This window comes from Cetorhinus maximus, chromosome 5 (assembly GCF_964194155.1).
Source record: "Cetorhinus maximus chromosome 5, sCetMax3.hap1.1, whole genome shotgun sequence".
Lineage (NCBI taxonomy): Eukaryota > Metazoa > Chordata > Chondrichthyes > Lamniformes > Cetorhinidae > Cetorhinus > Cetorhinus maximus.
Genome location: NC_135883.1, coordinates 30,725,684 through 31,004,669, shown reverse-complemented (window position 1 = coordinate 31,004,669; position 278,986 = coordinate 30,725,684). Strand labels below are relative to the sequence as shown.

Genomic DNA, 278,986 nt, shown 5'->3' with positions numbered 1-278,986 from the left:
CCACAATTTCATTCACAACTTGATCATTTTTACCTGTACCTTCCCCCAGGTTAAATTTCATTCAAACCAGAAATGGCCAAAACAGAATGCAGGCTTCTGGCTTAAAGAAGCAAGCTGAGAGGTATGTCTGCCCGCAACCAGACTAAAATATCTGACCGTGCAAGTGACTCTCACTGGAACTGGGCTTTTACCATTGGAGGAACCTAATGAACCCTCCTCTTGAGCAGGATATTGGCACTGCTACAATGATGATGTTTCTATGACCATGTTGTCTCAGGTGATGCTCTTTCTGTTGGGGATGTACTCCAGCATAAGGAAAGCATCTGTGGCTTTGATTACTTGTTGGCTCCATATTTACTCTCGCTTTCTCTCATTTCCTCAATAGTTTAATCCGATGATTCTCAACCTGGATCTCTCCTGACCCTGTCTTTATAATTGCCTCTTGGCCTGTGGGCTTGAGAGGGGGAGTGACCAGTAATTAAAAACACAAACTAAAGGGAAGGGGAGTGAACAAGACAAGATGCCCAATGGTTCAGAGTTAGTTGTAGATGAACCAATCTTCTGATACAAAAGTACGGATAATGAGAAATGGAGAAAGCAGGGTCACAAAAAAAATCACATTGAAGAGCAAAATCAAGTCATGTCATTGAGCTTGGTGTTATTGTCAGTCTGGATGTTTTGCTATCAACTTCTCTCAGTATTTGCATCACATTTTAGCATCTATGTGTGCCCTATCTCTACCTTAATTACAATACATTTTATTCTAATGGCCCAAAGTAATTTATGTAGTGTTATCAGCCGCAGTAACCAATAAGAAAAAAGTTGAAGTCCTTTGTTTTTATTAAGTAAATGGCCAAAGTGCAATGGGCTCCTGGAACATGTCACTTCTGTGCCTTTTTCTCATTTAAGTTAGATGCGATGATTTTATCTGGTATATAGGAGGGTGGGAAGGTGAACACAGGCAGTTTGTTTCTGTGGAAATGCAAATTAAGCAGAGCGCACAAGCAGCACAAAGAATGAAGGAGGTGAGGCAGAGTAGCAAAGTAGAGTTGAAACGTGAAACAGAATAGATATTGGAAATTATTCAATTACCTCTGGTTTCGATGGATTATGGGAGGTGGATCTCTATAACTGTGTTGTCCTTGCACCTCCATTATTTTTAAAGCAGTCCAATATCATTAATGAGATGTTGCAGGCTTTTAAAAGCCTGTTTTCACCTCTTGTCAAAACAATAATTGTAGGTAAAAATGATTTCTTATTTAGTAATGCTCAATTAGTCAATGCTCAATTGACTCAATTAGCTGTTGACAATTTGCAGACAGCAGTAGCATTGTAAAAAACATCACTGTTAGATTTTTTTTACCCTCCTTACTCAATTTTTTTTGGTGGTGGGTGGGGGGGGGTGGTTCAAAGTCATTGATTTCCCCCACAAGTGAGTCTTTAATCTGTATGTCACAAAGATTGCCTTTACTTTCACAGTCAGATCAATTTATTGCATTATCAGGGATTGGATGGATTTTCACTTTGTTTCAGCTTACTGGTTCTATTCCATGGTGCAGTGATGCTACACTAGACCACAACTTAGCCTTTAGGTGCTAAATAGTAAAAGACCGTGAACAATTACAGTGACACAACATAGATTTGTCAGTGGTTATTAAACTTAATTGTCTTGCTGTCTAAGCAGAATATGGTCATCTCTGTTGTGCTAAATTATGTATTTTTGCGTGGCATTCATTTTCTGAATTCGCCATCCACAGAAACTACCTAATCTGACTGCTCTCTTAAAGGCTTTACACAAACTTCCTGACTTGAACCAGTCAAGCTAAGAAATACAGATTTAACTCAGTGTCTATTAAATCTGAATAGGAAGCTGCTAAATGATCATAATTCAAACCAATCCCACAAGATGTATTTAAATTGAGTGGCTTGATTCCCTTCCATGGATACCTTACTGCTATTGTAATAAAACTAAATCAAGACACGTGAATCGTGTTTTATCTCTCTCTCTCTCTACTAAGATAGAATCACAGAAATCAATATTATGCTAACTCTTAGACAAAGCACTTTACTTTTGCTATAGTTGCATTGGCCAGAAGGTACTTATGGTACTACCACCTCCATTGTTTTCAAGGAATAAATGATTCTTTATGCAGCGTCTTTATGCAAGAATCAAGGTTAACACTATACAATGTAATACAATATTGCTGCAAAATGATGCAGCACTTAATTGGAGAAGCCAAAAAGTAATTTATTCAAGGAGCAGATTATTATAGAGTTGAAGAATGCAAACTTTGGGGGAGAAATTCAACTTGTGCCAGTTTTCAATGTGAAATGGATGGCGAGCACATGCACGCGTTTTATAGAAACTGGAATGCTATGGAAATCAATTGGTCATCCCAGTGCAGTGACTGGTCAAGGCCTTGGGTATTTCAATCATTGCTGAGCCAGTTAGCTGGTAGGTACTGGGGAGATAGCATAGTGAAGATGGGTGGATTCCAGGCTGTCAGCAATCCTTGGTATTTTTGTGGAGTCGGGGTTGCACTGCAGCCTTTTAAGTGCGGCTAGTTAGTCCATTGAAGACCCGGACCAACTGGACAGACGACAAGCGGCATAAATCCCACGCATCTGATAACATTTGTGGCAGGGTCCTAACTCTGACGTTGGGAACCCATTTGCATATGAAAGGTAACTAGTGCCTGTTTCAGGTGATTGCCCTGCACAACTAGAAATTATTGATTTCCAATTTGGCAGCTGGCATGTTTCCAAGGAAGAGGATCGCACACACAAGATCATGACTCAAAATTCGTCCTTCCAACCTCGATTTTATGCCCAAAAAAAGCACAATGTTTGTTCAATTTCACCCTTTAACCACCACACCACCGCCTCTTCTTCTTCTCCCACCCACCCCCCAAACAACCTCCCAATCCCCATGGACTACATAGCTGTATGCCCTAGAGCTTTGGTGCCAAGTAAAATTTAAATTCACATTCCCATTAATTTTTATCTATCTCAAGTTGCTGATACTTAACAGATCTTAGTCAGCTTATTTGCCAGTCAGGGGGAAAAAAATGCTAAGAACAGCCTTTTCTAAACCTCAGGGTCATAAAATTCAGCAAAACAAACAGCTGAAAGGGAAAGGTAAGCACCAGTGGCCGTCTGGGTTTTGACAGCAGGATTGTTGGGATTTGTTTGTTTCTTTCAATTGGAAAAAAATACAGTTTTTCAAGAAAAAAAACAAAACGTAATCTGAAAGCCCAAATATACGGTGAAAGAAATGTCTTCAGAACGTTTGGTGCACCAGGGAATCACAGTGAAATGTTTAAATTACCGCAGGTGTCAAAATAATGTCAGTCTGAAAATCCAGCGCTGCAGGGGTGGACATGGAGGAAAGGGGATTTAAGACATGTTCCAGGCCCCGTCCTGTTATTCAGTCTTGGACATCAAAGTGTGATGGTTTTCATTCACCTCCATTCAGCATTACTGAAAACAACCCCTTTATCTGTTGCCTGAATGGAAGAAAATATTACTATAGAGATAATATTAAGTCACCACATATCAGGATAGATGGAGTGAATCATTTTGTATGTTTTCCTGATTTTATAATTATTAAAGCTTTGATAATTTGAGAAATATCTCACCCAAAGCGGGAACCTATAGATGATCTCAAAAACCTTTGTAGATTGACTCCTGGAAGGTCCTATTTTGAAAGAGACATGGTCTAGGAAATCACATGCCTCTTTTTGACTTTACCTAGAATTTGCACCCCAGAAGCAGGCCATTCAGCCCAACTGATCCACTTCATCTAACCCTATCAGCAACATCTCCTATTCCTTTCTTCCTCAAGCACTTATCCATGCTATTCATTCCAAAAATAAGTTCCTGGTATCAGTGGGGGTTTTTTTTGTCCTTATACATATGAAGCATATTTTCTGTACACGTATATTTAATAAACAATATTGATTTGGCATGGAAATATTTTTTGTTTACAATCTGATATAAATATTGTTTTAGTTAAATATCTCAAGAGTAACTACAAATGTTGTCTGTGACAAACCACATCATTTAGCCTGAATACTTTTTTTAAACATAATATCTTGCATTGTGTTGAGATGCCCATTGTCCATTTCCCTGTCTTTCAGTTCTTTATAATCATTAAAGCAGAATAGTAATGCTTGTCTTGAGAACGTTTAATGGTTTCTTTGTAGCCTGTGTTTTTATGCAGAAATGTTGCAAACAGTGTGTTTTTGTGTATGTCTTAATGTCTTTTTATATTAATTATAAGGAATATATAAATAATGTCAGCTTTATTTTTTCTCCTTTCTGAAATGTTGCCACATGACTTAAACCCAGTCTCTATTTCCGGTTTTGTAATCTATGTATGTAATCTAAAGGGGTCAGTTTTTAATGCCTTAAAATGCTTCTGTGAACCCAGTTAATGTTGAAAGAAGATAGCCTGTAGATAAATCCTAGAATGCTAATGCAGAATATTTGAATAATCTCATATGAATGTTTGAAGACCTTGTTATCTTCACTCTTGTGTATTGCTAAGTATCTTGTGTGTAAATAACTAAATGTACTCCTGCATTTAAAAGAATATATAAAATTGGTATCTCATTTTTTAAATAAAAGAATGCAAGTACCCATCATTCTTTTGTGCTGCCAAAATGGAATATCGTGATATACATTTAGTGCATTTTGAATTTGACCAGATTGTTCTAGAGAAGGTTCCACTATATAGAAACAGTGCCCCTGTCAGATCTAGAATGGGGTCTTGTTCATATTTGGCTCTTCTATTTAACTGTAGCTGAACAACAGTGGAATTCCATTTCAGTGAATCCCTAGACTTCCTGGTCATAAAGCTGCATACTTGGTTAAAAAAAAACAAAAGCAATAGAAGGTATCTGGTGTAGTCTCAATAATGTTGTTAAATGATCTTTTCGATTGTGTTTATAGAAACAAGTAATTTTTAAAGTCGGGACCTCTGGATGTTAGAGCCCTGAGAATTACTCAGAGTGAATAAGAACAAGAACCCAAAAACTGTGCAGAGCTGTAAAGTAATGGGATGTAGGGCCAATCACTGGGCTTCTGACCATTTTTAAGCAGATCAGAAATCTTGAACTTGGTAGCCCGATGCTCTTTCTGCCCACCCCAGTTACATCAATAGTTTGGATTTGGGGTGGGGGTGTTCCTGAATACCCTAGGAAATCAGTTAGTTATTTCTCTGACGGCCATGGGAATGCTGTCTATTAGGAACAAAGATAGGTCCCCATCTGGTCCAGTGAAGGCCCCAACACTGAAGAATCCAACATTAGTCAATCTGAGAAGTCAATTGCTATTACAGAGTGTGAACATTCTATAAGTATTAATCCAAAGTTTAAAAACGTCCTATTTTTCTCTTACAGCTTTCGGCTCTCCTTCTCAGAGGGGGAAAGTGTAGCTTCACTATTATAATGTTTCTGTGAAATGGGTGTCTGCTGCTTTGGTAAAATTACCTCATCTTCAGGATTGGCATGGGGTTGAAATAGGTGCAAGTTCTGTTCAGAATATTAATGTTCTTGACATTTCGTTTATAAGACTAAACTGTCCAGGTTTTATCCATGGTAGAGTTAGTCACAGAAGCAGCAGTACTAGTGCCAGCTTGGTTCAGTTGGTTGTACTCTTGTATCTGAGTCAAACATTTCAAGTCACTCCAGGACTTGGCTAGCACTACAGGATATTAATGATGAAAGGTCATCAACCCGAAATGTTAGCTCCGTTTCTCTCTCCACAGATGCTGCCAGATCTGCTGACTATTTCAAGCATTTTCTGATTTTTATTATCTGGTCAGTTATTTGCTAGTGCAATTTTGCTGTGTGCGAAGTGACATAGAAACATAGAAAATTGGAGCAGGAGTAGGCCATTAGGCCCTTCGAGCCTGCTCCGCCATTTATTATGATCATGGCTGATCATCCAACTCAATAGCCTGCTCCCACTTTCTCCCCATATTCTTTGATCCTTTCGCCCCAAGAGCTATATCTAACTCCTTCTTGAAAATATACAATGTTTTGGTCGCAACTACTTTCTGTGGTAACGAATTCCACAGGCTCACCACTCTCTGGGTGAAGAAATTTCTCCTCAGCTCAGTCCTAAATGGCCTACCCCATATCCTCAGACTGTGACCCCTGGTTCTGGACTCCCCCACCATCAGGAACATCCTTCCTGCATCTACCCTATCTAGTCCTGTTAGAATTTTATAGGTTTCCAAGAGATCCCCCGTCACTCTTCTGAACTCCAGCGAATATAATCCTAATCGACTCAATCTCTCCTCATATGTCAGTCCCGCCATCCCAGGAATCAGTCGGGTAAACCTTCGCTGCACTCCCTCTATAGCAAGAACATCCTTTCTCAGATAAGGAGACCAAAACTGCACACAATATTCCAGGTGTGGTCTCACCAAGGCCCTGTACAATTGCAGCAAGACATCCCTGCTCCTGTACTCGAATCCTCTGGCTATGAAGGCCAACATACCATTTTCCTTAAAAACAAAAAGCTAAAAGCTACTGCGGATGCTGGAAATCCAAAACAAAACAAAAACAGAATTACCTGGAAAAACTCAGCAAGTCTGGCAGCATCGGCGGAGAAGAAATCAGTCAACGTTTCGAGCCTTCATGGCCCTTCGGAAACGTTGACTGATTTCTTCTCCGCCGATGCTGCCAGACTTGCTGAGTTTTTCCAGGTAATTCTGTTTTTGTTCTGTTATACCATTTTCCTTCTTTGCCACCTGCTGCACCTGCATGCTTACCTTGAGCGACTGGTGTACAAGGACACCCAGCTCTCGTTGCACATTCCCTCTCTCAATTTATAGCCATTCAGATAATAATCTGCCTTCCTGTTTTTGCTACCAAAATGGATAACCTCACATTTATCCACATTATACTGCATCTGCCATGCATTTGACCACTCACTCAGCTTGTTCAAATCACACTGAAGCATCTCTGCATCCTCCTCATAGCTCACCCTCCCACCCAGCTTTGTGTCATCTGCAAATTTGGAGATATTACATTTAATTCCCTCATCTAAGTCATTAATATATATTGTGAATAACTGGGGTCCCAGCACCAATCCCTGCGGTACCCCACTAGTCACTGCCTGTCATTCGGAAAAAGACCCGTTTATTCCTACTCATTGTTTCCTGACTACCAACCAGTTTTCTATCCATCTCAATACACTACCCCCAATCCCATGCGCTTTAATTTTACACGCCATTCTCTTATATGGGACTTTGTCAAAAGTCTTCTGAAAGTCCAAATAAACCACATCCAATGGCTCCCCCTCATCAACTCTACTAGTTACATCCTCGAAAAATTCCAGTAGATTTGTCACGCATGATTTCCCTTTCATAAATCCATGCTGACTCTGTCCATTTCTGCCACTGTTTTCCAAGTGCTCAGCTATTAAATCTTTCATAATGGACTCTAGAATTTTCCCCACTACCGACATCAGGCTGACTGGTCTATAATTCCCTGTTTTCTCTCTGCCTCCCTTTTTAAATAGTGGGTTTATATTAGCTACCCTCCAATCTGTAGGAACCGTTCCAGAGTCTATAGAATCTCGGAAGATGACCAGCAGTGCATCCACTATTTCCTTAAGTGCTCTGGGATGTAGATTATGAGGCCTCTGGGATTTATCGTCCTTCAATCCCATCAATTTCCCCAACACCATTTCCTTACTAATACTGATTTCTTTCAGTTCCTCCCTCTCAATAAACCCTGTGTTCCCCAACATTTCTGGCATGTTATTAGTGTCCTCCTTTGTGAAGACAGAACCGAAGTATGTGTTTAGTTGGTCAGCCATTTCTTTGTTCCCCATTATAAATTCCCCTTTTTCTGACTGTAAGGGACCTACATTTGCCTTCACCAATCTTTTTCTCTTCACATACCTATAGAAACTTCTACAGTCAGTTTTTATGTTCCCCGCAAGCTTACTCTCGTACTCTATTTTCCCCTTCTTCATCAATCCCTTGGTCCTCCTTTGCTGAATTCTATACTGCTCCCAATCCTCAGGTCTGTTGTTTTTTCTGACCAATTTGTATGCCTTTTCCTTGCAACTAATACTATCTCTAATTTCCCTTGTAAGCCATGGTTTGGCCACCTGTCCTGACTGAACTGCAAAAGTAAATCCACTGCTGTAAAGTGCTTTGGAACATCCTGAAGCTGTGAGAAGCTTCTCCATTCCAAGTGAATCAGCTCAAACACAAAACTCTGGGGACAGTTCAGGGGTTAAAGAAACAAAGCAATGAAATTAAAACTTCCATACAGAACTTGGGATAAGAGGTGGCGAACAGTCGGAGTCTTTAATGAACCACAGTGATGGAAATAATACACTGAAACAATAACTACAATCTGTATGCAAACTATAATCACGGTGGAAATGCAATGCTGCGTTGTCTGTGTTTAGGCTGTTTTAGATCCTATCAGTATCAAAGCACCATCAGCACAATTGACAAAAAAATGCAGGAAAAAGAAGCAAAAATAGAAAAATGATGGAAAGATTCAGCAAGTCAGGAACAAGGAAAGAATTTAGAACTGCAGGTGGAACCCTTTGTCATACAGAGAGACCCTGCCTGACCCCTCACCTTTGCCTTGCAAAGTAAAAGAAAGTGTGGTGACTTCCTATTTGAGGACGAAGGCCCAGATTTTCACCACGACGGAGAGGCTCTCTGTTGCGAAAGTCTTGGAGTTAACCAAAATTTATAAGCCCTGCCCCTGAGCCTGGCGTTTCCCACCTTCACAGGCACAGGACCGGAGTCAAGCCAGGGTTCACACATGCACGATTCACCAAGGCAGCTGCCTCCACTAAAGTGGGATTTTGGGAGGCCAGGAGTGTGAAACCGAGGTGTGCAGATTAGACCAGGGTAGGAGGAGGTCTGAACTTGGATTCATTTGGATAGCCCTTCGAATAGGGTCTCGAGACACCTTTGGGAGAGGTAAGGCACCCTTGGCATTGTTAAATTTAAACATGATTATGCACTTTTTACGCAGGAACACATTGGAACTGCAAAGCTATCAAAGAACAGTCCAGCTGTCAAAGTTGTCAAGGAAGTGCCATGGATACTAGGTGAGTTGGCATAGAGGGGGTAAAGCTGGGTATCAGTGGCCATGGGGGTGGGTAGAGGGGCATGGGTTGGCATAGGGGGTATGAGGGGCCATAGGTTGGTATGGATGGGGTATGGGGAGTGTGTGGGGACAGGAGGGCTGCTTTTTGTTTAATCTTTTCCTTTATTTTAAACAGAGTGACAGTGCACAGGGGCAGGCCTTCTGCCCAGCATCTGGCAGCTTCCACACTCGTTCTGGGCTCCCCCGCCCCATCCCCTGTTTAAGCCCACCCCCCACACCAACTCCCAACTGAAAACCTGACATTGTTAAAGTTAAAGAAAAATGCTGTGGGTGCTGGCAACCTGAAATAAAAACAGAAACTGCTGGAAAAACTCAGCAGGGTCTTTAAAGGATGGGTTCACAGAGCTGGGAAATCTCCCCACTACGCACCGGATCCCAGGTTGAAAACCTGGGCTGAAGAAGGGGCTGAGATAAGTGCTCCCTCTAGTGTTTGTATGATTCCCAAATTATACAATGACAGGCAGGAAAAGACCTAGCTTGTCCATCAACCCTGCCTGCTATTTATGGTGGTAGGAGCACTATGGCTAGAATCTGCCTGACCTCCCCCCTCCAACCCACTCCAATGCCATGTAATCTCCTAGGATAGGGAAAAAAATCAGGACCAATTGGGGAAAATTCCTCTGACCTCCCGAGGAGATTGAAAACCATTGTACAGAGCTATTTATCCTCTAGATGATGCAATCACTGCCTCAGTCAAGAACTAGTCCCGCTCCCTCTTGAAAAGGTTAAGGATTGTGCTCCCGGGAATAGGGTTTTTACTCAAAATCTGTAAATCGTGGAGCACTAGTTAATTTTAAAATTAAAGTTGCCATTTTGATGTTCTCTCTGCAAGTTCTTTTTCGAAAAATATCTCAAGTAGAACCTAATAGTGTGTCTTAGGAGTGTTGAGGAGGGTAACCAACAACATACAGAGCTCATTTGTGCTCCAGAACTCTGAATTACAAAAGCAGCTCTGTACTTTACTGGTTGTGCCCTGCAATCGGTGAGGCTGCCCAACCCATGGAACAGAAAGGAGAATGTTTGCTGGCACCATTTGGTGCAAATAAAGAGAAAGCTTATTCTCACCACCAAGACAATCTGCACCCAACATTTTGCGTTGAATGTGTAAGTTGATGCAAACAGTTGATGCTAGTGAGTGGCAGTCCGTTCCCTATTCTTCCCCTCGCTCCTCTTTAGTCTTTCCAGCCTCCTCTCACTGATCCCACATTTACCCAGGGTTACGAGCTTCAACAACCCCTGTAAGATTTTGCCCACTCGGGTGATGCAAACCCGCAGCAGAATCGCCGTGTGTTTTTCTTTCCTGGGGATTTTCTAATTGAAGTGTTAGGTGCATATTGTTCCGATGAAAGGTTACTGACCTGAAACATTAGATTTTTGTTTCCATAGATGCTGTCTGACCAGCTGAGTGTTTCCAGTGTTTTATTATCTATCCAAGGCTGTTCTCACTGCCTGAACCTGAAGGTAGCCAAAGTTCCTACTAAATATCTCTTGATGCCATTTTCTTTCATTGTATATATAGTTCTTGCTGGAATTAACTCACCTCAGGGCCACAAAACACCCAAGTAAATTGAACACACTGCTGGAAATGGCGGTGGGGGGTTTTATATCCAGTTACATTTTACCATTGCTTCCTGTGTTTGCTCTTCCCAAGCTACAGTCTGTTGTGCAAGCCTTTGATTTCTTAGCCCTTGCAAGCTCTGTAGTATATTAGTTTTCAAACTGGGGTTCACAGACCCCTGGGGCTCCCCAGTCTGCCAAATAAGCACAGTCATTTGCATCATGCTAGCAAGCTTGTGAGTTAAACTGTTATTGCAGTTCTTACCCATCACTTCCATGAAAGTCTCTTCTGACAGACGTTATCACAGCCATGTGGAAATAATTCAAATGTGCATGAACGTGCAGCTAATGTCTAACATTTTCCTCATTCAATCACCACATGATTCATGCATGGTTCATCAATGAGCCAGTCAGAGAAGTACTTTCTGATCATGTGGGGCCAGTTCGAAAATGGCCTGATGCCCTTTCCTGTTGACACAAGTGGTAGCAAAAGAAATTACGAAAAGATATGGCTACAACAGCTGATAGGAGAAATACTGCTTCATTATAAAACAACGAAACTTTAGAGACTACTGTGAAGTAAAGTCTGCTGGCACTGGTCATCTGTAAAGGAAGGAATATTTGGTTTTCCGTTGGAGTCCCTTGGCGAGGGCTTTGCAGTACGCAGTAGCTTTGTAAGTTTTGAATCTGTGACAGTAAACTACTTTAAAATAGAAAGATATTTGAAATGACCTCAAATTGTCATTGTTAAGTACCTCAGCTGAAGCCATGGGCAGCATTGAGTCCAGTAACAAGGGACAAGCGAGAAAGGAAATACGAGGAGCATCATATAGAATTTGCATTTATGGAGCTCAGTGATAGATGACTGCAATTTGTCGTGTGCTTACAAATTTTACTCAAGGAAACAGTGAAACCTGCAAGATTAAAGCAACACCTCACTACAAGGCATCCGGAATGTATAGGTAAATCAGAAGACTTTTTTTGAATGAAAGAAAGAATAGAGTCATGTGAAAACTCAATGACAAATCTAACAACAATTCCAGAAAGGGCCCTGAAAGCCAACTCCTTATGAGCATTTTGGAATCCTAAAAGCGAGAACCCCATACAATGGGAGAGGAGCTGATTCTTGTAGCTGCTGTAGAAATGTGAAAATTGATGGTCACTGAAGTTGCAGCACAGAAGTTGAAGGTTGTACCACTTTCTAATGACACCACAGCCAAATTGAAGAACTTGCAAGAGATCTGAAATGCCAATCGGCAGAAAAGATTCACGAATGTGAGCAGCTCACAATTCAGCTCGATGAGACAACAGATATAATTGTGCTGTACCACCAACACTAATTTACCTTCGCTATGTTTGGCTGGGGTAAATTTTACAAGATTTTCTTTTTTGATGGGCATTACCAACATGAACAACAGGTGAGGTAATATTCAAATTGCTGGATAATTTCATGGAATCACAATCATTTAAGTGGGAGAACTAGGTTGCTGTTTACACAGATGCCGCTGTCACTATGACAGCCAGTTGGAGTGTTGCTGCAAGAAGAAGAGCTGTAAAACCACAGTCAATGTTGCATCAAGCTCTTGCTCCAAAAGGAATGTGATCTGAATTACATGCTATGTTAAATGTAGCTGTGATATGGCGATTTTTGTGAAGTCTAGACCTTTGAATTCATATCTATGTGCAAAGCTGCGTTCAAAAATCAGTGCAGAATATGAAAAACTATTGTTTCATACTGAAGTGTGTTGGCTATCTCATGGGAGAATCCTAGAAAAAATGTTTTGACCTTTGTCAAGAATTGCTGACTACTTTCTGTGCACAATCCTGCATTAGCTGAAAATGTTCAGCACCATTCATGACTCCTCAGATACTGAAACAATCCATGTCCAAATGCAGCAAGACCTGGACAATATCCAGGCTTGGGCTAACACGTGGCAAGTAACATTCGCGCCACACAAGTACCAGGCAATGACCATCTCCAACAAGAGAGAATCTAACCATCATCCCACGACATTCAATGGCATTACCATCACTGAACCACCCATTATCAGCATCCTGGGGGTTACCATTGATCAGAAACTGAACTGGACTAGCCAAATGAATACTGTGGCTACAAGAGCAGGTCAGAGGCTAGGAATCCTGCGACGAATAACTCACCTCCTGACTCCCCAAAGCCTCTCCACCATCTACAAGATACAAGTCAGGAGTGTGATGGAATACTCTCCACTTGCCTGTATAATTGCAGCCCCAACAACACTCAAGAAGCTTGACACTGTCCAGGACAAAGCAGCCCGCTTGGTTGGCACCCCTTCCATAAACATTCACTCGCTCCACCACTGATACAATGACAGCAATATGTACCATCTACAAGATGCATTGCAGAAACTCACCAAAGCTCCTTGGACAGCACCTTCCAAACCCATGACCACTACCATCTAGAAGGACATAGGCAGCAGATACATGGGAACGCCACCACAAGGAAGTCCCCCTCCAAGTCACTCACCATCCTGACTTGGAAATATATTGCCATTCCTTCACTGTTGCTGGGTCAAAATTCTGGAACTCCCTTCCTAACGGCACTGTGGGTATTCCTACACCACATGGACTGCAGTGGTTCAAGAAGGCAGCTCACCACCTGGCCTAGCCAGCAATGCCCACATCCCATAAAAAAAAAGAATTTAAAAAATGACCAATTATGGATAATAAAACTCGACAATTTAACCTGTTAAATATGCTGGATTTATCAATAAAAGGGAGGCAATACTATTATACTTGAAGTGATTGACAAGATTGCGACATTTAGGAAGTAAACTGAAATTTGGAAGCTTAGGCTAGCTGAACAACATAGTTTCAGAGATAAAAACAAAAAGCTAAAAGCTACTGCGGATGCTGGAAATCCAAAACAAAAACAGAATTACCTGGAAAAACTCAGCAGGTCTAGCAGCATCGGCGGAGAAGAAATCAGTTAACGTTTCGAGCCTTCATGGCCCTTCGGCAGAACTGAAGCATAGTTAGGAGAGGGGTGAAATATAAACTGGTTTAAGGTGGGGGGGGGGGGGGGGAGCTGGGGGGGAAGAGAGAAGTTGAGGGTGTGGTGATTGTGGAGATAAGCAAGCAGTGATAGGAACAGATAATCAAAAGATGTCACAGACAAAAGGATCAAAGAGGTGTTGAAGGTGGTGATATTTGTCTAAGAAAAGTGCTAATTAAGAATGGAAGACAGGATACTCAAAGTACAGCTGTAGTGGGGGTGGGGTGGACAGACTAACAAGGTTTTAGTTTTAGATTTAAAAATAATGGAAATAGGTGGGGAAAGAAGAATCTATATAAATTATTGAAAAAAAGGGGTGGGGGGGAGAAACGGATGGGGGGAGGGGGAGTTTAAGATCTAAAGTTGTTGAATTCAATATTCAGCCCGGAAGGCTGTAAAGTGCATAGTTTCAGATATGCTTCTGCTACTGACTTGGGTTTCTGGATGTAATTGCAATAGCAGTTGAACATAAACTAATATAAAATATATATATAAAATCTAAACACTGATGTGTGTTTGGGTACGGAATCCATTTTCAACATTTGCCTAGTGGAAAAACAGCAGAGGAGCTGGTGGAACAGCTCTGTAAGTGCTCACTGAGAATTATGTTTCAGGAACCTGTCTGATTTGCTACCTTTAGAAACATAGGAATAGGTCATTTAGCTCCTCCAGCTTGTCACATCTTTCCTTTCCCAACAATGCACAATTGTGCAACTTTATTTTCTGCTTAAGGCAGTGATGAAAATGAAGTCTGGATCTTGCTGGAAATGCAGAATGATTGCAAGTGTCATTGTCAAACATCACAACAAGGATAGACAAACTCTGCATTGAGAAGCAGGCACATCCATCTCCCTGATAACTGTGCACAAATACCTGTTTCCTCAAAAGCATTATTAAAGCACTCTTTTCAAGCAGCACTTGCATATCTTCCAGAATTGTAATTTAGGTGAGGGTCCATCATTACTAATCTATTTGAAAAAGGGTCCTTCAGCCAAAATAAATTTGAGGAATGCTGCTTTGTAAAAGGAACCTATTGTGTGTTTATACTGCAATAACTTTCTCCTTTTACGCTCTTCATGTTGCGATCAAAAGCCTGTTTTTAACCTTATTACACTTTCAACTCCATATTAATGCCAACCCATTCATCTATTTAATAATGTATAGATGCCGATCTTTAGTGTACAAGGAAGACCTTGGCCCTGAAATTCATCCTCTCCAATGTTATCAGTGCCATGTGTTCAAAAAACATAGAACTTGCAAGCACACAGTTCAAATCCATTTTGTCTCTTTTTGTTCTGTATTAGAATAATGTAAAAACATATCTATATTCTTACACAGCCCATAACAAAGGCAATGAAGTCTACTGATCCCTCTGTGCAGGCAAAGTTTCATTTCATGAGAACAAAAATCAAGGGGCAATTTCGCCCCTGGATTCTTAAGACAATAAAGAATCTTTGAGGTGGCTTCGATGAGTTCTGAAGCTGTAAATCTGGTTTAGCCTGTGTTTAGTAGAAGACACCATTTTGGTAAGGAAGTTGAAACCTGTGCTAGGAACGGCAGCCAAACTCACTAATGGCCCGATTAACACTTAAGTACCTGCTAGCTCTCATTAAACAGATTGCATGCTATTTTGGTGGCAAGCATTTCAACTAACACTGTCTCTTAGCACAACCAGCTGTTTCGGAGTAAAATCAGTATTAACATAGATTTAAAGCGCTACCTTAAGAGATATTCACCACTTCATGTTCACTTGTTGCTGGATATATGAAAAGGATTTCTGAAACACTTTGGGGGACTTTCAGGGGCAACTGTCAAAACTTTACCAACCCTTCCAGCATTTAGTCTGGAAATTCTCTGGGAACCTCACCTTAAAAGAGTAAGTGCTGTGCTACCCTACTGTTGTGACGCGGAAGATGATATGTGCCAGGCGGATCAAATCCACGAGGGAAACTTGATCACATCTTCACAACAGTTTTGCAATTAGTATTTTATTTCAAGATGTGTGCCCTGAATTCAGAAGTAACAAGTCCGCCAAGACTTAAGGGATTTTTTAGAAAGCTAAAACCTTTATTAACAAAAGAAAAAATTTCAAGCACGTACATAGGTCTACAAACTATTACTGTAATAACTCCTAAAAATCCCTAATTAATCTGGCTTCCAGTTACACCCCCATTAAAGCAACAGTTAAAAAAAAAATAGGTTTTAAACAGATCCAGGCAAGCCAATGCAATACCCTGGGCAATAAAATTCAAAGTGGCTTTTCCCAGCTTCAGTTTCTGTAGACAGCAGCTTAATGCACAAATACAGGAGGCTTCTGTTAGATCTTACAATGCCTTCCCTGACACGGAGCCTCATTCGCCTTTATACGTTTCTCTATTTTAATGTAAATTCCATTGTTCCCATATGTCTTTGAAACTTTACCTTTCTCTAATATAAGTCTTTTCATGGTGCTAATATTGTCAGCAACCTTTGGGAAAAATAAACACATTGCTTGGCCTAGCTTCCTGGCTAGGTGTAACATCCTACCATCTCTTTGAAATTCAAACTGCCCTGATTTATCTAAAAATGTAAATTTACCTCACCTCACATTCTAAGACTTCAGCCATGTTTACATATTTAGCATTTCAAACCTAGCTTCTTTTGATGAATCAAAGCCTCCAGGCCAGCTCTCTTCAATTCAATTAAATCCCACACACACACACAGAACCTATCCAAGCCCCACTATTAACCTACTTTTACAATAAATCACAATAATAATGAGAATTATTATACTTTCGTGACACTACCTTATTGGACACCAGAAGAAGGGGAGCGCTTGGTCATTGGCAGCTTGCTAGGGGTCCCCGTTGGGGTGGGCGAGGATCGGGAGGACAACATGAGGCCACATGTAGCAGGAGAGAAGGACAGAAGGGTCAGGTACAGGGCATCCCTCCTCCTCTGGACTTCCTCCACCAGGAGCCCCAATGTCACATCTGAGAACTTGTGCTCCTTCTCCCTCGGTCTCTGAGCCCACTTGCAAAATGCCACAGTGTGCCAACCAGAGAACATCACACCTTCAGTGGAAGTGAAAGTTTCCAATGATGGAGGTGTGTTATCCAGGCAGAGTCAAAGTAATGAATTGAAGGAGGGCCAATTTCAATGGGGTGACCTAGCCAGATAACTTGGAATCAAAGATTGACAGGCAAAATTGTAATGGAACAATGGACTTCCTTTAAGGAGAAGATGGTTAGGGCATATGGGTATCAGAGTATTTTCTGAATGATGAGATGTTAGGAACTGTAGAGGAGCAGAGGGACTTAGGGAACAAAGTACAAAAATCACTAAAAGATATTGGACAGCTATAAAACATTAAGAAGGCTAATGGAATGTTGGCTTTATCTTAAGAGGGTTGGGATACAAAAGGGTGAAAGTTATGTTATGATTGCACGGGGTCTCTTGAGAGCCCATTCAGCATACCATGTCCAGTTCTATCATTCCTTAGGAAGGATATATTGGCCTTGGAGAGGGTGCAGTTTAGTTTCACCAGAACGATACGAGGGCTAAATTATGAGAACTGAGCTTGCATTCCTTTATAGAATAAGGGGTGATCTAATTGAAATGTTATGATTAAAGGAGCTGATAGGGAAGATAGAGAGAAAGTTTTCCTCTGGTGGGGAGGTCTGGAACAAGAGGGCATAACTTAAAATTAGAGGTAGGCAGTTCATGGGTGTTTCCAGGGTGCACTTCTTCACACAGGGAGTAGTGGAAATCTGGAACAAAGATTGATAGATTTTTGTTAGGCAAGGGTATCTAGCGTTACAGACCAAGGCATGTAGATGGTGCTAAGATATAGATTAGCTATAATCTAATTGAATGGTAGAACTGGTTCAAGTGGCTGAATAGGCTCCAGTTCTTATGAGTTGCATAGAGGACAATTTGCTGTCAACTAACATATTGACTAACTTTCTTACTCTTTAGGCTAGATGATGCAAGTTCACACATTAATTAAATTGCTATTTGGCTGATGAACTCATTGTTTAAAACTAGCTATTAAAAATTCAATGAAATGTAATATACAAACTGTGATGTGAATTATTGGTTAGGTTTTCTGGTTTCTTATATTTAAAGAGGCCCTGATTGGTCTCCTGGAGGAGCCTTTCCACGAGAGTCACCAATCTCTCCATGGAGGAAGCATAGCACTCGGCCATGAGGCTCATTGAATCGTTGATACTCCGTGTGGACTCCTCCAGCACGGGCACCATGCCACGCATAGCCTCATGTATCTCTTCCAGATCCTCCCACACACCCTGCTGGACTTCCAGCACCTGCTGCCTCAGGGATGACTCCAGAGGCACATCATCAGACACCGACTGAGCATGTTCCTGGTCCTCAGCAGTCCTCCGACTGCCGGCGCCCTGGGCACTCTCTGTCTCTGCCCACACCTCCAGCAAGTGTGAAGTGCCCTCACCGCTGTGCCCTGGGACACTAGCCGAAGATCTAATTCCCACCGAGGTGCTAGTATCTGTGCTGGTGCCTGCCTGGCTGAGATGGCGTGATGGTGGTGAGTCGATATGTTCTGGGCCCTCAGGTGTGAGAGCTGGCCCCTCTGCCTCCTCCTCCCGGCCCTGCTCCGGTGATGCTGAAAAGAAGAACATGGACATTTGATTAGTTACAGTGTAGACAATGTCAATTTGCATGCCTGTCCCCCGGATCATTATGCGCTCATCCTCCCATAATCAATGGTCACCCCATGTTGTTAACTTCAATCACTGAGCATTTGGCAATGCCATGGCTGCTGGGACACACATGGTGACCTCAGTGCTTGGCAAACATACCTCCCCGTGGCACCCCAGCCTCAACCCCATCGCTGGACCTGGTGGCATGGCGCCTCTCCAGATCCATGTCCTGCTGCTCAAAAGGAGTTAAGTGTGCAGTCTTCTCCTGAAAAGGAGAGAAGATCATTGATTAGTCCAGCCTGTGCCTGGATTCCCATCACATCCCTGCCAACCCAGCCAGAGTGGGACATTGCAGGACTCCAGTTCTTCATCACCCCGCAGATGCTGCACACTCATGCAAACAAGCCAGGGCTGACCCCTCACCCCTTGTCTAAATGCTTCCTCCTTCACATTTTGCACCACAAGGTGTTACTTTGCTAAGCAAGGAGGCACAAGCACGTGGAACGCAAAGGCCAGCAGATGGATTGGTGCCTCACCAACTGGAAGCTCCCCTCCCAACATGTTAGCACCCTGACTTTGACACGTTTCCCAGTTCCAGTACTCTGCCTGGGTGCAGATCCTTGAGTTTCCCCCCGATTCTATAATCTGGTGTCAGTGTCACACATGCTGCGGGTGCAGAACCCATCTCAGCACTACCCTCTCAGGGTGAACTAGGCATAGGCAATATTTGCTGGCACACCCAGTGAGGGAAACATGCCATGAAGGATTCACTGCCGTTACTGCACTCAGAGCTGTTGGGGTTTGGCGGGGGTGCTTTGGAGGGAAAGGCACTATATGACCTCAGCCAACATGGTACTCACCCTTCCCAAGTGCAGGAGGTTGTTGAATCTTTTGCGACACTGGACCCATGTGCGTCGCACCACATCATGGGAGCTCACACTCTCAGTCACCTCCTCCCACGTACATTTGGTCAGGTGGCGAGGGCCTCCGCCTCACATCCCTCGGAATCAGGACCTCCCACCGCGCTGCCACCTCCTCCAGGAGGGCAGCTAGGTGCTCATCCGAAAACCGAGGGGCACACTGCCCCGCTGCCCTACCCTCCGGCCTGGCCTGCCCCGCTGCCCTACCCTCCGGCCTAGCCTGCACTGCTGGCCTACCCTCCGGACTCGCCTGCTTACCAGAAGGCTTCTGATGAGCCCTTCTACCAGCCATTGTGAGCAGCCTTGCAAAGGGACTTCATTTAAACAGGCCGCCGGGTCGCCATTGGACCCGGTGGTCAGTGCACTCCCGCCACCGCTCGTCCACTCCCACTATCCTTGGGAGTCGAGAAATACGCTGGGCGGGCCTTAATTGTCCCGCCCGCGTAAAATGGCGGTGCAGACCCCGATCGCGGGCGACAATTGGGTCTGCGCCCACCCGCGCCCACTCCCGCTCAGCCCGCCCGACATGGGGAAAATTCTCCCCCAAGTTTCTGAAAAATGTAAAAGGTGCTGCTGGTAATGTAGAGGAACAATAAAAAAACCTGGATGACTGGCGACAACTAGACTAAATGGACCTGATCGTAGGATAGAAAAACGCACTCTCTATTCCATATGAACATACAAATTACAAACAGGAGTAGGCCGCTCGGCCCTTCGAGCCTGCTCCACTATTCAATAAGATCATGGCTGATCTGAATGTAATCTCAACCCCACATTCCTGCCTACCCCGATAACCTTTCATCTCATTGTTAATCAAGAGTCTATCTAGCTCTGCCTTAAAAATATTCAAAGACTCTACTTCCACTGCTTTTTGAGGAAGAGAGTTCCAAAGACTCACAACCCCCTGAGAGAAAAAATTTCTCCTCTGTCTTAAATGAGCGACCCCTTACCCCTTATTTTTAAACAGTGACCCCCTAGTTCTCGATTCTCCCACAAGAGGAAACATCCTCTCCGCATCCACCCTGTCAAGACCCCTCAGGATCTTAAAGGTTTCAATCAAGTCGCCTCTTACTCTTCTAAACTCCAGTGGATACAAGCCTTTTCTCAAAAGACAACCCGCCCCATTCCAGGTATTGTTCTGATAAACCTTCTCTGAACTGCTTCTAACACATTTACATCTTTCTTTAAATAAGGAGACCAATATTTTGTACACAGTACTCCAGATGTGGTCTCACCAATGCCCTGTACAACTGAAGCATAACCTCTCTACTTTTGTAATCAATTCCCTTCACAATAAATGATTACATTCTATTAGCTTTCCTAATTACCTGCTGTAACTGCGCACCAACCTTCTGTGATTCATTGGTATTGCCTCCATTCATCAAAGAATCAAAAACCTGAATGAAATCACCATACACTTTCTCCATCCTCATGCAGCAGGCGTTCTACAGCCCATAGACCAGGATCTTATTCAATGCTTCAAATCCTGGTACAGAAAGTTCCTATGAGAGGGCTGATGGGGTGCACGGACAGCAGTAATCAAAATACAGGTTGACATTCTGTAAGCCATGCATTTCTCACGCAAAGCATGGGAGCGGGGGTCGGAACTAATGCGTTATCAACTTCATTCAACATGCTGGACGGTCGCAAAAAAATGATGACCAAAAGAAGTTTGATAGAAAAGAATGTGACAGGCTGAGAATTTTAGAAACAAAAGTGCAGGAAATAGAATTTGGTAAAAAAAAAAGCCCCAGCACAGGCCAGTATGAGCGATCAGGATGTTATTGAATCAGTGACAGTGAGTAGGGGAGTGGATGGGGAAATTTCTGGTGACCAGAACGTGAAACAAACAAAACCATTTATCCCTTCACTGGATCAATTCAGATGGCAATTGCAACTATGCAAAACTTAATAGTCATACCCTGAAAGAGAAGATCTTTTTTGAACTGGTTAACTGTGTGAATTGAGAAAAGCACGAATAATGTGAAGCACTAATTACTGTATAGCAAGGGCTGCCCTGCGGTTGAAGGTAGCGCACAAGCACGTGCGGGGTGGGGGAGGGGTTTGGCGAGGGAAGCGACTACGGATTAGGGACACCTTGCATAAAGTGACTATTCCTCTGCAGCTGACACAGTTCAGGCGCAGCCACATTGATATGATTGGAGTCAGGCCTCTAGCTTATCTGCCCACTCAAGCAACGCAGAGGCATCAAAGTGCCACCAAGTGCTCCAGAGTTTTTCACCCCTTGGGCACAGACTGCAAACTAATGAGCGTTTCAGTGGACTGCAGAACAATTGGACAACTGGGTACATTGTACAGTCTCCTTGCTAAAGCTGGCCATGGAGCAGTCACTGGTGGAGGTGCTCACAGCCCCTTTGCAATGTCATCATCCCAGTTTGGACCAGTCTCCCCCATGGTTCAAGCTAACAGTGCAGCCTTGCAATGTGGGTTAGGAGGAGGGAGGGAATGGCGTAGTGGTATTGTCGCTGGACAAGTAATCTGAGTGACACGAGCACTGCTCATCAGAACAAGGAGCCATAGGCAGGGAGACATTCTTGGGAGTTTATTGGCAATAGTGAACAGTATGTACAAGTGATTAACACCCATGCCCAGGCTGCGCAACTACATCTTCTTAACCTTTCTAACCCTGTCTTGGTGCTCCTTGGCCATCCACAGCAGAGGTGGAGGCAGCCTGCAGACTGAGACGCCCTGTCTGTGATGACCTTAGTGGGCATCCTCTGGGGGGCCGAGACCTAGAGGGCCCCGGCCTGCTTTTGGTGTTCTGCTGTGTGGCAATGGCACCCTCCTCGGCCTGTGGAGCTGGAGCTGCTGAGGTCACTGGAAGAGGGGATTTGGATGGGCCAGGCACTCCCACAGTCACCTGGATGGATGGCTGTGGGGGGTACGCCTGCTGATCCTCCTCCCTATGTGTTCCCAAGGGCCCCTGGCTGACTGCGTGAGTGGAAGGAGTAGCTGAAGTGAGATCGAGCTGCTCCGCACTCCTCTCGCGTACACACTGTTGGAGGTCAACTATGGCATCAGTAATGGAGTTGAGCCCACAAAGCAGTGCAGGAGCAAAGTCCTGAACCAAAGTCTCCATGGTGACCACCATCCTATCAGTGTTGACCTCGGTGCGTTGGCATGCTGGTGCTTTCACCTCAACCTGAAGGCAGATGGACTCCTCCATTGTGCCTTGCAATCTGAGGAGTACAGCAGACATCCCTTCTTGATGTTCCTGAGCTTGCCTTTGCAGCTCCAGCAACTGTGACATGACCGAGTCCAAAGGCTCGCCATCTGACTCGGACTCAGCAAATTTCTGTCCTCCGACTGCCGGACACCTGTGAAGTCCCTGCCACCGCCTGCTGTGGATCAGACAATGCGATGTGCTCACCAGATTGTGATCCCAAGGCTACCGTAAAGCTAGGTACCACCGAGGTGTGTGTCTCTGTGCTGGTGGAGGGTGTGGGTGAGCGCTGTGATGGGACTTCAGGGAGGGTGCCTCCAGATTTCTCTTCAGAGGTTTCATCGGGGCTTGATTGGAGGCCATTGGGTCATGGACTCCATTGGCTGTTTGGCAGATGTGCCTGTGAAAGCAAGGCGAGATAATTAGTGCATGGCAGGGGCCTGTGAAAAAGGACACCACTCACAGCATGGTTGTCTAATGGACGTTGCACTGTTGAATCCTCATTTGGTTGAGCAGTGCCGACCTCATCATCAGCACAGGAACAGTCCAGGTCCTCGACAACCGACTGGATGGCTCTGTTTTCAAAGTCCGTGAGAACCTTGATTTCAGGCATTCCTCCACCAGTCTGTGATCTCTCCCTCTTGTTGTGTGCCAGCTTGTTCTGCATGGATAGAAATGGAGAAAGTATAAACAGGGCACGTGCCAGGCCAGATGATAAGTATGCCTGGCATGTGTGGGTGCTGAGTGGTCCCTAGGATGGGATGAGGACAATGAAGGTGTGTGTGAGAGAGTGAATGGTGATGTCTCTTGAACCGGGAGTGAGTGAGCCCCTGTGGATGTGAGATGGGTTTGTGAGTGTGTGAGTTGAGAGTCATGAGAAGAGTGACTTACCCTGATGGAACATGGGATCATTCGTCCTTTTGCAGCACTGGGTGGCAGTACTCTTTTGAAGAGCATTGGTGCTGACCACTACTGCCATTGCCTCCCAAGCCAGATTAGTGAGGTTGCTCCCATCCTGCGGCCAGAGTGGGTGTAGAGGACTTCATGGCGGGCCTCCACTGCATCTAAAAGGCGCTCGAAGGACGGGTCATTGATCCTGGAGGCTGCAGTCTTTGTGCCTCTTGGGGCCATGTCTTCTTTGCAGCAGTTGTGGGCTGGAAGTACTGAGAGGTGTTCTCGCGGCTGGACTTTAAATATGGCACCCGGCGTGCTGAAGCGGCAAGGTGAAGGCGTGGTGGGCGAATGAGAGATTGCCCGCCTTGGAAACAGCATGTTTCCCAGGGATGCATAATTAATGCGGCGGGTTTGGGGCGATACAGCGTGAAAAGCCACCATTGCGGCCGTGCGCTTAGTGCAAATCTGGGACGATTCCACCCAAAGTTACATTCAATTCAATTTGTCCAATTTTTTTGGTGGTAGAAGTTGCCAATCCATACTGTAGCGGACACCCTGATTTAATTAGCTTTTCAGCCCCGGGCGGTTCTTCATACTGAATTTTGCCTGTATTAATTTGCTGAAACAATGTAATTATGAGACATATGGAAGGGCTTAATTATGCAGTAGTCCAACAGGATATCCACTATTCAGTGCATAGTCACACAGAGGATAACAAATAAATTAGAAAATTACATTTCAGAAATTGTGGGAGCAGGTAGAGTGGATTTAAGATTGTCAAACTACGGAAGTAAAACACCAGAGATTTAAATCCCAAATATCATATAAGCAAGTATATGTAGGTCAGGTGTAATCTCATGCAAATGCACTCCATCTGCTCTATCCCATTCACTCTGATCTCAGAAAAGCACTTGCTAATGCACCAGCATAAATCCTTGGCCTTTAACTGACATTGCCAATTCAACAGCAGTTTGGACCAAATTAAAGGATGTCCACCAACAACTGAGTTTCAACTAAGTTAATTCTACAGCGAGCTGAGATAGAAGACTTAGACATATAAAATCTAAAATGTTGACCATAATGATGTGCCAAATCACTTGACTATCATGCATGTCCTGTTCTTATCTAGGATTGTTCAACCATTTGAATTCACTTATTGGCCTGTAATATGAAAATATTCTAGTTCACATGTTTCCTTTCATTTTTTGATAATTATGTATTATTCTGAGAATTTTGTGGGTGAATCTAATTGTTAATCTATCAGAAAAGGGGGATCCAGATAGTCAAATCTACTTATTGTAAGCTCAGATCAAGATGATTAAATTTGGTTTCTTAGCAAGATCTCATCCTTAATAAGATTTGAGCTTCCCTAAAGACTTAGAAACTTACTCTAAAGACTAAAGCCTTTTGCAAAGGTGAGCATGACGTTTTTTATTATATAAAAAAAAGAAATGTTTCTAATACAGCTTAATGAAAGATCAATAATAGTACAGGTCAACAATGCCAGGGTGTGTGAAAAAGATGAATAAGGAAGCTGCAATAAAGTCTGTAATAACATAATTTGCAGTAAAAGATGTTGCAGTAACAAGATCTGTAATCGCTCAATGAAATAACAGGATCACAATGTTCCAGATTCGTCCCCCTCCAGGGCTTGAGCACAAAAATCAAGGCTGACATTCTGGTACAGTACTGAAAGAGCACTGCACTATTGGAGGTGCCATCTTTCAGACCAGTTCTGGTCGCCTAACTACAGGAAGGATATCAGTAAGATTGAGAGAGTGCAGAGAAGATTTACTAGGATGTCGCCGGGTCTTAAGGAGTTGAGTTACAGGGAAAGATTAAACAGGTTAGGACTTTATTCCTTGGAGCGTAGAAGAATGAGGGGAGATATGATAGAAGTTTACAAAATTATGAGGGGTATAGACAGAGTAAATGCGAGTAGGCTCTTTCCGCTTAGATTAGGAGAAATAAACACGAGAGGACATGGCTTTAGGGTGAAAGGGGAAAGGTTTAGGGGGAACATCAGGGGGAACTTCTTCACTCAGAGAGTGGTGAAAGTGTGGAACAAGCTACCATCTGACATGGTAAATGTGGGCTCACTCTTAAGTTTTAAGAATAAATTAGATAGATACATGGATGGCAGAGGTATGGAGGGTTATGGACTAGGTGCAGGTCAATGGGATTAGCGGAATAATATTTCGGCACAGTAGGGCCGAATGGCCTGTTTTCTGTGCTGTAGTGTTCTATGGTTCTGTGAGACATTAAACCGAGGCCTCATCTACCTGCTCAGATGAATGTAAAAGATCCCATGGCATTATTTTGGAGAACAGCAAGAGAGTTATTCCCAGTATACTAACCAATATTTATCCCTCAATCAATGCCACAAAACAGAATATCTGGTCTTTATCACATTGTTGTTTGTGGCTGTGTGCTGAGTGCAAATTGGCTGCCACATTTCCTACATTACAACAATCACTATGCTTCAAAAAGTACTTAATTGGCTGTCAAGTGCTTTGAAATGTCTGGTAGTCTTTCAGGATTTCACTGTATTATTTTAAAATATATCAGGTAGTGCGTTTAAATTTGATTATGATGGCAATAATTTCCTTATCTTCCAAGATTGAGCCACCAGAGTTACATCAGGAGATTGGGAGGTCCCTGCATAAATTCCACCTATCTAAAATAAATTCTGTGAGTTGTAGATAATCTTTGTGATGTGCCAGAAATGGCAAAAAAAATCTCTAGGACATCACTGATCAGACCTTCTCTTCTTTTGATGAAACCAATTAAACTAAATTAGGAAAAAGGATACTGATATAATGGTAACTCTTTTGTAATTGAAATATTATGGAGGGAACAATAACTATCCAAGAATGATTATACGGCAGTAATCATATTTATCAATTCAGCTAATCCAATCTGTTAGAACGAGATTATAGTTTGAATGGGTTTTATAATCTACTCTCTGATTTTATCAAAATTGGATTATTATTTTTAACCCCAAACTGGCTCGGTGTAAATGGTAGTGAAATACAACCTGTTCATTGATGTGTGATTGCATCCACACTGAATTAACAATTTTATTGTAACATATAATCCAACTGGTCAATCATCAACAGTTGATTAATGGGAAATAGTTCACTTGGCATATAAAACTTATGTAGAATCTGCATATTGCAACATTCAACCCAAAATCTTAGCATCTTCGTACCTGGTGGCTATTTAGCTGAACTACTTCATGCTGTTAACCCCAATGCAAAGCGATGATCAGTTTTAAACAGTTAGGCACTAAGTTTCAGTGGTAATGCATTAATTTTTGTCCATTGATGACATTGTATATCTATTTTACTGTCTGAAGAATGAGATGCACAGGAGATGGAATTTTAGTAAATGTATCTGCACTGAACATGACAAAATTATCAGAATGTTCTGTTACATTGAGAGCTTGAAGGTAGCTAGAAATGAATACGTAAAGCACTGACTGGTGGTTTAACTGTTTTAAGTTCTGTTCTAAAGTAGATATAAAAAGCCCATGTGCCACTCTTTAGAGCTGCTATTAGCTGGTTCTTCTCGAGTGTTCCTTAAGATTCTTCTTCGATCCTATTTGATCAAATTGCATACATAGTGTGATTGTCAGAGGTGCTATTAGAATCTAGCCCTCAATTACTTTCTCTGAAAGGTAACTGTTAAAATGTAGAAAGCATCTCAATGTAGAAATATATTATCTGTATAAATTTATGGTCATATCAGGAAATTTAGGAGTGCTGAAATGAATTGAACAGAAACAATATAAGCATAAGCATGTATGAACATTAAATGAAAATGAACTAGCAATAAACAATTTAATGCTTAAAGCAGTGATGCAAGGTGCTTAATTTGTACAAAGATATATTTTCCTATCATGAGCGTAGTTACACTGTAAATTGTAAATAACATCTCCCCAACCTAGAGTGGCAACAAAAATAATTTGCACTGATAAAAATATCCATATTTTGTATTAAATGTTATCTGTGTCTTATTTAGAAAGATACGCACAATTTGTAAATATTAGGCTGCAAACAGTAATAAAATTGAATCATTTTGGCCTTGCTATTACCGAGTTCAGTTACTCAATCAGCTCCCCTGTAATCTTCAACCACATGAAACATATCTAAACACCAGGAAGAAGCAAGAAAAATAGAGAGGGTGCCCATTTGTTTATATTGATGCAGCAACAAGTTAAATGTAAGGAAACAGTACAAGACAGTCTGTGCAATGCATGTAAAGATCAGACACTAGCTAGGCAAGTTGCACTGGTAGCTTCACTTTCGCCTGAATACCGCCGATTTTACTTTTCGGTGAGAGCAACCACTGGATTGAACTGTGTCCGGCTGTCCTGGTGCCCTGTTTCAGGAGGAAAAATAGAGAGCATCTATTTCAGCAAATTGGTTCTCAGTAATTTCCTTCAGGTTACACAGGGAAAGTTTAGTTGCTTGCTTCCAGATTTTGTTTTGTATAAAGATGATGGTTAGGTACTAAAGTCTCATCAGCTCCTGAAGTGGGCCAGGTTCTCTGCCTCAGTTTCCTTCCAATAGAGGTGATAAAGAAACTACTGAAATATTTAATTTGATTATTGCTGACACTCAGCAAATTAACATTTGAAAAATACATTCCACAAATGTAAAGTTAACGAAGGGATATCTGTTCCACCTGTAATTATTATTTAAAATAAGAATCTCTGATAATTAACAAGGGACATAGAAACCGGTATAGGCCATTGATCCCTTCGAGCCTACTCCGACATTCAATAAGATCATGACCAATCTGGTTGTGGTCTCAACTTCTCTTTCCAGTCTGCCCCCCCATAACTCTTGACTCCCTTGACTATCAAAAATATACCTAACTTAACCTTGAACAAATTCCATGACCCAGACTCCACTGCTTTCTGGGGAAGAAAATTCCACAGACCAAAAACCCTCTGAGAGAAAAAAATTCTTCTCATCTCTGTCCTTAAAGGGAGGCCTCTTATTCTTAAACCATGTCCCCGAGTTCTAATTTTCCTCCATAAGAGGAAACGTCCTCCCAGTATCCACCCTATCAAATCTCCTCAGGATCTTATGAGGAGGATTTTCCCCATGTCGGGCGGGCCGGTCGGGAGCGGGCGTGGGCGGGCACGGAGCCAATTGCCACCTGCCATTTTATGTGGGTGGGCCAAGTAAGGCACGACCCGTGCAGGTGGGGGAAAAAGGGACAGTCGGAGCCTGCGCTCTTTCACGCATGTGCGCGAAAGAGCTCAGAAATCTTCCTGAGGCACGGAGCTGCCTCAGGGAGGTTAAGTACATATTGAAATTTTTGAATAAAGAAACATAAAAATTATTTACACATATCCCCTCTTGTGACAGTGTCACATGAGCTGGGACATGTTTATGAATTGGGCAAAAATTATTTTTTTATTTAATAAAACCTTCAGGAAACCTCATCCCACCTGTGGGTGAGGTTTCCTGAAAAACGTGAAGGCCGCTTGGGCTCTTTGCCTGCCCGCCAACCTTAAGGCTGGATTATCTGAATTTTTTTTATTGTCCTTAACAGGCCTTTGACAGTTCGGCGGGCACGCTGCCGCCTCTAACATGCTCCCGCCGAACGAAAGATCTAAATGACGCGTGGTGACGTCAGGACGCACGCCCGATGTCACCACGCGTCCTTTTACCCGTCAGCGTGTCGGGCACACCCCCGCACGCCAATTTCAAAATTCTGGCCTATATGTTTCACTAAAATCACATCTCATTCTTCTAAACTCCAATGGAGATAGGGCCAGTCTATTCAGCCTTTCTTCGTAAAATAAGCCCTTCATCCAAGGAATAAGTCGAGTAAACCTTCTCTGAACTGCTTCTGAAGCAATAATATCATCTTTCAAATATGGAGACCAAAATTGTACACAGTACTCCAGATGGGGTGGTCTCACCAAGGCCATGTACAGCTATAGTAAAACTTCCCTACTTTTATATTCCATTCCCCTCACAATAAGCATCAATATTCCATTTGCCTTCCGAATCACTTATTGTACCTGCATACTAACTTTCCGATTCATGTATTAGGACATCCGCAGAGTTCTACAATCTCTCTTCATTTAAATATTTTTCTATTCGTCCTCACAAAGAGAACAAGTTCACATTTTCCTACATTATATTCCGTCAACCAAACTTTTGCCCACTCACTTATCTATATCTCTTTATAGACTCTTTTCCTCCTCTTGATAACTGTGAAGTTGGCAAATTTAGCTACCATATATGCGGTCCCTTCATCCAGGTCATTGATATTGAGTGTAAATAGTTGAGGCCCCAGCACTGATCCCTGTGGCACTCCGTCGATTACAGCTTGACAACCTGAAAATGACCCATTTTTCCCTACTCTCTGCCTGTTACCTAACCAATCCTATATCCATGCTAATATGCTACCCCCTACACCATGAGATTTTATTTTGTGTAATAACTTTTGACGTGGCACCTCATCAAATGTGTTTTGGAAAGCCAAGTACACCGTATCTACAGATTCCCCTTTATCCACCTTGTTTGTTACTAATAAATCAGGAGATAATGAGGGCATGTAAAAAAGGCAGTACATTAATCATGGGTGACTTTAATCTTCATGTAGATTGGGAAAATCAAATTGGCAGAGGTAGCCACGAGCAAGAATTCATAGAGTGTATTTGGGGCAGTTTCCTAGAACAATATGTTGTGGATCCAACCAGGGATCAGGCTAGTTTGGGTCTGGTAATTGTAATGAGGCAGGTTTAATAAATGATCTCAGAGTAAAAGGTAGCCTAGGAAACAGTGACCATAATATGGTAAAATTTAGCATTCATTTTGAGAGTGAGAAACTTGGGTCGGAACCAACTGTGCTAAACTTAAATAAGGGTAATTACAAAGGAATGAGGACAGAGTTGGCTGGAATGGACTGGGAAAGGAGTTTAGCAGAAAAGATGGTTGATGAACGATGGCAAACATTTAAGAAAATAGTTCATGACTCACAACAAAGATAAACCCCAGTGAGGAAGAGGATTCTAGGAAGGTGATTAAACCAACCATGGTTAACCAAGGAAGTTAAGGATTGTATCAAACTGAAAGAAAAAACATACAATGTGGTAAAGATCAGTGGTAAGCCAGAGGATTGGGAAAGTTTTAAAAACCAACAAAAGATGACCAAAAAAAAAAGAGGGAGAAAATAAACTTTGAAGGTAAACTAGCAAGTAATATAAAAACAGACAGTAAGAGCTTCTTTAAATATATAAAAAGGAAGAGAGGCCAAAGTGAACATAGGCCCCTTAGAGAACGAGGCTGGGGAAATAATAATGGGGAACCAGGAAATGGCAGAGGAGTTGAATAAATACTTTGCATCAATCTTCACGGTAGAACACACTAATAGCATTCCAAAAATACTAAATAATCAAGGGGGTAAAAGGGGGAAGGGAAATAAATACAATAACTATCACTAGAGGAAAAGTACTAGGGAAACTAATGGGGCTAAAGGCCGATAAGTCCCCTCCACCTGATGGGCTGCATCTTAGGATATTAAGGGAAGTAGCTACAGAGATAGTGGATGCACTGGCAGTAATCTTCCAAGAATCCTTAGTTTCTGGATAAGTCCCAGAAGATTGGAAAACTGCCAAAGTAACACCCTTATTCAAAAAGGGAGGGAGACAACAACAGGTAATATAGAACAGTTAGCTTAACATCTGTCAATGGGAAAATGTTACAGTCTATTACAAAGGATGTACTTTATTACAATCCTTTGAAGAGGTAACAAGCAGGATAGATAAAGGGGAACCAGTATATGTAATATATTTGGATTTCTAAAAGGCTTTTGATAAGGTTTAACACATGAGGCTACTTAGCTCATGGTGTTGGGGGTAGTATATTAGCATGGTTAGAGGATTGGCTAACTAATAGAAGACAGAGTTGGGATAAAGGGCATTTTCAGGATGGCAACCTGTAACTAGTGGAGTGCCACAGGGATCAGTGCAGGGGCCACAATTATTTACAATATATATTAATGACTTGGATGAGGTAAGTGAATGTATTATCGCCAAGTTTGCGGATGACACAAAAATAGGTGGGAAAGCAATTGGTGAGGATGACACAAACACTCTACAGAGGGATATAGACAGGTTAAGTGAGTGAGCAAAAACTTGGCAGATGGAATATAATGTGGGAAAATGTGAGGTTATGCACTTTGGCAGGAAGAATAGAGGAGCTGAATATTATTTAAATTGAGAAAGACTACAGAAAGTTGCAGCACGGGGATTTGGGGGTCCTCGTGCATGAATCACAAAAAGCTAGCATACAGCTTGTGCAGGTAATAGGGAAGGCAAATGGAATGTTTGCCTTTATTTCTAAGGGAATGGAGTATAAAAATAGGGAAGTCTTGCTAAAACTATACAAGGCACTAACTAGAATCCTGTGAACAGTTTTGGTCCCCTTATCTAAAGAAAGATATACTGGCATTGGAGGCAGCTCAGAGAAGGTTCACGAGGTTGATCCCAGGTAAGGAGGGATTTTCTTATGAGGAGAGGTTGAGTAGGTTGGGTCTGTACTCGTAGGAATTTAGAAGAATGAGAGGTGACCTTATTGAAACATAAGATTCTTAGAGGGCTTGACAGGGTAGATGCTGAGAGGTTGTTTCCCATTGTGGGAGAGTCTAGGACCAGAGGGCATTATCTCAGAGTAAGGGGTCGCACATTTAAGACAGAGATGAGGGGGATTTCTTCTTTCAGGGGGTAGTGAATCTGTGGAATTCTTTACCGCTGAGGGCTGTAGAGGCTGGGTCGTTAAGTATATTCAAGGCTGAGATAGACAGATTTTTAATCAGTAAGGGAGTCAAGAGTTATGGAGAAAAGGCAGGAAAGTGGAATTGAGGATTATCAGATCAGCCATGATCTCATTAAATGGTGGAGCAGACTCATTGGGCCGAATGGCCTATTTCTGCTCTTACGCTTTATGGTCTTACCACTAATCTTTACAGATTTGTACAGTGTTTCTTTCAATTTGTTACTATCCTTCATTTCCTTCTTCAGCCACAGATGATGCATTCTTCTTAAAGAGTCTTTCTTTCTCACTGGGATAAATCTTTTCTGAGAGTTCTTAAATGTCTCTTTAAAAGTCTACCACTGCATCTCTACTGTCTTCCCTTTTAACCTAATTTCCCAGCTCACTTTAGCCAACTCTGCCCTCATACCCATATAATTACCTTTATTTAGGTTTAAAACACTAGTCTTGGACCCACACTTCTCACCTTCAAACTGACCATAAAATTCTACCATGCTATGATCACCGTTGGCTAGAGGCTCCTCCCCTATGAGGTATTGATTAATCCTGTCTCATTGCACATTAGCAAGTCTAGAATAGCCTGCTCCCTGGTTCGTGCTAGAAAATACTGCTCTAAGAAATTGTCCCAAATACACAGGACAGCATTAGTACTGTAGTGAGAGATGACCTTAGCTTGAAAGAGCAAGATCAAGAGTCAGTTTGAGTAGAAAGAAGAAATAGGAAAGGCAAGAGGTCACTTGTGGGAGTAGTTTATAGCCCCCTTATACTGTAGGACAGAGTATACAGGAAGAAATAAATGGTATGTGTAAGAAAGGTACTGCAATAATCACGGGTGACTTTAATCTACATGTAGATTGGATTAATCAGATTGGCAAAGGGAGATTGGGAAATGAATTCATAATGAATGTCCTTGATTGCCATTATTTGAGATTGTTTGGAGACCAGTACAGGGTATTGCTTGGGGTTTGTATTAACAACACTCATCATTTCAGGTCAGATAAAGGGATGAGTTGTGATTGTCACTGTTTCAGTCCCAATTTATATAGAAATCACTGGCTACAGGCAATGTGGTAATCTGCAAAGCTTCTGCCACATGCTAATTGCTGGCATTGTTAAATCCCAGGATTCTGAAACTAGTTTGTTTACATCTGTTCTTTAAGTTCACAAATATCCATATTAATCAAAGTGGGGAACAATTCTTGCAGCAATGGTTTAGCTGCCGATGTGTTGCATACTTTGCAAGTATTATTCAGTATTCACTGAATGAATGTCTAAATTAGGTCTGGATGCAGGTGTGTAAATGCACAAATATGGTTATTAAGGTTGGTGATCTGCAGGCATACATATCCACAACGGAATATGATGTAATGACAATAACGGAGTGCTGGCTCACAAAAGTGGAGGATTTGATGCTTGCTATTTCTGCCTACAAGGTATTCAGGAAAGGTTATAGAAGGGAAAAAGAAGTTCGCAGTTTTAATTAAGGAAAATATTCCAGCACCAGGCACAATGTTCTTGAGGGATCAAAGACAGAATCTATTTAATTGGAATTAAGAAACAATAGAGCTATTAGGCTACTTGGTGGATACTTTCAGCCATCAAGCAGTGGAAAGGAGATGGAGGATCAGATTTGCAAGGAAATTATTAAGGTTCAAGAGCTATTGAGTGGGGATATTGGGAGACTTTAACTACTCCAACATTGAATGAGACATTGATTGTGTTAAGGGCAGGGAGGGGGAAGAATTTCTGAAGTGTGTTCAGGAGAATTTTCTTCATCAGTATGTTTACAGTCAATGGGGAAGGAGGCAGTGCTGGATCTAGTCCTAGGAAATGAAGTGGATTGAGTGGAGAATGCCACAATGGGGAACACCTGAAGGATATAGTGTTCACAGTAACCTAAGGTTTAGATTGGCTATGGAGAAGAGCAATGAGCAATCTCAAATACAAATACTTAACTGGAGGAGGGCTAACCTCGAGGAATTGAGGAGGGACTTGGCTTTGGTAACTTGTAGTCAAAGACTGGCGGGCAGAAATACAATGGAGCAATGGATGATCTTTAAAGATGATATAGTTTGGATAGAGTCTAGGTACATTCCCACAAGGGGAAGTGATGAAAGCCAGAACTCTCCAGACTGCAGAAGAGTTAGAAAGTAGGGAGCAGCAGAAGAAAAAAAAGAGGTAGATGACAGGTGTCATGCAAGGGAGAATGAGGTTTATATAAAAAGTACAGAGGAGAAGTTAATAAGAAAATAATAGGGTAAGGAGTACAACAATAGATTGGCTAACATTAAAGGGAATCAAAAGGTTTTCTGTAGGAATTCAAACAGGAAAAGGGTTGTCAGGAAAGCAGTAAGGCCAATTAGTGACCAGAATGACAATCTATCAGTTGAGGCAAAAGGTATGGCTGAAGCACTGAATGACTGTTTACTAAGTAAGAGGAATTTCCTAAAGTTATGGGAAATGAAGAACTTGTCTGGATGAGATAAAAGTAAACAGGAGGAACTAGAAAAGCCAGTAGTGCTCAAAGTGGATAAGCCAGCAGCTCAGGATAGGATGCATCCTAGGTTGCTGAAGGGTAAGGGTAGAAACTGTAGAGGTGCTTGTCCCAATCTTCCAATCTCCTTGGATACAGGGGTGGAGACAGGACTAGGAAGACTGTAAATGTTACGCCTTTGATCAAAAAAAGGAATTAGGATAAGCTTGGAAATTACAGGTCAGCCAGTTTAATGTTGGCATTAGGGAAGTTTTTAAAAATTATAATCTGGGAGACGGTTCACATCCACTTTGACAAGCTTGGACAAATAGAGAGGCAGCATGGATTTTTTTTCAGGGCAAATCATGTTTGACTATCATCGTCACGTTATAACAAACATGAGTATTTTGATGAGGTAACAGAGAGGGTAGATGAGGGAAGTGCAGTTGACATTGTCAAATGCCTTTGAAAATCCATGTCCAAAGTACTACATATTTGTTTGTTAGCAACATTGGCTAAGAGGTAGAAAAGAGATTTGTGGTGAATGCAGGTATACAGATGTTCAGTTCCTAGTGTTGTATGGTTGTTTGGTGTCTCAGAAAGAGGTCTGGAGGCTTATGTAGTTGAACATGAACTGTTTGTTAACACAACTATATACATATTTCCAAGGTATAGCACCATCATTTGGAGGAGTGGTGGGCTCAGTTGCTTTGGGCAGACCTTGTTGATTCAGGGTTGAACTTATAGCATTCTGCGTTTCTGGCACTTGGCTGTGTCCATTTGATTCACTTAAATGTACAGTAGGAGGATCGTCTCGAGGGATGAGGAGGAGACTCCTCCTGTTCCACCTGATCATGCTTTCTGGGGTATGTATCAAGCATATAGTCTCTCAAGACAATGACATCTCCTCTTTCAAGGTCCTGGATCCAAACCTTGTCATCTTTGTGTTACTGGGGCAGGTTTCTAGTACGGTACCTCCTATTGTAGGCGAAAACCTGTCTCTGTCTGTAAGGCTGTTCTTGGTCCCGAACCTTCCAGTAATCCTTGACTGCCAACCCAGGGATTAAATTTCTTTGACAGCATTAGGAGTTGAGTGCAAAGTTTTCTGCCATTCAGGAGCTCTGATGGGGCCAATCCACATTGCAACAGGGTGGATCTATATGCTAAAAGCGCTGTAGGCAAGTCTTAGGACGGAATCATCCCATAATTGCACTAAGTGGACATTTTACCCGCCTCCCGCAATGGCGGGTTTTCGCTCCATATCATTCCCTTCCCAACTCATAAATCGTGTAGTCATGGGAAACACACCGTCTTGCTGGTGGGTGGCCTCCGATTTGCCTGTTATGCTGTTACCTCGTCGCTTCCTTACTCTGGGTGCCATATTTATACTACAGTTGCACATACAGTTCTCAATACTTGCAGCCCAGGACTGCTCCAGTGAAGACATGGCCTCAAAAGCCACAACGAGTGCAACCCCCTCCCCACCGATTCAGTGACGCATCGCTGGAACATCTTTTGGATGCCATGGAGACCTGCAGCAATGTCCTCCACCCCAGCTCTAGCCACAGAAGGCTCATCAGTCTCACCACCCCGGCTTGGGAGGCAGTGGCAGAGGTGGCCAGTGTCAATGCTGCACACAAGAGGTCGGCCATCCAGTACAGAAAACGGATGAATGATCTCATCTGTGCCGCCAGGGTAAGTCAACCATCACATCAATCTCAACTCACACACTCACAAGCCCAAAACACATTCACTGACATCTCACTCACTGCCAGCTCAAGGGACATCACCACTCACTCTCTCAAACACACCCTCACATCTCCATCTGGCCTCATCTCCTCTGGGAGATGCCTCCTCATTCTGCCCATGGCTCTACTCAGTGCACACACACGCAAGCCTGGCATCCTTCTCATTTGGCCTGGCATGAACCTTGTTCACGCTCTCTCCATCTGTCTTTATCCAGGACAAGATAACGCACATTAAAAGGGAGAGGTCCCAGACTGGGGGTGGAGTTCCAGACATCAAGGTCCTCACTCAGTCCAAGAATCATGCTTTGGATCTGGCCGGAGAGGACGTGGACCATTTCTGCAGCGATGGTGACAGTGACAACCATCCACGTGAGAATCCTACACAACATCATCCCTCTGTCAACGCTACTGTTGTGTGTGTAACGCAGCTAATAATCTCTAATAATCTGGAAAAGTATTGATTGTGGAGTACAATAATGTCTCCCATATTCATTTGTTTTTGTATTGGAGTTTGGCTTGCAATCTACCTTTAACTGAGTGCGTAATGCTGCCTGCTCTATACAGCTGTGTTGTGGGTGGCATCAGGCGTTGCTTCAGCAGCCATGGTTGCTTGTCTGAGAGGACCATTACACTGGCTGCTGTGCCTAATTTGAAGTTGGTGAGGTGACCGTTTACCGATATGTCAGCAACAGTAGAATCCAGGATACTTGATCTCACCCAAGAAACACAGTTGGGTTTCTTCTTGGTGTGGTACCTCAATCTTGTGAACTGTTTTGGGCTCCTCCGCACGTCTTGAGGTCCTAGACTTACACAGCTTTCCAAAGTGTCCCAGACAGTTGCAGTTGAAGCACTGCGCAGCAATTGCTGGACATTGTTCTGGCCTGTGAGGTCTTTTGACTCCACAATGCTGACATGGTCTCCTGCCATCTTGTGGTCTGTTTGGGTATTGCTTTCCTTGGCCTGGAGTCTCCCTGCCCTTTTGCTGTTCTATGAGCAAGATACTTGGGGTTGCTCTACACCATGATTTAACCTTGCCATGTAAAATGGACTGGTGTTGTTGGCGAATTTCAGACTGCCTGACTAACTTGGATAGCTTTTTCAAGGGTCAGATCTTCTTTTGCCTGTAGTACATCCGAAAGGGCATCATCAGCCACTCCGACTACTTTTCGGTCTCATATGAGCTCTGACTTATGGTCACCGTAGTCACAGCTCTCACCCAATCTGTATAACTCATTTATGAAAGACTCAGTGGGTTCTCCAGGCTGCTGGACTTGCTTGTTGAATTTTGCTCATTCTAAAATGTTATTACTTCTTAAATTAAAATAGGTAATGAAGGACTTCAGAACATCTTGAAACTCATCTGAAGATTCATTTATTCCTTGATTTGCAATAATGTCATCGGCTATTGAACCTAATGAGTACAAGTAGTTTGGTCTCTGTCTTCTTATCTATTCCAGAAGCTATCATATATCCTAAAAAAAAACTTTTTCACCAAAGCCCCTAATTCTGCCTCTGGTCTGGCCATTGTATCAGCCCAAATTGACCTGGTAGAGTTGATTTATTATCCATGACTGTTTTTCAGCACAGTGGAGTACAGCTTTTAATGGTGTGTCCATTTTTCTAATCTCTTCTTCCCAAGCTTGTCAGGTTTTGACGAGCTACCACTGTGATCGCGGGCCAGATTTCAAAGGGATCGATTTTTTGCAGCAAATCTTTAAATTGAAGTCAGGAGCCCTGTAGAACATTTTTCGGGTATTTTAGACATAGAGTTGTACAGCACAGAAACAGGCCCTTCAGCCCATCGTGTCTATGCCAGCCATCAAGCACCTATCTATCCTAATCCCATTTTCCAGCACTAGGCACGTAGCCCTGTATGCTACGGTGTTTCAAGTGTTCATCCAAATACTTCTTAAATGTTGTGAGGGTTCCTGCCTCTACACCCCCTCAGGCAGTGTATTCCAACCACCCTCTGGGTGAAAAAGGTTTTCCTAAAATCCCCTCTAAACCTCCAGCCTTACCTTAAATCTATGCTCCCTGGTTATTGACACCTCCGCTAAGGGGAAAAGTTTCTTCCTATCTACGCCTCTCATAATTTTGTAAAACCTCTATCAGGTCCCCCCTCAGCCTTCTCTGCCCTAAGGAAAACAACCTTAGCCTATCCAGTCTCTCTTCATAGCTGAAACACTCCAGCCCAGGCTACATCCTGGTGAATCACCCCTACACCCTCTCCAGTGCAATCACATCCTTCCTATAATGTGGCGACCAGAACTGCACACACTACTCCAGCTGTGGCCGAACTAGCATTTCATACAGCTCCAGCATAACCTCCCTGCTGTTATATTCTCTGCCTTGGCTAATAAAGGTGTGATGGACTGGAGTCCAGCCCTGGGTGTACCCCATCTAGTGCCCATTGGCTGTCGGGAGTCGGGATAGGCTCCGACTCGACGCGACCCTGAATTGGATGAAGCGGTTCTGGAAAAGTAAAGTGAAAGATTTCCTACACGGCAACAGTGACTCTGCTTCAAAAGTACTTCATTGGCTGTAAACTGCTTAGGGACGTCCGGTCCCTAAATACAAATCTTTCAGTTTTTACCTTGAAGGTTTCCTTTATCAAGATGGCGACCGCCTTCATCGAATTCCAGTCCGCCCCGACTGAGGAAAAGGTGATTCCCCGCTCTGGATGAGGTCCTAAAACTTTTTATATTTTTTTTCGATGGAGCCCGGCCACCACGCGGTATGACGGTAACCCTGGACCCGGGCTGGCTGTGGTGATTAAAGAAATGGATTGTTCCGCCCGATCACTACCCTGAATACTGTTAAAGGCTAGTTCAGCCGCTGTACTGAAGTTCGCTTTTTTATTGCTCACCCTTTGAATCTGCCTAGTTCCTTTGGCTCTGCAGTCAATGGGGACTCACAATCGACCTCCATGTGTTCGACTGGAGATCTTTAGCTGCACAGTGGATTTTTCTTCCGACCTTCCAGCCTCGAAGTCTGCAGCGGAGCTTCTTTTAAGGTGATCTCCAGCTGTGTCTTCGGTCCAGGCACACTTCAGTCAGGTCAGGATGCTGTTCCTTTCGGTTTTCAGTCTCCTGGGTCCTTCACCAGCTTCTCTGGGGTTCTGGGTTCACTCATTAACGTTGTTTGGTCTCTGACTAAGAGGTCTGGAGGCTTGTGTGGTTGAACATAAACTGTTGAACACAACTATATACATATCTCCAAGGTATAGCCCTATCTAGGTGCCATCTTCACACCGAGTTCTTTCAGACTCTCTTTCATGTAACTGTCTACATCACAATGTGATTTGGCACTGTTCTCCAGTCGCACATTAACCCTTGCTATGCAGAACACCCTTATACTACACCTAGGATCACTACTGTTTTTGATATACATTAATGACTTGAACAGGCACAGTTTTGAAATGTGCAGATGACACAAACCTTGGAAGCGCAGTAAAGATCAAGAAGGAACAGGCAGGTTGCATGGCAAATGAAATTCAATGCAGTAAGATATAAGGTAATACATTTGGGTGGGATGAATGAGCACAGACAAAACTACAACAGCTTGCATTTATATCATGTTTAACAGAGACCTGATGGTGTTTGCACACAAACCCTTGAAGGTGGGAGGACAGGTTAACTGGGCAATTACTCAAGCATATGAGAGCCTGGACTTTATAAGTAGAAACATCGAGCACAAAAGTCAGGAAGTTAGGATGAACCTATATGAAAGTAGTTCAGCCCCAGCTGGAGTATTGTGGCCAATTATGAGCATCACACTTTAGAAAAGACATGAAGACTTCAGTGAAAATACAGAAGAGATTTATTAGAATGGTCTAAGGGATGAGGGATTGCAATTACATGGATAGACTGGAGGAGCTGGGGTTGTTCTCCTTAGAGCAAAGAAGGCCAAGGGGAAATTTGATAGAGGTGTTTAGAATCATGAAGAGTTTAAGTAGAGTCAATAAAAAGAATTGTTTCCAATGGCTGAAAGGTCATTAACCGAAGATCACAGATTTAAGGTGACTGGCAAAAGAACTGGAACATGAGGAAAAACATTTTACATGAATGACTAGGATTTGGAATTCACTGCCTGATAGGGTGATGGATACAGAGTTATCAGTAGCTTTCTAAAGAGAATTGGATAAGTACAAAGAGAAAAAATTGTAGGGCTATGGGAAAAGAGCACCAAGTGGGACTAATAGGTGTGCTCTTTAAAAGGGCCAGATAGACTCCTTCTGTGCTGTACTATTATATGATACATTAGTAAAAACTATTAAGAACATGACAACTACTTAAACTTTACCAAATTTGGGGACTTCTGATTCTGTGTCCAATGTAAGCTGGACAATTGAACATTTGCAGCATGGCTACACAAAACATTTCAGAAATGTCAATATAGCATAAGTGTGTAGTGTTGAGAATGCGCAAATAGTAAAGTGAAGTGCTGACTCACTGAACTTACCGAGAGGTATTGATAGGTGTGGAATGGAGTGATCCCTGGGAAGTTGACGGGTCTGGGTCATTTGCTCCAAATTGAAAGACTGTATTGTTGGTCGGACAACCAAAATTACAATTTGGAACCAAGTTACCAGAAAAACGGAAACCAGCTTCTGCAAAGAGATTAAGAACAAATATTGCCATTTTTCAAGCTATATTCAATAAAATGCTATTATACAAAACATTCCTATTAGTCTATTTATAGAGTCAATTCATATTATTCAACACATTATTCATATATGTATATCATATGTATATATGAATATTGTAAACTGATTCAACAATGCATTTGAACATTTAACGAACAGAAAAGTTATATGTGTCTACAGTTAATGATGCTGTCATGATGAAAATAAGAACTTGTGCCTTTCACAATTCCAGGATGTACTTTACAGCCAATCAAGTACTTTTGAAGTCACTGTTATAATATAGAATACGTAGCAGACAATTTGTATACAGCAAGCTCCCACAACCCCAATAATGTGATAATGACCAGATAATCTGTTTTAGGTGTTGTTAATCATCTGTAATCCTACTGTGGTTAAGGAATTACATTTTGTTAAATTTAAGTCTCTAACCTTGAATATTCTTTCAAGTGTTCTGTTTTCTTTTAATTTTATGCCAAAATTGAGAAAGCAGATTTAAAGAAGCCCCCAGAAAATATTTACACAAAAGTCTTTAGAAAAGCTAATTGACACAAAAACTTCCAAACCTGCTCAGCGCAGTGCATACCAGTAGATTGAAATGATGAAGGATTGCTGGTGATGCCAGCGTTAGCCACTCCAGTGTTAAAAGGGGTACTCATCAAAGTTGAGCCTGTCTGTCCAAAGGCAGAACAGAAGGCAACAGAGGAACCAAACATTCCAGCACTAACATGGTTGTTGCCTGTTTCATTAGAGCATCCAAAGAGGAAAGGTGGGACCTGAAATGATGTGCTGGCAACTGCTGATGCAGGGATACTAATCATGGATAATACTGTAGAGCTGTTTGTCCTGCAGATGGGAGGCGGGCCAAAAACACGCGGGAAAGATATGGAGATCGATGAATCTTGGATGCTGCAGGGCCTTCTTGCTACAGGTTTATCTGCACATAAATAGGAAAGTTCATATTTATTTCAATAAACTGATAAATTACTCATGGACAGAAAATACCTATTTTCAGAGTCTAGATTCAGCTTATCAAGAATTACAAAATAAGGGAGGGTGATGACGTGGTAAATTTAGATTCTAATTGCTTCACAACGTTGCCTCAGTTCCAATCTGATCAGTCAATTATCACGCTACTTATTTTCTCATTTAGTAGCTTGTGCCCAAAAATTATCATTTTTATTTTAGTCAGAGATATTGATTTGATTCTCATCTGCTCCACATCTTTCTTTAAAAAGGTGTCTAATTCTTTTTTGATCTGCTTAACCAATGCAAAGGTAGATGCACAACAGGTTAACAGGTTTGTTCTTTAGAAAGGCCCAGATTTTGGCTCCCGGGTCACGTGCGCAGAGACGGGAGGATTCCCGGCTCCGCAAACCCAACCTTTAAAAAATGGTCGCCGGCCTGTCAGGCTGGGCAGAAGGCCTGCCCTGTACTCCAGCACTGTGTTGAGTTCAAAAAATAATCATTTTAATAAAGAAAGAATTTAAAAAAACAGCCCTCCAGCCCTCACTCCCCCCACACCCCTTGCCCTCCCCCCCCCCCACCCCACTCCACACATTCCCCACTTAGGTCACCTCATGCCCTCCACCCACCCTACATGGCCCTCATACCCCCTATGCCAACCCTGTGCTCCTCTACCAAGTTCAGACCTCCTCTTACCTGGTCTGATCGGTACGCTCTGGGTTTCACACTTCCCGGCCTATCAAAATACCAATTCAGTGGAGGCAGCTGGTGATTTAAATGGACAGCTTGCCTCTGTAAACTGCATATGCGCCAACCCTGGCCCAATGTCACTCGCGCACCCACAAAATGGAACATGCCTTGTTTGGGGCAGGACTTAGAATTTCTGGCTATTTCTGGAAATTTTGCCATGACAGCTGCTCTCCGTCGTCACAAAAATCTGAGCCAAAGAGCCTCAGCGACTTGAACACTTAAATTAATGGGTGGAAATCATTGACAAGCACTCTCATTGCATAAAGCTGCACCGGAGCTTGAACAGTAAAATTCTACCTTTATTTTAATCTGCAATATGTAACACACACTTCCAATCTGTCTTAATTCAATGTGTAGCATGTAGAAATTTTTAGGGGAGAATTTCCTCCCTGTTGGGGTGGGGCTGAGCGGGAGTGAGGGCGGGCGGGAACGCAGCCGACCGTCACCCACAATCGGCTGCGCACCACCATTTTACGTGGACCCGCCCAGTGTGACACGCACCGGGAAGTGCCGAGTGCTCCCTGTGCGGGCGGGGTGGGGAAGAGGCTGAGTCGGGACCTGCGCTCTTCCGCGCAAGCGGCAAAAGAGCGCAGGAATCTCCCTGAGACACGGAGCTGCCTCAGGTAGTTTAATTTCATCATGAAAAATTTAAATAAAGAGAAAAAAAAATTTTCAGACATGTTCCCTCATGTGACGGTGTCACATGAGCTGGGACATGTCAATGAATTTTAATTTAAAAGTTTATTTGATTTATAAATCCTTCATGAAACCTCACCCGCCCGTGGATGAGGTTTCATGATGAATGCGAAGGCCGCCTGGGCTCTTTGCCTGCCCGCCAGCCTTAAGGTTGGACGGGCAGCTCTGTTAATCCTTTTAATTAGTTTTTAAACAGCCTTAATAAGCCTTTGACAGTTCGGCGGGTGTGCAGCCGACTCCTGCGCCTGCTGAACTGAAGATGGGAGTGACACATGGTGACGTCAGGACGCATGTCCAACGTCACCGCGCATCATTTTACACGTCGGTGAGCAGGACCCCCCCCCCCCCCCCCCCCCCCAACACGCCGACCAGAAGATTCAGGCCTTAGTTTATTTTTCAAATCTTATTCCCGCCAATTATCTTCTGCTAGCATTGACTCCTGGTTACGTTATAGTCCTACTAATGCCAACACTTCACTCAATCAGCTGCTCATTTGAGAGACAAGGCAGTGAGTGCCAGCAGGGTATTTTTGACTTGGGAGGACGTTGTAGTCTGTGGGTGTGGGTCAGCCTAAGGCAGGGGAGGCCCAAGGCTTCCCTGCAGATTTTGAATTATTGGGCCATAACTTCCTCGGAGTGGCAATCATTGTCGGATTGCCACTCCGTGCCCAATTACTTACATGAATTTTCTACCAAGTCTGTCTCGCCTGACCTTCCAGCTCAGGCTGGGTGAGATTCAAGCAGCGCAGCTTGTCACCGAGGCCCAGCGTCGACATCCAGCTCTGACAAAGTGAAGGAGGACTTGCCCCCTTTTCTTATAGCACTGGCTGCCGTAAACCAGGTAAGTTAAAGGTCCCATTGAAATTTAAAGGTCCTTGACAGGCCAGGGAGAAGGTAAGTGTGTACAGTAAGTGGATAGGATTTGGAAGGCGGGGACGAATCCCCGGTCGAGGGTGAATCAGAGATCAGGTGGGGGCTGAGCTTCGAGGGGTTGGGATTGGGCCCTCTGGGGAGGGAGGGGGCAGTCAGGCTTCGGCGGGGGGGTGGGTTGGAACTGGGGTGGGTGAAGAAGGTCAGAAGTCAAGGGTGATGGGGCCTCGGCAAAGTTGGGGGGGTGAGGGGTCAGAAATTGGGGGGGGTGATGGTTGGACCTCGGAGAGGTGGAGGCGTGGGACAGACCTCGGGATGGGGGATTGGGAGACAAAGCTCGGGGTGAGTGGGGTTGGGTCAAGTCATGGGGTGTTCTGGTCAGTTCAGGGGAGTTGGGGAACGGGACAGGTCTGGTTGGGGGCTGGGGTTGGGTCTGGTGATGGGGAGCCGGGCCTGCGGTGGGGGAGTTCGGGTTGGGGGTGTCAGGACAGGTATGGCTGGGGTGGGGGGGTTCGGGCCTGCAAAGGTGGGGGGGTCATGTTGGGTGGTTTGGGACGGGTCAGGCCTGCGGGGGAGTGGGGGTGTGGGGTCGGGTCAGGCCAGGCCTGTGGGAGGTGGCAGGAGGTCAGGTTGGCTGGGGGTGTCGGGCATGGGAGGGAGGGATCAGGACAGGTCTGATATTGGAGCGGGGGGTCGGGTTGGTTTGGGGGGTTAGAGAATACCATGACGGAGTCTTTAGTCGGGATTGGGGAGAGTCCCATGAGGGGGTTCCTCAGGTAGTGGGGGTAGTCCCCTTGGGGGTCGTGGGTGTTGGGGGAGCCCTGTTGGGAGCTGGGGCAGTCTGGGTTTTTCAATAGTTACCTAGAAGCTAGAAGAGGTTTTAAATCTTCTAACTTTCTCTGAGTAACTATTAATGTAACACAATCAAAACCATCCGAAGTTTATGATTTAAATCACATTTTCAGGTGGTTCCCAGTGCAGGGCAATTGCCCAGAGGAAGTTTGCGCTTCTGGGCAATTGCTATGCAAACCCTTACCAGGGAACTTCCAAAGGGCATTCCCCAACGCTCCTTTGGGCTACACCCCAAACCCAGCATGGGGAGCTCGGAGGTTACCGGCCCATTATATTGCAAAATGAGTGATAAAAATTCCATGGAATTACTCGGAAGGTGATGCATCAGCACAGTGGTAAAATCTGTATCGAGGAGCTCTCCTGCTCTACAAGGAAACCATTATTGAATATAACAAAAGGAAAATTAATTCCTGGACTTCTTTTCACCCCAAACCCTCTTTGCTGCCAGGTTTAATTGCAGGTTTTGGCAATAGTATCAGTGTCCTATTTACTTCATAGGATCCCACCTTTTGCAATTTTATGAAATCTATAGCTGGCTGTAGCGAGCACCTACATCATCTCCCAAAACTCAGGAGATAACCTGTGGTAATGGTGGGGGTTGGGCGAATGCAGCATAAGCAGGAGGAACAAATAGTCTTCCCCCTTTTAAACTCCCCACATGCCCCAATTTTGCTGTGCATGAGGTGGTGTTAAAATTGGGAGTACAGATTGCAAATGTTGAGAGGATTCATAACTTGTAATCCAAAACAGAACTGCAATATTTAGACAAATTGTTCATCGCTAAAATGGCAGCTGGTAGAAGTCACTGAGACCAGTCAACAAAGATGTTTTGATGGTTTAGACAACGAACAGGCAAGTTTCAAGTGAATACAGTAAAATTTCAATTATGAAATGAAATGAATGTTAATGAAATGTCCCAATGGACATGCAGTTAGTTATATCTTGGAAAGATTGATGCAAGTCACCTCTAACTCTTACCCTTCTGCACTTTCACTTTATCCAGTAGGCCAACAATAATGCTTTAAGGGGAACTGCCGGGTTATTGTTTAATGGAAAACTCTTACAAAAATGAACAAATTAATTATACTCTTAATCACCAATTGGGAAATGGTGGCATAGTGGTGATGTGACTGGACTAGTAATCCAGAGGTCCCAGGCAAATGCTCAGGGGAACGAGTTCAAATCCCACCATGGCAACTGGTGGAATTTAAATTCAATTAATTTTTTAAAAATGTAGAATTGAAAGCTAGCCTCAGTAATGGCGACCATGAAACTATCAAAAAATAAACTATCTGTTTCACTAATCTCCTTTAAAGCATGAAATCTGCCATCTTTACCTGGTCTGGCCTACATGTAACTCCAGATCTCCAGTAATGTGGTCAACTCTGAAATGGCCTAGCAAGCTGCTCAGTTCAAGGGCAATTCAGGATGAGCAACAAATGCTGGTCTTGTCAGCGATGCCCACGTCCCATCAAAGAATAAAAAAAATTGAAATCAAACTGAGCCATGAAATAGAAGATCACAGACCTGGAATATCCTCGTTCACACTTTTCCATTGTTTCCACTCTCCTGGAGGGACATTTTCATCATGTCCAGTTCCAAAAGACACAGAGAGCGAGCAAGCAGTAGGGTTTATTTCAGTGGGTAGGAGAGCGTTTGAACATTCTGCGCCAGCTGGAATATCAATTATACTGGTGCTTGAAGTGCTAGCCGAAGAGTCCGTTTGTGGGACAGAACAAACTACATCAGTCATGTGAAAAGAGGAGGAGGTTGCCAAGGACGGAGGCATCTCTGTTACGCCGGGAGCCTGAGGGGTTGTTACTGTAGCAATTTCCGTGCATGTGTTGGTACTTTGTGTCCGGGTGCTCATTTCTGTAAATAAGAAGCCAGGGATTCAATGGGTTTTCTTAGAAAGGTGACCATGATTTGCACCATCTACAAGGCACAAGTCAGGAGTGTGATGGAATACTCCCCACTTGCCTGGATGAGTGCAGCTCCCACAACACTCAAGAAGCTTGACATAGTCCAGGACAAAGCATCCCGCTTGATTGGCACCACAAATATTCATTCCCTCCACCACCGACACACAGTAGCAGCAGTGTGTACCGTCTAGAAGATGTACTGCGGGAATTCACCAAGGCTCCTTTGACAGTACCTTCCAAACCCATGACTACTACCATTTAGAAGGACAAAGGTAGCAGATAGATGGGAACACCACCACCTGGAAGTTCCCCTCCAAGTCACTCACCATCCTGACTTGGAAATATATCGCCGTTCCTTCACTGTCGCAGGGTCAAAATTCTGGAACTCCCTTCCTAACAGCACTGTGGGTGTACCTACACCACATGGACTGCAGCAGTTCAAGAAGGCAGCTCACCACCACCTTCTCAAAGGCAACTAGGGATGGGCAATAAATGCTGGCCCAGCCAGTGAAGCCCACATCCTGTGAATGAATAAAAAAAATTTGTCCTGATTTAAGGACTGGATCCTATTATTCTTCATCATTCACTCCTTGGTCAAACACTGTATACGTAGAATTTACAAACACTCCGTCTTTCAAAGCATACCTTTAACTACACTTGAATGTAGCTGTGAGGATCCATCTCGCCAAGTTACACCGTGGAAGAATTGTATATTAAAAGTGTGGATGCACAGATGTTGTGTAAAATTACATTGCAAGGTGTGACAAAGGTGCACCTGTATGGCTCTAAGTGATGTTTGAAGCAATAATGTAAAATTAATTACTGATTTTAGATGAAGTGCATGAGCTTTGCCACTTGTATACGCAATAGATGACACATGTGTAACTTAGATATTTACTTGGTGTATCCTTAAAATAAATTGTCAATTTCAGTTAAGTAGACAATTCCAATATGTCAAGCCATTTCCCACTTATTCCTAGAGTTTAGTGTTTCTCAGGGAAGATGCAAGAACACTGATTTAACCACAGCACTTAGATACTAAATATTGATCCAGACATAAAAATTACCATCTATTTTATTGATGAGCACAATAAACACAATCAAATCACTCTTAAGCTTCAATTTGCCCTTTACATGAAGTAGTTAAATCTAAAATATTCATGCACCTTCCCTCTTCTAGGTTTGAGCCCATGTTCACAGTTCCAGGAGTTGCAGAAACCACAGTCCTCTTGCTGGAGTTCAATTTATCCATGTCCTTAAGGATGGGGCTTCTTTCCTCTAAACAATCACAGACTCTTCAAATGCTTCTCACGTCTCATATCTTTAACCAGGCATCATTTGATTGCCCTTTTCTGTGTTGCCTTGCTGTAGTACAGTGAGCAGAATTGTGCACAATACTCCAGCTATAGCCATATGAAATGTTAAATTGGATAACCTCAGAATGGGTAAAGGGATTGCAGTATGCAATTACCCTGCACCCATTGATGACTGCTGCTTTGATAACAGGCAGTCACCCTTATGATGTGCTCCCTGTGGTCACACACCAATTGCACTTTAAGGGAACAGAATCCCTCTCGCTACATGAAAATGGCCAAGTTAGCATGACATGCAAGGAAATGTGTGTGCAGTCAATAGCACCATGCACCAGGGGAAGCCAGTAATCCAAGCAAATCCTTGTGCTCGCTCCCCAGCAAGAGGGAATGAGATTAAACTGTTTCTCTGTGTATAAAGAGCCTTTATGACCTACAGCAGTGCTCTGCAAACTGGCATCTACTTGACAGAATGGAAAATTGCCCAGGTATGTCCTGCACACAAAAAGTGGGATGAATCCAATCATCACCCCATCCAGTCTACTCTCAACCATCGGCAAAGTAATGGGAGGCGTTATCAACAGCCCTATTAAGCCAGGCATACTCAGCAATTATGGTTCTTCAGGGCCACCAGCTCCAGACCTCATTACAGCGTTGGTTTTTCCCACACCACCTCCACCCCCCACTCCCCACAAACCCCCTGCTGCATGTGTTTCCAGCAGAGATGGAGGAAGGGGGTGGGGGGGGTGGTAAAATAGGTCAGTTCCTAGCCACCACATTCCAACCTAGCCCCAGCCCGGTTCCCATAATCCAGCAGTGGGGGGGGAGGGTGGCGGGGTAGAATAGGGTGCCTAGTAGCCCGCCATCCTTATGCCTATTGAGGCCCTTAAGTGGCCTTATGGACATCATTTCACCTCCACTGCCATAATACGCTAGTCAGTGACAAGTGGTCAAGAGTAGGGAGACCATTTTTCACCAAGATGGGCCGGAGGGAAGGAGAGAGGTACATCCCTTGTGGGGTGCCCCTCTAAGATCATACCCCCCTACCGCTTTGTGCCTCCCCAGCTGGCCTCCAAAACACGACCCCACCCCCACCCCATTACCTCCCCTCCCTTGAGTGCCCAATCCCTCCCCGCCCAAAAGACCTGAGACTTACCTGGGTCTTGTTGCTATTGATCTTCTTCATGGACCTGCTTGCAATCCCAACAGCACCCACTATCTCTTCTGGTGCTGCTGGGAGTGCAAGAGCTGCTGGCCAACTTGATTGAGGATGTAAAAACAAATAACTACTGCGGATGCTGGAAATCCAAAACAAAAACAGAATAACCTGGAAAAACTCAGCAGGTCTCCTAACTATACTCAGTTCTGTTGAAGGGTCATGTGGACTCGAAACGTCGACTCTTTTCTTCTCCACCGATGCTGCCAGACCTGCTGAGTTTTTCCAGGTAATTCTGTTTTTGTTTTTGATTGAGGACATGGCTTCCTTCCACTGAGGGGCAGAAATCCCACTCCCTGCTTCTTAAGGCTCAAGGCTACTCACAATGTAATATCACTGCGGGGCAGCCTTTTTTAAAGTTGGTTGGTTTGCGAGCAATACGCAACCCCCCAGCCCCACCACCCCCTGTAAAATTCAGCCCCAAGGTTGCATTTGACCGAGTAGGAAAACCTCCAAAAATGCATGCAATTGCACCAGCAACCAGAAGACATAATCCAACAATAACCTGAAAGTACCTCATAGTACCTTTAAGTAGCACTGCTGGTGTGATGATCGCATATTTTGAAACTGTGTTCATCTGTACAAGGTCAATATAGGTTGTAGTCTGAATTTCGAAAATGGAAGTGGTGATTTCAAGTTTCATGTCATCACCTCAACACTCCATGTTATTAATGGTCATTAGGCACAACATGCAAACCCCTTCACCAAGGTGGTGTCCTGCGCATACCCGTCAGAAGTGTGCGCATGCACCTTGAACCCCATTTGTGAGTCTTATTGAGCTGCATAATTCATAAAAATGTGCACAACATGGCCCAACTTAGACACTAAAATTTACAAGGTTGACTACTTAGCAACATTAAAGTGGGGCATCGCTATAAACTCCACCATATTGAGAAACCATATTTGTACCTATAGAACAACAAATATTTTGTATTTACCATTTGTCTGGATCCCTTTACAATTTGTAGTTCTGCTCACATAAGCTGCTGGAATCCACTGTCTTTGCAGTGCTACTCCATATTTCAGTACCTCACAGCCCCTACATCTCACTGCTGGAGCGTTATTTAATATTGAACAAGTGTCACAAGTCCATTTCTCTAACAAATTGGGAGAGATTTTCTCAACACAGTTATTGGATGCCTTAGGCAAGCTGGTCACTGGCTTGTTGACTGAGCCTTTACTGAAGTGAGAATAAAACAAAGTCCTTGGGTTTGTTTTTGAGTCAGAAATCATCCAAGTCGCAAAGTGCCTATGCTTTCTGCTGGTTTGAATCGGTCTAAATGGGGAGATGGTATATCTGTCCTCTCGGTTCGCAAAGTCGTTGTTGTAATTCTGGAATCTTCGTGAGGACTTGGGTGCTAAAAAATGAACAGGAAATGATGGGTGTCAAAACATCATCTATTCATAACAAGTTGCAGTGGTCAATCACATATGTTAGTTTTACCGTTTTAATATGGTCATTATTTTTATTGCACCTTCCACAACCTCAGGACGTCCCAAAGTGCTTTACAGCAGATTCAAGTGCCACAGTGCGAACACAAAACTTTTAAAAGCTGTTAGAAAAGTAAAGCAAAATGGGGACTCCCAAAACACCTCATTAGGCTGAGTACAAATCAAAAAACTCATCAAGATTGTTCTCAACTCTAAATGAGCTCAAGGACATGGAGACAAAAACACAAATAATTTTAAATCATAACAATGGTTCTGACATTTATGGGCAGGCAGGGCTGGGCATTTGGAGGTCTTGCCAAACTTATAAAATCATAAAATGGTCCATCATGGATGGAAGCCGCTTGCCCCATCATGCCTGTGCCAACTCTTCGGTAGATCCCACACTCCTGCTCTTTCCCCATCTTCCTGTAATTTTTCTCCCTTTAAATTGTTATCCAATTCTCTTCTGAAAGTTGCAACTGAATCTGCTCCACCACCCTTTCATGCAGCGTATGGTTTGTTTACCATACAATTATCTTAAATCTGAGTACTCAAGTTACTGATACATCTGCCATTGGAAACAGTTCCTCCTTATTTACCCTATCAAAACCATTCATGATTCTGAACATCTCTGTTAAATTTCCCCTCAACCTTCTCTGCTCTAAGGACAACAGCCCCAACTTCTCCACTCACTCCACATAATGAAAGTCCCTCATCGCTGGTACCATTCCAGTAAATCTCTTCTCCAAGGCCTGGCATCCTTGCTAAAGTGTGGTGCCTTGAGCTGAATACAACACCCCAGCTGAGGCCTAACTTGGGTTTCAGAAATGTTTAGCATAGCTTCCCTGCTTTTGTACTCTATTCCTGTATTAGTAAAGCCAGGGATCCCATGTGCTTTTCTAACAGCCATCTCAACCTGTCCTGACACCTTCAAAGATTTTTGTCACAAGGGCACAGTCTCAGGATTAAGGTTCGATCATTTAGGACTGAGATGAGGAGAAATTTCTTCCCTCAAAGAGCTGTGAATCTCCAGAATGCTCTACCCTAGAGGGTTGTAGGTGCTTCATCATTGATTATATTTAAGGCTGGGATAGACAAGTTTTTGGTCTCTCAGGGAATTAAGGGATTTTGGAAGTGGGCAGGAAAGTAGAGTTGAAATCCAAGATCAGCCACAATTGTATTGAATGGCGGAGCAGACTCAACAAGTTGAATGATCTACTCCTGCTCCTATCTCTTGTGTTCTTGTAGGTTCATAAACCCCAAGGTGCCTCTGTTCTTGCACCTGCTTGAACATTGTACCAGTTAGTTCATATTGCCTCTCCTCTTTCTTCCTACTAGAATGTATCACTTCACACCTCTTGGCATTAAATTTCATCTGCAATATGTCTATAAATTTCCAAAAGTGCTAGAAAAACTCAGCAGGTCTAACAGCATCTGTGGAGAGGAAAAAACAGTTAACGTTTTGAGTCCATGTGACTCTTCTTCAGAGCTAAAGAGAAGTAAAGATGTGATGAAATTTATACTGTTTAAGGGGGGTGGAGCAAGTGAAGCTGGATAGAAGGCCAGTGATAGGTGGAGGCAAAGGAGAGATTGCCAGAGATGTCATGGACAAAAGGACAAAGAGGTGTTAATGATAGTGGTACTGGCTAGAGGAGGTGGGAAACCTCAGTCAAGGAAGAAGGAAGACATGTCAGAAGCACCGTTTTGGAAAGTGGCATCATCAGAACAGATGTGATGGAGGCGAAGGAACTGAGAGAATGGGATGGAGATGATGCCATTTTCCAAAACAGTGCTTCTGACATGTCTTCCTTCTTCCTCAACCGAGGTTTCCCACCCATGGTGGTTGACAGGGCCCTCAACTGTATCCGACCCATCTCCCGCGCCTCTGCCCTCACGCCTTCCTCTCCCTCCTAGACCCATGATAGGGTCCCCCTTGTCCTCACTTTTCACTGCACCAGCCTCCACATTCAAAGGATCATCCTCCGCCTTTTACGCCATCTACAGCATGATGCCACCACCAAACACATCTTCCCTTCACCACCCCTGTCCGCATTTCATAGGGATCGTTCCCTCTGGGACACCCTGGTCTACCCCGCCATCACCCCAACACCTCATCCCCCTCCCACAGCACCTTCCCATGCAATCGCAGAAGGTGCAACACTTGCCCCTTTACCTCCTCCCTCCTTGCCATCCAAGGGCCCACACACGACTTTCAGGTAAAGCAGCGCTTCACTTGCACCTCCTTCAATTTGGTCCACTGCATTCACTGCTCCCAATGTGGTCTCCTCTACATTGGAGAGACCAAACATAGACTGGCTGACCACTTTGCGAAGCACCTTCTGTCTGTCCGCAAGCATGACCCAGACCTCCCTTTCGCTTGCCATTTCAATAACCCACCCTGCTCTCATGCCCACATGTCCATCCTTGGCCTGCTGCAATGTTGCAGTGAAGCCCAACGCAAACTGGAGGAACAGCACCTCATCTTCCGATTAGGCACTTAACAGCCTTCCGGACTTAACATTGAGTTCAACAACTTCAGACCATGAACTCTCTCCTCCATCCTCACCCCCTTTTTTATCCCCTTTTTTACAATATTAATTTTCATTTTGATTTTTTTATCCACTTATTTTTATTTATTTTCATTTTCATTCATTGTTTTATCCCCACCTTGTATCCAATTTTCAATCTTTCTTCCCACCACTGTCCCCTCCCCCCATCCAACTCCCACAAGGGCCATCTGTCACTTGTTCATGTTGTTCTTTCCAGAGTTCTTACCCTTGTCCTGCTTTTATCACATTCTGCTTTCTGACCTTAATGCCACCATCAGCACCTCCTCTTGCCACTACCACTATCATTAACACCCCGTTGTCCTTTTGTCCATGACATCCCTAGCAATCTCTCCTTTGCCTCCACCTATCACTGGCCTTCTATCCAGCTTCACCTGCTCCACCTCCCCCCTCCCCCCAACCTAAACAGTTTAAATTTCATCACATCTTTACTTCTTTTTAGCTTTGGAGAAGAATCATACGGACTCAAAAAGTTAACTGTTTTTTTTCTCTCCACTAATGCTGTTAGACCTGTTGAGTTTTTCCCTGTTTTTGTTTCAGATTTCCAGCATCCTCAGTATTTTGCTTTTGTCTATAAATTTCACCAGGCTGTCTATACCTCTTGAAGCCTGTTACTACTCTCTTCATTGTTTACTATATTTCTGAATACTCAGAAATTTACAAACTTTGAAATTAGACCCTATATATATCCCAGGTCATTAATATATCAAAAATAGCAGTGGTCCAAATACAGAGCCTCGGGGAACACCACTGTATACTTCCTGAGCAACCAACATTTACCACTAGTTTCTGCTTTCTGTCCCTTCGCCAATGTTATATCCATTTTGTCACTGCTCCTTTAATCCCATGGGCTGTAATTTTGCAAACAAGGTGCAGTATTTTGCCAAAGGGTTTTTGAATGTCCATAGACACAAAAATAACTATAATACTCTCATTAACTCTCTCCATTACTTGATCATAGAACTCGATAAAGTTAGTCAAACACAATTTGTCTTTTACAATTCCGTGCTGACTTTCATTTATTAGCATTCTTCTCCTAATGCCAAGGAATTTTGTCTTGGATTATTGTCTCTAAAAATTGTCCCACCATCAACATTAGATTAACTACCTGTAGTTGTTGAGTTTATCCCGCTTCCATTTTTAAGGGGTGGAACATTTGCAATCTTCCAGTCTGCTGGCATTGTGCCCGTATTAAAGATATTGGAAGATTGTGGCCACAAATTTCCATCCTTCCTTCCCTCAGCGAAATAGGATTCATCCCAACCAGACTGGGTGACTTTTCTACTTTGCGAACCATCAAACTTCCAAATACATCCTCTTTGTCCTATTCAATATCACTACTGCCTCCTCCTTAATTCTATATTGACAGCATCCTCTTCTCTAGTTAAGGCAGATGCAAAGTATTCATTTATTACTTCAGCCATGCCCTCATCCTCCACAAGGTCTCCTTTATGTCCCTAATTGGACCACCCTTCCTTTGATTACCCTTAAACTATGTGTACATAAAAGATTTTGGGTTGTTTTCTAATGTCAGTCTCTAATATATTCTTATACTCTCTCTTTGCCCCTCTTATTCCATTTTTTTGGAACTCATGTTCTAATGTTCCTCGGTATATTCTATATTCAGCGCAATTTAACAGAAGGACCTTGTTATTATATTTTTGTTCCGTTTTGCATTGAGAGCGAGAGAATACCATCCGGAAGGGAACACCAGCAGCATGAGGCTACAGCTTAGAGCACTTAGGGATGGTCCCTAGCAGTTGGCACAGAGGGAGTTTCGGTGATTTGGGGTCGGGAGTGTGGGAGCAGTTGGCGATCAGGATCGGAGAAAGAGGCTGTGATCAACAATCAAAAGACCAAAGGCTTCTTTGAAGGGCCAGTGGTAGCACTACTGTTCCTCATGGCCCACAAGAAGTGCTGAAAAAGACACTTAAGCGGAGTCAGCAGCACCTCCTTCCCCTTTACCACCAAGTTTCCCAAACTCTGGGAAATTAGTTATAAATTTTAACTTGGTTTCCCACTTGAACCATGGAAGCCAGATTTAAGTATGTTAGTTAAGCATCCCACATTTCCATGGTATGGTACTCCAACATCCAACGCCATAAATAAGGATGCGCGAAGGGTTGGAAACGTATTCCCCATATTTAAGCCTTTAACCTGCCCCGTCCTTCTTGGGGGAGGGGGGTTGGGTAAGGGTTTACAAAATTGAATCCAATATTAATATCAATCTAGCGCCTAGTCCCATAAAGATTTTGATCCTTTTCTGCAGTTGTTAAACATTTGCAAGTGGCTCTAACTGCCATTAGCTGATTCCTACCTGCCTCACCTCATCAGGATCGGAATCAGATCAAAAACCTCACAAAATAACCAGAATGAAGCAATAGGATGCCTACAGTTTTGAAGTACGAAGTATTACTCATTATTAGTAGTGAAAGAATGGTTTCAGCCAAACAATTCAGTCTTCAATGGTAACTACAAAAAGATAAATCACTGGATGCCAGAAAACACACATAAAAGTACAATTACTTAATGATATGGATATATTAGTGAGGTCTTGTGGTGCAGTGGGTAGCATCCTGCCTCTGAGCTAGAAGTTCCAAGTTCAAGTCCAGGGTACATCTTACATGTAAAAGTGTATTCCAGCATTTCAGATCCCTTAGGGGGCTGGTTGACTCAGTTGGCTGGACAGCCAGTATAGACCAGGTTGGTATCACCAGCATGAAGTTCAATCCCTCTTCAGGCTGGAATGGATTTGGGATCTGCCTCCTTGTCTAGCTGTGGTGGAGGTCATGGTCCTGTGGGTCAGACCTCCCTTCAGGCAGGCAACTGAAGAGGATGGATGGATTAATAAATTCCTTGGAAAAGAATAAAACTGAAAGGAATGGTGTGATGAAAGCTATACAATCTGCCTAGCTTGGTGCAATGAGGTCCATATACTGAACCCAGCCAGAGCATTTTCGTCTGTCCCTTAACACTAGCAACAATTACCAAGATGTTACATTTTAAAAGGCAACAATGGAGTTGCAGACAAATTGATAAAGCTACACCATCTCTGACCCTGCTGGCCAGCCCACACCGCAAGACACTTTACAAAGCAATTAACCTTGTAATAAATTTACAATGATGCAGACAACTACTCAAAGCAGTTCATCTGTGGTCCAGGATAAGCATATGCAAATCAATTCCATACCCTTATCTCCATTAAGTTTAAGGAATAATATGCAGCTCATAAATACTCTTACTTTTCACAAGGTCATTTAGTAAACTTTACCTGCTTGGTTAGATGTTGGAATAAATACAGTACCCACAGATTGGCCATCTTTCTGTTAAAGAAGAAGAGACAGAATGAAATGATTGGCCTTTGGTCAGATCCAGGCTACCTCAGCTGTCAAGAGTCAGCCTCAGCACATCATTGTGAAAGATCCCGTTGTATTCTTCACAGGGGAGATCAGTTAGCTCAGTTGACTAGATGGGCAACATGTGGTTCAGAACAACATCAGCAGCCTAGGTTCAATTCCTGTTCCAGCTGAGGTAGACTTGGGACCTGCCTCCTCAGCCTGCCCATGAGAGTGGAAGACACTGGCAAACCTGACATAAAGCTGCCCAGAAAACAGCTCAGAATGAAGTATCAGCAGACAACAATCTGTCTTCAGGCAGAGGATACATGAATGAATGAATGAATACTCTTCACATCTGACCAATATTTCATGACATCAAACATTTAGTCCAATACCAACTGGATTCCTGCTCACTTCACCAAGTATATCTCTAGAATAGGATCTCATTTTAACATTTACCTCAATATGTGAATGACTAAATTAAAGTTTATGCCAGAAGAAATATTTAAGTGAAAGCTGCTATTGCTTAAAAATACCGTTGATAAAAACATATTAGTTTTTGTTATGGAGTATTACGACACAGAAGATGGCCACTCAGCCCATCAAATCCATGCTGGTTCTCTATAGAGATATCCAGTGAAGAATTTTATGACCCCTGCGCTGGGCATGTTTTCAGCGAGGGGCCTGTAAATTATGACAGGGGTGGCCCGCCACCTTTCCACCCAACCCTGACCTGTTCCCCATAATAAGGTGGTGGGTAAGACACCCACTCGGCCACCTGCTCTTATGCCCATTGAGGCCTGTAACTGTCCAATTAAGTGGCAATTAAGGGTCTCATTCACCTTTATTGCCATAATACGCTGGGCAGTGGAGGGAAGACGAGAGGTGAAAAAGCAGGAAGGAAGAGGGTATCTCCTTTCTGGGGTGGCGGGGGGGAAGGGCAGGGAGTGCCCTGTGCATAGTGGGAGAATCATCCACCTCCTTTAGATGGTAGCCCCCTTTTTGCCTTCCTCCCAGCCTCCAAAACCTAACCCCCACCCCCATCCTACCTCTCCCTAGAGTGCTCAATCCTTCTCCACCCAAAGAGCCCAGGCTCACCTCACCCTGGCATTCAAACCATTTTCCACATGGAACCGCTTGCAGTCCCAGTAGTGCCCACTACTGAGCTCTGACGCTGCTGGGTTTACAAGGGTTGACAGCCAATCAATGGTGGAGGGACTGGACTGTTCATCTGATGGATGGGATACCTATCAAGTGTAGTACTTAGTATTGGATGGTGTTGAGCTTAAGTGCTTTTCCACTTGCAACCATCCAGTAAAATAAAGAATATTCCATCACGCTCCTGAATTATATGTAGGAAGTGGTTTTGAGGAGACAGGAGGTGAGACACTTGTTACAAAATAGACAGTCTCTGACTAGCTTTAATAGCCACAGCATTTACATAGCTAGTCCAGTGAAATTGTTCAGTTTACTGTCAATTACAACAGAACTGAAAGAAGTTTTGTGTTTTCGATCTTCAGTCCATTAGGGTACACTGTAACTTTTATGAATGTGTTATATAAAATCCTCATAAGTAAGATGGTATGCAGCTGTACTATTGGAAATATAGCAGCTTCATGTCTTGGTCTTCCTTTTCTATCCATGTCTGTTGCTCTCTAGCACTCTTTCTCACTTTTTCTCTCTTATTTTCCCATGGCAACATTTCTTATGGAACATGTTCATTCTTTTTCTTGGGAGTGATGTTCTTTGTGAATTCTGGTAAGGGGAATGGGGTAGACGGTGTAATGATTTATGGAAAGGGGGCTTTAATTCTAGGGATCTTTGAAAATTTTAAGGAACATTGGTTCGATTTATGTGATTTTTATGGCTTTATTGCCTCATTGGTTATTGTAAATACTCTGAAATAGTTTTTAACATAGATTGAATCAGAGGCAGATTTTTGTGATGATGTTATTTTTCTTTTTCGTTGTTAATTATTCACTTATATGTGATTTTTAACGAACAAGTAATGTGTTTGCAATGAATTTCTGAATGGACAACAAGAATTTGAATGAATGAATATTTAAACAGTATGGAATTTGAAACATCTGTACTCAAACTAGAATTTGAAAGTTAAGAAACAAAGCTTTATGTAAATTGAAAGAATGTTTGCAACTTTTAACAAAAATATATATAAATATTCCTAAACCCTCCATGGTGTACGTTTCATAGATAATGGTGACTCTCCAATACTTTGCTCAACTACACATTATTCCTGCACAACACCAAGCTCAACATCAAACAGCAGCTAGCTATGGAATTGTAGAGGTCAGCTTAGTCCTGCCTGATCCAATACTCACTTGACATTCCTCAGCATCCACATTCCTTCGTGTTTTTTGTCCCATGATTAGAAGTGGGGATGCTGACTTGCTTTCTTGTTGTGGACAATTGTGGTTGCATTATCGCTGGACTTGTTCAGATTAGTTAACTCAGCGCAGACATTGACTTAATCTGAGACCTCTCCAGTCCTTCTTTCTCAGAAACAGAATGCTTGTTTTGAATCATTAAGCCAGCAGGATAACAATTAATATACTCTTCAATACGAACATTCATACAAACAAATGAATTAGGAGCAGGAGTAGGCCATTTGGCCCCTTGAGCCTGCTCTGCCATTCAATAAGATCAAGGTTAATCTGATTGTGGCCTCAACTCCACATTCCCACCTACCCCCAATAATCTTCGATTCCCTTGTTAGTCAAGAATCTATCTACCCCTGCCTTAAAAATATTGAATGACCCTACCTCTACCATTGTCTGGGGAAGAGAGTTCCACACACTCATGACCCACCAAGAGAAAAAAGTTCTCCTCATCTCCATCTTAAATGGGAGGCACGTAATTTTTAAACTGAGTCCCTTAATTCTGGTCTCTCCCACAAGAGGACACACCCTGTCAGTATCCACTCTGTCAAGACCCCTCTGGATGTTAAAGATTTCAATAAGATCACCTCTCATGCTTTCAAACTCCAGTGGATATAGGCCCAATCTTTCCTCATAAGACAATCACCTCATCCCAACATTCAATCAAGTGAACCTTCTCTGAACTTGTTCTAATGCAATTATGTCATTTCTTAAATAAGGAAACTAAAACTGTACACAGTACACCAGGTATGGTCTCACCAAGGCCCCATACAACTGTAGCAAAACATCCCTACTTCTATATTCATTCCCCTTGCAATAAATGACAACATTTCATGTGTCCTCCTAATCAGTTGCTGTACCTGCATACTAACTTTCTGTGATTCATTTGGCAGGACACCAAAGATCCCTCCGTACTATCAACATCCTGGGGGTTACCATTTACCAGAACTGAACTGGACTGGCCATATAAATACTGTAGCTACAAGAGGCTAGGAATCCTGCAGCGAGTAACTCACCTCCTGACTCCCCAAAGCCTGTCCACCATCTACAAGGCACAGGTCAGGAGTGTGATGGAACGCTCTCCACTTGCCTGGATGAGTGCAACTCCAACAACACTCAAGAAGCTTGACACCATCCAGGATAATGCAGCCTGCTTGATTGGCACCATCTACAATTCACTGCAGGAATTCACCAAGGCTCCTTTGACAGCACCTTCCAAACCCACGACCACTACCATCTACAAGGACAATAGCAGCAGATAGATGGGAACACCACCACCTGGAAGTTCCCTTCCAAGTGACTCACCACCTTAACTTGGAAATATATCACCGTTCCTTCACTGTCGCAGGGTCAAAATCCTGGAACTCCCTCCCTAACAGCCTTGTGGGTGTACCTACAGCACATGGACTGCAGCGGTTCAAGAAGGCAGCTCACCACCACCTTCTCAAGGGCAATTAGGGATGGGCAATAAATGCTCACCTATACAGCCAGCAACCCCCACATCGCTGTATGAATTTTTAAAAACTTAAAGTTCTGCAATCTCTCTCCATTTAAATAATATGCTGCTTTTCTATTCTTCCCGCCAAAGTGGACAAATTCATGTTTTCCTACATTATACTCCATCTGCCAAAATTCTGCCCACTCACTTAACCTCCTGATATCCCTTTGCAGGCTCCTTATGCCCTCTTCACAACTTATTTCCTACCTATCTTTGTATCATCAGCAATACGTGGTAAGGAACTAGTTTTTCTAATCGAAATGCATGTTTTGCAAAAATCAATTATCAGCTTGTGGTTTGGAGCACAGGCGCATAGAAAATAAAAACTTCTATTAAATTAAGGCGTTTAACCCATGAGATGTGTCACGGTCAATTGCTAATTCAATTGCCAACATCTAGTATACCTGCATGTTGTATAGGACTTCATCATCTTCAACACCCCATGCTGAGAAGTGCCCAGCACTTATCCGATTTGGTACAGAGCTCCTTCTTATCTTGTCTGTACAGCCTGTACTGGGAGTGTGTACTGATGGTACTTTGGAACAAGAGGTTGAACAATTTAGTCCCCTGAAAAATAGTGACAGCCAAAATTAGTATAATTATCGCAGTTTATCAGAAAGCTTTTGAAACTTTTAGAGCACATTCATTTACACAAGTCTGCAATCTGTATACATTTATAATTTGGCAATAGTAAATGACGAGAAATGTTAATAGTTAACACTTAATCTCATAAAATGAGCTGCAAAAAAACTTTTCTGCAGTAATAAAATTCAATATTATTACCATTAGATTTAGGACATTAATATACTTTACAATAACTATGAATTTAAAGGTGGAGTAGGTGACGTTAAATTGAATTAAACAATGACAGCTTCATCAGTAGTTGACATACCATGCATGTACAAAGTTGCGCAGTGAATGCAGTGAAAACCAGGACACAGAGAGGGGGGCAAGTGTCATTTTCCAATTCTGTTACAATGCTGATATTAATTCCAGGGTGACCTACCATCAGGTAGAGTATAAAGTTGACTTACACTCATGTACACAGCATCCTTATTATTCAGCAGTTCACCACATTCTGATGAAATAAATAGATTTATGGGCAAAATTGTTCCAGATTTTCACTAAGTGCAGTAGCAGTCATGAAAAATGACATTTTACCCAGCAGGCTCGATGGCAGATTTTCACGCCATATCGTCCCCTTCCCAGCACATCCCGCCTCATTAGGAATGCATTCATAGGAAGCATGCAGAATCGCTGGTGGGTGGGCTCGGATTTGCCAGCCATACATGACCTCAGTACTTCCTCACTCCAGACGCCACACTTTTAAAGCACACCAAAACACAGCCTACTTCATGTCTACAGACTAGGATTGCTCCAGATGACAGATGGACCCAAATTCAAAGGTGAGGGCAGCCCCCAAATTTAGTGACGCCTCTCTGGGGCACTTGCTGGACACAGTGGAAGGCCGCCGGAAACTCCACTACCCCTGCTCTGGCCACAGGAGGTCCACCAAGTGACCGACACCCTCAGCCAGCCAGTTATTCAGCTCCATCCAGGTCCTCACCGCCAGCAATTGAACAGCTGGAAATAAGCAGCCTGGAAGACCTGTCAATGCGCTTACCCACACCCCCCACCAGCGCAGAGACACACACCTTGGTGGGACCTAGACCTAGAGCAGGCTAGGGTTCACAATCTGGTGGTCACTGCACGGACACATGTCTGCAGCATGAGAAGGCGGGTTCAGCTGAGTTCCCCGGCACTCAGAGGACAGCTGGAAAAGAGGCATCTGTGAGGTCCAAGTCAGATAACAAGCCTCTGGATTCGGCTTTCCAACTCATCATGGAGAGTCAGCAGAAGGCAGGGGAACGTTACACAGAGCTGTTGGAAACCCCCAACAGAGTGGCACATGAGTCAAAGGATTGCATCCACCTGCTCTCTGATGAAGTGGTGCCCACATGTGCGCGCATGGAGGTCTCCATGGGAAGGATGGCGGATGCTATGGAGACCCTGGTCCAACAGAACAACAAGATGCGCGCAGACCTGCACTCCATCGCGGTAGCCATGGGTGAGTTCCAGCAATGGCAATGCGAGAGGAAAACGGGGCACCTCGATGTCCTTCCAGATGCTCCTTCCCCTCAAGGAGTCTGGCTGGGGGCCTCAGGTGCCCAAAGAGAGGAGGTGCGGCAGCTGGACACTCCTGGTCATCCACTCAGGAATCTTAGAAGTTGTCCATTCCCTTCGAGAACCATTTGCCTATGAATCCTTCAACCTCATCCTCTGTCCCCACAGAGGGAGCAGTTGGCCCACAGGTGGAGCCAAAGCAAACTGGGGTCTCAAGGTCTCGGCTGTCCAGGGGATGCACGTCAAAGTTATCAGAGGCAACAGGGTCAACCATTGCATAGGCTGTCTTCACCCCTGCTGTGGATGTCAGGGCAGCACCTAGAAGAAGTGATAGGCCTAGAAAAGTTAAGAATTTCTGATCACAAGTGGTTGCACAGGTGAACACATTTTGTCATTTTATGATCTGAAAATATATTCACTTTCACTGAATAATGTGTAATGTAGGCTTTCAACTTCATTTACAGGCTTTGCGAGTCCTCCCACTGAATCCCACTCCCCCACAAGCAGTTCAGCTGCATGTAGCCAGACCATGAGTGGTTTTAGAGGGAGAAGTGTGTGTGTGGCAGGGCCTTTCAGAGCTTTGTGCAAACACTCTCCCACGCACACGGAGCACTCATCCATCATACTCAACTCACTGTCCTGAGCATTTTCAATGCTGCCTGCTGGGGTTCTCCTTCAGTTGTCCATCTGAGCTGACCTGCACCTCCCCCCACCCACTGACCGCACTCCCATGCAGCACCTGATCCCGCCCAACATGAGGCTCCGCCCACTTTCAATTTGCACGGAATGGTATTTGTTAAGTTTTTGATCAGCGCCCCTATTCGTTCCCCTCCCCCAGTCATCCATGTCCTTTCGCCCATCACTGTTGACCCCATGGCATCACCTTCCACCTCCCCACCGATACCCTACAGCCCGAACCTTTGTCATTCCAGGATGTCCAGGTGAAAGTGCACGTTCCCTACCTTCCTGAAAATCCCACCCCCATCCACATTGACCTCCCCAACTGCCTTCTTACCACCCCCAAATTCCATGTTTGCCTCCATGTTCCTACCAACCACCTTCGCCGCCCCTTCTACTGGTACCAACACACCCTCACCCTCCACCTCAATTAGCTCCCTCTGCCCCCTCTCACATTCACCATCCCCCGTCCTGCCAAGCCCACCCTCAGTTCACTCCCCAGGAAGCAGTCATTGACTCCACAGAGCCCTCCCTTGCACATTCACCTAGACATTCCAGCCCCCCTCTTAATCCATCTTCCACCCTTACTCCTTCCTCCACTCTTACCCCCTCCTCCCCCCATATGCCCTATCCCTTTGAACTCCCTCCTCCCCCGAACAACTTGCCCCATCTGAACTTCCTCCTCCCCCTAGACACCCTCCCCTCTCTGAACTCACCCCTCTCCCCGGACACTTTACCCCCTCTGAACTCCCTCCCTTACACCTTGCTCCCCGCTTACACCTATCTCCCCACTTGCACCATTCTCCCATTACACCTTCCGCGCCCCCCTGTACTCCATCCTCCGCCAAGACACCCTCCTTCCCCCTCCCAACCTCACCCCCACTGACACCTTTGCCCCCCAACCCCCAACCTCACCCCCTAATATCTTTGCACCCCCCAACCTCACACCCCATACACCTTCCAACCTCATCCCCAGCCCCGGTACACTTTCCTCTCTCACTCACGCATAAACCTTCCCCTCCCCCACTCCGCTTCGCCAAACATCCGTACCAGCCTATGGGGATGTCCATGAAGTTCGGAAGCAGGTCCGAAGCATGAATGGAGACCATGGGCAGAATTTTACGACACCGGGATTTTACGTTCCCACTGTCGCCAATGGGGTGTAGAAGGTCTCGCCGCATTTTACGTCCCCGTCCCCACCAAAACAGGGCCATAAAATTCTGCCCCATGGGAGATGGTGCGAGCCCATGGTGAAACCCATGAAGCTCCAAAGCCTCAGGGGAGTCGAAGCTGCTGCATGGAGACTTCCCACCTTCGGAGAGCTGCTTTGCGGCGGAGCCGTGTGCATGAAGATCCGCCCACCATGCGATGCACCTGTTCCTCCAGGGTCTGGTAACCGTAGGGCTCCAGCATCTTCTTCTCCTCGGACGGCTGCGATCTGAGTAGGGCCTTCACGGTAACTCCGGTTTCTGCACATAACGCTTGTCCAGACATGTTCTGGGCCGGTGTGTTTTCCCCCTGGTGTAACCGTAAATCAGGTGTAGGGAGACGATTCTGGTCGGGCCTTACTTTGCATCCCATTAGCAGTGTGCAAATCCTGTTCACGCTGGCCTCCAGCAGGATTCGCGACACCATCAGATGACCCCGCTGTGATTTCACGCCAGTGTGAAACCAATTTCTGCCCTGCCCACCAAATTCCACCCCCCACCCGCCATGACCCCTGCCACTAACAGGAGCAGAAAATTCCAGCCATAGTAATATAAAAGTAAAACAATGTCATTGGACATAATTAAAATAAATACTCTTAACAAGCTACTAATGCAATGGCTCCAATTCTTGTTGGCAAATGAACATACCCTTTATTAGCTTTATCTTTAGAGGTTATCAATAATTAATTTTATTCAAAATGAGAATTGAAAGGTAGTACCAAACCTTTTAGGCGTGATTTCATTGATTGGTGTTTCAGCCAAACGCTTGCGCTGCACTTGGTTAGTTAAAACACAAGTGGTGGGCGTTGGATCCTGCAAAAAAATAGATGTAGAGTTAATTTGAACCTCTCCGTACTGCTATGGGATTTCTAGTCCAACAAAACATAACTGGCAAATGAAAGTAAGGGAAACCCAAAGAGCAAGAGGATAACATAGAGTACAACCAATTAGAGACTAAAAAGGTAACTAATTTGTGGGGACCGAAGATGTGAGCATGGCCCTTAAGGAATATTTTGTGGCTATTTTCACAAAGTGGGGAATGAAACAAACATTGTAGTTAAGGAGGAGGAGTGTGAAACATTGGATGTGATAAACAGAGTGAGGGAGGAAAGGTTAAGGTGTTTAGCATCGTTGAAAGCAGATAGGTTACCAAGTCTGGATGAAAAGTATTCCAGGCTGCAAGGGAAGAAAAAGCAAAAGCTCTGATCATCCCGGGCAGGATTTTTCGCTGAACGGGCAGTCACGTGCCCGACCCGCTCGAGCGTAAAATGACACACGATGACATCGGGCGAGCACCCCGACGTCATCGCGCACTCACGCGATATTTCAGTCAGCGGGCACAGGCAGGAGTCGGCAGTGCGCCCGCCGGACAATTAAAAGGCCTACTAAGGCCATAGACAAAGTAATTAAATGAAAATTTTCACTGCCCGTCTAACCTTACGGTTGGCAGGCAGACGGAAAGGCCAAGTGGACTTTGCGCTTTTTAAGGAAACCTCATCCATGGGCTGGATGAGGTTTCCAACAGCAATTAAAAATAAAACATAAATTTTAACATTTCATTAAGAACACGTCCCTGCTCATGTGAAGAGTCACATGAGGGGACATGTTTTTTTAACAATTTAAAATTATTTATTTTTCATTCTTAAACTCTTCACCTCCCTGAGGCAGCTTCTGTGCTTCAGGGAGCTTTTCCAGTGCGCACCCGCACACATGTGTGAACTTGCGCTTGCCCTCCTCCCCCCCCCCCCCCCCCCGCCCAACCCCTTAATGGGCCTACCAGCATGAAATTGCGATCTGGCTCCGATCGCGGGCAGTGGTCGGCTTCCCGACTGCTCCCGCCGAGCCTGCCCGACGAGGGAAAAATCCTGGCCCATGTTCCAATCCTCTATGACTACAGCCATGGTGCCAGAGTACAGGAGGACTGCTAATGTTGTACTGTTGATTAAAAAGGGAGGAAGGGATAGCCCAAGTAATTATAGCCCAGTCAGCTTAATCTCAGTGGCAGACAAATTATTGGAAAAATTTCTGAGAGATATTATAAATCATTTTATAGAAAGGCACAGGTTAATCAAGGAAAGTCAGCACCGACTTGTTACGGAAAGGTCACGTCTAACAAACTTGGTTGAACGTTTTGACAAGATAACAACGAGGGTAGCCCGATTGATATTGTCTATATAGTTTTTAGTGAGGCTTTTAACAAGCTCTCACGTGGCAGAGTGTTTATGTTTCTTGCATGACTATGTTAGGGTTTCAGAATGTATTTGAGAGGAATATCCCTATACAGTGCCACAGGAAGACTGAGGTTATTGCCTTCCTAAGGCAAAATAAGTTGGAAGGAAGATCCCTCTATTGGTGGGAGATGGAATAGGTTATCACTGAACCAGTCTCCACATGAAACGCTTACAGACCCGATACAAAAAAGCTGAGGGAACAATGGTTCCCCGGCTCTTCCCTGACAATTTTAACCCTGAACTTGAGAACAGTATCCCAGTTTGTGCAAGTGCAGCATTTTTATCTCATTCTATGGACTAGCTTTTCAAATAACGATGGGGTTGGGGCCCAGTGCAGGAGGGACTTAAAAATTGCAACCCCAGAGGTCATAAGAACATACATAAGGACATAAGAAATAGGAGCAGGAGTAAGCCATTTGGCCCGTCGAGCCTGCTCTGCCATTCAATAAGATCGGCCAATCATCTTGTGTTTCAATTTCCACATTGCAATCTAACCCCAATAACCTTTGATTCCCTTGCCTAACAAGAATCTACCTCTGCCTTCAAAATATTCAATGACCCTGTCTCCACCACCTCCTGAGGCAGAGAATTCCAAAGTCGCACAATCCTCTAAGAGAAAAAATTTCTCCTCATCTCTGTCCTAAAAGGGCGACCCCTAATTTTAAAACAGTGCCCCCTAGTTCTGGACTCACCCACAAGAGGAAACATCCTTTCGACGTCCACCTTGTCAAGGCCATTCAGGACCTTATATACTTCAATCAAATCACCCCTCACTCTTCTAAACTCCAGTGGAAACAAGCCCAGTCTGTCCAACCTTTCCTCATAAGACAACCCACTCATTCCAGGTATCAATCTAGTAAACCTGCTCTGAACCGCCTTCAACACATTTACATCCTCCCTTAAATAAGGAGACCAAAACTGCACACAGTATTTGAGGTGCGGTCTCACCAATGCCCTGTAAAACTGAAGCATAAAATCCTTACTTTTATGTTCAATCCCTCTCGTAATAAAGGATAGCATTCCATTAGCCTTCCTAATTACTTGCTGTACCTGCATGCTAATTTTTTGTGACTCATGTACTAGAACACCTAGATCCCTCTGCACCTCAGAATTATGCAGCGGTTCTCCATTTAATTAATATTCTGCTTTTTTCTTCTTCCTGCCAAAGTGAACAACTTCACATTTTCCCACATTAAACTCCGTTTGCCAGATCCTTGCCCACTCACTCAACCTATGGGCATAATTATCCCCCCCGTTGGGGGGGGAAGTTTAAGAGTGGGCACATGGAGGCGCGCCTCTGATTGATGTCCCCGACCGGGGGCGGCCGCCATTTTACGTGGGTGGGCCAATTAAGGCCCGCCCAGCGTGACGTCCGCACGGAAGCGCTATGCACTCCCTGTGCGGGCGGGGGGGGAGGCGGATTCCTTGAGCCAAGAGTGCGCTCTTCTGCGCATGCGCACGAAAGAACACACTCATCTCCCTGCAGCTAAGTGCTGCCTCAGGGAGATCGTCTCTACAATAAAAAATCTGAAAAATAGAGAAAAAGAAATTCCCTGACATGTCCCTTCATGTGACACTGTTCATGGATGAGGTTTCATCCTTTTTCTGAAGCCTGCCAGGGCTCCTGGCCTGCCCGCCAACCTTAAGGTTGGACGGGCAGGTCCATTAATTAGTTTAATAACTCTGTCAATGGCCTCAATTTACGCAGCAGTGAGTGGGCCTCGCCCCCTGCTTGCCGACCGGGAAATCCTGGCCTATCTATATCCATCTGCAACCTCCTCATGCCCTCTTCACAACATCCTATATTACCTATCTTTGTGTCATCTGCAAATTTAGCTACCATATCTTCACTCCCTTAACCAAGTCATTGATGTAAATCATAAAATGTTGAGGCCCCAGTACAGACCCCTGTGGGGCGCTACTCGTCACATCCTGCCAATCAGAAAAAGACCCATTTATGCATACTCCCTGCTTTCTGCAAGCCAGACAATCTTCTATCCAGGCTAACATGTTACCCCCGGAACCATGTGTTTTTATTTTCCGTAATAATCTTTGATGTGGCACCTTATCAAATGCCTCTGGAAATCCAAGTACAGTACGTCTACAGGCTCCCCGTTATCCATTGCGCATGTTACTCCTTCAAAAAACTCCAATAAATTGGTTAAACATGATTTTCCTTTCACAAAACCATGCTGATCCTTCCTGATTGCCTTGAGCTCTTCTAAGTGCCCAGTTATAACCTCTTTAATGATCGATTCGAATAACTTCCCCATGACAGATGTCAAGCTAACTGGCCTGTAGCTTCCTGTTTTCTACCTCCCTCCCTTCTTGAATTTAGGGGTTATACTTGCTACTTTCCAATCTGATAGAACCTTTCCAGAATCTAGCAAATTTTGGAAAATTAACAACATCACATCTCTACCTTATTAACCACCTCTTTTAAGACCCTAGGATGTAATCTATCGGGACCTGGAGACTTGCCAGCCCGCAGCTCCATCAATTTGCTCAGTACCATTTCCCTAGTGATTTCAATTTCACCAAGTTCCTTTCTCCTGTTCACCTCCTGATTTGCAGCTATTACTGGAATATTTTTTGTATCCTCTCTAGTGAACACAGAAGCAAAATATTTGTTTGTTTCTTCCGCCATTTCCTTGTTATTTACTATTAACTCGCCACTGTTGCTCTTTAGAGGACCAACATTCACTTTACTTACTCTTTTCCTTTTTAAATACCTGTAGAAACTCTTGCTATCTGTTTTTACATTTCTAGTTAGCTTCCTCTCATACTCTAATTTCTTTCTCCTGATTAACCTTTTAGTCATTCTCTGCCGTTCTTTATATTCTGTCCAATCATCTGTCCTGCTACTCATCTTTGTGGAGTTGTATGCTTTTTCCTTAAGTTTGATGCTTTCCTTAACTTCTTTAGTTAACCACGGACAGTGGGTCGTCCCCTTTGAATTTTTCTTTATAGTAGGAATGGTTCTGAATACTCTGAAATATCCCCTTAAATGTCTGCCACTGCTTCTCTATTGATCTATTCTGTAGCCTAGTTTCCCAATTCACTTCAGCTAGCTCAGCTTTTATCCCCACATAGTTGCCCTTATTTAAGTTTAAGATACAATCTTAGACCCACTCTTCTCCCCTTCAAACTGGGTGTAAAATTCAATCATATTGTGGTTGCTGCTACCTAGCAGTGCCTTTACTCTGAGGTCATTAATTAATCCTGCCATGTTATGCAATACCAAGTCTAATATAACCTGCTCTCTGGTTGGTTCCAGAACATGCTGCTGTAAGAAACTATCTCAAAAGCATTCTAAGAACTCTTTATCCAGGCTACTACTGCCAATCTGATTTTTCCAGTTTATGTGTAGATTAAAATCACCCATGATTATTGCTATCCCTTTATCGCAAGCACACAATACTTTCTCTTAAATACTTTGTCCTACACTGTGGCTACTTAAGGGGGCCTGTAAACCACTCCCACTAATGACTTTTGTCCCCTAGTATTCCTTACCTCCACCCAAACCTATTCTACATCCTGATCTCCTGAATCAAGGTCATCTTTAACTAATGTACCAATGCCCTCTTTGATTAACAGTGCTACCCCTCCACCTTTATCTAGCTTCCTATTCTTCTTGAATGTCATGTACCCTTCAATATTAAGGACCCTATCTTTGTCGTCCTGCAGCCACATCTCCGTAATTGCTATCAGATCATATTTATTTACTTCAATGTGGGTCATCAATTCATTTACTTTGTTATGAATGTTACATACATTCAGATAGAGAGCCTTCAGTTTTGTCTTTTTGTTACCTTTGTAACATCTGGTCTTGACTGTTGATGTATTCTTAAGTTTTTTCTCTCAGTCCCTTCTTGCCATTCTCTAACCCTCATTTCTCATATTACTATTTTACTCTCCTGTCTTGAATTTACACCTTGAATTGCTACCTCTACCCAAACTTGATCCTTCACTCCTCTTGTTTAGTTTAAAGCGCTCTCTACTTCCCTAGTTATGCGATTTGTGAGGACACACATCCCAGCATGCTTCAGGTGTAAACCATCCCAACAGTACAGATCCCACTTTCCCCAGTGCTGATGCCAGTGCCCCACAAACCAGAACCCACTTCTCCCACACCAGTCTTTAAGCCACACATACGTCTCTCTAATCTTATTTGCCCTATGCCAATTTGCACGTGGCTCAGGTAATAATCCAGAGATTATTATCTTTGAGTTTCTGCTTCTTAATTTGGTACCTAGCTCCTCATACTGACTTTGCAGAACCTCTTTCCCAGTTCTACCTATGTCATTGGTACCTACATGGATCACGACAACTGGATCCTTCCCCCTCCCACTGCAAGTTCCTCTCCAGCCCTGAGCAGATGTCCCAAACCCTGGCACAGGGCAGGGAACATAGCCGTCTGGACTCTCGCTCTTTGCTGCAGAGAACAGCGTCAATCCCCCTCACTATACTATCCCCTACTACCACTACATTCCTTCTTGATCCCCCCGTTTAACAGCTTCCTGTACCACAGTGCCATGGCCAGCCTGCTCATCCACCTTGCAGATCTCGCTTTCATCCACATAGGTTGTGAGCACCTCAAACCTGTTTGACATTTGCAAAGTCTGAGGCTCCTCCACTACTGTCTGCTGGGTCCCATTACCTGCCTCACTCACAGTCACATCCTCCTGTCCCTCACTGCTGATCAAAACAGATGACCCTTTTATAAGAGGTGTGACCGTCTTCTGGAACAAAGTATCCAGGTATTTCTCCCCCTCCCTTATGTTGCGCAGTGTCTGCATTTTGACTTCCAGATCAATAATCAATGATCTGGAATTCCTCAAGCTGCTTACACTTCCTGCAGACATGTTTTTCATGGATTGCCTTGGCGTCCAAAAGCTCTCACATCCCACAGCTGCAACATAGCACATGTCCTGCCATTCTAACTTTTGTTATTTAATTTACTCTAACTACTTTCTTCCTATCTTCTTTTCTTCCTAGGTCGTCTCTGGATCCAAATGCCTCTGAGCCAATCCACAATTTTCAAAGTGCTGCAGGGGGGAGGGAACAGGGAACCTCTTCACCTCCAATCAGCTGCCCATTAATCTCCTCTAGGTGCTTGTAAAAGGGGCCATGATGGGCAATTTTCAAAAGGGATTCCAGGAACCTGACAGTCTGGTGCACATTAGTGCTCAGCTGTCAGATTCAAAGTGTGGAGATCTGAAAGCTTTTTTTTAATGGATAAAAAGTGCCTGTTGATGGCGGTCTTGAGCTGGCACGTGTGCACTACCTTCATTTCGACCTTGTGGCCACTTTTTTTCCAGTTAACACTGCTGGCCCTCTAAGGAGCTGCCTGCTCTTGGTGGCAAGGCAGCCGCCAGCCACATTATGGTCGCTGCCTGCCTTTGCGGCTGGTGCCACGCTGGGAGCTTTCGTCTGCTGGAGAGGTTTGGCACCACTAATTGGGTGCTGAGCTCACCTCCTGTCCAATTAGAGTATTTGCATTTCAAAATAGGGTCACGTTAGCGACGCAGCTGAGGTGCGGGGTCAGAACCTGGAAGTTATCCAGACGTCGGGTTCCCAGCCCCACTTTGAAAATCTGGCCCGATATCCCTGAGGTTTCCAAGATGGCCAACTTGATGCTCTGGGCTTTCATTCCCCAGGAATCGTGTTGAGACTGCGTAAATGATTTGCGCAGATAGGAGGCAGCATAAGAAGCTTCCCATCCCATCAGTCTAAACTGGGTTAAAACACAGAGCTCAGAGGTAAAGTGATAATGGGGACCATTTCAAAAATGAGTGTACATTGGGTGGGCTGTGGGCAGGTCCATCTTCTCCACCCAATCAATTTTTGTGATCGGGCTCCATTTATTTACATTGAATAGGTGAGCTGCCAGCACGAATCACAGTGTTTATCAGCAGCTCGATGATTGGGAGGGTGGGAAATCGGAATGGGGCAGCTGATCATAAATCAGCCTAGTGCAGCACTTCAAAGGGGACAGGTGGAAGTGCAGGGAAGTGAAATGAAGCAGCAGTTTACAGCAGCTGGAAAATGTTTCCAATACTGTCAACAGCAAGGAGGTGACATACTGGAAACTGTTAAGATTCAGACCATGTAAGTGACCACAGTAAAAATAAATAGCATAAAAGCAAAAAACTGCGGATGCTGGAAATCCAAAACAAGAACAAAAATACCTGGAAAAACTCAGCAGGTCTGGCAGCATCTGCGGAGAGGAACACAGTTAACGTTTCGAGTCCGAATGACCCTTCAACAGAACTAAGTAAAAATAGAAGAGAGGTGAAATATAAGCTAGTTTAAGGGGGGGTGGGACAAATAGAGCTGGATAGAGGGCCAGTGATAGGTGGAGATAACCAAAAGATGTCACAGACAAAAGGACAAAGAGGTGTTGAAGGTGGTGATATTATCTGAAGAATGTGCTAATTAAGGGTGGAAAGCAGGACAAGCAAGGTACAGATAGCCATAGTGGGGGTGATAAATAGCGGACTGACTTCCAGCTTTCCCTAACTGAAGCTGAGGTTTATTCTCTAGACTTGTGGCATCCAGAGTTTGTGGGTGGGTTGAGGAATCAGTGGTAGCGATGCAGGCAAGGATGAAAATGACACTGAGGTCCTGACAACGTCCTTGGACCCCAATTTGCATATATAAATGAGACGTCCACCCATTCCTGCTTAAATTGAGGTCCTGAGAAAATTTGGAATGGACGGAATTTGAACGACAAGCTGGCTTGGTTTGTTATGCTATTTTGGCTCTGCTCCAGCTTGTTTTTCCCTGAAGTATGGTCAGTAGAGAGATAAGAATCAGACCCAATATTTTTACACAAGCCCTGTCACCCAGTGCCTTAAGGAGCATTTCTGAGGTATGGGAATGAGGTATGGAGGAATCCCCAGAAAATGCAAGTTGTCTCGACATTGAAATCTTTCAAACAACCAAGATGCTTCATCCTGTCGTGTATCATGTCATGCCATCATTCCCATACTTCAAATTCCTTGTACCAGAACCTGACTCTAACATTGGCTTTCAAAGAGCCTACTCCAGCTTACCTGCACAGGCATTTCCTTTGTCAGGACCTCTTTCTGTGGTTCGCATTCTTTAACTTCCACCATCTGCTGAGCTGCATGGGTCACTGGGATTGACAGGTCTTGAAATTGAGCACCTAAGTGAAAGCAATGGCTGGGAGTGTAAACTCGGTCAGCTTTGAATTTTTCTTGACAGAAATAAAGACGACAAATAGAGAGACCTGTACAAACAGATACCTGCACGGAAGTTTATTGACTGTTTATTGACGCTCAAATTACAAACCATGGACACCCTTAAATGCACCAAATCTCTTTACCCCTTAAAACCTAAGCACAGGGGTTAGCGTGAGGCGGCAGCAGATGAAAGAAATGGCAAACTCTTTTCCCAGCATCCTTAGTGACAGAGATACCGCTCTATCTCTGGAATAAAGCGGTTTCCCTGCCACCATGGATGTTGGGTAAAGAATTCCCTATTAGACAAGAGCTGAGAACTGCACCAACTAACAGCACATCTCACTCACTAATATGTTAGGTATTGAGGGGCTGTTAATAAGCCCCTGCGACACATGGTGGGGTGTTCGTGGACAGGGATCTGCAGGACACTAATCCCTCCAATTGGGTTAGGCTTTCCCAGGCACTATGATTCAACAGCAGCCACCTCACCCACTGCAAGCTGCCCGTGCAGCAGATCCGAGGATCAGGAAATCCCTCTCTCAATGGAAAAGAATCCAGGGATGGCAACAGACCAGAAAATTCAACAAACAAAAAGCGAAGTGAAGCCATATCTCACTGTCAGGCTCCCGGTGAGGGGTGAAAAAAACAAAATGCTGAAGAAACAGCACGATATTCGAATCATCTGTTTTTTTTTAAGTCATTCATTCACGGGATGTGGGCATCGCCACATGACATGGATGTGAATTTTGCTCTTGGCGGGCACATGCGATTGGCGGGCCCAGGAGCGGTTAGGAAACAGGCCCCTGACCGCAATCGGCCCACAACCGCGATTTCACGCTGGCTGGTCAATTAAGTCCCGCCCAGCGTGAAACACGTCCTCCCAATGGTCGGGAAGGGCCGGGCGGGGGCAGGGGCCTGTCAGGCTTCGGGTCCAATGGCAACTCGGCAGGTGGTTTAAAAACAGCAGAGGCAGCTCCTTGAAGGCTGACAGGGAAGAATCATCGGTCTGGCGACTGAAGCTATGGCCTCAACAGTGGCTGGAGACGCCAGGCGGGAGGGCAGGTTGGATGGGCACTCGGCATCCCCGCCCCCCCCCACCGTTTTTCGGATGAATGCCTCGCGTTGCCCTTGGAGGAGGTGGTTGCCAGGAAGGACACCCTCGTTCCCAGAGATGGCAGGAGGAGGCCACCGCACCAGACTAAAAAAAGCCTGGGAGGAGGTGGCAGCTGAGGTCAGCAGCCACGGCATTGTGCAGCGCACATGGATGCAGTGCTGCAAAAGGTTTTTTTTTAATTCATTCATGGGATATGGGTTTCGCTGGCTGGGCCAGCATTTATTGCCCATCCCTAGTTGCTCTTGAGAAGGTGGTGGTGAGCTGCCTTCTTGAACCACTGCAGTCCATGTGGTGTAGGTACACCCACAGTGCTGTTAGGAAGAGGGTTCCAGGATTTTGACCCAGCGACAGTGAAGGAATGGCGATATATTTCAAAGTCAGGATGGTGAGTGACTTGGAGGGGAACTTTCAAGTGGCAGTTTTCCCATCTATCTGCTGCCCTTGCCCTTTTGGATGGTAGTGGTCATGGGATGCAGCATTCAGCAAGGGTGAGGACTGTGTTGTCATGGATCAGTGCGGAGAAGTGTTAAGGGCTAGCCATCCCCTGAGGAGCTGAGGGGTGCTAGAGTCTCAGTGCCAATTGTCAATGATGCCGGAGCTGGCCAAGGGGGTGAGCCCTGGCTGCTTGCCCTGAGTGCCTTGCGGCTTGAGGGCCATGACTTAGATGTGCCATGTAAGGTGTTCCTCAGGTAGGGTTGGCCAGGCTACAATGGCGCTGCAGATACAGAGTGGACTAATCAATGCTCCTCTGTCCTTTCAGAAGACAAGCCATAACATTGACTGGTCAAGGACAGGCGGAGGCCCCCCAAACCTCCTGATATTGATGAGATTTGAGCAGGATGCTTTGGAGCTGGAGAGGCACCAAGCTCCTCGTTCAAGTGGTCCTGGGGAAGATGAAGGTAAGAGTGCAGTGCACAGAAGTGAGAGTTTCGGATTGTGCAAATATTCTTGTGTAGTCTCTTAATTGATGGGAGCCTCAAAACTGGGTTCCCCATGGATTATTGAAAGACGATGGCACCATGATACAAATCTCCATTGTCTCACCAGGGTGCCTGGCATGCACAGTGACAGTGTGATGACTTAAACTAATGACATGTCATCGTTCTCCCTTAGGCTCGCCAGTAGGCACTGGTTCACAGGACCCCGAAGAGCCACCCCTGACACCAGAGGACCACCGGGCTTCAGCTGCACCTGCATCACACCCGCTCTCTGAACCAGGCACCAGTGCAGATACCAGCATCTCGGTGGGCATTAGATCTTCAGCTACAATGTCGGTGCGCAGCGGTGAGGGCATTTCGCACTTGCTTGAGATGCAGGAGGAAGCAGAGATTGCCCAGGGTGCCGGCAGTCAGAGGACTGCTGGCGACTAGGAAGATGCTGAGTTGAAGGCAGATGATCAGCCTCTGGAGTCGTCCATTAGGTGGCAGATGCGGGATGTCCAGCGGGATCTTGTGGAGATCCATGAGTGTACATGCACCATGGTCTCTGTTGTGGAGGAATCCATGCGGAGCATGAGCACTGCGCTGACCCTCGTGGCCGAGCGCACCATGAGTGGTGACTCTCATGGAGAGGCAGCTCCAGGGACAGAATCAGGGGTTCCTGGGGTTGCGCTCAGGCCTGCAAGCCCTCACACAAGCACTGACCTCAGGTGGTTAGTGTCCACGTGGGAGATGGATGAGGCACCCAGTATCCCAGCTAGGTGCCCCTCTATCAATGGTGAGCAGGGAGGTCCAGAGCAACCTCACGTTGACGCACAAGCTGCTTGTCGTCTCTGTGGGCTCCTCTCAGGGCACTCTGGATGACGACAGCAGCTCCTCTGTCCCTCTTCCAGTGACTGTGGCATCTGATGAGGCTGCGATAACTGGGGAGATGCCAGCCATGGCACTGGCCACTCCCTCCCAGGCGGGGCCAGCACAGGCTCCACTGGCCAGAGGATGATTTCCAAGGTCATCAAGGCCAACAAGACAGCAGAGTCAGCAGGCTGGCTCCAATGCCGCTGCCAGCGAGGGGGCACCAAGAAGTAGCATCATAAATGTACGTTTAAGGCACCATGAGCACAAGACGGACCGTTCATGCATGATCTTCTGTTCTGTAATAATTTGTTTAAAAGTTTACTGGTATGGACATGAACATTAAAAATGGTAGTGTTAATTTGTTTTGAGTGTGAAAATTATATAAATTTTGTTTTTGTCGTAATGGCCTGAGTATGCTTTACCTTTTTTTTTGGTGCAGGGTACGCCAGTATCTAATGCTGGATGTGAGTGGCTCTAAACTTTATTGCACAGGCACTGAGTGGACTTTAGGTTCAAAGTAAAGGGTCATCTCAGACATCCGGGATGGAGGCAGCAGCCCTGGCATGAGGTGGAAGCAGATCTTTGGCAGCCTAGCTGAAGGAGCTTTGGATCAAGGCATCCCTGGTGTCCCTGCCTCCCTGAAGGATACAGAGCTCTGCCTCAATGCCCTTAGCGTTCTCCTCACTGTGCTCCTCTCCTGCAGCATGCAACCACTATCAGTGACACTCGCTATGGAGGGTATTGTAGTGCTCCCTCTGAACGTTCCAGGCAGTGGAAGTGCATCTTCAGAATACCTATGGTCCTCTCTATCGCCGCCCTTGTGAGACATGACTCCTATTATAACACTGCTCTGCCTTTGTTCTTGGGTGGCGGTGAGGCATCTTTTCAACGGATAGCCCTTGTCACCCAGCAGCCATCCGTCCAGTTGGGCTGGAGCACTGAAGAGCCTCGGCACATGGGAGTATCTCAGGATATAAGCATCATGGGAGTTGCCAGGGTACCTTGCACAGACTTGCAGAATCTGTATCCTATGGTCACACACTATCTGCATGTTCATGGAGTGGAATCCTGTCCTGTTGATGAAGGCACCCGTCTGACCAGCTGGCGCTTTGATGGCCACGTGTTTGCAGTCGATTGCACCCTGGATACAGGGGAATGCAACAATCACTGCAACCCAATGGCTCATTCAACCTGGCTGGCCTCGTCCATATGGAAATGAATGAAAGTCAATACCCACCTGAACAGAGCTTCTGTCACCAGCTTGACCAAACTGTGGACAACTGATTGGGAAACTCCACAAAGATCCCCGACTGACCCCTGGAAAGAGCCGGAGGCATAGAAGTTGAGAGTCTCTGTGACCTTCAGAGCCACTGGCATGGGGTGTGCACCCACATAGTTGGAGGTGATCTCAGGCCCAATCATCTGACAAATGGATGTCAATGTCTCCCTGGAGAGGTGGACCGTCCTTTGGCATTGCACCTTGGACATAATGAGGTAGCTTCTTCACTGCCTGTAAACCCTGGTAGCAGGATAGTGGCGTATTCTGTGGCCCATTCTGCCTTGGACTCTCTGCTGGCCCTGGGCCCCTTGTGCCTGGACCTCCCCTCTCACAGGTTGCTCCCTGGAAGCTGCATTGGGACATCTGGCCTCTTCTCCATTCTGCCCCTCTCTTCCTCTACAGAGGAGGTGCCTCCAGCGGAGACCACGATTCCCATTACCAGGGTCACAGAAGGTTGTCTGATACCTGGAAGGGTCCACATGGTCAAAATCCTCCGCGGGCCTTGGAGACACCAATGAGTCCTGAAATGAAGCCTGGAAGGGCTAAGATTGAAGCTCAGAACAGAGATGAAGCTGTCAAGTTCAAATAAGCAACCAGCAGCAAACTATCTCCTAAACTCCTCACTACTCACAATGGCAATGCTACTGACGCTTTTTATCCTGCCCTTGGATGAGGTGTTGCAAAAAGTAGGCTACCCGCCTGCCTGTTTTACCCATGCGATGAGCATGAAATCGCATGGGCAACATAAAATCTGGATCAGTTGAGTTTTTAATGGCCTTAAGTGGCCTTTTAATTGATGGCGGGCGGGCACGGCTCTGACACCCGTGCGCATCTGCCAACCTGAAGATTGCGTGTCTGCAGGATGATGTCAGGAGACTCTCCAGATGTCATCTCGTGCGATTTTATGCCCGATTGGGTCGGGCGCGTGCCCGCCCGCGAGCTGTATAAATTCTGCCCATGTAATCTATTTTCCATCCCTAATTTTCCTTGAGATGGCGGTTATGAGCTGCCTTCTTGAACCACTGCAGTCGTGTAGTGTAGGTATGCCCATAGTACTGTTAAACGAAGAGTTCCAGGATTTTGACTCACTGATAAGAACGGCGATAAATTTCCAAGTCAGGGTTGAGTGTAACTTGGAGGTGTTGGTGTTCTCTTGTCAAAACCCCATCGTCAACATCCTGGGACTTACCATTGACCAGAAACTTAACTGAACCCGACACATAAATACCGTGGTTATGAGAGCATTTACTGTACATGGAATAGCCATTATGGAAAGAAGGACACCTGGGGGAAAAAATACACCTGTTGCAAGTCCTATTGAACACCCTATTACAGTTCCTCTCATTTACAGGTTTAACGCAGGTTTAGCACTGGGCCCTAATGACTCTTTCCGAGGTATGGGAACATATTGGAAGAATCCACAGAAAGTGCAGGTAGCTTCAATGTTGAAGTCTTTGAAACAACCAGGATGCTTTATTCTGTCCTTCCCCATTCTGCAGTCACACCCTCAGTTCAAAACCCATGTACCAGAATCTGATCCTAATCCTAACACTGGCTGCACACACACAATGCACTCCAGCTTACCTGCACAGGCATTTCTTCTGTCAGCATCTCTTCCTCTGGTTCACATTCTTTACCTTCCACCTTCTGAACTGCACTGGAGTGGAGAGATCTTCAAAATTAGCCCCAAGTGAAAGCAATGGCTGAGAGTGTAAACTGGGCAGGAGGCTTAGGTCAGCTTTAAAGTTTTCCTAAAAGAAAAAAAAAAGACAGCAAATCATAGTCACTTTGATATTCAGTGATATGGGAAGAAACATTGGAAATATTTCAGCTACACAGCAATGCCTGCAAACAGAATAAAACCAACTTTCAAATAAACCAATTCAAGAAGAGTTTTATGCTGATAAATCTGCACTGATTCCTCAATGTGTCTTCTTTTACTCTCTGAAAATTCATTGCTATGAGATTCTACATTGGCCCGACATTTTCTGAAACAACTTAATTGGTGAGTTACACCAAAATTTCTCGAGAATCTCATTAGAATATGCCAGAGTGGAAAAACAGATGGAAATCAACGTAAACAATCGGGGCTGAGGAAAACCATATTCGTTCTTTAAATACCTCTTTGTGCACAAAAATTATTTCGAAATCATAATTCCTACATATTAGGTACACTGGGGTGGTGGGGTTGGGGGCTGCTAAATTAGGCCATTATTAGGCGCCAAGCAAGGGTTGAAATTGGGATCCAAGATGGTTCCGACAGGAAGTGTACAGGACCTCATTATGGTAAAGGCATTTATGGGCCCACACCTAATGCCTGCTGGAAACTTGTAGAATAGCAAGATGATACCCAAATCAGTGTACATCGCTCATTTGATGTCAGTGCTTCCATTTTTAATGCCACCCTTGAGCCTATGTCACCTTCACTTTGCACAGCTGAACACAATGTTAAGCAGAATGAAGAGCTCCTGCCCACACTACATAGAGGGATGATGAAGTACTTTCAGATTAGTTGCTGGATTTTGTTTTTTCTGGCTGCTGATGCTGGAGCTTTTCTGTGTTAAAGTAGCTTTATCGTTGTTTAAAATCTTCGGAAACAAATCGCTTCCAGACATGAGTGGCCCAGTGGCAGTCTCCTCTAGAAATTCAGCATGACTGGGAAAAAGAAGGGAGTCTACATGTGCAGGACAAGCTGCTGGGTAGGTTGGGGATGGGGGAGAGTGCGATTGCTGAGGGGTGTGGATTGGAGGAGAATGGTTCTCAACAGGAGGCCATATCCACTAGGGTCTTTAAGGAGCAATTCACTTACCTCTACTTCAGAAAGGAACAAAGTGTGAGAAATCTCCCCTTCACAAAAAAAGCCCTGACTGAAATTTTTAACAGCTGCAGCCTCAAAACAGGAAAGGACAGCATTGCCTGTGGTTGTCAAGGTGGCAATGACAGGTTTAGCTTTCGACTGCCATATCTGGCTGGACCATCTAAAATGCTATCGGGTCTTGCTCTCATCTGCTAAAACAGATCATTATTCAGGGTCATCCTGGAATACAAAGATAACCCTGGCTTCTTTTCTCTACTGCAAACTGTCTTCTTAAACTCCTCGCCACTGTCTTCTCTACCCTCACCTCCAATAATAAGTGTGAAGAGCTCATGGGCATCTTTATCACTAAGATTTAGGCCATCCAATCAGCTGCCTCTGCCATGTCTCCATTCCACTCACCCACTGGGAAAAACTCTTCTAAATCTCCTCCCTGCTCCAGCACTGAACTCGCATCTCTCTCTAGTTTCTCTCCTCTCCCCCCTCATGCCCTCTCTGAACTCATCTGGTATATGATCTCCACCTCCTGCTCTCATGACCCTATTCGCACTAAATTGTATCGTAAACAGTTCTCTCTCTTCAGGTGTTGTCCCTCATTCCTTTAAATCTGCCAACATTGCGCTCCTTCCACAAAAATAAAACTCTAGACTCCACTGTTCTTGCAGACTGCCGCCCCATCGCCAATCTCCCTTTCCTCTCCAAAGACTTTGAAGGCGTTGTCACCTCCCAAATCCATGCTCATCTTTCCCGGAACTCCATGTTTGAACCCCTACCACAGTACTAAAATGGCTCTTATCAAAGTCACAAATGTAAGCTTTCCCTCTTCATCTTTCTTGACTTGTCTGCAGCCTTTGACATGGTTGACCACACCGTCCTTCTCCATCGCCTCTCCGCTGTCATCCAACTGAGTGGGAATGCTGGTCTTCTGGTCCCTTTCTTATCTATCTAATCACATCCAGAGTATCACTTGCAATGACCTCTCTTCCTGCTCCTACACCATTACATCTGGTTTGCCAAGGATCTATCCTTGTCCTCTTCCTATTTCTCATCCACATGCTGCCCCTCAGCGACATCATCCAAAAACGCAGTGTTAGTTTTCGTACACTGATGACGCCCAGCTCTACCTCACCACCACCTCTCCCAACTCTTCCACTGTTGTTAAATTATCAGACTGCTTATCCGACATCTAGTACTGGATGAGCAGAAATTTCCTCCAATTAAATATTGGGAAGATTGAAGCCATTGTTTTTGGTCCCTGCTCAAAACTCCATCCCTTAGCTACTGGCTCGATCCTACTCCCTGGCATCAGTCTGAGATTAAGCCAGTCTGTTCATAACCTTGGTGTCACATTTGATCCCAAGATGAGCTTCCGACCTCATATTTGTGCCATCACTAAGACCTCCTATTTCCAGCTGCATAACATTGCCTGACTTTGTCCCTATCTCAGCTCATTTGCTGCTGAAATCCACATTCTGCCTTTGTTACTTCCAAACTTGATTATTGCAATGCAACAAAAATAGCAAATGTTGGAAAAACTCAGCAGGTCTAACAGCATCTGTGGAGAGAAAAAAAACAGAGTTAATGTTTTGAGTCCGAATGACTCTTCTTAGCTCTGACTTAGCTGTGAAGAAGAGTCATACAGATGTTGTTAGACCTGCTGAGTTTTTCCAGCATTTTCTGTTTTTGTTTCAGATTTCCAGCATCCACAGTATTTTGCTTTTATCTTATTCCAATGCAATCCTGGCTGGCTTCCGGCATTCTACTCTTCATAAACTTGAAGTCATCCAAAATGCTGTTTCCCATGTCTTAATTCACACCAAGTCCCATTTATCTACTACCTTTGTGTTCACTGACCAACACTGGCTCCCCATCAAGCGAGACCTTGATGTTAAAATTTGCGTCCTTGTTTTCAAAACAGTCCATGGCTTCGTCCCTTCCTGTCTCTGTAATCACCTTCAGCCCACAACCCTCCAAGATATCTGTACTCAACTGGCCTCTTGAGCATCCCCAATTTTAATTGCTCCACTACTGTTGGCTGCACCTTCAGTTGCCTAGGTCCTAAGCTGTGGAATTCCCTCTCTCCACCACTCTTCCCTACTTTTCTCCTTCAAAAGAATCATGTGGCTGTCACTGAAAGACAACTAATAGAATGAACATAAACAAAATTGTTGTCAAGTATTTTATCAATGTAAATCTTTCTCTGTTTGTATATATATTCCTGAATTTAATCTTATTCTTAATTTATAATTCACAAGTTCAACAATATCAGAGTTTAAGGATTGAAAGACTTTGACCCCCATTGCTCTCCTTTAATAGAGCAGTGTTGTCCAGATGTTAACCACAAAGAACTATTGATCACTTCTGCTATTGAGTCTTCAATGCACTACAAGCATCCCAGATTATAGTGGGACAGCTGACGTTAAATTGGAGGAAGAAGACATAACTTCAATCATTCCTGTCCCCGTAATGGCTGCTCAGATCAGTGACCCATCCCATCAACCTCAGATTTCGATTTACTGAAGAAGGATGAGGTACCAAAAGTGTTGAAGCCGTTTAAAACAGTGCAGTTGTGGCACAGAATCAGTCCTACACCACCCCCTAGCTGACATTGTTTAAGTTACTGCATAAAATTATTTACAAAATAAAAAAATAATAAAAAGGCTGTAATTTTCATGATACAATATTTGAGATTCGTGATGCACAAATATGGCTTATTTTCGTTAATCTTGAAATCAGTGCATATTCATTTGGTTCAGTTTTAACCTTTTCTAAGGTACAACATTAGCCTTTAATTGTTACAACTAAATCTATTTCATTATAACTCATAATTTCTGGCATCGAACATTTCAGCAGGTCGTGTAGGTGTTATACTACAATGTTCTAGCAGCCAAGCTTTGCAGTTTAACCCTTCAGACTGTAATCTACAAAATAGCAACAAGTGAATGCATTTGTTCATATGCATTTTCACTGCTATCAGCAGGAACAAAAATATTTAGAGCTTTTATAATTACTAAAATTAAATATCACAAGTATGGGGTGATATCCATTTCAACTCATTCTGTGCCAAAGATTTTCTGAGGTTAATGGGAATCAGTCACTCTTGTAAGAGGTCTGGGATAGCTTATAATGGGGAGACGAAGGCTGGTGATCAAAGGAAATCATTCTGCTACTTAGACTATTTATTCACAGACAAAGGATTTGATTTTGCCAAATATTTCATTTTGCAGCATGCTAGGGAAACTTAAACTTCATATGAATGACACTAATTTTTTTTTTTCAAAGCTAGACAGCCTCTCCTGCTGTTGCACACAGAGGAGCAAGAATAAATGTTGTTGGCAAGCTAGACAGAGCAAGAAAGTGGGAAATAATTGGACCAGGGCTGAGATGAGATTGTGCAAATAGAAAGTTAGAATAGGAAAGGTGCACCAGGGTCAGGAAGGTAGAGTGAGGTGGAGCAAGGTAGATGCTGACATGGTGAGAATGAAAGGAGGAGCAGATCTAACGGATAGAATATGTCGAGAGGCCAGAGGGTTAGAATTAGATGTTTTATAGAGTGGAAGGAAAGAGACCATTTAAGCCTCATCATAGGATGGATTTTAAAGCTGGTTTGGAGATAAGAAGCTGCTTCTCTGATGGAACCAGTGACACAAAAGGGGAGGAAGAGAAGAGAGAGGGATGGATAGAGTAGTCAAAAATAGAAAAGGGATCTAAGAAAATTGAATTGAATTAAGAGAAATATTCATGAATTTAAAGCAGCCTGATACATAACTTGGAAAAATGCACCAAAAAAGAAAAGTGAGCATAATAATAAACTCAGAAAATTTGACAAGAAATTAGCTAAAAAAAAATGTGCACTTAATAAATTGAAAGAGTTCTTCCACTTCAGCATCATTAATTAAGATTTGAAGCTTCACTAGGAAAAAATAAATATTAGCCCATCAAGAGGTCAATTATTGAGAAGGAGAGAAGAGGAACTAACAATTGGCTTTTGCCTCTTGCTATTTTAGGCCTATTGCAGACAGCGGCTGGGCTGTCAAGTAAGCAGACCAGCCAACCAGCAAGCGCTGCTAAACAGTGGTACACAGAATGGTCCAATGGCTGAAGAAGCTATTTAACAATTGCTGGTAGAAAGAGATGCACAGAACTGCTGTTAAACAAAAAGGATCAGAAAAATGTTCTGTTTTCATTTAAAGCAAAAAACAAAAGTTGGGGAGGAGGAATAGCATTTCTGTGCACTTCCAAGTCCTTGTACAACAGACCTGCCTTGACCATGACTGTTGTTTTGTGGGAAATATATTGGGCAGAATTTTGCCCTTGGAAGGGTGCTCGGAGAGGGCGGTCGGGAAGCCAATCGCCACCCACAATCGGCACTGGACTGTGACTTCACACTGGCGGGCCAATTAAGGCCTGCCCAGCGTGAAACGCAAGTGGCAGCGCTCAGCACTGCCTGTGAAGGGAGGAAGGAGGGCGAACGGGCCAAAAGCGAGCTTCACATATGTGCGCAAGTGAGCGCTTCATAATCTCCCTGAGGCACAGAGCTGCCTCAGGAGATGGAGAGATATGAAAAAAAAATAAAGAAAATAAAAACGTAATGAAACGTGACCCCTCATGTGACTCTGTCACATGAGCAAGGACATGTTATTAATGAAAAATTCAAGTTTTTATTTTTTTTTTGTTTGCTTTTGGAAACCTCATCCCGCCCGTGGACGAGGTTTCCAAAAAAATGCAAAGGCCGCTTGGCCTTTTCACCTGCCCACCAACTGTTAGGTTGGACAGGCAGCGAAAAAATTAATTTAATTGATTAATTAATGACCTTAGCGGGCCTTTTAATTGTCAGCGGGCTCGCTGCCGGCTCTGGCATGCACCCGCCGACCAGATTATCGCGCGACTACGGGTTGACGTCGGCACGCTCGGCAGACATCAATTCGCGTTATTTCACAATTGAGCAGGTCAGGCAAGTGCCCACCCACCGAGCGAAAATTTCTGCCCACTGTTACAAGATCACCCTGTGCCAAATGTTAAGCTACTGATGTTAGAATTGACATGAAGGGCTTAAATTCAATTGATTGAATTACACAAGGTTAGCTGACATACACAAGGTTCACAGTACCACCGACTGACACATTATTAGATCATTAGAATGCTACAACAATTCACCAGTTTTGATATATAGGGCAGGATCCTTAGGTCAGTGAGCAGGGGGCGGGGCCCGCTCACCGACGTGTAAAATGACGCGGGATGATGTCAGGTGGAATTCCTGATGTTACCCCACGTCATCTCCATTTTCAGGTCGGCGGGGGTGCAGCCGAATCAGCTGTGCGCCCACCGACCTGTCAACGGCCAATTGAGACCATTTAAAAAGTCATTAACCTAATTAATGGACCTGCCCGTCCAACCTTAGGGTTGGCGGGCAGGCCAGGAGCCCTGGCGGGCTTCAAAAAAAGCATGAAACCTCATCCACGGGCGGGATGAGGTTTCATGAGGGTCTTTAAATTTTTTATAAAGATTTGAGTTTAAGTGGTGGACATGTCCCAACTCATGTGACAGTGTCACATGAGGGGGCATGTCAGGGAAATTTTTTAAACATTTATGTTAAAAGTTTTAATTGTGAACCGTTCTCCCTGAGGCAGCACTTAGCCTCAGGGAGATCAGTGCGTTCTTTCGCGTGCATGCGCAAAAGAGTGCACTGCCGGCTGAGGGAATCCCCTCCCCGCCTGCACAGGGAGCACATAGTGTTCCCTGGCGGACGTCACGCTGGGCGGGCCTTAATTGGCCTGCCCACGTAAAATGGCGGCGCGCCCCCAATCGGGGGTGCTGGTCAGAGGCACGCCCGCCCGCACCCATTCCTGCACATCCCCCCCCCCCGCAACAAGAGGAAAATTCTTCCCATAGTAGATAATATTTGTCCTCATATTAGTAAGTTTTAACTGAATTCAAAGCAACACAATATCTTGATCATTTTCATCAAGTTTTAAAATTAGAGGTTGGAGAAATAGCAGGAAACACAGATCCAGGGTATTCTGTGAAAAAGTCATAAACGTTTGCTTTTTACTGAAATTTATCCAATATCAAAAATGAACGTGGTCATGAGTGTGCCAGAAATGAAGGTGAGAATAATATATTTAATTCAATTTTGTTTGAGCTTCAGGATTGTGCTCAGAAAAACTAGGTGTAAAGGATCCCCACTGTAAAAAAAGTCACTTCACAAACACAAACTGAATTAATTGTGGTTAAGTAACTGGATCAGATAACAGGGCACTAGTCATTTATCAGCAAAATCACCATTACCAGCTGCATTATATCCAGGACAGCAGTTATGCATCTACGATGGTAATAGGTTCCTTACAGGTTGAGTACTGTGAGAAACAGGCAGCCCCATTTCATTTACTTCTTGGCTGGTCTTTTGGATTGGATCTATTATGAAAATTTTAAAGAATTATAAGATGACATTCTTCACACTATATATTTAGTAGTTTAAGCATTAGCGTTACTCACAATTAATTTTGTATAGAAAGTTAATTATCTATAAACATTTGCTGTGCAGTGCTTGAGTTCAACATAATAGTAGAGTAGCCTATGGACTAAACCATCCATTTTCTGTTGTATTAATAGCACAAAAAAAGTTAAAGTATATCTTATCAAAAAAGAACTAGTACAACTGCAAAAAGAATTAAAGGGACAGTTAGTCTATTGTACCAAAAAGTTTGAAATGTAAATTCTCTACCAAAAACCATTGCCAAAGCAGAGCCCATAAATTCTCCTAAAAAATAATTCGACAGCAACTTGACAAAAATATTAAACAGCATGGGAAACAGACAGAAGTGTGGGTTTAGGTTAAGGAGTTGGCTTATGGAGAAGATCATCAGCACACACTTAATGGGCTGAACAGCGCGTTTCTGGGTTATAACCATCATATGTTTTTTTTTCTGATGCCATAAAGGAAAAATACAGTATATGTGTATAAATGTATACACGCACAAATCATGCCATGTTCCATGTCCAAGATAATTATCAAAAAATGAATACAGTAAGCTTTTTTTAAAAAAATCTTACTTTGGCATGCACAATTAAATCAAATAGGAGATTTGAATTTAACTTCTAATTTTGTTTTAGATGAAAATTCGTTCTTTCTTGAGAAGTATATGACTTAAATTGGAACACTTGGCTTGAAGCTGGCTCAGACAATAGGATAAAGGTCTTCACTCTGCTAATTGTCGGTGTTATCCATAATGCAAATCTGAACCATCTTAACATAACTCTTGGTTAATAAACTGGCCATCTATCTCAGTGAAACCAAAATGATGTCAGAAATGGAAAGATCATTTAAGTAGCGCTCTCCCGCAGCAATATTTCTGGGTTAAAGTTATAGTATACCTGACCTGGGGCTGCTTGATGGCGACACCGCGAGTGAAATGGGAAGGTGTTTGATTCAACAGAAATACCATTTTATACCTCAACTACATTTACTCTAATATATGTATATTGAAAAAAAAGTCTTCTCATTTGATAAACTGTCTTGCCAAACAATCTATTTGTTAAGTAAGCAGAGGTAAATATGATGACACAACTGACAATGGGATGACATAATCTTGATGAAAAGTGCATCACTGTACCTCACTCATGGCATTTTCTTTTACGCAAACAAATTTGTATAAAAAGAGGTTCAGTATATTAACAAAAGCATTTTTACAGCCAAATTCTGTTAATTCACATTACCTCAGTATTTCAGTTAAGTGGCCGTTCACTATTATGCTGGGTGAACATTGTCTGTGTTTTTCACTAAGCCGGTGAAGATAAAATAGCCTAAACACAGCTTGATTACATTGCGTTGTCTGTAGCTTTAATGTATTGTGAGAGCAATTCAAATTCACATTAAGCAGAAGCTCATTACTGTAATCATTAGTCATCCTTATAGATTGATTGTGTCTCATATTTCAAAGCTGTCTCCATATTTGTAACCGTTATGATTTATTTTAAGCATAAGTAAGACCAAAGGCACTCAGTGAAAACAGAATTCTGATGAAAAATCATCAACCTAAAATGTTTACTATTTTTCTTTCTCCACAGAAACAGAGTATTTCCAACATTTCCTGTTTTTATTTCAAATCTCCCACAATATGTTGCTTTTGTATGATTAAACCCAGTGGGCAGGATTTTACATGTCAACGAGCAGGGGCTGGGCCCGCTCGCTGACGCGTAAAATGACGCACGGTGACCTCGGGGGGAACTCCCGACCTCATCCCGCCCCATTTAAATTTTCAGGAAGACGGGGGCACAGCAAAATCAGCTGTGCACCCGCCGACCTGTCAATGGCCAATTGAGGCCATTGACAGAGGCTATTAAGTAATTAAAGGACCTGCCCGTCCAACTTTAAGGTTGGCGGGCAGGCCAGGAGCCCTGGAGCGAATTAGAAAAAGCATGAAACCCCATCCACGGGCTTTTAAAAAATTTTAATAAACTTTTTGTGAAAATTATGGACATGTCCCAACTCATGTGACATGAGGGGACATGTTAGGGAAATTTTATTTTTCTATTTTTATCTTTTTGACATTTACAGCCGATCTCCCTGAGGCAGCACTTAGCCTCAGGGAGATGAGTGCGCTCTTTCGTGCGCATGCGCGATAGAGCGCACTCTCAATTTTGGGACTCTCCCCCCCCCCCCACCCACACAGGGAGCGCGTAGCGCTTTTGTGCGGACGTCATGCTGGGCGGGCCTTAATTGGTCCGCCAATGTAAACTGGCACCACGCTCCAGATCGGGGGTGCCAATCGGAAGCGCGCGCCCGCCATTCAACTTCGCTTTGACAGGGGGGAAATTCAGCCCAATATTTGAGCAGCACTTTACAAGGAACAATTAGCCCATTGTTTCTTTGCTAGGGCTGTGACTTGGTTCCCTTCCACACCCTGTCAACACACCGTCAGCTGGGAGTGGCCCAAGGCCCGACAGTTACAACTCAAAATGAAATGGCGCCAAAATTCATCCAATCATGTGTCTTCTACATGTCTTCTTCTACCGAATCATAGGCCCAGTACATGCATGTCCAGACTCAGACAATGGCTCCGAGCCCCCTATCTTTGTTGTTAGACTTTCTACAAGCTTCCCTTGGTGCTGCATTTTAAAATTACTATTTAAGACTTTTCGGATGTTATAGGAGATTACAGCAACAGTTAGTATTAAAGCTAGCTGGTCAGTGGGTTTTCATTTATAACCCTTTTTTTACCCTTTCCCACCATTAGCAGCTAGTTTTTCTCCCACCTCCAGCTGCACTTTCCTTCCCCCCACTTAATTGTCGAAGTACCTTTGTCCGCCATTGTTCATCAAAGGCCTACAACAAATAAAACCACTATTTACCTCTGTCTCTACACCAACCCCTGATTCACTGTCAAATGTAGCCCTTCCAATTTTATTCCTCCTTCTTCCTCCTTCATTTTTGACTGTCAGTGTTTCCAAAGATTAAGCCAACCACTCGAAAAAGTCTTTGTAATGGTTTAACATTTAAAATGATCATTTCCCAACCACTACCAGTTCTCTATAGACTGTATAGCTGGAGTAATTGGGCCAAAACAAGCGTGCCAGCATCCTTTGACCAATATCAAAAAATATTAGCTATTCCTATGGAAGAATTTTTCACATACACACAGAAAAGTTGATTTTATGCACCTTGTTCCATACCAACAGAATGGATGCAACTTTAGTGTTAAATGTCAATAATATCAAGTCATGATCTTGATGCACTAGAGCACAATTCACATTCTGGGTTACTTTTACTCTTCTCTCAGAGGTGGAGTCAAAAGCTGGTGGTGGAGTCAGAAGCAGTTGTGTAGTTGGTACACTGGTCACGAAAATCAACAGAAGGAGAAAATAACAAGTAATGCAGCAAAATGCACGTAGCTTCCCCTAATAACTAAATGATGCAACACTATATTAGAATAATGATGGGCTATTTTGATACTTCCCACTGACAATTCTCTGGCTCACATGCTCTGTATAATTCACAATATCTATTTCTTCCTCAGTTTTTCATTTTATTTATATCCACGTAAAATGAGCAATAAGAGCAATAATTCATTACAATTTATTGCCCCAAAGCATTGTTGGGTTGATCGTGAATCCAGAGGGACATTGGGCGGAATTTAACTGAATCACCAGAGTGAACATGATGGCGGAGGGGGGGGCAGGAAATTTGAGTGGGACTACCCGCATTGGATTCCCAGCGTTGGGAAAACTGTCCCCAATTAAGTTGAGGTTGGGAATCCTGCCCAACTGTGGCAGAATGTTAATTAAGCTCATTAATGAGCCACTTGACACCAATTATCCCTGAGCGCACCACAAATTAGTGGTGGCTCAGGGATTAAATGGGAGCCACACAGCTCTCCTGTGCCCCCCTGTTGGGCCCTCCCTGGGGAGGGTCCCTCAAGTCAGGCGCTCAGTGCATGATTGAGGGATCCAGCATCAGGTGGTGTGTGTGCTGAAAGCTAACCCCTTGCCCTTGCCTCTGGACCCCAGGCCCCTCTACTGCAATCCCCGCCCTAAGGCCCCATCCCACCCTTGCTCACCTTTGGCCTTCGATCCCTTGTTGATCCTAGACCTCTGCTGGGTGCATTGATGGCAGCTTCCACTGGTCCTGGTGGCGCTGATGGCAATGAAGAGTTGCCAGCCTCTGATTAGCCAGCAACTCTCAGGGGATGGGGTTTCTGCCCCGAGGGTCCTCAAGCCCGAGGAAGGCCCAATGGCCAAACCTATTGTGCTTCCCTCACTGGGCAGAGCTTAATTTAACCCGGTGCAGCAGGAAGCATGGCCCACTTAATCATGGAAGAGGCCCGGCATCAGTTTCCGAGTGGTTGAGAAACTTCCCCTGATAAGTTGGACAGCAGAAGGATCTGACACGGGATTCCCAGCTCCTTTTGACAACAGCTGTGAAACTGCTAGCACAGATTTTTTTCAACTCACAGACACAGGCAGGCAGTTTTTTTTTAAAGGGTAGGCTATTTAAATAACTTGATAGCTTGACAGTTCTGCAGACCTTATCCACCCTTCATAAGCATTTACGTCTACTCTAAAAACTCGTAACTCCCATGCTGTGGGATAAGGCTCATGCACCAGCAAAAATGGGTCCATTTGAACTCAGTGATGATTTCAAGTGGCCTTTATGAGTTCTGGTCTCCTTCATGTGTGATTCACATTCATGTGTGTCCCCATTACCCCACCCAGCAAAAATAGGATCTGTCAGAAAGGGGGCAAGATTTCTAGGTCCGGATCCCACCAGCCATTTTTAACGATTACCAGAGTCCCTATGCCTCTGCAAAATTACAAAACCATTATTAATTATTATCAACTCAAATCTGCTGAATTATAGTTGTTAGATTAATACTTGTAGAATGCAAAGTGGGGCTACCATATCAAAATTCGGCCATATTGTGTTCTGCAGATGGATGGGGAGGATTTTCACGAAGGCAGCACTCAACCTAATTTGACCTTGCCATGATCAGTGGACCTGTATTGGATTGGTGACGGAATGATTCAGGTGAGTGAAATGTCCTACTTATATCTGGTTTGCTAGCTTTATTAAAAGCCCTGTGCAGACATACACAAAACGTAAGTGCAAGTGAAGTGCAACTGCAGATTTCAGAAGAAACCAGAGCACTGCAGATTGGGATAGACTTCAACTGAACGAAGTGAGTGAGGCAGTGGTGTTCTTTTCTTTCAGGCAGTCCCTCGGGATCGAGGATGACTTGCTTTCACTCCGGTTCAATGAGTTCTGAAATGGCTGATAAGTCCAATGTGTGACCTATGGACGCTGCCACATGCAGGTCAGGTGGTGCTTGAAGGGTTGAGTTGTTTGGAGGTTTGTGCACTCCCCCAACGCCTCAATTTTGCCTCTGCATGTTCCCGACAAAGTCTTTCAATGTGCTTGGTGCCTTCCCAAATGAGCCTTCTCCATTTTGTTCGGTCACAAGCTGGGAACAAGTACAACAGGGGTAAGGCAGTGTAGAAAATTTATTCACAGAATTTCTATAAATATTTGACTTGTTATTAAATGCTGAGTTATTTTTCAGATAGACTTTCCTGCCTGTTTAAAAGCAGGATGAAATCAGATCATTACAAAATCATGATTAATTGTTAACCAAATCAACTCTACTCAATTAAATTTTAACAATTATAATTGTGGGAAGAATTTTGCGGTCAGCGAGCGGGGGCAGGGGCGGGGCTTGCTCGCTGACGCGTAAAATGACGCGCGGTGACATCGGGCAGGCGTCCCGACGTCACCACGCGTCATTTAGATTTTCGGTTCAGCGGGCGCGCAGCCAACTCGGCTGTACACCCACTGAGCTGTCAAAGGCCTATTAACGCCTGTTAAAAACTAATTAAAAGAGTTAAATGAGCGGGTTATTCAACCTTAAGGTTGGCGGGCAGGTGAATAGGCCAGGCGGACTTCACATTTTTCATTAAATCTCATCCACGGTCGGGATGAGGTTTCATGAAGTGTTTTAAAATTCAACAAAAATTATTTTTAAAATTCATTGACACTGTCACATGAGGGGACATGTTTTAAAAGTATTTTTTTTCCATTATTTAAATTTTAAAACCTTAAACTGATCTCCATGAGGCACCTCCATGCCTCAGGGAGATTTCTGCACTCTTTCGAGCGCATGCACAAAAGAGCGCAGGCCTCGACTCAGGGAATCCCGCCCCCATCCCCCCACCCGCACAGGGAGCGCTCAGCGCTTCCAGGTGCGCACCACATAAAATGGCGGCGTGGACCCGATCAGGGGCATAAATTGGCTACTGTAATTTCCCTCATTATAACAGTACCACATTTCAAAAGGAGTCTTATTTACACAAGACATCCCAAAGTGCCTGTGAAGCCCTGAAGTTGAAGCTAAATGAACAGAAGTTCTTTCTGCTGCCTCTGCATGTCACCATCCTAAGACATGGGGCAGAATTTTATGCCTCGTGGGCGGGCGGGCGTGCGCCCGACCTGATCGGGCGTGAAATAGCACGAGAAGACATCGGGCGAGCGTCCCGACATCATCCCACATGCGCGCAATCTCCAAGTCGAAAGACACCTTAGTAGTATTCAAACAAGAGCAAGGCATTGGTCCCAGTGCCCCGAACAGCATTTATCCCACAACCACCATCACTAAACAGATTACCTTTTCATTTATCTCACTGTTATTGGCGAGGCCTCGGTGGGCACGAGGTGTTGGAGCCGTGCCCACCATCAATCAAGAGGCCACTTAAGGCCATTAAAAACCTGATTGAACCCGATTTTACATTGCCCATGCGATTTTGCACTCGTCGCACAGGCAAAACGGGCAAGCGGGCAGCCCACATTTTGCAAAACTTCATCCAAAGGCAGGATAAAAAGAGTCAGCAGCATTGACAGTGTGAGTAGTGAAGAGTTTAGGAGATAGATTGCTGCTGGTTGCATATTTGAACTTGACAGCTTCATCTCAGTTCTGAGCTTCGTTCTTAGCATTTCTAAGCTTCATTCCAGGACTCATTGGTGTCTCCAAGGCCCCTGGAGAATTTTAACAATGCCGACCCTTCCAGGTATCAGATAGCCTTCTGTAACCCTGGTTATAGGGATTGTGGTCTCCGCTGGTGGCACCTCCCATGAGCAGGAAGAAAGGGGCAGAAGGGAGAGGAGGCCAGGTGTCCCAGTGCAGCTTCCAGCAGAGCAACATGTGGGAGGAGAGGCACAAGGAAAGGCACAAGGGACCCAGGGCACAGGGTCAGCCGGTTGTCCAGGGCGAAAGGGGCCACAGAAGACACCACTATCCTGCTGCCAGGGTTTACAGGCAGCGATGCAGCTACCTCAACATGTCCAAGTTGCAATGCCCAAGGAGGCTCCGCCTCTCCAGGGAGACTGTGACCCCCCATCTGTCAGATGATTGGGCCTGAGATCACCACCAGCTGTATGGGTGGAAACCCCATGCCAGTGGCTCTGAAGGTCACAATGGCCCTCAACTTCTATGCCTCCAGCTCTTTCCAGGGGTCAGTCAGGGATCTGTGTGGAGTGTCTCAATCAACTGTCCACAGTTGCGTCAAGCTGGTGACAGAAGCTCTGTTCAGGTGGGTAATGACATTTATTCATTTCCGTACAGGCGAGGCCAGCCAGGCTTTGCAGAGATTGCTGGGTTCCCTCGCATCCAGGGTGCAATTGACTGCACACATGTGGTCATCAAGGTGCCAGCGGGTCAGCCGGGTGCCTTCATCAACAGGAAGGGCTTCCACTTGATGAATATCCAGATAGTGTGTGACCACAGGATGCAGATTCTGCAAGTCTGTGCAAGGTACCCTGGCTGGATGGATGGCTGCTGGTTGACAAGGGTTATCCGTTGATTAGGTGGCTTATGACGCCTCTCCACCACCCAAGAACAGAGGCAGATCAGCATTGTTATTGAAGACATGCCTCCACAAGGGCAGTGATAGAGAGGACCATTGGTCTTCTGGAGATGCGCTTCTGATGCCTGGACTGTTCAGGGGGAGCACTATAATACACCCCAGGGCGGGTGTCACTGATAGTGGTTGCATGCTGCGCTCTCCACAATCTGGCACTGGCAAGAGGGGTACCCACTGGAGGAAAAGGATCTTGACGCAGCTCCACAGGCCACAGAGGATGAATCCAGTGGTAAGTCAGAAGAGGAGCACAGTGAGGAGAATGTTGAGGGCGTGGAGGCAGACCCCCACCTTCAGGGAGGCAGGGACACCAGGGATGTCTTGATCCAAAGCTCCTTCAGCGAGGCTGCCAAAAATCTGCTTCCATCTCATGCCAGGGCTGCCGCATCCATCCCAAATGTCTGAAATGACCCTTTCATTTGAACCCAAAGTCCACTCAGTGCCTGTGCAATAAAAGTTAGAGCCACTCATGTACAGTATTACATACTGGCGTACCCTGCACAACAAAAATACAAAGGTGAAACATTTCAGGCCATTACAACAAAAACAACATTTATCTCATTTTGACAATCCAAAAAAATTAACATAAACTTCTCTGGACTTCATTCCCAGACCAGCAAACATAAACAAAACATTACACAACAGAAGATCACCCATGATCAGTCCCTTTTGTGTTCATGGTGCCTAGTTGCGAGTGCTACGTCTTGGTGCCATCCCTCGTTGTCACTGGCATTGGAGACAGCCTGCTGACTCTGGTGTCTTGTTGGCCTTGATGACCTTGGCGGTCATTCTCTAGCCAGTGAAGCCTGTGCTGGACCCGCCTGGGAGGGAGCGTCCAGTGCCACAGCTGGCATCTCCCCAGTCATTTCAGATTCATCAGATGTCACAGTCTCTGGCAGAGGGGTGGAGGAGCTGCTGCCGTCATCCAAAGTGCCCTGAGAGGAGCCCACAGAGACGACAAGCAGCTTGAGCGCCAAAGCGAGGTCGCTCTGGGCCTCCCTGCTCACCATTAGTGGACGGACACCTAGCTGAGATACTGGGTGCCTCATCCACCTCCCACACTGGCACTGACCACCTGAGGTCATTGCCTGTGTGAGGGCTTGCAGGTCCAAGTGCAACCCCAGGAACCACTGATTCTGTTCATGGAGCTGCCTCTCCATGGAAGTCGCCACTCTCTCAATGGAGGAGGCAGTGGGCTTGGCCATGAGGGTCAACGCAGTGCTCATGCTCCACGTGGTCTCCTCCACAACAGAGGCCATGGCACGCAGACCCTCATGGATTTCCGCAAAATGCTCCCACACATCCTGCTGGACGTCCAGCATCTGCCGCCTAATGGACGATTCCTGAGGCTCATCATCTGCCTTCAACTTAGCATCGTCCTGGTCTCCAGCAGTCCTCCGACTGCCAGCACCCTAGGCACTCTCTGCCCCCACCTGCTCCTCAAGCCAGTGTAAAGTGCCCTCACTGCTGTGCTCTGACACTCTAGCCGGCGATCTAATGCCCATTGAAGTGCTGGTATCTGCACTGATGCCTGGTTGAGAGAGTGGGTGGGGTGCAGGTGCATGTGAAGCCTGGCAGTCCTCTGGCGTCAGGGGTGGCTCTTCGGGGTCTTGTGATTGAGTGCGTGCTGGCGAATCTAAGGGAGAACAACAAAATTTCATTAGCTTAAGTCATCACACTGTCACTGTGCATGCCGGCCACCCTGATGAGATAATGGAGATCTGCATCATGGCGCCATCATCTTTCAATGATCAATGGGGAATCCAAATTTGAGGCTCCCATCAATGAAGAGACTACACAAGAATGTTTGCACCATCCAAAACTCTCACCTCAGTGCACTGCACTCTTACCTTCATCTGACACCCCAGCCTTTCCATGGCCAGTTGACCAAGGTGCATGCCGGCTCTCCATCTCCAAGAATTCCTCCTCGAATCTGGATACAATTAGGAGGTTTAGGGGGCTTCTGCCTGTCCTCGACCTTTCAATGTTGTTATGGGTTGTCTTCTCCCGAAAGGATAGAGGAGCATAAATTAGTCCACTCTCTACCTGCAGCGCCATTGCAGCCTGGCCAACCCCACCTGAGGAGCACCTTGCAGGACACATCCGAGTTGTGGCCCTCGAGCCGCAAGGCACTCAGTACAGGCAGCCAGGGTTCACCGTCTAGTCCAGCTCCGGCATCATTGCCAGTTGGCACTCAGACTCTAACATCCCTGAGTGCCACGGCGAGGATGGCCAGACCTTAATACTTCAACACACTGATCCATGCCAACACGGTACTCACCCTTCCTGAGCACAGCAGGTCGTTAAACCTTTTGCAGCACTGCACCCATGTGTGCCGCACAACATCATGGCTGCTGACCTGTGCAGCCACCTCCTCCCGAGCTCTTTTTGTTAGATGCGGTGACTTCCTCCTTCCATTTCTGGGGACAAGTGTTTACCTTCTGGCAACCACATCCTCCAGGAGGACTGCGAAGCACTCATCCAAAAACTGGGGGGCTGAGTGCCCACCCAACCTGCCCTCCCGCTTCGCATCTGCAGCCATACTTTTGGCCACAATTTCGGTCTTCACGACACTGCAAATATGTTCTTCCCTGGCAGCCTTCAAGAATCTGCCAGTGGCGTTTTTAAACCATTGGACCTGGCAGCCGACAGGCCCCTGCCCGCCCCTTCCTGACCATTAGCAAGATGAGTTTTACGCTGGACAGGCCTTAATTGACCAGCCAGTGTGAAATCGCAGGCAGGGGGCGATTGCGGGCGGGCAGTGGCCCGTTTTCCAGCCAGTCACGGGCCCGCTGATCGCACCTGCCCATCAAGGGTAAAATTCAGGCCAAGAAGTCAGGTTCAACTTGGACACTAACAACACTCGGCACTATCTCACTACCACCCCTCTACTGCTCCATGCTGGCAGGGTGTTGGTTGATCAGTTATTCCAGGATGTGCATCAATTTCATCCTGTCAAACACTGAGGAGATAGAAGCTACTGTCTTCAGCCTCAGTCACAAAGTCAGTATCCTTGCCACTGGCTCCAACTCCCTCCAAGCTGCTGTCTCATTTTGAACCAGATTTCGACAATCTCGCCATCCCACTTGATGCCGAGCTGTGCTTACAATCCCATATCCCGTTCATCACAAAGACTGGTTCTTTCCACCTCCATAAGTGTGCCTGCTGCTGTGTCTATCTGAACCCATCTGCAAAACCTTCAATCATGTCTTCAACACCTCCAGACTCAATTATTCCAATGCTCTTTCATTTGTCTCCCACACTTCACCCTTTGTGAACAGCAGCTCACTCAAAACTTTAAAATTCTCATCCACATGTTTAAATCTCTTCATGGCTTCATCCCGTTCTATCTCTGTAACCTCCTCCAGTCCTACAACCCTCCAAGAATTCTGCATTCCTCTTCTCTCTGGCCTCCTGCTTTGCCCCAACATTGACAGTTGTGCATTCATTTCAGGCCCTCTGGAATTCCCTATCTAAATCACTCTACGTCTCCACTGCCCTTTCTTCTGTGGGAACGAGAGTGAACACTAATTGAATACCTCAATGTTCTATAGAACCAGCACACATTATTTATGACCCTAAGGGGATGAATTAAAATTTTCTGCTTTACAATTAAAAGCTTTCTGCTGAATATGGGACGGTAAATTATGTACTGCGTAAGGGGATGCAAGACACAAGCATCTCCACAGAAAGAGGATATTGCAAAGCCTAAAGTAACCACTAAGCAATGCCTATAACTATCTGAAATGTGTTTCACTATTCGTGCTTATGGGGAATTGTATTGAGCTAATTAAGGCAACAAACCGTGGTAATGGGATAACTGAGGAATTAAGAAGGACAAACATATTTTATCTAAGTGTATGCATATTTGATTAACTACAATTAATGGCACCTTCATTTTTCTTTGCTATGATTTATTGTTAAGTGTAATGGTCAAAGTATGAGCAAGGTACTATATAGCAACACGCATACAGGAGTTGTGAATATAATGTTTCATTAAAACCCTGATCCTGCATCGTTACAACTGTATGTGTATGTGTGTACTTCTCCTTTCATTCTTAACCAATAAATTGTTTTTCATGTACTCTCTGTTTTGTAGGAAAACACAGAAGCTATATGGGTAAAGCAAGGTCATATGATGAGATTTCAGAGGTGTCAATTTTAATTTAGATGATGGGATAAGTGACTCTTTTCTCCTGCTAGAAAGGCTGAAAAACTCATTGTGGGAAATTCCCACCTCATGCCTGAATGCAACCTTTAATTATGCTACTAACTGTCTGCAAGCTACATCTCTAGATGCTCATTGACACAGATCTAAAAGGACATCTACCCTTCTAGCTACCCCTTCAGTATATTGTTGGGACAAACTGTAACAAATTCCCTTTATAGTACTGTTTGGCTCCTGGATGCAATGTACTGTTATATAGACCCTGTTAATATCAGAGTTATAACAAAGTAAGGTATATTAACAGTAATTCAAAAGGTTCCCTTCTGTACTGTTGAAAACATATTAGATCAGTCAGCAGTCAGGACTATATCGTAAGATGGAATACTCATCATTTCAGTGATGAATGACTTTTAATTGGATTCTATGAAGTACAAAAAATTTAAGAAGCTGTTTTTATATTGGGTCATTGGCTGTGATAGCAGCGTCAGCTCCTGACATGCATATCTTGTGCAGCCAGTGACAACACTGAAGCAAACCTGCCAGATTTACTAAGACCTTCTTACCCAGAGCAAAGTATGAGAAGTTAAAAGAAGTGACAGGATAAAAGAAGTCCACATAAATAGAATGCTTCAGGGAACTTTGCTCTGAACAATGTCTCATTATTTTTCACACCTCTCATTCAGACAAAACAAAATCAAATAAATATTTTGATAGGACAAAATTTAATGAGTTTGAGTCTGGAGCGTAATTTAATTTGTGTTTCTCGCACTTCTTCGTCAGAAAAATTGGCCCAGTCTAAATTTGAAACAAATGCATATGCATGTTAACCAGCTTTGCTGTAAAAAGGAGCATACTTTATTGAATATGAAATCCTACAATAAATGATGAGTAATATAATGGCCTGAATTTTTCAGATGGCAGAGCCTCCCTTCCCACCATCTGAACAGACTCCGAGTGCATCACAGCCACTTCACACTCGAATGAGCGTCAAGTGGCTGCAGGTGGGACTTCCGCCCCTCACTCATGAGGAAATCCCGCTCTCCAGCCCAGCGACAAAAGCTGCAGTGGACTGAAGAGGAAGTGCACCAAAATGCCCGAACCCAAGAGTGGGATTTCCCCTGAATTGCACTAAGTGCAGCAGTGGGCATAAAAACCGGTGTTTATCCTGCTGGCCGGAATGGCGGGTTTTCACACCGTATTGTCCGCTTCCCGCCTCATTAATTATGCAGGAACGGGAACACCCCATATTGCTGGCAGGTGGCCTCTGATTCGCTCGCCAGGCCGTGACCTCACCTCTTCCTCACTCTGGGCGCCATATTTAAACTGCAGCCACATGCATAGTGCCCAATGTCTGCAGCCCAAGACTGCTTCACTCAAGAGGTTTACAGCACCAAATTCAGTGACGCTTCACTGGAACTCTTTTGGACGCCTTGGAGGCCCACCGCAATGTCGTCAACCCCTGATCTGGCTGCAGTAGGACCACCAACCTCACCACAAAGGCTTGGGAGGCAGTGGCAGTGGTGGTCAGTGCTGACGCTGCACAGAAGAGGTCAGCCACCAGTGTAGAGAGAGAATGAGTGATCTCATCTGTGCCACCAGGGTAACTCAACCATCTCATCACTCTCAACTCACACACCCACAAGCCCATCACACATCCACAGGGATCTCACTCACTGCCAGCTCAATGGACATCACCACTCACTCTCACACACACACTTTCATCTCCTTTACAGATCGTGTCCTCATCCCGTCCATGGCACCACTCACCGCCCATACATGCCAAACATCCTTCTCATCTGCGAAGCATATGTCTTGCTCACACTCTCTACATCTGCCTTTATCCAGGAGAAGATCATGCACAATCGCAGGGAGTGGTCCAAGACCGGAGGCGGAGTGCCAGAACTCAGGGTCCTGGAGTTTGAGAACAGAGCCATCGGGCTGGCCAGAGAGGACATGGACCATGCCAGCTGAGACAGTGAGTTCAGCAGGAAACACCCACTTGAGGATCCTGCCCCAGGTCATCCATCAATCCACGCTACTGTGAGTGCAATCTCCTGTTTTTTACTTGGTTGCCAAGCATTAATTATCTCTATTTTATTTCATAGGCACCTCTGCCAAGTGCCCTCAGCCAGCCAGACCCTCAATTTCAGCCCCGAGGTACACCTCGGATGAGGAACCAGAGCACAGCAGCCTTGAAGACTTGTCACAGTGCTCACCCACACCCTCCACCAATGCAGAGACTCACACCTCGGTGGGACCTAGATCTGGAGCAGGCTCGGGATCATGATCAGATTTCTTCCTAAGACTAATGAACACATTGTTTTTATGGCGACACTGAGATCCAGTAAGTGATATCATTACACAACATGGTGTCATCACATGTACACAGACATAATGATATCATGATGCCACCTTTTCCTGATGTCATGACATTGCCCAAACCATCAGAGCCAAACAGCACATGAGCGATCTACCAGGGCTCACTTTGCAGCTAGACTTAAATATGAGAAGGGAGGAACACTTAGACTGCCCTCCTGAAACTAGAACTGCAATATGAAGGAGAAAGTGAGAGGGGGTATCTTTTCTATTTCTGTATCACCAAGTACTTGCAATAATGTGGTAAATACTCTGCACTCAACTGCCTCGCAAATGGAAAGATGCAGTGATAAAAACAAAAAACTGCGGATGCTGGAAATCCAAAACAAAAACAGAAACAGAAATACCTGGAAAAACTCAGCAAGTCTGGCTGCATCGGCGGAGAAGAGTACAGTTGACGTTTCAAGTCCTCATGACCCTTCAACAGAACTAAGTAAAAATAGGAGAGGGGTGAGATATAAGCTGGTTTAAGGTGGGGGGGGGTGGGGGGGGGGTGGAGAAAGGGGGGGTGGTTGTTGGGACAAGCAAGCAGTGATAGGAGGAGATAACCAAAAGATGTCACAGACAAAAGAACAAAGAGGTGTTGAAGGTGGTGATATTATCTAAAAGAATGTGCTAATTAAGAGTGGATAGCAGGACAAGCAAGGTACAGATAGCTCTAGTGGGGGTGGGGTGAAATAAGACTAAAAGGGCATAAAAGGTATAGATAAATGATGGGTGGAATACATTTGTTGGGTAATATTGCTAAACTTCAAACTTAATTAGTTAATTAAACCAAATAGAGATGGCAGAGCAGGTGAAGAGTTGCAGCTGTGGCAGTGGGAGGTGGTGGACACCTGTGTAATCCATGGCTACCACATCTAAAATAGGTGTCTGCAGCTGGAGGAACTTTGCCTCAGAGTTGATGAGCTGGAGTCCGAGCTCCAGCCACTGCAATGCATCAGGGAGAGAGAAAGCTACCTGAACACTTTGTTCCAGGAGGCAGTCACATTCCTTAGGCTAGGTACTACAGATTTGATCTATAGTCAGGGACAGGAGGGTGTGACTGCAAGTGAGACAGGTATGGGGGATCTAGAAGGTAGCAATAGAGGTGCCTCATCCTTTGCAATTGACCAACAGATTCAATGTTCTTGCAGCTTGTGTGGACATGAACAGGAACCACTGGATGGATGAGCAAACTGACCTCGGCACTGTAGTGCAGGGAGACATTCAAGTAGGGGAAGTAAAAGGGAAAGTAGTTCTAGTACCTTAGCTCTAATGTAACTTCAGTGTTTGTCATCAAGAACAAAGTCCAGATTAGATTAGATTAGCAAGGGGCATGACCGGTAACTTAAGTAACATCTGGATGTCCAAAAGCTTCAGCATGAACTAAAAAAAGTCTAGTACAGTCATACCTGAGATATCAAACAGTAATGGAAACTTTCAATATAATCCTGCCAAACTTTGTCTCACAGTGTAGTTAGAGAAAGGGAACCCTGGCACCAGATCACTAATAAATTAATGAAGTACATGGGTACAAAACCTATTTTCTTGAGAGCAAACCTAAACCTCATAAACGAATGGAACCGACGAGGACCATGGTGGAATTCTGGTCATTTGTTTTCTCAAGTGTAAATTTAAAAACAAACCTCATTAACCTTATAAAGGCACTTTCTTTTATGAAGTATCAAAATAAGTTAATAAAAATGGTTCTCGATTTCAAAATCTGGTGGAGTCCAGAGAAATAGAGCATGTAGAGAAAGTACCATCAATTCAACATTTGAGCTTTATTACCTCTCAAAATCATGAGAAGAGAAAGAGTTAAACTTTCAGGTTTGATGAGCTTTCAGGGGTCCTGATGAGAGGTCACCGACCTGAAACTTTAACTCTGTTTCTCTCCACAGATGCTGCCTGGGCTGCTGAGTTTTTCCAGAATTTTTAAAATTACCTTTTATCAGAACTTGAAACACATCTGAAACTCTGGTTTTCTCTCCACAGGTGCTGCCTGACCTACTGAGTATTTAAGCATGTTTTGTCTTTATGTCAGATTTTCTACAGCCTTTGAATCCACCTTAATTCTGGGTATAGGTGAGTTGGCTGGTTTCTTGGATCTGCCACATTGGCAGCAACATGAACTTTCAAGTGCTGCATGGATGACATCTGAAATCATCCCAAAAGCTGATGCACATTAGTGATAACTGCCTATTTTGAGCTACCAACGTGAATCTACCAACAAAGCTCCCCCTTTGTTCCACAGGGAAAGGCAGTAACAGGACAAGTTAGTTTCGCAATTTGGAATAATTGCATCATTCTTTCAATATACGACATTCATTTTACTACAGTGAATATTTTAAATCTGTAAAGAAATGTTGGCGATAAATTAAAACATTCGCTCCTCCTCCCATCTCACGAGAGCTGAGGGGGAGAAGTTTGGAGGTTTGAGAAACTTGTCTTTCCCGCCCCGCCCCTCTACATTAATATTGATGAGTCGAACGCGGCGGAGCCCCGCCCCCTACAGTGACACTCAAACAGACGTATTTACATCATACGCACCACCCCTGTGACGTTAGGTTGAAGTATCCTTTTAGCGATGGGAACTCTTGCCGGGCGCGGTGGCGCGCGCCTGTTATCCGGCGACTCGGAGGCTGAGGCTATCGGATTGCTTGAGGCCAGGAGTTCTGGGCTGCTGCGGACTATGCCGATCAGGTGTCCTCACTAAGCTGGGCATCGATATGGTGTCCCCGGAGGAATCCGGGATCACCAGGTCGAGTAAAGAGGGGTGAACCGGCCCAGGTCGGAAACGGAGCAGGTCAAAGCCCCCGTGCCTATCAGTAGTCGGATCGCGCCTGTGAATAGACGTTGCAGTGCAGCCTGGTTGACACAGTGAAACATAGTCTTTTCTTAAAAAATAGACTTTTAAAAAATTTCCTGCTTTATTCTTGCACAATTACCATCACTTCAACATGAGCAACCAGTTTACAACTACACAATTTGCAGATTTACAGAACTTGCATCCTCTATAAATACAAAAAGACCCTTACAAAAATATATTATATGTAGAATTAAAGCCTTCTTTCGCTTCTCGATGTACTTCCATGACTACATTGCTTGCAATGTTGGATTTTCTTGTATATGTCAAAAATTGCTGAGATGTGTTGGAAGAATTGACATACTAGACTTTCAAACATATTGGTGTTACTGCTCTCTGCTGCTCAGTCGTTTTATTGTACTGGAAAAACTAAGTACTGCAGGTGTTTTATTGGTAATGAACGCAGGGAGTGCTATTTTCAAATAGATATGCAGAAATTTGTGCTCCATTACGTTTATCATCGATGAAACAGGATCAATAACTTCAGCAGAATCGTGTGAATTTAGCACTGGGGCAGGCTTTCATTTGGTTATTGAAAGGGACTCATGTTATTCAGGAACCACATAGCTTTGACTTCCAGAGTGGTGTCCGTTTCCTGCAGGAAGCACACCACTAACTTCCCCTCCTTAAGAAGTGAGAAGTTGAGGAATCTCTGCTCTCTGCTGCCATTGATTTTGAGGCTGGCTATGGTTGTCTTCATGGCAAGAACATAGTTCTACCATCACCGACACTTTACAGTGAGAAGGACATGGAGGAAAGGGATCCTCTACACCCTCAGCAGCCCAGTGAGGAATGTTTTGAGCCGTCGCCGCTCATTTCAGTTCATGTCCTTACTCATGCCCCTGGCCTTTAGGGCAGAGTGGGTGAAACTGATGAGCGGCATCAGCTCCAACCAAGGATCGAAGGCCAGCTGAACTTTATGAGCCAGTAATTCCCAGAGTTTCCTGAGGGGGTTGGGGGAGATTTGGTAGGGGGCACAAGGGTATCCACTGCCTCGCTGGCAAAGAACTCCAAATCGTCCCCAGTGCCCTCCACCACACCACCATCCTGCTCCATGCCTTCGCCGTCTGAGTCCAAAACACACAGCACACCGAGTGCAGCGGGCTGCCAGAGCACCACAGCAGTTTGAAGCCTCCCTCTGCCTCAAGCATTGGGTCACAAGATGTCTGGGGGAAGAGTATCATCCCCAATACCAATGCAGCACTACCAAAGTCAGAGACAGAGAGAGGGGGCTCTCCCCTCCCCAACCACCGCTCAGTGACCCAGCATGTAGAGGCAGTGTCACTATGGTCTTCAGTCAGGCCGAGTAGATCCTTGAGGCTGGACAGGCTCAGCCTCAAGGACCTCACCGCATCAGCATCCCGGACACATGATCTGGTTATAATGACAGCATCAATCTGGGTGGAGCCTCCACCCCAACATCGAGCAGGCAACCCTGGAAGTTACAAGTTAGACGGATAGATCAGTCTTATGCTCCTGAGATGTACAACCCCCAACTACAGCTCACATGGGCTCATTCGTGGCCCAGCTCATACTTTCTGAGGGGCTCGCCTCAATGTTTTTGGATTTTCACCATGTCTTCCTTCTGCATGGACGTTCCCCTCTCCCCATTGGCAGCTGTGGTAACGTTGGCTGCTGTCACTGACTTCACACCCAAGGGTTGACATGGGGGGAGTGTGACGGTGCCAGTCTCAGCCACCTGGATAGTTTTGGCAACCTGGAAGGCAGGGAATATTTTTCAAAAAGTGGCACCACACACTCTGAAGAGGCAGTCAGTGAGCTCCTGGTGCTCATTGAAGACCCCCCCCACCTTTCCGATGAAAACCTGGCACCGGAAGGAGAACTCATGCCAGATGCTTGCCTCCCTCCCCGAAGCCACCCAGGATTGGCACTACCCCAGTTAACAAAGGAGGAGCTCACCAAGGACAAATGGCAGGGCATTGGAAATGATGACCCAGAGCGCGGTGGCCTGTAAAGCATCCACCAACAGGAATGTCCAGCTCACAGTGAGCTCCCTCTTGAGGGCCAGGTGTACCAACCTCTTGGTCTTCAAAAAGAACACTGCATTCTCAACATGTTTGAAACAGCAATGATGGCTTAGGGGATGACAACCTCAGCCATGGCTTTCACACATGCCTTAATTGTCATGTTGGAGTGGGTGTAGCTCTTCATCCCATGCCTTTTGGTTTTCAGATTAAATGGTGACAGGGCTGTAGGAGCAGTGTGAGTAGCAGAGGCAGCCAGTTTTTGCAGATCTTGCCACTGGTGAAGGTGAAGCCACACCGATCCCTAGGCCCCAGTTCAATGACAGCCTCTGGCTGCACAGAAAGGCAGTGAGGTGAAAGGAATGACTACCATTCCCTTAGAATGGGAATGAGCATGGTCTGCTCCCTTCCATGCAATCCTAGGATTACAATAGCAATAAGCAGGAAGACCAAATAACAAGAAAGAGAGAACAAGAGAAAAAAAGGAGGGAAGGAGGAAGGTTATAGGGTGGAAGAATCCCTTACATAGGTCCAGCTGTCCTGGGCTCAGCAATGAGGGAGAGTTGTGTTTCTTAATAAGCCCAACAAATTATGCAAAATAGGTCATTAAAGTTACCAATTTTCCCATATATTGCATGCAGTAGGTGTGCTTCAATATTTCATAACATGACAAAGATCCTGAAGCTGGAATGCCAATATTATCTTTTAGTGTTGGTAGCTCAAGCACTAAGGCTTTAGTGTGCGGCCAATCAAATTTTCTCATTGATTGATAACCTTAAAGTTTCACAAACTTTTACATATAAGAAGGTCTTCAATCAACTTCCATTCCTGGAAGCTTCTGTACAATCTGGGAGGCATTGCAACCCTAGTCATCTCTCCAAGTAGCGCCTTCTTTCGCTTAACATCGATTTTTTTGTGAAGCATTTTGGGACATTTGCTATGTCAAATATATTATTTAAGTGCAAATGACTTTTGCTTCTTCAACTTATGCTCGTCAAATTGGTTGATGAGTCTTTTTAATTAAACACTGCCCATTTCTCTTTCAAAAGCACAATCATCATAACCTCATAAAGTCTACTCTCTCTAGCTACTGCACCATCCTTGAGCTCCCTTTCTTCTCTAAAGTCCTTGACCTGTCATCATCTCTTAGATTTGTGCCTAGCTTCCCTCACAAATCCCCTCAGTCCAGTTTCTACACTCTTCATATCACCAAGAATGATTATATAGCAAGAGAAATAATTAGCCATTTGTTGTGCTAAATGGGAATGCCCCTTAGAAGAGTTCTAGGAAGATAAGTTCACAGGAGTGGAGCCATCATATGTTATGGCTTCTTACTAAATCCTGCCTCAGCTCACCCACTTCTGAAACCTTCATCATGTCTTTGCCACTTCTAGATTTGGCTGTTATAATGCATTCCTGGCTGGTCTATCACATTCTACTCTATGTAAACTTGATGTCATCCAAACCTCTGCTGCCTATGTCCTAACTCACATCAAGTCCTGTTCACCTTTTACCATGGACACATTAATCTACATTGGCTTCTGGTTAAGCTGTGCCTCGATTTTAAAATTCTCCATCTTGTTTTCAAATCCCTCCATGCTCTTGTTCCATCCTATCTTTGTAATGTTCTCCAACCTCACAGATTGGAGAAGCTAGGGTGAAGATGAGATTTGATAGAGGTGTTTAAAATCATGAAGGTCTAGACAGAGTAAATAAAGAAAAACTTTTCCCATTGGTAAAAGGTTGAGAACCAAAGAACACAGGCATAAAGTGAATAGCAAAAGAATCACCAGCAACATGAGGAAAACCTTTTCTCTACAGAGCCAATGGTTAGGATCTGAAATGCATTGCCTCAGAGAGTGGTGGGGAAGATTTAATCATGGCTTTCAAAAGGAGCTGAAGAGAAAAAAATCGTAGCGCTACCAGGGGAAGGGCAGGAATGGGACGAGCAGAGCTGTTCTTGCAGAGAGCCAGCATGGGCATGGACTCAACTGGTTGATTGGCCTTCTTCTGTACTGCAACCATTCTCTGATTCTATGATTCCAACTGCACTCCATTAATTCTGGTCCTTGACTTTCTCAATGTTAATTATTTCACCATTGGCCACCATGTTGTCAGCTGCGTAGGCCCTAAGCCAAAGACTTCCTTCCCTAAATCCCTTTGCTCCTACTGCTTTTTCCTGCTTTAAAACACTCCTTAAAATCTACCTCTTTGAACAAGCTTTTAGTTATTTGTCCTAATACCTGCTTATGTTACTCGGCATTGTGTTTGTTTACAATGCCCACGTGAAGTGCTTTGAGATGTGTTATTATGTTAGAGACATTCCACACATACAAGTTGTTGCTGCAAAGATTACCTGAATCCTCTTTCCCCTTTTTCTCCATCCTAATGGTTTATCTGCTAGTTCCCCTAAAATGAAAGCTGACTTTTTGGCTCGCTTTTTAAAAATTATAACGTTGATTTTTGTGAAAAAAAACCCCTCCCTTTATTACTTCAATGTTCAATCTCTGAGATCCCAATGCTTTCAAATGTAAAATTATATACTGAAGGTTCTGTTATTCATTTTGGAAGTGGACCATATCATACAAACTACCTCTGATTGGCTGAAAATGAGTTCCAAAAGCCAATTTCAGTAATTTAAATTGTAGAGTTTAGGGATTGATATAATTCTGTTTATGATGTGTACAGCTCAACTTCTGCTCCAACCTTTCAGTATAAAATGTTGGAACACTGTCACTGTGTTATTCGTCCTTTTCCCAGGGATTAAAATTCTGTGGCACTGTATTAAATGTCAGTTACTCTTTGGACTACTGAGTAATTCTAAAAAAAGACAGACTAAGGTTCATTAAATCTCTAGTGTTTAAAGGATAGCCCTTAAACAAACAACTATGTGTCATATTTCTTAGCAACTGTTGATTAACAATAAAATGCTTCCCTTCCTCCATCATGACACATTGGGCGGGGGAGGAGTAAAGTTTGGTGTTTGACCATTTTAATGAGAAAGTAGGTTAATCATGTATCTTTTCGTGCTAATTTTAGCAAAGATTTGAAAAATCGATTCTTCAAATTATTTCAATAACTATATCTCTTGATGAACAAATAATTTCTTACTATTGGATTGCTTTTTGACCTAGTTGTGGAGCCATGTTTAATTCCCATCTAGGCCTATTTTATGAGTGATTACATTCATAATCTACAAGTAGTAGAGCCTTTGGGGATTAGTGACCACAATATGATTAAATTTAAGATTAACTGACAATATGCATCAATAATGGCCAGGTCAAAGACACGTGACTTCAATAGAGGCATAGTTCAAAAAATTGAGGAATGGATTAAAATAAATTAGCGGGAAAGTATTAATGAAAATAGCTCATAACAGATATTTCAGTTATGGAAAATCATTTTTTCATTACGTTTTATGTGCTTCCTAAATTCCTACAGCATATTTTGTGCTTCAATCACTTATGAAAAGAATATTTTACTGAGAAATGTCTCATCAAGAAATCGTCAGCAGTTCTTCTATGACATGGTTCACTGTTAATCAAAGACTATACTGCTGCAAAGCTGTAAGGGCGGGTGTAGGGGATGGCAGGGGCAGGTAATTCCAGTCTAATGCTTCTCATGTAAGCACAAGCCTCCAATGGAAAATATTGTTGCAGTCATGTAAATAATTCGATTAGTGATAACTAAACTAAACTAAACTAAACTTCTTCTTGAAAATGTTGTAATTGTTCTGCCTTTATTATGGTACAAGCCTAATTTCTAGCAGTAATTCCTCAATTTAACCCAGAACCCAATAAACTGGCCATATCCTTGTGTAAATGTGTACTCCAAAAATGCTTCAAAATGCATCAAGTACTGTAAAATGTTCATTGTTCCCTTTCTGTCACTGACAACCACTCACATACACCAATCCATGCTGGCACAGCACTCACCTTTCCCAGGAACTCCTTGCTACTCTCTCTCCCCAACCCAATTGTTGTCTCCTACGAAATTTCACTTGTTGCTACTATAAAAGTTGGTTTTGAATGAGCTGCACCTCATTTATGGGAATTCCTGATCACCTGTGAATCACCATCCACAGCATACAGATGCACTCAAACGGTTCATAAGAGTAGCAACAAGGCTTACATATGAGTCAGGGTGGGCAAAGGCCTACATGGGTTTGATAAGCTGTTTAGCTCAAAGAAATGAGCATGTTTTTGTCAGTATAACCAAAAGTGGGCAACTGACAGATGCCCATTTATACCCTCCACCACACGCTGTGCATAAGACATCTAGTCTAATAAATAAGGAAACATTTATGAATTAACAATCAGGAATTTATGAAGGGGGTGTCTGTAACCTGACCATTGAATAATAGTACCTACATATTTATAGCTTAATATTTGCTTGCATCCTTTGGGTAGGAAAAGTAGAAGACTTGTCAAATGACAATGAAAACTTCAAATGAAGAAAGACAAATGGACGTCTGACCACCTTGTCACACCTTGTACTAGCGACAATAATAAAGGCAAAGTAGCAAATAAGTGAGATGGCATGATAATGCTAAAACATACTTAAAACTCAGGTCTGCCAACAGTGGAAGCAAAATTGACTTGATGCCAAACATCTCACATACCGTTGGCTGAATTTTCAGCTCGGCCTGCAAGGCGCGCGCCCGACGTGCACGAGTGTGAAATAGCGTGCGATGATGTCGGGCAAGCATCTCGACATCACCGCGCACTCGCACAATATTTTGGTCGGCGTGTGCACACAGGAGTCAGCAGTGTGCCCGCTGACAATTAAGAGGGCTGTTAAGCCCATGAATTGATCAATTAAATAGAATTTTTCCCTGCCTGTTCAACCTTATGGTTGGCAGGCGCGTGAATAGGCCAAGCGGCCTTTTCGTTTTTGAGGAAACCTCATCCACGGGTGGGACGAGGTTGCCAATGTTAATTAAAAATAACATCAAAGTTTTCAGGGGCAACATCTTCCCCCCATCGGGGAAGATGTGCGGGTGCGGGAGTGGGCGCGGGCACGGGCGCAGGCGCGGGCAGGCGGGTTCCCGATCGGCATCTCCATTTGGGGACACGCCGCCATTTTACGTGGGCAGGCCAATTAGCAAGTTGCATGAGTTTCAAGAAATGACTGGATTTGTGCTGTTAACACAAATAAGCGTCTTGCAGTAAGGGCAATTATGTAACTAACTAAGGACTCCTTTAATAATGAGATTTATGGAAGAAGGGAAAACCTGCATTTATATAGCACCTTTCATGACATCACATTGTCCCAAACCACTTTACAGTCAATAAAGTCCTTTTTTGAAATGCAGCCACTGTTGTAATGTTGGAAACATGGCAGTTGATTTCCACATGGTAAGCTGCACCAACAGCATTGTGATAATGGCTATATTATCCTGTTTTTTTAAGTTGGTTAAGGGATAAACGTTTGCCAGGACACCGGGGATAACTGCCATGCTCTTCTTCAAAGTAGCTCCATGGAATATTTTACATCAACCTGAAAGGGGAAGTGAAGCCTTGATGTAACATCTCATCTAAAAGACCACACCTCTGACAGTGCAGCACTCTCTCTGTAATACACTGGAGTAAGTTCCTGAAATGCCACTCACCCTCTCTAGCCCAGAAAGGGAGTAATTGAAACTGCATGGAGACTCATTCCTGCTCGTTCCTAGAAGTTTAAAAAAAATAATATTTAACATTTTAAAATGGTTTTCTTACCTTTTCTTCCTGTCTCTGTGCTCGCTTGTTCTTAATCTAACCTTTCTTTCCCTCTGTTTCTCTCTCTGTATCCAACCTGTCTCTAATTTACCTAACTTCCTTCTGTCATTTTCCATTTAATTCTCCATCCTTAAGGAGATAGGAGAAAAGTCATTCACCAAGGTACCAGATGCTCTGTTGTCTCGCACTTTTAGCAATTTGCAGAGCAAAATATTTTTCACCTGAAGCGTGAGGGAAGAAAAACTAACAAATAGGGCACACCACAAGATGCCACAGTCGAGCAAATTCTTGGCCAATAGTCTGATTAAAAAATGCAGCTTAACAGGTGAAAATTCTTCTATGGAACAGATGTGATGTGAACAGCCATAAAAACCCAAACTCATCAGCATGGAGTGAAACTTTTAAATTAAATAGCCATTGCTTTTGCTTCTTGTAACTTCCACCCCAATCTCAGTTGAAAAGTTCAGCACAATACGAATATTTAAAAGGAAGAACAGTAAAAGTCTAATGAAAAGAAGTGAGGGTTGAAATTAGTTTGATTAGAGCATGGCTGCAGCTTATCCAACGACCCATTAAGGTGCACCAGCCCTCCAATGCCACACAATGCCCACCCTATTTTCATTCATTCAATCCTGATGCCCATAAATAGCCCACTGGTTTAAAATATCCACAACAAAAGTTGCGTGACGTATATGACTGACAGCGCGATTTGCCAATAGTGAAGCGAGATTCTCCTGTGGGCCGCGCCCCTCACACGCGGCGCGGACCAATGGGGGCTGCGGCCGGGGCGCGGGGGGTGGTGGTGGGGGAGGCTGCAGCGGGAGACAGGCGTTGTGATTGGCCGCCGGTGTGAGCCGGGGCGGGGCCCGGGGGCGGGGATTGCTCCCTGTTGTTATGGCTGTGAGAAGGCAGCGTCTCCCTGTTCAACATGGCTTCGAGTGGCAGCAACAGTGGCACCACCGGCTCCACTCTCCTGCTGCCCCTCAGCGAGGCGATAAATCTTTCCATCGATCAGGTATGTGGCTCGTTTCGCGGCCGCCCTTTCTCCCCCGCCGCCATGTTAAAGTTGGAATTGTGGCCGAAGTCTTCCCCCTCACGCCCCCCACCACCCCTTGTCCCCCTCGGCCCCGGGGATGATGGTGGGTGGGGGGTTGTGGAAAGCAGCAGTTGCCGGCTCCTGGAATATTTTCACAGCAACAGCTCCCCTGGCCGGGCTGTTAAACCCCGAGTCTCAAATACCTCACTGCATTGATGTCTCTCTTCCATGGCCCAATTGCCCCAAATAAATGCCAGACGATGTCTTAGACAGCCCCCTCCCTGTGAGGGTGGGAGATTTGTTTTTAAATTTTATTGACGAGCTCAGGGCCGCCGCCGCCTCTGCCCCTGCCCCTGCCCCGGCTTTCCTCATAAGACTTATTGACCAATTTTCGTTTGGTTTTTTAAAAAAATTTAATTAAAAAAAAAAAAATCCCCGTTTCATAGACAGATTTGTCAAACTCTTTTTTTGTGTTTTTTTTTTCTTCTTCTCCTCTTCTCCCTGGACCTTTTTGAGCGTCAGTGATTCCCAGTCAGTTTTTAAATCCGAGTAGTTCCGTCTGCCCGTAATGGAAATCACCTCGCAAGTTGTTCTATAGCAGTCCCACAGGCAGGTTTGTATTTATTTATTTATTTTTTGTTTTTGTTGTTGCTTTGTGTAATGTTCTGTTTTCCTTGCAATGAGAATTCTCTCTCTTCCCCACCCACCCCCACCCCCTGCCCTCGGAAAATCTGATCAATGGTTGATGTAAAATAGTTCACAGGATATCTTTAACACCTAGCTGCTAAACTTGCTGGTAAAGAAGCTTCAAGGAGGACGACGTGTTTAGAAATATGTACAATGTTCGGGTTTATCCACCAGCCTATTGAATTGGGTTGGACGAGTATTATTATCTCAGTGTTCCTGAGAATATAAGAATGATGGTGTATTTTGAACTAAACGACATACTGTTTGCTAGCCCATTTCAAAATACGAGACATTTCTCTCCCCCCCCCCAAGTTGTATTAATTTATTGTGTGTGTGTGAGAGAGAGCGATCTTATACGCCAACATACATATTAACATTAGGTCAACAAAAGATAATGTACTTTATTTGCGCATGTCCAAGGCAACTTGGACATTTGATTTCAAGCTGCTGGAAGGTTCAGAGTGAGTAACTTTTTAATCCCTCCACCCTCCACCCAGAATTGCTATTAAGCATTCCAAGGGCAGGTGTGGCTTAGTTTTCTCCACTACTCAGTTGGCCTTATGCCTAAAGAGTCAGTAGTGTTTTGTAATATTTACTGTTGTACCGTTTTAAAAATAATCTGTCTCATATCAGGTGTTAATGTATTTCACAAAGTGACAAACTGTGTTTTAGATGAGAAACAATGACTTTAACAAGTTTGCCAACTGTATTCTTTCCTCCTTTGTCACTGACCCCTGCCCCCACTCCACAGTGTTTTAACATAGCTATTTTTGGGGGGGTGGTAAGGCTCAATAATAGAAGCAAGTTGATCACACCTGTACCTACATGATATACTGATTGAGATGAAATGGCAGTCATTGTAACCTAAGTAACACAAGTACAACTCTGCCTTTTTTTAAAACTAGATGGAGCTTTATTTTAAAATTAGCTTTTATATTGGCAGTAATAAGTTTTTTGATTAAATGGTCATCTGATATTGCAGTTTTTTGTTGGGAGTGGGATAGGTAAACTTGTGCTCATTAAGAGCACCTTGTAATGAAGGTTTTCTTTCATTCGTGGGATGTGGGCATTGCTTGCAAGGTCAGAATTTGTTGCCTGTCCTTTTATTGCCTTTGAGAAGGTGGTGGTGATCGACCTTCTGGAATTGCTGCAGTCCATGTAGTGAAGGTTCACCCATAGTAGTGTTAGACAGGGAGTTCCAGGTTTATGAACCAGTGACAACAAAGGAAAGGTGAAGTATTTCCAGATCAGGTTGGTGTGTGACTTGGAGGGGAACTTAGAGGTGATGGTGTTCCCTTGGGGAGTTACTGTAGTACAACTTGTCGATGGTGCACACAGCTGTCATGATGTGCTGATGGGGGAGGGAGTGAATGTTTAGCAACAACAGCTTGTATTTATATAGTGCCTTTAACATAAGGCACTCACAGGAGCATTATAAAGCAAAATTGGTCACATAAGCTGATAGGATAGATGGCCAAAAGCTTGGTCAAAGATGTAGCTTTTAAATGGCATCTTAAGGAAGGAAAGGAAGATAAAGGGAAGAGATTTATGGAGGAATTCCAGAGTTTAGCGCCTAGGTAGCTGAAGATATGGCCGCCAGAGGAAGAGTGAAAACTGGGGATACCCAAAGCCAGAATTAGATGAGTTCTATGCCGGAGGGCTGTTGAGTTGGAGGAGATTGCAGAGATAGGGAGATGGAAATACATGGTATTAGTGATGGTGGATACGTGGTTGGAAGTTCCTCGGGGTCAAATACGACACCAAGGTTGTGAACATTCTGGTTCAGCCACAGACTATTACCGGGTATAGGGTTGGAGACAGTCACTAGGGAACAGAGTTTGTAGCAGGGACCAAATACAGTGACTTTGGTTTTCCCAATGTTTGGTTGGAGGAAATATCTACTCATCCAGCACTTGATGTCGGACAAGCAGTGTGATAGTTTAAATGTGGTGAGCCAGGTTCCTAATCCAAGCAGGATGTTGTGTTTCTTGAGTGTTTTTGGACCTGTACTTGTCTAGGCACCGTCGCACTCCTGGCTTGTGCCAAATAGACGATGGAAAGGCTTCAGGGGGTCTGGAGGTGAATCACTTGTTGCTGAATATCCAGCCTCTGACCAGCTCTTGTAACCACAGTATTTGGTGCTGGTCCAATTAAGGTTCTGGCCATTGGGATCAGCAGGGCTCTGATGGTGGGGATTTGACAATGGTCATGTCATTGAATATCATGGGGAGGTTGTTAAACTCTCCTATTGGAGATGGTCTTGTCTGGCACTAGTTAATTGTTGCTTAGCAGCCCAAACCCCAAACCTGGATATTGTTTAAGTTTTGCTGTATGCAGGCACAGTCTGCTTCATTATTTGAAGAATTGTGAATGGAATTGAGCACTGCAGTCATCAGCAAACATCCCCATTTCTTACCACATGAGGGAGGGAAGGTCTTTGAAGTTGGATCAAAGACACTACTCTGAGGAACTTGTGCAGTGAGGTCTAGGAGCTGAGAGAAACACAATAACTAAGTAGCCCAGGAAATTACAATAAATACCAAATGACCAGTTACTTTGTGTTGGAGATGTTAGTTGAATGATAACCACTGGCCAGAATACACAGGCCTCTGCTTTTCGAATATTACTGTGTATGTTTATATGTCCACCTGAACAGGCAGACAGTGCTTGCGTTCAACACAACAGCTGATAAGACAAAATACGCAATGAAAGCTTAAAAAGCATAAGGAATAGAAGCAGAAGGGAAGGGGATTGCTATTATTTGCAATCTGGAGTGGGGAAGTTAGCTTAATAGTTTGATTTTTCCTCAGTTAGATAAAGTTATGTGGTATCTTCAGAAATTGAGCTGGAAGGAGAAAGGAAAAATAGCACCTGGTGGTTGTCTGTGGCAGATGACCTAACTCAAATGACTTGGATTACACTCTGAAGAATTAAATACTGGTTTACTGTATTTGATTCTACCTACATTGTTCTTCCTAAATTAGTTTATAATTAATTTTTGGAGGTAATAAATAAAGAGAAGTAATTTTTACCCTCAAAGTGTAAATAGGCTATATGGATATTGCATGATGTTTGTTGATACATGACTGAATAATTTATGTTCATTTTTGGTTCAATTTTTAATATGTTCAGCTTGAGCAACTCTGTCCCTGTATGCATGTATTAGATTTAAAAAAAATTATAGTCAGTTTTAGTAGAAGGTAGCTTATCTTGTTAAACCATTTTGGCTATCTATTGACCCATTTGCATGTAGTGCATGTGACTATCAAGGTATTCTAGCTGAATGCAAAAACCAAAATACTGTGAATGCTGGAAATCTGAAATAAAAACAGAAACACTCAGGTCAGGCAGCATTTGTGGAGAGTGAAACATTTCAGGTTAATGGCCTATCATTAGAATGGGAGGAAGTTGGAGATGTAACTGGTTTGAAATAAATACGGAAGTAAGGAAAGGGTTCAGTGGGGGTGGGAACAAAAGATGAGGTCTTTGATCAGGTGGAAGGCAGAGAGATTAAATGACAAGATTTGTGCAAGGCAAAAGGCGATGGTAACGAGCCAAGTAAAGAAACAAAAGAGGGGTCAACAGGAGGTTTAAATGGGAATACAGTAACCTCTGATTTTGGTTTGAGCTTTCGAATCACGCTGCAGAGAAGTAAAATTTTATTCAAGGTTGTATGATTGCATTTTCCACTTTGTCGGCCACTGGAATTGCCTTCAGAAAATCCTCTGGTGTTTTTCCTTTCCTTATAGGATGACACTGGCTTGTGATAGGGTATGGCTTTATGGATGGCAGAAGCCTTTAGTTTTCAAAAGGACATAAGAAAAAGGAGCAGGAGCAGACATTGTGCCATTTGAGTCTGCTTCATCATTCAGTACAATCATGGTTGATCATCTGCCTCAACCTCTGCTCCCCATATCCCTTGATTCCTGAGAGATCAAAAATCTGCCCATCTCAACCTCGAATATGCTCTGAGCATCTGCAACCCTCCAGGGTAGAGAATTCCAAACCTCAGTGAAAAAAACTCCTAATCACAGTTATAAATGATTAACCTCTTATCCTAATACTGTTTTATAGATGCTCCAGTTAGGGGAAACAACCTCACCTCACCGTCCAAGGGCCCAAACACTCCTTTCAAGTGAAGCAGCATTTCACTTGCATTTCCCCCAACTTAGTTTACTGCATTCGTTGCTCCCAATGCGGTTTCCTCTACATTGGAGAGACCAAACACAGACTGGGTGACCGCTTTGCAGAACACCTTCGGTCTGTCCGCAAGCATTACCCAGACCTCCCTGTCGCTTGCCATTTTAACACTCAACCCTGCTCTCTTGCCCACATGTCTGTCCTTGGCTTGCTGCATTGTTCCAGTGAAGCTCAACGCAAACTGAAGGAACAGCACCTCATCTTCCGACTAGGCACTTTACAGCCTTCCGGACTGAATATTGAGTTCAACAACTTTAGATCTTGAACTCCCTCCTCCATCCCCACCCCCTTTCTGTTTCTTCCCCCTCCCTTTTGTTTTTTCCAATAATTTATATAGATTTTTCTTTTCCCACCTATTTCCATTATTTTTAAATGTATTCCACTCATCGTTTATTTCACCCCACCCCCACTAGTGCTATCTTGCTTGTCCTGCTCTCCACTCTTAATTAGCACATTCTTTTAGATAATATCACTGCCTTCAACACCTCTTTGTTCCTCTGTCTGTGACATCTTTTGGTTATCTCCTCCTATCACTGCTTGCTTGTCCCAACAACGCCCCCCCCCTGCCCTTTAAACCAGCTTATATTTCACCCCTTTCCTATTTCTACTTAATTCTGTTGAAGGGTCATGAGGACTCGAAACATCAACTTTGCTCTTCTCCGCCGATGCTGCCAGACCTGCTGAGTTTTTCCAGGTATTTCTGTTTTTGTTTTGGATTACCAGCATCTGCAGTTTTTTGTTTTTATTTCTGTGCCTACTCTGTCAAACCTCTTCAGCTATATTTCAATGTGATCACTTCTCATTCTAAACTCCAGAGTAGAGGCCTAATTTACTCGGCCTCTCATCCTAGGAACCAAATTTGTGAACCTTTGCTGTACCACCCCCACGGAAAGTATATCCTTCCTTAAATATAGAGATCAGAACTACACACAGTGCTCCAAGTGTGGTCTCACCAAAGCCCTGTACGATTGTAGAAAGGCTTCCTTATCCTTGTACTCCAACCATTTGTAATTAAGGCCAAATTACCATAAGGTGTAAGAGCAGAAGTAGACCATTCGGCCCATTGAGTCTGCTCCGCCATTCAATGAGATCATGGCTGATCTGATAATCCTCAACTCCACTTTCCTGCCTTCCCCATAACCCTTGATTCCTTTACTGATTAAAAATCTGTCTTTCTCCGCCTTGAATATACTTAACGACTCAGCTTCTACAGCCCTCTGCGGTAAAGAATTCCACAGATTAACTACCCTCTGAGAGGAGAAATTCCTCCTCATCTGTTTTAAATGGGTGACCCCTTACTCTGAGATTATGCCTTCTGGTCCTAGAGCCCCCCACAAGGGGAAACAACCTCTCAGCATCTACCCTGTCAAGCCCCATTTGTCTTCCTATTTGCTTGCTGTACCTTTTTGCTAACTTTCTGCATTCCTTTTATGTGTACACTCAAGCCTACCTGAGCATTTATGTTTTAAAGTTTCACATCTTTCTTGGAAAAAAAGCTTTTCTGTTCTTGCTACCAAAACGAATAACTCACACCTCCCCATATCATACTCCACTTGCCACCTTGTTACCCTTTACTTAACCTGTCTATATCTCTATGCAGCTTCTTTGCACCCTCTTCATAGTTTACATTTCCACCTAACTTTGTATCACTGGCAAACTTAGAGGCTGATGGTAATGTACCTAAGCCATTTATACAGATTGAGAGTAGCTAAGGCCCCATCGTTGTAACAAGTGGAGTACCACAAAGGATCAGTCTGTCAACTTTTTCTTGTCTCTTTTATCCCTACTCTCTGCTTCCTGTCAGTTAACCAGTTCTTTTTCCATGCTAGCCTATTACCCCCAACTCAGTGAGCCCTTATCTTGCATATTAACCTGTTTGTGTAGCGCCTTATTGAATGCTTTTTGGAAACCCAGGTATACTACATCTATTGGCTCCCCTTTATTTACCTTACCAGGTACATCCTCAAAAAAACTCAAATTTGCCAAGCATGTTTTTCCTTTTCAGGGTGGGCGGGGAGGTGGTGGGGTAAACATGTTGACTTTGTCTGATCATATCATGATTGATAAGTGCATTGTTAAGACTTCCTAATAGATCCCAGCATTTTCCTGATGACTGATGTCAGACTAACTACCCTGTAGTTCCCTGTTTTCTTTCTCCCTCGTTTCTTGGATAGTGGTGTTACATTTCCTTCCAGTCGCTGGGGCCGTTTTAGAATCTAGGAAATTTTGGAAAATCAAAACTACATCCACTATCTCTGCATCTACCTCTTTTAGAATCCTAGGATGTAGGTCTTTAGATCCTGGGGATTTGTTGGCTTTTAGTCCCATAAGTTTCTCTATTTCTTTGCTGATATTAAGTACATTTTAAGTTCCTCAATCTTACTTGCACCTTGGTTGCCCTCTTTCTGGTATGGAATTTTTATCGTCTTCTGTGAAGACAGACAAGAAATATTTGTTCAAAATCTCTGTTATTTACTCATACCTCATGCCATGGGCCAGCCCCTAAGGGATCAATGCTTACTTTGGCTACTTGGTTTTTTATATACTTGTGAAAGCCTTTGCAATCTGTTTTTACATTCCAGGTTACTTTGCTTTTATTTTTTTCCCCCTTTTTTAATAAACTTTTTGCCCTTTGGTTTCTTACATAATATTAACTGTCCATAGGACATGTTGCCAGAATACCTGATGAGCGCTTGCAAAAAAAAAAGCTTTTTGATGGCGAGTTAATTGAAAGGCAACTCTCACTTGGAGGCCAGGAAAGTTCTTCAAGGACACCCTGAAGGTCTCACTGAAGGGTTTCAACATCACCCTGAGACATAGGAGAACCTTGTACAGGATTGCTCTGCATGACGCAGTCTCATCAGCAATAGCTCCACTTGCTATGAACAGCACGAACCAACTGGAAACGTGAGCTTTGCAAGTCCAGAGCTGCAAGCGCCTCTTCTGTAACAACAATGCATGTGTGTGTGACATACAATAGATCTTTTTGTGCTCAAATTGGACTGATGAGTCATCTTTGAACACCTTGCATCTGAAACTTTATGAATTCTAATTTGTCATGGTCGTCTTTGACTATGAAGGATGAACACACACAAAATTGACTGTACTTCTAAAGTAATTCATTGGTATGAAGCATATTGGATTTTCCTGCTAAAGAAGTGAACAGGAAAAGGAAATGCTTTGTTTGGAAAACCTGAATGAATGCAGGAGGAAAATCTTAATTTCTGTGTTTCACTGTTTTGTGCTTCAGAACAGCGGCAGTCAATTCACTTGAGTCACGAAGTAGGTTCTTGTGGTTGATGTATTCTTTTTGGTGAATGTAACATTTTCATCTGGGAATCTCTTCAAGCTCTCACATCAAATTGTCAAGAGCCCAATACTTGATAATATAATTCAACGTGTAGTCATGTTTTACTCTCTTTCCATCATGCCAATCATGTTGGTGGCACAGCATCAACACTCTTTAATTCTCAGCTTGAACAGCTTGATCTTTCAGGTATACATCTAGTAAGCCAGTTGCATTTTGTGTAGGTGGCATCTGTTGGATGATATGTTTTGCACAATATCTAGTTAAGCTCTGTTTAAAACACCATTGTCAAGTGCATGCTAGATATACTATACTGTAGTTGAAAAATAAAATTTAATTGGCTTAATTTGTCTCTGAACATGTGTATGGCCTTCACTTTCATCCACTCATGTTGATCCAAATATGTAAAGGACAGAAAAGAAAGAGTAAATCTTAGATGTCTACATCCTTTGTTTTGTGGTTTTCACAGGGAGATCCCTATCCCAGGGTTGTTGCAATGCATTGTCTGCAGCAAATGATTTTGTTTATGAATTCCTTATTCCTTTTTAATCCCTTACTTCCACCGCACTCTTAATTTTCCTCAAACCTTTCTAGTTTCCTAAATGTAGCCACGCATACTGGGGTACTTTGGGTTTTAGTTACTATTTATTCCCTCAAGGAATAACCATTTTTGTAGTCATGGTTGCACAGTAAATCTCAATTAGTTATTCACCAGCGGTGGGTATAATTAATGAGATTGAATGCCAAATAAGGACAGGTGCACTTCACTGAATCTCAGTGCAGAAGAGGCCCTCTGGCCCATCGAGCCTGCACTGACACATGAGAAACACCTGACTGACCTACCTACCTACCTAATCCCATTTACCAGCACTTGGCCCATACCCTTGAATGTTATGACATGCCAAGTGCTCATCCAGGTACTTTTTAAAGGATGTGAGGCAACCCGCCTCCACCACCCTCCCAGGCAGCGCATTCCAGACCGTCACCACCCTCTGGGTAAAAAAGTTTTTTCTCACATCCCCCCTAAACCTTCTGCCCCTCACCTTGAACTTATGTCTCCACATGACTGACCCTTCAACTAAGGGGAACAGCTGCCCCCTATCCACCCTGTCCATGCCCCTCATAATCTTGTACACCTCGATCAGGTCGCCCCTCAGTCTTCTCTGCTCCAACGAAAACAACCCAAGTCTATCCAACCTCTCTTCATAACTTAAATGTTTCATCCCAGGCAACATCCTGGTGAATCTCCTCTGCACCCCCTCCAGTGCAATCACATCCTCCCTATAATGTGGCGACCAGAACTGCACACAGTACTCCAGCTGTAGCCTCACCAAGGTTCTATACAACTCCAACATGACCTCCCTACTTTTGTAATCTATGCCTCGATTGATAAAGGCAAGTGTCCCAAATGCCTTTTTCACCACCCCATTAACATGCACCTCCACCTTCAGAGATCTATGGACACACACGCCAATGTCCCTTTATTCCTCAGAGCTTCCTAGTGTCATGCAGTTCATTGAATATTTCCTTGTCAAATTACTCCTTCCAAAGTGTATCACCTCACACTTTTCAGGGTTAAATTCCATCTGCCACTTATCTGCCCTTTTGACCATCCCATCTATATCTTCCTGTAGCCCAAGACACTCAATCTCACTGTTAACCACCCGGCCAATCTTTGTGTCGTCCACAAACTTACTAATCCTACCCCCCACATAGTCATCTATGTTGTTTATATAAATGACGAACAATAGAGGACCCAGCACAGATCCCTGTTGTACGCCACTGGACCCAGGCTTCCAGTCACTAAAGCATCCTTCTGTCATCACCCTCTGTCTCCTACAGCTAAGCCAATTTTGAATCCACCTTATCAAATTACACTGTATCCCATGTGCATTTGCCTTCTTTATAATTCTCCCATGTGGGACCTTGTCAAAGGCTTTGCTGAAATCCATATAAACTACATCAACTGCACCACCCTCATCTGCACACCTGGTCACCTCAAAAAATTTAGTCAAATTTGTTCGGCATGACCTTCCTCTGACAAAGCCATGCTGACTATTTCTGATCAAACCTTGCCTCTCCAAGTGGAGATAGATTCTCTCCTTCAGAATTTTCTTCAATAGTTTCCCTACCATAGACGTGAGACTCACTGGTCTGTGGTTCCCTGGCTTATCTCTACAACCCTCCTTAAATAGCGGAGCCACATTAGCTGTTCTCCAGTCCTCTGGCACCACCTCCGTGGCTAGAGAGGAATTAAAACTTGGGTCAGAGTCCTTGTGATCTCCTCCCTTGCCTCCCTCAGCAGCCTGGGACACAAATTATCCGGACCTGGAGATTTGTCCACTTTTAAGCCTGCCAACACCTCCAATACCTTGTCACTCCCTATATCAATTTGCTCAAGAACCTTGCATTCCCTCTTCCCGAGTTCCATATCTTCATCCTCATTCTCTTGGGTAAAGATGGATGTGAAGTATTTGTTCAACACTCTACCGATGTCTGCCTGGCCTTTCGTCAGAAACTGGAAATTTGGCCAATTTAGCTTTTGCCTGATAAAGCAAAGATTTTTCTTGCGCTAGAAAAAATAGAATTATCCTGAATTTTGAATTAAATACCTGTTGAAGTGTCGTTTACCCAGCCCCATACTTTGTCACATACACAAACACACATGCACTCTTCCCGCATCTGTTCCCCTCTCCTTAAACTACTTTTTCCTACCTTTTCTGTGGATTTAAAAGCAATTGTAGCACTCCCATTGGTGCTACACTTGAAACTCCCCAGCTCATTACAATCCAGAAAACAACTAGGCACTCCTGCATCGTTGTCTCTGAAGTCCCCCAAGGATCTATCCTTGGCCCTCTTCAATTTCTCATCTACATTCTGCTCCTGGGACCATTGTCCAAAAGCATGACAGTAGATTCCATACAAATACTGAAACATTGCAGTCAGTGGGAAATGGGGAGGATTGGGAGGTGGGGGGTGGTCAATCATCTCAGTTCCAGGACATTGCTGCATGAGTTCCTCAGGGCGGTGTCCTTGGCCCAACTAACTTCAGCTGCTTCAACAATGACCTTCTCTACATCATAAGGTCAGAAGCAGAAATGTTGACTGATGATTACAATGTTCAGTCCCACTTGTGACTTCTCAGATACTGAAACAGTCTGTGTCCACTTGACATTCAGTGATATTACCATCACAGAATTCACCCACCAACCACAACATTATTCAAGGATGGCTACCATTGACCAGAAACTGAACTGGACCAGCCATGTAAATACTGTGGTTACAAGAGTGGGTCAGAGGCTGGGAATTCTGTAGTGAGGAACTCACCTCCTGACTCTCCAAAGCATGACCACTGCCTAGAGGAGTATGATGGAGTACTCTCCATTTACCTCAATGAATGCAGCTCCAACAACATTCAAGAAGCTTGATAGCATCCAAGACAGCAGCCCTGCATGATCAGCATCCCAACCCACCTCCTTAAGTATTTACTCCCTCTTAGTGTTGCACAGTGACAGCAGTGTGTAGCACCTGCAAGATGCACTGCAGCAATTCGCCAAACCTCCTTCGATAGCACCTTCCAAAACCGAGACCTCTGCCAGCTTGAAGGACAAGGGCAGCAGACACATTGGAATGCCACTGCCCCCCTTCAACTTCCCCTCCACTCCTCTCACCATCCTGATTTGGAACTAATATTTCCAATTCTTTACTTGGTCTAAAACTGGAAACTCCCATCCTAAAATACCACTGTGGGTGTGCCTGCAGCAGATGGACTGCTGTGTTTAACCACCAACACCTCCAGGGCAATTAGGATGGGCAATAAATGCTGGCCTTCCCAGCAATGCTCATATCTTCTGAAAGAATTTAAAAAAAATGTTGACTGCATTCAATTCTACCTCTTCATTACCTCTCTTGACCCCCTCCACTACCACGTGTTATCAGTCTGCTTATCCATCATGCAGCATTGGATGAGCAGAAATTTCCTCCACTTAAGTACTGGGAAGACTGACGACATTGTCTTTAGCCTCAACATCAACTCTGTTTTTCTGACTACCGGTTCTATCCTCCACCCTGGCAACTGTCTAAGGTTGAACCAGCCTTTGCATTCTAGTTGACAATGACCTGAGCTTTCAACTCCATATTCTCTCCATTACAAAAACAGTCTACTTCCATCTCTATAGAATCCCTCATTTACTGCTGAAACTGTTTATTTACTGCTTGTTTACTTTAACCCCTTGTCCACCAGTGCCTTGATTTTAGAAATTTTAACGCTAGGATGAAAATTTTCTGGAGCTCTATTTTGAGTTTTCCCTAAATGCCACCCAAGCAAACACCATATCTGTATAACCTCTTCCAGTCCTACAACCCTTAGTTCTGGCCTCTTGTCCATCCCTAACTTTCTTCGCTTCATCATTGGTTGCTGCTCTTTCAGTCGCTAGGCCCTTAGCTCTGAAATTCCCTTCATAAACCTCTTTGCCTCCCTCTAAGACACTTCTTAACTGACCTTTCTCTCCTTTTCAAATATCTCCTTTGACTCAAGTACATTATTCAAGTCAAGCAGTGTTAGGAGAGATCCAGGATGTGGGTGAGGGAATAAGTTTCTTTGCAGGTTGTGGAGTGAGCTATGTCTCCTTGGTGATGATGGGGTTAAGGTGCCGGGGGACTGTGGATAATAAAAAGATTCTGCTTGATTTTCTCCAGTTAGATGCTTTCTTTACTTAAATTCTCTGACAGGAACAGAAGAATTAAATGCCCATATATACATGACCCCTTTCCAAGTTCATTTTCTGTCTCCCAGTGAGCAGCAACTCAAATTTTCTAGATCCATCCCTCTTTTATTTAAAAAAAATGGCCTCTTTATGTGCTTTAACTTTTCCTTGCAGTACAAGTGTGGGATGTGTTATGTACATCTGCATCTTAAATTAGAAATTCAGCTTGTGGGATGGTGCATGAACATACAAGCTAATTTTAGGAGGGACAATTTTGTAGGTTGGCTCATGGGGAGGGGGGAGAAATGAAGGGCATTTAAAAATTGATCCACTGCTGCTGGCTCTTTGGATTGCAGTTCACAGCTTTAGCTAAATAGTTACCTTTGAACGTACCTGCATTTTTAGTTTCTTTTTTTCTGGTTTGACATTGTTTGTGTTGATTGAGTTTCAGAAGTAATTTGGGGAAGGGTTTGCAGAAATAAGGGTATATTGAATTTAGAAAATAAATGAATTGACACACAATAAATGTGACAGGGCAGGTGATGTGCTGCGACTGCAAAATATGGGAGCCCCTGGATTCCAGTGTGATACAGGGCAAACATAGGTGCAGCAAGTGTCTGTGGCTTGAGGAGCTTTGGCTTGGAGTCATTGAGCTGGAGGCTGAGCTGCAGACACTGGTGAGTCAGGGAGGGGGAAAGTTACCTGGACACTTTGTTCCAGGAGGCAATCACATCCCTGAGGATAGGGCCTTCTGATTTGGTCAGGTACAAGAAGGTATGCCTGCGAGTGAGGTAGGTATGGGGACCCAGAAGGTAAAAGTGGACGAGCCTCGGGTTTGAGGTTCTTGAAGTCTGTATGGATTAAAGCAAGAGCTGCATGGTTGATGAGCAAACTGACCATGGCACCGTGGTACAGGAAGCCATTCAAGCAGAGCGGTGAGTTAATAGGAATGTAGTGGTAGTCGGGACAGTATCGTCAGAGGAATAGACACAGTTCTCTGCAGCCAAGGACAGTGTCCTGACGGCTGTGTTGCCTGCCCAGTGCCAAGGTTCGAGATATCTGCTCGGGGTTGGAGAGGAACTTGCAGTGGGAAAGGGAGGACCCAGTTGTCATGGCCCTTGTTGATACCAATTGCTTAGATAGGACTAGGAATGAGATTCTGCTTGGGGATTGATTACCTAGGGGCTAAATTAAAAAGCAGAACCTCAAAGGTAATAATCTCTGGCTCAGGTAATAATCCATAGTGGGAGCTGTACGGTTGGGACAGTTTTCACCTGAACCGTGCTGAACTGATGTTCTGGTGAGTTGCGTAACTAGGATGGTAGAGAAGGCTTTAAAGCAAAAAGTTGGGGGAAGAGATCATGCGAGAGGAGATGATGTAAATCAAAGGGATTCAACGAGGTAATATGGCAGGGTAATGATTTGGATAATGAAACCAGGGTGTGGCAGGAAGGGTCAGACAGTACAAACTTAATGTGCCAGCAGATCAGGCTGGAGAGTGCAAAAATGGTAAAAAGACAGAGTTTTATAGGCTCTGTATCTGAATGCATGCAAAATGAATGAATGAATTGTTAGCACGATAGAAATAAATATGTATGACCTGATAGCCATTAGAGAGACATGATTGCAGGGTGACCAAAGCTGAGATTAAATATTGAAGGCTATTTGACATTTCAGAAGGGTAGGAAGCTAGGAAAAGGTGGAGCAGCTCCATTAATTAAGAGTGCCATTGGACAGTGGCTTGTGTCGACCTTGATTCGAGAGAGCAAGAGGTAGAATCAGTTTGCATAGAGAAATAATAAAGCTAAGAGGTAACTTGTGGGGTGTAGTTTATAGGCCCCCAAACAGTAGTTGCATGGTAGGACTGGGCGTACAGGAAGAAATAAATTGGGCATGTAAGAAAGGTACAGCTATAATCATGGATGACTTCAATCTACATGTAGATTGGTCAAATCAGATTGGCAAAGGTAGCCTGGAACATGAGCTCAAAGAAATTGTCCTGAATACACTCTTGGAGCAGCACACCCTAGAGCCAACCTGGGAGCAGGCTATTCTGGACCTGGTGATGAGAGAGGATTAATCAATAATCTCATTGTAAAGGAGCCTCTAGGTGACAGCGATCATGGAAACTCGAAACAGGAGTAGGCCATTCGGCCCTTCGAGCCTGCTCTGCCATTCAATATGATCATGGCTAATCCTCTATCTCAACGCCATATTCCCACTTTCTCTCCGTATCCCTTGATGCCCCTAATATCCAAAAATTTATCAATTTATATTTCTTGAATATACCCAGTGACCCAATCTCCACAGCCTCTGTGGCAGAGAATTCCACAAGTTGACCACCCTCTGAGTGAAGATATTTTTCCTCAGCTCAGTCCTAAATGGTCTGCTCCGTATCCTGAGATTGTGGCCCCTGGTTCTAGATTCCCCAACCAGGGGAAACATCCTCCCTGCATCCAATCTGTCTAGCCCTGTTAGAATTTTATACGTTTCAATCAGATCCCCTCTCCTCTAAACTCTAGTGAATACAGGCCCAGTTGAACCAGTTTCTCCTCATATGACAGTCCTGCCATCCCTGGTATCAGCCTAGTGAACCTTCGCTGCACTCCCTCTATGGCAAGTATACTCTTTCTTAAGTAAGGCGACCAAAACTGAATGCAATACTCCAGGTGTGGTCTCACCAAGGCCCTGCATAACTGCAGTAAGACATCCCTACTTTACACCACTAGCCACTGCCTGCCACCAGGAAAAAGACCCATTCATTCCCACTCTCTTTCCGGCCTGTCAACTAACTCTCAATCCGTGCCGGTATATTACTCCTGATCCCATGTGTTTTAATTTTGCCCACTAGCCTCTTATGTGGGACCTTATCAAAAGCCTTCTTGAAATCCAAATACGCCACATCCACTGGTTCTCCCTTATCTATTCTACTAGTTATATCCTCAAAAAAACTCCAGTAGATTAGTTAAGCATGATTTCCCTTTCATAAACTCATGCTGACTGCCTAATCCCGCTTTCCAAGTGTTGTGTTACCAGGTCTTTTATATTTGACTCTAGCATTTTCCCCACTACTGATGTTAGGCTAACTGGTCTGTAATTCTGTTTATTCTCTTAATTAGTGGGGTTACATTTGCCACCCTCCAATCTGTAGGAACTGCTCCAGAGTCTATAGAATTTTGGAAGATGACCACCAATGTTTCCAGGGCCACTTCCTTTAGTACTCTGGGATGTAGATTATCAGGCCCTGGGGATTTTTCAGCCTTTAACCGCATTAATTTCTCTAGCATTTTTTTTTACTAATACTGATGTTCTTCAATTCCTCCCTCTCACTTGACCCTTGGTTCCCTAACATTTCTGGCAAATTATTTGTCCCCTTTTGTGAAGAGAGAAACAAAATGTGTTTAATTCTTCTGCCATTCCTTTGTTCCACTTTATAATTTCCCCCCCATTTCTGACCGTAAAGGACCTACATTTGTCTTCGCTAATCTTTTTCTCTTCACATATATTTATAGAAGCTTTTACAGTCAGTTTTTATGTTCCTAGCAAGTTTACTCTCTCTCCATTTTCCCCATCTTGATCAATCCTTTTGTCCACTTCTGCTGAATTCTAAACTACTCCCAATCCTCAGGCTTGTTGCTTTTTTTCTGGCAATTTTATGTGTCGTCTCTAATCTAATACTATCCCCAATTTATTTTGTAAGCCATGGTTGAGTCACCTTTCCTGTTTTATTTTTGCACCAGACAGGAATGAATAATTGTTATAATTCATGCATACGTTCCTTAAATATGAGTCATTGCCTATCCACTGTCAACCCTTTTAGAAAGGTTCCCCAATCCACCATTGCCAACTTGTGCCTCAAATCCTCGTAGTTCCCTTTTTAGATTCAGGACCCTAGTTTCGGATTCAACTCTTTCACACTCCATCCTAATGAACAATTTTGTCATTTTATGGTGTCTCTTCCCGAAGGGATTGCGCACAACAAGATCTTTAATTAATCCTTTCTCATTGCACAATACCCAGTCTAGGATAGCCTGCTCTCTATTTGGTTCCTTAATGTATTGGTCTAAAAAACCATCACGTACACACTCCAGGACATCTTCCTTCACAGTATTATTGCTAGTTTGGTTTGTTCAATCAAATGTAGATTAAAGTCACCCATGATTACAGTTGTATCCTTATTGCACGCGGCTCTAATTTCCTGCTTAATCCCTTCCCTTACATCTCTGTTACTGTTTGGGGGCCTATAGACAACTCCCACCAATGTTTTCTGCCCCTATCTCCACCTAAACAAATTCCACATCACATTTTTCTGAGCCAATATCCTTCCTTACTATTGCATTGATTTCCTCCTTTACTAACAATGCTATCCCACCTCCTTTCCCTACTTGTCTGTCGTCCTTAATTATTCAATACCCCTGGATGTTCAGTTCCAGCCTTGGTCACCTTGCACCCATGCCTCCATAATTGCAACTATATCATAACTGTTCACCTATTTGTTCTGATTATTCATCTACCTTATTGCGAATGCTCCGCACATTAAGATTTAGACTTTAGACTTGGCTTTATTTTGCGCTAGCAAGGTTAGAAAGACAAGATGACTATGACCCCATTTGTTTTTCGCTCTTGTTTTCTCTGCCTTCCATTTTTGCTGCTTACTTTTGTCTTTTGTTTCAATTGTTGTTTCCCCCTCCTCTGTCTCCCTGCTGAGGTTCTGCCATTCTAGTTTAAACCCTCCCCGACCGCACTAGCAACACCCCCACCCCCGTCAACCGAGGACATTGGTCCCGGTTCTGCCCAGATGCAACCCATCCTGTTTGTACTGGTCCCAATGTCCCAGGAATCTGAATCCCTCCCCCCTACACCATTTGTACAGCCACGTGTTCATCTGATATATCCTGTTATTTCTACTCTCGCTAGCACGTGGCACTGGTAGTAATCCTGAGATTACTACCATTTGAGGTCATGTATTTTAATTTATGTCCTAACTCCCTATATTTAGCTTGTAGGACCTCATCCCTATTTTTACCTATGTTGTTGGTACCAATGTGTACCACGACCACTTCACCCTTCCCCTTCAGAATGCCCTGCAGCCTCTGAGACACCCTTGACCCTGGCACCAGGGTAGAATAATAGAATTTCATGCTCAGTTTGAAGGGGAGGTTTGAGTCTTTTAAACCTGAATAAAGGTAATTATAAGGATATGAAAACAGATCTTGCCGAAGTGAATTGGGAAACTAGGTTAAAAGGTAGGACAGTAGAGATTAGTGGCAGACTTGTAAGGAAATATTTAATAACTCTCAGCAAAGATTTATCCCAGTGAGAAAAGACTCTTTGAGAAAGATCATCCATGGCTGAATGAGAAAGTTGAGGATAGCATCAAATTGAAAGAAACACACAAATCTGCAGAGATTAGTGATAGGTCAGAAGATTGGTCAAATTTTAAGAACCAGCAATGAATAACTTCAATAAATGAGGGAGAAAGAGTCTGAGAGAAAGCTAACTAGTAATATAAAAGCAGATAGTAAGAGTTTCTGCAATATATAAAAAAGGAAAGAGTAACTAAACCTTGTGTTGGTCCTCTAAATAGTGAGCCTGGAGAATTGATAATGGAAAACAAGGAAATGGCAGAGGTATTTTGTGTCTGTCTTCACTGTGGAAGACTTTGAAAACTTCCCAACCATACTTGAAAATCAAGGAATGAACAGGAGGCAGCAACTTAAAACGATCACCATCACTAGGGAAAACGTGCTGGGAAAACTATTAGACCTAAAGACTGACAAGTCCCCAGGACCAGGTGGCCTGCATTCTCAGGTCTCAAAAGAAGTGGCTGCAGAGATAGTAGATGCAGTGGTTATAATCTTCCAAAATTCCTTGGGCTCTGGAAGGGTCCCAGTGGATTGGAAAATAGCTAATGTAACATCTTTATTCAAAAAAAGGAAGGAGACAGAAAGCTGGAATCTACAGGCCAGCTAGCCTAACATCTGTCATGGGGAAATCCATTTTCAATTAGGTGATTGCAAGATACTTAGAAAATCATAATTTGATCAGGCAGAGTCAACATGGCTTTGAGAAAGGGAGAAGTAATAAGCAAGGTGGATAAAGGGGAACCTGTAGATGTGGTGTTCTTGAATTTCCAGAAGGCATTTGATAAGGTGCCACATCAAAGATTCTGACACAAGATAAGATTACATGGTGTAGAGGGTAACAAATTAGCATGGATAAAGGATTGGTTAGCTAACAGCTGGCAGAGAGTAGGGATAAATGGGTGGTCTACAGGTTTGCTGGCTGTAACAAGTGGATCAGTACTGGGGCCTCAACTATTTACAATTGGCATCAATGATTTGGATGAAGGGACTGGATGTATGGTAGCTAAATTTGCTGATGACTCCAAGATAGGTTGGAAAGTAAGCTGTCAGGAGGTAGCGAGCCTGCAAAGAGATATTGACAAGTTAAATGAGTGGGCAAAATGTGGGAGATTGAGTATAATGTGGGAAAATGTGAACTTATCCACTTTGGCAGGAAGAATAGAAAAGCATTATACTATTTAAATGGAGAGAGATTACGGAACTCGGTGGCACTGAGGGATCTGGGTGTCCTGGTACATGAATCACATAAAGTTAGTATGCAAGGGCATACAGCAAGTGATTAGGAAGGCAAATGGAATGTTGGGATTTATTGCAAGGAGAATGGAATATAAAAGTAGCAAAGTTTTACAGCAGGCTGTATAGGGCCTTGGCGAGACCACATCTGGAGTACTGTGTTCAGTTTTGGTCTCCTTTTTTGAAAAAAGATACAATTGCATTAGAAGCAGTTCAGAGAAAGTTCCCTGGACTCATTCCTGGGATGAGAGTCTGATGAAGAAAGGCCAAGTAGGCTAGGTCTGACCCATTGGAGTTTTCAAAAAAATGAGGTGATCTTATTGAAACATAAGATTCTGAAGGGATTTGATAGGGTGGATACTGGGAGGATGTTTCCACTTGTGGGAGAGACTAGAACTGGGGACACTTTAAGAATAAGATTTCTAAAGTTTAAGACCGAGATAAGGAGACCTTTTTTCTTCTCAAAAGGTCATTTAGTATGATGAATTCCCTTCCCCAGAAAGTAGTGGAGTTTGGGTCATTGAATTTATTCAGGGCAGAATTAGCCAGAATTTTGATAGACAAGGGAGTCAAGGGTTATGGGGGTCAGATGGCAAAGTGGAGTTGAGGGCATAACCAGATTAGCCATGATCTTGTTGAATGGTGGGGTAGGCTTGAAGGACTGATTGGCCTAGTTCTGCTCCTTTGTTCTTAAATGACACTTTCATATACCTGGAGGGGAGAGGTTAAGTTGAGCAGCCTTTGTATATGCCCTGCTATTCTCAATGGCTCAATGCTAAATACACCTAAGCCAAATTTATTGTGAACGAGCTTTTGTTTGGATGATTCCCTTGCATTTAGCCTCCGAAATATTCTTTGCCTATTGTTAAAACAACCGTATAGTGCTCTTCTAAACTTGGCTGCATTTTCCCCCTAAATTCTCAATATATGTCCTTACTTCATGTGCTGTCAGTGTTGAAATTGAGAATATTCACCCAGTCTTTTGCTTTAACTCATTCTTTCCTTGAAAGTCAAATCTGCAAATTTATTACAAAATAAAAACAGAATTACGTGGAAAAACTCAGCAAGTCTGGCAGCATCGGCGGAGAAGAAATCAGTCAACGTTTCGAGCCCTCATGGCCCTTCGGCAGAACTGAAGCATAGTTTCAACAAGGGAGAAATATAAATTGGTTTAAGGTGGGTGGGGGGGAAGAGACACATTGAGGCTGTGGTGTGAGCAGATAATCAAAAGATGTCAGAGACAAAAGGGTCAAAGAGGTGTTGAAGGTGGTGGTCTTTGTCTGAGAAAAGTGCTAATTAAGAATGGAAGACAGGATATTCAAAGTACAGCTCTAGTGGGGGTGGGGTGGAAAGACTAAAGGTTTTAGTTTTAGATTTAAAAATAATGGAAATAGGTGGGGAAAGAAGAATCTATATAAATTATTGGAAAAAAAAGGCGGGTGGGGGGGGAAAAGAAACGGGGTGGGGATGGGGGGAGGGGGAGTTTAAGATCTAAAGTTGTTGAATTCAATATTCAGCCCAGAAGGCTGTAAAGTGCCTAGTCGGAAGATGAGGTGCTGTTCCTCCAGTTTGCGTTGGGCTTCACTGGAACAATGCAGCAAGCCAAGGACAGACATGTGGGCAAGAGAACAGGGTGGAGTGTTAAAATGGCAAGCGACAGGGAGGTTTGGGTCTTTCTTGCGGACAGACCGCAGGTGTTCCGCAAAACGGTCGCCCAGTTTGCGTTTGGTCTCTCCAATGTAGAGGAGACCGCATTGGGAGCAACGAATGCAGTAGACTAAGTTAGGGGAAATGCAAGTGAAATGCTGCTTCACTTGAAAGGAGTGTTTGGGCCCTTGGACGGTGAGGAGAGAGGAAGTGAAGGGGCAGGTGTTGCATCTTCTGCGTGGGCATGGGGAGGTGCCATAAGTGGGGGTTGAGGAGTAGGGGGTGATGGAGGAGTGGACCAGGGTGTCCCGGAGGGAACGATCCCTACGGAATGCCATCAAGGGGGGTGAAGGGAAGATGTGTTTGGTGGTGGCATCATGCTGGAGTTGGCGGAAATGGCGGAGGATGATCCTTTGAATGCGGAGGCTGGTGGGGTGATAAGTGAGGACAAGGGGGACCCTATCATGTTTCTGGGAAGGAGGAGAAGGCGTGAGGGAGGATGCGCGGGATATGGGCCGGACACGGTTGAGGGCCCTGTCAACGGCCGTGGATGGAAAACCTCGGTTAAGGAAGAAGGACGTCATGTCAGAGGAGCTGTTTTTGAAGGTAGCGTCATCAGAACAGATGCGACGGAGGCGAAGGAACTGAGAGAATGGGATGGAGTCTTTACAGGAAGCGGGGTGTGAGGAGCTGTAGTCGAGGTAGCTGTGGGAGTCGGTAGGCTTGTAATGGATATTGGTGGACAGTCTATCATCAGAAATTGAGACAGAGAGGTCAAGGAAGGGAAGAGAAGTGTCAGAGATGGACCATGTGAAGATGATGGAGGGGTGGAGATTGGAAGCAAAATTAATAAATTTTTCCAGGTCCCGACGAGAGCATGAAGCAGCACCGAAGTAATCATCGATGTACCGGAGAAAGAGTTGTGGGAGGGGGCCGGAGTAGGACTGGAACAAGGAATGTTCCACATACCCCATAAAGAGACAGGCATAGCTGGGGCCCATGCGGGTACCCATAGCCACACCTTTTATTTGGAGGAAGTGAGAGGAGTTAAAGGAGAAATTGTTCAGTGTGAGAACAAGTTCAGCCAGACGGAGGAGAGTAGTGGTGGATGGGGATTGTTGGGGCCTCTGTTCAAGGAAGAAGCTAAGGGCCCTCAGACCATCCTGGTGGGGGATGGAGGTGTAGAGGGATTGGACATCCATGGTGAAGAGGAAGCGGTTGGGGCCAGGGAACTGGAAATTGTTGATGTGACGTAAGGTGTCAGAGGAATCACGGATGTAGGTGGGAAGGGACTGGACAAGGGGAGAGAGAAGGGAGTCAAGATAACGAGAAATGAGTTCCGTGGGGCAGGAACAGGCTGACACGATCGGTCTGCCAGGACAGTTCTGCTTGTGGATTTTGGGTAGGAGGTAGAAGCGGGCCGTCCGAGGTTGGGTGACTATCAAGTTGGAAGCTGTGGGAGGAAGATCTCCAGAGGAGATGAGGTCAGTAACAGTCCTGGAAACAATGGCTTGATGTTCTGTGGTGGGGTCATGGTCCAGGGAGAGGTAGGAGGAAACGTCTGCGAGTTGACGCTCAGCCTCCGCGAGGTAGAGGTCAATGCGCCAGACAACAACAGTACCACCCTTGTCAGCGGGTTTGATGACAATGTTGGGGTTGGACCTGAGAGAACGGAGTGCAGTGAGTTCAGAGAGAGACAGATTAGAATGGGTGAGAGGAGCAGAGAAATTGAGACGGCTAATGTCACGCCGACAGTTCTCAATGAAAAGATCAAGAGAAGGTAAGAATCCAGAGGGAGGGGTCCAAGTGGAGGGAGAATATTGGAGGTGGGTAAAAGGATCCGTTGAACGGGGAGAGGACTCCTGCCCAAAGAAGTGAGCACGGAGACGAAGACGGCGGAAGAAGAGTTCAGCATCATGCCGAGCCCGAAATTCATTGAGATGAGGGCGTAAGGGTATGAAACTAAGTCCTTTGCTGAGCACTGAACGTTCAGCATCGGAGAGGGGAAGGTCAGGGGGTATAGTGAATACGCGGCTGGGGCTGGGATTGGAAGATGGGGTGAGGACGGAGGGACAAGCAGGGGTGGAGGGTCCCCGATGGGTGTTGGAGTTGATGAGTTGTTGGAGCTTGCGTTCCTTAGCACTTGAGAGAAAGAGAAAAAGTTTCTTGTTGAGGCGACGGATGAGGCGAAGAATAAAATGAAACTGGGGGCACGCGCAGCTTTGAAAAAGGGTGCGGCGGTGCTGCTGGAGGGAGAGGTCGAGTGTGTTCATATGGCGGCGCATGGCACTGAGTGTGGATCTCAGAATGCGACGGGAACAGCAGTCCGAGAAACGTTTTATGTCCCGGAGATACCTGTAATCCTGGGTGGGTTCGAAACAAGAGGGATGGAATTTCAGTTGAAATCCACGTGGGGTGAGTCGGAGACGGAGACAGTCACTGAGAAAGGAGAAAGGACAGTCACTGAGAAAGGGGACCCTCCACCCCTGCTTGTCCCTCCGTCCTCACCCCATCTTCCAATCCCAGCCCCAGCCGCGTATTCACTATACCCCCTGACCTTCCCCTCTCCGATGCTGAACGTTCAGTGCTCAGCAAAGGACTTAGTTTCATACCCTTACGCCCTCATCTCAATGAATTTCGGGCTCGGCATGATGCTGAACTCTTCTTCCGCCGTCTTCGTCTCCGTGCTCACTTCTTTGGGCAGGAGTCCTCTCCCCGTTCAACGGATCCTTTTACCCACCTCCAATATTCTCCCTCCACTTGGACCCCTCCCTCTGGATTCTTACCTTCTCTTGATCTTTTCATTGAGAACTGTCGGCGTGACATTAGCCGTCTCAATTTCTCTGCTCCTCTCACCCATTCTAATCTGTCTCTCTCTGAACTCACTGCACTCCGTTCTCTCAGGTCCAACCCCAACATTGTCATCAAACCCGCTGACAAGGGTGGTACTGTTGTTGTCTGGCGCATTGACCTCTACCTCGCGGAGGCTGAGCGTCAACTCGCAGACGTTTCTTCCTACCTCTCCCTGGACCATGACCCCACCACAGAACATCAAGCCATTGTTTCCAGGACTGTTACTGACCTCATCTCCTCTGGAGATCTTCCTCCCACAGCTTCCAACTTGATAGTCACCCAACCTCGGACGGCCCGCTTCTACCTCCTACCCAAAATCCACAAGCAGAACTGTCCTGGCAGACCGATCGTGTCAGCCTGTTCCTGCCCCACGGAACTCATTTCTCGTTATCTTGACTCCCTTCTCTCTCCCCTTGTCCAGTCCCTTCCCACCTACATCCGTGATTCCTCTGACACCTTACGTCACATCAACAATTTCCAGTTCCCTGGCCCCAACCGCTTCCTCTTCACCATGGATGTCCAATCCCTCTACACCTCCATCCCCCACCAGGATGGTCTGAGGGCCCTTAGCTTCTTCCTTGAACAGAGGCCCCAACAATCCCCATCCACCACTACTCTCCTCCGTCTGGCTGAACTTGTTCTCACACTGAACAATTTCTCCTTTAACTCCTCTCACTTCCTCCAAATAAAAAGTGTGGCTATGGGTACCCGCATGGGCCCCAGCTATGCCTGTCTCTTTATGGGGTATGTGGAACATTCCTTGTTCCAGTCCTACTCCGGCCCCCTCCCACAACTCTTTCTCCGGTACATCGATGATTACTTCGGTGCTGCTTCATGCTCTCGTCGGGACCTGGAAAAATTTATTAATTTTGCTTCCAATCTCCACCCCTCCATCATCTTCACATGGTCCATCTCTGACACTTCTCTTCCCTTCCTTGACCTCTCTGTCTCAATTTCTGATGATAGACTGTCCACCAATATCCATTACAAGCCTACCGACTCCCACAGCTACCTCGACTACAGCTCCTCACACCCCGCTTCCTGTAAAGACTCCATCCCATTCTCTCAGTTCCTTCGCCTCCGTCGCATCTGTTCTGATGACGCTACCTTCAAAAACAGCTCCTCTGACATGACGTCCTTCTTCCTTAACCGAGGTTTTCCATCCACGGCCGTTGACAGGGCCCTCAACCGTGTCCGGCCCATATCCCGCGCATCCTCCCTCACGCCTTCTCCTCCTTCCCAGAAACATGATAGGGTCCCCCTTGTCCTCACTTATCACCCCACCAGCCTCCGCATTCAAAGGATCATCCTCCGCCATTTCCGCCAACTCCAGCATGATGCCACCACCAAACACATCTTCCCTTCACCCCCCTTGACGGCATTCCGTAGGGATCGTTCCCTCCGGGACACCCTGGTCCACTCCTCCATCACCCCCTACTCCTCAACCCCCACTTATGGCACCTCCCCATGCCCACGCAGAAGATGCAACACCTGCCCCTTCACTTCCTCTCTCCTCACCGTCCAAGGGCCCAAACACTCCTTTCAAGTGAAGCAGCATTTCACTTGCATTTCCCCTAACTTAGTCTACTGCATTCGTTGCTCCCAATGCGGTCTCCTCTACATTGGAGAGACCAAACGCAAACTGGGCGACCGTTTTGCGGAACACCTGCGGTCTGTCCGCAAGAAAGACCCAAACCTCCCTGTCGCTTGCCATTTTAACACTCCACCCTGTTCTCTTGCCCACATGTCTGTCCTTGGCTTGCTGCATTGTTCCAGTGAAGCCCAACGCAAACTGGAGGAACAGCACCTCATCTTCCGACTAGGCACTTTACAGCCTTCTGGGCTGAATATTGAATTCAACAACTTTAGATCTTGAACTCCCCCTCCCCCCATCCCCACCCCGTTTCTTTTCCCCCCCCCACCCGCCTTTTTTTTCCAATAATTTATATAGATTCTTCTTTCCCCACCTATTTCCATTATTTTTAAATCTAAAACTAAAACCTTTAGTCTTTCCACCCCACCCCCACTAGAGCTGTACTTTGAATATCCTGTCTTCCATTCTTAATTAGCACTTTTCTCAGACAAAGACCACCACCTTCAACACCTCTTTGACCCTTTTGTCTCTGACATCTTTTGATTATCTGCTCACACCACAGCCTCAATGTGTCTCTTCCCCCTCACCCACCTTAAACCAATTTATATTTCTCCCTTGTTGAAACCATGCTTCAGTTCTGCCGAAGGGCCATGAGGGCTCGAAACGTTGACTGATTTCTTCTCCGCCGATGCTGCCAGACTTGCTGAGTTTTTCCACGTAATTCTGTTTTTATTTTGTTTTGGATTTCCAGCATCCGCAGTAGCTTTTAGCTTTTTGTTTTTATCTTTGTGCAAATTTATTAGCTCTTCAGCATTTCCCTCCTATTTCAATCTTAAGAATTGAAAAATCAGTTTGGTATCACTCAATTATTACTTTCTGATTTGTGTTGCCTTCTATATAACCATATGCACCAAATGTTTTTATACCAAACTAGGAATCTCTCAAAAATTTAAACAAATTCAACATAGGCCTCAATGCATACCTATGGTTAGCGTCACTGCTTTAGCAACTGATTAAATTCTATCCTACTGCTGTGGAATTCCAGGAATTTCAGCAGTAACTTGGGGGTTACATTACAGAAGTTGGACTGTTTTATTTCGTCTCCGAAAATCAAACTTTTAAAAGTTCCTTCACAATGTTAAAACAAGTGGTGATGCTGGGAGTACAGCAGGGGATCAACTTAAGCTGTGTAACACATCAAATATCCAATAGTTGTATTGCAAGTACTTAAAGGTGCATTTTCACAGGGGTGGATCTAGCGTGAACTTGTGAAAGGGATATGATCATTAAAGATGCAAAATATTTTTTTCCTTGGGAGATGATCTGCAGGCATGATTCCACCTTCAGAAGCATTGCTTTTTTTTTAAACTAGGTGCATTTTCCATCATTTTTAGAGTGCAATGCAATTCAGCCTTTGAAACTAAAAGCAATTTTTTTAGAATGGTTAAATATTTTCAATATTAAAATTATACAATTTTTACAAGTTATAACTGATATTTATGTGAACCTGTTTCCTACTTAAGATTGCATGACTCCACCTGCGCCTCAGTGCTAGACATTTTGACAGTTTTATGATCTTGTAAAAGGAGAAGCTTCTTCCAAGGGAGTTTTGAATGCATGTTAGCTTATTTTGATAGTTTCATGAGCATTCCAAAGACTTACCAGTGTTATTATGTAGCCCATTGGTTCTGTACCTAGTGGATACTGGAAGAGAGGCATTGGGGGTGAAGGTTATGAGGATGTGCAGGGGACTTGGGAGTACAAAGGGGAGGGGAAGGCTGGATGGGGTATGGGTGTTGAGAGTAAGGGGACCTAACAACCATCAATAGAACTGGGCTGATATCTCAGACTGGAGGCAGGCCTTCTAGCTTGCGCAACTCCAGCCCACCCACCTCCTTGGTGTGAAAATTCCTTGTGAATGGGCTGACTTCCTGAAATCGGGGACGCACCGTCAAGAAATGGCTCGAATGGAGGTTCCTGTCTTTGAGGAGAACATTTGGCCCTACAACTCCCATGCTGTCTTACACTCAGCCTTTTGAACAGCCAAAAGAAACATCATTTAACTGATCACTTTTAAAAGATTAGAACAGAATGTACACATTATGCTTTCTTTGAAATAGAAGATGTAACGCACAGAGTTCTTAACTTCCCATATGCTGGCTAGGTAAAGGCAGTGCCTCATTTGCACAACATTCACAGTTGTGCAGCTTACAATAGAATTGATTGAACTTCATGTGCACAAGAGCTTGATCTCTTTGCACAAACTGGTTTTGTGGCTGTCTGGAATAACTTGACAGAACTGCCAGAAGTAGAAACAGTAAACCTTTCATTTCTACCCCCCCATCCCCAATTATTTGTAGTATCTTGCAGTATGGGCATAAGTCCTTCATAACAGCCAAGTATTTATTGGTGGTTAATGTTGTATAAAGTTCATTGCTGTCCTATAGACAATCAGCAAAACAATAACCTGAAATATTTTTAAGGTTTTTAGTTTAGTTTTTCTTTCTGAATAAATCTGTGAGGAAAGTGAACACTTTATTGAGAGGTTTTACTGTATTTAACACTTCTTATTTCATAAGCACATGTTTGAACTCTACCTCTCTTGTGTATTATGAATTATTGTTAAACTTCACCAACAGAATAAATGCAATTAAATTAATAGGTGAGCTATAGTTTGTGTTTGAGTACCTGCGTTCCAAGTTACAATTTAACTGAAGATTGTTTTGTGAGATCTATCCTTAAGGTGTTTAATGGGGAATAACACTTAACATGTAAAGCAGTTGAACCTTATACTGCAAAAAGTAGTCTTTCCTCTCCCTTTTGAAAAAGTAGTTGACCTCTACATGACTGAGAAGTCACAATGTACTGCTACTTAACAGATTTAAAACACCAGCGCCCACTGCATCGAATTTACAACCTTCGTGAACGAGAAAACGTTCCTTTAAAAATAATTCACTTTTTTTGTGCTAAAATTGCAGCGTTACATGATAGAAATTGAAAAGTAACCTGGGTTCTTTTTAGGTCCATAATTGCCCAACAGCAAGGTTCTTGGGCCAATTAGATGTTAATTATTGTTGAGGGAAGTTTATAGATTGGTACATACTTATTTCTTAGTTTCAGGTCAAAAGAAACTAGTGTGAAATGGTCACCTTTATTGCTCTTTCTCATATGGTATTTTTAATTATATTTTTAACAATTAAAGCATGAGTGATTCAAAACTATACTGTGCATTGGTTGAGAAGGAATTTTTCCCAATTAAATATTTGGGAAGACTGAAGCCATTGTTTTTGGTTCCTATTCTAAATTCCGTTCCCTAGCTGCCGAAACCATTCCTCTTCCTGGCAACAGTCTGAGGTTAAGCCAGTCTGTTCACAACTTTGGTATCATGTTTGATCCTGTGATGAGCTTTTACCTTATCTTCGTGCCATCGCTAAGACTCCCTGTTTCCACCTCCACGACTTTGCCACTGTCTCAGCTCATCTGCTGCTGAAACGTTCATCCATGCCGCCTTCACCTCTAGACTCGACTATTCCAATTGCATTCTGGGCTGGTCTCGCACACTTACTCTTGTAAACTTGAGGGCATCTAAAACTCTGCGACCTATGTTTTAACTCAAAGTCCCGTTCCCCTATTTCCCCTCTGCTTGCTGACCTACATTGGCTCCCAGTCAAGCAACATTTCGACTTTAAAATTCTCATCCTTGTTTTCAAATCTTTCCGTGACCTTGCCCCTCTTTATCTCTGTAATCTCCTCCAGCCCCATAAACCTCCAAGAAATCTGCCCTGTTTAATTCTGGCCTCTTGTGCATTCCAAATTACAATTGCTGCATCATTGTTGGCCATGCCTTCAGTTGTCTAGCCCAAGCTCTGGAATTCCCCCTCAGCCTCTCTACCTCGCTTTCCTCCTTTAAGACACTCCTTAAAACCTGCCTCTTTGACCAAGCTTTTTTGGTTATGAGCTAATATCTCCTTTTCTGACTCTGTGTCATACTTTGTTTTATAATGCTCCTGTGAAGTGCCTTAGGATATTTCATTATGTTAAAGGCACTTTATAAAGTTGTCTATTATATGCTTTTTATAAGTCTCCTTATTTACTTCCCTCAATACTTTACATTGTGTTATTTCTGGCTCTGCTGACTATTGTACTTAAAACTTGTCTATATTTATATTTGCACCCAATGAACTATTCCAACTTATGAATGCATGAGTAAAATGAAGCTATGCAACAGATGGGGAGGGCACTCTGCCAGTTCTTGTGGAGGGTGTAATGAGTTGGTCATGGATGTGGTTATAGGAGTGTGTAGAAACAATAATCAGGGTACTTGGGACAGCAGTTGGGCAGGATGGGGAAGGGGCCCAAAGTGAATGCAACGGGGATTGGTAGGGTACAAAATGAAGATGGGGTGAAGATGTCTGTCTGTTCACCCTTGAGTTTTTTTTTTATTCATTCAGGGAATGTAGGTGTTGCTGGCTAAGCCAGCATTTATTGCTCATCTCTAATTCCCCTTGAGAAAGTGTAGCGGGGGAATGAAGGGAGAGTGGGTGGAGGGCAAGTAGAGATGATGGAGAGGAGGGGTAGGGGCAATGGGAGTGTGATTGTGGTAGAAAGTGGAGAGGGGTACTAAATGCAATGGGTATAGGTAGTTATATTATCAAGCACGGAGGCCATTTTTCTTTCCACTTACCACTTTAAAAAAAAGTCTACATTGATCAACAGCACTTTCTAAGCCACATCGTGCAGTACCACCCAGGAGCTCTACCATAAAAGACTTGGGTAGGTAGAGCAAATCTGGCCCATATCCTCTCTGCCACCCAAGACTGCTTATTTCCAACTCTGATTTTGCCTGTCCCCACTCCTGCCTTGCCCTCTCTGCTGTTTAAAATCCTCATCCTTCCTTTCTTAACTCCAGACTTGGCTTATTCCAATGCTCTGGCTGGCTTCCCATCTTCTACCTTTGCTGTGTCCTGACTTGTACCAAATCCCGCTCACCTATCGCCCCAGTGCTTGCTGACCAAATTGATTCCTGATCCAGCAATACCTCAAGTTGAAAATTTGCATCTTCCATGGTCTTCTCTCTCCCTGCCTCTTGTCTCTCCAGCTTAGCAAACCTGTGAGATCTCTTAAATCCTCAAATTCTGGCTTCTTGTGCACCCTGGTTTCCTTTGATTAACATTAATTTCCTTTAATTTCCATTGACCACTGTACTTTCATCTGTCTAGACCTTAACCTCTAGAATTTCTTGTCTAAACTTCTCTGCCTATATCTTTCCCTTTTCCCTCTACCTTCATTTTAAGATGCTCCTTTAAAACCTACTTCTTTGAACAAGCATTTCGTAACCTGACCTAATACTGCTTTGTGGTTTGATGCCATATTTTGTTTGATATTGCTCCAGTGAAGTATTTTGAGGCATTTATTAAGTCCAAAAGCCCTGTCTAGTTGAAAGTTTCTTTGTGAAACAGAAGGGATGAATGGTTGAGAGCAGCATCAACATGAAGATAACTGGTAAGGGTGAGCCTATATCCTCTGAATAAACATATGCAAAACCATGGCAGGGGGAAGCCACTTGTAAATAAAAAGATTGCAAATGTTATGGTCTCAGATCTGACTTTAGTTTGTATTAACCACTATCATTGCTTCAGGCTGCTGGAGCCTCTTTCTCTGGACCACCACCAGCCCCCCCTGGCCCCCCACGTCACCCCTCCTGTATTTCTATTTGTCAGCTCGTGGCTGCCTAGCAGTTCACTATCTCTCTCTAATAGTACTGCTTCTGCATCAGTAAAATAGTTTGGGATCCACCCTGGCACTATGCACCTTATGGAGTCTTGCAGAGTGAAGGAGAATTAAAAAGAATGGAAAACGTATAGAGGTGTGTACAGAAGGGGGAAGAAAGTTGGGGAAAGACATGTTAAATAGAAGAGGTGGCGAAATGCAGAGAATGTCATAAAATAATGAGGGCTATATGGGTAGAACAGAGTGTGGAAAGCCAACAACAATTGAGATCAGCAGAGACAGATATAGGAAGAAAGGCACACAATTTATTTTGCTTTGTCTGAGCAATGCCACAAGCGATGTAAAAACATTTTTTAGTGACTATAGCCATTTTGTAAAGGGGAAGTGAAAGACGCAAGGTTTGTGCATTCTTGTCTAACAATTACAGCTGCCAATATGTTCCAATTGGACATATAATTTTTGTCTAAAACTTCAACATTGCACTGTCTTCTGCACAATAGCATTACTTCTGTTATACTAATGAGTGCTCTTCTAAATCATTACCAATGCGTATTTGCATAGGATAACTTGAGTTCTTTTGTTTAAAAGGAAGTCTGTTTCCTTGGTTAAAACAATGCAGTATTTATGGGGACGATTTTCCCCACTACCCCATTTATCTGTGAAAATGGGTTAGTTGGGGAAGGTTTGTGAAGATCCAATATGCTGTCATGCTGAAGTAGCTAATGTCCTAGTCCCATTTCCATTTCATGAAGCAACTCCGCACTAAAATTGATCTGTGGAGAGCTGACTTTAGGACATCATTGATCTGGCTGAGACACCCTATCCCTTAAATCTCCCAGTTTGCCCAAAGAGTAGAATATGGTTGAAGTCAGAGGCTGCATGGCCCCGGTGTGATCATTCTGAGAAATGCTATTATTGATGTTCAGGATTCCTACATGAATAGCCCAGCATGCAGCATCCATTGAAATGACCACCAGCTCTGGGGTTAATGGCAAAGTGTCAATCCCATGTGCCAAAACCCCAAACAAATTGATAGTGAATTTCTCCACACTCTAACATGCTACAGAAGCGCTCTGACCAAAAGTTCAGTGCATTGACCAGTTGCTGATGTGCAGAAAGCATCCTTCTATCAAAGTCTAGGCCCCTAAATTCTGCACCTTAGTTCTATTTAGCAGGGCTAGGATGAAGGCTGGCCTTCTAGTGTGCTTTTTCCAGGCTGTCCCTTCAGTTTGTACCTACTCCAACTCACTTGTGCTCAGTAAACCACCCAGTGCAGACCTCTAACACCACCTATATAATGCAAAGTTCTGCTTTTTGTGCTAGTGATTTTTCAAAAGCTTGTGAGTGAGAATGTACCTTCTGAAGATTCCCTGTCTCAGTCCATCTGATTGCAAGTCATCCAAATCTAGGAAAAAAGGAGAAAGAACAGGGCTAGCAAAGATGCATAGTAGCTGATGAGTGTTAGTGCAGTGCACCATTTGGTTGCGATACTTGGTGTGCATGTGTGTGTTATTTCCAAAGAGGAAATGTTGGATTTCCTGCTCTCCTAATCAACAGGTTATCTATAGGATGTACGTTTTTGTGCTGATTAATTTGGACACAGTGCAGTTCCCATCCACCATTTCTCTAATATCCTATTCTTAAGTAAATTGCCCCCATTCTCCATGTTGAGACAAATTGGACTGCTAACACAGAAATAATAAGGATATTTTTAAAAAGCATGCTTTTTGAAGAGGGTGCTGAGAGGACTGTAAATATACATTTTATTTGAGAAATTTGATACCATTTCAGTCTACAATAGACAGGCATTTTTCTATTTGTGGCTGGGTTCAAAGCACCTTTTAACTTGATGGATTTTTCTGATCAAAATCCAGCATATGCCTTCCTGCAGCCTGCCCAAATGAGATTACTCAAGGTGTTCTTGTCAGAGTTGTCAAAATATGTTGTACCACAGTAAACCAGGTATAACATCCGAATAAACTTGTTGACACAAAATACTGTCACTGCTATGTCGTGTGATATTCAAAACTGTAATTTAAAACTGAACTAGAGTAAGTGGAACCACAGACAGAAATTCAGTTTTTGTCGCGTTACATTTATCCAAATATTTTCCATTTCAAGAATTAATGTAAGCACTCACTTAATAATGGTGCTTCAGTATGGCAAAAGTATTTATGGTGGGTTATTTGCTTATTGTAAAATTTAACTTTTGCTTCACTGACTAGTTTGTATTTTGAGTTACTTCACTACATGAATTCCTTGTGTTTAGCTTCATAAAATGTTGCAGATGTACAAATCCAGACTCTTGCTCGTGTTTTTGTGTTCATTTCAAAAATGCAAAACTGCAGATACAAGGACATTGCTTGTAAAAGCTGTGTGCAAGAGGGTGTGCGAATGGTCATTCCCTAGAATGATGCTTGCTGGTTGATGAAACATTGTCGAGCATTGGAATACTGCATTTCAGATAATGGTAGCCCTATCTTTTAAAACATGGAGTGCCAAACCAGGCATTTTTTTAATGTATGCCTCTTGTCCAAAATGATGTGATTTTCACTTTACCTATGTTTATAAGAAAGTTATTAGAGGTGGACATGCTCTGCTGTCATCTCAAATGTTGTCCTATGCTCTATTAAAAAATACTTCAGATTTAAAAGTGGGGCATTGAAACATGCTGAAATATAGGTAACATCTCTCACCACCACCAGTTGGAACTTGAATTGACTAGAATGTTTACCTCCTAAGTATCTTTTTTTTCAATATTTTGTTTTGGAATTGTGCAGTGGATATCAGTGTGTATATATTTGTAATTTAAGTGCTCTTGTGAAATGCAAGATATCATTTGGAAAATCCAGTTAGAGGTTTTAAGTTTAACTACTGCCATCGATATATAAAAGCAAAATACTGCGGATGCTGGAAATCTGAAACAAAAACAAAAATCGCTGGAAAAACTCAGCAGGTCTGACAGCATCAGCGGAGAGGAATACCGTTAACGTTTCGAGTCCGTATGACTCTTCATCAGAACTAAAGAAAAATAGAAATGAGGTGAAATATAAGCTGTTTGAGGGGGGTAGGACAGGTAGAGCTGGATAAAGGGCCAGTGATAGGTGGAGGCAAAGAAGAGATTGCCAAAGGTGTCATAGACAAAAGGACAAAGGGGTGTTGACGGTGGTGATATTAGCTAAGGAATGTGCTAATAGGTGACATTAAGGGTAGAAAGTTCAGATCATGAACTCTCTCCTCCATCCCCACCCCCTTTCCGATCCCCCTTTTTTCTAATAATTTAAAAAAAAATTTTAAATATATTTTTCTTTTCCCACCTATTTCTATTATTTATAAATTTATTTCCATCCGTTGTTTTTATTTCCACGTTTTAGCCTATTTCGATCCCTTTCCCCTACCCCACCCCCACTAGGGCCATCTGTCACTTGCTCGCCCTGCTTTCTACCCTTAATGTTACCATTAGCACATTCCTTAGCTAATATCACCACTGTCAACACCCCTTTGTCCTTTTGTCTATGGCATCTTTGGCAATCTCTTCTTTGCCTCCACCTATCACTGGCCCTCTATCCAGCTCTACCTGTCCCACCCCCCTCAAACAGCTTATATTTCACCTCATTTCTATTTTTCTTTAGTTCTGATGAAGAGTCATATGGACTCGAAACGTTAACGGTATTCCTCTCCGCAGATGCTGTCAGACTTGCTGAATTTTTCCAGCTATTTTTGTTTTTGTTGCCATCAATATATAGTCTGGGAAGGGAAGGAGAAGATAAAATGAGGCAAAGCATTTGGGTTAACAACTTGTATAGTGACTTCAATGTAGTAAAGCGTCCCCAGGTGCTTCACAGGATTGTTGTGAAACAAAATTTGACACAGATCCACATAAGGAGATATTGGCAGATGACCAAAAACTGGGTCAAATGTGTAGGTTTTAAGGAGTGTCTTAAAGGAGGGGAGAGACAGAGGTTTAGGGAGGGCTTGGCAGCTAATGGCGCAATTCAAATGAGAGATATTTTAAAAATTGTCACCAGTTATTCAGTCAGAGTAATTGAGTAGGCCAGCATTTATTGCCCACCCGGAATTTCCTTAGCGAAGGTGGTGGTGAGTCAACCACATTGCTGTAGATCTGGAGTCCCATAGACCAGGCCAGATAAGACAGCAGGTTTTCTTCCCAGAATGAGATTAGTGTACCAAATGTTTTTACGACAGTCCAGTGGTTTCAAGACAACTAGCTATTAATTCAGATTTTTACCTAATTAATTGAATTTAAATTTGCCAGCTGCCATGGTTAGTTTTCCATTTATGTCCCTGGATCATTAGACCTCTGGATTGCCAGGCCTATAACATAACCACTGTGCTACTATACCCCACGAGGCAAGAATTGGAGGACCATACGTCTATCAAAAGATTGTAGGGCTAAAGGAGGTTAGATTTGGGAGTGGTGATATCATGCAAGGATTTTAAAACGGAGGGAATTTTAAAATTGGGTATTGCTTAACTGTGAGCCAATGTAGGTCAACAAATACGGCGGGGGGGGTTGGTGAATGGGACTTTATGCAGGTTAGAACATGGGCAGATGAGTTTTGGATGGCCTCACATTTACGAAGGGTGGAAAATGTGAGACTGACCATGAGCACGTTGGAATTGTCGAGTCTAGAAATAACTAAGGTATGAATAAGGGTTACAGCAGAAAATGAGCTGAAGTGGGGCAGAGTTGGATGATACGGAAGTAGAAATAGGCGGTTTTAGTGATGTCGTGGACATGTGATTGGAACTCATCTCGAGGTCAAAGTTGACACCAAGACAGTGAACAGTCTTATTTAGTCTCAGACACTTGCCAGGCAGAAGGTTGGAGTAGGTGGCTCAGGAATGGAGTTTATGGCGGTGATCAAAGACAATAGCTTCAATCTTCCCAATTTATTTAATTGGAAAAAAATTCCACTCTCCCGTTGCTGGATGTTGGATAAGTACTCTGATTTTTGAGACAGCGGATGAATCAAGATAGGTGGTAGTGGTGTGGAAACTGTCACTGTGCTTTCGGATGATGTTGCCAAGAGTAGCATGTACATGGTAAATAAGAGGGGACCGAAGAGAAATCCTTGAGGAACACCATAGATAACCGCACAGAAGCGAGAAGAAAGGCATTGCAGGTGATTCTCTGGCTATGACTGGATAGATAAGAATGGAACCATTGCCATCCTGCTGGCAGAGTGCCATTGGAGCAGGTTGACCTGGTGAAACTGTTAAAGGCTGCAGACCAGATCTCAAAGGATGTGAATGTATAGTTTACCATTATCGCAGTTACATGGGATGTCATTTGTGATTTTCATAAGATCGGTTTTAGTACTGTGTACAGGGATTGAAACCTGATGGGAGGAATTCAAATATTGGACTTGGGTGGGGGGAAGATGGGCACTGATTTGAGAGTAATGCTCCCTCTAATTTCTGTGTGATCCTGTTTATTACAATGCATGTAACTATCTTAAAGGGACGATTGCTTGTCCTCTGCATGGCACCATTTCCAACTTCTGCATACCTGTGTAGCTTAGGGGGATTATTGTTTTGAGAGGTGACAGCACGCTTGAGGACTTTGTAGAGGAAATGGAGGTTAAAGAAAGGACAGTAGTTGCAAGGTTAGAGAGGTGAAAGGGTTTTTTTAGCGTGATGATGGCAGATTTGAAGAGAAACACCCTTAAAATATCAGCTAACGTGGTCAAGGAAGGGAAGTTGGATGGTAAGCAGTTTAGTAGGAAAGGATTGAGGGAACAGGAGATGAATTTTGGGGCCAGGATGAGCTTGGAGATGGGTGTGAAGTTAAAATATGTGCGTTCAAGGTTATGGAAGGGGAGGAACCTTTGGAGGGGGTTTGGCCTGGTGGGCTAGGTGAAGGGAGGGAAGCAGCAGGGACAGCTGAATGAATGACCTCAATCTTAGTGACAAAAAAAATCCATGATCTTCAGATTTGCATAACAAACTCTATTTATTCAACGGAAACTATGATCTCATAACTGAGGCTGAATGGAGGCTGTTGTAAGTTTCCTTTTATTCTCTGTTGACTGTTGAAAATATCAATGAAAGTCTGTTCTCAACTATAATACTTTATTAATAGATGAGAAAACCTAGTTCTTTCTCAGCAAAATGAGTGCAGTCAGTGTTATTATCTATCCTAAATTCAACCATCAGTACACTGTGACCTCTCCAGTCTGAAATCCAGAAACACCTGTTGTCTCGAATTTTTTTGAGCAGGCGCATGCAACTGTCTGACTCGTCATTTGTGACACAGCAACAAATGGCAAAGTAGTGAATGTGATAGCCTTTATGTTATTCTAATGGTCCTTCTACTAAAGATAATAGTAACAGCTCTTGGGTGTTTCACTGGGAAGACTGTGGGGAGGGAGAGAGAGTGTCAAGGTGAATGACAAAGAAAGAAAAGTCAGCTAATTGGGTAGAAATTAAAAATCAAAGCCTTTCACACTTGTAGGAAAATAAATTCAGGTTTTTTTTATATAGTAGTAAACAATCAGGTACCCTAGTTTCCCCAGACAGGGCCTATTGGTAATGCTAATTCTGGGTCACCTGGAATCCACCTATTCCCTCAACGTCATCGTTCTAGTACAGGACAATACTTTGGAAATGTGGAAGGTACAGTATTTGGATAAATAAAAGTTAATTAATACTTTATAATGTTTTGTCACTGTTTTATGTCTCAGGTATATATTTATATCTGGCTCACACACTTGTGGTTAGGCATTCTATTGCTTATTCTATAATCCAGAAAATTCCAAAATCCAGAAATGCCTTGGCCCCCAGCATTCTGGACTGGAGAGGTTACAATGTGTTAACAATGTACATTGCTATGTGCATGTGTATAGTTGGGGCCATGGAGAAGTCTCACTGAATTTTTATAATCTTTGACAAATGCCAAGGACATGGGGTGTTACTAAAATTTTCTAGTTAAAGCCTTCGTTTGTCTACCAATTCCTTTTTTGTAAGGCTGCGCACCTGTACACACCTCATCCAAGAAAGGAAAGAAAGAGAGAGTGGTAACTTGCACTATTAGAATTGTATCTTGGTTGGGTGGACATATCGGCCTACAGTTTCACTTCCTGTGATGGCATGGTCCTCCTTGGTTGTTTGTGTCTTGGCTTAGATAAGAACAAATGATGCTCATCGAGTAACCGAGTAAAAATTTAAATATCAATTTAAGACTGCAAATCACACTCTAGACTGCACTAAGTGGAATCAACTGATTGGGTTGTTCAATTTTGTAAAATGGCATAATGTTTTACTGAAGGTGGCAGTTGATGCTGGGAAACAGTTCTGTTTCAGCACCCTGTGTTACATTGTCCAAGGTGTATCTTAATGGAAACAGTGCTGTTTTCAGTACTTGCGTGAACCTTGACTATGGTGATTTAAGCTTTATGGGTACAGCTCGTTATTTCTGTTTGGTGCATTTTCAAATAAGATACCATTTCTTTGATAATTACAGTTGTGATATCTGAATTGAGGGAGTTAAATTTCCATTGCTACCAATTCCTATCTTTCTGTTTTGGTACTTAATAATTTACTGAAACACTGAAGTGGTTTAAAATGTATACTCAGTCTCTAGTGGTGTTGCATGCAGGATGTTTAGACTAGGGCAGCTGAATAACTGTTTGGAGGGGGTAGAGAGAGGTATGGGGTAAAGGGAACATGGTGGTTGCGACAGGGAACAAAGGCTGAAACACAGCCTCCATGGTGATAATATTATAGAATATCATCTTGTCTATCATTTCCAGGATGTGGAAGTTTTATTTCATTGGGCAAGGCATGTTTACTACACTTTGCTTCAGTCTCTGATCTTGCTATGGGGTTTGGGTGGTGGGAAAGGAGGTGAGTGGCCTAACTATTAAAAAACGAACTAGGGTTGTGTTCCCTGGAATTTTGAAGATTAAGGGGTGATTAATCCATGTTTTCAAGATATTAAGAGGAACAGATAAGGTAGTTAGAGAAACTATTTCTACTGGTTGGCTGGCCTAAGACAAGGGAACATGGCTTACTAAACGAACTAGCCGTACCTTTTGGATTGAAGTTAGGAAACATTTCTACATGCAAAAGGTGGTAAAAGTTTGGAACACTCTTGACAAATGGTAATTGAGGCTCTGCTAATTGTTAATTTTAAATCTGAGACTGGTAGATTTTTGTTAACCAAAGGTATTGAGGGATATGAGGTTCGGACAAAGATCAGTCATGAATGGTGGAACAGACTGAAGGAGCTAAATGCTCTTCTAAATCCATCTATTCGTAGGTTCCAAACCAGTTTACGAAAAATGAGGGCAAATCCACAAGGTGGGCAGGGTGTGTCAATGGATGGTGACTTAACCAGTATAGTGTACTGTTTCAGGTACTTTCAATATTTTTTTGCACAGCTTCACCAGCCTGTATATAACCCCCTGCAACACACTTTCCCACCCCCTTGCCAACCCCCTTGTATCCACTCTCTTCTCCACATCTGCTGACAGCTGGCTGATACTTTTGGTCACTGGCACCCCTCACAGTAAGAGTATTGCCCAAGTAGAGTTGAATCTCAATCTTCCTGCACCCTTCAGCACCTTTCATCTTCCTGCAGCCCCTTTCCTCCCCCCATCATCCTCTAATGCCTCTTTTCTCTCTTGCCCAAATTGGTAAGACTGTCTTGCTCGGTTCCACTCTCTTGCTGATTAAATTATTGGTAGAGATCTCTATTAGTGGCTTCTCTTTCCACCCCTGCACCTAGGCTTGATGGTACCCAAAGAACTGCCCTTGGTCCCCTTCTACTTTTTATCTATGTGCTGCCTCTTGGCAATGTTATGTGAAATTCCAGGGTTTGCTTCTACATGTATAATGATGATGCTGAGCTCTAACTTTTGACCACTTATTTCAACCCCCTACATTGTCATAATCTGCTTGTCTGACATCCAGTCTTGCTTGAGTTGCCATTTCCTCCAGCTAAACAGAATATGGCAGCTGTAAACATTGGCGCTTGTCACAAATCCCATATGCTTACCACCAATTCACTTCCCTCTCCTTGGCTGCACTCTCTCTATATGGAATAGACTGTTTGCAACCTTGATCTCATATTTGAATTTGAAATAAGCTTCTGATGCAATGCACTGTCCATTGCAAAAACATAGTTTTGGGTCAAATAGGGTGTCAAGGTTGACTATCTGGTTTGGACTGAGACAACAGATGAGGAAGGGACTGGAATTATGCAAGGTTGCAGAGTTTGTGGAGGAGGCCAGAATGATGGCTTCTGTTTTTCCAATGTTTAATTGGAGAAAATTGAGGCTGCTCCAAGACTAGATGTCAGACGAGCAGTCTGCTAATGCTGCCAGTGGCATGAGGCACCAAAGTTGAGAGAGCTGAGGGAGAGGTAGAACAGGTCAGCTGTGTACATGTGGAAGCTGACCTTTTGTCTTTAGATGATGCCTTCAAGGAAAAATGTGTAGATTAATTAAAGGGAGCCATGGATGGATCCTTTGGAGACTGATGGGAATGATCTGGGAAGAGTAGCTTTTGTCTACAATTGGACATGCAGAAATTAAACCAAATAAGAGCAGTACCACTGAGCTGGACTCTTGAGAGGAGTGGTGTGGTTGACCATTTCCTAAGACTGACAGGAGATTGAGGATGGATAAGGCACTGTAGTTACAGCAAATATTATTTGTGATTTTGGTCAAGGCTAGTTGGTGCTGATTAGAAAAAAATAAACAGGCATTTGCTCTGTAACTTTGCGAGGATTTCATATAGGAAAGAGGTTGGCAATAACATTGTTTCTTTACCGAGGTGAGGGTTCTGAAGGTGAGATGGGCAGGACCTGAGTGGAGGGAATCATTTGCAATGTTAACTGTCATTGTGGCTAGGAAGTGACATGGGTGGCCAGTGATTTATTGTAAACGGTGAATAAGAGGTCTGTCTTGAACATTTAATAAGCTTGAAGAGAAATGAGAGAGACATTATTTAGGACAAGGGCAGGAGATTTGGCTTTGGTTAGAAAGAACTTGCAACTGTCAAGCCTTTCACATCCTTCAGAGGTTCCAAAATGCTTCACAGTCAATCAGTATAATCACTGTTGTAATGTAATGAATTGTAGCAGCCAGTTTGTGCAAGCAAAGGTTTAGAAATAGCATAGGGGTAAGTTTACAATATAATGTTTGAGGGATAAATGTTAGCCAGGACATTGGAATAGATGTCTTCTCTTAATAGTTCCATAGTACGTTTTGTATCCACCTGAGCTGCACCCAAGTGTCAGCCTAGCTTGCGTTGAAGTATCCAGAATTGTGTTTGAACCCATGATTTGTGACTCTAAGCTGGAATGTCACACCACTAAGTCAGGCTGGCCATGCAAAGTGATGGGGTGGGAAAATCAGAGGTTAAAGCCAGAGAAATCCAAGACTTTACACATGTAGGAGGTTTTAAGCTGATAAGAGCAGAGACACCATGAGTATCTTGCTCTCTATGCTGATCCTGGAGTGATTGTTTTGGCAAAGGTGAGTAAGGCTCGATGGATCCACAAGACCTGGTAAATGGCTAGCTAACAAATTGAGCCAAATAGACTTAAGTTTCCACCCCTTGGTCTTGCTGGAGCATAAATGGGGACCAGACTGCGAAAGTAAAGGGTTTTTCTGCAGACATGTGAATGAAGTGGAGGTAAAGGAGTGGTTGAATAAATTGAATGTTAGTGTTGTGTTTAATGAAGCCCCAAAGGCTTGGCATTTGGGAATTGTAAGTGACTTTAAGGAAATATTTTGCACAGAGGGAATTCATGTTCTGCAGTGTTGGCAGAAATTAGGGACATGCCTTGGTTATAAAGAGAATAGGGAGTAGATGGTTTGAAATAATTCAAAGTTAATATTTAAGGCTTTGTGGTGGATGAAGTCAACTTGCAGATAGCTTGGAGTGTCAAGGTTTAGAGAGTGTTGTAGAAAGGAAGTGAATCCAGGAGACAGTTAAGCAGTGAAGTTTCAACAGGGGATTAGTGTAGTCAGATCTTTTTTGACTGGCGCAGACACGATGGGCCAAATGGCCGCCTTCTGTGCTGTAGACATCGGAGTCTGAGCTATGTCCACGCTTGGAGACAGGTGTGCAGGACATGAGAGTCCAGAATCTATTTGAAGAGTAGAGTGAAGTGTACTGCCGGAGGTATTGCTGTGGAAATAAAGACCTGGGAGGTGTACAGAAAAATGGCAGCCAAGCTGAAGGTCACCAAGATCTAGAATTGACAAGATATGAACTTCAGAGTTAACTTTTGATCAGGATCCACAGTTGCAAAATAAAACTGAAAAGCCAGTAGGACAACTAAAAAGTCAGAAGGGAACAAATGTTGGGGTATGTGCTTTTAAGCTAGACAAAGTTACCATAAAACTTGATGGCTAAAAGGGGAATGGAATTAATGACAAGAGTAGGAAATTAGTGAGATTTGAAGGCAATGGATTTGGTCTTACTAATGTTTAGTTGGCAGGTGATTGGGACACATCCAAGACAGCTGAATAAGCAGTCCGACAACACAGGCAGTGGAACCATCGAATGAGGTGGTGGGGAGCTTCTTGAGTGTTGTCCGGGTATATGTAGAGACTGGCCCTGTACTTTGTGGGTGATATCATCAAAGGGCAGCATATAGATGAGAAAATAGAAGAAGCCAAAGATGTACCCTTGTGGGTGGGGTGCCAGATCTCCAGTTTTAATGGGTGTGGGGGAAGTGCAAGAGAAGCAATTGCTGCAGATTATTGGACTATGGATAGGCTACAGTGGAATCCAGTAAGGATAATTCAACCAAGTTGCATAATGGAAGATGAATGTTAATAGCGAACACTGGTTGACCTAGTGATGCTGAGTGGTCACTGTGAATGTTGTTTGTGACTTTGGTTCAGCCTCTTGTGGTGCTGAGAGAGATGGCAGGGATTTGAGGGCAACAATAGGTTGAAAATATCCTTTTGTTTTTCCTAAGATCTTTTTTTCCCTGGAGTTATCGATTCTTCATGGGGTGTGTGTAGTTTTCTAGAACCTAATCCAAGCTGCCGTTCTTGGGAGTCTAGAGCAATAAATATTGACAGGCTAGTTGTCTGCTGCATTAGAGCAGCACCTGATCCTGTTTTGAATTTGGCACTTGCACTCTTAAGCAGGAGCCAAAAAATTGCATCTTCATGGAGCTGCTCTTGTTTTTATAAACTTGCAATCATCTGCCCCAGACTTATTTTCCAGTCTATGATACAGAGGCGAATTCTAGCAAAACTACTGTTGCCAGGGTTGGTAGCAATTTGGCCAGCATTGAGTAGGCATCAAACCTTAAATCTTTAGTCATTAGAATTTAGTACCACACCCTTGTCTGCTTTTTATCCACAAGGCCTTCAGGGAACTGGGCAAAATGTTTTAATTTGAGCAAGGCATCTTTAGATAATTTATATTAAATGGAATACTATGTATTTTCATTTTTGCTTCTGTATTTGTTTTGTATTGCATAGTTAAGATAAACATTGAAGTGTAAGAAAAGAACTCTTATTTTGAATCTGTTTCCAAGATGAAGCTGTCAGAGCTGAGCATTGAGGCCTATTCCCTTCCTCAAAAAATAAACTGGCAGGAGGCATTCATTCAGGTGGAGGACGACCTAGATTAGAAATGGGAGTATGGTTTCTATCTCAGCAGTATAGGTTTCAACGGCATGAATTCTGTTTTTCCACCCCACCGCCACCCCCCCACCCAATAATATCTAGTGCTGACTGAGTGAGATTGTTCCTCCTGTGCCAAATTATGGATCTTGTACAGCAGGCTTCCAGGCCCTACTGCACGATGGATGTTATTAATTCCAATAAATTAATCAGAATCAGCCAATTTAAGTGCAAGTAGAAATATGGACCTAAATAGTTATCACACATGACTTGATGCAGAAAGAAATCTATGCATGGAACTTGACTGTTGTTTGGTAATGACATCAAATTTCCTGCAGTGCAGATGTTTCTGCTGTGATTCAACCAGGCAACCTTGAACTACTGCACTGTGAAACTTCCTATATTGCTGCTAATGAGCAAGCAAAAACAATGGTTTTCCAACTTCTCTGCATGGGGACCCCTTTCACCTCCAGGATCCTCCATGTTGGAAAGACTATATCGAAGCAAGATGACTATTATTGCAGAGAATATTTTTCATTACTACATAGAAATAGTAAGCCAACAAATATTGGAAATATCCATAAATATGAACATTGACTTACAAACTAGCCACAGATGCAGGCAACCCAGTATGCCAGCCCCCAGCCCAGATAAATGGGGAGGGTTAGCTGCAGGAAGGGCATCCAGCTGTAAAACCACTGCCCAAATCCAAAAAATGATGGCTGTTATGAAGGGTGATCGACCAGAATTGTGTTGACCCCATGGAAAAGCTGCAAGAGAGGAGGGGCATGATCATTGACTATAACCTGAGGTTTGCCCAGGTTTGACAATATGTGGTTAAATTGGCTAATAACCAGATTTTTATTAATGTATTTTAAAATTATTAAATTTGTTCTAATATTTTAATGTAATTTCTGATTCTAATGTTTGGCACTAAAACAGCTCCATTTTCTCTTTCCAGGTGAATTTTGTAGTGTGCCAGTTGTTTGCTTTGCTAGCAAGTGTATGGTTTCGACTTTATCTTCACCCAAGTAAAACTAGCAGCTATGTCAGGCATGCTGTTGCCACGCTTCTGGGGCTTTACCTTGCATTGTTCTGCTTTGGGTGGTAAGTATTGCTTTTAAATTTAGAGGTTTTAATAAAACTCCACCTAAATGCCAGGTGTTTGTGGGGTACTCTTTTGCCATATTGACCTCTTAAGCTGGGTATAATTCCATGGTTATCCAAAGGACAGTTGTTTGTATTAAACTGGACAGAATTTGATGTGTTTCAGACTTAGATGGTCATTACAGCTCAGCCTGATCCTGTTTTTATTCAACACCCCCGCATGTGTATTTTGAGCAGGGGTAAGAGTTTTGTTTTTTCCTTTATTGGATGCCGAGACCTAATGTAGTGCATTACTGCTTTGAGATTGGCCAATTTACTGCAGGTTAATCATTAAACTTGGGATTTCACTGATCTATATGATAAAGTGCCACCTCATGCGATCTTGATGTGCAGCAAGCTTGGTGGCACCTATTTATGGCAAGGTGCAAAATTCTTCGCCCTTGATTCTCCAGTCTTAGTACTCTAGACAACTGAGTCCCAGAACTTATTTCTTCCACGCCAAGTTTGTGTCTTTGGTTCTCGCTGCAAACACCATTCCCTAGTCGGCAACCATCTGAAGCTAAACTAGACCATTCATAGAAACGTCAGAAAAATTTATGGCAACAAAGGAGGCCGGTTTGACCCATCTGTCTGCACCAGCTGAAAGAGTTATCCAGCTTGACCTTGCCTTCCAGTTCTTGGTGTGTAGCCCTTGGCTTGTGGCATCTAAGTGCATATCCAGTGTATTTTTAAATACGATGAGAGTTTTTGCCTTTACCATCCTTTCAGTTAGTGAGTTCCAGACTTGCATCACTCTCCCAGGTGTAGAAAAATATTCAGCTCCCCTCCAATCCTTCTACCAGTTACTTTAAATCTATACTCCCAGTTATTGACTTCTCTGCGAACAGAAATTGCTCCTTCCTAGGGCCCTGATATTTTTATACACTTTAATTAAATCTCCTCTCGGCCTCCTGTTTCAAAGAACAAAACCCCAGTCTATCCAATCTTTCCTCATAGATAAAATTAACCATACCTGGCAACATCATTGTAAAACACAAGACTGGCGAAACTGTCTAATCACTGACTCGGTGAAGAACACCATGGGAGATCTGTGAAATTATCTATTTATTTAAAACTGCTCATGATTCCAAATGTATTGTGCATATGAGTGGCATTGTAAATATATTAATTGACTAAGTGATTACAGTGAGACAATGCTTTGTGACAGATCCAAGCAACAACCATAATCATTTGCAAGAATTCATTTCAACATAAATTTTCTGCTTTATGCTGGCTGAGAAACACCCAAAGACACCTGAATCTGAGCAATCGCAATTTACATTAATTATCTTACTTTTACTGAGCCACTAAAGAATATTTTGGACCTCAGTTTTAAAAGTGTGCTGCGTGTGAGCTTTGAAGCAGGAGGAGTAATAGGTGGCCCAAGGACTCCTCTGTTTGGCCTGCAAGGACACCTTTTTATATGAAAACTATTGAAAGGCAACCCCCCACCCCTGACAGAAAAGCTGTCACTGATCCCTAGGTAAAATTGCAGATCAAAACCTGGCGGCACCACAGGATTTCAACTTTTTGTATTTGTGTAAGCATCTTTTTTTACCTTGATACTGTATGCTGCTTCATTTGTTGCTCTCAGTTGCCTTACACAACTAGAGCTTTTGCTTCTTTTAAAAAAGAGGGATGCACTGGTCATGTATTGTGCCAACTACTTTCAATACCTACCACTGTTTGTAGGTCCATCAAGTATCTATATAGCCTAGTTTACTGTGGTCAGCTTTTGTCTCATCCCTCTTAAGTCAGCCTCACTTGAATTTAAAACCATAGTTTGTGACTCGCACTTCTCCATCACAATGTAAGATATTGGGGCAGGAATAGACCATACGCCCTGTTGAGCCTGCTTTGCTATTCTGTGCAATAACTGATCTTGTGCCTCAACTCCAGCTTCCCACCCACTTCCTGTATCCCTTGATTTCCTGAGACCAAAAATCTGTCTATCTCACTCTTCAATATATTTAACAATGGAAGATCTACAACCACCTTGAAGTAGTAAATTCCAAAGATTCACAACCTTTTCAGTAAAGAAATTCCTCCTCATCTCAGTCCTAAATGATTAACCCCTTATCCTGAGAAAGGATCACTGTATCACCATGTTCTAGATTTCCTAGCCAGGGGAAGCAGCCTCTCAGTGTCTACTCTACCAAACCCCTTCAGGATTTTGTATGTTTCAATGAGATCACCTCTCATTCTATTAAACTTCAGATATTTAGACCCACTTCGCTCCATCTCATCATTGGACAACCCCTCTAATCCCTGGAACCAATCTAGTGAATCTTCACTGTACCATCTCCCATGCAATACTGTCTCCTTTTTTTAAGAATGGGCACTGTTATAATCATCTAGTTCATGATCCATATTAATATTTTAGAGGTGATGTTTAGTTTTGGGAAGATTAATTTTTTTTAGGGTAAGTTAATTAAAATGCTAACACCTCAAATAATGGCAGCTCAAAGGTTTCCATGTGTACTTATGAGGTCAGAGTTAGGAGGGTGAAAGCTATAAAAATAACAGATGGTCTTCATTTAGCTGGGGAACTGCAGACAGTGAGAGGAAAATTACCCTGACTTTACTAGAAATTTAAATTATTCAGGTGGGTCCCAGAGCCAAAAAAATTACTTTGAAGCTAAAAGTTAATTAATCTAAAAATTTATTGGACATCTCAACTAACCACTGTTACCATAGAGATGAGTAAATCAGGGTGGAGCCTTGGTTGGAATTCTGGAGTTCTGTGGGATTTTTCCAGAAGGTCTTTGGGGTTAAAGCTGAAAGCACCCAAGCTGGTGGATGTGAGCCCTGAGTTTAGCAGACAGAGAAAGAAAAAGTCTGCTAAGAGAAGAAAAGCAGCATAGACCAAAAGCAAAAGGTCTATTAGAAATCTGGTATTTCTGAGGTGGAGGCACTAAGCAAGAGTGCATTGAAGTCTACACTTGTGTCCACAAATGTGAGGTGCTTAAGGAGTGCTGAAGTGTCATTTAGCTGGAAGCTAGTGGAAGGACCCCAAGAATGCTCATACCTCAGAGGATAGCAGGAACACTGAGGTGAATTGCAGTGAATTCCTGAGAGCTGTGGCACTTCGGCTTGGTCCCAGGAAGTTAGGATCCTTCAAGAAAAGCAGTTGGACTTCCAGGGTGTAGTCAAGGTAAAAAGGTGAGGCTCAGTTGAGAATTTAAGTCTAAAGTATATGTCATTATGTTTTATGTTTTTAAATGTAAAGTATAAGTATTCAACCAAGTGCTTAGTTGGTAGTGCAATAAAAACAGAAAATGCTGGGAAAGCTCAGCAAGTCTGGCACCACCTGTGGAATGAGAAAGAGTTAATGTTTTGAGTCCGTATGACTCCTCTTCAGAGTACCTGTTTTTATTTCAGATTTCCAGCATCCGCGTATTTTGCTTTTATCTTATTTGGTAGTGTTTGCTTTGCTTATTTCTTGAATGGTAAAATTCATTGTCTTAAACCATGGAATCTTATGGTGTAATTTATTTCAGTTAATCACTGGGTGTTTGAATTTCTCTTTAATTTCTCATTACAATCCTACCTGGATCGTTACAAGATCAAAACTGTACACAGTACAGTCTCACTAAAGCCCTATACAATTGTAGAAACATTTCCTTATTCTTCTACCCTAATCCCCTTGCAGTAAAGACTAACACGTCAATTGCTTTCCTAATTGCTGCTGTACCTAAATACTAACTTTGTTCCTTACATTCGAATACCCAAGTCTCCCTGAACATCACAAGCTTCATGCCTTTAAAAGTATTCTGCTTTTCTTACTCCCAAGGTAAATACCTCACACTTTGCTGCATTATTCAATCTGCCACCTTGTTTCCCATCCACTTAACCTGTCTACATCTGTCTACATCTCTTTGCATCCTCAAAGGTTACATTCCCACCTGGCTTTGTATCATCAGCAAACTTTTATGGACTATCTTTGTCTAAGTCATTAATATAGATTGAACGTAGCTGAAACACTCGAGTAGTTACAGCCTGCCAACTTCACAATGTCCCATTTATCCCTACTCTTTGCTTCTTGTTAGCCAGTCTTCTATCTATGCTAACATATTACCCCCAACTGCATGAGCCCTTATCTTGCATATTAAGCCTTTGTGTGGCACCTTATCAAATGCCCTTTGGAAACCCAAGCCTGCTACATTTGCTGTGCCCCTTTGATCTGCTCTGCTAGTCACACCTCAAAAAAAACTAACAAATTTGTCAAACACCATTTTCCTTTCTCAAAACCATGTTGACTCTGTCTGATTATTCTATGATTTTCTTAGTGCATTGTTGAGCCTTCTTTAATAGAATCCAGCATTTTCCTGACGACTGTCAGGCTAACTAGCCTGTAGTTCCGTTTTCTCTCTAATTATTTTCTTAATAGTGGTGTTACATTTGTTAATTTCCAATCTGCTGGGATTATTCTAGAATTGAGGGAACTTTGGAAAACCATAACCAGCTCACCCTCTATCTCTGTAGGTACCTCTTTTGGAAGCATAAGATGTAGGCCATCAAGTCCTGAGGATTTGTTGGCTTAGTCCCATAAGTTTCTCTGATAGTTTTTCTCTGCTGATGATAATTACCTTAAGTCCCTCATATATTATATTTATATATAAATAATATAATTATATATAAAAAATATAATATTTATATAAATATAATTTGTCTTCTACTGTGAAGACAGGAACAAAATATTTGTTCAACATCTTTCCTTATTCTCCGTGATAATTTCTCCTGTTGTTGCTTCATAAGGGACCAACATTTGCTTTAGCTACACTCCTTTTCATATATTTGTAAAAGCTCTTACAATCTGTTTTTATGGGCTGGATTTTCATCTTTGAGGCAGGTTGTGGGAGTCGGAAAATTTCCTTACTTGGCATGCCTGCCATAGGAGAGAGTGCCTGTAAAGACAGGACTTTCATTGTGTTGGGGGCGGATGTGGGCTACAGTCAAGCTAACTGACCCTGGAAAGAGTTAGGAGGCTACGATGAGGGCTGCTTGGTGTTGAGGCGGGTTTTGAGAAAGGCCTGTTTCAGTGGTACTTCATCCCAGTTATAATAAAAACAGTAAGGCCCACTAGCCCTCACCACACTCACCCACTCACTCCCCATGCCCCATCCATGTCAATCTAAGCCCCCCCACCCACACCCCTCCCATAGCTTGGTATGGGGTATGGTTCCCCATACCCCATGCCAAGCTATGGCACTTCAATGCCTATTCATCCACTCTATAGAATTAATGAACCTTATAGTGACAATAGCATGTGTTGTTTTTTAAAAAAAAAATCATTATTCATAACTTTCCACTTTCTTAAAAAAATCTTTCACTACAGGCCAATAAAAGTGTAAATCATCCAGACCCTTTAAAATATCAATAGTGGAAATTGTAAGCACCTGAAATCTCTTTATCCTGTGTAATTAAACATTGTGAAATTGATAAAAGAGATCCGAAGCCAGAGCTGTCAATGAAGAAATGTTTTCCTGGGAGCTCAGCTGTTTCAGCAGCCTAATGGATGTCTAGGCTCTGCACCAAACCTCATTATGTATTCTTGGCTGAGAGCCCAGCCATTCACTGGACTGTTCAAATAACTGAGCCATAGGGAAACTGCTTGATTGACAGCTCTGGCACTCTGATCTCCTCTGTCAAATGCAGAGTGTTTATCTACACAAGTTTCAAGTGCTTGCAGATACTTTAAAGGGTCTGGGTGATTGATACTACTATTGGTCTATAGTGAAAGGAGTTTTTAAAGTTGAAAGCTATGAATGAATGACTTTTTTTTTTGGCATGTTGTTGTCACTGTAGGGTTCATTGGTTCTATCCAATGTGTAAACAGGCATTGAAGTGCCATAGCGTTGCATGGGGGACATAACTTGGTATGAAGGGTCATGGGGGCTGGGTGGAGGAACATGAGGTGGCATGGGTAAGAGTTTTTGAACTTGCCTTTTAAAAGGTTCTTTCATCCAGACTATGGTTTATGATACCTCTGAGGTGCTACACTGCAGCAGCTGGCCCCAACTGCATGAGAGCTAGGATGTGCTTATCCCCATAATGGAGCCAGCTAGGCAGAGGGTGCAGGGTGCAGGCTTGCTTTCTGAACCAGCCCGTATTCTTAAACAGCACTATTAAAAATCAGAAATCGACACTTAAATATCAGAAACCCTGGGAATGGGGTTGGGAATCCGGAATTGGGTCCCAGCCGCCATTTCCACTCCTTCAGAGTCTCCCCAGCTCCATATGACAATCCAGCCCTTGATTCCTGTTTGGTTTATTCTATGGTATTTTGTTCCCTTTTTAATCAATGTTTTGGTTGCCCTTTACTGGTTTCTGAAACACTTCCAACCCTCAGGCTTGCTACTATTCTTTGCAACTTTATAAGCCTCTTCTTTTAATCTAATACTATCCTGAACCTCCCTAGTAAGCTAAGGATGGACCTTTCTTGCTAAGATTTTTTTAATGGAATTTAATTTTATTGAAGGAGGCCTTGTGGTGCAGTGGTGGCGCCCCAACCTTTGGGCCAGAAGCTCCAGATTCAAGTCCCACTCCAGGACTTGATGGCCATGGAAGGTGTGTTCATAATGTGGCCAAACAGATTGATTATCAGCCTGTGAATCCTTCCAATATGCCTGATAGGCAGTAAGAGCGTGTGAGTTTCCTGGTCATCCATACTACAGAAGGCAATGACAAGCCACTGCAGTACTTTGCCAAACATAATCATGGACCAATCCAATGGAAGTCCATGGTCCCCAACACCCTCTTAGGGCATGGTACCTGAAGGAGGAGGAATTTTATTGAACATTTTGAATTGTTTCTTAAATGTTTCCCAGTATTTATTTAATGCCATACCTTTGAACCTATTTACGCAATCAACCTTAGCCAGCTCTCTGCTCTTACATATGTAACTGTTGTTTAAGTTTAAGATTCCTGTTTGGTACTGCAGTATATCACTTTTCAACTTAACATGGAACTCAACTGTACTAGGATCATTTTTTTTCCTCGGATCTTTTACTATGACTACTAATAAAACCTGCCTCATTGCGCAACACAAGATATAAAATAGCTTTATCCCTATTTAGTTCCACAACATATTGTTCCAGGAAACTGTTGTAAAGCTCATCTTCCAAGCTACCTTTGCCAATTTGATTGGTCCAGTCCATATGAAGATTAAAGTTCCTCCCCCCCCCCCCCCACCCCCACCCTGCCCAACCCCCCAACTTACGTTATCTTTGTTACAAACTCCAGTTATTTCTTGATTAATGCACTGTCCAATGGTATAACTACCATTAGGGGGCCTATTATTATTCCTACCAGTGTTTTCTGATCCTTGTTATTCCTAATCTCCACCCATACTGATTATATTTCTTGATCATCTGAGCTATGTTCCTTTCTCACCACTGTCCTTTGGTCATCTTCTTTCAGGGTTACTCCTCCTTTTCCATTGTGCCTGTCTTTACGCAATGTGTAAGCTGAAATATTTATTTCCCAACCTTGATCAGCTTGTAACCGTGGTGATTACAGCTAAACCATTTATCCTTTTCTTGTTGCTTTGTTAACTAACTCTGGGGTATTACTCCATACTAAATCTAGTATGGTCTGTTTACTTGTGTTTTTTTTAAAATTTGTTCTTGGGATGTGATCATTGTTACCAAGGCCAGCATTCATTCCCATCCCTAATTGTCCTTGAGAAGGTGATGGTGAGTTGCTGCCTTGAACTGCTACAGTCCTTGTTTCCATGCATCTGCTGCCCTTGTCCTTCTAGTAGGTAGAGGTCAGGGGTTTGCAAGGTACTGTTGAAGGATCCTTGGTGAGTTGCTGCTGTGCATCTTGTAGATGGTGTACACTGCTGCCACTGTGCACTGGTGGTGAAGGGAGTGAATGTTTAAGGTGGTGGATGTGGTGTCAGTCAGGCAAGCTGCTTCATCTTGGATGGTGTCGAGCTTCTTAAGGGTTATAGGAGCTGCACTATTCCAGTTAAGTGGTGAGTATTTCATCACACTCCTGATGTGTGATCTGTAGACTTTGGGGAGTCTGGAAGTGAGTAACTTACTGCTGAATTCCCATTCTTTCATCTGCTATTATAGATCCAATGTTTATATGACTGGTCCATTTAAGTTTTTGGTCAATGGTAACCCCCAGGAAGTTGCAATACTAGTGTCATTGAACATCAAGTGGAGATGGTTAGATTCTCTCTTGTTGGCTAATTCCATTGCCTGGCACTTTTGTGGTGCAAATGTTACTTATCAGTCTAAGCTTGAATATTGTCCTGGTCTTGCTGCATGTGTACATGGAGTGCTTCAGTATCTGAGGAGTTGCAAATGGCACTGCACAGTGTGCAGTCATCAGAAAACATCTCCACTTTTGACCTTGTACTTGTTGGAGGCCAATCATCTCAACCATTTTCCTTTTGTGTTAGGCATGACTCCAACCCATGAAGAGTTTTCCCCTGATTCCCATTGACTTCAATTTTGCAAGGGCTCCTTGATGCCACACTTGGTCAAATGCTGCCTTGATGTCAAGGGCAGTCACTGTGCCCTCACCTCTGGAATTCGGCTCTTTTATCCATGTTTGGACCAAGGCTGTTGTGAAGTCTGTTGTTTGTTCTAAAATGTACTGTTCCAGAAAACTGATAAATTGCAGCCTAGGTGTTTACTGCCTTTATGGAATGCTATTGTGCTTCTCCCAGCCTGTAGAAATTAAAATCCCCCATTATAACCACTTCCCTTATGTTACATGCTTCTCTGATCTCTGCATCATGCATCCAGCTACTATGTCACTACTGTTTAGAGGTATGTTGCCAACTCTTCCCAGAGTCTTGTATCCTTTGCTCTTTCTTAATTCTACTCAAAGTATTCCTGCTGTCTCCTCATTCATAAGGACATGGAGTAGGCTATATGGTCCCTCAATCCTGCTCTGCTTATCACTAAGATCAAGGCTGATCTTTGATCTCAACTCCACTTTACCACCTGATCCCATATATCTTGATTCCACTAGAGTCCAAAAATTTGTATCTTGGCCTGACCATCCACCACCCTCTGTTATAAAGAATTCCAAAGGTTCTCAACTCTGAGTGGAAAACAATTTTTTTCCATCTCGGCCTCAAATGATTAACCCTTTAACCAAGAGACTATGCACCCCTCATTCCAGCCAGGGGAAACAGCCTCCCATCATCTATCCTGTGAAGTTCCCTCAGAATCTTGTAAGCTTGAATGAGACCACCTCTCGTTCTTCTAAACTGCAGTGAGTATAGGCCCATTCTACTCAACATCATAGGACTATCCTTTTATCTAAGGAATCAATCTTTGAATCTTAGCTACACTGCCTTCAAGGCAAGTATATCCTTCCTTTTTGATGAGATGACCAAAACTCTGCATGGTATTCTGTGTGGCCTCACCAAAGCCTTGTACGTTGTAGCAAGCCCTCTTGTTCCTGTACTTCAGCCCCCTCATAATTAAGGCCAACATGCCATTTGCCTTCTGAATTATTTGCTGTACCTGCCTGCTAATTTTATGTTTCTTGTAGAAGGATACACCAATCCATCTCAGCATCTTGCCATTTTAAAAAAGAAGTACTTTTCTTCCTGTCAAAGTAAAACACCTTTTGAGGACCCTTTTGATGGCTATGCTGGGTGACAGTAAGCTGCTCAGGACTTGCAGTCTGGCCCAGCTGGCAGTGTGGCATTGACAGAGGAGAAGGTATCTTGTCCATCTTGAGAGACTACTGGTGCCTCTTCTGTGGAGTCAAGACCACTCTCCATGGATTGCACCTCAAGATTCCTATGGCTCTGCATGAAAACAGAGCACAGGAGTGATGCAGTGCTCTGGAAGCTGCAGTCAATGCTGGCCCCCAGAGCTAAGTTGACAGCTGTCTGAGCTTCACGTACAGCTTATTTGACTATTGGTGAGCAATGGAGGTTTTATAATGGCAGTGCCACTGCGTCCACAAAGCTGACTGCTTGCTCCATTTTGGATTGAATACATACCTACATGCTCTGGCTCTGTGCAAAGCCCTCAAAAGTTGGTAGAATAGCTTGATGACTAATATCAACATTCACTTGAAGAAAGGCTACTTGATTTTCAATCATGTAGTGAATAGTTGACCTGTGTGGACAAGAGTTCGAGTTCAAGTTCAATCTTTGGTTTGCTGATTTCAGATAGGTTGGTGATGGACAAAAGTACAAAAAAAGTTGAAGAAAATATTGGTCACCCTGAAGCTTCCGATCACTCATCTGGTGTCCCTTCTGGGCAGGCTTGGCTTTGATACCCTTGTAGTTAAATGATCTTCTAAATCTCTTATATGGGAGTTCTCCAGCTACGAGTTGCTGACTGGAGTGCTGGAGAGTTTATAGAAACGTATTCCAGTAAGCAGTCATTTGGTTTTGGGTGGGAGATGCAGGCCTGGTGAAAAAGAGCAAAGGACTACTAGAAACTGCACTCTGTGCAGAAGGAGTATCTTCAGGAAAGAAATTTGGAGAAGAGAATTGATTTTTCTTTTAAACACTTCAGTTGTAGTTGCAATGTAAGTTTTAACTGGATTCTAAAGGTTTGTATCTTATTAAAAAGGTGTGTTGTAGTTAAATATATTTACATATTAAATAAATACATTTTATTGTTGAACACTTGCTTGGAAAAAGAGTCCTGCATTTTTGCAATGCTGTTGTTGAAATGAATTTAATGTTAACAAAGTGAAATATTGTGCTTTTTCCACAATCAATCTAATGAGCAAAGACAAAACTAAATAGAGTATATAGAACAACTTTCAGTACTTGAATATTCCCTGCCCCCCACCCTGCCTAAAGGATAACACACTCATATGACCTTTGAGTGCTGTCAACTAATTGAATAGTGTAACTGGAAGAGATTGCTAAAGCCTATGATGTGTTTTGAAAGTTATGAGTGAGCTAAAGGCAATGCCAGGATTAGTAAGTGACTTAAATAGTGTAAGCATTTGACAGTCTTCTCGCAGCATTATATATTGGAAAGGGGCACTAAAATTCATGTACATGTTGCCTGTGAAAGCTGTTTAATAGAACCTTGAAGTGATTCTCATAAAAATTGCTCCCAAAGCCAGGTGCATTATCTTCTGGTGGGGGAGGACAAAATTATCTGCCACTTAGCTAGAATGGTTTCAAAAATGCATTATTCAACTGTTGATTTGAAATAGCATATAAACCATGACCTCTTGTATCTGAAATATTATGGGCCGCTTTCAATGCCAGCTGTATAAAACAGTCTAGGTAGGTGTGAACTTGTCTGCCAACAAGACCAGAAGGAGGTGGAAGAATTAATAATAATGGTTCTATAGAGAAACAAAGGTTCCCGTATATAACAAAATCGTGGCTGCCATCTTGTGGTTATTTGAGCAGTTTTTCTAACAAAGTGATTTTTTAAAAATTGTTTTTTAAAGCAAGTGTTCAGAGATTGAGTAAGCTTCAAGTCATACTCGGTATGTTTCTGAGAGGAAGAGGTTGTTAGTCTGTCAGGAAAACACTGGACCTAAAGCAACCTCTTATTCCCTGCCCGTCATTCCAACCCTCGTCCTCCCCCAACACTTCATTGAATTCTATTTTACTATTAAAATGCCATGTTTTTAGGATGCGTATAAAAGAAACTCATGTATCTGGCTGTCATTTATAATTATACCAGCAGCTTGTAGTTTAGTGCTGATTGACTGCATTTCAACTAGAATTTCATTAACTGTAATGTTGAATTATTTTTCTTTCAGGTATACCCTGCATTTTGTTGTGCAGAGTGGAATTTCTTACTACATCATGATCGTTGTTGGGGCGGGGCACATGCACAAGTGAGTATTTTCAGCGAATACCATCTTTTTTGCATTTTAATTTAACTGTATCCAAAGTTTCTTGTATGTTCCACAAGGAGAGCTGAAAATTTTTCTTTTCAAAGAGTCATCCCTTGATGTGAATAATTGCAATCAATATTACAACTGATTTTCCAAAGGCGTATGACAGTGTTGACCTTTATGGTTCTGGTTAAGAAGTTGTTAAAGTTAAGTGTACACGAGATTCTTGTCCAGTGGATTGCTAACTGACCACACTTTGTTGGATACTATGGCTGCCTATCTTAAAATGTTCAGTTAACAGCAGCTATGCCTTAGGGCATTAAGCTAGGGCTGATTCTTTTCCTAACCCACATTAATGCTGCTCTCTTCTTCTGGCCTTGAATACTGGAAATATGTGGACAATATGATGACTGCCTTGTGCTATCAGCGAGGTTCAGGAAACACTCAGTGCTGTCAGTGAAAGGTGTGCAGCTACAACACTGGCTTTTACACAACATTGTGGAAAATTGCCCAGGTATGTCCCGTCCACAAAAAGCAGGACAAATCCAACTCAGCCAATTGCTGCCCAATCAGTCTACTCTCAATCATCAGCAAAGTGATGGCAAGGGTCGTTCACCGTGCTATCAAGCAATACTTGGACAGCAATAATCTGCTCATTGATGCTCAGTTTGGGTTCCACCAGGGCCATTCAGTTCCTGACTTCATTACAGCCTTGGTCCAAACATGGACAAAAGAACTGAACTCCAGAGGTGAGATGAGAGTGATTGCTCTTAACATCAAGGAGCCCAAGCAAAACTGAAGTAAATGGTAATCTGGGGTGGGTGGTGGACCTCTACTCTGGTTATAGTCTCACTTGCACAAAGGAAGATGGTTGTGATTTTGGAGGTCAATCATCTTAGCCCCAGAACATCACTGCAGGAGTTCCGCAGGGTAGTGTCCTTGGCTCGGCCATCTTCAGCTGCTACATCAATGACCTTCCCTCCATTGTAAAGTCAGAAGTGGGGACGTTTTTGCACATGTTCAGCACCATTCACAACGACCCAGATAATGAAGCAGTCTGTGCCCATGTACAGCAAGACCTGGACAACATTCAGGCTTGGGCTGACAAGTGGCAAATAATGGTGCCACACAAGTGCCAGGCAATGACCATCTCCAACAAGAGAGAGGTCCAACCATTGCCCCTGGATGTTCAATTCCATTACCATCACTGAATCCCCCACTATGAACATCCTGGGGATTACCATTGACCAGAAACTGAACTGGACTAACCGTATAAATACAGTGGCTACAAGAGCAGCCAGAGGCTAGGAATCATGCGACAAGTAACTCGCCTCCTGACACCCCAAAGCCTATCCACCATCTACCAGGCACAGGTCGGGAGTGTGATGGAATACTCCCCACTTGCTTGGATGAATGCAGCTGCCACAACATTCAAGAAGCTTGACACCATCCAGGACAAAACAACCTGCTTTTCACCCCATCCACCACCTTAAACATTTCACATACTCCACCACCGACACAGTGGTTGCAGTGTGTACCATCTACAAGGTGCACTATAGCAACTCACCAAAGCTCCTTTGACAGCACCTTCCAAACTCGCAACCTCTACCACAAAGAACGTCCAGGGCAGGAGATGCATTGGAGCACCATGGGAGCAGGTGGGCTCACTTAACTAAAGAGCTGGAGATCTGATGTCTACCATGCTTGCAAGAGCAAAGGCAGTGCAGAGAGATGTTTTTGTTTTGGGAGGTAGAGCTAACTTAGTTTAAAAGCATTCAGTAAACCCTGAAAGGCTATAAAACCCGTTTGCTTCATCAGATTGAAAAAGTAATTAACTGAAAGGTCGGTTTGAGGACAGCCCAAGGCAGGCTGCATCTCATAGTGATGGGTAGAGCTTAGGAAGGTTCTCTGATTGCAATTTATCTGGTTGCTGAGTGAGTTGCAATTTGGACCTCGTGTGGCTTGCAGCTCACTGAGAGAAGATAGCCAAAGGAAATGACAGTTAGATAGACCTGCACTGTAATCAGAGTAAAACACTAGCTTTACTAGCCATGTGGAATGTGGGTGAGGCCTAATCTCAGTTTGACTCTTAAGGAAACAGAAGCTCGAAGATTGCCTTGTTTGAAGTTAGTGGGAGAATTTACAGTGGGCCTCAGTGCCTAATTGCAAGAGAAAATAATCAGCTAAATTAGCCTGGAAGTATTGAAAAGTAACCGGAACAAGGGCCTGGAGCAACCACGGTCAAGAGATAAAGTTTAGCCTCTGAGAATAGCTAGAGATGAGGAAAATTCTCCAGAGGACAGTGGCACTCTTACAGGTGGTCCCTACAGAATTAAATAACTTTTAAGATTGATGTGTCTGAAAGAGAATTCTTGGGGAAGTAAACATAATAAAAGAAATAAGAACAGGAGTAGACCATTCGACCCCTCGAACCTGCTCCGCCATTCAATAAGACCATGGCTGATTGTTTCAATTTTCACATTCCCATCTAACCTCTAACTTTTGATTCCCTTGTCTAACAAGAACTATCTACCTCTGCCTTAAAAATATTCAATGACCTCCACCTCCTGCCTTCTGAGGCAGAGTGTTCCAAAGTCGCACCACTTCAAGAGAAAAAAATTCTTCTGTCCTAACAGGGTGACCCCTAACTTTAAACTGTGCCCCCTAGTCTGGACTCTCCCACAAGAGGGAACATCCTTTTGACGTCCACCTTGTCAAGGCCATTCAGGATCTTGTATGCTTCAATCAAATCACCCCTCACTCTTCTGAATTCCAGTGGAAACAAGCCCAGTCTACCCAACCTTTCCTCATAAGACAGTGCACTCATTCCAGGTATCAATCTAGTGAACCTCCTTTGGAACCACCTCCAATGCATTTACGTCCATCCTTAAATAAGGAGGCCAAAACTGCACACAGCAGTCGAGGTGCGGTCTCACCAATGCCCTCTATAACTGAAGTACAACATCCTTATTCTTATCAAAAACAGAATTACCTGGAAAAACTCAGCAGGTCTGGCAGCATCGGCGGAGAAGAAAAAAGTTGATGTTTCGAGTCCTCGTGACCCTTCAACAGAACAGAACTCTGTTCTGTTGAAGGGTCATGAGGACTCGAAACGTCAACTCTTTTCTTCTCCGCCGATGCTGCTAGACCTGCTGAGTTTTTCCAGGTAATTCTGTTTTTGTTTTGGATTTCCAGCATCTGCAGTTTTTTGTTTTTATTTTTGTTTTTATCCTTATTCTTATGTTCAATTCCTCTTGTAATAAAGGATAACATTCCATTAGTCGCCTTAATTACTTGCTATACCTGCATACTAACTTTGTGAGTCTTGTACTAAAACACCTAGATCCCTCGGCACCTCAGAATTACGCAGCATTCCCCATTTAAGTGGTACTCTGCTTTCTTTGTTCTTCCTGCCGAAGTGAACAACTTCACTCTTTGCCACATTAAACTCCATTTGCCAGATCTTTGCCCACTCATTCAACCTACTATATCCATCTGCAACCTCCTCATGTTCTCTTTACCACATACTTTCCTACCTATTTTTGTCATCTGCAAATTTTGCTACCTTGTCTTCACTCCCCTCATCTAAAGCATTGATGTAAATTGTAAAAAGTTGAGGCCCAAGTACAGAGCCCTATGGGACGTCACTCGTCACGTCCTGCCAATCAGCAAAGACCCATTTTTGCATACTCTCTGCTTTCTGCCAGCCAGCCCAACTTTTATCCATGCTAATATGTTACCCACTACACCATGTGCTTTTATTTTCTATAATAATCTTTGTGGAACCTTATCAAATGCCTCTGGAAATCCAAGTACAGTGTGTCTACAGGCTCCCCTTCATCCACTGTGCATGTTACTCCTTCAAAAAAACTCCAATAAATCGGTTAAACATGATTTTCCTTTCACAAAACCATGTTGACTTTTCCCAATTGCCTTGAGCTCTTCTAAGTGCCCAGTTATAACCTCCTTAATGATCGATTCTAACAACTTCCCCATGATAGATGTCAAGCTATCTGGCTTTCTGTTTTCTGCATCCCTCCCTTGAATTTAGGGGTTATATTTGCTACTTTCCAATCTGATGGAACCTTTCCAGAATCTAGCAAATTTTGGAACATTTAAAACCAGCGCATCGACTACCTCAATAGCCACTTCTTTTACAACCTTAGGATGTAGTCCATCGGGACCCAGAGACTTCCCAGCCCGCATCTCCATCAATTTGCTCAGTACCGTTTCCCTAGTGATTTCAATTTCACCAAGTTCCTTTCTCCCGTTCACCTCCTGATTCTCAGCTACTACTGGAATGTTTTTTTGTATCCTCTATAGTGAACACAGAAGCAAAATATTTGTTCATTTCTTCCACCGTTTCCTAATTATCTACTATTAGCTCCCCACTGTCACTCTCTAGAGGACCAACACTCACTTTACTTAGTCTTTTCCTTTTTAAGTACCTGTAGAAACTCTTGCTATCTGTTTTTATGTTTCTAGCTAGCTTCCTCTCAACCTCTAATTTCTTTCTCCTGATTAACCTTTCAGTCATTCTCTGCTGTTCTTTATATTCTGTCCAATCATCTGTCCTGCCACTCATCTTTCTGGAGTTGTATGCTTTTTCCTTAAATTTGATGCTTTCCTTAACATATCTAGTTAACCACGGATGGTAGGTCCTCCCCTTTGAATTTTTCTTTATAGTAGGAATGTACTTATTCTGAATACACTGAAATATCCCCTTCAATGTCTGCCGCTGCTTTATAGATCTATCCTGTAGCCTTGTTCACTTCAGCTAGCTCAGCTTTCATCCCCACATAGTTGCCCTTATTTAAGTTAAGATACTAGTCTTAGACCCACTCTTCTCTCTTTCAAACTGAATGTAAAATTCAGTCATATTGTGATCACTGCTACCTAGGGGTGCCTTTACTCTGAGGTCATAAATTAATCCTGTGATGTTGCACAGTACCAAATCTAATATAACCCGCATACCATATGTGGGTATAAGCTATGGTTTTAACTTAATTATGTTTGCTTTGTTTAATTTGTTCCATATACAATAAAGTTCATTGTTTTTTTTGAAAAAGTGAAACCTTGTGCATAGTTCTATTGATTAAAACAAGATGTTCGAGCAAATGTTATCGGTCCCTAACCGGATTGTAACAACTTGATTACTTAGGCTATATATGGATTTTTTGATGTAAGCCACACTGCAATTCAGCCTTTGAACTGTGAACATGTTTCTTGAGCTAAATATCATTGTTACTATAATTACGTGTGCGATGCCAGTCACCACCCTCAGATACAGCTTGATTGGCACTCCCTCCAACACTGATGAACCGTGGCAGCAGTGCGTAGCACCTACAAGATGCACTGCAGAAACTCACTAAGGCCCCTTAGAAAGCACCTTCCTAACCCACCACCTGGAAGCTCCCCTCCAAGCCACTCGCTGTCCTTACTTGAAAATATATTGCTGTTCCTTCACTGTCGCTGGGTCAAAATTCTGAAACTCCATCCCTAACAGCACTGTGGGTGTGCCTACACCATCGGGACTGCAGCAGTTCAAGAAGGTAGCTCATCACCACCTTCTCAAGGGCAATTAGGGATGGGTAATAAATTCTGACCTAGCCAGTGAAGCCCACATCCTGTAAAATGAATTAAAGTAACAAAGATTGCTTTGAATAGCAGTGCCAAGTGCTGGGAAAGAAAAAGTAAAACTTAACTTTTAGACAAGGTGTTTTCATCTCAGATAAATGCCTTTGATAGTGAAACAGAGACCCCTTTCTAAATTGATGGGCTTGTATTTGCTCACTTGAAGGAAGGGAGTGAAAGATTCACCAACTGCTTTTGCACATTCATGGATGGTTATTGGCAGAGACATTAAATGAAGATTTAATTAGCTAAAATTGGTATATGACTTGACAGCGGAGTACTTTTTAGGGGTTGAGGGAGGTGAAATGCTAGGTTGTATTCTGAGATTTGCCAGTACTGCCACCCTATTTTGACTAATACATTGGTTCTAGGGGTGGGGTGATAAGTGCAAAACCTAATGAGGTATTTGCCTTCACCCCTCCAGAAACAAATGTAAGACTACGTATTGATTAGAAAAAATGAGATGTAGTTCCGCATAAGTTTTTGTGGATGGAAGCACCTTTTGCTGTATTGAGATGTATAAAACCAAGTCATAGGTGTAGTGGTATATTATTGTCTCAACTGGGGCAGCAGTCAGGACTGTCCTCAGCACCCTTGGAATAGGGATGGGCACATACCACCCTTTTACTTCTGAGTGCTGTCCATTGACTGTTATTACCCCTGCCTCTGAAGGTGGACAGAGGTAATGTTTTTGCCCCATTTAGTCATTTGTCTGTTAATATTTCTTCAAAACTAATGGGCAAATTTCAGTGAAACGGTACACAGGGCATGGCCCAAGGAAGAACTGATTAGTTTTTGGCGACAATTCGGAAACTTTTTCCTGCTGTGACCCCATTTTAATGGAGGTGATGGCGTAGTGGTATTGTCGCTGGACCAGTAATGCAGAGACCCAGGGTAATGCTCCGGGGCCCTAGGTTTGAATTCCGCCATGGCAAATGGTGGAATTTGAATTCAATAAAAATCTGGAATTAAAAGTTTAATGATGACTATGAAACCATTGTCGATTGTTCTAAAAATGCATCTAGTTCACGAATATCCTTTAGGGAAGGAAATCTGCTGACCTTGCCTGGTCTTACCTACATGTGACTCCAGACCCACAGTAATGTGGTTGATTCTTAAATGCCCTCTGAAATGGCCTAGTAAGCCACTCAGTTGTATCAAACCTCTATAAAGCCTCAAAAAGGAATGAAACCAGGTGGACCACCCAGCATCGACCTAAACAACAATGGCAAACTCAGCCCTGTCAACCCTGCAAAGTCCTCCTTACTCACATCTGAGAGCTAGTGCCAAAATTGGGAGAGCTGTTTCACAGACTAGTCAACAACAGCTTGACATAGTCATCCTCACGGAATCATATTTTGCAGGTAATGTCCCTGACACCACAGTCTATATCCCTGGGCATGTCCTGTCCCACCGGCAGTACAGACCTAGCAGAGGTGGCGGCACAATGGTATACAGTCGGGAGGGAGATTCCCTGGCAGTCCTCAGCATCAATGCCAGACCCCATGAAGTCTCATGGCATCAGGTCAAACATGGGCAAGGAAACCACCTGTTGATTACCACATACCGCCTTCCTGCTGCTTTTGAATCCGCGCTCCTCCGTGTTGAACACCACTTGGAGGAAGCACTGAGGGTGGCAAGGGCGCAGAATGTATTCTGGGTGGGGGACTTCAAAGTCCATCACCAAGAGTGGCTCGGTAGCACCACTACTGACCGAGCTGGCCAAGTCCTAAAGGCCATAGCTGCTAGACTGGGTCTGTGGCAGGTGGTGAGGGAAAAACGTACTTACCTCATCCTCAGGACCTGCCTGCTGCAGATGCATCTGTCCATGACACTGTCAGTCGGAGTGACCACCGCATATTCGTTGTGGAGATGAAGTCCCGCCTTCACATTGAGGATACCCTTCATGTTGTCTGGCGCTACCACCATGCTAAATGAGAGATTTCAAACAGATCACCTCAAGACTGGGCATCCATAAGGCACTGTGAACCATCATCAGCAGCAGAATTATACTCGAACACAATCTGTAACCTCAAGGCATGGCATATCCCCCACCCTACCATCGCCATTGAGCCAGGGAATCAACCCTGGTTCAATGAAGTGTGAAGGCGGGCATGCCAGGAGCAGCACCAGGCATACCTAAAAATGTGTCAGTCTGGTGAAGCTATAACACAGGACTAGCGTGCCAAACAGCATAAGCAGCAAGTGACAGTGCAAAGCGATCCTACAACCAGTGGATCAGATCTGAGCTCACCAGTCCTGCCACATCCAGTCGTGAATGGTGGTGGACAATTAAACAACTCACTGGAGGAGGAGGCTCCACAAATATCCCCATCCCCCATGGTGAGGGAGCCCAGCACATACAGTGCAAAAGATAAGGCTGAAGCATTTGCTACAATCTTCAACCAGAAGTGCTGAGTGGATGATCCATCTCAGCCTCCTCCAGAGGTCCCCAGTATCACAGATGGCAGTCTTCAGCCAATTCAATTCACCCCACGTGATATCAAGAAGCAGTTGAAGGCACTGCATCGTGCAAAGACTGTGGGCCCTGACAATATTCCAGCAATAGTACTGAAGACTTGTGCTCCAGAACTTGCCAAGCCATTAGCCAAGCTGTTCCAGTACAGCTACAACACTGGCATCTACTTGGCTATGTGGAAAATTGCCCAAGTATGTCCTGTACACAAAAAGCAGAACTAATCCAACCTGGCCAATTACCGCCCCATCAGTCTACACTCGATCATCAGTGAAGTAATGGAAGGGGTCATCATCGGCACTATCAAGTGTCTTTTGCTTAGCAATTACCTGCTCACTGACATCCAGTTTGGGTTCCGCCAGGGCCACTCAGCTCTTGACGTCATCACGGCCTTGGTTCAAACATGGACAAAAGAGCTGAACACTCAAGGTGAGATGAGAGTGACTGCCCTTCAAGGCCACATTTGACTCAGTGCGGCATCAAGGAGCCCTAGCAAAACTAGAATCAATGGGAATCGGGGGAAAACTCTCCACTGGTTGGGGTCATACCTAGTACAAAGGAAGATGGCTCTGGTTGTTGGAGGTCAGTCATCTCAGTTCCAGGACATCACTGCAGAAGTTCCTCAGGGTAGTGTCCTTGGCCCAACCATCTTCAGCTGCTTCATCAATGACCTTCCTTCCATCATAAGGTCAGAAGTGAGGATGTTCTCTGATGACTGCACAATGTTCATCACCATTCCTGACTCCTCAGATATTGAAGCATTCCATGTCCAATTGCAGCATGACCTGGACAATATCCAGGCTTGGGCTGACAAGTGGCAAGCAACATTTGTGTCACACAAGTGCCAGGCAATGACCATCTCCAACAAGAGAGAGTCAAATCATCACCCCTGATGTTCAGTGGCATTACCATCTCTGAATCCCCCATGATCAACATCCTGGGGATTACCATTGACCAGAAACTAAACTGGACTAGCCATATAAATACTGTGGCTACAAGAGCAGATCAGAGGCTAAGAATCCTGTGACAAGTAACTCACCACCTGACACCCCAAAGTCTGTCCACAAGGCACAAGTCAAGAGTGTGATTGAATACTCCCCACTTTCCTGGATGAGTGAAGCTGCCACAACATTCAAGAAGCTTGACACCATCCAGGACAAAGCAGCCCGCTTGATTAGCACCACACCCACAAACATTCACTCCCTCTTCCACCACCACCACCACACAGTAGCAGCAGTGTGTACCATCTACAAGATGCACTGCAGGAATTCACCAAAGCTCCTTAGACAGCACCTTCCAAATCCATGACCACTACCATCTAGAAGGACAAGGACAGCAGATAGATGGGAACGTCACCACCTGGAAGTTCCCCTACAAGTCGCTCACCACCCTGACTTGGAAATATAATGCCATTTCTTCACTGCTGGGTCAAAATCCTGGAACCCTTCAGAATAGCACTGTGGGTGTACCTACACCACATGGACTGCAGTGGTTCAAGAAGGCAGCTCACCACCACCTTCTCAAGGGTAACTAGGGATGGGCAATAAATGCTGGCCCAGCCAGCAAAGCCCACATCCCCATGAATGAATGAGAAAAAAAAAACCCAAAGTGAAAAGTTTGGCGGGAGGAAAGAATTGTTGGTTGGGGGCGTGGATTCAACGACCTGGGTTACAGATGCACAGAAAAACTGGGCACATACCATTTTGGCTTTGTTGCTGTCAGCAATCAGGCTTCGGAGCTCATTAAATTGTGCCATACCCACCACTAAAAAAGTTGGGCACATTTAAAGGGGCCACACAGGCGATCCCAGGACCGTCAAACCTTACACTGTCCACAGCTTACTGTAGAGATCTTGACCCAAATTGTTCGTTCCATGATCCCATTGAGGTTCACAATCCACAGTTTAGGATACCCTGTTCTTGTGTAATTTGTCTTTTAATTTTGATGTATGTTGAATAAATGCACATTTGCTACTCTTTTTCTTTTGGTAACATTTCTAATTTCATGCTTTACATTGATAATTGTTTAGCTCCAATTCAAATTCCATTAGCTTACAATAGTAACTTTTTCCTATTGTTCCTTTTTGAAAGTCCGAACACCTTGATGGGGTAGTGTTCCACTGACTGGTTATGGCAGCTCTCTATTGCCTCATTTTTGATCCTTGAAGTAAGTGGTTCATGGGTTTAATGGAAAAAAAGCAAATGCTTGAAGTACTCAGCAGATCTGGCAGCATCAGTGGCAAGAGAAACAAAGTTAATGTTCCAAGTCTATGACATTTCATTAGACTGGTTCAGGTTATTTGATTGTGAAGGCACAGTCATTGACTTCTACTTCTATGCCGTTTCCAGCATGGAGTCATAGAGGTCTACAGCATAGAAAAAGGCCCTTTGGCCCATCGAGTCTGTGCCAGTCAAACAAGTACCTAACTATTCTAATACCATTTTCTAGCACTAGGCCCATAACCTTGTATACCATGGCATCGCACATCTAAATACTTCTTAAATGTTATGAGGGTTTCTGCCTCTACCACCCTTTCCGGCAGTGAGTTCCAGATTCCCACCACCCTCTGGGTGAAAAAATTCTCCCTCACATCCCCTCTAAACCTCTTGCCCCTTACCTTAAATCTCTGCCTCCTGGTTATTGGTCCCTCCACCAAGGGGAAAAGTTCCGTCCTGTCTACTCTTTCTATGCCCCTCATAATTTTATACACTTCAATCGTGTCCCCCTTCAATCTCCTCTGCTGCAGGGAAAATAACCTGTCTACCCCATCTCTCCTCATAACTAAAACTCTCCAGCCCAGGCAACATCCCGGTAAATCTCCTCTGCACTCTCTAGCGCAATCACATCCTTCCTATAATGCAGATTCCAGAACTGCATACAATACTCTAGCTTGGCCTAACCAGCGTTTTATACAGTTCCAGCATTATCTCCCTGCTCTTATATTCTATGCCTCAGCTAATAAAGGCAAGTATCCCATATGCCTTCTTAACCACCTTATCTACCTGTCCTGCTACCTTAAGGGACCGGTGGACATGCACACCAAGGTCCCTCTGATCCTCGGTACTTCCCAGGGCCCTACCATTCATCGTGTATTCCCATACCTTGTTTGTTCTGCCTGAGTGCATCACCTCACACTTATCCGGATTAAATTCCATTTGCCACTGATCAGCCCATCTGACCAGCTCAACTATATCCTCCTCTATTTACCACCCCACCAATTTTCGTGTCATCCGCGAACTTACTGATTAAACCCTCCTACGTTCAAGTCTAAATCATTTATACATACCACAAACAGCAAGGGACGCAACACCGACCCCTGTGAAATGCCACTGGACACAGACATCCAGTCACAAAAACACCCCTCGACCATCACCCTCTGCTTCCTGCCACTCAGCCAATTCTAAATCCAATTTGCCGAATTGCCTTGGATCTCATGGGCAAAGATCACTAAACAACAATCAGGTGTGGTACTTCGGCTTCATTTTTAAAACTTCCTCCTTAGCCTAGGGGTTTTGAGGCTATTTATAGCATCCCATCTGCTGGTCCTCTGTAAACCAGCTAATGTGATGATCCTGGGAACTCCTGGCCTTTGTGATTTTGTGCTAAAGTGTATGGTGCCTTCCAACACCACCGCCGTCCCCCAGCCATCAGGGAAACACAATAATGCTTTTAAAACTTGTCTTTTTTAAATCAGTGAACTCTTGTTGATATTGTATTCCTGTCTAAATCGGGGGGCGTATCAATCAACAAATTACATCATTGGAGGAACATGATTTAGACCTAACAGATCTAATTTGGATTAATTTCTAAAATAAAGTAAAATGGGCAAGAGTTACTAATTTTCTGAAAAACTGGAGTGTATTTATTATAGTAGCTTATAAAGCTATTGGCAAGTGGAAAATGTTATCAAGACTGGGCTGAGTTTGGCTGCAATGCCAAAGGTGTAGAGAGTGTGCATTTTATACCTCCATGAAGTACTAATATTCTTCTTAGTAAATCCTATTAGATCATACAGACATTGAATATCCACCCCCTCCTCCCACCGCACACAGACAAACAGTAAACCAAAATTAAGCAGAGGGGGGGGAAAAGGAAAAAATTGCATTGTGGAGATAGTCAGCACACACACATTGATTAAGGGAAGGTACATGCTTTCTTGTAAACATTGTTACCGGAGTATGTATGTGATGGGTTGGGGTGGGGGGGGTGGTGGTTATGGTAAGTAAAATAAAGCTTTTCATTTCGATCAATGGGATTTTTTTCAGTTTTTCCCAAAACATCAGGACTATTTTATAGTCTGATGTAAATAACTGAAAATCATTTCTCCCTCATTTTCTCTGTATTTGTGCTCTTTCTTGCAGCATTGTTTTCATTTTCCTTTTTCCATTTTTAACCATATATATTAAAAGAAATGGGAGGTTGCAGTTCCCTCTCATAAAATTAACCCACTCTACTTAGTTTCCCCTTTTGCAATTCCTCTGCACCCCTCCACTCACCCAGGGTTTGTAAAGACTTTGTTTTGTCAGATTGGTTTCCTAGATTTCAATGAGTACAACTTCCCAATACCCTTGATTGGAAAGACTATAAAGATGAAACTTATTCATTCTTTCAATCTTGGTGCACCTTCTCATAACTGGTCCAGTTTTTCAAACCATGAATATCACCTTGCTGATGCAACAAGGACACAAATTTGGGGTGAGAGGGCGAGACTTTCTGTAGACTCTTTTCCCATCCACTTCTCATTGATTAATGAGAAGCTGACAGTCACAGCTGAGGTGAACTTATAGGCACCTACAGTATTGTGCTTTTTGTTTAGCTAGAGATAACCACAGATTTGTAGAAAGTACATTGGGCTGAATTTTTTGCCTGTTGGGTGAGCGGGCCCGACTAAATCTCCGGTGGGCGGGGAGCCAATCCCCACCGGAAAAGTGGGCCCTGCTGCCATTTTAAGTGGGCGGGCCAATTAAGGCCCGCCCAACGTGACGTCTGCTGGGAAGCACTATGTGCTTCCTGTGGTGGGGGGGGGGTGGATTCCCCAAATGCGAGAGTGTGCTCTTTCACGCATGCGCACGATAGAGCGCAGGCAAAGTGCTGCCTCAGGGAGATCGCTGAAAGATTTTCAAACTTTAAAAATAGAAAAATCATTAACATGTCCCCCTCGTGTGACAATGTCACACGAGATGGGATATGTTAATAAATTTCACACAAACTTTTATAAACTTTTTAAAAACCGACATGAAACATCATTCTGCCGGTGGATGAGGTTTCATGTTTTTTCAGAAGCCCACCGGGGCTCCTGGCCTGCCCACCAACCTTAAGGTTGGACAGGCAGGTCTTTTAATTGTTTTAATTGGCCATTGACAGGTCGGCGGGCGGACAGCTGATTGCGCTGTGCCCCCGCCTTCCTGAAGATTTAAATGGGGCGGGGTGACATTTTGGATTCCCCCCAACATCATCCCGTGTCAGCGAGCGGGCCCGCCCCCTGCTCGCCAACGGAAAAATTCAGCCCATTGTGTCTGACAAATAATGGAAACACAGTAGATATGACATGGATTTTCATAAGTTGTTATTTAGGAGGCAGGTTAATGTTAAATTGAGACACATGAAGATACAGAATGTGACATCGTAGATAAGTTGGTCAAAAGATGGAAAACCATTGGGTAAATGGCTGGAAGGATTTAAGCAGTGGAGCCAAGTGTTATGGCCTTGCTGTGTCTATACAAATAATCTAGATTTGGGCATATGCAGCATTTAAAAATTTAAAGATGCCACAAAAATGGGGACTATGGGTAACTGAAGAAAAACAAGTAACTTCAAGACGATGTAGGTTAGCAAATTGTAGGTTAGCAAATTGTAAGGCATAGAATTTAATGTAGAAAGGAGTGGTGTATATTTTGGAAGAAGCCGATAGAAAATATTTCATAAATAATAACTTTTATAATTTAATGTAGAAAAAGTCCCAAGGTGCTTCATAGAAATGTAATCAAGGCAAAAATCAACGGAGACAAAGGAAAAGATATTGGGAGGGGTGACAAGTAGCTTAGTCAAAGAGCTAGGTTTTAGGTGAGGAAGGTGTCTAGGCAGCAAGGTTTCAGGAAATAATTCTAGAGTGTATGGCCTAGGCTTGGCACAAGAGAAGGGACTGAGGAATACACAAGCAGCCACATTTGCAGTGTTCTGAGGGTTGTAGGGCTGGATATGGGCTGCATAGATGAACACTTGGACGATAATTTAAACTTTGGCTAAATTAGGATTTAGAGAGGGTGCAGCAGAGATTTACTCCAATGGTATCAGGGATGAAATAATTGAGTTACGTGAAAGATTAGAGAAGCTGGGGCTGCTGTTCTTGGAACGGAGAAGATTAAAGAGAGATTTAATAAAGGTGTACAAATTGTGAAGTGTTTTGATAGAGTAAATAAATGTTTCCAGTGGCAGAAGATGAATATTTAAGAAAATTGCCAAAACAACCGCAGGTGACATGAAGGAAGAAAAGTTTACCAAATGAATTATGATGATCTAGAATGCAATGCCTGAAAGGCTAGTGGAAGCAGATTCAATATTAATTTTTAAAAGGAATCGGGATAAATATTTGAAAGGGTATAATTTGCAAGGCTATGTGGAAGGAAATGGGAGCGGGATTAATTGGTTAGCTCTTTCAAAGGTACAACTTGCTGAATGACCATCTTCTCTATCATTCTAAGGCATTGGGAAACCAGGTACAAGTGTACGTCATTGAGCAGAAGCAATGGATGATCAGGACTGATTGTGATTTGTTATATGGGCAGCAGAGTTTTTGGTTAGTTGCAGTTTATGAAGGGTGAAGGATAGGAAACTGGCTAGCGAGCACTGGAATAATCTAGTCTGGAACAACGAAAGACATGAGTGACAGCATCAGCAGTGAATAGGCTGAAGTAGGAGCGGGAGGAGGTAATTAATAGGTGAAATTAGGATTTTTTGTGATGGAAAGAGTATGGGTTGTAAATCTGAAGTGTCAGGGGATGCTGAGGTTGCAAATGGTCTACTTCAACCTAAGACAGTGGCTGTGGAAATGCTGGTAATGTAGAGGTCCTGCCAAAATTGACTGCAGGGCCTCATTTAATTTTTGCTAGTTTCCAGCCTGGGAACCAGCCAGATTTGAGGGGCTGGCCAGATACCCAGCAGGAAAGCATGTGCTGGTATGCAGAGAGGTGGGCCCCAGGTATTGTGGATGGAAGTTTGGAGTGTAGGGACAGGAGATCATAATGGAAGGTTGGGGTGGTGGGCAGAAGATCATGGATGGAAGGCCAGGGTGGCAAGTTGAGATAGCAAGTGGATTGCAAGTTGAGTTGGCGAGTGGCAGAGAGATGGTGACTGAAAGGTCAGGTGGGAGGGTAGAGAGATGATGGATGTAAGATTGGAGTTGGGGGGTGGGGTGAGGAAGAGATGGATGGAAGTTTGGGCGAGATGGGGTCATGCAGTTGGGAGAGGAAAGCTGATCATGGAAAGGGAAGCATGATTGCCTGAGGGATGGGGCATGCCTACTCCTCCTGGCCTACGAGTATTGCTGCCCTTGCATTCTAGATCCGGGCCTTCTCGTTTCCCTTAAACTGCTGGGTTTCCAAGCCCTGGGAAACCTGTGCTGGAGGTGTTAAATTTAAAGGTAAGTAAACGTCGATGCCAAATGATATTAACATGTCACAAGGATATTAATTGCTGTGATTACTGTGATGTGCCTGCCTGCACTAATTCATGTCTCCACTGGGACAGTAAGTTGCTCACAGGCATTCAAATGTTCTACCATTAAATTCAGAAGCGGACACACCAGATCGAATTCTGGCCATGGTTTAAAAACTATTTTAGCTTTTTTTTGTTCCTGGGATATGAGTGCCGCTAGCAAAGCCAGCATTTGTTGCAAATTCCTAATTGCCCTTGAGAAGGTACTGATGAGCTGTCGTCTTCAACCATGACAGCCCATCTGGTGTGGGTACACTTGCAGTAGTGTTAGGGAGGAAGTTCCAGGTTTTTGACCCAGTGACTCTACCTACACCTTATTGCAGGTTAAAATTCTGCCCAGTGTTCTACTTGATACCATTACAGTAGCTTTTCTTTTAAATAAGAGCGTGCTCTAGTGTTTTATTTTTTGGAGCCTACTGTTTGTAAGCATTTGCAATTCTTCACTTCCTTGTTACGTGTTCCCAATCTCTGCTAATTAGAGCCCAAGAATGTCCCTGAATGGAGACAATAAATTATGGAAGCATCAGCCTCATTTTCTCACTCCCTGCCCTGCATCATTGATTATTCTTGTATATTTGTTAGTTGCCTATTGAGTAGTTGCCAAAATATATAAACAGTCAAGTTGTATTTTTTTCCCTTTTTGTCTTGCTGTCTTTACTTTTCTGTTGATGTTCCCAATTTCCTGCAGCCCTTTTTGAGCCAGCTTACTGCATAGCCTCATAGTGCTCACTATTTCAAATATTTGCACCTAATGCATTCCAATACGGTGTCATGTGAATTTTTTTTCTCGTATTCACGAGTTCAAGTGTAGAGCTAACCATCAATTGCTGAACCAGGATTTTGGATCAGTTTCTAGCATTGGGAAGTCTATGACCATAGCACAATTTCTGTCATAAAAATAGAAAATGCTGGAAATACTCAGGCAAAGCAGCATCTACAGAGAGAAATAGAGTTAATATTTCAGGTCAGTCACTTTTTTTTACCAGAACTGGGAAAAGTTAGAAATGTAATAGGTTTTAAGCAGATGAAATGGGGGGGAATGGGTGTGTCCAGAGGAGGCATGAATGGCAGAATAATGAACAGTTGCCATTCAAAAGCAAAAATGAGCAAAACTTAAACATGCAAAGAGAAGGAAACAAAATGGGGGCAGAGGTGATGGTCTGAAATTGTTGAACCACAGAGTGCAGAAGAGGCCCTTCGGCCATCGAGTCTGCACCGACACGTGAGAAACACCTGACCTACCTACCTAATCCCATTTACCAGCACTTGGCCCATAACCTTGAATGTTATGACGTGCCAAGTGCCCATCCAGGTACTTTTTAAAGGATGTGAGGTAACCTGCCTCCACCACCCATCCAGGCAGTGCATTCCAGACCGTCACCACCCTCTGGGTAAAAAAATTTTTCCTCACATCCCCCCCAAAACCTCCGGCCCCTCACCTTGAACTTATGTCCCCTTGTGACTGACCCTTCAACTAAGGGGAACAGCTGCTCCCTGTCCATGCCCCTCATAATCTTGTACACCTCGATCAGGTCGCCCCCCAGTCTTCTATGTTCCAACGAAAACAACCCAAGTCTATCAAACCTCTCTTCATAACTTAAATGTTTCATCCCAGGCAACATCCTGTTGAATATCCTCTGCACCCCCTCCAGTGCAATCACATCCTCCCTATAATGTGGCAACCAGAACTGCACACAGTACTCCAGCTGTGGCCTCACCAAGGTTCTACAGAACTCCAACATGACTTCCCTACTTTTGTAATCTATGCCTTGATTGATAAAGGCAAGTGTCCCATATGCCTTTTTCACCACCCCACTAACGTGTGCCCCTCCACCTTCGGAGATTTATGGACACACACGCCAAGGTCCCTTTGTTCCTCAGAACTTCCTAGTGTCATGCCATTCATTGAATACTTCCTTGTCAAATTACTCCTTCCAAAGTGTATCACCTCACACTTTTCAGGGTTAAATTCCATCTGCCACTTATCTGCCTATTTGACCATCCTGTCTGTATCTTCCTGTAGCCCAAGACACTCAACCTCACTGTTAACCACCCGGCCAATCTTTGTGTCATCCGCAAACTTAATAATCCTACCCCCCACATAGTCATCTATGTCTCCATAGGAGGACGCATCGCAGGTTAGCACTAATTCCTTTGCCAGGTCGTAGTGCACTAACAAATTTGAAGAGAGCAAGAGCTGTTTTACTTCCATAAAGGCTTCTTCTTGGGGTGACTTCAAATCCAATGCTGTTTTTTCTTAGCAGTGAATGTAGAGGGGCTAGAACTAAATTTTGTAGAAATCGGCCATAATAATTTACCATCCCTAAAAATGATTTAAGTTCAGAGATGTTCTTAGGTGCAGGTGCCTCTCTGATTGCTTTACCCTTCTCTTCAACCAGGTGTAACCCTTGAGAATCTACCCGACAGCCCAAATAGATTACTTCCTTTGCTTGAAAAGTGGATTTTTCTTTTGAGCCTAGAAGGCTATAGAATGCTGAATTGAAAGGTGACTGTCTTCCTGGAGCTTGCATTGAGACTCATTAGAACGCTGCAGTAGGTTAAGGACAGAGAGGTCAGCTTGAGAGCAAGGTGGTGAATTAAAATGGCAGGCCACTGGAAACTGTTATCCTTACAGACTGAATGAAGGCATTCTGCAAAGTGGTCATCCAGTCTGCACTTGGTCACCCCAATGTAGAGCAGATTGTATTATGAGCAGAAAATACAGTGTACTAAATTGAAAGAAGTACACACCACTGTTTCACCTGCAAGGAGTGTTTGGGGCCTTGAATTGTGAGGAGAGAGAAGGTAAAAGGGCAGATGTTAACACCTGGCCTTACATGTGAAGGGGATAGGCTGTTGAGGGTGATTGAGGAGTGGACCAGGCTGTCGCGGAGCTAATGAATCAATCAGAATTCTGAAAAGGGAGGGGAAGATGTGTTTGGTGGTGGCATCATGCTGGAGCTGGTGGAAATGGCAGAGAATGACCTGTTGAATATAGAGGCTGATGGGGTGAAGTTGAGGACAAGGGAAAACCTTATTGTGGTTTTGGGAGGGAACTGCAGGAATTGAGCAGACATGGAGGGCCCTGTCAACCACGGTGGCAGGGGAATCCTCAGCTGAAGAAAATGGAAGGCATATCAGAAGCTTTGCTATGGAAGGTATCATCAGAGCAGATGCAACAAAATGGAGAAACTCAGGATGGAATGGAGTCTTTCCAGGATGCAGGGTGTTGAGGAAGAGTAGTTGAGGTAGCTGTGGGAGCTGGTGGGTTTATAATATTTTTGATGGCCTATCTCCAATTCCTGGAGCTTAATTTTCAGCAACTGCCAGAGTCAAATTTGTGAGCCACCAGTTCATCTCTGATACCTTAGCTACATTGTCATGTCAAATAATGTGAAATAATAATTAATTAATTCATTCATATATGATATGCCGAAAGGCAGGTTCCTGGTATATTGTGTGCTGAGCCTCTACTGTACAGAGAGACCTGGGCTCCAGGTACATGAATCACAAGAAGTTAGTATGCAGGCACAGCAAATGATTAGGAAAGCAAATTGAATGTTGGTGTTTATTGCAAGGGGAATAGAGTATAAAAGTAGGGAAGTTATGCTACAGTTGTACAGGGAGTTGGTGAGATTACATTTTATGACGTGGCAGGTGATGGGTGCCAGGCAGGCCAAATCCACAAAGGAAACTTGGCCACGCTATCATAATGGTTTTGCAATTTGTATTTATTACAAGAAGATTTGTGCATTGACTTCAGTAGCAATGAGTCCACTAACACCTTTGGAGATTTTAAAAACTAAAATAAAACATATATTAATAAAAAGAAACATTTCAAACACATACATAAGATTAGAGTTACTTAATATTATAACAAATCCCAGAATTCCTAATTAAACTGACTCCCAACTATACACCCCTACACACCCCTTTTAAACAGTCCAAAATAGATTTTAAATTTAAATAGCAAGCCAGCCAATTTACCACAGCACCCACTTGACAGTGGAGTTCCAAAGGCTTTTTTCCAATTTTAGTTACTGGACACAGCAGACTTCTGCATACATGGCTGGAGGCTTCCCTGAGGCTGTTTCACACACTCCATTTAGTTCTTATATGGCCCCACAACATCACCATCCATCCTTAATACACGTTTTTCTCTCATCTGTAAATTCTATTGTTCCATATGTCTTTGGAGCTTTACTTCTCCTATAATATAAAAATATTTCATGTTGCCAATATGGCCAGTACCTTTTGGGAAAAATAAACATAATTCCCTTGCCCTTTTTATCTTGTTAGTTGTAAACATCCTACCGTTTGTAGGGGTTCCACTTTTCCCTCAGAGACCCTCCCCACACAAGTTTGTGACACCAGATTCACAAGTGTATGGCTTGAACAGAATGACCAGCGAGACAAGTTTCTTATAATTCACAATTGCTTTATTGAATCACCCACAACCTCAGTACAAGACCCAAAATTTAAAACAACCTATTCACAGTACCCAGCACAGTCATCACGAATCGGTTAAAACTTACAAAAACACAGGCAAAACTCTGCATCCTGCCCTGAAATCTTAAGAAAAAAAAACCCTCAGACCAACATCACCAAGACATAGCTGAAACAAATCACAAGATACTGTCAAAAAAACACCAAGTTTTCACTCCAAACCTTCACAAAACCCTCAGACCAATATCACTTCGATTTGGCTGAAACTTAAAATCCCCAACACGTCTGGTCTGTCTGGTGTTGACTATAGGCCGGAGTCAAGGCGACCAGACTCTAGCCTTCTTCCAATTGCAGCCCAGATGCTCAGATCTGCTCTGCTTTTTATAATAATTTAACTCTGACATGTCAAAACATATTTCCTGTTGTCCCAATGTCCGTTTAGTCCACGCAAAGTCCAGACAAATGTCATTAGCTCCTGCTAGTTGAAACAATACGGGGTTTTCCATGGAAGATGTATCCAGACGAATATTATCAGTTCTCACTGTATGAGCAACTCTCCTGCTGTTTGAGGTGACACAGTAACAGCACCTGGCTCCAAAGTTAATTAGGGTTTAAATGACTCTATTCCAGTACTACTGCGTGTCAGTTGAGTAATTCCTTAAATGTATTGTATTTATGATATGTCCTTTGTACCATTGCATTGGGTAATCAGACTGCTTGATTGCATTAATCAGTGTCCAAACCCTTTTGATGAGTCACTGTTTTTACTAAATGCCCAGCCCTGTATTGCTGACTGCAGCTTATATTTTTTGAAATTTATAGTTCCAATCATGAGGTCAAAACATGTCTGTGGGTTTGAAATTATGTTCTATAAATTTCCCAGTTGGAGGGGATTTCCCCCCCCGCCCCCCACCCACCCACCCAGCAAATATCTCTTTAATACCTGAAATGAGACATTACTGCTAATGAATCTTTTGCCGTGATCGAGGTATTGCAAGTCCCAGTCTAACCTTACTTTTTTTTTACAGAATCTATACATTTAAATCCATCAACCCAAATCCCCCCTTTAAATAACCCTTCCAATTTCACCTGTTTTGCCTAATGTTTTAATTTACATAGTATAAGTAGATATAACACCATAACTAACTGTACAATTACTTAGTTGTGGGAACCCACAAGATGGGTTCAAATTCAAATCCAAGGGGGGCTTCGATATTGAGACCAATATCCCACCAAGGTTGGGGTAGTTATCTCCCTGACCTCGCGTCTCATTTTACTATTCTCCTTTTGGAGAGTATAATAATGTTTTTGTGAAAGCTCCACCTCTTTTATTAGTTTTGTTAAACACTTGGATAATGGCAGGATATCATACCCAAAATGAAATGTTACTGCTCGGCCACATGTCTTTTGTCAACCATGGGTGATTGCAATTGTTTCCTCCCCCTTAACTAACTAAGTTACATACATATTTATCTGAGCAGTTACCCATTTTAAACCATCCCTTCTCTTTCTTTGCAATTGCATATACTCATACAGATATCTGGCTTTCTTACATCTGTGTCTTCTCAAATCACACGGTAAATATAATACAATGATGAATTGCACAATAACAAAAAATGAGGAGCAATACAGACCCAGGGATGGATTTGAATATCAGTGCCAAAACCCACCCCTCGTATCACTGATCTCTCTGGGGTGAAAGAGCTTATCCATTGTAACTTGAATGTGATCTCTGAATAATATCAGCTTAGATTGATACCCCTTTTGGTATGACACTCCCGACCTGCAGATCACCTCACTCAATACCATTAAGACCATGCATGGCTCTCCCTTCATCTGTATCCATCTTATGGTTTCCCACTCAGGGGTTGCTCATCCATCTTGTGGGTTCCCACTCAAGGGTCTTGCAATTCCTGTGCTTTTCACATCTCAAAATTGTCCTAAATCCAATTAACAGTGTTGTTGGGCAGAGAGATTTCTTGTAATATTTAATTCACTTCTTTCTCAAAAGATACCCCTTTTTCATATCCGTAGAAATCACCTAGATGGTCTGTGTATGCCTTTTTGTTTTCCTAGAGTCCCTTTGAATTTCAGATAATTTTCCCTCAAAATGTTTAGAGTACCAATCCATATGAATTAAAACTAATTCATCAATTCCAATTTCTTGTGCCCAGACTTACTGATTTAGAAAAGTCTGACGCTCATTGGTCAATGTGTTTACATTAGTTTTCCAATATTCAGGCACTTTGTTTGGGAAATAACCAATGGCCTGAATGGGTTAAGGCCAAATTCCTCTAAGTTTTCCTTTGGTTATTAGTCCATGACTATTTTTTCGAAGCTACTGCAGATCTTGTTACTTGTAGTTTACTTGTAAGAAAAACAAAAAAGATCCATTTTGCATGGGGCAAAATGGGTTAATTTATCCAAACATATCTGACAATTGAGAAACTTAAAAATTTTGTAATGCCCAATACAAATAATTTTTTTTTTTAAAAGGAACTGTTTCTACGTTTTGAATTCTCATGATATCGTTTACACACTTGCTCAGATTTCTTAACATTCTCCTCACAGTATTTTAAATTGCCCTTCCAATTGTAAAAAATTCCAAGCTCTATTTTTTATATTTCCCTGACTTTTGGCAGTCTGAACTCAAGTTCCAGTTAGCAGTATCCAATCTCAAAATTTTCCCTTTTTCTAGGGACAAAATTCCCAAAACTTTGTAATCAACTTCTAACCCAAGAATCCAATTAGGATTAGCCATGATCTCTCCAAATATCCCAGATTCCAATCAACCCGACCAAACATTAAAACTACCTGGCTCCCTCGTGTGAATTTGTATCCAGATTAAAATTCCCACATGTTTGTCAAAATACCCTGGAATCACGATTCTGGCCAGTAATCGACTGCAGGTTCAAATATGGAAGATTTTACTTCACTATTTACATCTCCCTTTTAAGATAGATATCAGGTTCAGGAGAAATTTTAAAACATACTCATCCACGCAAAATCTTTATCTCTCACACATTCTGTCTCAATATTACAACTTTTGAAACATATTGAACAACCAACTGATTGAAAACATATGAAAACAGACTGCAAGGCGTTAGCAACTTTTAAGTGACACAGACACTGGCTTGCAGACGCACAGAGAAATCAAGGAGACAGGAAAGTGGAATCGAGGCCACAATCTGATCAGTCATGATCTTATTGAATGGTAGTGCAGGCTCGAGGGGCCAAATGGCCTATTCCTGTTCCTAATTCTTGTGTTCTTGTGAGCCAGATTGGTGCAATTTTAAAATGTTTGTTTAAATAAACTTTTGGAGTAAAATATGATCCTGATTTCCAAAATGATAGTCCTGTATTATCTGGTTTTGAAGCTCAGTGTGATTATTAAAATTACTGGACTTAAGTTATAACTTGAAACTAATAATGTGGTCTAACATTTTCATAACATTGTAAATGTATAGCTAAAAGTTAGTATGTTGACTTGGTATTTGATGATTGAGCCCTGACATTTTAATGATGTTATAATCTTAGTAGAGACCAGTAAGTATTTTTTAGAATCTGAAAATCCAGGTATTTACTAAAAGAATGAAGCCACAAGGTTCACTATTTAAAACAAAAGACAATCAAAGAACATGAATACTAATATCTGAAATAGTCAGTTAAGTTAAAGATATTAAAAGTACAATGAACACCCTTACTAAGGGTTGAGATTTCTTGGGCCTTCTGATTACTTTAAATTTCCTCAACGGTTATAGACTCCGGGCTCAATACTGGCATTGCTAATGTCTTGAGTATAACCACCTCAGATCAGAGCTCACCTAGTTCTAATATTCCTTAACTCTGGAGTATCCCCCTCCCACTCCCCAGAAATCAAACTCACTGTTGCAAGTCCTTCAGTTAACTCTGTTAGCCAGCACCCACAATTACAACTGAGCTCTGCATGGAAGAGATTTTTTCCTGAAGACCAGAGATCAGAGCCACACCCCCACAATCTACTCCCACCTATAACTAACTAACTTGTTGACCCTTTTTCTGTTATCTATCTCCCAGGCAACTTGGTCACATGATCAGTTACTGTAAGCCAGTTATATTATAAGAAATCTTTCAGAAACCTAGCTCTTAAAGGGACCATTACCAAAACATAAAACATAGGGCTGTAACTCCCTCAGAGTGGCAATCAGTGTCAGATTGCCCCTCCATGCCTACTTCACTACGCCTAATTTATTCTGTGCCAGTCTTGCCTGACCTACCAACTCAGGCCGGGTGAAATCCAGTCAGTACAGCTGTCTCCGAAGTCCAGTGACGCAGTCCAGCAGAGTCAAATTGAAGGAAGACACATGTCCCTTTTTTTGCGGTGCTAGCTGCCATAAACCAGGTAAGTTTTTAAAGGTCTGATTGAAATTGACAGGCCAGGGAGAAGGTAAGTGCCTAAGGTAAGTGGATAGGATTTGGGAGGGGGAGCTGGGCATTGGGGTGTGTTGGGGGGAGGCAGAGGTCCGGGGAGAGGGCTGGGGTGCTGAGGCGCAGGCCTGGGGAGGCGGCTGGGGTGCTGAGAACCGGACCCACTGGGTGCTGGGGCCGGGTGAGAAATCCCTTGCAGGCGGAGGGGGGAGGAATTCCATTGGGGCGGAGTGGGAATACTCAGGTGGGGGAATCCTTTTGGGGGATCGATCTGGGTCTTTACAGTAGTTACACTGAAGTTAGAAGAGGTTTTAATGCTGCTAACTTTTTCTGAGTATTGGTGTAACCCTGTCGGAACCATCCAAAGTTTGCATTTTAAATCTCATTTTCGGATGGTTGACAGCACAGGTAAATTGTCCAGAGGAAGTTTGCACCTCTTGGCATTTGCCATGCAAATGCTTACCTGTGAAGTTCCAAGGGGGGCTTCCCGGCACACCTTTGGTGTACCCCCCCCCCCCCCCCACAAAACCAACGCTGGGGAGCTCAGAAGTTAAGGCTCCTAGTTTTTTCCCCAAAAGTGCATGGACCATTGCAATGATATTGGCCTTGTTGTAAAATACACTTCACATGACCTGCATTTTGGGTTCTGCAATGCCAAGTGATTTTCGATATTACTGAGCATTTGGCTGTTTAAAGTATCTTAGCATTCATAAGCAATTTTCAGCTTTCTTAAATGTTTCTGTATGCCCTCTGCATGTGAGTGGGGTGGTTTATACCCTGTTTATACCATGTATTTATAGGGACAATATCCATTTGTTTCTAAAGAAATAGGCAATTAACTTTCTTTTGAAACATTTATTTCACCCTCAAGTTCTGCAGGAAAACCTTCAAAGATTTCTGGCTGCTTTGCCTGTTTAGCCCATGAACTGGTTTCCAATGTTTTTTTTTTGGACTGACTTTTTAATATCTTGTTTGAGTGTTCAGGATAACTAATACTGACAGCCTTTGGAGACATGCCAAAGTTTTATGTTGAAGCTTTTGGTATATGCCAGAGGATGTAAAATGATTTATCCAGGACTGGCTTCTTTCCTTCAGTTCTGTTTGGTAAATTCCTTGCATTGCTCATGATGTTTTATTGGTTGCTAGTCTCAAATATGCCAGAAGTGGCATACATTTCTAGTTAATATTCAAACCCTTGAATTGTAGCTCCATATCTTGGTACCCGACATATATTTTAATCTATTAGTTTTGATATTTGGATAATAGAACTTGGTTTGTTACAGAAAGCTATAGGGGTGAGGGAAGAAAAGTTGCAGTGTTTCTTATTCTGCTCCTTGTCTGTCATGTTGGCCCTTTTCTGATTTTCTTTTTCCCCATCTCTTCGTTTCCTTTCCAGTTATTTCTATATTTGTAGAGATTTAGGATAAGTGGATCCTAGATGAAGATGTAGTTTTTAATTGGGCAGCTTTTCCATTAATGGACAAGAAAAGTTATGAATATGTACTGCTATTTCCATTAGTTCAAAATAAATTGATTTGGCCAGCATTACGACTGCCTCTCCTAATAATGGCATAATTATTATTGGCTGTGGCACAAAGTCTCACTGAAAAGCTATATAATACTAATGAAATAAAAACACACATGCTGGAAAACACTGGGCCAAACAGTGTCTATGGAGAGAGAAACAGATTTATTGTTTCAGTTCAATGACTTCATGAACTGCAGTAATGGCTGATGTAATGTTGTTTATTTTCTAGTATTTTCATTTACTAGAAAGCCTTTAACTTAATTTTCAAGGCGCAGAAATGGCTTCTCCTTTGATAATGGATACTAAATAATGGTCTTTTGGCCTTACTAGAATGACTTGTCTTTGCTACTTCAGCGACATTTGTAGCATTAATAAGTTCTTGATGAGCAACTGAGATTTTTTTTTTATTTGTTCGTGGGATGTGGGTGTCGCTGGCTGGGTCAGCATTTATTGTCCATCCCTAATTGCCCTTCAGAGGGCATTTTTTTGAGTCAACCGCATTGCTATGGGTCTGGAATCACATGTAGGCCAGACCAGGACAGGACAACAGATTTCCTTCTCTAAAGTACATTCGTGAACCAGATGGGTTTTTATGACAATCGGCAATGGTTTCATTGATATTTATTGAATTCAAATTCCGCCATCTGCCTTGGTGGGATTCGAACCTAAATCCCCAGAACATTACCCTAAGTCTTTGGATTGCCATTCCAGTGACAATACTACTACGCCACCACCTCTCCCCAATCTGGCTATATATTTTTGTGAAGAATGCTAAAACAGCACTTCTTTATGATTTAAAACTGTCCTTGTGTGAATATTGTATGTATCTATTAGATACTCTCTTCCCTGTGCTGTCCACTGGTCATGGAAAGCCCAGAACACACTGGTTCTTTGTGAAGGCTGACGGTTCTGAGCTGAAAGCCTCAAAGTAGATCTGTACTTGGATTTCACACAGCAAAACCAGCTGGAGTAAACCAACCTAAATCAAGAATTGGTCTCAGTGTTTGGGGCAGTTCTTGCAAGACCCATCATCCTAAAATTAACATCAACATTTCTTAAATCAATCCTTGCACTCTCATTCAATAAAGGCGATTTCGTAGAATAATAGAATTTACAGCACATGCATAGTCCATATTGCTAGTATTCTCTCCTGTAACACAATTTCATTACCTGCTGCACCCCCTGATCTTTTTATATTTGTCCTCTTCAAATACTTGCATTCAGTAATGCCTGGGAGTTCTATGCCCCATTCCAGGAAGTTCCTGGCAATCCGAGAGAATTAGAAACCCTAATTCACCAACTCTCTTGGAAGTACCGATTCATGCTGCGATATAATTCCATGAGTGCTGATGCTGCTCTAATACTGTGTCCAAATGGCCATTATCATACATAGTTACAATAATGCACACAAATATTAATTGACTGCACTGGAGGCTTACGCAGACAGAATAATACTTTTCAACAGCAGTCACTGGATTTCATTCAAGAACAGACTTGCTAGTTAACAGTCTGCGTACTATAGTTGGCCTTGGGGGCAGTGGAGCCAACTGTAGCACCTCTGATTATGCACAATGGGAACCAAATGTAGGACTTTCTAGTTTTCATAGTTCAGGTTACAAACCATCTTTACCAGCGGGGACATTGGAGAGCCTCTGAATCCAAACTGATACTTTTCAGCTGTCCGGATATTGTTGTGAAGATGGTCTTGGCAAGCTGTGTTTAACCTGTCAAGTTTTAGTACTTTTAATTTTTTTGCTTCATGGAAAGAATTTTGGAGTTAATGTTTGTTGCTTTTTTACAGCAGTGAGTTTTCAGTGCCTTTTTACAAAAAAGACTGCAAGCATTGAAAACTTTTAAAACCAGCAGAGCAAGTTTCTGCAAAGTGAACACAGGCTACATCAAACTTGAGACAGTGAGGCTCTGTTGTCTGGCCTCATTCCAGGCTAATTAGCCAGGATGGCTGGAGAGAATCCCTGAGTTCCTTATGTAGATTCATATTGACAAATTATTATCTGCTTTTGCTATAGTACAAAAATCTTATTTACCTGCACATGAGATGTTAACTAATTTGTGCTTCCACTAATGTCTTTACAATGAAGGGGGAGAAAATATTAACACTGTGCAAACCTGCTTCTTCACTGAGTCTTCAGTATTCAATTAGATCAAATTTGCTTACCTGGAGAAATTGTTATAGTTTACCCCCAAGATGTTTTTCTTCTTGTCGATCCCCATTTAATCTGACTGAAGCTAGTGAAATACTAAATCATGGCAATGGCTACCATTTGAGATTTGAATTTGAGTCTTTAAGACAAGGGTTAAGACATTCTTAGTACCTAGCCTCTTCTATGTCACACTTCTGGTTTGGATTCCCTGGAGAATGAATTGGCTCAAGAGTTGGTATGAAAAACTAATTAGAAATCATGTTAAGAGTGTGATATGAGAATCACGTTAACCGATGTTCCTGGAACAATATTTGGAGATTACCTTTCTCTTGGAGAAATGGGTACGTTAGGAAACAAAGCTGAAACCTATAAAGCTAGTCATGTTGTAGGCAGATAACTTTCAATAATCAATATTGTGCATTCAGTGATAAATACTTATTTTTTTTTAGGTTTTGTTTTGTCATTGCTTTTGGATACCTCACTTTGTGCCAAGTTAGCAGAGTATACCTCTTTGATTATGGGCAGTATTCAGCTGACTTTACTGGGTAAGTGTATTGCTCTTATTTAATTTAATGTGGTTTCAGATAAAGTTTTAGGGAAAGGCAGTCACTACTAGAATTGTGATCTTTTGGAAGCCTGCCTATTATGGTAAACTTTTGATATAAAAATCTGCTTTCAAACTTCTGAATTCTAGAGCTATTGATATTGGACGTGAAATTTTCAATCACCAGTTTTATATTTATAAAGTTTAGTGCTGATAACTAATACCACAAGGTGCTGAATTCGGGCTGCCCAAATTCCTTTTAATGTTTCCAATAATCAGGATTGTCCAATAGAAATTGTTCACTAGTCACTGTAAGACTCCTAAATACTTTTACTTCAGTCTAACAGTACTTGGTGGAACAGAGAACTAGATTTCAGGGTAACTGTTTCCTTCCTTAAAATCAATAATGATTACAAACAAACATAAGCATACACACTTAACACCAGCGAGTGATCAGTTTGGTGATGATTAGTGGGTTCTTTCTGTGCAACCCATCAAGTTGTCCAATTCACTGTAGCAGCCGCAAGTGCCTTTGGACTGCTGCTTTTATACCTCAGAAGTTGGCCAGCCTCCCAATGTGTACGTGTCCAAGATCTAGTTAACAATTGTCTGTTGCCGGTATATCTCATCTATGGCCTGTGGGCCTTGACGGCATCTCTGCAAGGTGTTGCAGAAGCCCCTAGTTTTGCAAAGGCTTAAAGTTTTATGTCTTGCAGAATTTTTCTAAATCAGCTCCCTCATCTGGGATGCACATATCCCAACCATCATGGTGAGGTTTTCAAGTCTAATTCCATTGTCGATTTTTGAACCAACTTGTAGCTTGTCACAATGATGGTTGCTCACACAACTCAAATCTTTTAGCAAGAATAGCTTGAAACTATAGCAATCCCATTTGACGAAAGTTTGCGACACCGCCTTCGACTTCTCAAGGCATGCTGGAACTTTAAATTCATCAGGTTACAGGATAGATTTGGTCAAGTCTGAAATATCTTGGCTGCGATAATGCCAAATTAGATACATGCATTAATTTTGGTAGGAAACACCTTGATCCCATTTGCGATATAGGTAAATATATTTTTAAAAATTAAGTAAACATACCTCTATCACCACTCAGTAACCAGGGATATATTGTATTTAATATGAACAAAAATTGATTTCCCTCTGCTTTGTCTTGCTATTTTACCAACAAATCTACAGGAAGATTACATTACATTTGCATGGACTGTGTAAATGAGCATGTGATTTCAAGACTCTGTTGTCTTTTGCTCGTTTTTTATTTGCTAATCAGAAATGCAAGTCGCCTATTCTAAATTTCCAATTAGCCACATGTGGCAAGTGCCAATTATATTTGACAACAGACAAAGGAGACTGCTGAATTTGCACTTGGATCGGAGAAAAAGGGACATTGTTTTGCAGATTGCATCACCCAGTCCCTCAGTAGATGCTATTTTAACCTGCCTGCAGATTATCTTCTGAGCCGTTTTTTAAAAAATTGACAACTTTTTCTTCCTCTCTGCCATTTCCTGTTCTGTAGTCCAATGATGATAATTACACAGAAGATAACCAGTCTGGCCTTTGAAATTCATGATGGTAAGCAAATATTAAACTTTCTATTAAAATGTGTTTATAATCACGATCAGATGCACGTATACTGGACCAGGCTTCTCTTTTAAAAGTTTTCCTTCTCTTTCTTCTCCTCTTTATCCTTTCCTTGCCCAAGGACTCAGTTTGAGTATCAAACCATCCCTGCTGGTGGAAGGGCAAGAGAAGGAAATGAAATGGATTATAATGGTATGCTTTCCACTATAAAAAATCATTGGAAGTACTCCATGAATGATGTTAAAGTGACTAAGGGAGAAGATAAGGCATGTAAAAGTTTTTCTAGAATTCGTGCTCAACTGTTTCCAATTACTGCAATCAACAACATAAATAAATCATTGAACTATTTGGCCAACACCATAGAGTGCAAGTCAGGAAGTTGTATGTAAGTTGTATATTAGTCTAATGAATCCACACACTAAGCATTGCCCAACTCTGGTTATCGAGATGTAAGGCATGCATTTAAGCCATGGAGGCTGTAGAGAAGAGATAGGAGACTGATTCCTAGGGTCACAGAACTGCGCAATATGGAGAGACTTGTGAATTTGTTAAAGGAGGCGGTTAAGAGGTGACTTCATTATAAGAGGGAAATAAATAGTATGTAAAAGGTAAATTCACCACATAATCTTGAGGGACAAAGATTTAAACTAACAAGGTAGAAGGTAAATTTGCAACAGGAAAGAAGGTTTTCAGTTTTATCACCTAGTGGATTAGACCTCTAGGCAGGCTGATATTGACAACTTGTGAATCATTTAAAATTAGTTTGTTACTATTATGAAAAGGGGGTGGAAGAAGAAAAGATTGTGCATTCTGGATGGATGGGTGAACATGGCATGAAGTGTTCTAATCCATGTCTATCTTGAGATTTTGAGCTTATTTATGTAAGAATTGAGTTAATTGTGCTGTTTCATTTTTGATTGCTGATGCTTGGGTTTTTTTTTTACATCTGACTACAGACTTGGCAAAGGAAACTTTCTTTTCTTAGGCCTTAAATTGCCTGGAGTGAAATTGCTGTCTTGATTTTGGTTGCCAGTCTTGAGCTCAGTTGGTAAACACTGAGTTAATGGGTTAAGTTCAAGCCCACTTCAGAAACTGAACATACCATAGAATCATAAAAAAGCTACAGGACAGAAGGAGGCCCATCTTGTCCATGCCAACCCGAGGACACCCAGGTGCCCTTTCTAATCCCACCTTCCTGTACCCAGCCCATAGCCATGCAGCTTACAGCACTTAAGGTGCAGATCCAGGTACTTTTTAAAAGAGTTTACAGTTTCTGCCTCTACTACCAACTTGGGCAGCAAATTTCAGACACCCACTACCCCTTGCGTAAAAAAAGTTCTTCCTCATGTCCCCCCTACACCTTCTGCCACTTATCTTGAATCTATGACCCCGGTTCTAGAATGCTTCACCAAGGGAAACAATTTTATCCTGTCCACTCTATCTATTCCCCTCATAATTTTGTACACCTCAAATCAAGTCACCTCTCAGCCTTCTTAGTTCTAAGGAAAATAACCCCAACCTATCCAATCTCTCCTCGTAGCTACACTTTCGAACCCTGGCAACATTCTTGTAAACCTAATTGTAATACAATCCAAGCTGACACTCGATACAATAGTAAGAGAGTGCCGTATTGTCAGAGATGCTGTCTTTCAGATGAGGCGTCAAGCTGAGGCCCGTTTTGCCCCCTCAGGTTCACGTAAAGATCCCATGGCAATATTCAAAGAAGAGCAGTGTTCTGTGTTGTATCCTGGTCAAATATTTATCCCTCAGCCAACATCACTAAAACACATTATATGGTCATTATCGCATTGCTGTTAGCAGAACATTGCTGCATTGGCTGTAAGGTGTGCCTCGAAAGGTGCTTTATAGATGCAAGTCTTTCTTTCCTTTTGGTGCTGTATTGTCAGAGATGCCGGCTTTCAGATGAGGTGTCAAACTGAGGCCCGTTTTGCCCCCTCAGGTTCACGTACTGCTTTTGTGCCTCTGTTACATTTGATGTGCAAGGACACAGTTGGAAGCAACCTAGCAGTTGGTGTGTGTACACTTAGGGTCCTTGCAATTTTATGTAATCATTTGCAAAACACTTGCTGGCTTTGCCAAGTATATCTGGACCACAGTTACAAAATATTGGACATCCCTACCTTAAGGGATGATTAGCTCTTGTGTTTTCATATAAAGGGCAAAATTCTAAGTGATATCATCTTGTTTTAATCTTTCATGGATGTGGGTGTTGCTGGCTAGCCTAGCATTCATTCCTAACTGCCCTCGAGAAGGTGGTGGTTGAACTCCTGAGGTCCATGTCATGTAGGTACACTCACAGTGCTGGTAGGAAGGGAATTCCTGGATTTTGACCCAACGACAGCGAAGGGATGGCGATATACTTCCAAGGCAGGATTGTGTGTGACTTGGAGGGGAGCTTGCATGTAGTGGTGTTCCCATGCATCTGCTGCCTTTGTCTTTCTAGGGAGGAGAGGTCCTGGGTTTGGAACTTGTTGTCGAAGAAGCTGTGGGGAGTTGCTGCTGTACATCTGTGCATCGGTGGCGGAGGGAGTGTATGTTTGTGGATGGGGTGCCCATTAAGCAGCTGCTTTGTCCTGGATGGTGTTGAGCTTGTTGAGTATTGGTGGAGCTGCACTCATCCAGGCAAGTCGGGAGTATTCCATCACACTCCTCACTTGTGCCTTGTAAATGGTGGACAGCTTTGGGGAGTCAGGAGGTGTGTTACTCTCTGCAGAATTCACAGTCTCTGACCTGCTCTTGTAGCCACAGTATTTATATGGCTGGTCCAGTTCAGTTTTTGGTCAAAGATAACCTCCAGGATGTCGATAGTGGGGGATTCAGTGATGGTTATTCCATTGACTGTCACAGGGAGATGGTTGGATTCTATCTTGTTGGAGATGGTCATTACCAGGCACTTGTGTTGCATAAATGTTACTTGCTGTTTATCAGCCCAAGCCTGAATGTTGTCCAGATCTTGCTGTATATAGGCACAGACTGTTTCAGTATCTAGGGAGTCGTGAATGGTGCTGAACATAGTACAATCGCCAGCGAACATCCCCACTTATGACCAGCTGAAGATGGTTGAGCCTAGGACAGTACCTTGAGGAACTCCTGCAGTGATGTCCTGGGACTCAGATGATTAACCTCCAACAACCACAGCCAACTTCCTTTGTGCTAGGTATGATTTCAACCAGCAGAGAGTTTGTCGACTAATTCCTAGGCTGTTGTGGATAAAGTCTCCTTTACTATGGACATTGTGTACATATTATTTAGATTTGTACAAAATTTCATGGTAGGGTTATTGCATCCCTCTTTGTTCCTGGTAGAGATATCAGGGTCTAGCTTCCACTGTTTTCCAGTAAATCTTTGATGTTAGACCGTATGCAATCTGGCCTGGGCCACTTGATCTTCGCATCTTGTATTGAATCTAGGAGGAAGAGTTGGGGTTTCCCTTGAACAGAGACATATAATAGGTGAACAGACATGGACTTTCAAAGATGTCTAAGTTCCTGATACATACGAATTTACGAATTAGGAGCAGGAGTAGGCCACTCAGCCCCTTGGGCCTGCTCCGCCATTCAATAAGATCATGGCTAATCTGAATGTAACCTCAACCCCACGTTCCTGCCTACCCCAATAACCTTTCACCCCCTTGTTAATCAAGAATCTATCTAGGTCTGCCTTAAAAATATTCAAAGACTCTGCTTCCACTGCCTTTTGAGGAAGAGAGTTCCAAAGACACTCAACCCACTGATAAAAAAAAATTCTCATCTCTGTCTTAAATGAATGACCCCTTATTTTTAAACAGTGGCCCCTAGTTCTAGATTCTCCCACAAGAGGAACCATCCTCTCCAAATCCAGCTTGTCAAGATCCTTCAGGATCTTAAAAGTTTCAATTAAGTCGCCTCTTATTCTTCTAAATTCCAGTGGATACAAGCCTAACCTGTTCAGCCTGTCCTCGTAAGACAACCCGCCCATTCCTGGTATTAGTCTAACAAACCTTTTCTGAACTACGGTTTACATCTTTCTTTAAGGAGACAAGTACAAATACTGTACACAGTATTCCAGATGTGGTCTCACCAATACCCTGTATAACTGAAGCATGACTCCCACTTTTGTAATCAATTCCCCTTGCAATAAATAATAACATCCTACTAACTTTCCTAATTACCTGCTATATCTTACATACTAAACTTTTGTGATTCATACACTAGGGCACCCAGATCCCTCTGAATCTCGGAGCTCCTCAATCTCTCACAATTTAGATAATCTTTTTTATTCTTCCTGCCAAAATGAATGATTTCACATTTGCCCACAATATACCTAATTTGCCAGATTGTTGCACACTCACTTAACCTATCTGTGTTACTTAGTAGCCTCCTTATGTCGTCTTCACAAAGATAGGTAGGAAAGTATATTGTCATCAGCAAATTTAGCAACCATTCCTTTGGCCCCTTTATCCAAGTCATTTATATAAATTGTAAAAAGTTGAGGCCCCAACACTGATCCCTGTGACACATCACTTGTCACATCCTGTCAACCAGAAAAAGACCCATTTGTGCCAACTTTCTGCTTCCTGTTAGCTAGCCAACCTTCTATCCATGCCAATATGTTGCCCCCTACACCATGAGCTTTTATTTTCTGCAATAACCTTTGATGTGGTACTTTACCAAATGCCTTCTGGCGATCTAAGTACAGTACACCCACCGGTTCCCCTTTATCCACAGCACATGTGACTCCTTCAAAGAACTTCAATAAATTGGTTAAACGTGATTTCCCTATTTTTAATTCATTCATGGGATGTGGGCTTTGCTGGCTGAGCCAGCATTTGTTGCCCATCCCTAACTGCCCTTGAGAAAGTGGTGGTGAGCTGCTGCCGAACCGCTGCAGTCTATGTGGTGTAGGTGTAGGTACACCCACAGTGCTGTTAGGAAAGGAGTTCCAGGATTTTGGCCCAGTGATAGTGAAGGAACAGCGATATATTTCCAAGTCAGGATGGTGAGTGATTTGGAGGGGAACTTCCAGGTGGTGGTGTCCCCATCTTTCTTTTGCCCTTGTCCTTCTAGATAGTAATGATTGTGGATTCGGAAGGTACTCTAGAAGGAGCCTTGGTGAATTCCTACAGTGCTTCTTGTAGATGGCACACACTGCTGCTACTGTGCGTCGGTGGTGGAGGGAGTGAATGTTTGTGGATATGATGCCAATCAAGCGGGCTGCTTTGTCCTGGATGGTGTCAAGCTTCTTGAGCGTTGTGGGAGCTGCACTCATCCAGGCAAGTGGGGAATATTCCATCACACTCCTGACTTGTGCTTTGTAGATGATGGACAGGTTTTGAGGAGTCAGGAGGTGAGTTACTCATTGCAGGATTCTTAGCCTCTGACCTGCACTTGTAGCCACAGTATTTATATGGCTAGTTCAGTTTAGTTTCTGGTCAATGGTAACCCTTAGGATGTTGATAGTGGGGGATTTGATGATGGCAATGCTATTGGACATCAAGGGGCGATGGTTGCATATTCTCTCATTGGCCTCATTCATTGCATTGGCCATTGCCTAACACTCGTGTGGCATGATTGTTACTTGCCACTTGTCAGCCCAAGCCTGGATATTGTCCACGTCTTGCTGAATTTGGGCATGGACTGCTTTAGTGGTGCTGAACATTGTGCAATCTTCAGCGAACATCCTCACTTCTGACCTTTATTATGGAAGGAAGGTCGTTGATGTAGCAGCTGAAGATGGTTAGGCTGAGGACACTACCCTGAGGAACTCCCAGTGATGTCCTGGAGCTGAAATGACTGACCTCCAACAACCACAACTGTCTTCCTTTGTGCTAGGTATGACTTCAACCATTGGAGAGTTTTCCCTGATTCCCATTGACTCCAATTTTGCTATGGCTCCTTGATGCCACACTCTACCAAATGCTGCCTTGATGTCAAGAGCAGTCACTCTCACCTCACCTCGGGGGTTTAGCTCTTTTGTCCATGTTTGAACCAAGGCTGTCATGAGGTCAGGAGCTGAGTGGCCTTAGCGGAACCCAACTGTGCGTTAGTGAGCAAACTATTGCTAAGCAAGCGCTGATTGATAGCACCGTTGATGACCCCTTCCTTCACTTTACTGATGATCGAGGGTAGACGGATGGGGCGATAATTGGCCGGGTTGGATTTGTCCTGCTTTTTGTGTACAGGGCATACCTGGGCAATTTTCCACATTGTTGACTCTACCTGATTGCCTTGAATTTTCCTAAGTGCCCTGCTGTAATACCTTTAACAATAGCTCCTAACATTCTCCCTATGACAGGCGTTGGACTAACTGGCCCATAGCTTCCTGCTTTCTGTCTGTCTCCCTTTTTGAATAAAGGAGTTATGTTTGCTATTTTCCATTTTAATAGAACCTTCCCCGAATCTAGGGAAGTTTGGAAAGTTAAAACCAGTGCATCAACTATCTCACTAGCCACTTCTTTCAAGACCTTAGGTTGAAGTTCATCTGGACCTAGAGATTTGTCAGCTCGCAGCCCAAACAATTTGCTCAATACCACTTGCCTGGTGATAATTTTCCCTAGTTCCTCCCTCCCGTTTCCTGATTTACAGCTATTTCCGGGATGTTACTTGTGTTCTGTATAGTGAAGGCCGAAGCAAAATACCTGTTAAATTCATCCGCCATCTCCCTACTTTCCATTATCAACTCCCCAGACGCAGTCTCTATAGGACCAAAGCTCACTTTGTTAACCCTTTTCTTATTTAATTATGTATAGAAACTCTTACTATCTGCCTTCATATTACTAGCTAGCTTTCTCTGGTACTCTAATTTTTCCCTCCTTAATTAGTCTTTGTCTTTCTTTGCTGTTCTTTATATTCTTTCCAATCACCTGACCTGCCACCCGCCTTTGTGTAATTATATGCTTTTTCGTTAAGCTTGGTACTGTCTTTAACTTTTGTAGTTAGCCACGGATGGTGAGCCCTCCCCTTGGGATTTTTCTTTTTCATTGGAATATATATATTGTGTATTCTGAAATATCCCTTTAAATGTCTGCCACTGAACTCCTATTGACATATCCCTTAACCTCATTTGCCAGTTCACTTTAGCTAACTCTGCTTTCATGCCCTCATAATTGCCTTTATTTAAGTTTAAAATACTAGTCTTGATGCACATTTTTCCCTCAAAATGAATGTCCAATTCAATCATATTATGATTGCTGCTACCTATGGGTGCCTTCACTAAGAGGTTATCAACTAATCCTATCTTATTGCTCAATACCAGGCCTGTATAGTCTGCTCTCAGGTTGGCTCCAGAACGTGCTGTTCTAAAAAAAAACTATCCCAAAAACATTCTTGTGAACTCCTCATCTAGGCTAACTTTTCCCATCTTGTTTTTCCAGGCTATACATAGATTAAAATCCCCCTATGGTTTTTGCTGTACCTTTCTGGCAAGCTCCCATTATCTCTTTTTTAATACTCTGACAGGTAGAAACTGGTTGAAGTGGCTCCCTGAAGTGCCGGTTTTTTATCTTCCACTGCCCTTCTCATGCAGGTCCGCTCTCCGTGTGCTGGGCCTCCCTTTCTGCTGCCAGTTTTTATCTCCCTCTGCCCTTCGCGAGCTGATCCACTCTGTGTGCTGGACCTCCGTCTCTGCTGCCGGTTTTTATCTCCCACCACTGCTGCCCTTCTCATGCAGGTCCGCTTTCTGTGGCTCGGCTAGGGTTGTTTTCCTTAGACCAGAGGAGGCTGAGAGATGACTTGATTGTGATGTACAAAATTGAGGGGCCTAGATAGAGTAGACAGGAAAGACTTGTTTCCCCTAGTGGCGAGGTCAATTACCGGGGGCACAGATTTAAGATGATTGTTATAAGGATTAGAGGGGATCTTAGGTAAAACTTTTTTCAACTAGAGATTGGTAGGTTTCTGGAATTCACAGCCCAGATTGGTTGAGGCAGAAACCCTCAACTCATCTGAAAGGTACCTGGATCAACACCTGAAGTATTGTAACCTGCAAGGCAATGGACAGATGGTGGGATTAGAATGGGTGGATAGTTGTTTCAGCTGGTGCAGACAAGATGGGCTGAATGGCCCCCTTTTGTGCTGTAACTTTTCTATTGTTTTTATCCTTATGATTTGACTGTTGTCCAAACCTCTCTTCCTCAAAATCCCTGCTTGATCTCTTCATCTCCTCTGTCGTCTTGTCCCCTCAGCTCTTTCCCCTTCCCAGATTCTCTACTCTCCCCAGTCCACCATACCTTATTAGCAGTTCTACCTAAATTCCAGTTCAATTATTTTCTACTTCCCAGCCCTATTTGGCATAAGACTGCACTTGTTCTTGACTGTCCAGGTGCACTGCCTTGAGAAATGAACTAATAATGTCTTAAAACTGAAACCTGTGCAAGTTTCCAGCCAACTGTTTATTAATTCCTCTGATGACATTTATAAATACAATGAAAACTGTCTGGATAAACTTTTCATGTGGTAATTATACCCTTCTGCCAGGGGAGAGGCTGAAGTGCTTTCATTAGTGGGAGATTGTTTACAAGTTTACTTAGGCAGTTTGCATTTAAAAGCATATGTGGAAATAGGCATTTATAAAGTAAAATATTTTTAAAATGCATAACTTCAAAATGAGGAACTGAATTATATCTAATAAAAACAGTGCTGGAAATACTGAAGTCTAGCAGCATCTGTGGCAAGAGGAACAGAGTTAACTTTTCATGCCAAATATGACTCTTCAGAACTGAAGGAGGATAGAAACGTGATGGATTATATGCCGTCAAAATCTCTTCCACTTTCTGCCCTACAAGCCCCCCCGCTGCCCCGACAGCATATAATCCATCATATTTCTATCCTTCATTTCTGAAGAGTCATATTCAACTTGACACGTTAACTTTGTTCTCCCTACACAGAGCCTGCCAGACCTGCTGAGTATTCTAGTATTTTCTGTTTTTGTTTCCGATTTCCAGTATCCTCAATGTTTTGCTTTTATTTGATGACTTGTATGTATCTGCTTTGACTCAATTTGACTCTGTCCTCTATTGAAACTTCATCTGAAGACTACACTTGGTCTTCATTCCATGTATGAAACACCACAGGATCTTGACACATTAACTTGACAGAATTTTTGAAAAATAATCAAACCTGTCTTGCATTCACATTCTTGTTTGCCATCTGATCAGTATGTTCCTTTCGAAGTATTCATTTATTTATGATTATGGTCTCTAGTAGTTTTCCTAATAGTGTAAGGCCATCTGGTTCTGTCTTTCGCTTTCTGAATAGAAGTTTAATATGTGGTGTTCTCCAGTCCTTCTGCATCGCTCTTGTCTTGGATACTTTTGTAAAATTGTGTTTCATTTCTGATGCATCCTAATGCCTGACTTTCTGGGTGCTTGCTGTCTGGCCGTGGACTCATCAATTTATAGCACAGTTTGCTGCTTTTCATTTTTCCACACATACATAACATCGTTCCCTTTTGCATTATCCAATGCCAATTAAGTCAGCCTCCACTTTTTTTAATGGGCTGAGTTGCCTAATCTATTTCTCAAGCAACTGATTTTTTTAATCAACTATAATATTACCAACCCCATTTGAGTGGCTCCTCCTCCTCTATAATTCACTTTCTCCATGTGTTTATAAAAAAGTTGCTATTTGACTTGTATGTTGGCTGTATTTTTTCATACAGCCTTTTCGCTCCCCTCCTTTAGTTTTATTGTTAATTACAGTATTTTTCACTGATCTTTTCAGTTTTGCTTTTGTCATGTTTCTTAGTCTTTAGCTTAATTTGACTGAGCATTTGGACTAGTATGAGCTGACCAAAGTGAGCATGAACTTCTGAAGGGTCGATCATGTCTAACTATTCTAGTTAAATTTTTTTGAGGTGGTCATTAACATGGCCAATAGGGAGTTGTCTTATAGACATTGAAAAGACATTTCATGAGCCTCCACACATAGACTATTACCAAAATGAGATGGCATAGAATTGGAAGTAACCTTGTGACATGGGTTGGTAATTGGCTTGGAGGTGGGTGACCATAGGGATATAGAGGATGTTCTGATTCGTGAGATGTGACAAGTCGCGTTCCTCGGGGATTTATACTGGAGCCTCTACTTTATTCCTTCACTTGAGTCATTAATAAGTATGGTTTAGAGAGTTGTACATCCATTTTTACGGATGGCACTAAGTTAGGAGGCACTCTGTTATATAGATGAGAACAGGAAGTTGCAAAGGGACACAGACAGATTAAGGCAACCTTCCCCTTCCCTTTGTAAGTTGTGGAATGTTGTGAACTGGTGCAGCATTTCTTTGCTCAAATAATGCAACCTTTCGACACTTCATACATGTGTGTGATGCTTCTGGATACAATCTATCCAGAAATGATCCCATTATGTATACTGTGCTCATCACTGGCCTAGTATCCGTTATTGCCATACTTGTGTACACCAGTTACCCCCCACACACACACTAATTGCAGGGTGTGTGTACGCGCGCGCATGTGGAAGCTTTTAGAAGATACTGAAATTGCATAATTCGTTTTTTAAGTATTTCATTTTCTGATTATGATCTCCAGTAAGTTTTTTTTTATTTTTTAGGACAATTGCATATTAAAACCAGATTTTAGCATTTGGTGTGATCGGACATTAATTATAATGGCCCAGTTTAGGATGACTGGTTTTTAACAGTGAAGCAATTCAACCTTGACAGTACAATTATTCAGTAATTATCAGTTGTGCCGTGGCATTACATAGACTTTAAATTTGTATTTTAAGGATTATTTAGTCATCATTCCACAATCTTAATGAGTGGTTACATCTAAATATCTTATAACTGTGAATATTCAGGAGCTAGATTTTCTGCCCAGTGGCTATGCATGGGTGAGAAATCTAGAACAGTGGGCCAACTTGCATCTGGTATAGGAAAGCTCTACTGCTGGGTTTGTCTCTGGTTTGTTAGTCTAAAGGCACAATATCACTTTGGAATTTGTGGGCAAAACACGTTTGTTAAGGAAAAGGAATCTGACAAAATATCAGTAAAGTGGAAATAATGGATGGAGTGGAAATTGAGGGGTGGGAGATACTAGAAAGGCTGGCTGTGCTTTTGAGTGGATAAGTCGCCTTGGCCGGATGGCTTGTATCCCAGGTTGCTGAAGAAAATGGGTTGGGGATAGCAGGACTTGCCATAATCTTCCAAACTTCCCTAGGTGGGCAGAGTGGCAAGTGTGACGCTCTCTTATTTAAGAAAGGATGGAAGGACAGTCTTGGAAACTAAAGGCCGGTTAGTCTAACATCAGTGGTGGTAAGGTTTTAGAAAGAATAATCAAGAGGAAAAAACAAACACTTAGAGAGATTTGAGTTAGTTAAGGACAACCAGCATGGATTTGTAAAAGGCACTAAAGCTTGATTAATGTAATTTAATGTTTTGAAGTAACAGAGAAGGTTGATGATGAGAATGCAATGGGCGTTGTCTGTATGTATTTTAAGAAAGTGTTGACAAAGTACCATATGAAGGCTGGTTTAAAAACATTGTGGCTCATGAAATAGGAGGGTTAATGCCAACTTGGATTTTTAAAAATAGGCTTAAGGACAGAAAACAGTGTCATGGCACATGATTATTTTTCAGACTGCAGGATGGTAGACAGTGGTGTTCCCCCAAGGGTCAGTGCTAGGACCACTGATTTTTCTGGTGTGTAGATATAAATGAATACAGAGTAAAATTGCAAAATTTTCCACTGATACCAAACTTGGAGGAGTGGCAAACAACGACAGTGATGCTCATTGACTGAAACAGGAATCGATAGGCTAGCAGAATTGGCAGACATGGCAGATGGAATTTAATACAGTTAGGTGATGCATTTTGGCAGAAGGGATATGGAGAGGAAATATAAACTTAATGGCACAGTTCTCAAGGGTGTGCAAGGACAGGGGGGTCCTGGATTGCATGTGCAGAGATCTTTTGAAGGTAAGAGGATATACTGATAGAGTGGGTAGCACAGCATATGGAATCTTGGGCTTCATGGATAAAAGCATTGAGTACAAAAGCATGGAAGTTACCTGGAACCTTTCTAAAACTTTGGTTGGGTCACGACTGGAGTAATGTATCCAGTTCTAGTCACCACATTTTAGGAAAGACATGAGGGTCCTCGAGAGGGTGCAGAGGAGACTTACCAGAATGGTTCCAGAGATGGGGATTTTAGCTATGAGGTTAGATTGGTAAAGCTGTAGCTGTTCTCCTTGGAGCAGAGGAGATTGCCTGGAGATTTGATAGAGGTGTACAAGATTACGACAAGTTTGAATAAGGTAGACAAGGGAAAACTGTTCCCATTACATAGTACAAGAACTAGGGGGTGCAGATTTAACGTTTTGAACAAGAGATGCAGGGGGAATGTAAGGAAGAACTTGTTTAATGCAGCAAGTAGTAATGATTTGGAACTTGCTGCCCATGAAGGTGGTAGAAGCAGACAATCAATGATTTCAAAAGGAAATTGGATGGGCACTTGAAGGAAATAAACTTGCAGGGCTACGAAGATAGAGTGGGTGAATGTGGCAGACTGAATTGCTGCACGGAGAGCCGCCATAGATTTGTGGGGCCGAATGGCCTCCTTTTGTGCCTTAAATGCCTCTGACTCTGTGATTAATTGAGAATGGTGAAAGCATATTCTGATGCCAACTTTTAAGTATATACTACACAACACACTCCGTAAATTAAATTTCAATTTGATTAAAGTTTGTTTTTGTTAAAGTTTCATTCTTAATTGGTGAAGCACTGATGGATGCACCAAATTAACTGATATATTATGTTGCTGGAAGCAGTAGAGAACTACTAGTTGCTCCTTGAGATTTATGTGAGACCACTCTACGGTATTGGTCTCCTTATTTAAGGAAGGATGTAAATGTATTGAAGCAGTTCAGAGAAGGTTTACTAAACTAATACCTGGCTTGGGCAGGTTGCCTTAGAGAGAAGATTGGACAGGCTAGGTTTGTATCCACTGGATTTTAGGATAAGAGGTGACTTGATTGAAACCTTTAAGATCTTGAGGGGTCTTGACAAGGTGGACGATGAGAGAGAATGTTTCCTCTTGTGAGACAATCTAGTACTAAGGGCCACTCTTTAAAAATAAGAGGCCACCCAGTTAAGACGAGGAGAAATTTCTTCTGAGGGTTGAGAGTCTTTGGAACTCTCTTCCTCAAAAGGCAGTGAAAGCAGAGACTTTGAATATTTTTAAGTCCTGTGTAGATTCTTGATGAGCAAAGCAGTGAAAGGCTATCGGGGGTAGATGGGAATGTGGAGTTGAGGTTGCAATCAGATCAGTCATAATCTTATTGAACTTATTGAATGGCAGAGCGGGCTCGCAGTGTGGCCTACTGCTCTGAATTTGTATGTTCGTTTGATCAATTAGAGCTTCCAAGCTTGATTTAAAATTATTTGAATGATTTTGAACTTTTTCTAGCTAATATTTAACCTGTAATAAAGTCAATTTATGTACGTTCTTGGTGTAATCACACTGCTAAATTGATAATAAATACCCCCCAACTTCCTATAATGCTGCTGATATTTGTGCTATTAAGTTCCTCCTTCTAATACTTTTGATTCATTCTGTAAAGTTGTTGGGATAATCATTTAGTCATTTCTTTTAGAGGTTGGGAAATCTCTCAATTTATATCATGTGCGTGGGCCCGTGTGTCTGTGTTTTCCATATTTTTTTACTCCAACCAATAGGAGGGTTGAATTGCTGCTGCCATCTTCACTGTCCTTTGCAGGGAGGATTTTGAAATCTCACCAGAACTTTGGCCTGAGATTTTATGGGTTTTCTTTTACCTTTGTGCATCCCTTCAAGAGACCTGTTTTGGTGATTCACATACCTCATTGTTTGATAAACCTTTTGCAATCTGACATAATCATGGAATATCATGCTTCCTCTAAGGGGTGAAAAATATACCACATGCTGATTTGGGATGTGTGAGGGCCAAATAGGTATAATTCTGTTCATCTGGATTATGCGTTTTGACAGAAGAGTCCTCTTGCCATCCAAATGCAATTTTGGAGTGACAGGTTAATTAAATGAATTATGTTGTCTCAAACATCCTGTTCTATGAATATAGGGTGATTTACCTTTTTACAGTTTTCTTTCTAATCTACATTTTACATAATCAGATGTATAACTTGCTATCCTTAATATACTAAGGAACTGACCTAATCAACTAATCATCTCAGTTCCAGGATATCACTGCAGGAGTTCCCCGGGGTAGTGTCCTAGGCCCAACCATCTTCAACTGCTTCCCCAAGACCTTCCTTCCATCATAAGGTCAGAAATGGGGATGTTTGCTGATGATTGCACAATGTTCAGCACCATCCGCGACTCCTCAGATACTGAAGCAGTCCATGTCCAAATGCAGCAAGACCTGGACAATATCCAGGCTTGGGCTGACAAGTGGCAAGTAACATTCATGCCACACAAGTGCCAGGCAATGACCATCTCCAAAAAGAGAGAATCTGACCATCGCCCCTTGACATTCACTGAATCCCCTACTATCAACATCCTGGGGGTTACCATTGCCCAGAAACTGAACTTGACTAGCCATATAAATACTGTGGCTACAAGAGCAGGTCAGAAGCAAGCAACTCGGGTTCTGAGTCTTTGGAACTCTCTTCCTCAAAAGGCAGTGGAAGCAGAGCCTTTGAATATTTTTAAGGCAGAACTAGATAGATTCTTGATTAACAATGGGGTGAAAGGTTATCTGGGTAGGCAGAATGTGAGGTTGAGGTTACATTTAGATCAGCCATGTTCTTATTGAATGGTGGAGCAGACTCGAGGGGCTGAGTGGCCTACTCCTGCTTCTAATTTGTGTGTTTGTATGTAACTCACCTCCTGACTCTGCAAAGCCTGTCCACCATCAACAAGGCATAAGCCAGGAGTGTGATGGAATAATCTGCACTTGCCTAGGTGAGTGCAGCTCTAACAACACTCATGAAACTTGACACCAGCCAGGACAAAGCAGCCCACTTGATTGGCACCACATCCAGAAACATACATTCCCTCCACCATCAATGCAGAGTGGCAGCAGTGAGTACTATCTACAAGATGCATTGCAGGAACTTACCAAGCCTCTTTAGACAGCACCTTTCAAACCCACAACCACTACCATCTAGACAGACAAGGGCAGCAGACACATGGGAACACCACCACCTGAAGGTTCCCCTCCAAGCCACTCACCATCCTGACTTGGAAATACATCGCCGCTCCTTCTGTCACTGGGTCAAAATCGTGGAACCCCTTCCCTTAACAGCACTATGGGTATGCCTGCACCACATGAACTGTAGCAGTTCAGGAAGGCAGCTTACCACCACCTCCTCAAGGGCAATTAAGAATGGGCAATAATGCAACACTCACTTTGCATGAATGAATTTTAAAAAACTAATTTCCTGTCCCTAGTAAGATCGAGTTTCCCAGCAAGCCTTCAGCTAAACTGTTCATGATCCCTTTCAATGAAGTAATTTAATGGGAGAGCAAATAATGGGTCTACAAGACTAGTCCTCCATTCAATAATACCTGACAGCTGCTAAATCCAAACATCTCTCAATTGAAGCAGAACTCCTGAAACATTAGGAACCAGCAGTGGGTGGACTCAGTTGCAGAAAGAAGCCAGAGTCCCACTGATTCCTCAATGTAATTACAAATCAAGAGTAAATTAATTTATTTTTGTGGCAGGTTGAATCACTAAAGTTGCTTCTTAAAGCATTCCTGGTTAGTTTGAAAGATCATTGTTTTGATTATTGGGAATATTTTTTGGTAGGTCTCTAATCCGCAAAATACTCTCTCTCCTGCAGAGTAACAGTAAACACTGAATCATTAAGACAAGCCTGTGAAGAAAACAAAATTGCCTGCCCTTGTAAGCAATTTTGTATTTCAAACAGCTCATCCTCACATTCTGAAGCAGCCCCTTGGATCTTTTTCAGACTTGTAATTTTAAAAAATACACTTTTTTAAAAAAAATGCTTTACTGTGTAAAAGTATTCAGTCTTGGAAAATGTATTTACTGGAATTGACAATGGGAATAGATTTGCCTGGATGGTATAACTGTCAAAGTATTCTCTAAGACATTTTGACATGTCTTACAGAGAATACTTTTGACAATTGTCTTCATTTAGCAGCCCTAAACTGGTTCAATATTTTGTGGAAGCTGACTACCTTGAATAATGAGCAACAGCCCACTAGCTAATTTTCCTTGTTTGTAGCTGAATTAATAAGAATTTATTGAATTAAATATGGGATCACTTTAAAATGGATATGTAGTTACATAATTGGTTTTGTTCAGGTGGTAACATACTTTCTTATTTTCTGTAGTTTCCAATATAGGCCGACAGAAGGTCAAAGCAGAGGGATAATATCTCTTTATGAACTATTTGGAATTAGTTCGCAATGTGGTAATTGTCATAGTCTATGGATACAATTTTTTGTCCCTAGATTAAACTTATTTACTATATAGTGTATGCTATATTTTTCATATGTATGCATGGTATGCTGGTTGTTGGCGCATGCCAAAATGGAATGGTGCATGATTTCAGTCCAACTTTAATTCACTTATAACGATAGTTATATATGTTTGAGAAGCATTATCTGACGGTTATACTCCTAATGGAAGCATTCTGTAGTACTTGTGCACAAGAAACTATGCTGAGTTAATTGGAGAATGAAGCTTGCATGACTGATTTTCATTTCATTGCTGGCAACATTCTTGCATATATATTCAACTATGACCATTCCTGGCTGAAGTTAAGAAAATTAGCACAAGTGGGAGCTTTAGGTCGCATAGTTTAAATGCATAATTTTTAATCAAATCAAATCCTCATATTTGTTTGACATAAAATTTGATAAATTAACATCAGAGTCTAGATTTTTTTTTGCTGTGAAGGAGCCTTCCAATCATGAAAAGAGTTAATTTCATACAATATTCTAGGTTTTATATATCTGACCTTCATGTTCCACCTTTAGGACTACCTTCAGGTTTGAGTTCCATGGGACTCTGAGGCATGAATTTTATAGGATTCTCACTGAGTCTGATATCTATGTAACTCCATTGAGGTGCGTTTGCTACAGAAACATGTTTAGGATTGATGTCCATGTGATTTTCATTGTGGCCAAAACCTTCAGAACTCTTCAGATCTGAGTCATCTCCAGACATTGTTTCTATAGAATTCTCCTGAAATTTTGCTACTCGCTGGACTCCTGCTGTGCCATGAATATTTGAATTGGACAATTGTGTTCCAGAATTCCCACAGGATCTAACTATTGTATTGCTCTCTTCAGAATTGATTTCCAAAAGACTCCACCCACCCCTCCCACCCTACCCAGCTGGCACTCTGCCCCTTGCCACCCACTACCTCACTTACACTCATTTGCTAACAGTGAAAAGCTATTTAAATGTCCCGAAGCTTTTTACTCTGTTAGTGAGTGAAGACTTATCAAAATATAGCAGCTAATGCCGTAAAAAGGGAGAGGGAGGTGGCTTAGCTTCCCCTGATGATCCTGCACCATGAGGAAGGACTCCTGGGCCAAGTACGCTTCACGTTTCTGAAAAGGTCTGGTTCAGAAGTCTAGGCGAGGAATATGGAGCACCGGTGGAAGGCAAGTAAATAGGAGTGGCAATCTGGTGATTGCCACTCCTTGGAAGTTTCAGCCCAAAATTTAAAATCCCAGTTACCCGCTAAGAGAATAAAGCCACAAGATTCCATGGTTTTAAACAAACAAAATGAACTTTTTACTGTACGAGGCTGGCAAAGTAAACAATCTATAATATCTATCTTATACTCTAGCGTTCAGAATTACTGAGGTAAATATGAATTAACAGGCAAATTGGTCCAACGCACTACACTGCACATTAAATGTCAGGTGCGACCAAGCCAGGTTCCACGGATTTCTCAGCAACCCACCCAGATATCAGTGAACACCCTGGCACCCCACCCCCTGCCACCTACTACCTCACTTACGCTCATTTGCTAACAGTGAAATGTTATTTAAATGTCCTAAAGCTTTTTACTCTGTTAGTGAGTGAAGACTAAACAAAATATAGCAGCTAATGCCATAAAAAGGGAGAGGGAAGTGGCTTAACTTCCCCTGACAATCCTGCACCATTTTGTGACTGAGATATATACTTCAAAATCTGAATTACTTCAAAAGCCACTCTTACTCAGACTGCCTCAATGGCTGCTCACCTCCAGTTGGTTCAATCTCTTCTCCTGAGACTGGGTTCCACAGGTTTCAAAAAGCTGTACTCCTGCCTTTAATTACTGGCACAATTTCGATCCTTCGCAGACCGCTAGCTTCACTAAACTTGCAGTGCCCCTGGATTTCTCTGAACTCCAGTTTCCTGGCTGTACCGAGTTATACATGGCTCAAAGGGCTTCCCTGAGCCCTAACTGCCTGACGTGGAACTAGTGACCTTCTGTCACCTTCTCGGCTCCCCAGGACTTCTCTGAGCCCTAACTGGCTGGAGCCTTCTAACACAGCACCGTTTCAGTATGATGCCTCTTCCCCTGCTGCAGAACACTTGTAAATTGAAAGCAAAGAAACTTCTTAAGCTCCACCCATCTCCATGACAGTGTAGTCTTTCAGGGTTCACAATGCTTTTGAACTAGTTGAGCTCTTAACTACCAAAATAAAACATTTCTCTGGACTGTACTTCTTTGCAAGCAGTGTAGACTTCAGGCCTGCAGCTAAGTAAGCCCACCTTCTGTTTAGGACCTTGCCTTTTTAGTTGTAACCCCTTAAAAGGTTGGGGCCATGCTGATTTAAGTGTAATAGACTCCAAGCTGCATTAGTTACATTTATCCCACTTTATACAGTTAAACTTAAAAAGTAATGTTTAGTTCTGAAAAGATTAAAGTATTAGCATGAACTAGATATTCGTCACATATATCTGAACCTCATCTTCAATTTACAAACAAAATGTACTTGTTATTGATGGGAGCCATTTTGCTAATGCAGCTTTTTATATTTTTTTTTTAAAAAAGCCTCTGGTCAGTCCTGATGTGGAGTACCAGTAGACAGATTGACTTCACCTTGCGTGTGGCAAGATTAAGAGCACGTGTTCAAAGCAAAAGCTATCATTATAAATTGTAATTTTCCATTAGTTACTTAAGTGTTGAAGATGTGATTTTCTTTCTTAAGTCGACAAATGAGCTGACATTTACGATGCACCTTTTAACACTTTGATTTACTTCATTTGTTTCTTCTCTCTGTACAAGTTTTAAAATATATAAATACTTGAATAGTTACTCCAGCCTGATCCACAAATGGAACTTCACTTTTCTATAAATTTGACCATCCTATTGCACTCCCTTTCTGCTTTTGCAAATCTTAATTCAATTAGGTTAAAGTACCAATGACGCTTGTTTAACTTTATTTTTTACTTGTTTAATATTTCATTTGGGATATTCAGTCACAGTTACGTAACTCTGAAGCTTCTGGGTTGCCTTAATTTATATTTCAGTGATTTCCTTCAACCTAAATTGTAGTTCCCAGTGCAAATGAGAGAACTTGTATAACAGTAACCTCTTATCACATGCATCATTTTGCTACTTCAGTAGCTTTTAAAAACAATTCTGCCAAATATTTGTCAACGGTGGACATTTGTTTATTGCTTCTTTGCAAAGTAGGCAATATTGTAAATCAGTGATTGCAAACCTATGCTATACATACTCAAAACATTCTTTGTGACTAAAAAACCTGTGTATAAATTGATAGATTAGCTAAAATCCTTAAACTATAGTCATCCAACACTAGATTCCTTCTTTGAATGACATATGATAGAGATTGCCTGCGTGTTATTTCAGCAAAAATCAGGTGGAATTTTCTATTGAAAGGTCCCCATTGCACATGTTTCATTTGGGTGACCTTCATGCAAATGGTAAACAATTGAGCATATTATTTCAGTATTTTGGACTGCTGGCAGTAAGCCAATAGTTCAAATTTCATTGATATTCTAGAACTTTTATAATGTAAGCAGTGGGAAGATGACAAAGGTGTTTTAAGTAGAATGCAAAACAAGTTTTTAACTTGGAAGCTATATAGACTGACTGAATTCTGTTTACCTAAGGACTTTTCCATGTTTATGGAGAGAGGATTGTTGGTATGGTGGTCCCATTTTCATTAAGTATTCAAGAACTTTTGTTTCATTTTTAACAAAATCGACCTCTTCTGCCCAAACTGCCCAGAGTAGTCCAGTCCAGGACTACTTGTCAAATACCATTGGAACAATGGCTTCATTTGATGCCTGACTGGTGCAACTACTGTAAAATCAGCTGTTAAAAATTCTGGCTATAGATTAAAACAATGCATGACACGAAATGCCTTGAGTACTTAACTATATTTAAACATATGTCAAATTTTATGTCCTGTAACTTACTGATAGTGATTTGAAGCATTGGTTTTCTTGTGCATACAAGCTAACTTAAGGGTGAAAGAAAACACTTTTTTTATATGAGATGACGACTTGTGCTGGGCTGGTGCTATCACAGCAGCTGACCATCTTCTGCTACCTTAAAAATGTTGTTCTTTAAGTGTGACTCTGAACTGCAAGTAGAGGTGAGCGTTTTACTCCAAACTGTTCAATTATTCCTTCTGACTCCGTGCTATTATAATCACTCCATTTCCTGTAGCACTGTTTTACTCGACTTTTAACTGCAGTTGTGTGTCTCTCTCAATAAAAGCTTGACATTCTCAACCTTTCTTTTCATTTTAACTATACCCCATGATCACTATCCACCTGTTTCAGTTCAAGGTTTTTGAATGAAGCATACACTCTGTCTCTGTACTAATTTCCTCTCTCCAAACCCCTCTGTTGCCTCACCCCAACCTATCTCTGCAACCTCATTAAGCCTTGTATCTCCTCCCACACTTTGCAGACCTGATTCTGATGTCAAGTGTGACTTGCCTTTGACTTGACAGGCTGTAAGTTTAAGTCTCATCCCCAGAGATGTGAGCACAAAACATAGCTTGACAGGGGACACCGCTGTGTATTACTGAGGACGTACTAGACAGTGGAAGGATGTGGAGAGAGGAAATGAGTTTACGGATTGAAAGCATCAACGGAGATCCAGTTGGAGGTGCCATCTTTTGGATAAAATATGAAATAGAGGCTCTGCCTGCCCTCAGGTGGGCATGAGCTACACACTATTTTGAAGTGCAGAGATCTCAAAAAACTTGAATGTCAGGGATGTTAGAGATGGAAGCAGCAAGACCACAAAAAGATTTTCAGCAAGGATGAGGATTTTAAAATTGAGGTGTTGTCAGACTCAGAACTGGTGTAGGCCAGTGAAGAAAAGAAGGGGAATTTACCCTCCTGCCATTACCAGTATTTATCCCTCTATCCAACATCACTTCAACAGATTACCTGATCATTATCAAATTGCTGTTGGACTTTGCTGCACGCAGGTTGTTTGCCACATTTCGTACATTGCATAAGTAAACACTTGAAAAGTACTTGATTGGCTATAAAGCACTTGGGGACGACCTGAGGTTGCAAAAGCAGTTTTCTTTTGTTCCCATCGCAAATTTCCTGACCACCATTTCCATCCTTCTCCCTGGCAGCTGTCCAAAATTTAGTCTGGCCTTCACAACCTTGTTGTGTTTGACTCCGAGACGAGGAACGGGATTTTCCAGCCCTGCCTCCTGCTGGGATTGTCCGGTCCTGTCGAAAGGCAAAGGACTTTTGGCTGATCTGCCGCATCCCCTGTAGCAGGTCCTGCCACGGCGGAGCCGGAAACCCGGGCTGAGGTTCCAACCACACACCTTTCACCATTAAGACTGCCTACTTTACACCTCTATAGCATCAACCCTGTCTCAGTACACTTGCTACTGTAACCCTCATCACTTGGCCTTTGTTAGATCTAGATGACTGTTCCAGTACATGCCTGGCTAACCTGCTATCTTCCATCCTACAAATTTGTGGTAATTCAAAATTCTGCTTGTATTTTAACTCCAAGACTCATTCACCCATGTGCTTGCTGGCCTCCCCTGGACCCTGGTCTAACAACACCTCAGTTTTATGATCAGCATCTTCCATGGCCTTGCTGCTCCCCACCTCTGTAACTTCTTTTGTACAAATCATTGAGATCTCTGCAGTGATAGAAATCAGGGAAGCATATTGCTGGCCATGCTTTTAGGTGCCTTGGCACTGAGCTCTAAACCCCTCTGTCTATTTACACCTCTCCCCTCCTTTTAAGGTGCTCCTTAAAGCCAAACTCTTGACCAAGCTTTTAGTCATCTTTCCTGATAAACTCCTGCTGTGGCTATTTATTTTTTATTGATGACGCACTTGTTAAGTGTCTTTGAATGTTTTGCTATGTTAAAAGGGCTAAATAAATGCAAGTTGTTGTTTTTCATTGTTGTATAAATGTAAATCTGCCTTTGTCCTGCTGCCAGTGGCAAAACTTTCAGCTGCTTCTTCCCTACTTTCTAGAACTCCCGCCCTAAACCATTATTTTTCCTCTTCACTTTTCTCTCTACCTTGAAGAACCTTTTTCAATCTATTTTTGAATGACCTTTTTTTATCATCCCTCGGTGAATTGGTGTGTCATTTCTTTGGCTTCTGCACATTGCCTTTGGGATTTTTTTTCATTGGTCATGCTTTATAAATGCCAGTTGTTTCTTTTGGATGGTGGGGGGGGTGGGGGGGTGGGGGGGTGGTGGAGGGGGGGTGGGGGGTTGTGGGGCGGGGATGGGGGGGGCGGGTGGTTGTGGGGGGGGCGGGTGGTGAGGAGGAAGAGAAAATGGGTACATTGCAGCCAAGTTCACTTCTGACATTCTGACAGTTTTTAGTAGGAATTGCTAGGAAATTAAATGCAAGATTAATCTCCCACATTGTCTGAGGTGTTAGGAAGGACTGGTGAACTGTAGTTTTTAACATTTAAGGGGTTGTGTTACATAATTTGTGAGAATGAAGAAGCAAAACTTACAAAATTATGATTAGCACTAATGCCCATGTTGAGACAATTTCCAAATTCATCCTCTTATTCAGCCATAATTCTTTTCCTAGTTTTTAATAATTTCAGTAACTGTGTAATTGGAGGCAAGCACTTGCATTTTGACTAATCATTCATAAAATCTAATTATTTCAGAAAACTTCATTTATACTAGCTTTAAGGTTTTTGCATATAAATAAGTGTCTTAAAAACAAACAGACCTTTTTTGGATGGGGTTATTTAAACCTGTATTCCATCTGGCATACATCCATTATACTTCAGGCAACTGCTCCATTCCCCTTATGTTCTATTTTCCATGTGTCTGCTTCACACTCGTGCCTACGCTTTGTCCCAGGCGGTTTGTGAGCACTAACGTAAGAAATTGTAGTTATTACAGGAGTTTGTCCCAGATAATGAAATCCTTTTCCTTGTGTTGCAAACAGAAGGGGGGTTAATTTAAACAGCACTAATTTCTCCTCCCATCACCTGTCCATAAACAGAAAGGTGTTTTTGATTTGCTTCCCCCTTTATAAGTGGTGATGTATTTCCAAACCCCTCAGTTTTGGTGTGATCCAATTTATATTAGTAACCCCACAGCAAACTCATGATAGGCTGAACGCAAAGGGTTAGTTTATTTGCGTAAACTCCGAACGCAGGAGGAGGGTTGCAATGTTGCCTCTTTTACATTTGTACAGTAAAAGAGGGATAAAAGATTTACAAAATAGTTTCATGTGGGTTCCAGAGTCCAGAATCAAAATTGGGTGAGGTATTCTTTCACCGAGGTCAGTGAGCTGAAAACCAGTGCTAGATAATTCACTTTTCCGGTGGCATTGACTTCACAGGATGAGAGGGACATGTAGAGATGAATCAGTCTTGTAGGCGATGGTACAGACTTTCCAGCAGAAGCAGTGTAGATGGGGCCAGGTGTCCAACCTGGGCCAGAGCTCCTTATCTATGAGACTACTAGTTAAATGATAAATCTCACCGCTTTGCAGTTCATCAAGGCAATATTACTAGTTCCACCAGCTAGAGGTCCATGCTCCATTCTGTCTTTGACAAGGACTGTGTTTCCCTTGCCTGGGTTCCTGAGACTGTTAAATGTCTCAGCCAGTAAGAATGGAAAGGAAGGTTGTGGGGCCCTTTGTCTTAGCAGATGAGCAGACACCTGTTGGCCAGCCTGGGTTATGAAATGCAGGTGGCCTTTGTATAGCGCTCTTTGAATTTTGTCTGTGGAGCCCATGGTGGGGTGGAGCTTTCTCTCCAAAAGTCAATGATTCCCACTGAGTCTTCCATTTGCCATTAACACTGGTGCCCTGCCAGACAGTTTATTGTTCATTCCTGAGCTTAATTTGTGAGCAGCAAGAAGCTATTTGACAACTGCACCCAAGGATGATGCTATTTCCAGAAAAAACTTTTGCTCTTTTCTGTTATCCTCCCCGACCCACAGCATGGCAGCAAATCTTAGGACCTCAGGGCTTCTTAACCCCATCCAACTGTGTACTTTTTTCCTTTATTCTTTCATGGGATGCAGGTGTTGCTGACAATACCAGCATTTGTTTCCCATCCCTAATTGCCCTTGAACCGAGTGGCTTGCTAGACCATTTCAGAGGGCAGTTAAGAGACAACTACATAGCTGTGGGCCTGGAGTCCAGGTAAGAATGGCAAATTTCCTTCCCTAAAGGACACAAGTGATCGGGTGGGTTTATATAACAATCAATGATCATTTCATGGCACCATTACTGAAACCAGCTTTTCATTCCAGTGTTATTAACTGAATTTTAAAAAACACCAGCTGCCATGGTGGGATTTGAACCTCTATCCCCAAAGCATTAGCCTGGGCCTCTGGATTACTAAATCTAGTGACATTGTCACTACACCACCATCTTCCCCTAATACTAAATACATCCTACTGCTGTACTTGACAATTTAAAACATTGTAGTGTATAATTATTTTCAAGCACCAGTTAGAAACTGAAAAATTAACTTTTTCCAGGTTTCAATAAGTAGGGAATAATGCTGTTCATCACTCTTCTGCAGAATGATTGCTCAGTGAATTCTTTTTTTCTTTTGATCCTCCTTCTCCCCACCCCCACCATAAGTATAATGATGCAGAGTGACACTAAGATTCTAAACAATGGCCTGGTATTTCCTGGAAAATTTTGATGCAACTTGGACATAAGATCAGGGCAGCTGTGTGTTATTCCACGGGAATTCGCACACAGTGATTGACACCAGTTTTATACCAACATGTCATTACACACTAATTTCCTCAACCCTTTATGTTGCTTCCACGTTGTTTGACAGAACATTTGACCAATTTAATGTCGCACCCCAACCACTGTCATCTAAGGGCAAAAATACAGAGATTGTAAATTCCCTGCATTTATGTCACTTCTGAACAGGTGTAAATTAGTCCCCTGAATCTCACCTGCACCAGGACCCAAAATTTCTGGTATTTTGCAGCAAATAATTATTATATCCGCCTTTTGTTTTGCTATCCTGCCTAAGACCTATACTGTGTTTTCTATATCTTTTTCATTTTGTTTTTCTATGGCATCAAAATCTGAATATTACTGCAAGGAGAGACATGGTGCTGAAGCTTTTTGTCTTGCACTCATCAGGACAAATGCAAGAATGCCAAATTTCAAACAATGACAATTTATACTTCAGGTGGAAAGGGTGCTGATTGGTTGGCAAGTCAACTCTGACTAGCCGAGGTGTTGCCATGGAGAAAGCAACGGGGAACTGTAGGCTCACCAAGCTCCTGGGTAATTCAAAAAAAGGCAAAAGGCATGAGTCTGTACTTGCAAAATCCAAAACAAAATGTTTCCTGTTGAACGTGATTCTGGATTGGGCAGCACCTACTGAACCATGCTGAATGTGCTAATAGCTGTACTACCAACCAATTAAAGATAATCTCTCAAACTCGTAATGTGGCTCATTTACACTTGCCAGAAGCGACATACATTCATATGCAGGGACCTAAATTCTGCAAATGAAAGAAATATTTTCAAGCCTTGCACCTTTTATAAATTATCCGGGAGCTTAGGGCGTTTATATTTTCTTGTTGCTTTCACCATGGCAACGCCTTGGCCAATCAGAGTCAACTTGCTAACCAATCAGTGCCCTTTTCTCCTGCAATATAATTGTGATCATTTGAAATTTGGCATTCTTGCACTTGTCTTCACGAGTGCAAGACAAAAAGCTTCAGCAACCTGACTCCTTTTTCAGTATTAGAATCTGTTGGCTTTTTAAAAAAAAAGCCTTGCACAATTGGGTTTTCTTAATGTAGCTGCTATTTTGGTGAAGGGGTTAAAATAATGTCTAAATAGATACTGTGCTAATAAGATGCACCTGTTTGAAAGTCTGATTTTTAGCATGCAGTTTTGGTCTTATTGATTCCCAAAATTTGAACTTGCCAGGTGCTACTGCTACAGACATCTGCACGTTTAGCATTCAAGGGTTGATTGAACACACAGCCGACACTTCATTTCAAGACCTCACCTGGAACCTTGGAATCTCTTGAGCGTCTACTGAAGCCATTGAAAGTTGTTACTGTAGAATTTTCACTAATTTTATCAGAGCAATCCAGGTGAAATTGGCTGAGCCATTGTAAAAGATTGTGGAAATTTAAACATTAGTAATGTCAAGTTTCATACATAAAATTTCCACTAACTCTGTCACTTATTTAAATAATCATCTTTATCGAAACCACAAAACTTGCCACAGCCCTAGATTGAAATAGTGAGTTATGAGAGTTTCTACTAATTGAGGATGGTCTTCAAATTGCGCATGTTTTCATAGGCAAATAAGTGCTGGTAGGGACATTTTAGAAGTTGCTACATGTTTTAAAATAAAAATTTAATTATTAAGATATTGACTACTCCATTTCAATGAAACCAGTAACTAGATCAGCAGTTTTAAAGTCATTTTCAGTGACTTAAAATCTGGTTACTCACTGATGGACTAGACCAGACATGCTTAAAAACGATTCAACCTTGTTAATAAAATTGCACTGGATTACCACTCTTAAATATAACAGTGAGTACTTCTTTCTTGCATAGAAGGAAAATCTATTAAGCAGCGCAGTTGTGCTGGTTTATGGAAGATTTGTGATTATGCAAATTAATTTTAGCAGAAATTTGAACTGTAACCTTTAATCAGTCCAAATTGTACCCAATTTCTCGGTCACACCCAAATTGAAAACTTATGCCTGCTGTGCTTTTTGTGTATAAGTTGTATGATGGCTTCAAATTTTAATTGTCATAATATTAATATGATAGAGGGACTTAAGAAGCTGGGTGACAACGTCCTGTGCTTTCCTTGGGCCCCGAGATGCTGATTTTAGTTTGTTTTAAATTAGTTTTTATGTTCTTGAATATGCCAATACTATTTGCAGGAATTTGGCTGCAAGTTCTTGTCAGCAAGGTCAATTTAGAAACTGGTGTAATAGTCAGTGTCATTTCTGTGTAGGCACAATCTGGAAAATTCTGGTTGTGTGTGCTTGTACAACTTTAATGTATCAGAGCTGTTAAGTCATGGAATGTTTTTGTCTGTGGTAGTGATACTGTGACATTTAATGTGCACAAGTATTTTTTCTTTAATTTACATCTATGCTTATTTCAGGTATGGCACGAAAAGAAGAGCATCTGACCCCAGTACAAAAAACCTTAGCTATTCGGTAAGTAGCTAGAGAACTAATTTTGAAATAACACCAGGCTTGGGCAGCTACTGTTGACTTAATTTTCAAATATGTGAGATTCCTTATCCTAGAATAATTATTGTGTATTGCAACATAAACTTTTGCAAAACCTGTTCCATAAGCTATATGTGGCCATTATTTTCTCTTGTGGCACACGATGAATCAACAATGATTCATGTGAAAACAATGCAGGGAAAGAAGAAAAGCTCTGGTATCATGCAGTTGGTAGCTTGGCCTTATCAGGCCTAGGCCAACTGGCCATGTTTGCTTAAGCCTCCTTAAAGCCTCTTTCCAGCCTTTGAAATTTGGATTTGATCAGTTACATAGGGGGCTTTAGATTAAGTTCACTGCTGTATCATTGCAGCTGTCCTAGTCACTGATTTTCTTCAATTATTGAAGAAAAAATAGAGTTGAGTCACTTGGGGGAGAACTTGCAGTTGGAGACAAGTGTATGGTGTGTGTACATTTAAGTATGTTATGTGGAGTTCTGTTTCACTGCATCATAAAATACATATAAGTAAGCTTGCATCACTGTAAGCATAATACACACTTTGAGCAGTGTCAAGATATTGCTACAGTGCTTATCTCTTTTGTTTTTTTTCTTTCTTCTCTCACTCCTCCCATTCATGCAACCAACAAAGCTTTGGGCCTTGTTTTCTGTCTGTTCACTGAAATTGCACTTGTGCTGTCTTCAGAAGCTTCAGAAGATCAGCTGGCAGGACAAAATACCAGACAGACGTGCTGACCTGACTTGGCATGCCAAGCATCCACACCGTATTGAGACGGTCGCAACTGAGTTGGGCTGGTCATGTAGCCAGAATGCCTGACACGCACTGACCAAAGCAAATTTTCAATGAAGAGCTCGAATCTGGGGTGTGCTCTCATGGCAGTTAAAGGAAATCTTACAAGGACACTCTGAAGGCTTCACTTAAGAGTTTTAATATCGACTTTGAGCCCTGGGACAGGTTCAAGATTGCTGCACCTGAGGGGAAAAAACAGTGCATCTTCCTTCAGCTGTGGCTCAGTTCATAGCACCCTCGCCTTTGAATCAGAGGGTTGTGGGTTCATGTCCCACTCCCGGAATACCAAGAACTGTGATTGTACTCGAAAGAGTTGCAATCTGTGACTGTTGATAACTCGAAAGAGTTTCCTTCAAAAACAAGTGTATATCAGAGACACAGGAAACCCAAGCCAGCAACTCATCCAAAGCTCATCTGTCTGCAGTATGCTGTTCTATTTTCAGCCGCAATCAGCCTTAGCAGTCACCTACGTACCCACCAGAACCCTGCCAAACACCCCAGATAATGAATAGGGTCATCTTTGCTTCGAAGGACGAGCAAGAGCCTGAGCGGACAATATGGCGCAATTGGTTTTACGACGGTGAAACCAGTTCGCCATCGTCCACTCAGCACGCCCATGACAGGCCACGTTTGCTACCATCCGACATCGGGAACCTCGTTGTCATAGATCGGCATATCATTATCAGGCCAGCCCGCCAGAATCCCCACCCACTCCCTTGCTGCATTGTCCATCCACATCAGTGGGAAAGCACGTTGAAGTGTTTCATAACAGCACACAAGCGATGTGCACTTGGCGGCCTGCACTTTGAGGGAAACTCGGAGGTAAGTACACAGTAACGTTGTGCAGCGCTCACCAGGGTTGCCTGTTAGACTACAAGCTTGAGGGGCGCTGGGGGTTGGGCTTAAGGGCAGTTCTGCCATTGAAGCAACTTGTAGGGTGTGGGGGGGTACCAAGGGCCTGCCATTGAATATAGCGTGCAAGCATTAGGGGTGGGGGATAGTGTGAGTGAGGGAAGTGGCCACACATTAGGGAAACCTATATAAAGTGACCATTCCTCTGCAACTGAGACAGTTCAGGCGCAGCCACATTGGTATGATTGGAGTTGGGCTTCTAGTTTATCTGCCCACTCAAGCAATGCAGAAGCATCAAAGTGCCACCAAGTGCTCCAAAGCTTCCCCCCCACCCCCGGCACAGACTGCAAAGTCGTTAGCATTTTAGTGGACTGCAGAACAGTTGGATGACTACACGTTGTACAATCTCCTTGCTAAAGCTGACCATGGAGCAGTCTCTGCTGGAGGTGCTCACAGCCCCTTGCAATGTCAGCATCCTGGTTTGGACCGTCTCCTCTATGGTTCAAGCAAACAGTGCAGCTTTGCAGCGTGGGTTAGGAGAATGCCTGATCTGAGGGCACAGCATGTGGTCCAATGGGCAAAGCTGCAACCAATCGGTCAGGTGGAGTGGGGCAGAGGTGGATGGGGTTTCAGGCAGCCACGCAGCACACTAATCTCTAGACATCCAAGTGGTGGCCAGCACACTCTGGGAATCGTTAAGGGGCCTTCACACTTAACCAGGACAAGTTCTCAGTACACCCATACTAACCACGTCTCTCTTTCATCCTGCAGGAGGAGCACATCAGGATCATGGAGCCTGGTGAACTAGCTGTATGCCTGATGGCCGACAGAGGAGAGCGACTGAGGCTCCTGGCTGCGCAGAGGCAGGAGCAGCAACCTCCGGAAGAAGGGGTGGCTGGGGCTCCTGCACGTGCCGCCCAAGAGCCACAGTAAGCCGTAGCAGGCCACCTGTCATTCCTGCAGATGACCGAGAACCAGTGTCACCGTAGACTGCGTGTTCCTAGTGAACGGGTCGGTTACATCTGCTACTTACTGCGGGATTTGGCACCACGTGGACATGGAGGGCATTCATTGCCAGTGGCTGTGAAGCGGTGCTCAATTTCTATGCCAATGGCTACTTTCAGGGCTCCACAGGTGAACTCTTGTGGTATATCACAAGCCTCCACCCACAAATGCATCCATGAGATCACGGATGCCATCTTTGCAAGGGCACACAACTTTGTTCATTTCACCCGGGACCAGGACAGCCAGGTGCAAAAGCGACTTGATTTGTCCAGATCTCTGGATTCCCACAGGTTCAGGGTGCGATCAACTGCACTTGTGGTGCTCAGATCTCTGTTGCAACACGCGGACTACATCAACCGTAAGGCTTCCATTTCACAATATGCAGCTGGTGTGTGGCCACCAGAAACACATCCTACAGATGTGTGCACAGTTTCCAGGGAGTGTGCATGATGTCTACGTTCTCAGGCGGTCACAAATCCCTGGGGTCTTCCAGGGTCCACAGAGGCTGCAGGGATGGCTCCTCGGGGACATGGGCTACCTGCAGAGGTCATGGCTGATGATGTCCATGCGGTGACCTAAGACTGCAGCAGAGCAACAGTATCATGAGGTTCATGCTGCAGCTTGCAACTTGGTGGAGCAGACCATTGGGGTGCTGAAGGTGAGGTTCTGGTGCCTGGACTGACCTGGAGCCCTGAAATATAGTCCACAGAGGGTGTCACGCATCATCATCGTCTGCTGTGCCCTTTACAACCTGGCACTGCAACGGGGAAAGGAGCTGGCTGAGGAGGAGATGGAGGATGCCGACAGGGATGAGGGTGAGGAGGCCCTCGGAGGAGACAATGACAGGGATAAGGCCCTCGCACTGGCTAGACGAGGCAGTTGCACTCAAGAGGCCCTCATAGCGGCTAGATTTGTGGAGGATGATGACGGCATAGGGTGAGGTGACCCCATAGCTCCTCACATCGCATCTGTAAACGTTTGACTCCAGTCTGGCTTATGGCAGTGCACACACCCTCTGTGATAATGCTCCTGTTATGGAGATGCAATAGAGGCCCTAATAACTGTTCGATTGCAGGAAGATGATGACGACATGCAGTGAGGACACTCCTTGGATCTTCACATAGCCTCTGAGAATATCTGACTCCTGTTTGGCAGGAGACAGCTTGCATGCTTGCACTCTGTGATCTGGGTCATATCATAGAGATGCAGCCATGAAACTTTAGAAGCATCTGATCCTTTGTCCGCCTTCAGCACCTGGGCTCTTCAGGGGCACAGCATCACTGGTCACATGCTGAAGAGATGGGGACCAGCACCTCCTTTTAAAAGGTGCTGAGAGCACACACAGAGTGAGAACACTCTGGCGTCTGTCCACTACATTCTGGCAGCAGTGACGAGCACCACCGAGGTGCAGGCATCAGTAATGTTTCTAGGGAGTGAGAGGCCAGACAATGACTTTGGCCCTGGACTGAGACACCTGCCTTTATCTTGTGCAGAAAGGTTTCACATCTGAGTGACAAGAACACCACTCATCAGAACAAGGAGCCATAGGCAGGGAGACAATCGTAGGAATTTATTGACAATAATGAACAGTACGTACAAGTGATTAACACCCGTGGCCAGGCTGTGCAACTAATTCTCCCTTTCCTAACCCTGCCACTAAGTCTTGTTGCTCCCCGGACAACCACAGCGGAGGTGGAGGCAGCCTGCTGACTGTGACGTCCTATCTGTGATGACCTTGGCAGGTGTCCTCTGGAGGGCCAAGACTGAGGGCCCCGGCCTGCTTTCGGGGTCCTGCTGTGTGGCAGTGGCACCCTCCTTGGCCTGTGGAGCTCGAACTGCTGAGGTCACAGGAAGAGGGGTCGGATGTGCTGATCACGTTTGGAGTCACCTGGATGAACGGGCCTGGAATGTGTGCCTGCTGATCCTCCTCCCCTATGGGTGCCCGGGGGACTTAGGCTGACTCCTTGAAGTGATAGCGCCTCAGGCAGTTCGATCTCCAGCTACCTAGGGGTAGCTGGAGATTGAACTGCCTGGCACCCCTCTTGCATACGCACTGTTGGAGGCCAACTATGGCTTCAATGATGGGAGTTTAGCCTGCGCAGCAGTGCAGGAGCAAAGTCCTGGACCAAGGTCTCTATGGTGGCCGCCATCCTACTAGCCTTGAACTCAGTGCGTTGGCGCATTGGCATGCTGGCAGCATCACCTCAGTGAAGGCAGACTGGCTCCTCCGTACCTTGCAATCTGAGGAGTGCAGCAGACATCTGCTCCGGATGTTCCCGAGCTTGCCTTTGCAGCTCTAGCAACTGTCACATGACCGAGTCCAGAGGCTTGTCATCTGACTTGGACAGAGCAAATTTCTGTCCTCCGAGTGCCGGACGCCAGGGAGGTCCCTACCACCGCCTGCTGTGGATTAGACAGTGCGATGTGCTCACCAGATTGTGATCCTGAGGCTATTCTAAAGTCAGGTCCCACTGAGGTGTGTCTCTCTGTGCTGGTAGAGGGTGTGGTTGAGCGATGTGACGGGACTTCAACGGGGATGCCTCCAGATTCCTCTTTGGAGGTTTCTTCAGAGCTTGATTGGAGGCCCTAGATCATGGAATCCATCAGCTGTTTCCCATATGTGTCTGCAGAAGCAAGGGGAGATAATTAGTGCATGGCAGTGGCCTGTGAAACAGGACACATCACTCAACAGCATGGTTGTCTGATGTATGCTGCACTGCTGGACCCTCACTTGGTTAAGCACCGCCGACCTCTCCGTCAGCACAGGAACAGTCCAGATCCTCGCCAAATGGCTCTGTTCTCAAAGCTCATGAGGACCTTTGATTTCGGGCACTCCGCCACCAGCCAGCGACCTCTCCCTCTTGTGTACCAGCTTGTCCTGCGTGAATAGAGATGGAGAAAGTGTACGCAGGATGCCTACCAGGCCAGATGATAAGTATGTCTTGCCTTTGTGGGTGGTGAGTGGTCCCATGGATGGGATGAGGACAATGATGGTGCGTGTGTGAGAGTGAACGGTGATGCCCCTTGAACCGGCAGTGAGTGAGATCACTGTGGTTGTGTGATGGGTTTTCAGTGTGTGAGTTGAAAATGATGAGAAGAGTGACTTACACGAACAGAACGAGGAGATCATTCATCCTCTTGCAGCACTGGCTGGATGTCCTCTTTTGAAAGATGTTGGCACTGACCACCGCTGCCACCACCACCCAAGCTGGGTTAGTGCTGTTGCTGCCCATCCCGTGGCCAGTGTGGGGATAGAGGACATCCTGGTGGGCCTCCACGACATCCAAAAGGCGCTCGAGGAGTGTGTCACTGAACCTGGGGCTGCAGTCTCCTTTAGTTTCAGGGCCATGTCTTCCGTGCAGCAGTGGTGATCTGGAAGCACTGAGATGTGTGCTTGCGGCTGGACTTTAAACATGGCGCCCAGCATGATGCAGCAGTGGGGTGATGGTTGGGCGGGCGAGTGAAAGCCTGCTCACTATGGAAATGGCGTGTTTCCCGGGAGCGCATAAATGTGGCGGGTTTGGGATGATACGGTGTGAAGACCTGCTACTGCACTTAGTGCAAATCTGGGAAAATTGCGCCCTCAGTCTTCAAATTTAATTTCAAGTTTGGTCATTCTGTGAATCTGCATCAGTTTGTCAATTTTTAATGTTGAGAGTTTAAAAATTCAAGATTGGCATGTGCTCCAATATTGGTTACAGTTTCCTTGAAATTGAATTGGTTTCAAGCTTGAGGATCATGAATTTTTCATGAAAAGGAGCAGTAGATGGCTCTGTGTCTCAGCCCTTGTTTCTAGTTCTGATTTTTCCTGTTTGAATTTCAGTAGTCAGCATATTGGAAAAAAATGTTTTCACTAATGCTCCTTATTAGTAGATAATGTAAACAATTGAGAAACTGATGGGTCTCCAATGATTCAAGATTACAATTTTCAAACTGGACAGGGTGGGGGTGGTGCTGTTGGGGAAAGAAACAAGAAGAAATGGGAAATAAGATGCTGTAAACAAACTGTCATGAAAAGGAGAAAAGCCTGGTGCATTATTTATTAAGGGATATGATTCTTGAGAGTAGGAAAGGAAACTGTTAGATTGAGATTGCATCTGAGTTTTGAGTTTGATTTTATAAGAAAGGAATGCCTGAGAGGCCCTAGGGAAGAATGAGTTGGTCCACAGTTTGTACAACCAGTCCTAATATCAACGCAGGAAGTCAGTAAAGTATGTTGGTTTTTATTTCCAAGACAAAATACCTAGCTTCAAAGGTAGCCCTGAAATCCCATAGGTTTTCATATGAGCTACCAAGTAATGGTTAAAGAGGGAAGAGAGGTGGTTGCTGTGGGAAGTTTTGAGATGAGTACTTAAAATTTTACTTACATTAGGTAGAATAAGTTTGTTTGGAGTAGTATGCCTGGGAATTTAATAATTTGTGCGTAGTAGATTTGGGTTAGGATTGACAATGTTAGACCTCTGGTAATTTTGTTGAATGTTAATATTTCCCTTTCTTCCCCTTCTCCCACTTTCCATTGACTGAGATATCAAGCAACAGCAAAGTATTGTGTTGTTCTGTAGTAAACTCTGCTGGAGGAAGATTAAAATAATCCCCTTTTATATCTTCAATTTTTTTTTAAATCAGGAGAAATTTTAATTAAACTTTTACTACTTATTGCTTTAATCTCCTCAGTTTGTAGGTGCTGATACCATTTGCTTGTTTTGAAAACCCAAAATGCAAAGTTTCAGACCAGAGTCTATCTGCACTAATTGCTATACCTCAATGTGATGTGCAGAAGAAATAGGAGGTTGGAGTTGAAATTAGTCATGAAAATTTCTGAAATTTTTAGAAATATAAAGGTGCAAATCTTGTACCTTTTTAAACATTTTTCACTAAGATTCTCAACAGTCAGTTGTTTTGCACCTTTTTACTCAGCATGCTTCTTTCCGCCCACTTGTTTTTATTTTAAGTTTTTTTTATATATAATCCACCGCTTCAAGAAAATATTAGGTCTCTTTACTCAAGTTGTTAAAAGTATTGTGTAAGGATAATTAGGGGTGTGCTCACTGCAATTAAGTTCTCTTTTCCTCCTGTGATTTGAATTTCAGAACCATGCCAAGTCTATTGGAATATTTAAGCTACAACTGTAACTTCATGGGTATCTTAGCAGGGCCGTTATATACGTACAAAGATTATATGGCTTTCATTGAAGGCAGGACATTACACATGAAATGTGCTGAAGTAAATGGGAAAGGAAATGGACAATGTGGACAAAGTGAACCTTCACCTGTGGTAAGTTTTTAACTCTTGTTTTATCTTAGAATTTCACTCTCTTGTAAAACAACAAACTGGTAAATCTAGTTGACATTTTAGAAGGTCTGTTTTGCATCACATGATTTAATTTGCTGCAAGCTAATTCTTCTTTCAGTATCCTTTAGACACAGTAGTGTAGCTTATCTAGTTGTAGGGAAACCAGATGTTAAACAAGCATGCAGATATGTTACAAAATTGCTGATATTGTTCCACGTTGCAGTCAATAAAGCTTTAAGATTTCTTTCAGTACTCAATTTGTTTTGACCCCCCCCCGCCCTTTATTTTTCTTTGGTAATGTTAGTGTGCACCCCCAACCCATTCCCAGATGTTTGGGTCAAATTCCTCAGCCCCTCTGCTGGGGACCTGATTGGTTCAGATTGAAAATTCTACCACAAATGACTTAATTCGAAACCTAGACTGTTAGACATTTCAAATTGAGGCCACTTGAACAGCCAGCTGATTGGTCCTCTTTTTCAACCCCTCAAGAACTAAGGAGAATTGTTTTTGGTTGTTAGATAACTGACAAAACCATGCTTGAACCTTAAGTGGAGGAAAATTCGAGGTTACCTTAATGGGGAAAAAAAAATCTTTTCATGTACTTTGTCAGATTGATTTATTTTGGATCACAAAAGCGACTGGAATAGCATGAAACTTTGTGCTGCCGTGTGGAGTAGTTTTATTATATCTGTTGATATAGTTGTCCCCTTTGCCAGGAAGAATAGAAAAACAGGAAACTATCTAAATGGAAAGAGATTGTAGAACTCCTGAGTTAGAGGGATCTGGGTGTCCTGGTATATGAATCTCAAAAAAAACGTATGGAGCTACAGTAAGTGATTAGGACGGCAAATGGAATGCTGGCATTAATTGCAAGGGGAATGGAGTATAAAAGTAGGGAGGTTTTACTGCAGCTGTACGGGACTTTGGTGAGACCACATCTGGAGTACTGCTCTCCTTAGTTGAAAAAGGATATAATTGTGTTAGAGCAGCTCAGAAAAAGTTCACCTGACTCGTTCCTGGAATGAAGTGCTTATCTTATGAAGAAAGGTTGAACAGATTGGGCCTTCACCCATTGGAGTTGCAAAGAATGAGAGCCAATCTTATTGAAATATATAAGACAAAAACAGAAATACCTGGAAAAACTCAGCAGGTCTGGCAGCATCGGCGGAGGAGAGCACAGTTGACGTTTCAAATCCTCATGACCCTTCAACAGAACTAAGTAAAAGTAGGAAAGGGGTGAAATATAAACTGGTTTAAGGTGGGGGGTGGTTGTTGGGATAAGCAGCCAGTAATAGGTGGAGATAACCAAAAGAAGTCACAGACAAAAGGACAAAGAGGTGTTGAAGGTGGTGATATTATCTAAAGGAATGTGCTAATTAAGAGTGGAAAGCAGGACAGATAAGGTACAGATAGCTCTAGTGGGGGTGGGGGAATACTAAAAGTGCTAAAAGGTCCCCCTTGTCCTCACTTATCACCCCACCAGCCTCCGCATTCGAAGGATCATCCTCCGCCATTTCCGCCAACTCCAGCATGATGCCACCACCAAACACATCTTCCCTTCACCCCCCCCCAGCGGCATTCCGTAGGGATCGTTCCCTCCGTGACACCCTGGTCCACTCCTCCATCACCCCCTACTCCTCAACCCCCTCCCACAGCATCTTCCCATGCGACCGCAGAAAATGCAACACCTGCCCCTTCACTTCCTCTCTCCTCACCATCCAAGGGCCCAAACACTCCTTTCAAGTGAAGCAGCATTTCACTTGCACTTCCCTCAACCTAGTCTATTGTATTCGTTGCTCCCAATGCGGTTTCCTCTACATTGGAGAGACTAAACGCAGACTGGGTGACCGCTTTGCAGAACACCTTCGGTCTGTCCGCAAGCATTACCCAGACCTCCCTGTCGCTTGCCATTTTAACACTGCACCCTGCTCTCATGCCCACATGTCTGTCCTTGGCTTGCTGCATTGCTCCAGTGAAGCTCAACGTAAACTGGAGGAACAGCACCTCATCTTCCGACTAGGCACTTTACAGCCTTCCGGACTGAATATTGAGTTCAACAATTTTAGATCTTGAACTCTCTCCTCCATCCCCACCCCCTTTACGTTTCTTCCCTCTCCTTTTTGTTTTTTGTTTTTTCCAATAATTTATATAGATTTTTCTTTTCCCACCTATTTCCATTATTTTTAAATGTATTTCCACCCATTGTTTATCTCTACCTTTTAGCACTTTTAGTTTTCCCCCACCCCCACTAGAGCTATCTGTACCTTATCTGTCCTGCTTTCCAATCTTAATTGGCACATTCCTTTAGATAATATCACTACTTTCAAAACCTCTTTGTCCTTTTGTCTGTGACTTCTTTTGGTTATCTCCACCTATTACTGGCTGCTTGTCCCAACAACCGCCACCCCCCCCCGCCCCCCTTAAACCAGCTTATATATCACCCCTTTCCTATTTTTACTTAGTTCTGTTGAAGGGTCATGAGGACTCGAAACGTCAACTGTGCTCTCCTCCGCCGATGCTGCCAGACCTGCTGAGTTTTTCCAGGTATTTCTGTTTTTGTTTTGGATTTCCAGCATCTGCAGTTTTTTGCTTTTATCTATGAAATATATAAGATCCTGAAGGGTGGATAACAGGAGCATGTTTCCTTTTGTGGGGAGACTATAACTAGGGAACACAGTTGAAGAATAAGAAGCTTCCCTTTTAAGATGAACATGAGAATTTTTTTTTCTCCCAGAGGGACATTAGTCTTGGGAATTCTCTTTCCTAGAAAGCACTGGAGGCTGTGTCATTCATTTTATTCAAGGCTGTGTCGGTTAGATTTTTGATAGATGAGGGAGCTGAGGGTTATGGGGGCTGGGGTATGTGGCAGACAGGAAGGTGGAATTGAGACTACAATCAGATCAGCCATGATCTTATCAGGTGGTGAAGCAGTCTTGAAAGGCTGAATGGCCTAGTCCTGCACCTAAGTCCTATGTTCAAAGAAGTTGTTTCTGGGGTTTTTTGCACAGAATTTCCAAGCAGTCCACTGGATAATGACAGCTAAGAAAGGAGACTGCAGAAATTACAGAAAATAATGATAAAATTATTTTGAGCAGAAAGCAGGAATATGGAAAAGATCAAGAATTGCAGAGTTATGTACTTTTAAAAATAAGTCTTCCCTATTCTCTTTTGGTTGAGTGTGTGCAAGAGAGTTTTACAGCAAGGAAGACAGCAGATAGAACACCCATAAAAATCTAGAACAACTCAAGGAAGGCAAATTCTGGCAAATATCCTTTCTGTTTTGAAATGAAAAGAAAATGCTGCCAATATCTTTGATTTCCACATTTGCACTTTTTTTTCCTTGTTTCTGCTGTTTTTAAAAAAATGCTTTCCAGTTTTAAGGGCAATTACTTGGTTGATATGACCACAATCTACTTTTAATGATTCAGTCTTTTCTTGCACCAGAAGTTTGAATTGAGCAACATGGGTAAAACAGCAAATTGGGAATTTTTGTGCTAAAGAAGGGTTGAATTATCAAATACTTTGAATTAAGCAAAATTGATTATAGCATGAATTGCAATAATGAGCTACCATGCCAGAAACACATTTTTAGAAAACCTGAGTACATTTAATGTTTTTATTTTATAAACTCATTTTAATGTTTAACTTCCTTCTGTGCTTTCTTTCAGACACCTGTACTGTTCAAGCTCCTTGTTTGTGGAATTTCTTTGTCATTTCATCTGACAGTCACTAAGGTGTTCCCAGTGGAACACAATATTGACGAAACCTTTGTGAAAACGGCATCCTTAACTAGCCGAGTGTTCTACCTGTATTTTTCATTATTGGCTGCCAGGCCAAAATACTATTTTGCTTGGAATCTTGGTGAGCATTTCAAATGCTTTTGACTGGCATGAGCCAAATATTTTAAATATTTTGAGACTGCATTTTTTCTATTCGTAGAATTCTGAAAAATGCATTTTAATGTAATAACTCTCCAGGGCTAGAACAGTGTAATGGTGACCTCAAGTGGTTAAAACTATGAATAGATAAATAGAAGCTTTGTAAAAATTTTTCATCTGATTTCATGTATAACAAATTAGCCAGTTGAAACTTAATTATTCATGAGTGGATGAGAACTTTTCTTCAAAACCTGATCTTTAAAACAATGGGGCAGCTCAATCCGTCATTTGGGTGAGAAAAGCTTGAGTTTTACTTTCTTATATTCATTCATGGGATGTCAGCATCACCCATCCTTAATTGCCCTTGAGAAGGTGGTGGTGAGCTGCCGCCTTGAACCGCTGCAGTCCATGTGGTGTGGGTACATCCACAGTGCTGTTAGGGAGGGAGTTCCAGAATTTTGACCCAGTGACAGTGAAGGAATGGCAATACATTTCCAAGTCAGATGGTGAGTGGCTTGGAGGGGAACTTGCAGGTGATGGTGTTCCCATGCATCTGCCGCCCTTGTCCTTCCAGATGGTAGTGGTCATGGGTTTAGAAAGTGCTGTTTGAGGAGCCTTGGTGAATTCATAAATATCAAAAGCGTTTTTGAAATTCCTCCCTGTTTTTCTTACATTGGAGCTTAATTGGGTATATTTTTAACACTACTACTGTAGTACAAGTTGACACCTGGGCTCTGTGCATAGCAATATTAACAATCATGATATAACTGCAAGTTTATCAAAAAATCTAGTTACAGTAAATTTTATGCGTCTCAATTGTGTATCCATACTAAGAAACCTATCTTTAAAAAAAATACCTTTGCCTTCTTCCCCCTGCCCCCCCCCGATACTTCCTCCCAATTCACCGCACTCCATTCAATTTCGTTCAGTGATATAAAATTAATGATTAGTCACCCATCAAAATTCAATAGTCTAAAACCATGCGATTTTTAAAAAATTCTGACAATTTTAAGGGAAATAAGATGGCTCCAGTGGTACCAAATGGCTGTGGGAGGTGATGATAAAGAAAATCCATTGCTGGAGATGCTCTGAATTGAGTAGGTAAGAATGAAACCAAGAGACCACAGTCCCACTAATGCGCTGAGCAACAGAAGAAAGACATTTGGAGGAGGATCATGTGGCCATTTGTGGGAAAAGGTAGGGAGGTGGAGAAGGAAGACGAGGGATAGCTTGCAAGGTCACAATTACCTTGGGTGTCATCTGTGACTTTGATTAATGTCACTTCAGTTTTGTGATGGGCAGAAACATGAGATTCGTGCATAGTTTTAGGAAGGGATAACAAACTGGAGAGGAAAGGGATCTTGGAGATGGGGGTGATAGTTTGAAAGAGATGGGTCAGTATCTGAAGAGTGGAAACCATTTATAATGACAGCTAACAAGGGGCCAGGAAGGGAAGTTGGATGGTCAGCAGTTTAGTGGCAATGGAGTTGGGAGATAAGGATATGGGTCTAGTGGATAAGATGAACTCTGAGTAATGGCTGAATTTTATATGCCCCTCCAGTTGTGTTTTGGGTGGAGGTAGTGGCATGTAAAATAGGGGGGTGCTCACCCCCATAATGCAGGATGAGGGCGGACACCAAAATCAGCAGCCAGCCCACTGTATTCAAATAAATAACCAAGGGTCAATTAGGCTTGTTATCAAGCCAATAAACCCTGATAATACACTGCCCATGCCATAAAACGTTCGGTGTGGGCAGTCCAATTTTATTTTATTATATTTAAATTATTCAAAAGGTGGGAAGGAAGGGGGAGGTTGGCTCTTTCAGGGCTATGCTTTACCAATCGCAGGGTGGCCGCCTCAAGAATGATCCCCATCTTCCTACCTGCCTATAGTCTTAAACCTCACCCCCTGACCTACCCATACCCTCCTTGCCCAAGGCCCCAGACTTACCTGCTTCAGGGATCCATGGGCTGCCTTCCTCCTCCTTCTGCAGCCCTGGCAGCTGCCACTGACATGCTATTGGTGCTGATGGAGCTATTAGCCAGCTGAAGGGCGTAAGTCCTACTTGGCCCTTGATTAGTTGCCCCGCAACAATGTCTACTTTACTCCTGCGGGGAGGGGTGAGAGGGTGGTGTGAGTCGTCCCAATCCTCTCTCCTTCCCCCCCCCCCGCCAAAACCCTCCGGCCGCGCCTGCATTATTCAGCCATTTGAGGCTCAGGAAAGACTGGGAGGTTTAGTGTGTTCGATGGGCTTGTCTGGTGGTGTCTGACTTTGTACTCATTTGAGACACTTTTTAATATAGACACAGATGAGACAATCTGCAACAGTGAAGAGCTGTGTGTAGCAACCCAATGATAGCAGTAGTAGTCAAATGTATAATTTAGCTGTTTTTATTCTTACATGAGATGTGGGTGTTGTTGGCTAGGCTAACCTTTATTGCCTATCACTAATTGCCCTTGAGAAGGTGGTGGTGAGTCACCTTGAACTGCTACAGTCCATGTGGTGCAGGTACACCCACAGTGCTGCTAGGAATGGAATTCCAGGATTTTGACCGAGTAACAGTGAAGGAATGACAATATATTTCCAAGTCAGGATGGTGAGTGGCCTGGAGGGGAACTTCCAGGTGATGATGTTCCCATGCATCTGCTGCCCTTGTCCCTCGAGGTGGCAGAGGTTGTGGGTTTAGAAGGTGCTGTCAAAGGAGCCTTGGTGAATTGCTGCAGTGCATCTTGTAGATGCTACATACTGCTGTCACTGTGTGTTGGGAGTGAATGTTGAAGGTGGTGGATGGGGTGTCAGTCAAGCGGGCTGCTTTGCCCTGGATGGTGTTGAGCTTCTTCAGTGTTGTTGGAGCTGCACTCAACCAGGCAAGTGGAGAGTATTTCATCACACTCCTGACTTGTGACGTGTGGATGGTGGACAGGCTTTGGGGAGTCAGGAGGTGATTTACTCTCTGCAGAATTCCCAACCTTTGACCTGTTCTTGTAGCCACAGTATTTATATGGCTGATCCAGTTCAGTTTCCAATCAATGGTAACCCCCCAGGATGTTAGTGGGGGCTTCAGCAATGGTAATGTCATTGAAAATCAAGGGGACATGGTTGCATTCTCTCGTGTTGGGCTGGTCATTGCCTGACACTTGTGTGCCATGAATGTTACTTATCACTTGTCAGCCCAAGCCTGAATGTTGTCCAGGTCTTGCTGCATATGGGCACAGACTACTTCAGTATCTGAACATTATGCAGTAATCAGTGTACACCCCCACTTCTGACCTTATGATGGAGGGAAGGTCATTGATGAAGCAGCTGAAGGTGGTTAGGCCTAGGACACGACCTTGAGGAACTGCTGCAGTGATGTCCTGGAACTGAGGTGATTGACCTCGAACAGCCACAACTATCTTCCGTTATGCTAGGTATGACTCCAACCAGTGGAGAGTTTTCCCCCTGATTTCCATTGACTCTAGTTTTGCTAGGGCTCCTTGATGCCACACTCAGTCAAGGACTGCCTTGATGTCAGGGGCAGTCACTCTCACCTCTTGAGTTCAGCTCTTGTTCATCTTTGAACCAAGGTTGTAAAGAAGTAAGGAGCTGAGTGGCCCTACCCAGCATCGGTAAGCAGGTTATTGCTGAGTAAGTGCCGCGTAATAGCACTGTCGACGACACCTTGGATCAGTTTGATCGAGAGTGGACTGACTAGGTGATAATTGACCGGGTTGGATTTGTCCTGCTTTTTGTGGCTGGTACATAGTTGAGGTCTGAACTTGGATGTCGACCTGGAAGTTCACATTTCAGGATAAATCAAAATTTCTGCTTTAAGTTATAATATAACAAAAAGCAATTTTAACACTGACATTTATAAAACTGAATTAGAGAATTATATCTTACTGTAATTTTTGTATCTAATGTGTATATAGTGAAGAAAAGCTTTTGAATATATTCATAGAACAGTATTTTAATAATAAGTGTCATTGTAGCATTCAATTTTATTTTGAACAGCTGATGCTATCAACAATGCTGCAGGATTTGGCTTCAATGGTTATGATGAGAAAGGCAATGCTCGTTGGGACTTGATTTCAAATTTAAATATTGTTAACATTGAGGTGAGAATTTTTTTTCTAGTTTCACTGTAAATGTAAAATTCTTCAAATTATTCAAGTAGATTAACAATTATTAAAATGTGGAATGCTCAGCTTCTACCAATGATAAACAGGGAACACGACCATATTTTATGTCTAATTAATAGCGCTTTAGGTCTTTGGTGCCGCCGCCTTCTTATCAGCTTCCCTTTTTCAATTTCTGAAACGTAATTCTCAATTTCCTCAGGATTTAAGATCCTCAAGAGTTGTTCATGCTTCATCACTGTTAGTTCAATGTGTTTTCCACCCGACTGCAACCTCCAGCAAAGCCTTAATGGCAAGCTTTATGGTACCGCTGTCCATAGCAGTGACTTCTTCAGTGTAGTTTTTCTCCAGGAATTCCCTGACAGCCTTTGCACTTCTTCCTATGGCATTGACCTTTCATTCATTGTAGGTGCCTGATGAATCAGCTTGGTACAGTCTTGGAGTTCCATCAAAGTCAAAACCTACAATCAGTGCAGAAATGCCAAATGGTCTGCGCCCATTACTTTTGAGTGTAACGCTGTTTCAAGCTGGCAATGTAGCGTGTGATGTACTCAACTGTGACTGGAGTCACACTGAGTGTCGATGGCTCTCTAACACTCTACATGAGCCCTATTTATAACTATCCAGGCATCAGCTGTAAGGCTTGCAAAAGCCATGCAAACATTGTCATCCAGTATACAGATCTCCCTTATAGTTCTTTCATCCTGTAATTTGGCTACAGATTTCTTTCCCACTGCAAGGACAACATTTCTTTTCCTCGAACACCAACTGCCGCCGAGCCCTTCTTCACCGCCTCCTGGGCATACTCCACCTGGAAGAGGTGCCCATCCGGGGAGAAGATGGCGATGGTTTGGTCATAGCTGACGCTCATGGTTCACTTCAGTTCGGTTTGGCACTTTGGTTGCCTTTTAACTAGGGCAATTGCTCATTTGTAGCCCCACCCCCAATTTCTTTCTTCTAATTCTCCAGGCCTTGCCGTGCTTGTAACCTAAAGGTTTATGATAAATAGTTGTTTATCAGATTGGAGGAAGGTCTGTAGTGGAGTTCTTTAAGGGTTAGAGTTGGGACCCTTGCTGCTCTTGATATATATTAATGACCTAGACTGTGGTGTGCAGGGCATGATTTCAAAATTTGCAGATGCCATGGAGATTGGAAATGTCAACTGTGATGAGGATAGTCTGGAATTTCAAAAGGACATAGATATTTGGTGGATTGGGCAGACAAATGGCAGATGAAGTTCAATGCAGAGAAGTGAGGTGATTCATTTTGGCAGGAAGAATGTGGCGAGACAGTATAAAATAAAGAAAGAAACTCTGACGGAAGTGCAGGAACAAAAAGACCTCGGTGCATATGTACATACATCATTGAAGGTGGCAGGGCATGCTGAGAGAGCAGTTCATAAAGCATATAGTATCTTAGGCTTTATTAATAGGGGCATTAAGTACAAGAGCAAGGAGGTCATGTTGAACTTGTATAAGGCACTAGTTAGGCCTCATCTGGAGTACTGCGTCCAGTTCTGGACGCCATACTTGAGGGATGTGAAGGCATTGGAAAGAATACAGATGAGATTCACAAGAATGAATCCAGGGGTGAACAACTGTAGTTATGAGGATAGATTGAAGAGGTTGAGACTGTTTTCCTTGGAGAAAAGACTGAGAGGAGACTTGGTAGAGGTATTCAAGATCCTGAGGGGTATAGACAGGGTAAATAATGAGAAACTGTTCCCTCTCGAGTACATCAAGAACTAGAGGGCACAGATTCAAATTAATGGGCAAAAAGGAGTCATGTGAGAAAAAAAATTTTCACCCAGAGGGTGTTTGGAGTCTGGAACAAACTTCCTGAAAGAGTGGTGGAGGCAGGTTCAATAGAGGTATTCAAAGGGAAATTGGAGTGCCATCTGGAAAGAATGAATGCACTATGTTATGAGGATAAGGCAGGGAAGTGGAATTAGGTAGATTGCTCTTTCAGCAAGCCAGTGCAGACTCGATGGGCTGAAGGCCTCCTGCACTGTAAAGATTCTGTGATCTTATCCTACCCTCTGCCCTTCAGTACTGCTGAGGTATACAAACCAAGGGATGGGTACAAGATCTGAAACTGGCAAGTGTGCATGAGTAACGTAGAATACTTGTACATCCCCTTGTGCCCTCCACTTGCTTCCTTCTGTGACAAAAAGGTGCACTTTCGTGAGACATAGCATGCTGATGCTTCATTATTGAAATTAACTGAGATTTTGTTTAGATGAGATCGAACAATGAAATTTCCCCACCAAGATTGAAAAATGTAAATTTTCCAAAAAAATAAATACCCCTACCAACTCCATTGGAGCTTTTTTAAATTTATTCTGTGCATATAAAAGTAATCTATATAATTTCCATTTTATTGTTTTTTTTCACAGTTTGCGACAAGCTTTAAAATGTTCATTGACAACTGGAACATACAGACAGCGCACTGGTTTAAAAGGTAATGGTATGGCCTTTTTTTAAGGAATAACTAAGATAGATTGCTGTAGTGCTAGATGTTGGTGCTCGTACTACATTGATATGATGCAGATTATGTTGTACCCATATGCTGCAGCGGGTAGGATGCTGGTTATGATGTTTCCTTCTGCAGAAATAGGCACTGGTATTGTGATTTGAGCGTGTTTCCAATATATTTTACCAATATTCACCAAATAAAGCAGCTTCCATAGCCTGGTCTGCAATCATACCAGATGCTCTATGTAATTGGCTAAATTATTAGTTTATTCATAAAATATAATTATTTGCAGAAGCAGCTAGCATAGGTGAAATATTGAATGTTTCAATATAGCGCTCAACGCTTGGAAGCGAGAAGTTAATTGAACAAAGCAATCAGACAAGAACCTTTGAATATTATAGAGAAAGAGATTAGATATTCCCCAATGAAATAAGTAGCCTGTAGTTTTTATATGAATAATGAGTGCGCAAGTTTATTGGGCTCAACTTAACTCCACTCAAAATTAAACAAACCAAAATCAACATAGGAAATGTGCTTTTCTGCAAATTCTGTTAATTTGAAAAACAGGCACCAGCTTTGAACCTTGTTCTGTCAGATAAGAATGGGCTGAACAATGCCAACTTTACAACCTATAGACACAGGCAAAAGGTAACTACTTCTTAGTGGATGTTGCAAATGTCATGGCCCAAGTTTATTAATTTGCTACAATGTCAGCAAGAACACCCAATTCGAAGTATCACTCACTCAATTGATTTTTTTCTAATTGGATGAAAGCAGCTGGCATTCCTGCAGCTTATTCTGATGGGATTATAATTAAAACATTTAACATGTCAGAGTACAAAAGTACATTTGTCCCCTTCAAATTGGGACCGTGGAATCACTGTTCTAAATGCTGTGCCTAAACTGCTATTTTAGAGGAAGCAAAGTGTAACAATATGATGGGGTGCAGGTACGATAATTTTTTTTCACACTGTACATTGCCGAGCAAGCTAAAAAGCTGTTCTTTTAGGAAAGAGATGGATATCCAAGTGCCGACTTAATTACTTTTGTGCATCTTTTTTCTACTCTGTACGATCTGAAGAGTTGGTCATGATAGGGAACATGTATGGGAAAAGTACAGAATTCAATCCCACGTTCTAATGCTTTGTGGTTTTGGTGTGCCGGGACCTTATATCCTGCTTTCATTTCATCCCTGTTCAACACTGACTGTGAGCCAACTATATTAATTACAATGTGATTTTAACATCTACAAAGTATGAAAGATTGCAGGTTGACTTGGGGCGGCAGGAAGAATGAAATGTGACTTTTTAAAAACCTGGCCGTCTTACCTTGGTCATGTGAGAAATTCTATGTTTTTATCTTGTTAGACATTTCTTGGTCCAAAAATTTTGATGGAAATTGTTGCCCATCCACAGGGGTTCTAAGAGCTTTGTTTCCAGTGGCTTGTTGCAGAATTAAATGTGGTGAAGTGTTGCTAAACCAGCAGCTCATTTCATAGAATCAACATGGGAGGGAGGTTTGTAATTGGCACCTGTGAATTAAACAAATGTTTCCTTTTTTCCAATTGAATTCGTCACAGCTCTGCCCAGGTTTTCTACATGATTTTAGACTAACAATCGCTAATTTAAAAGAAAAGTATTCAATATATTCAAGTATTCAAAAGTCTGAAACTAAAAACTATTTTGAATTAATCCTTTTATTTACAACAGGAGAGCTTTGCTAACTTGCTCACTATTGCAATTTTCTACAGCTACTGATGTATACGATAAACAGGTACAGGTATTGCTCAGCATTCATGTTAATAGCTTGGTTCTCAGGGTCATTGTCAATGTTTAAACCATCTACAACTTCAGCCTAGCCATTCACCTTTACTACATTAGTTTGGTGGTTTCCAATTTGGGAAATTGTTTCTATGCAACTTAACCAATAAAAAAATATTGACTCTGTTGAACTTTCACCAATACCCGGTGATTAGAATTAGTGATTGGGGACAGTATAGATAAGAGAACTGCTAGCGCAACAGTCATCAGTGTTGAGTGTCTTCATTGCTATTGTTGAGCCCCATGCTTTCCCTCTTGAGAACTAGCTGTTTAAATCTTGTGATAAAGAAGTTGGTCTAATGGAGATTCCTTAAGTTAATCAGAAGTTGTTTACATTAATTCATTATCTGAACTGAGTTCATTTAACTGTCTTTTGTTTCAGAGTTTGCTATGATCGCTGCCTTTACTATCCAACAGCAGCAACATTTGTGCTCTCTGCAATGTGGCATGGAGTTTATCCAGGCTATTACATGACATTTTTAACAGGAATACCAATGACATTAGCAGCACGTGCAGTAAGTTATCATTTCATATTTATGAATGCAACTTTATACCTATAGTATTTTGTGTTTCCCTCTTGCTTCCAAGAGGCTAAACTCTAAGTGGGAAATTGTTTTTCTTGTAAAAATGGAGATTTGAAAGTCTGTAATGATATTCCCTTCATTAAAAAGATTACATTTATTCTGTTGTCAAATTTATTTAATTGATCAGATTCATATTTACACTTGATGGATGTAAATGATTTATGAATAGGCAGAATGTATTTTTATGGTATGTGAATAGGTATATAGGTATGTGAAGAGAAAAAGATTGGTGAAGACAAATGTAGGTCCCTTAGTCAGAAACAGGGGAATTTATAATGGGGAACAAAGAAATGGCTGACCAACGAAATACATAACTTTGGTTCTGCCTTCACAAAGAAGAACACAAATAACATACCAGGGGAACACAGGGTTTAGTGAGAGAGAGGAACTGAAAGAAATCAGTATTAATAGGGAAATGGTGTTGGAGAAATTGACGGATTGAAGGCTGTTAAATCCCCAGGGTCTGATAATCTACATCCCAGAACACTTAAGGAAGTGGCCCTAGAAATAGTGGATGCATTGGTGGTGGTCACCAGAGATTCTATAGACTCTGGAACAGTTCTTACAGATTGGAGGGTAGCTAATGTAACCCCACTATTTAAAAAGGGAGGCAGAGAGAAAACGGAATTATAGACCAGTCAGCCTGACGTCAGTAGTGGGGAAAATTCTAGAGTCCATTATAAAAGACTTAATAGCTGAACACTTGGAAAACAGTAGCAGAATCGGACAGAGTCAGCATGGATTTACGAAAGGGAAATCATGCTTGGGAAATCATGCTTGACAAATCTACTGGAATTTTTCGAGGATGTAACTAGCAGAGTTGATGAGGGAGAACCAGCGGATGTGGTTTATTTGGACTTTCAGAAGGCTTTCGACAATGTCCCACAGAAGAGATTGGCGTGTAAAATTAAAGCACATGGGATTGGGGGTAGTGTATTGAGATGGATAGAAAACTGGTTGGTAGATAGGAAACAAAGAGTAGGAATAAACGGATCTTTTTCTGAATGGCAGGCAGTGACTAGTAGGGTAGCGCAGGGATCGGTGCTGGGACCCCAGCTATTCACAATATATATTAATGATTTAGATGAGGGAACTAAATGTAATATCTCCAGATCTCCAGATTTGCAGATGAGACAAAGCTGGGTGGGAGGGTGAGCTGTGAGGAGGATGCAGAGATGCTTCATGGTGATTTGGACAAGCTGAGTGAGTGGGCAAATGCCTGGCAGACGCAGTATAATGTGGATAAATGTGAGGTTATCCACTTTGGTAGCAAAAACAGGAAGGCAGATTATTATCTGAATAGCTGTAAATTGAGAGAGGAGAATGTACAACGAGACCTGGGTGTCCTCGTACACCAGTTGCTGAAGGTAAGCATGCAGGTGCAGCAGGCGGTAAAGAAGGCAAAAGGTATGTTGGCCTTCAGAGCCAGAGGATTCAAGTGCAGGAGCAGGGATGCCTTGCTGCAATTATACAGGGCCTTGGTGAGGCCACACCTGGAATATTGTGTGCAGTTTTGGTCTCCTTATCTGAGGAAGAATGTTCTTGCTATAAAGGGAGTGCAGCGAAGGTTTACCAGATTGATTCCTGGGATGGCGGGACTGACATATGAGAAGAGATTGAGTCGATTAGGATTATATTCGCTGGAGTTCAGAAGAATGAGGGGGGATTTCATAGAAACCTATAAAATTCTTACAGGACTAGACAGGGTAGATGCAGGAAGGATATTCCTGATGGTGGGGGAGTCCAGAACCAGGGGTCACAGTCTGAGGATATAGGGTAGACCATTTAATGCTGAGATGAGGAGAAATTTCTTCATCCAGAGAGTGGTGAGCCTGTGGAATTCGCTACCACAAAGTAGTTGAGGCCAAAACATTGTATGTTTTTAAGAAGGAGTTAGAAAAAGCTCTTGGGGCGAAAGGGATCAAAGGATATGGGGAGAAAGCGGGAGTAGGCTATTGAGTTGGATGATCAGCCATGACCATAATGACTGGCAGAGCAGGCTCGAAGGGCTGAATGGCCTACTCCTATTTTCTATGTGAGTCAGATAGGAGAAATTCCATTTTGTTTTTGTTCAAATTCTAGGCCAGGTGTGACTTGTGCTCATGAAAAAAATCCCTTTATTTGTAGGTAACCAGTATCTCCCCACACAATCAGTGCTATGCAAGTTTTTCTTAGTTCTTCTAACTTTGTAGAATAAGCACATACTTATTGCTCAAGGTGTAATAGTATTATGGGGTCAATTCTACACTTTGACAAGACATGTCATCTTGGGAGCTGTACTTTTCTCTCCATTACTGTGAATGGATAAGAAATCGTGAGATACTTGCCTGTGACTTTCCTGCCAGTGGCATCTCCCAGAATGAGCAACAAATTATAGTACTACTTCTAAGACATGGTTATCTGAAGTATTACTCTCAACTATCCTGTTTTTCTAGATTAGAAACAACGTCCGATCGTGTTTTATCAAGTCACCAGCTGTCAATTTATTTTACGATGTCATAACCTGGATTGCAACAATGATAGCAATAAGCTACACAGTTGTGCCATTTGTTTTGCTGTCAGTGGAGTCATCTCTAAAATTTTACAGGTAAGCTGAGAAAGTGTATAACCTAAAGAAGCCCACGGTAGTTTATATTGGCAAAAAAAACTTCCTTGAGCAGCGAAGGTTAAGGGATTGATGGAATAAATAGGCAGAAACTGTTTCTACTACCGGTGGGGAGGGTCGGTAACCAGAAGGGATAGATTTAAGGTAATTGGCAAAAGATCCAGAGGGCTGATGAGAAATTCTTCTTTGCAGTAAGTTATGATCTTAAATGCATCAACTGAAAGGGTGGAAGGAGGAGTTTCAGTAGTAATTTTCAAAAGGGAATTGGATGTATACATGAAAAGGAAAAATTTGCAGGGCTATGGGGAAAAAGAGGGGAAGGAGATTATTTTGAGAGCTCTTTCAAAGAAACACTAAATGGCCTTCCTCTGTGCTGTATGATTCTTTGCTGTATAAAAGTACATGGAAATTTTAATTTTCTTGCATATATATGATTATTTTGAGCATCATACTGCCATCCATTCTGGCTGTTGTGTAAGCAGTATACTTTGCAAGCATTGTTGCTTTTTCAAACAAATCTGTTTCTGCTGATTGTACAATATATGAGACTGAACGAGAGCTTTCTGATTTGCTTATACAAAATAAATCTATTGTGATACCCTGCACTGTAGTTCAATCGATAAACAGCAATTGCTGTGTACTTTGGCTGTGTACTTTGTCACCTTAGCTTAGTTTGGAGAGCGTTCACTTCTTGGCAGAAGATAGTAGGTTCAACACCTTATCCAGGCTGAAGCCCAAAGCAGCATCCCTTCCTTGACCTCTCTGTCTCAATTTCTGATGATAGACTGTCAACCAATATCCATTACAAGCCTACCGGCTCCCACAGCTACCTCGACTACAGCTCCTTACACTCCGCTTCCTGTAAGGACTCCATCCCATTCTCTCAGTTCCTTCGCCTCCGTCGCATCTGTTCTGATGACGGTACCTTCAAAAACAGTTCCTCTGACATGTCCTCCTTCATCCTTAACCGAGGTTTTCCACCCACGGTCGTTGACAGGGCCCTCAACCGTGTCCGGCCCATTTCCCGCGCATCCGCCCTCACACCTTCTCCTCCTTCCCAGAAACATGATAGGGTCCCCCTTGTCCTCACTTATCACCCCACCAGCCTCTGCATTCAAAGGATCATCCTCTGCCATTTCCGCCAACTGCAGCATGATGCCACCACCAAACACATCTTCCCTTCACCCCCCCTGGCGGCATTCCGTAGGGATCGTTCCCTCCGGGACACCCTGGTCCACTCCTCCATCACCCCCTACTCCTCAACCCCCACCTATGGCACCTCCCCATGCCCACGCAGAAGATGCAACACCTGCCCCTTCACTTCCTCTCACCTCACCGTCCAAGGGCCCAAACACTCCTTTCAAGTGAAGCAGCATTTCCTCTAACTTAGTCTACTGCATTCGTTGCTCCCAATGCGGTCTCCTCTACATTGGAGAGACCAAACGCAAACTGGGCGACCGCTTTGCAGAACACCTGCGGTCTGTCCGCAAGAAAGACCCAAACCTCCCTATCGCTTGCCATTTTAACACTCCACCCTGTTCTCTTGCCCACATGTCTGTCCTTGGCTTGCTGCATTGTTCCAGTGAAGCCCAATGCAAACTGGAGGAACAGCACCTCATCTTCCGACTAGGCACTTTACAGCCTTCTGGACTGAATATTGAATTCAACAACTTTAGATCTTAAACTCCCCCTCCCCCCATCCCCACCCCGTTTCTTCCTCCTCCCTTTTTTTTTCAATAATTTATATAGATTTTTCTTTTCCCACCTATTTCCATTATTTTTAAATCTACAACTAATACCTTGTTAGTCTTTCCACCCCACCCCCACTAGAGCTGTACCTTGAGTATCCTGCCATCCATTCTTAATTAGCATTTTTCTTAGATAATATCACCACCTTCAACACCTCTTTGATCCTTTTGTCTGTGACATCTTTTGATTATCTGCTCCTATCACTGCTTGCTTGTCCCCACAACCACCCCACCCTCAACTTCTCTCTCCCCCCGCCCCCCACCTTAAACCAGCTTATATTTCACCTCTCTCCTAACTATACTTCAGTTCTGTTGAAGGGTCATGTTGGACTCGAAACGTCAACTCTTTTCTTCTCCACCGATGCTGCCAGACCTGCTGAGTTTTTCCAGGTAATTCTGTTTTTGTTCAGCATTTAGTAATCCTGCTTTGATTTGAGATGCTGTTTTGTAGAACAATGCTGATGCAGAGTACTTGTGATAAATTACTTCATTTCAAAAGCAAACAATCCAGCACGAAACATTTTGGGACATTTGAACATAATGGGGTAGAGTTTCCAATTGACTGTGCTGTTTTTTTTGGTGCTATTCGCCCAAAATTGCTGTAACCTGCACCAAAAAAAATCTTGGAATTTTAAGCCCAAATTATGTTCAGCACAAAATAAATTTGTGATTTTTTGCACTATAAGCACAATGCTAAAATCCGGAACAAAAACAGAATTACCTGGAAAAACTCAGCAGGTCTGGCAGCATCGACGGAGAAGAAAAGAGTTGACGTTTCGAGTCCTCATGACCCTTCGGCAGAACTGAGTAAAGTTAGGAGAGGGGTGAAATATAAGCTGGTTTAAGGTTGGGGGGGGTGGGGGGAGAGAAGTTGGGAGGGGGGGCTGTGGTTGTAGGGACAAGCAAGCAGTGATAGGAGCAGGTAACCAAAAGATGTCACAGACAAAAGGAACAAAGGGGTGTTAAAGGTGGTGATATTATCTAAGCAAATGTGCTAATTAAGAATGGGTGGCAGGACACTCAAGGTACAGCTCTAGTGGGGGTGGGGTGGAAAGACTGACGACAGGGTATTAGAGTTATAGATTTAAAAATAATGGAAATAGGTGGGAAAAGAAAAATCTATATAAATTATTGGAAAAAACAAAAGGGAGGGGGAAGAAACGGGAAGGGAGTGGGGATGGGGGAGGGAGTTTAAGATCTAAAGTTGTTGAATTCGATATTCAGCCCGGAAGGCTGTAAAGTGCCTAGTCGGAAGATGAGGTGCTGTTCCTCCAGTTTGCGTTGGGCTTCACTGGAACAATGCAGCAAGCCAAGGACAGACATGTGGGCAAGAGAACAGAGTGGAGTGTTAAAATGGCAAGCGATAGGGAGGTTTGGGTCTTTCTTGCGGACAGACCGCAGGTGTTCTGCAAAGCGGTCGCCCAGTTTGCGTTTGGTCTCTCCAATGTAGAGGAGACCGCATTGGGAGCAACGAATGCAGTAGACTAAGTTAGAGGAAATGCTGCTTCACTTGAAAGGAGTGTTTGGGCCCTTGGACGGTGAGGTGAGAGGAAGTGAAGGGGCAGGTGTTGCATCTTCTGCGTGGGCATGGGGAGGTGCCATAGGTGGGGGTTGAGGAGTAGGGGGTGATGGAGGAGTGGACCAGGGTGTCCCGGAGGGAACGATCCCTACGGAATGCCGCCGGGGGGGTGAAGGGAAGATGTGTTTGGTGGTGGCATCATGCTGCAGTTGGCGGAAATGGCGGAGGATGATCCTTTGATTGCGGAGGCTGGTGGGGTGATAAGTGAGGACAAGGGGGACCCTATCATGTTTCTGGGAAGGAGGAGAAGGCGTGAGGGCGGATGCGCGGGATATGGGCTGGACACGGTTGAGGGCCCTGTCAACGACCGTGGGTGGAAAACCTCGGTTAAGGAAGAAGGAGGACATGTCAGAGGAGCTATTTTTGAAGGTACCGTCATCAGAACAGATGCGACGGAGGCGAAGGAACTGAGAGAATGGGATGGAGTCCTTACAGGAAGCGGGGTGTGAGGAGCTGTAGTCGAGGTAGCTGTGGGAGCCGGTAGGCTTGTAATGGATATTGGTGGACAGTCTATCATCAGAAATTGAGACAGAGAGGTCAAGGAAGGGAAGGGAAGTGTCAGAGATGGACCATGTGAAAATGATGGAGGGGTGGAGATTGGAAGCAAAATTAATAAATTTTTTCAGGTCCCGATGAGAGCATGAAGCCGCATCGAAGTAATCATCGATGTACTGGAGAAAGAGTTGTGGGAGGGGGGCCGGAGTAGGACTGGAACAAGGAATGTTCCACATACCCCATAAAGAGACAGGCATAGCTCGGGCCCATGCAGGTACCCATAGCCACACCTTTTATTTGGATAAACTGTTATAACACGCACTTGGTAAAGGCTGTTATTTAAAATTCCAGAGGGAATCTTTAAACAACTGTCATAACCTATATTTTCAAGTGGCATGTTTGAGACGCAGCTCTAAATTCAGGAATAAGACCACCAATTCTTGAGAGCTTTTTATATCACACTACATGAGACATTTATTAATTTACACAAGTTAAACATATACACATGGCTGCAAATTACTACTATCATAACTTTTAACAAATTCCCAAACTAATCTTCACTAAGACGACAACAATCCATAGACTTTAAGCAGACCCCAGGCAAAGCATTTTCACCTTTATAAATTCAAAATGAAGTTCCTTTTAATTTTGGTTCCTTTGCAGACAGTTGTAAGCTTACAGCTGCTTTGATGTTACATGCCTCTGCCCTGCACACACACAACTGCTTTCTGTTATACCCAGCACTCCTCTTTGAATGTAACTTCTCATTGTATCACCAGGCCCTTTGAACTCCACCTCTTCTAACAATAAGACCCCTTTCATAGTACCAATTTTATTAGTAATTTAAACATATTGCTTGGTGTCTCCTAGCTAGGTGCAAGATTTCACTCCCGCTCTTGAATGCTGTATTCAACAAAATGCAAATGCACTCTACCTTACTGTATACATCTCAAAATTACTATACATCAAAGCACCCAGACTTGCTGTCTTTCGTCGAATTAAAACACACACAGACACACCCACAGATTAAACCTCAATTTAAAAAAAAATTCCAGTAACATTATACATTAATAGCTTCATGACATCCCCCTTCCTATTGAAAAATGAACCGTCATAATTCTAAAAGATGGCTTCATTTTGTAATAACCCATCTTACACTATCTCCTATACTTATTCCACTATTACATTACCAGATGCATGCATTAACATAATATATATACACAAGTCCTTGGTAACAACAGAAAGCACTCCAGTTCAGTGTCCAGGTTTTTAAAAATGTCCAATTTTCCTTTAAGCTTTAAAGCCTTGATAACGCATTTGTGAACAGATTTTCTTTTCCAGCATTATGTATAATCCGTAGATTAAACGGTTGTAATAATAGACTCCATCTGAAAAACCTTGCACTTTTGTCTTGAAATTTGCCCAAAAACTTCAAAGGATTGTGGTCTGTATAAACAATTGTTTCTGATTAGTTGTTTACAACACAAATTTCAAAATGCTGCAATGCTAACACCAAACCCAAAGTCTCTTTCTCAATTGTTGAATATCTTTTTTGTACATTCAACTTCTGTGAAAAATACCCTATCGGTTTTTCAATTCCAGTATCATCATCTTGTAACAGTACAGCCCCAGTGCCTATATCGCTTGCATTAACGGCCAACTCGAATTGCTTGGCGTAACTGGGTATTGCCAAAACTGGTGTCGTAGTTAATACAGTTTTCAAATTGTCAAATGACTTCTGACACTCCAGTGTCCATTGAAACTTCTTATCCTTTTTTAATATTTAGTCAGTGGAGCAACCACTTGGCTAAAATTTGGTACACATTTCCAGTAAAACCCACTCATGCCCAAAAATCTCAAAACTTCTCGTTTTGTTGTAGGCACTGGGAAATCCATGATAGCCTTGACTTCCGCACTTCTCAGAGCCACCTTACCATGTCCAATGGTATGGCCTAGATACGTAACTTGCGCTTTTGCAAATTCACTTTTAGCCAAGCTCATCACCAAATTAGCTTCTTGTAGTTGAGTGAATAATTCTTCCAGATGCTGTAAATGCTCCTCCCACATCAAACTGAAAACTATTAGATCATCAATATAAACAGCACAATTACTTAGACCTGCAATTACTTTCAGTCTTCAAAACGTCGCAGGTGCATTCTTCATACCAAATGGCATGACTTTATACTGATATAGTCCATTTGGCGTTACAAAAGCTGATATCTCCTTTGCTCTCTGGCAACGTACCTGCCAATATCCTTTTTACAAGTCGATCTTTGTGATAAATTTTGATTGTCCCATTTTCGCAATGCATCCTTCCAACCGTGGTATATGAATCTGCTTTTGTCACCGCATTCACTTTTCGATAGTCCACACAGTCTGTGTTCCATCTGGTTTCGGAACCAGTACAATAGGCGAACTCCAGTTACTGCAACTAGATTCAATGATATCATTTTGAAGCATGAAATCAATTTCTTTTTGTACTTGTGATAACTTTGCCAAATTTGATCGATAAGGATGTTGCCTTATTGAAGATGAAATTTCTATACGTACATCATGTATAACTAAATGTGTCTTTCCCAACTTATTTCCACAAATAGGTTTGTGTGACTGCAATAGCTTTTACAAATTACTTTGACACTTGCTTGCAAGGTAACTCAATATTTCATTTAAATTTTCAAGCACCCGTCATTATCCAATTTGATTAGAGGAAAATCAATTTCAGAGTCCTGCACTTCTACCTCTGTCTCATCATCCACCATCACTAATACCTCTCTTTATTCCTGTTCCAATTCAAAGTACTTTTTAAGCATGCTTACATGACACCCTCTGCTTTTTTCTTCTATCTGGAGTAAGTATTAAATAATTTACTTCACTCAATTTCTTTTCAACTCTGTAAGGCCCACTAAATCTTGCATTTAATGAATCACCTAGTACTGGTAATAAAACTAGTATTTTCTCTCCAGAAACAAAACTGAGTTTTAGCTTTCTTATCTGCTTTCACTTTTATCACTTGCTGTGGTGTCTTTAAATGTACCCTAGCCAGCCCAAGCTCTGTTCAATCTTTCCATGAAATTTGATATGCCATCCAGGAGAATAGTTTCTGAATTTTGACCCACCAATTTCTAATGAATCAATTTGTGGTCCCCTTACCTAATGGCCACAAACTAGTTCAAAAGTGCTAAAACCAGTCGATGCATTAGAAGCATCTCTAATAGCAAATAGCAAAAATGGAATGCATGTATCCCAATCCTATGCATAATCCTGACGGTAGGCTCTCATCATAGTTTTTAAAGTTTGATGCCATCCTTCCCAAGCTCCTTGTGACTCTTAAGCTGTTGACTTAAACTGTTTTATCCCCAAACTGTTCATTACTACTTTAAATAGCTGTGAAATGAAATTTGACCCCTGATCTGATAGTATTTCCTTAAGTAAACCATACCTTGTAAAACATTGAATTAATTCCTCCACAACTAATGTTTCTTAAAGGCATCGCTTCAGGAAACCTGGTAGACACATCCATTATTATCAGTAAATATTGATTTCCACTTGTAGTTTTAGGGCGGGGTCCTACACAATCAATCATGACCCTGGTGAAAGGTTCTTTGAATGCTGGTATTGGGATTAAAGGTGCCGGTTTAATCACTGCTTGTGATTTTCCTGTTACTTGACATGTATGACAGGTTCTACAGAATTTGACTATGTCCCTATGCAACTCTGGCCAAAAAAACCCCTATCTTTTCCTGGGTTTTCCTAATTCCTAAATGTCCCCCCAATTGGAATTTCATGAGCAATCCTCAGTATATCATTTCTACACCCAACTGGAATAACAATCTGATGCACCTCCCTCCAGCTTTGATTTGCTGAGACATGATCCGACCTCCACTTTCTCATTAAAATATCTCCCCAAAGATAATAAAATACTGGAAATCATTGCTTCTGTTTCTGAATAAGCTTTCTGATATAACTGCTTTAATTGCAAATCATTTTTCTGTAACTCCACTAACTTCCTTGAGTTAAACACTTCAGCTGAATTGTCCTGTATTCTTCCCTCCTGAACAATATTATCAAACACAGTGCCAGCTAATTCGATTTTGACACCTTGCCTTTTGAACTGTCTGCCTTTCTCATTTTTCTTGTTCTTTTCTTTGACCCTTTGATCTCGTTATAACACAATCAGGAAACAATCCAGGGTGTTCCTTCTGTAACACTTCTGTTGAAAACACTTCTACAGGCTGTTCAACTACCTTAGGCTTCACCCATATTGCGATCCAGCCATATCATAACCCAGAATAAATTGAACCCCTGCAATGGGCAATTTTTCCACCACTCCAACTATAACTTTGCCCGTCTTCCATTTGCTCTTTAAATTTACCTTCCACAACGGGATAGATTTAGCACCTCCATGAACCCCACTTATTATTACCTGCTCCTGCAATACTCCCTCTGAACAACAATTCACAATATCCCACAACATGAAGGATTGACTAGCCCCTGTGTGTCTCAAAATTTTAACATCTTTATACCTCTTCATCCTGTGCACATAGAAAGACTTTCCCTTCACACAGTCTTTAAACATTTCTGCAACCTGCTCCTCCGAATTCTCTTGAGTAAACTGTGAAACACATTCATACTTCTTCACCTATCACTGATTCTCCCTGTTTCACTTGTATACAAACCAGCGGTTTCTCCAGTGCCTAAACCTCAAAACCCACACTTTTACTTCCAGAACTTTTCTGTACCCCAACAATTCTAACAGATTTTTCCTGAAATTTCCAACACATTGACTTTGCGTGCCCCACTTCATTACAATAAAAACACCTCAATTTTTGAATGTCACTTCTACCTTCAGCACCTTCCTTTTTATTCTGAGAGGAAACATCCTGGGAACTTCAGCTACTTCTCTTCCCTGACTACCTGCCTTCCTTTCACCTTCCCACTTCCCTAAGAGCTACATACGTTGTCTCTATTTTTAACACCTGTATCCACCAGTCAAAATTACTTTGTTTTACTCTTTCAAACTTAATATAAGTTTGCCCAGGCTGTTTTCTCATTCCTAAATTCCTACCTGTATACTTCAGGAACCAATTCATATGCACTCAAGATAGACTTCTTCACCACATCATAATTGACTGACATTTCTTATTGCGAAGCATATACCTCATGCGCCCTACCCACTAACTTAGACTGTAATAAAAACGTCCAGTTTTCCTGTGGCCATTTCATCTATTAAGCTAGCTTCTCAAATTAAATAAATGCTTCAATTTCCTTTTTCTCAAACTTTGGAAGAGCTTGTACCAATTGAAATATCTCCCCACTGGGCTCTACTCTGGAGAAGTCCATCCTCACCTACTGGTCTCTCCCTCTCTCCCTCCCTCTGATCCTCCCTCCCTCCCTCGCTCATTCTCTCACGCTCACTCTTACGCCCCTCACTTTCCTCCTTCCCTATCTTCACAATTTCTAATTCCTTTTTCTGTTTTCTTCCCCCCCCTGCCTTGCTACCTGTTCCCTTTTAAAAGCCATTTCTCTGTCTTGCTTCTAATTCACGTTTTTTCAGTTCCTTTGCTTGTTCAAATTCAAGCGTCTTCATTTGTAACTGAAGTCTCACTGCCTCCAGCTGTGACTTACTAGTGTCAGGTTTCACTTCCAATGGTAGATGCTGTGCTATACTTTTAATTATATCTGATTTCCTAGCACCCTCAGGTGATCCCAATTTTAACTTCCAACTCTGTTACTTACTTTTGGTTCTTTTCTTCAACCCAATCAGTTATCTCTTCTACTCCCAGACAAGTCTTAGCAACTGCCAAAGCCATCTTGCGGTCTCACCACTTGTTCTAAAAAAAAAACCTCACCAACTCCTGAATTCAAAGTGCTTCTCGTACTCGTAACCTTAAGATTCACCAATTCCAAACCAATCAGAAATATTTCTATCCCACAAGAGCCCCCAATTGTTATGACACAGCACTTGGTAAAGGCTGTTATTTAAAATCCCAGAGGGAAACAACTGTCATAACCTATATTTTCAAGTGGTATGTTTGAGATGCAGCTCTAAATTCAGGAATAAAACCACCAGTTCTTGAGGGGGTTTTCTATCAAACCACATGAGACGTTTATTAATTTACACAAGTTAAACATATACACATGGCTACAAATTGCTTCCATCATAACTTTTAACAAATTCCCAAATGAATCTCCACTAAGACAACAACCCATAGCAGACTCCAGGCAAAGCATTTTCATCTTATAAATTCAAAATGAGGTTCCTTTATCTTTGGTTCCTTTGCAGACAGTTGTAGGCTTACAGCTGCTTTGATGTTACATGCCTCTGGCCAGCGCGCACACAACTGCTTTCTGTTATACCCAGCACTTCTCTTTGAATGTAACTTCTCATTGTATCACCAGGCCTTTTGAACTCCACCTCTTCTAACAATAAGACCCCTTTCACAGTACCAATTTTATTAGTAATTTAAACATATTGCTTGGTGTCTCCTAGCTAGGTGCAAGATTTCACTCCCACTCTTGAATGCTATATTCAACAAAATACAAATGCACTGTACCTTACTGTTTACATCTCAAAATTACTGTACATCAAAGCACCCAGATTTGCTGGCTTTAATCCAATTAAAACACATACCCACAAACTAAACCTCAATTTTTAAAAAAAATTCCAGTAACATTATACATTAATAGCTACATGACACAGGACAAATCCTCGGGGCCAATTGCATTTCGGATTCAGAATTTCAGTTTTCAAATACCGCATGTAAACTTACATTACCATGGCCTAAGCCTAAGCTAGCTATAGTCTAAAGTAAATGAAATGGCTAGAAAAGTAAGATCTATCACCTGAATAATAAATACAGGTAATATGCTTTTTGACCTGTTCACCTTAAAAATCACAAGATTAACAGTGGAGACAAACAATTGGACTTCCTGTGTTAAAGGTCAGAGGTTTTTTTTTAAAAAAGTGCGGTTTCTGAATGTGTTCAGTTTTTGGAATTACGGATAAAGGATATTCGACCTGTAATAGGAGATCATAGGAACTTGTAATATCAATGTGTTAACAGAGGATTTGGGAGCCCCTTTTTGGTCAGCTAATGACAGAATAGGCATATAAAATTAAGGTTGGAAGCTGTTTGGTTGCAGTCATTTGCATTGAGTTTACTGAACCACTGTAGCACTCGTACATAATTTTTTTTGTAGTTACTGGCGATACTGGCAAGGTAGTTCTTAGTATATCTATTGCCCATTCCTACTTGTCCTGAGGGCATTGAGTCAATTATGGGAACATTGGAACAGGAATAGGCCATTTAAACCTTGGGCAATGCGTGGCTGAATTCATATGCTAGCCAGACCCAGGTTGGGATGTCTGTCGGACATAAGTGGCAGCCTTTGTGATCATACTAGGCAAAACTCCTCTTTTACAATAACAATGAGTCTGTTTTTTTCATCTTGTATAAGGCGTGCTTGCATACATTTGCAAAGAAACTGCAAATATCTGTCAGGCTTGCCAAAGTCTCAAGCTTTGTCTACCTAAGCAGATACAATTTGGATTCTGAATGAACAGCACAGCTACTATCATGGGCATTGTGAGCTGCAGCCAAGAAAACGTAAACCAAACAATAATAGTTTACTATGCAATGCTGTCAGCTCTGCAGAATAGCCCTAACAATGCAACCTGCTTTATTTGTTTGTAGCTAGGCTGAGAATAAATGACCATGGATTTAAAACTAATGCAGTATCCTTGCAGTAGTTCTCTTATTATTCCTCTCTGAAACTTGTCTGTCGACTCAAATAAGATCATATTATAAAGGCAGTAAAACAACCCAATTTAATTTACTTGTCATTTTATAGCTAATAAGTAGTGGCTTTACTCAGTCTATTTGAATTACAGATTCTCTTCTCTGGAGAGCGATAGTATAGTAAGTCCTCACTTAAAATTGTGGTTGCGTTCCTGAATAGTGCAACTTTAAGTGAAACTGTTTTAAGCCAGTCACATTTTCCCATTAAAGCCAATGTAAAAGCTGTAGTTAGGTTCTGCGGGACCTTGCTCATCAGAAAAAAAAAATTAAAACGTTATACCCTGCAAGTTGGAATTTAGCTATGTAAAGTATTTCCATGTTGGTAAGTGAAATAGCTTTTAAAATGCATTGAAAAATCTAAAAGAAATACAGTGTGATAACTTTGTACTTACCTGCTGTTTGCTGTCAATTCTGCTGGCCGCCGAACCTGCTTCTTGTACCTTCCACCCGCCACACATCCCCCTCTCTGACCTTCCTTGTCACTGCGGACACTTCCTCTCAATGACCCTCTGGTTCGCCGCCTCTCCCACTCCCTAACCCCACCCTCTTGTTGCCAACCCTCCGACTTACAGCCTCTCTTGCTTCTTAACCCATCCTTTCGGTGAAAACTTCCAACTCCTGACTCTCCTCCTCGTCACTTCCCTCTCCTTCATCCTTGCTCTGAGCAAGAGCTCTGAAAATGAGCGACGAGAGACAGGAGCAGCTTTGACAGGCAGAAGGTAAGTCCTCTTCAAGTGGGTTTGTGATTAACTTCCCTTTTTGATCAGAAATCTCCTGGTAACAGATCCCTGATCCCAACAAGAAGACAATTTGCTGAACAAGGGATTGAATATGTTTGAGACATTGAGTCTGGACATGACTCCTCTCTGCCGTAGTGAAGCCAGCGGGGCAGCGATCTCACATACGCCACCCATGCAGTGGACATGGAAGCTGCTCCAGGTGGCTGTAAAACCTGGGCAGGAATGGAAAGGAAGATTTCTGATCAAAAAGGGGTGAGGCTTATCTCAAACCCACTTGAGGAGAACTTAGCTTCTGCAATTTGAAGCTTCTCCTCCTGTCTCTCGCCAGAGTCCTCGCTTATAGCAAGGGTTCAGGATGTGGGCAGGATGTTCAGCAAAAGCAAGGATCGGCGAGTCAGGGATTGGAATAGGCCACATGTCGGAGGGACAGCAGCAAGAGAAAGTGTCTGAGTGCAGGAGAGGCCTTTCCAAAGTGACGGTGACGGGGTCGTGTGGCTCTCGGTCAGATGGCGTGAAACAACTTTAAAATGAAACCTGCAACGGTAAACGAGAATACAAGCTCCATAAACTGACTGATGTTAAAGTGAATCAATATAAATCAGGGCAATGTTACACGGGGACTTAGGGCTGAATATTCCGAGCCCGCTGGCGGTGGGTGTGATAGGTGGCGTGCGCAGAAAGTATGGCGCGACCTGCTTCACAACGGCCCGCCAATGGTGGGCCACATTTCCTGCCATCGGTCAGTGAGGAGCTAATTGTGATACATTAGCATATAATTAAAAGGCCATCCTGCCAGGCTGTTGGAACCCTGCCATTTCGTCCGTCCACGTCGGCAGGAAAGCACACCGACGTGTTTCACAACAGCATGCAGGCGACATGCACTTGGCGGCCTTCACTTTGGGGGAACTGAGGTGAGTGAGCAGCAGCTTTCTCCACAGCTCACCCATTGTTTACAGGCCTTGGGGCGGGGGCAACTGATGCCTAACTCTGGAGACGACTGCTGAGGTGGGGGTGAGGTGGCAGGGATGCTGTCCCGGGGCAAGGGTGGGCTGGCTAGCCACGGAGGTGACTGCTGAGGGGGGTCCAAGTGCTGCCCTGGCGCTGCAATTGAGGTGTTTGGGGTTGGGGGGTTTGTTGTTTGGGGGGGGAGGGAGGGGAGCGAGGGGAGTGGTTACGTTAGTGACACCTGTATAAACTGACCATGCCTCTGCAACTAAGACAGATCAGGCGCGGCCACAGTGATATGATTGGGGTCAGGCCTCTAGCCCACCGACACAAGCAATGCGGAGGCACCAAAGGGCCACCAAGCGCTCCATGCCTTACCTGCCCTGCCCCAGGCACAGACTTCGAGTCCACCACCACTTTATTGGACTGCGAAGCAGTTGGACTGCACACGTTGTACAATCTCCTTGCCAACGCTGGCCATGTAGCAGTCACTGCTGGAGGTGCTCACAGCCCCTTGCAATCTCAGCATCTGGTTTGGACCAGTGTCCCCTATGTCGCAGGTTGACTGGGCAACCATGCAGTGCACTTATTTCTGGCCTTCCGAGGGATGACCACTCTCCGGGAAGCATTAAGGGGCAGTCACACGGCCAGGAGAGGTGCTAAGTACAGCCATGATAACCACGTCTCTAACTTTCATGCTGCAGGAGGACCACATGAGGATCATGGATCCTGGTGACCTAGCTTGTATGCCCTGATGGCCGTAGAAGATTGAGGGGAGAGCAACTGAGGCACCTGGCAGCGCAAAGGCCGGAGCTGCAACCTCATGAAGTGGCTGCAGGGGCTCCCGCACACTGCCCAGGAGCGACAGCGAGCCTTGGCTGGTCGGCGCCTAGCAACACCCAGGGTCTATAGACGCCACCTGCCATTCCTGCAGATGACTGAGACAACGACTAGTGCTTATGTCTCGGGACCCAGTGGTTCACATCTACTTACTGCAGGACTTGGCGCCAAGAGGACCTGGAGGACATCCACTGCCAGTGGCTGTAAAAGTGACCGCGGCACTTAATTTCTCTGGCAGTGGCTCCTTTCAGGGCTCCACAGGTGACCTCTGGGATTTCACAATCTACCACCCACAAATGCATCCATGAGGCCACAGATGACACACAACTTTGTGCATTTCGCTCTGGACAGTGTCAGCCAGGATGCAAGGCCATTGGATTCGCCCTGATCTTGGAGTTCCCACAGGTGCTGGGTGCGATTGACTGCACCCGTGGCACTCAGGTCTCCATCGCTACACTCAGTGGACTTCATCAACCACAAGGGCTTCCACTCACTGAACGTGCAGCTGGTATGCGACCACCAGCAACACATCCCACAGGTATGTGCATGGTTTCCAGGGAGTGTGCATGATGCCTACACCCTGAGTTGATCGCAGATCCCTGCAGTCTTCCAGGGTCCACAGAGGCTGCAGGGTTGACTCCTTGGGGACAAGGGCAACCTGCAGAGGCTGTGGCTGATAACACCTGTGCGGCAGCCTCAGACTGCAGTAGAGCGAAGATATAACAAGGCTCATGTGGCAGCTCACAACTTGGAGCAAACCATCAGGATGCTGAAGATGTGGTTCCGGTGCCTAGACCGGTCTGACCCTGCAATACAGTCTGCAGAGGGTGTCACACATTGTTGTCTGCTGTGCTCTTTACAACCTGGCGCTGCAACAGGGAGAGGAGCTGGCTGAGGAGAACATGGAGGAGCTGCACATCTCCTCCAATGATGAGGATGCCGATGAGGGTGAGGGGGTCCTCGGTGGTGACGACGACGGGGGTGAGGCTCTTTGCACTGGCAGATGAGGCAGGCACACTCAGGCCCTCATAGCTGCCAGATTTGTGGAGGATGATGACGACATGCAGTGAGGTGACCCCGTAGATCCTCAACGTCACAGTTGTGAATGTTTGACTCCAGTCTGGCTTATGGCAGCGCCAATACCCTCTCAGAATGCTCCAGCCATGGAGATGCAGTGGAGGCCCTAATAGTCGCTCCATTGCAGGAGGGTGATGAGGACTCTCCATAGAACTTCACATAGCCTCTGAAAATGTCTGACTCCGTCTGGCCGAGGGCAGCTTGCTTGCGCTCCATGGCCAGGGCCATCTCAGAGATGCAGCCATGAAACTTTAGTGGCATCTGATGCTGTGTCTGCCTTCAGCACCTCAGCCCGTCAGGAGCTGGTGCACAGCATCACTGGTCGCAGATGCTGGTGTGATGGGGGCCAGCCCCACCTTAAAGGTGTGAGCACACAGAGAGTATGAGAGAACTCTGCGGTGCCTGCCCACTACATTCTGGCAGCAGTCTCCAGCACTGCCGAGGTGCAGGCATCAGTAATATTTCCAGGGAGTGAGAGGCTGAACCATCACTGGCCTGAAGGCTGCACAGAGCACTGGGAAGAGGCCCTGGACTGAGACACCTGCCTTTTATCTTGTGCAGAAAGGTTTCACATCTGAGTGGCAAGAACACTTGCCAGGCATGGTGACATTCGTAGGAGTTTATTGACAATAGTGAACAGTATGTACAAGTGGCCAGGCTGCGCAACTACTTTTACCTAACTTTCCTAACCCTGCCGCTATGTCTTGGTGCTCCCCAGACATTCACAGCAGAGGTGGAGGCTGACTGTGACACCCTGTGATGACTTTGGTGGGCATCCTCTGGAAGGCCAAGACTTGGAGGGCCCCAGCCTGCTTTTGGGGTCTTGCTGTGTGGCAGTGGTACCCTCCTCAGCCTGTGAAGCTGGATCTCCAGAGGTCACAGGAAGATAGGATTTGGATGGGCCGGTCACTTCCAGAGTTACTTAGGTGGATGGCCCCGGAGTGTGCTCCTGCTGATCCCCCTCTTATGGGTGCCCGAGGGCCCCTAGCTGACTCTGAGCAGAAAGGGTATCTGGAGTGAGATCAAGCTGCCTAGCACCCCTCTTGTGTACACTGTTGGAGGCGATGGAGTTAAGTCCATGCAGCAGTGCAGGAATGATGTCCTGGACCAAGGTCTCCATGGTAGACGCCATCAGTCACAGGTAGAGTTGACCTCGGTGCATTGCAATGCCGGCGCTATCACCTCAGCCTGAAGACGGATGGACTCCTCTATTGCACCTTACAATCTGAGGAGTGGAGCGAATATCCCTTCCTGATGTTCCCGAGCTTTCCTTTGCAGCTCCAACAACTGTGACATGACCGAGTCCAGAGGCTTGTCATCTGACTCGGACTCAGCAACGTCCTGGCCTCCAGCAGTCCTCCGAGGGCCGGGGACCTGGGAAGTCCCTGCCTCTGCCTGCTGTGGATCAGAAAATGCGATGTGCTCACCAGATTGTGATCCCGAAGCTACTCTAAAGCTAGGTCTCACCAAGGTTTGTGTCTCTTCGCTGGAGGTTGTAGGTGAGCACTGTGACGGGATTTCACGGAGGGTGCCTTCAAATTCCTCTTCAGAGGTTTCTTCGGAGCTTGCTTGCTTGGAGGCTCTGGGTCATGAACTCTGTCGGCTGTTTGGCAGATGTGCCAGTGAAAGCAAGGGGAGATAATTAGTGCATGGCAGTAGCCTGTGAAAGAGAGCACATCACTGACGGCATGGTTGTCTGATGGATGTTGCACTGCTGGATCTTCACTTGGTAGAGCAGCGCTGATCTCACCATCAGCACGGGAACGGCCCCGGTCATTGCCAGCCAGCTGGTTGGCTCTGTTTTCGAATTCTGTCAGAACTTTGATTTTGGGCATCCCTACACCTGTCTGCAACTTACACTCCCCATCTTTATCTATGCAGGATAAACTGGCTCATAACAGAAGGGAATCGGGACTCTTGCCAGGCCAGATGATAAGTATGCCTGGCTTGTGTGGGTGGTGAGTGGTCCCATGGATGGGATGAGGACAATGATGGTGTGTGTGCAAAAGAGTGAATGGTGATGTTCCTTGCACTGGCGATGTGTGATGGGTTTGAGAGTGTGAGAGCTGGGAGGGGTGGGCTGCACTCTTTTTGCCTTTGCTGGCCATGTCTCCTGGACAGTGGTGATAAGCACTTGAGGTGATGAGGTGGCTGCCTTTTAAAGATGGCGGTCAGCGTGATGCAACATGGGGTGATGGCGAGCGGCCAAATGAGAGCCCACCTGCCATGGAACTGGGGTGTTTCCCAGGAATGCATAAATAATGAGGCGGGTTCCAGAAGATACGGCGTGAAAACCCGCCATTTTCATCAGCTGGTCGGACTCCATTGAGCAAAATTCTACCCTTACTGTCCTAAACAATATTAGTTTACCAGACAATGCTGTCAGCTCTCCTTTGTAGACCTAACCATGCAGCCTGGTTTACTTATTTGTAGCTAGGCTGAGAATAGGTGGCCACAGTTTTAACAGTTATGCAGTATTCCTGCAGCAGTTCTAAAGAGTACCTTTGTGTGCATTTACTTAATTACAAATGTTGATATAAAATGCCAACTCCTGAAGACTCAAAAAATAAATGGCGCTTCCTCCTTCCTCTGTTTATCAAATAACGAGTAAAAATGAAGGGCGGATGGAAGAAGCGAAATGAGAAAAAGATAATTCCTACAGACCTGAACATTTGAAATTTCAGTGATTTATTTAGTATGGCCCTTATAACACCATTGGCCCAGTAAAAGCAATAACTTAATTTAGACTGGTTTAAAGCAAGTTCTTATTGCTAACATCTATAAAGCAGCTGTCGCAAACAGTTTTAAATATGTCTAATTTTTGTGAAAATTGTAAATAATCAATGAATTTGATCTGAAATAATTGATATCATCAGAATGCCATGTAGCGAAAAACAGGGATTGACTTTCAGATGTCGTAAATCATTGTCCAATTAATTCAATAAAGCTTCATACTTTGGAAAAGTCACCTTGGGCAAATGGATTTTCCACCATCTTAGAAATGATCGTTTGAGTTGTGAGCCAGTGTATGTAAGGCAACTAAAAGAGAAAGAAAATTATTCACTCTGGTTAGTCGCCCTCCATTCACCAAATGAAGATGTCATCTATGTTTAGTGTACCTCGCATCTTCCCTTGGGTCTTTGCTGTTCATAAGTAATCTGACTATTTTGGAGTTATCAAGCCTCAGTGTAATACAAGGTTCGAAGCTTAATCCATTTTTAGGGTTTTAGTTGTGGTGCATTTTAAGTGAGTGAGGTATGTCACTGAATTTCCTTTGTCCTATAAATATGAAATAGTGCAGGAGAGGAGGAATAAAAATCTCACAGGGTGCTTGACAGGCTATATGTAATGTTGAGAGCTGAGTAGTTAATTAGCTAACTGGTTGAATCTGGTTACTCTAACCCCAGTTCTGTTGGCTATAAATACAGGCATCTTTAGTAATCTGGAGTCAGGCAGGGCTGTCCTCTCTCGCCCGACCTTTTCGTGTGTTGCATAGAACCCTTTGCCGAGTCCATCAGGAAGGATCCGGGCATAAGAGGAGTGACGATCCCAGGCAGTGGAGGCACTCAGGTAAAAGCCTCCCTGTACATGGACGACGTCGCCGTCTTCTGCTCGGATCCGCTGTCGGTGCGCAGACTGATGCACATCTGCGACCAGTTCGAACTGGCCTCGGGAGCCAAGGTAAATCGTGGGAAGAGCGAGGCCATGTTCTTTGGGAACTGGGCTGACCGATCCTTTGTCCCCTTCACTGTCAGAGCTGACGGCCTGAAGGTGCTGGGGATATGGTTCGGAGGGACCGGGGCATGCGTTAGAAACTGGAAGGAGCGAGTGGCTATGGTGAAAAGGAAACTGGGCATGTGGGAGCGACGCTCCCTCTCCATTGCGGGTAAGAACCTGGTCATCAGGTGTGAGGTACTCTCGCTGTTGCTGTACGTGGCGCAGGTCTGGCCCATTCCAGACTCCTGCGCGATGGCGATCACTCGAGCCATCTTCCGCTTTATCTGGAGGTCGAAAATGGATCGTGTCCGCAGGGACGCGATGTACAAGCCTCTAGATAAAGGGGGAAAAAACGTGCCCAACATCGCCCTCATACTGATGGCCACCTTTGTGTGTGGCTGCATCAAGCGGTGCGTAGACCCTCAGTACGCAAACACCAAGTGTCACTACGTGCTGAGGTTGTACCTGTCCCCGGTGTTGCGAAGGATGGGTCTGGCCACGCTGCCGCGGAACGCTCCAAGTAGTTGGACCGTGCCGTACCACCTGTCCCTGGTGGAAAAATTTATGCAGAAAAACACCTTTGACCACAAGTCCATCAGGCAGTGGTCAGCACGTAACGTCCTAGAGGCCCTGAGGGAAAAGGAGAGGGTGGACCCTGTGGGATGGTTCCCCGAGCAGACTGTCAAAGTCATTTGGCAGAATGCCTCATCGCCAGAACTTTCCAACAAGCACCAAGACGTAGCTTGGCTGGTGGTGAGAAAGGCCCTCCCCGTCAGATCCTTCCTACACGCCAGGAGGCTCACCCCCTCTGCACGTTGCCCTCGAGGTGGCTGTGGTGGGGAAGAGACCGTTGTTCACCTCCTTGTGGATTGTGCCTTTGCAAAGAAAGTCTGGAGAGAGATGCAGTGGTTGCTGTCGAGGTTCATCCCGAGCAGTTCTGTGACACAGGACTCTGTGCTCTACGGGCTGTTCCCAGGGACACACACCGAGACAAACATCGACTGCAGCTGGAGGATCATCAACTCGGTGAAAGAGGCGCTTTGGTCTGCCCGAAACTTGTTGGTCTTCCAGCACAAAGAGTTGTCCCCGACCGATTGTTGCGGACTGGCACAATCCAAAGTCCAGGACTACGTGCTGAGGGACGCACTAAAGCTTGGGGCAGCTGCCGCAAAGGCGCAATGGGGAAGGGTCGCTGTCTAAGACCTTTCTACCACAGCGCACCGAGAGACTGGGAACTGTTTAGAGCCCCTCGGGCTGTACAGATCAAAATGAAAGGCTGTAAATGATTGTAATATTGTTTGTACTGATGCACCTGGTGATACATTTTGTAAAAGTTTAACCTGGATTGTACCCTTGTAATGTTGTTTTTGAAATGGTTTGGAATGTGATTGAAGATATTTTATGAATAAAGTATATTTTTACCAAAAAAAAAATCTTTAGTGCAGCCTTGGCAAACAGAGGGCAGCTGAGGAAACTTAGTGCAGACATGGAGTTTGGACAAGGTGTTAGTTTCCTCCTCCTATCTTCCTCCCCCTGTAGGAATTGGTTCTTGCTCTGCTACAGGGAAAGGAACAAACTGTTTGAGTATCTGGTGAGTGGCTAAGGTCTACTCAATTCCTAGGGTTTAAAATGGTTTACAAATTGGTGGTAAAGTTAATAAAATATATTAAAAAAGCAACATAAATATGTGAATAATATAACTAATTATTTAAAACAAATTAAGGGTGGCAAGATGGGTGATGTGTCAAGGCTGCAGCATGTGGGTCTCCTGGATAACATTGTGATCCAGGGCAAACACGTCTGTAATAAGGGTTTGCGGCTCGAGGAACTTCGGCTCGGAGCCATTGAGCTGGAGGTTGGGCTGCAGACTCTGCAACACATCAGGGAGGGGGAAAGTTACCTGGATGTTTTATAGCAGGAGGCAGTCACACCACTTAAGATAGGGTCTTCTGATTTGGTCAGTGGTCAGGGACAGAGGGCTGTGACTGCATGTGAGGCAGGTAAGGGGACCCAGAGGGCAGGAGTGTGAGCCTCTGCAATTGTCCAATAAGTTTGAGGCGTTCTCAGCTTGTTTGGATGAGGGTGGGGGCTGCAGGGTGGATGAGCAAACTGACCATGGTACAGGAATCCGTTCGAGTAGGGGGAGCAAAAAGGAATGTAGAGGTAATAGGGGACAGTACAATGAAGGGGATTGACGCTTTTCTCTGCAGCAAAGAGTAAGAGTCCAGGCAACTGTGTTGCCTGCCCAGTGCCAGGGTTCAGGACATCTGCTCAGAGCTGGAGAGAGACTTGCAGTGGGAGGGGGAAGATCCAGTTGTCGTGGTCCATGCAGGTACCAATGACATAGGTAGAACTAGGAAAGAGGTTCTGCATAGAGAGTGTGAGGGGCTAGGTACTAAATTGAAAAGCAGAACCTCAAAGGTTATAATCTATGGGTCATTACCTGAGCTGCGTGCAAATTGGCATAGGGTACATAAAATTAGAGAGATGAACACGTGGCTCAAAGGCTGGTGTAGGAGAAATGGGTTCCAGTTTATGTGGCACTGGCACCAGTACTGGGGAAAGAGGGGGCTGTAATGTTGGGATGGTCTACACCTGAACCATGCTGGGACCAGTGTTCTTGCGAACCACATAACTAGGGAAGCGGAGAGGGGTTTAAACTAAATAGTGAGGGCAAGGGATCAAATGTAGAAAGATGTGGTATATCAAAGAATAGAGACAAGAGAGGAGAAAAGTAATATGGGAAATGAGGATCGGAAAATTGCAGGAAGGGACAGAACCTAAGAATGCACCAAGAATCAGGACTAGATGTCACAAAGATAACGACAAAACTAAAGGCTCTGTATCTGTGCGTAGCATTCATAACAAAATAACTGAATTGATAACACACATTGAAGTAAATAAATGTGACCTGAGCAATTACGAAGACGTGGCTGCAGGATAAGAAGGATTGGGTTCTGAACATTGAGGGGTATATGACCTTCAAGAAGAATAGGAAGCTAGGTAAAGGTGGAGGGGTAGCACTTTTAATCAAGGATGGCGTTTGTGCAATAGTTAGAGATGACCTTGGTTCAAGAGATCAGGATGTAGAATCAGTTTGGATGGAGATGAAGAATAGTAGGGGAAAAAAGTCATTAGTGGGAGTGGTCTACAGGCCCCCTAACAGTAATGACAATGTAGGACAATTGTACAAAAAGAAATATTGGGGGAAGAAATATAAGGGATGGCAGGAATCATGGGTGACTTTAATCTATATATAAATCTTAATATAAACTGGCAAAATCAGGTTGGCAGTAGTAGCCTGGATGAGGAGTTTACAGAATGCTTTGGAGATAGTTTTTTGGAGCAGCACGTTCTGGAACCAACCAGAAAGCAGGTTTTATTAGACTTGGTATTGTGTAATGTGACGGAATTAATTATTGCCTCCGGGTAAATGCACCCCTAGGTGGCAGTGACCACAATGTGATTGAATTTTATATCCAGTATGAAAGGGAGAAGAGTGGGTCCAAGACTAGTATTTTAAACTTAAGGCAACTACGTGGACATGAAAGCTGAGGTAGCTGAAGAGAACTGGGATACTAGGCTAGGGGATAGATCAATAGAAAAGCAGTGGCAGATATTTAAGGGAATGTTTCAGAATACACAGAATAAATATATTCCTATATAAAGAGAAATTCTAAAGGGAGGACCCACCATCCATGGTTAACTAAAGAAGTTAGGGAAAGCATCAGACTTAAGGAAAAAGCATATAACTGTGCAAAGATGAGTGGCAGGTCAGATGATTGGTCAGAATATATAGAATAGCAGAGAATTACTAAAAGGTTAATCAGAGGAAAGAAATTGAGAGGAAGCTAGCTGGAAATGTAAAAATGGATAGCAAGAGTTTCTACAGGTATTTAAAGAGGAAAAGAGCAGGTAAAGTGAATGTTGGTCCTCTAGAGAATGGGAAGTTAATAGATAATAAGGAAATGGTGGATGAAATGAACAAATATTTTGCTTCTGTCTTCACTACAGAGAATACAAAAAACATTCCAGTAATAGCTGTAAATCAGATGGTGGAGGGGAGATTGGAACTTGGTGAAATTGCAATCACTAGGGAAGCAGTACCAAGTAAACTGATGGAGCTGCGGACTGACAAGTCTCAGGGTCCAGATGGACTTCACCCTAGGGTCTTAAAAGAGGTGGCTCATGAGGTAGTAGATGCGTTTATGTTAATTTTCCAAAATTCCCTAGATTCTACAAAGGTCCCATCAGGCTGGATAGTAGCAAATATAACCCCTCTACTTGAGAAGGGAGAGAGGCAAAAAACAGGAAAATATAGGCAAGTTAGCTTGGCGTCTGTCGTGGGGAACATGTTAGAATCGACTATTAAGGAGATTATAAACTGGGCACTTAGAAAAACACAAGGTACTCGGGAGAAGTCAGCATGGTTTTGTGATAGGGAAATCATATTTAACCAATTTCTTTGAAGGAGTAATATGTTCTGTGAATAAAGGGGAGCCTGCAAACACACTGTACTTGGATTTCCAGAAGGCATTTGCTAAGGTGCCATATCAAAGATTATTGTGGAAAATTAAAGGCCATGGTGTACGGAGTAACATTAGCCTGGATAAAGGATTGGCTGGCTGGCAGGCAGGAAACAGTATACATAAATGAGTAAAACTTTGTCTGATGTGACTAGTGAGGTCCCGCAGGGGTCTGTGCTGGGGCCTCAACTTTTTACAATTTATATCAATGACTTAGATGAGGGGAGTGCAAGGCATAGTAACTATATTTGCAGACAACACAATGATAGTTAGGAGAGTATGTTGTGAAGAAGACTTAAGGAGACAGATATAGATAAGTTGAATGAGTGAGCAAAAATCTAGCAGGAGGAGTACAATGTGGGAAAATGTGAAGTTGCTCACTTTGGCAGGAAGAATAAAAAAGCAGAGTGTTACTTAAACAGAGAACAGCTGCAGAATTCAGAGGTTCAGCGGGATCTAGGTATTCTTGTGCATGAGTCTCAAAGTTAGCATGCAGGTACATCAAGTAATCAAGAAGGTTAATGGAATGTTAACCTCTATTACGAAAGGAATTGAACATAAAAGTAAGGATGTTATGCTTCAATTATACAGGACATTGGTGAGACTGCATCTCAAATACTGTGCAGTTTTGGTCTCCTTATTTAAGGAAAGATGTAAGTGTGTTGGAGGTGGTTCCGAGGCGGTTTACTAGATTGACACTTGGAATGAGCATAAACTCTTATGAGTATAGGTTGCACGGGCTGGGCTTGCTTCCACTGGAATTTAGAAGAGAGGGGTGACTTGACTGACGTATATAAGACCCTGAATGATCTTGATAGGTGGACATGGAAAGGATATTTCCTCTTATGGGTGAGTACAGAATTAGGGGGCACTGTTTTAAAATTAGGGGTCACCCTTATAGGACAGAGATGAGGAAAATTTTTTTCTAAGGTTTGTGCAACTTTGGAACTCTCTGCCTCAGAGGGCAGTGGACGCGGGGTCACTGAATATTTTTAAGGCAGAGGTAACTGGATTCTTGTTAGGCAAGAGAATGAAAGATTATCAGGGATAGATGGGAATGTAAGGCTCAACACAAACAAATCAGCCATGATCTTATTGAATAGCAGAGGAGGCTTGTGAGACCAAATGACCTACTTCTGCTATTTCGTATGTTCGTAAGGATATTTCATGCATCTACTGAATATAGAAGTTCATAATCCCCAGGGTATCAGCAAATGTCCTGTTATGTAAAACATAGGACATTTAGTATACCATCTGTCTTTCTTGGTGAACCAGTTTTTTTTTAAAAGTCCATTGTTCCTACCAACATTAATTGTATGACAGAGTATTTTTGAAGGGATACGTTTGGTGCTCTAGATTACATTATCTCATTACACTATCTAATTTGACCCTGCAATGGACTGTATAACAATCACTATTTAGATGGAAATGAATGTTTAGTACTTGCACTGACCATACTTAACTAACTTTTTCTTTCCTAGGTCTTGGTATTATTCTCTCCACATTGTCGCCCTGTTGATCATATTAGTTTTGCCAATGAAGCCAAGAAGAAAGGAAAATGAACAGAATCACTCAGAGCAGAAACAGCTAGAAGAAGAAAATGTGTTGACCATGAACAGTTATTCTGCTACGAATAACAACTTAAACCAGATACCAAGACCATCGTGAACACCAAGTGCATTTGAATGGGAAGTTAGGACTGCAATTAACTTCATTACCTTTAACTACTGAGGGCATATTAAAGAGGGTACTCTGCTGTTGGACTTTGCAAAGTATTCTGAAATCACAAAATACTACAATAAATTTTTTGAAATGCCGCACAAAAGCAAAAACTCATTTATATTTAACTAAGAGTGAGGAGAAACGAAAAAAATACATGATCAGTGTACCATGCTGACCATAAAAGTTAGCTGGTTAGAACTGATCTCTACTATGCACACTACTCCAGTCCAGAGATTACCAGTTTTCTTACCCTCTTAAAATGTTGCCTTCGAGGTTGTTATAACCGCACTTTTAGATAAGCCATGTAGTTGTGATATGAGGTCATGTACAGCCAGTCCAATTAGAATCTTTTGTACAAAACCAAAATTATATGTGATCCCAGATATGGCTTTGTCCAATTAAACTAACTAGAGGTGGATAAGTCTTGCTCACAATGACTCATCCCAAAGAGCTGCCTGCCGTTGATTGAAAATTAACCCAACTTAAATGTAATTGGGTGATCAAATAACTTGCTTCTTACTTTTTTTAAACTTAGAAATTTGCAAGTTAACTTGATTGATCCTGTTCTGCTTTTTTTTTATGAATCAACTGACTCAACATCTTTTTGTGTACTGTGATTTTTTAAAAAAAGTTACATTTGGTAAGGTTAGTTAGTTCCTTAAATAAAGATAGTTATTTCCTCTCCCCTTCTTCATCCAGTTTTTTTTTTGTGAGATTTGGAAAACCACGTGCAAGTTAAGCTATATGCGTTTACACTACATCTGTACCTTTGATGGTGATGTACAAATCCAAAGCCGGGGCCTGAGCTGACTCCAGAGCAAAGGGTGCAAGATTGTCTCTTTCAGGGAGTTAGCCTCATTACTTATTACCAGCTAACTGTTATGAGATAATCTATTGTGAATCTGAAAACAAGGTTTTAAAAAATTTTTTCAGTGTGTGGTCTGAACTTGTGTAGCATAAAGTGATTTAGAACCTGAATGAATGCAGCACCATGTGATTTGCAGCATTCAGGACTTCCATTGAAATAGGCTGCAGGTAAATACACTAGTTGGCAAAGATTTGTGTTCATTGGCACCCAGGAGGTTAAAAGTTGACAGCATAGCTTTCCTGACCAGATGGTATTGGTTGAAGTTGTATGTCTGTTGTGTTGAATGAGGTAGATAACAAGGAGAATAAAATGTTGATTCCACTTCAGGGGAACTCTATTCCATTTGTTCTAATTACAAAAGTGTCATTGGCTATTGAGGCTATGTATTATGTTTGGGGGAGTGGCAGATAGGAGAAGTGAAAGAAATTATTTTTTTCAATATAAAACATTCAATGAAGCACTAAGCTCTGCACTAAGGCACAGAAAAATGACAATATAATAAAATACATGGAGACATTGAATTTTTAATTGCCAAGATAGCATATATTTGGAGTTTAATTTCATAAAAACTTGATATTTTAATTGCATGATTTATGTTTTTTTGTTGG

The 278,986-nt window shown here is 43.2% G+C and overlaps 2 protein-coding genes and 1 pseudogene across 7 annotated transcripts; 1 reads left to right on the top strand and 2 right to left on the bottom strand.

Moving 5' to 3' along the window:
- Positions 1 to 16,837: 16,837 nt before the first annotated feature.
- LOC144680288 (uncharacterized) lies at positions 16,838 to 43,239 on the bottom strand. Of its 2 annotated transcripts, none has more exons than XR_013576523.1 (4): positions 43,074 to 43,239; positions 41,647 to 41,997; positions 40,880 to 41,027; positions 16,838 to 17,492 (listed from the first exon to the last, which is right to left on the bottom strand). XR_013576523.1 is itself a non-coding variant. In XM_078541278.1 (4 exons), the coding sequence occupies exons 2-4, from the start codon at positions 41,879 to 41,881 to the stop codon at positions 27,698 to 27,700; spliced, it is 465 nt and encodes a 154-aa protein (XP_078397404.1). In that variant the 5' UTR covers positions 41,882 to 41,997; positions 43,074 to 43,239; the 3' UTR covers positions 27,578 to 27,697. The 2 variants fall into 2 exon arrangements, 1 of the variants encoding a protein (XP_078397404.1); XM_078541278.1 differs by lacking the exon at positions 16,838 to 17,492 and adding an exon at positions 27,578 to 27,779.
- Positions 43,240 to 113,679: 70,440 nt separating this feature from the next.
- On the top strand, positions 113,680 to 278,640 carry LOC144680553 (membrane-bound glycerophospholipid O-acyltransferase 2-like). 5 transcript variants are annotated; one of them, XM_078541650.1, is made up of 13 exons: positions 113,680 to 113,836; positions 158,762 to 158,907; positions 170,671 to 170,748; positions 199,564 to 199,659; positions 201,193 to 201,248; positions 228,816 to 228,870; positions 236,639 to 236,822; positions 240,509 to 240,701; positions 244,714 to 244,817; positions 247,234 to 247,298; positions 249,516 to 249,648; positions 252,153 to 252,304; positions 277,270 to 278,640. In XM_078541650.1, exons 1-13 carry the CDS (start codon positions 113,750 to 113,752, stop codon positions 277,454 to 277,456), a joined length of 1,536 nt encoding a protein of 511 aa, XP_078397776.1. In that variant the 5' UTR covers positions 113,680 to 113,749; the 3' UTR covers positions 277,457 to 278,640. The 5 variants fall into 5 exon arrangements, with proteins under 5 accessions (XP_078397776.1, XP_078397779.1, XP_078397778.1 ...); XM_078541652.1 differs by lacking the exon at positions 113,680 to 113,836 and adding an exon at positions 114,454 to 114,470; XM_078541651.1 differs by lacking the exon at positions 113,680 to 113,836 and adding an exon at positions 114,592 to 114,731.
- LOC144680287 (proteasome subunit alpha type-7 pseudogene) lies at positions 244,877 to 245,720 on the bottom strand (annotated as a pseudogene).
- Positions 278,641 to 278,986: the final 346 nt, after the last annotated feature.

Coding starts and splice junctions, on each gene's coding strand:
- LOC144680288 (XM_078541278.1), bottom strand. CDS start 41,881: ATGATTAGTATCCCTGCATCAGCAGTTGCCAGCACATCATTTCAGGTC. Junction 41,028..41,646: donor TTCATCATTTCAATCTACTG/GTATGCACTGCG, acceptor ATCTCTTTGCAG/AAGCTGGTTTCCGTTTTTCT. Junction 27,780..40,879: donor ACACCTATCAATACCTCTCG/GTAAGTTCAGTG, acceptor CTCCTGAAACAG/GGCACCAGGACAGCCGGACA.
- LOC144680553 (XM_078541650.1), top strand. CDS start 113,750: ATGGCTTCGAGTGGCAGCAACAGTGGCACCACCGGCTCCACTCTCCTG. Junction 158,908..170,670: donor GCATTGTTCTGCTTTGGGTG/GTAAGTATTGCT, acceptor TTTTTCTTTCAG/GTATACCCTGCATTTTGTTG. Junction 240,702..244,713: donor CTATTTTGCTTGGAATCTTG/GTGAGCATTTCA, acceptor TATTTTGAACAG/CTGATGCTATCAACAATGCT.